Genomic DNA, 288,358 nt, shown 5'->3' with positions numbered 1-288,358 from the left:
TTTCTGATTTTGTTAATTAGGATACTGTACCTGTGCCCTCTAGTGAATCTTGCTAAGGGTTTATCCATCTTATTTATTTTCTCAAAGAACCAGTTCCTGGTTTGGTTGATTCTTTGTATAGTTCTTGTTTCCACTTGGTTGATTTCAACCCTGAGTTTGATTATTTCCTGTCATCTACTCCTCTTGGGGAAATTTGCTTCCTTTTGTTCTAGAGCTTTTAGGCATGCTGTCAAGCTGCTAGTGTATGCTCTCTCTACTTTCATTTTGGAGGTACTCAGAGCTATGAATTTTCCTTTTAAGACTGCTTTCATTGTGTCCCATAAGTTTGGGTATGATGTGGCTTCATTTTCATTAAACTCTAAAATGTCTTTAATTTCTTTCTTTAATTCTTCCTTGACCAAATTATCATTGAGTAGAGTGTTGTTCAGCTTCCACATGTATGTTTGCTTTCTATTATTTATGTTGTTATTGAAAATCAGCCTTAGTCCATGGTCTGATAGGGTGCACAGGATTATTTCAGTATTTTTGAATCTGTTGAAGCCTGTTTTGTGACCGATTATATGGTCAGTTTTGGAGAAGGTACCATGAGGTGCTGAGAAGAAGGTATGTCCTTTTGTTTTAGGATAAAATGTTCTGTAGATATCTGTTAAATCCATTTGTTTCATAACTTCTGTTAGTTTCACTGTGTCTCTGTTTAGTTTCTGTTTCCAGGATCTGTTCAGTGATGAGAGTGGTGTGTTGAAGTCTGCCACTATTATTGTGTGAGGTGCAATGTGTGTTTTGAGTTTTACTGAAGTTTCTTTAATGAATGTGACTGCCCTTGCATTTGGAGCATAGATGTTCAGAATTGAGAGTTCGTCTTCGAAGATTTTACCTTTGATGAGTATGAAGTGCACCTCCTTGTCTTTTTTGATAACTTTAGGTTGAAAATCGATTTTATTCAATATTAGAATGTCTACTCCAGCTTGTTTCTTGGGACCATTTGCTTGGAAAATTGTTTTCCAGCCTTCCCTGAGGTAGTGTCTGACTTTGTCCCTGAGGTGGGTTTCCTGTATGCAGCAAAATTTTGAGTTTACATAGCCAGTCTGTTAGTCTATGTTTTTTTATTGGGGAATGGAGTCCATTGATATTGAGAAATATTAAGGAAAAGTAATTGTTGCTTCCTGTTATTTTTGTTGTTAGATTTGCAATTCTGTTCTTGTGGCTATCTTCTTTTAGGTTTGTTGAAAGATTACTTTCTGGCATTTTCTAGGGCATGGTTTTCCTCCTTGTGTTGGAGTTTTCCCTTTATTATCCTTTGAAGGGCTGGGTTTATAGAAAGGTATTGTATAAATTTGGTTTTGTCATGGAATACATTGCTTTCTCCATCTATGGTAACTGAGAATTTTGCTGGGTAGAGTAGCCTGGGCTGGCATTTGTGTTCTCTTAGGGTATGAGTTCTGCCCAGGATCTTCTAGCTTTCACCATCTCTGATGAGAAGTCTGGTGTAATTCTAATAGGTCTGCCTTTATATGTTACTTGACCTTTTTCCCTTACTGCTTTTAATATTCTACCATTTTTAGTGCAGTTGGTGTTTTGATTATTAAGTGTCAGGAGGAATTTCTTTTCTGGTCCAATCTATTTAGAGTTCTATAGGCCTCTTGTATGTTCATGGGCATCTCTTTCTTTAGGTTATGGAAGTTTTCTTCTATAATTTTGTTGAAGATATTTACTGTCCCTTCAAGTTGAAAATCTTCCTTCTCATATATACCTATTATCCGTAGGTTTGGTCTTCTCGTTGTGTCCTGGATTTCCCGGATGTTTTGAGTGAGGATCTTTTTGCATTTTGTATTTTCTTTGACTGTTGTATCAATGTTTTCTATGGTATCTTCTGCACCTGAGAGTCTCTCTTCCATCTCTTGTATTCTATTTGTGATGCTTACATCTATGACTCCTGATCTCTTTCCTAGGTTTTCTGTCTCCAGAGTTGTCTCCCTTTGTGATTCTTTGTTGTTTCTATTTTCAATTTTAGATCCTGGATGGTTTTGTTCAATTCCTTCACCTGTTTGGTTGTGTTTTCCAGTAATTCTTTAAGGGATTTTTAGTGTTTCTTCTTTAAGGGCTTCTACCTGTTCTCCTGTAATTCTTTAAGGGATTTTTGTGATTCCTCTCTAAGGACTTCTACCTGTTTAGCTGTTTAATGACCGTCTTAAAATCCTCTACCAGCATCATGAGATGTGATTTTAAATCCGAATCTTGCTTTTCCAGTGTGTTAGGTTATCCAGGATTTGCTGTGGTGGGAATACTGGCTTCTGATGATGCCAAGTAGTCTTGGTTTCTGTTAGTAAGCTTATAAGTTTGCCTTTCACCATCTGGTAATCTCTGGTGTTAGATGTTCTAGCTGTCTGTGGCTGGAGCTAGTTCCTCCTGTGAATCTGTAAGCCTGTATCAGCAGTCCTGGGAGACCAGTTCTCTCCTGGCAAGACCAGTGCACAGAGGGCTGTGGAACAGCCCCACCTCTTGGGTGCAGATGTAGGCCCATAGGACTGTGTCTCAGAAGCTCTGTTGCTTCTGTGGCCCATGCTCTTCTGTGCAGACTGGCTTTAGAGAGACACTGGAGAGAAAATGGAGATCTCCCCTGAGTCCCCAGGGTCAGAGCACTCCCTGGAGGCAAGCTCTCCTCTGGCAGGAAGGTGCACTGAGGATCAGCTCAACCTCCTGGCTGTGGATGTTGGCCCATAGGCCTGTAGGACTGTGTGGAAGAAACTCTGTTGCTTCTGTAGCCCATGCTCTCCTGTGCGGACCCGCCTTCGAATCTTTTTTTTTTTTTTTTTTTTTTTTTTTTAGAAAAGACATACAGACATTTCTCTTCTCTGTCATTACTCCCTAGTGTACAATATAGCAACTACTGGCATAGCATTTCTATGGCAATAAACATTATCCATCACCTATAGCTGCTGTATAGTCATGCTTCACTTAGCAATGGGAATAGGTCTGAGAAAAATGTTGTTAACTAACTGCCTGTGCAAATATCACAGAGTATACTTAAACCAATTAATATGGTGACAGTGTCTCAAGCTAATAACATACTCTTATGGGTTTGTGTGGTTGTCTATGCAGTCTATCACTGATAGAAACATCATCCTGTGGGGCATGACTGTATAGTGAGGTCATCGTTTAACACAAGAGATGTCAGCATCGTGAGGTCACCTTTTAACATAACAGATGTTAGTTAGCATCTACTGGGTTGAGTATCTACAAGTAGCCTAGGAATGATCTACTTCTAATACCACTTTTGGCCAGTGGGAACCAGAGTGTCATTAGTTCTAAGTGTGAAATTACCTGGAAGTTCAGCATCTTGGTTGGAGTGGGGGGTGCCATCTTTCCACAGTCCTCCAGAATTCCCCTGTGGCTCGTTTCTCAGCTTACTTATTTATAAATGTTTCTCTCTTTCTAGTGGTCTTCCTCTGAATCAAAATCTTGCCAGATGCAATTTATCTTCTTGGAGGCAGTCACAATAGCCAGAAAAAAAAAAATGTAATTGGGGTGGGCAGCAGTTCTTATTGAAGAGTTCACTCTACTCAAATTCTGTCTTCCCCTTGATACTGAATCCATCTCAAATAGAGCTGAAGCCAGAGGGGCTTAGGGGAGGTTCCAGGAGCGTCGTGAGTTATGAGATCCCACTCTCCTGCTCTTTTTCCACCCAAGGTCTCCTCCTCATCAAGGTCAGCCAAAGAATCAACCTACTCCTTGAGCATAGTCAAGCTTTCATTTAATTCCAACAAATACTCATTGAGGTCGTCCTGCATGTGCCAGTAGAGAGAGCTAACAGGATTCCCTGAGAGCAGGGAATATTGGCACCTAAAATGCAGTCACCTAACTGAATTAGGATTTGGCAAGGACATTGTTCCAATGTATTTGCTTACCTCAGAGCAAGTGCGCACTGCATTGAGATGCAGGAAGTGTGCTGTGGTGGATTCCATAATGACTGAAGGGCAATACAGTGAGGCAACTGACTCTCTCTGCAAATCCCCCTTGAGCACTCTCTCTGAGCAGACTCTGGATTATAGCTATGAGAGCCAAGACAGAAAAATGACAAAGAATCTGTCCTCTAGACCTTAAACAGCCCAGAGATGGGTACAGAGAACTGACTATGGAAAAGGAAAATCTGCTTTTTCAAAATGCAGCCAAACAAATGAACGGACCTTCCAGTGAATATAACTCTTTTAGCTACTGTGTTGTGGGCTATACATCAGCTACTGCGGTCTCCTGTGTTTCTGTCTCCATCATCTGTCTCACAAATAGAGTCTCCCAGGACACCAGCTCTGTGTGTCATCTTACAATGGCTTTCTTGTGCTGTGCCTGTGGGCTGAGTATTCGATGGCACTGTTATTCTGACAAAATTAGTGATTGTATTGACAATCCTGTCACTAATAGATCGAGTTCATTCCCCACCTGAATTTGGAAGCTGATTTTTATTGGTGAGTTGTTCCTGACACCTTCAGAAAACAAATGTCTATTCACTCTTTCTGAAATCCTCTAACCACCTTTCAGTAGATCTTGAAAATGGCTATTGCTCCACATCAACATAGACAATGCTTGTGCTGATCCAAAGTGTTTGTGCACAGTACCCATCGTAGCCGGCACGTACCACACAGTAACAGGAAGGACTTTTTGGTGGGGAGGGGAGTTGCAATGATTAATTTTGTTTATTCTAGCAATTAACTAATCCAGAGCTTAGTGTCTTCTGTATGGATGATAACAAAGGCATGTCGTTCATCTCTTATGCCTACCTTGCTACAAAGCATCCCCTCCACTCCATTCCCCGCCTCAAATACGTGGCAATGCTCACTGCAGTGACTTCCCACTGTCAATCCATAGTGCCCTACTCGCTCTGATTTTAAGACTTCAATATCTGAATCAAAACAAATGTCTTAGGGCCAAGAAAGTACCTCAATGGGTAGAGTATTTTTCTAACATTCACACAGCCTTGGACCTCAGTTCCTGGCACTGAATATAACTGGATGCAGGAGTCCCTTACACCCACAACCTCAACATTCTGGAGGTAGAGTCGGGAAGATTAGAAGTTCAAAGCCAGCCTAAGCTATATAGTAAGTTTGAGGCTAACCTGAGCTACATGAGACCCTGTGTCAAAATATATCTTTACAGCATTTCCTAACTGCCTTAATGAGATAATATAATAGTCATGTGTCAAAAGTCCACCCATTTAAATGAAAGCCCATGGTTGTCAGTTAGTCACGGGTGGTGTGTAACTATTTCCACAAGCTCCTGTGAAGTATTTTCAGTCTCCCTGAGATTCTGTTCACTACCAGTCACCACTTCTCCATTTACCCCAGACCTGAGGAAATCCTGCTGTTCTTTCTGTCTCAATATGCTTGTCCCCCATGGATAGTTCATACAGACGGAATCTTATTGCTGTTCTGGTAGTTCCCATCACTTACCGTGATGTCTTGAGGGTTTATCCATGTGCATATGCTAGATTTCATTCATTTTAAATTGCTGGAAAGTATTCTAGCCATCTACCAATTTGTGGGAACATGAGTTGTTTCTCCCCAGGGCCTGTTAGAAACTGTGTTACTGTGAGCAAACTGTTTGGGGCTAAGGAAAAAGAATCAAGTGTAGTAGCACATAATGGTAAATGTGGCATTTCAGAAGCTGAGGTAAGAAAGTCATGAGTTTAAGTCTAGCTGGGGATAAATGAAACCATCTACTGAAAGAAAATTGACTAAGGAGAAGAGTTTTAGACAAATAGGAAGAGAATAATTCCAAAGTCAAGTCACTAAGTGGACACCACAAGCACCCTCCCCCATGTCCATGTCACTGTCCCTGTGAGCTGTCAGAAGCAGTATCTCATTTAGAAATGAGAGGCTGGAGGGACAGGCTGCCATGGATTGAAGTGAAGATGCAGGAGGAACACTTGCTCACAGAAGATCCCGAGTAAGTGGATTGGTTAAGCTTGACTGACACCTTCTTGGGATATAGGTCACCATGGAAACAAGTCTCTAGGTATCTATGAAGGCTGTTGACTGAAATTTTAACTGAACAGGGATGACACACCTGAATGTGGGTGCTACTCATCATCCATGGGTTGGAGCTCTAAACTAAATAAAAGAAGAAAAGTGCAAGACACCCGCTTCCATCTCTTTGCTTCCTGACTGTGGACACAATATAACCAGCTGCCTCAACTCCGTCTGACATAATTTTTCCCATTATGATGGACTGTGTCCCTAGGCTCTGAGCAAAATAAATCCATTTTCATTATGTTGATTTTATCAGAAATGTGTCACAACACTGAAAAAGTAAGTGAGGTAGCAATGACTTCCTTGCAGTGAGCAAGTAAACACTTGGCACCCGCCATAGTCACCCAGCAGGAGAGGCAAGCTATCCCAAGGTCCTCTCTCTACCCTCCATCATGTTGATATCTGTTCTTTGGGATGCTGAGATCTACAGTATTCTAATCCCACCCATACGGTTAGCCCCCAAGGGCACAGGCATCAGGTTTCTATAGTTTGTCACAGGGCAGCCCACTCAGGGATCCACTGGAAACCAGCAGGATGACTTATCTGAAGGTGAGGAAAGGGCTCTCACACAGATACTAAAGTCCCACAGTGGACTGGCTGAAGGATTCATCTGTCTTCTAATTCTCTTCTGGAGCATGTAGACACAGAAACACTCCTGTGAGCTTGTCTCCAGAGCGGCCCAGGGTTCACCATGTGGATTGTGTCTCATCCTTTCCGGCTGATTAGACACGCCAAAGAACATTAAATGAAAAGAACGCATGCTAGCTGCTGCTATTTAGAGACCCTGATAGGCTGCCTGGCCTCTGAGTGCTTCTTGGCCACCTGACCCTGTGTGCCGAGAGCACAGGATGACGCTGTCGGGTGGATACCTTCTGTCACCCCAGAGGTTCAGGAGGTTCCTGGTGACAGCTCACAGCACACAGACCCGAAAATAACTGATTAGGAGGTGGATGCTATTTCTAAAAAGTACAGCCTGTTCTGTGGTGGATGCCAGTGGGTTACGTCACTTGGTTCCCATCACAAAGAGATGCTTTTCTGACCTGCCAGTTCCCAACACCTATTTCACAAACTAGCTCCTGCATTTGTCTGAGCCAGGACTACCATCCAGGTAAAAGGTGGGAGTTTCACCTTCCATCTGAAGGGCCAGACTCGCAGATGCTTGTTCCAGAAAGAAGGAGGCATTGTGATGCAGTGTAGTTATGGGGAGGAGATGGCACCAAAACCTCTAAACATTGGGTCTTGGCTGCTTTGGCACAGATGAGGCACCCTGTCAGGCAAAGATGGCCAATCTGTTTCCCTCTGCAGAGGACAACTGACAGGAGAAAGATCAATGTCCAAACCCTTTGGCCCTAGGCCAGGAGTGAGGGGTCAGTGTGCATCCTTGGCTTTCTACAAGCAGAGAGTGTGTGTGACCAGAGGTCACCAACTGCAAGCAGAGTAGCAACTCTGAAGAAAAAAAAAAAAAATGAGGTGGTGAGACTAGACTCCAGGTATCTGGCTCTTAGTCTGATTTCTGCCATTTCTTAGCAGTATTCCTTATGTGCTCTCTGTGTAGAAAGGATGTTGGTATGTCTATTGTGTGAAATTATTAAAAACTAAATGTATAAATATCATCTTTTTAAGCCTTTTAAATGTCTAACATAAAATAAGCAACACAAAGTGATTTTTTTTAAGGCAGGGTTTTTCTATGTAGCCCTTGCTGACCCCAACTTGCTTTGTAGACCAGGCTGGCCTCAAACTAACAGAGATCCATCAGCCTCTGTCTTGTGGGATTAAAATCATGTGCTATCATGCCCAGCTGCAAGATACACACACACACACACACACACACACACACACCAGGATCTTGTGTTTGCCAAGCTGCCCTTGAACTTGCCTTGTAGTAGATGGTGACCTTGAACTTCTGTCCCTTCTGTCTTCATCTCTGAACACTGAGATTACAGAACTGAATCACCACGCCTAATTTATTGAAACGCAAGGCTTCCTGCATGCTAGGCAAGTACTCTACCTCATCCTTGTCTATATCTGCATGTCCTCTGGAAACACTCTTCTAACCAGCACACACTGCTTTGTTCCTGAGTCAGTATCTCAGTCTCAGCCATTCTCAATCCCATCATGCATCTCCAAACATGTAAACAAACAAACAAACATGTAAACAAACAAACATGTAAACAAACAAACAAACATGGACCCGTGTAAAACAGGAACCTATTGTGATTTACAATAAAGGAAATGCTTTATTAAGATTTCTTTTCATTACCTTAAGTTATGTGGCGGAGGAGATACTTCCATGTGTGTAGATGTCCAAGGAAGCCAGAAGCACTGGGGCCCCGTGGTGCTGGAGTGAACTGCCTGACATAGGTGAATGTGGGAATGGTACACAGTCTTAAGCCCTGAACTGTCTCTCCAGCCCGAGGATCATTATAGTCAGCAGGTGGAGGGTGTAGTTCAGTGGTAGGAGGTGAGCTCGCTATGTGCAAACCTGTGTTTGGTGTCCAGAAATGAAGACAAAACAACAATAAAAAATGAAATTAAAAAATTGGGGCAAATATGGTAGCCCAGGCTGGCAAGTCTATATTCCCAGTACTCAGGGGCCTGGAGCAGAAAAATCATGAGTTCAAGACCAACCTGGGCTTAAAAAAAAAAAGTGAAGAATAGGTAACGTAACAAATATAGGCCCTGATTCCAAACACAGTCTCACACATGTGCATGGAAGCAGCCTTGCCTCTGCCCCTCTGCTAATGGTCCAAGAACAAGGGGTGTCTGTGGTTTGAGCCCTTCAGATGGTGGGACAGCTCCTAAATATTTCAAACCAACTGACAGATTCCAGTATGATCTTACCTTTTGTTGACACTGAGAGGCAGGAGTATCTTTAGCACCAAAATGTTAAATACCCATGGGGGGAGGGAGGAGAGATTTACTTAGAAAATGAGAGAGAGAGAGAGAGAGAGAGAGAGAGAGAGAGAGAGAGAGAGAGAGAGAGAGAGAGAGAGAAGAGAAAGATAGATAGATAGATAGATAGATAGATAGATATAGTTTTATGATTAAGGTGATTCTCTGAGCCAAATTTCAACCCTAGGCTTCTAGGCACACCTGTAAAAACAGACTCTCCTACGTGTCACTGCCAATGCCTGCAGCTCAAGTGGCTGTCACCATCACAAGAAGTGTGGGAGGAAGGGGGGAAGGCAGACCTGAGGGTGAGCATCCACCCACAGCTGGGGTCAAGTTGGCTTCTTTATCCTGAAAAGTGAGCCTCAGACCAACAGTGGCTCTAACTAAAAAATGGTACTTCCTGCCCTCAGCTTTCATTGCTTTTTTTTTTTTTTTAATTATATGTGCAGAGCCACCTCTGAGCATGGCCTGGCACCTGCCATGGGAATTTTCCAGACTGTGTGACATCACTGCAGAGCACACACCTCTCCTCCTAACTGCATAACTTCACTGAAGAGCACACATGTCTCCTCCAGAGTGTGTGACTTCACTGCAGGGCACACACACCTCTCCCTCCTTTGTTGCCATTTAGAAGACACATATATTTTGACAGGAACGGGGAGGTGTGCTTTCTCAAGAGGAACCAATCATTTTGTAAAGCAAAATGTACATTGAATAAAGCTGACCAAGATTTAATTAATGAGCAAAGTTATGTTGAAAAAAATGAATAAGGAGCCAAGAGAAGGAGGAAGAGGGGGGAGAACACAGGATTAGGTGTAACCAGGCTAGCAAAGTAAATATTCGGTAGTATATTTGTTTATTTTAACCAATGAACTTTAAAGGGTGGGCAGGTAATTCATTTACTCTTTAGCTCATGAATACCTACATTCTACCAGTCAGCATCAGGCTATTATTATCATTATTATTATTACCATTATTACTATCATTATTTTAACAGGATTTCACTATATCATTCTGGCTGACTTGAAACTCACTATGTAGGTCAAGCTGGTCTTGAACTCACAGAGATCCACCTGCCTCTGTCTCCCAAGTTTTGAGACTAAAGGCCTGGCTGGCTGAGACACTTTCTAAGTCACAGAATCTGTAGGTCATGACCCCACACAGGTCATATAGCTGAATGTGAGTCAGTCTCTCTCTCTCTCTCTCTCTCTCTCTCTCTCTCACACACACACACACACACACACACCTTGAAAACAGTAAGAGATTTCTGAAAAAAGTGATGAGCAAGCCTGAGGCAGATCTACTGTGCTCACCCGAGCTGCATCCTGCCACTTCACTGAAGGCCTGGTTCAGTGTCACCATCACATCAGGTAACAAACGCTGGCTGAAACAGAATCTACAGCATTGTGTGAACTATGTACATACAACATTTTCTGATTTACAGAAACATTCTGGTTTACTTACAAAACACCAAAACTTTTATTACTTTTCTATTAATTTCTCAACATGAAAGATTCAGGTCAGTATGTTTTGAGTTTGTATTATGTTAGAAAAACTGATTTTAAAATTGATGTTTGAGCCAGGCAGTGATGGTGCACATCTTTGATCCCAGGACTGGGGAGGCAGAGGCAGGGGGATCTCTGCATTCAAAACCAGTCTGGTCTACAAAGCAAGTTCCAGGACAGACACTGAGACAAACAAACAAACGAAAAGTTTGAATTGTTGTTCTGAATTTCATGGGGAAAAAATGAGATGAATTTTGACTTGAAGTTAGAACAGAATTTCCAGTAATTTCTGAAATGTCCTTATGCTAAACAGCATTTCTACTATTTATGAAAAACAGCATTCTCAGCACTGGTGATTATATCATCAATCAACTCTGAAAAATGCTGAGAAAAATTCTGTATTTAGAGTGCCAAATAGTCATTTAAGATTAAGTAGCTTATTTGGAACTGAGCAAGCAGGTAGCTGGAGATGAGGCTCAGCAGTGAGGAGCACTTGATGCTCTCACTGAGGTTGCCAATTTCCTTCCCAGCAAATGGTGTTGGCTTACAATAACCTGTAGCACCAGTTCCAGGGGTTCTGACGCCCTCTTCTGGCCTCCATAGGCATTGCATACACATGGTGCACATAGACACATGGAGATAAAACACCCATACATATAAAATAAGAATAAACACACCTTTGAAAATAAATAATTAAAAAAAGCAGCCATACATCGTTAGTGTATAAATTTGCTTTCTTCGTGTGGAGCAGAGACTGAAGGTGTGGAGCAGAGACTAAAGGAAAGGCCATCCAGAGACTGCTCTACCTGGGGATCCATCCATCCCACATACAGTCGCCAAACTCAGATGCTATTGTGGATGCCAGAAAGTGCTTGCTGTCAGGAGCCTGATATGGCTGTCTTTTGAGAGGCTCTACCAGACAAATACAGAGGCAGATGATCACAGCCAACCATTGGAATGAGCACAGGGTCCCCAGTGGAAGAGTTGGAGAAGGGACTGAAGGACTGGGGGTGGGGGGGGGGGGGTTGCAACAGTGTCAACCAGCCAGATCTCCAGGAGCTCCTGGGGACTGGCCCAAACCAAAGAATACATATGGAGGGACTCATGGCTCTGGCCTCATATGTAGCAGAGGCCTTGTTAGAATTCAATGGGAGGAGAAGCCCTTGGGCTTGAGGGGGTTCAATGCCCTAGTGTAGGGGAATGCCAGGGTGGGAAGGTGGGAGTAGGTGAGTGGGTTGGGGAGTACCCTCATAGAGGCAGGGGGAAGGAGCATGGTATAGGGGGCTTCCAGAGGGGATACTTGGAAAGGGGATAACATTTGAAATGTAAATAAAGAACATATATATCCAATAGGCCTTCCAGTTTCTGTCTCTGCCTATAGCAGATCCTCTGCCACAGGGCTCCATACCCAAATAGCGTTAGGAAAGAGTGAGCCTCCCAGGAGTGCAGACAGGCCTATGAGTACAGGGAGGACCACCACTGCTGCTCAGAGGAACCCACCCAGAACCCTCAGGACACAGGAACTGAGGGGCTGCCTCAGACAGGAGTCTTCCGGTTTCTGTCTGAGCCCAGAGTTGATCCTATGCCACAGAGCTACATATACAAATTCCTCCCAGAGAGAACTGGTATCCCAGGAGTACCTACATACTTGTGAACACAGGTAAGACCACCACTTCTCTTCAAATTCCTGGCCCAAGAGGGACACTCACAGAGTCATCAGGACATAGGAACCAAGGATCAGCTGGGAACAGGATCCTTCTGGTCTCTGTCTGCACCCCAGAGCTGATCCTGTAACACAGCTCTCCATACCCAAATTCCTCCTGGAGTGAACTTTTCTTCCAGGAATAATGACACACAGGCTTGCGGGAGGGACAAGCCAAAGTCAGAGACAGCAAGACCAGCTAACACCAGAGATAACCAGATGGCAAAAGGCAAGCAGAAGAACAGAAACCAAGACTACTTGGCACCATCAGAAACTAGTTCTCCTACCACAGTGAATCCTGCTTACCCCAACACACCAGAAAAGTAAGACTGATTTAAAATCACATCTCTCTCTTCCATCTCTTGTATTCTGTTGCTGATGCTCAAATCTATGGTTCCAGATTTCTTTCCTAGGGTTTCTATCTCCAGTGTTGCCTCACTTTGAGTTTTCTTTATTGTGTCTATTTCCCTTTTTAGGTCTAGTATGGTTTTGTTCATTTCCATCACCTGTTTGTATGTTTTTTCCTCTTTTTCTGTAAGGACTTCTACCTGTTTGATTGTGTTTTCCTGTTTTTCTTTAAGGACTTGTAACTCTTTAGCAGTGTTCTCCTGTATTTCTTTAAGTGATTTATTAAAGTCCTTCTTGATGTCCTCTACCATCATCATGAGATATGCTTTTAAATCTAGGTCTAGGTTTTTGGGTGTGTTGGGGTGCCCTGGACTGGGCGAAGTGGGAGTGCTGGGTTCTGATGATGGTGAGTGGTCTTGGTTCCTGTTAGTAAGATTCCTACGTTTACCTTTCGCCATCTGGTAATCTCTGGAGTTAATTATAGTTGACTCTGTTTAGAGATTGTTCTTCTGGTGATTCTGTTACCGTCTATCAGCAGACCTGGGAGACAGATTCTCTCTTCTGAGTTTCAGTGCTCAGAGAACTCTCTGCTGGCAAGCTCTCTTACAGGGAAGTTGCACAGATATCTTGTGTTTGGACCTCCTCCTGGCCGAAGAAGAAGGCCCAAAACAGGACCTTTCTCAGAAGCTGTGTTGCTTTGGCAGTTCCCAGAAGCTGTCAGCTTCTGTGGTGCAGACTCTCACCTGTGCAGACTAAATTCCTAAGTTCCAGGGAGTTCGGAACCAAGATGGCGACCGCTGCTGCTGAGGCTGAGGCCGCCTCCCGAGCCAGGCGGACACCTGTCCTCTGGTCCGGACGGTGGCCGGCTGTCTGTGGCCCGCAAAGGGTGCTGCCTCAGCGGCTCTGTGCTTCCGCCTGTCCCAGAAGCTGTCCGGTTCTCTGGTGCACCCTCTCACCTGAACTAACCAGTACCCCGGAGCTCTTGACTCTAGCTGCATATGTATCAAAAGATGGCCTAGTCGGCCATCACTGGAAAGAGAGGCCCATTGGACACGCAAACTTTATATGCCCCAGTACAGGGGAACACCAGGGCCAAAAAGGGGGAGTGGGTGGGTAGGGGAAGGGGGGTGGGTGGGTATGGGGGACTTTTGGTATAGCATTGGAAATGTAAATGAGCTAAATACCTAATAAAAAATGGAAAAGGGAAAAAAAAGAAAAAAAAAAGAAATAAATAAAATCACATCTCATGATGATGATAGAGGAATTTAAGAAGGACATAAAAATTACAAGAGAATGGAGGTAAACAGGTAGAAGACCTTAAAGAGGAAGCACAAAAATCCCTTAAAGAATTACAGGAAAACACAACCAAACAGGTTAAGGAACTGAACAAAACTATCCAGGATCTAAAAATGGAAATAGAAACAATAAAGAAATAACAAAGGGACACAACCCTGGAGATAGAAAATCTAGGAAAAAGATCAGGAGTCATAGATGCAAGCACCACCAACAGAATACAAGAGATAAAAGAGAGAATCTCGGGTGCAGAAGATACCATAGAAAACATTGACACAACAGTCAAAGAAAATGCAAAATGCAAGAAGCTCCTAACCCAAAACATCCAGGAAATCCAGAATACATTGAGAAGACCAAACCTAAGGGTAATAGGTATAGAAGAGAGTGAAGATTCCCAACTTAAAGGACCAGTAAATATCTTCAACAAAATTTAGAAGAAAACTTCCCTAACCTAAAGAAAGAGATGCCCATGAACATACAAGAAGCCTACAGAACTCCAAATAGTTTGGACCAGAAAATAAACTCCTCCCATCACATAATAATCAAGACACCAAACACACAAAACAAAGTAAGAATAGTAAAAGCAGAAAAAAAGAGAAAAAGGTCAAGTAACATATAAAGTCAGACCTATCAGAATTACACCAGACTTCTCAACAGAGACTATGAAAGCTAGAAGATCCTGGGCAGATGACATACAGACCCTAAGAGAACACAAATGTCATCCCAGACTACTATACCCAACAAAATTCGCAACTACCATAGATGGAGAAAACAAGATATTCCTTGACAAAACCAAATTTACATGATATCTTTCCACAAATGCAGTCCTACAAAGGATAATAGATGGAAAACACCAACACAAGGAGGGAAACTACACCCAAGAAAAAGCAAGAAAGTAATCTTCTTTCAACAAACCCAATAGAAGATAACAACACAAACATAAAAATAATATCAATAATAACAGGGAGCAACAATCACTATTCCTTAATATCTTTTAACATCAATGGACTCAATTCCCCAATAAAAAGACTTAGACTAACAGACTGGATCTGTAAACAGGACCCAGCATTTTGCTGCATACAGGAAACACACCTCAGTGACAAAGGCAGACACTACCTCAGAGTAAATGGCTGGAAAACAATTTTCCAAGCAAATGGTCCCAAGAAATAAGCTGGAGTGGGCATTCTCATATCGAATAAAATCAACTTTCAACCAAAAGTTATCAAAAAAGATAAGAAAGGACACTTCATACTCACCAAAGGAAAAATCTACCAAGAAGAACTCTCAATTCTGAACATCTATGCTCCAAATGTAAGGGCACCCAGAATTCTCAATTGAGGAATACCAAATGACTGAGAAGCACCTAAAAAAAAAAAAAAAAAAAAAAAAAAAAAAAAATGTTCAACATCCTTAGTCATCAGGTAAATGCAAGTGGCTCGGACACCAAAAATGGAGGTAGGTCCCGATGTTATGCTGTGCAGATATCAGAGGGCCAGGAAAATGAACATGTTGAACCTTAGATCAAGGAAATAATAGGAGAGAGAGAAAGAGAGAAAGAGAGTGGGGAGGGGGAGGGGACGGGCAGAGGGAGAGAGCTGATTCATGTGTCTATGCAGTTTCAGTGCAGAACACATTATAGGTGGATATGAGGAAGCTCACAGGGTAGTTTCTACAGGAAGTGTAGATGAGACACAAGTGGGTGGGTGTATGGCAGGGGGAAGACTCATTCCCTGAATGTCTTCCACATACCAAGCATAAAGCAACAATGGGTATGATATAAAAATAGAAACCTCAAGATCCATACTCAAGAGTATTGTGTATGCTTGCAGTGACAGCACCAAGGGTGAAGACTAGTACATCACTTAGTTTCACTGGCCAGCCAGACTACCAACTACCTTACTTGTTCTAAGCTCTGTTTCAGAAAAAAAAACAAAGTGAGCAGCTGAGATTCTCCTCTAGCCTACAAATATATGTGTGTGTGTGTGTGTGTGTGTATGTGTGTGTGTGTGTGTGTGTGTGTGTGTGTGTGTGTGTGTGTATGCAAGTTAAACATTACTGCAGGTAGACATAGTCATATGTGCCAAGAGATGGGCAAGTCTCAACAAGAAGCTCCCAGAGAGAGCAGACCTGAAGCCCAGCTGCCAGCCTGCATTCACAGAAAGTCTCCTCCACTAAGCTACATTCAAAGTCAAGGGCTCCACTTCTAAGAACAGGTCTTCAGGATGCTGTTCCACTGAACTAGTGAGAGGGATGGAAGAGAGGAAAAAATAACCATGCTCATCACCACCTGAGGCCAAAGCTTTTGTAAGAACAAAAGGCCCATGATGGAGTCTCCTCCCCAGGAGCTCAGACTAGCTGCCTGCTGGCTCTGTGACTCTGTCTCCCCAAAACCTCAATTTCAGAAAACCATAGGAGCTTGCCTTGACTTGGGGATCTGGGAAGTGGTGAAAGGATTCTTAAAACAACTAGAAACCAGTTTTCACCCTGGAGTCTCAAAGCTTGCCCCAAGTTCAACATGAGCCTGGGCTACATAGAGAGTTTTTAAAACAAACAAAACGGAGCAGTGGGGACTAACTGGGAGAGTGGTACACACCTAAGAGGCTTGCAGAAGCCCCAAGCTCCACCCCAGTGCCACAAATGGAACAAACACATCATTTTAGAAGCAAACAAAGCTACCTCCTGAAAAGCAAAAAAAAAAAAAAAAAAAAAAAAAAAAAAAAAAAAAAGGAGAAAAACTGGGGCTGGGGCTGGGTAAACAAGTCAGCCGGTAGTATGCTGCTGTGAGGACTTGGGGAGCCTTAGCACTGAAGGCCAGACATGGTGACACAGACTTATAATCCCAGCTCTGGAAAGGAAGAGACCCTGGGATTCATTGGCAGTCAGCCTAGCCTAATAGGAAACCCCATGTCCCAAAGAATGGCTTTGCCTTCAAACATATGGTTAGTTCAGGGGAACACACACACACACACACACACACACACACACACACACACACATATATATATATAAGAAAAATCACCAATCAAAATAAAATTTATGCCAAACTAAATTTATTTTCTAAGGGGAAAAGATAATATAAGCAGAGATGGTAGAGTGATCAAAAATGGAATTACTTTCATTTTAAAAGCATAATAATTAAGCCTGGCAGAGATAACTCCAGCACTCAGGAGGCTGAAACAGGCAGGTCTCTGTGAGTTAGTTGCCAGCAGAGTCTACATTGAGTTCCAGGACAGCCAGGGCTACACTCAAAAACAAACAAACAAAAAATGGAGAGTAATAGAGGCTAGAGGTAGCTCTACAAGGCCAGTCTCCAGTTATACATACAAATGCACACATGCACAATAAATAACAGAGGAGAGAGATACACTGTAGCACAGACATAACAAATGTGGAAAGGAGTTATCCTAATGACCTAAGGACTATTCAATGCTGCCAGGAGTGGGCACCCTAAGGAAAGGGAAAGACCTCCGACCTTAGAATCAGAAAGACATTTCTTTCCCTTAGAACTGTTCCAGACTGAAAAAGAAGCAAATCACATGACAGCTAAATCTATCTTGTGTTTCTAGAATTCTGCTCCAAAACTCAAAAAGGCATCCCTACAATGGTTGGTCAGACTGTTCATAACAACAGTTGGTCAGATCTGAGTACAGCTTTAACCCACTGTTGTGCTGATGGCAATACTAACTTTATGCTCACTCAGTGGAGATGGACGGAAAATTAGAGGGATACATCACAGAATGTCTATAACTTAAAATTATCTGTCTTTCTATCTTTCTATCTACCTATCTGTCTGTCTGTCTATCTATCTATCTATCTATCTATCTATCTATCTATCTATCTATCTAATCTATCTCATGATTGAACCTAGAACTTCAGGCATGTTTTGTTCCCAGTTCTGCATTTGATATAACAAAGCAATTCCAAATCTAAGTTTATATCTCTAAAACTATAATGTTGCCTTACCGTGCTTACTTAGATATAATGTAGGCATTTTAATATTCAGTAGTTATATTAGAAATGAGCCTCCTGTGGTCAGGGTACACAAAAGTTTTATTTCTGAATTTCTAGGACACTAGAAGTTCCTCTGGAAACAAAACAGCTTTCTTGCTTTTATCTCTCTCTCTCTCTCTCTCTCTCTCTCTCTCTCTCTCTCTCTCTCTCTCTCTCTCTCCTTTTGGTACTATCTTGAGTCTTCTCTATACACTTCCACTCTATCAAAATACGCCACTTAAATATAAATAGGAAGGATTTTAATTGTTTCTTAATCTGGCTTAGTATAAGAATAGCAAGCAACTGCTTTTGGGTTTTTTGTTTGTTTGTCTGTTTTGGGGGAGCTGTTTTTTGTTTTGGGGGGAGTTGGGGGAGAGTATTTGTTTATTTTGTTTGTTTGTTTTTCAAGACATGGTTTCTCTGCATAGCATTGGCTGTCCTGGAACTCACTCTGTAGACCAGGCTGGACTTGAACTCATGGAAACTCACCTGCCTCTGCCTCCCAAGTGCTGGGATTAAAGGCATGTGTCACCACAACTGGCAAAAGCTGATTTTTCAGATCACTATTTCTTAATCAAATTTGAAAACTGCCGAAATACATAAGAATCATTTGTAAGATGCAAAAACTTTGCCTTCAGAACAAAACAAAAACTGTGCCCACTTAGCTTCATTTCAGGAAAGCAAGGAAATACGATTGCTATTTTATCAGCAATGACCTGATTTTACTGCTCATCCATCAGCAGGCAGAGCCCCTCTGAGGAGGTGATCTGACTAAAGTTCTAAAGGAGATTAGCTTACTATTCTCAGACTCTGCACACTTTGCCTATGTCCATGACATTTGCTGTGGGGCTCTGTAGTTCTTCTCATTGGAAGGTTGTGTGCATGTGCGTGTGGGTGTGTGTGCGCGTGCACATATGTTAAATTAGACATAAGAACAAAGTGAACTTTTGAAGCTAGATATGGTGATGTAATCTTAGTATTAACTGTAACCTTAGCATTCAAGAGGATAAGCCAGGAGAACTGTGGTTTTGAGATCAGCCTGGGCTACATAGAAAATTTGAGACAACCTTGGGCTATGTAGTAAGAGCCTGTCTCTAATAGCAAACAAAGGATTTTCTATTCAATTTTCTTTCAAGTACTGGGGGAGAACTATGCATAAGTGGTTATGCACAGAGCAGGGAGCTGTTTCAAGTACTTTAACACCTCTGATATGCTATAAGTAGCAAGGTCAATTGAACAATGTTATTATTGCCTTGTAGTCTGTAGTAGTGGAGAAAATGAGGCTATGATGTTTGGGAGTGATTCGGGCAAATGAGAATGTTTCCTGAGGAGGTGAGGCAATGCCAGAGCCTGCAAAATTCAAACGACCACCCAGGAGGAACAACAGTTAGTTGGTGTTTACTCAAGAGAGACTTCAAGGGAACACAAAACTGTTTCCAAATATCCACAGCAACGGTTTGTGAAAAGGGAACTGCGTTTATTCTACATAATCAAACAGGAAAACTAGCACTGACTCCTGCTGTCTGTTGGATGAAAGATTGGGGATTTTCAAAACAAATAAACAGCCAATGGCTGAAGCTTGCTAACATGAGCTCACCTGTAATCTTACAAATTATGGAGTCTGGCTTCTACTTCTTCACAAACATGGAAGCTTTGGAGAAATGATTCCTAAAACCATACAGACACACACATACACACATATACACATAGAAACACACACACATATGATATGACAAAGCTTTTTCAAATCTAAGTTTATATCTCTAAAATTATAATTTGAGTTGCCCTGCTTACTTAGATATGGTGTAGGCATTTTAATATTCAGTAGTATATTAGATTATTAGAATGCCTACACTGTATCTAAGTTTCAAAAATGAGCCTCCTGTGGTCAGGGAACACATATATCATATTTCTGAACTTCTAGGACACCAGAGTCTGAGAGAGGCCAAGGGGATGTTATTGAAGAAACAATTACTCCTTTGGATCTTCTTCAAGAATTGGAACAATAGCCGGGCAGTGGTGGCACATGCCTTTAATCCCAGCACTTGGGAGGCAGAGGCAGGCAGATTTCTGAGTTCGAGGCCAGCCTGGTCTACAGAGTGAGTTCCAGGACAGCCAGGGCTACACAGAGAAACCCTGTCTTGAAAAAAAAAAGAATTGGAACAGCTTCCTGCTGCTCACCCTTGGCCCTGTCTGTCCTCATCATGTGGACCAGCATCCCATACTCTGTATGCTACCAGGTCTCAGAGAGGAGCTTATTTAAAGAAAGGAAGTATAGCTGGGCAAGAATACTAGCTGTACTCAGCCTCAGACCACCTGGTCAAGACTCTGAGCCTCCACAGGAAAACAGCGTTGGGCCAAGGAACAAGGCCTACCACCTCAGCTATGCTTTCCAGAAGGAAGCAAGACCCTGACTGAGGAAGAAGAGGTGAACAGCGTACACCCATCAAAGGGTCTTTTGGTTTTTCTGCCTTCCTCCCTGCCCCTTCCTCCCCTTCCCCCTTTCTCCCTCCCTCCATTCCTTACCCCCTCCCTTCCTTTCTTCTTCCTTCAATGGCAGTTTGGATCCAGGCTTTAGCTGAGCTCACAGAGCCCCATCCTGATGGACTGCAACCTTCTGAAACCATGAGCCAAAATAAAGGTTCACCCTCATTGTTTCTGCCCAATGCTTCGTTACTGTAACTGGGCACACAACTTAGTGGTGGATCTTCAGCAATGTCCTTCAAAGCTCTGGAAGCAAAGGGTACTATAGACAAAAGGAAACCCACATGAGCAGGCTGTCTGTTTCCTGGATCTCTGTGAGCCCCTCAGTAGATCTGTGGCTTCTTTCTCTTACCACACCTTCCCCCAGTGCCTCTTCACTACCATAAATACAATTTCAAACTTTGGCTATGTGCTAGGCATGGTGCATCATGCTTATAATCTCAGCACTTAGGAAGCAAAGGCAGAGGCAGTCAGCTCTCTATAAATTTGAAACCAGTCTGGCCTACATAGTGAGTTCCAGGCCAGACAAGGCTACATACTAAGACTTTGTCTCAAAACAATTAATTAATTAATTAATTAACTAATTAATTAATTAAAATGTCAATCATGTTTTAAAATAACAAAAATAAAATTTTGGTTGTCTAGTGACCTTACCCACCAGGACACTTTGCCTCCCACTGTCTCTAGCACCCCGTGTCTTAGCCTCCTGAGATGCTGTTCACACCCAGTTTTTTAATCCACTCTCCTTTGGATTACATTGATACCACCGCTTGAGACACACTTGCTTCCCTCTATCCTTCGCTCCTCTTTCAAGTTGTCAGTTAAGTAACTCAGGCATCTTATCTTCCTCAGGCATCTATCCTTCCTTGACCCCTGATGGAGCTAAGTCTTCCTATTGGGTGTTCTGCCTGCTTCTGTTCAGGGCACTCACAACATACTGAATGCCTGGAACCAGCCAGCTAGACCAGGAACCCGAAATTTGTCTGAATACATACTAAAACAAAATTTATACTAAACAGGAACCCAAAAAGGAGAGCACCACCACCACCCGTTCCAATGGGGCCATCGATAATGAACTGAAATCTAAAACTGAGCTCTCTAATAACCTTTCCTCTTAAGCCAGTGGGTGTGGCTATTTTAAATGTCACTGTGAGAGAAACTGACTAATGTCATATATTGGGGCCTAACTCTTCCCCCTGGATAAAGCATGCCCTAAGCAGAGATTCCAACTCTTCTAGGGACCTTGGAGGCCATGGAGCACTGAGACACCTGGAGGATTGACTCCTGAGCGGAGTGGATGAGGGCCAAAGCACAGGACAGCCCACCACTGTTGGCAAGGAAAGGGCTCCACAGATACCCAGGGACAGAAACAGCTTTCCTTCATTCCACTTAACATAGACAATCAAATTTAGCAATGTGCTATCACAGCAAAGTAATGGCTACACAGAACAAGAGGGATCGAGACTGGCAGCTAGACACATTGTGAACACTTGATACCACAAAAGCAAGAAGCCACCACAAGAGATGATGTAAAGAAGAGAGTAAGAGAACCGCCTGGTGAAAGAAGATGGAGGTGGAAACCACATGTCCAAAAGGACAGAACAGCTGGCAGTCGGGGTACAGGGGTGTCAAGTCTAAAGCATCAATGTGAGTAAATTCATGTTTCTGGTATTAACCAGGGCTGCCACAGGTTCCCCTGACGTAGAAGAGACCTGGAGGTAGCCTACCCGATCTCTATCAGGTAAACAACTTAGTCAAAAACTTCCTCAGAACAACATTCAACCTTTCCTCCCAAGCAAAACCAAAGAATAACAATCATGCCAAAGACAAATGGGAGAGGTATTATGGAGAGCCATTCCCGGGATCTTAGAGGGGGAATGGTATTGTTTTCTCAAAGACACACAAGCTGCGGGAGTGCACTGCAGGGAGCACACAGAGAGCTTGAAAGACTGCAGGACACTTTCCACTTCCTGCTCATCCTCCTGTCACCAGGATGTGGATGGGGTGAGGAAGATGAGAGACTTCCTGCAGCCTTGGCTCCCAGACTGGGCTGGCCTATGCTGGAGGAGGCTCTGTCCAGCAGAGCAGGGAGGAGGAAAGCTCACTTCCTCTTTTCAGTCACTCAAGAGGTGGTACAGAGGGGCCTGGGGAGTCAGTTCATTGTTGTTGACGCCACAGCTCAGCTCGGTTTCTTAAACCAGCCCTCTAATTACATTCAGATCGAGATCCAGGAGGGAAGTTGAAAGGAAGCTTTTCTCAACCTCGAGGACCTGTCACAGGCTCAGAATGGTCACGGGGTAGGTATACCAATGTTATAATATCCAGAAACAGTGAACCCAGAGACCATTGCCCTCCCCCAACCACAGGCTAATGACACCTCCCTCACACACTAAGCTGTATGCACTGCCAAAAACCATCAGGAGAAAAGAAAATCAAGTTTGGAGAGCTGGCTTTCTGTAGCTCTTATAGGGCCATTCAACATGTGCGGGAGGGGCCTAGGGAAGGAAGGCATTTGGGAACCATTGTTCACATAGAAAAAACCACTCACACTATAAACAGTAAATGGCCTGGGTAATGTAGTTGCCCAAGATCCTGTTGAAAAGTTTTACTCATTACTCTTGTTATTGTTATTATCGGAGACATTCCCTCCTACACATCCTTCCTTGCTCCTGGCAGGAGATGAGTCTTGATCAAAAGCAAAGAGAATCCAATCTTCCCTTCCAATTACTAGGAACCAGAGGGAAAGTAGGCTGCCAAGGCTGCTCTCTGCCATTAGTAATGGATGGGAATCTTGACAGGCATTAGCTAAGCCGAATAACTTCCTCCAAACAGCAACTCCTCAAAAGAGTCTCGAAGAGCAACTGAGGAACATTTTCCAGATAATAGAATTCCACACCTAGACAGATGTTCTTAGGTTCTCAGGTAAGAATCTACTGTAGCGATGTCTTGGCATGTGTAGAGTATTCACAAGTAGATTGTGAGCTTCTTCCAAATAAGTCAGAGCTTGGGACACTCTTACTTGGCCAACGGTAAGCCTCTGAGAAATTCATCCGTGAATGCTGACGTCCAGGTGCCACATGACCAACCCCAGACTCCCCAATAACACCAAGTAACACCTCACTAGTTTGAATGCCTGTAGCCTTCCTTTCAAGCCCCTTGAAGTTAAATGCTAGGCCTGCCTCTTAGGTTTGAAACCTTGAACAATTTCCTTAACCTATCCAAGGTTCAGCATTTTTTATACTGTAAGAGAGACATAATGATATTCACTCTCTCCTTTGTTTCTTTCTTTCCCCCCTCCCTCCCTCCCTCCCTTCCTCCCTTCCTTTCTTTTTTCAACAAAGATTTATGTGTCATCCACGATTGTAAGTACTGAAGACAAAGCATAGCTTGGATGTGGCTCACTTGGTAGAGTGCTTGCCTAGCATACAGGAAGCCCTGGGTTTGGTCCCAGTTCAGTGTAAAACTGAGCGTGGTAGAGTACCCCCATGGACGTAGGAGGAACAGAAGTTCAAAGCTCCTTGTCTACATAAGGAGTTTGAGGCCAGCCTGGAATACATGAGAACCTGTCTTAAAACCTAGAAATTAATAAACTAGGGGAGGCAGGGAGGGAGGGGAGAGAAGGAGGGAGAGGAGGAAGAGGGGAAGGAAGGAAGCAGGGGAGGGAGGGAGGGAGGGCAGACAAAGCACTAAAGCTGAATTCATCTAAGTGGGAAGGAGACACAATGAAGGTTCAGCCTGGCACACTGTAAGCATTAAACAAACGTTTACTTAGTGGATTATCAAACCAATAACTACCTGGCTGAATACGGGATGTGAGTATCACAGACACATTTTTTTAAGGTGGAATTACAGTAGTTGCTTTGGGAAGATTTATTCAGTCAACATGCATCCTACCAAAGCTGGCTTTTTGAAGGGTGCACTATTAATTCACTTCCCTAAGACTGGAAACTGAGTAGATTGATCTAAGGTTCAGCACTCTGCATTTGAATGTTAAATCACACCCAAAGACAGGAGGGGAATCATCACAGCTCACGGCATATCCTTCTGGTTGATAAAAATTGACACGTTCAAAACCCAGGTTCTTAGAGAAACGGCAATGAGATTTCTGGTGAGGGATTTTCTGTAGTGAGTATTGGAGAAGATGCTCAGAAAAGCCTTCTGCCATCTCACTGCTGTGAAAGGAGAGCTCTGGGCATTTCTACACCCACGACGACCTTTCTGCCTCCTCCCGGGGAGCCCTGGTTTCCAGTGTCAGGACTCTCCTTCATCAATTCTTCACTGAAGAATCAATGAGGGTGTGGAGAGCTGCCTTCTTTTTCTCTGACCTGCCTCTTCTGCTGGTGCCAACTCCATTTGGAGGAGAGTCACAGGGAACTGTTTGTGCAGGGAGTGGCCCTGCCTTCCCTTTCAGTCCCTGCAGCCACCCCCTCACCTCTGATCTTCACCACCTAATTCCCAGCAGCCTGCTGTGTTGCTGCAACAAGTGAGAACTCTTTCTTAATGCAGCACAGAGGTGTCTGTAGGCAGCCAATGATGGGCACCACTGGCCACAGCTGGTTAGATGTGGTTTTCCAGACTTGTTTGTACCCCTTTGTGACTAATACTTACCTACTAGTTGGCTGGGATGAGACCTCTCTCCTACTCATCTGGCACTTGGAACACTATCAGCCGGCTTCCCAAACACTGCCAAACTCATTCACAGGCAAGGTGGAGGGTCTGGAGGAAAATATACAGAAAGGCCCCAGGGAATAAAGAGAGATTGAAGCAAGAACCCCAGAAGCACCAGGATGCTTGCTTACACAGGATGCTTACACCCCGTCAGCTGATTGGATGATGTCACAGTGGTCCATGCAAAAAGCAGGGACTAGATAGGAAAGCTTTTTGTGATCTCAACTTGTTGAACAAGTCTTTATTTGTAAGGTAATGCAGACTCATTTACGTTTAAATTAGTCAAAAACTAAGTTAGTCTAGAATTATACAGAACATATGGCAAGCTTTAAGCTTGAACTAACTCATAAATAAATAAGAAGTTCTAGAATAGTAAGAGGCTGGACCAATAAGACAGTCGACAGAAGCACAGTGTCTTTGCATTCTAGGAATATCTATCTCTCAGCAAGGGGCAGACTATGTAAGCCACAGCAGTTTGTGTGAGGGAATATGACACTCTACAGCTACACCACAAGATGAGGTATCTGCATGTGTGTGGATATGAACATAGCTAGCAGCCAGGTGGGCTCAGTGGGCAGCCAGGTGGACTCAGAGGGCAGCCAGGGTGGGATCAGTAGGCAGCCAGGGTGGGTAGCTAGGGTGGGTAGCCAGGGTGGGCTCAGTGGACAGCCAGGTGGGCTCAGTGGGCAGCCAGAGTGGGCTTAGTGGCAGAGAGCATGACACGAGTACAGCACTACAAAGGCTAAGACGTGTGTGTGTGTGTGTGTGTGTGTGTGAAGAAAATGCAGAGACAGAAGAGAATACATAGCATGGTGGTCTCGTTTGGTTCGTTTGAGGTTTTTTTAGGATATAGTAGTATCTATTCAGTATGTAAAGTAACAGAGTTTCCCAATGATACTTTCATTCATACTTCTACTACATCCATTCCCATTTTGGCCTCTCTCTTTCCCCTCCCTATTTCCCATTGCCCCCCTCCTCTTCCCGAGAGGCCCCTCTTCTATTTCATGTGATGTCTATGTCCACCCAGATTCTACATATAAAAGAAAGCACACATACTTGTCTTTGTGGGTCTGGCTTTTATTTTTCACTTAGCATGATGATTTCCAGTTTATCTACATTCCTGTAAATAACATCATTTAATTCTTCTTTCATAGCTGAATAAAACTCTTTTGCTTGTATTCACCACATTTTCTCCATTTTAAACTAAAAAGTCAACCATATATAGTATAATACATTTCAGATACTCCAAAAATAATTTTAAAGTAAAATATCCCATATATGTATTGCATGTTTGTATAATGTATGTGTTATGATGTTTCTAAAAGTTGTGAGACAGATTGACATGGATAAAAGTATTTGTTGTCAAACCTGACAACCTAAATTTCATCCCCAGAACACACAAGGTAAAAGGAGAGAAGCAACTCCTATAGTTGTCCTCCACACACCTGTAAGTGGCACCTACAATCTCCCTACACACACACACACATACACATACATATACACACATGCACACACACATACACATGCACACACACAGTTGTGTGAGAGGAACACAACCTCTGCTATTTATTCTGTGTGTTTCTGTATGTCTCAAACACTTAGAATATGCAACTGATAATATATAAATGGGCAGGATACATAGCTGGGTTTAGTCTCCAGCATCACACACACTTTAAAAGAATAAATAAATAAATAAATAAATAAATAAATAAATAAGAATAAAACTAGTAAGCTAGCTCCAGGTGTATTCATCAGAAGTATTCATTAATACACAGCATTAGCTTAAAAAGAAGGACACAAAGTAGGATATATATTATGTATACATCTAAGTTGGTCATTTGCATACAAATGCCCAAATAGTTCCCAAAAGAGTTTATGTAGAATTAGCATTATTGTTTCTCTCATTCAGAGACAGTAGGTAGCTAAGCAATCGGTCACTGGTGAATTTCCTTAACACGGTATTATGCTTTGCATATTTTATGTTTTTACACATGTTATGGTAACCATAAACATGTACTTTTTTGTCAAATTCTTAAATTATTACTAACTTTTAAGATTTTTTTTTACAATTATATGTATGGGGAAGGGGCACTATGTATATGTGAGCACAGAACTTCCTTGGTTATGCCAATAAATAATAAAGTCAAGACTACATCTTTAAAATATTAAGATAAATAAGATAACCAGCAAAAATAAATAGGACTAAAATCCCAAAATAAATTAGACCACTAAGAGTTTCTCCTTTCACTTTCATGCTCACAACCCTCGTTGCAGAGCAGTGTGTTTTCTGCTGAGCTGCTGCTCTTAGGACACACAACACATCCTCTTAAGAGACCGTACACAGCAAGGGTCAATCCTTCCAATGCTGTGCCCAGGGAACTGTGTCCCAGGGCCAATGTTGAGGTGTAGCACGGGTGGGACTCTGAGAGGAGACATCTAGACATGCAGTGGGGCCCTGCCTTCACTGTCATTCTGTGACCCTCCTCCACCCACTTTGGGACCGAGAAGACTGCAAGTGCTCAAGACTCTTCATTGACTGTCCTGAGTTGGAGAAAGCTCAAAATGATCAGAAACTGTAAGCTACTGCAGACATACCTACCAACTTTCCCAGACTTTTTAAAAAGTATTTTAATTACTTTTAAAAGTAAGTAAAAGCTTGCTGAACATCTCTAGTTAAGGCCCTACTTTACTGAACTCTTGAATTGTTTGTTGGATGGGGTTGTGGTGTTATAAATGCTAAACTCCAACCATAGTATGAGCCTTACAAGAAAGAGTTACTGAATAAATAAATAACAACAACAATAAAACACCTCTGTTCTTCCTAAGTTAGACTGAAATCTCTCTCTTGGTTGCTGCTGTTATCTGAAGAACACTCACTGGACAATATACTAAGTAGTTATAAGCTGTTTTTGCTTTAAAATCAGATTTCCACCATCTCATCCACACAACCTAAAAAAGGTAGGAAACATGTCTAAAGATTCTGTGCTTGTCTTGATTTATAACTCTATAATTTCTATTTTTTCTCAAGTTAGAGATGTGTTTTGCCACATTCTTTCCCTCTGCCCTCTCCAATAATCCAGGTGAGAGTTTTTATAGAAATGGTCTGTGTACAGTTGTAAAAGGTGACAGAGAAAAGGTATACCCTAAGTTTTTCTGGTTGTCAGGAAATAGTTTCTACCTGTTAAAACCAAACTCCAAACATAGTATGAGCCTTACAAGAAATGGTTATCAAAAAAAAAAAAAAAAAAAAACTAGATTAAAATCTGTCCCTTGGTTTCTGTTGTTATCTAAAGGACACTCCTGGGACAATCTGCTAAGTACTTATCAAAATATTTTAATACTGGTATATTTGAGGATCAGATTTAGCTTTATTGTAGAGCATTTGGCCGGCATGTGTAAAATGCAATCCTCAGTATCATAAAGAAGAATATATTTAAATGTATTTTAACAATCAAATGTATTAATAGAATGTATTAGCAACAAATAGGGATACTTTGACTTCTTCCCTTTCTCTCTCTCTCTCTCTCTCTCTCTCTCTCTCTCTCTCTCTATCACATCTAGCAAAACTCTCAGATTGAATAGAGTAGGCACCCTTGTCTTGTTTCAGGTTTGGTGGTTATGATCTGTTTTTCCCAATAGTATGATTCCAACTGTAAGTTTTCTGTAAATAGCTTTTGGAGCATGTTTGATAGATTTCTGGTTTCCTCAGGACCTTTATCATGAAGGAATGAGTCTATGTTTAAAAAGCCCTTCAGACTCTGCTGAGAACCTTTTCGATCTTACAGACTGTCTTAGTCAGGGTTTCTATTCCTGCACAAGCATCATGACCAAGAAGCAAGTTGGGGGGGGAAAGGGTTTATTCAGCTTACATTTCCACATTGCTGTTCATCACTAAAGGAAGTCAGGACTGGAACTCAAGCAGGTCAGGAAGCAGGAGCTGATGCAGAGGCCATGGAGGGATGTTCTTTACTGGCTTGCCTCACCTGGCTTGCTCAGCCTGCTTTCTTATAGAACCCAAGACTGCCAGCCCAGAAATGGCCCCACCCACAAGGAGTCTTTCCCCCTTGATCACTAATTGAGAAAATGCCTTACAGCTGGATCTCATGGAGGCATTTCCTCAACTGAAGCTCCTTTTTCTGTGATAACTCCAGCTGTGTCAAGTTGACACAAAACTAGCCAGTACACAGACAATTTCAGAAAGGGTATGGGATCAACAAAAATAAGTAGCTTTCACATACCAATAACACCATTGCTGAGAAGGAAATGAAGAGACATTGTGCCTACAATAGCTTCAAACAATGATGAACAACAAGAACAGAGCTAAGCAAGGACGTGAAAGGAGCCTGCAACTCACATGGCAGAACCAAGACAAAAAGAAACTGAACAAGAAAGGAGATACTGGAAAGGATGTTCACACTCCTGGCTGAGCAGAGTTGGGTTGTAAAAGATGACAACACTGCCAAGAGTTACCTCTGAGTCTAAGACACTCTCCATCAAAATTCCAGAAGCACTTTTCATAGAAAAAAAACCAAACCTTCAATTAATGTGGAAGCAAGTAATAGCATTGCCAATGCTATCTTTAGCAGAAAGAACATGAACACTTCTGGGGGTTCCATGATACCTGACTTCATTATACCACAGAGCCACAGTGGCAAAGGCAGCCAGAGACTGGAACAAAAACAGAGATTTAGACTGATAGATGATAGAGGGCCCAGAATAAGCTCACATAGCTGTGGCCCCCAGATTTCTGACCCCGTCATCCAGTGTGAGCACTGGAAGAGGTGCCTGTTCAATCATGGTGCTGGAGAAACTGGAGAGCGGCCACAGAAGGACGAAACTGGAGCCACATTCTCCCACCAGCCCAGAAACCAACTCAAAATGGACCAAATTTAAAAGCTGAAACTGTTAAACAAAAAAACAGGGCAAATACTTTAAGATACAGGAACAGGCAAGAACTTTCCAAACAGGACTCCAGCAGCACAGAAATCAACCCCAAGACCTGACAAACACAATTACGTGAAATAAAGTTTCTGCAGAATGGGAGGAAATCTTTCTCAACTATATTTTGCAGGTTAAAGACCTGGAAAATCATATACATATACATACACACATACACACACACACACACACACACACACACACACATACACACACACACCACACACACATGCATATACATATACATATGTGTGTATGTGTGTATATACACATATATATAAATACACACACTATATATATATAGTATGTATATATAGTGTATGTATATATAGTGTGTATTTTATATATATATATACAAAAAATAAACAATAAGACCCAGGTTGATGTCAGTGGAGGGCAGAGGAGTAGTTTAAAATTAGAAAAGCAACCATTTAAAGCCAGGTATTATGGCTCATGGTAGTAATTCTAGCATTCGGGAGGCAAGGCAAGATAATTGACAGAAGTTTAAAGCCAGCTTGGGCCATCTTGGTAGTCCTGTTTCAAACAAACAAAAAGGAAAGAAAAGCATTTGAGTCTGGGTGAGGTGGTCCACCCCTGGAAGCCCCATACACAGAAAGCACAAGCAGAAGGGTCACTGCAAATGCCAGAGTAGCTAGAGCTACAGAGAAAGACTCATAAAGGCAAAATGTGGGAGCCGGAGAGGTGTGTTGGCACTTCAGAGCACTTGTTCCTGAAGAGGGCTAGAGTTTGATTCCCATCACCCTCATGTGAGTCAGCACTGTCTGTAACTCCAGTTCCAGGGGATCTGATGCCCTCAACAGGCAACAGGCACACATGTTTGTTTTTGTTTGTTTGTTTGCTTGTTTGTTTGTTTGTTTTTTAATTCAATAAGATGCACAGTAAAGATGCTCAATGACAAATCAGGTGACCCGAGTTGGATCCTAGAGCCCTCATAGTGGGAGAATTGACTCCTGAAGGTTACCTTCTGGCTTCTACATGACAATGCTGCACGTGTGCCCCACCACACACACTTAATAATAAGTGCAATAAAAAGAACATTGAGGAAGAGTACCATTTGAGAGCCACCATAGTAGTGGATTACTTGAGAGTCACCTAGTAGAGGCCTAAATGGGTGGGTGCAAGTTTTATAAGGAACAGTAAGTACCTTAGAGTTCCATTACTGAGACAAAGACTAAAGCAATCAACTTATAATGAAAGTTTACTTCGAATCATTATTTCAGAGACTTCTTTCCATAGTTATTTGGCCTCTGTCTTATGGGCCTGTGGCAAAAGTTCATTATGGTGTGGAAGTACGAAGCAGGGGAAGACAGAAGACAGAGCCATACATGTAGGGGCTGGGCTCAATGTCTCCTTCAATAGCATGCTCCTAAGGATCTAACTAGCCCATCTCTAAATTTCCCATCACTTTCCAGTAGCACCATAGACTGGAGACTGCATGGTCAACACATGGACCTTTGGAAGGAAAATTCAAAACAGGCAGATATAGCAGGATATTCAGACGGAGCAAACAGAATATTGCTACTATTCCTCACAAGATGTTTGACATTTATGAAGTAAAAAATGGAAGCTTTATAGCAGAGAAAACTAGCTGAATGAGGTGTCAGCAGTAGCAACAGCAGTGGGGAGAGTGTGGGCATGAACCTTCCCCGTAACCACACTGCTGCTGAGAAGGAAGGGCCTGTTCCTGGGCAAGAGGAAATACCAGGCAGGCCCAGGGCCAAGCCTGTAGAGGGAAGACAAGTTCTCACTCTAGCTGAGGTCCTGGAAGACAAGGGAAGACCAAAGAACTGCCGCAGAGTGAAGGGGACTCCACAACCTTGACAGCGGTACCTGCACACATGTGCGTGCGTGTGTCTGGATTTTATCCAGGACAGGACAAAGAAAGGCAGTAGCCCTGTTGTTGGCAAAGTGCAAGTGGTGACTGGATGAAATTATGTGACAAGAGTAAAAGTGACCTAGATGCTTATTTGCATGTCCTTGGGAGGCATAGAAGCCAGGTGATATAGTACAAGCCAACAACTTACTCTCAAAGAGTACAGGAAAACAAGGGCTGGAGAGATGGTTTAGTAGTTAAAAACTCTCTGCTCAAGCAGAGGACCCAGTGTTGGTTCCCAGCACCCACATGTGGCTTACAATCATCTGTAACTCCAGTTCCAGGGGATGGCTCCTATTCTGGCCTCCAAGGGCACAAGACACATTTACAAAATGCAGGGAAAACATTCATACACATAAATCAAATAGATTCTTTAAAATGAACACTATCTTTAAGGTTCCAAAAAACAGTATGTGTTAATTATTTACACATGTGTAATATCCAAAAGTAGCTCTTCATCTGAAGAGAGAGAACAAGAGGTGCAAGCAAAGATAAAATATCAACTATTAGGAAATCTGAGTGAAAGGTACCCTGTTCTTCCAAGTCCTGTAAATTTAAAAGTGTGTGTGTGTGTGTGTGTGTGTGTGTGTGTGTGTGTGTGTGTGTGTAAATATGTATATTTGTGTGCAGTAAGAGATGTGTGGTAAGGGCCTCTAATCTTCAGGAAGCTGAAGGATCACGAGTTCCTGAGGAGCCTGGCCTGCATAGCAAGAACCTGCATAGCGAATGTATAAGTTGACCAGTACACACTTCTGCATTTGGCTTTCAAGTCTGAGTCAGCCTCTACACTCCTATTTCTGATGCCATGTGGTTGCAAGACTGGCACCTGTGAGTATCACAAGCTCTCAGAGTCCAAACTCTCAGGGGCCATCAGTGTTCCTCCAGGGAACAGCGTTCCTGTACAGACTTCTCAAAGAGAACAAATATGCCCAAAGCTCAGAGTACTCCCTCTCCACAGAAGCTCTCCCACAGACCTGAAACACTGCACTGACCTGGCCATCCATCACCAAGAACAAGTCACATGAGCAGCACTCCAGAGCAAACACTACTATCTTCTGTACTGCAGATGTCAGGAGGTGAGCACGGGGTATCTAAATATGAGGGGTGTGTGCTGCTCTGGTGGAAGATGAGAGGGGGATGCGTGTGAGCAACGTACAGTCATCTTTTTGGAGTTCTCTTTCATGAGTAAAGTTCAGTTTTTAGAGATCAAACCTGGTTGTAAATGAGATCTTTAAAACCTCCGAAGTGCTTTACTGCAGAGTTTATGATCTGTTTACACTGAAGGCAAGGGGCAGGGCAGGGGGTAATCCCAAAGCCTTCAGTTGACATCTCTAAAGAAGAAAGGGGAACTCAGGCACAGGGATAAAAATACTTCCTTGTTCCACCTGTGATTTGTGGGTGCAGAATTCTTCCAAAGACAGAGGTCATGCCCCAAGAAAATTAACCCAACGGTCCTTTACAACCATTAGAATAAGTCCCTGAGAGCACAAAAAAAAAGAAAGAAAGAAAGAAAGAAAGAAAGAAAGAAAGAAAGAGAGAGAGAGAAAGAAAGAAAGAGAGAAAGAGAGAGAGAGGGAGGAAGGAAGGAAGGAAGGAAGGAAGGAAGGAAGGAAGGAAGGAAGGAAGGAAGGAAGGAAGGAAGGAAGGAAGGAAAGGAAGGAAAGGAAAAAAGAAAAAAGTTATAAAAAACATACATTTGGAGATTTGGAAACTGGTGAGCAAATCTGAGACAAATGTCTCAGTGATTCAAGGTGTTACCAGCACTGATGTCCCTGGGAACTAAGAAGCCATTGGTGACATGGCATAGGAGAGTTACTGGATAGAACCAAAATGCAACAGCAGCTAGTATAACACAGCAGAAAATTCCAGGAAAGAATCCAGGCCTTTTTGTAGTTTGATGACGTTTTTTGACACACTCCAGTTCACATCAACTGTGGATTTTCTGTTCTGTAACAAGGATGTAGGTTACAAAGAACATAGCCCTTTGTGCTGGGTGTGGTGGCGCATGCCTTTAATCCCAGCACTTGGGAGGCAGAGGCAGACGGATTTCTGAGTTCGAGGCCAGCTTGATCTACAAAGTGAGTTCCAGGACAGCCAGGGCTACACAGAGAAACCCTGTCTCGAAAAAACAAAAAAAACAAAAACAAAAAAACAAAAAAAAAAAAAAAACCATGGTCCTTTGAGAAATTTTTGTTACTGTTCTAAATAACCCACAAAGATGAACGAGACGAGACATCCATGTCTTTTAGCCTAGATTGCATTGCTGAGCCTTGTGTGGGTACTAGCATATAGAGTCCCTATCTCCATCATGGTAAATTTCTGGATGTCCTTTGGAGTCTAAGAGGCACACTTCTCAAAGCCCACTCTATGGGTGTGTTTGTGAATGCTAATGACACGTTCTTGAGTCACCACCTCAAAGATGGCAGGACAGTTCTTCGACCACTGTACTGGATAGTTTATGTCAAAATTGATGCAAGCTGAAGTCATCTGAAAGGAGGGAATATCAAATGAGAAAATGCCTCTATAGATCAGGCTACACAAAAGCATGTAGGACATTTTCTTAATTAGTGATTAATGGGGATGGGTCCAGCACATTGTGGGTGGTGCCATCCCTGGGCAGGAGGTCTTCAATTCTGCAAGAAAACAGATGATATGGCACAAAAGAGTAGCAAGCCAACAAGAGCAAGCCAGTAAGCAGCACACTTCCACAGCCTCTGCATTAGCTCCTGCCTCCAGGTTCCTGCCCTGTTTGAGTTCCTGTCCTGACTTCTTTTAATGATGACCAGTAATATGGAAGTGTAAGCCAAATAAACCCTTTCCTCTCCAACTTGCTTTTTGGTCATGGTGTTTTATCACAGCAATAGAAACCCTAAGACACCCTCCTACCACCTCCTTTTGAGGAGCCATTCTGTTGGTCCCCCTAACCCTGGCTGTCCTGGAACTGCCTGCCAGGGATCTACCTGCCTCTGCAGAGATTAAAGACATGAGCTACCAAACCTAATTGGATGAGAGCTTTTGAAAGTCAGAAGTCAGATGCTGTGATGGGTAGGCATTGAACAATCCAGAAAACATTTTTATATAAATCACTGAAACTAAGTTTTTCCCTTGAGATTACAGAAGTAGTTGTCACCTTAGTGACAGAAATTATGATACAAATACTATAAAGGAAAGAGACAGAAAGATGTGGGTCCTAGAGCCCATCTTCTCTGCTTCTTCCTAATAGCATGCTGACTTTCAAAAAGTAGAGCTTACAGTGGACCTCAAACAGCTCGCCACTGACAGGAAAGCACTAATACTACTGTGTGTTAAAGCTATATGTGTTACAGGGCTGTGCAGTCAGCCCTCAGATGAGAAGTATTTGTTACTGATGGTGTGGGTGCCTGTGGTGTATGTTTTTGAAATGCACTGAACTGAGGGTGTGCATTCGTAGTGCTTGGGGCCCTAGGTACCTAAGTACCCAGGTATCTCAAGTACCAAGTAATCCCAGTACTTGGGAAAAAGTAGGGGATTCCAGAGTTCAAGATTAGCCTCACCTACAACATAGTGAGTTCAAAGCCAGCCTGGATTGTATGAGGCCGTATCTTGAGAAAAAAAAGGAAACAAGAAAGGAGGGAGAGATGGAGGGAGGGAGGTAAGGAAAAGGGAGGAAAAGAGAGAGAAACTGAGACGAATGGTCTTCACATTAGTAAGAAGAAAAGAAATTTTCCATCTAGTTAGTCTTCAGCTAAGGAGGCCATCTAGGCTAGACATAGTAGAGACTTCGGAAGTAGAGGTAAGAGGACTGCAAGTTCAATGCTATACATAGGTAAGTTCAAAACTAGCCTAGTCTGCTTAGCAAGTTCAAGTCTGTCCTGGTCTACATGATAAGTTCCGTTCCAACCTGGGCTGCATAGTGAGATCCAGTGTCAAAACAACAACCAAAAAACTGGTGGTGGAGAGAAAAGGAGAAAGTGGGAGGCATGGGAGCAAACTGGGGAGGTCGCCACCTGTCTGGCTCATCTGACTAAGTGCAATCTAAAGCTGTTCAGACCTTTGACCTTCAGTTTTTAGGTATGAGATAAGCCACAGGCATCCCAGATGTTTCCCAGAACTGAATCCTTGCTTCCCTATCAAGCTGTCTGCTAATAAGTAAACAAACTCAACTCTAAGAAACAACTGACCTCAGGACAGCTTTATAAACCGTGTGTTAGGTCACCCGAGATTAAGCAGGCAGATCTATTGTGAATTAACACTGGACAAGAATTAACTGGGCTTTCGTTGGAAAGATTTTTCAATCATTCTACACTCCTATCTACTGCCTTGGCAGCCATTCTCAGAGGTGACAATTCCAGTATACCGTTTAAAAGACAAGATTAGAAATCTTTAACCATTGATGTAAGGAATTTAAGCAATAGCATTTGGCTTTCTACCAGGCTTCTTAAATATTTAAGGGAGAATGTGTCAATATTTAGACTAAACAGAGAAAGATACAAGGAAGCACACACTCTATTAATTATAGGCATGGTCTTCACTTCAGAAAAGGTCTAGAATGTATAGCCAGTATAAAGCTGCCCCAGTGTTAAGTCAGAGGAAATTCAGCAAGAAAACGTTTCTGTCTACATATGTCTATTCTCACAAAGATTCCTTGGAATCATCTAATATAAGTTACATTAGGTGGGGGCTGGGGTGGCTTAGTGGGAAAAGGCACTGCCAAGCCTGAAAGCCTGAGCTTGGTCCCTGAGCCCCACATGATAAAGAGAGAACTGACCCCTGCAAGTTATACTCTGAATCCCATTTTCATCCATGACAACACACATACACACACGGGGGCGGGGGGGGGGGAGGTGAGGGGGGAGGTGGGGAGGGGTGGATTGGACATACTAAATAAATAAATGTAATTTTTAAAATATTGTTTAAATTACATAAAGTAAGTTGGGTCCAGCCATATAAAGTGCATTAGGAACTTCCAGGCTCAGATCATATCAAATAATTTCAAAATGTAAAGGAGACAATGTGAGTGGAAAGCTGCAAATAGCATGCTGTATATCCTAGGGTATCATATATGTTGATCTTCGGTCCGTAGCATGCTTAACTGATGCACAGTTTGCCTCACTGAAATTTCAAAAGGTACTTAGAGGATAGAAATGACTTGTGACAGGTATAAAATTCAGTCAGGATCAGGATGCTTGTCACCATCAGCTGTTTCTGGAATCACACATCATTCATTCATTCATTCATTCACACCTCCTAGATAATCTGTCCATGTGTGCAAGGTGCCAGGCTCTTCCAAGACTTCAAAAGACTGAGTGAGACAAGAACACTGCTTAAGCTAAAGAATTCAAGACCAGCCTGGACAACACAATAAGAAACTGTTGAGGAAAAAACCTTTTGGTAAATCAAATTACTCAGAATGGATTGAAGGCTCCGCCCGCAACCCCAGCACTTGAGATGTAGAGGTAGTGTAAGGTCACCCTTGCCTGTTTAGTGAGTCTGAGGCACAAGTAAACTCCAGTCTCAAAGCAAACAAACAAACAAACAAACATCCTTGTCAGAAATATCTACCCTACCTTCCCATCTCACTCCTCCATCCCAAAAGGCATTCTGCCTCTTACAAAATTCCAACTTCTTGCCTTCTTGTATAAGGCCAGTCACCCTTCACCATCTTGTGTTCCTGGGGTAGCACATTTCCAATGACATCACTAGGAAGACATTTTTCATCTAAAAATATCCAGCAATGGTCAGAAAGTAGCTATGGTTACAGAAACAGTCCCTGTTCAATCCTAACATTGCCTTTGGAGCCCCTAGGAAGCACACTGATTTATCAAGCTCTTGCTGTTTCTACCCACCTACTCCTTCTCCACAAAGCCTGTACTTCAGTGGAAGCTGAGGTCTTAATGCCAGTGGTGCTGTCTAGTCCATCTGAGACAATCAGCGCTTCCATTGCCCTTGCAAAGGTATAGTCAGGAATGGACTCATGACTTCACGATGCTTGCTCTCTCCAACTGGACATAAAGAAGGAGTCTTAGCCTTGTCGACTATGACAATCACATTCAAACTGAAGTAAAGCAGCTGAGAGGCTGGCAAAGAGAAATGGTCACAAATATCTGAGGTTTAGATCATGAGCTTAAGATTCTTAGCATAAAATCAAACCTACCTCTGAGGCCTAGTCATCTGAACAAATTCACCAGTTCCACTGGGAATCACTTGAAAGTCTTCATTTGGTATCAGAAATCTATTAACAATTACTAGTTAATGAAAGTAATTACTTTGTATGTTCTGAAATTTTAACCATTTGGGAGTTGGGGTGGTAAATTTCAACGCTGAGCCTTAGGATCTAAACATTCTTTTATGCCTCATCTTCCATATTCCTAAGAATTAACTTTCTCACAGGTGGGGTTTAGACAAGCTTTAAAATCTTGTAGGTAACAGTGTTGAGTTTGTAGCTATTTGGTTGCTGCTGAATGCAGGGCTAAGGATGTCACTCAGTGTGAATATACTCTTAGAACGTGCAAAGCAAGGTGGGGAGGGAAGAAGAAGAAACTTTTAAATGTAATTCAAATGAATATTTTCCAATGTGAAAGGGAGAAATAGAAACTAGCTTGATCAGAGATGTGACTTAGTGGTTAAAAGCATGTGCTGTTCTTGCTCAGGACCTAAGTTTCTCTCTCAGCATCCACACAGCAGCTTATAACCATATCTAATTCCCATTCCAGGGGATCCCATGCTGTCTTCTGGCCTCCTTAGGCACCAGGCATGGACATCATGCAGACACATGCATGCAGGCAAACACTCATAAAAAAAAATTCAATAAAAAATGTTGTAATGAGATTAGTCAAACAGCTGTCCAGTAAATGGCAGCCCCTGGCCCACAGGAAGACACAGATTAGTTCTGGAACTATGCAGCAAGCATAAAGTCATTGTGTCTGTGCAGACCAGCCCTTTAGATGCAAATGGCTTACATCTTCAGCAAGGACATTTCACTTCCATGAAAATCCCGCTCAGAAACCACTCCCCTGCTCGTGAGGCTCAGAGAGATGACAGAGGAACCAAGGGACCTGGCATTTGCAGTCTAGCCCAAGCCGAATACACTCCTTCACTGCCCTACAGCACAGCACAATCTTTGTCATGTGTCTGGGTGGCATCACAGAATCTTAGGGCAGACTCACAAGGGTATCTCTATCAACCTACAGTCTCCACTCTAAGCCCCAAGTCCTCTCTCAAGCCACATACTATACCAGAACTCTTGATACCTCATCTGGAATGTGTTTCCTGTCGTTCAATCTAGGGCTCCAGGGGTCCATTGCTTCTGTGAAGGGGTTCCTAATTCCTTGAGAGACAGGACCTTACAGGCTCCCTGAGGGTACCCCATCACTCAGCAGCCCACACTGCATTTACCATAGCACAAATGCTTTCCTCAACAAAGGTATTTGTAATGGCTAGACTCCTTGAGGTCATGGATCAAGTCATTTAAATTGAACAACATATGGCTTGTGCCTATAAGTCCATCACTCTGGAGGCAGAAGTGAGCTGAAGCCTGGGATACATAGTAATTTCAAAGACACACACATACACACACGCATACAGAGAGAGAGAGAGAGAGAGAGAGAGAGAGAGAGAGAGAGAGAGAGAGAACAAGAAAAACTGGGGGACATTATCGTCGCTTTTTTCTAACTTTGGTGTACTGCCTTAAGGACAGCCTAGGGCTGTGGACTTCCACTATTAACCAATCTGGTTGACAAAAGAGGCAGGGTACAGGATGGGGGTTGGGGTACCATGTAGGTACCATGACAATATTTGACCTTTGAATTGTGAGTTCTGATTCATGAGCATCTTTTTAAATTTCTTTTTACATGTATTCATTCAGTGTGTCTGCCAGCGTGCATGTGTGGAGGTGAGAGGTCAGCGCAGCAGAGTGAGTTTTCTCAGGTTGTCGGGCTTGACACACCTTTCCCTGCTGAGCCATCTTACTGGTCTGACGTTGATACCATTTAAATGTTAAAGCAGTCTTAGAAAAGAACTATCCCAGCGCAGCTCAGCTAAGGCAGAACGTCTCAGGTCGTCAAGAAGCATCAGCATGCTCAATTCTCCTGTGCTGTTTACAGAGCTCTTTCTAGAGTATTGTCTGATTTTGATGGTGATGCTGGTATGTACACAGTCATGATTACTAAACACTGGGGAGATAGCTTGATAGGTAAGTGTATGAGGATCTGAGTTCAGATGTGCGTTTGGACGACCATCACACACATTTAAAAAAAAAAAAGCATAGTGGTGTGTGCATTTCCATAACCCCATGCTGGGTGGGGCAGAGGCAGGTGGTTTCCAGGGCCAGTGTAGAAATAATGTGGAAGGTGACAGAGAAAAGAGACCTGACTTCAAACTCTGTACTGGGCATGTGTGTACACGTGCACACATGCACACATACGTGCACAGACACACACATGCACACACTTGCACCATATTCACATCGACTTTTAAGTCATTTGTTGTTTTTTTTTTTTTTTTAAGGCAATTTCTAACAATGTTGGGAAACCAAGTATCTGTTTTTCAGGTCTTCTAGGCAGGCAGAAAGGGACTTGAAGCCATTCTCAGCACAAGCCCTACTCTATAGTTCCACACTGCGAGGTTCCCACAGCCACACTTGTCCATGGGAGGGGAGGGGCAGTTCCCTTTTCCTGCCACCAATAGCAAAACAACATGGGTAGCTTGTCAGGAAACAGGACTCACTGCAGAGGAGACCTTTGTGACTCTTTGACCCTTAAAGAACTCATAAAAGGACATATCCTTCCTTGTCCCCTCCCCCACAACTTCTTCATCCATTTAGGGTAGGAGGAAAGAACTGACTTCAGGAAGGAGTTGGGGGCCAAGGGAAGAGTGATTGCTTTCACCAGGCACTGCCAAGACTTAAGCCCAAGAGATGAGGTTCCAGCTAGAACCTGGACAGCGTCACAGAAGCATAACACCTCGGGGAGTGCCTGCCAACTCTCCAGGTGGTAGTCAGTTGCTGCCTTCTCCCCAAACACAGCCGCTGGGTGCCAGTTGGGAGTGGGAGGCAGAGAGTGGAAAGGCAGGTCAATCAGATACTTAGCCCTAGCCTGGTATGAAACACACATCCCAGGTGTGAGGCCAGAGGCCAGGTGGCTCCACATGAAAGAAAGGTGACGGTCTTTGTTTGTCTAGAAAATGCAAGGTGGGGGTGACAATCTCAGAAGAGCAGGTCCCTTCTGCTGGTGTGTGTGTGTGTCTGTGTCTGTGTGTGTGTGTGTGTGTGTGTGTGTGTGTGTGTGTGTGTGTGTGTCTGTGTGTGTGTGTGTGTGTGTGTGTGTCTGTGTGTGTGTGTGTGTGTGTGTGCATGTCCCTGGTCCTGGTGTATAGCTGCATGTGCATATATGTGCACATGTGTATGGAGGCCAGAAATCAATATCATGTGTCTTCCTTAATCACTCTCTACCTTTTTTTTTTTTTTTTTTTTTTTTTTTTTTTTTTTAAGACAAGGCCTCTCACTGACCCTGGAGCTTGCTGAGCCTTTTCACATGAATTCTAGGATTGAAATCAGGTCCCTTTGTTTTGCAGCTAACCTAACCTCACCCTGACCCTCCTCGCCCTCATTCTTTTTATTAAAACGAAGCCTGATCACCCCAGTCTTTGGAAAGAGGTTTGCTCTCAGAAACCTTGAGAGCATTACAGACTCTAACTGCTATCTTAATCTTAATATTCTCATAACCACTAAGAGCTAGAAAGGCTAGAAGGGTGAAGGGTAAGGATTTAGGAGAAGCTCCTAAGGAAAATGAGAGAATATTGCCGGCCACATTTTGGGGTTTCTAGACCTTTCTTCCCCCATGATCAGACTATGAGGAGATACAGCAGATTATTTCCCCTCGTAAAAATTCCCAGTGGCAGGCCGTGGATGTAGCTCTGTTAAAAGAGTTCTTGCCTAGCACACACACATAGCCCTACATTCAATCCCCAGAACTATACAGACCCAGTATCAGGTCACGTGCCTGTATTTCCAGCACTCAGGAGATACAGGCAGAAAGATAGGAAGTTCAAGGTCCTCCTTGGCTACATAACTAGAGTCTGAGGTCACCCTGAACTACACAAGACCCAGGCTTTAAAAAGTAAATTCCCAATGCCTATAACTGTGATTGACGGATAGATTGGATGGATGGATGGATGGATGGATGGGTGGGTGGGTGGATGGATGGATGGATGGATGGATGGATGGATGGATGAATGGATGGATGGATGGATGGATGGATGGATGGATGGGTGGATGGGTGGATGGATGGTGAACAAAGTCTCTGACCTCTAGGTGGTTGACTGTATGTTCACCTGAAACCTCTAGGTTTATTCTATGCGCTCTATATGAGTAAATGGAGTGTCTCCTTTAAAGAGTATATTCATACTCTTTGATATTTAATAGTCAGCCAGTCTAAGACCTTTGGGATATACTTACAAGCTTGTGTCATTTGACACCTGCTAGCTAAACAGAAGAAGAGACTTAAATTAGAATTAGAGGCTTCTGGGCTGGAAAAATGGCTCAGCTATTAAAAGCTACGCTAAAATTTTGGGACTTCATTTCTAACCATTTAAAAATAAGAAAAATAGTTCATAGAGTACAAATAACTGTAAATGCAGTGGGGGGAGGGGACATAAAACCAACATAGTCTAAAAATAGTAAATTGGGGTATTTTAAATGCTTTTTTCACTCCATTACACTAAACTATGTTCTTGATTAGTTAGTCTTAGGTCTAGTACCCTAGCATGAGTTGCATCTAGATGATGATGGTTAATAGTTTAGATATAACCCAGGGCTTCTTTCTTGATGGCCTATGCCAGCTGTTCTTCCCTCCTGAAGGCTACTGTCCTGCCCACTACTCAGCCTCCTACATCTGGTCCTAAGTATGAGCTTCCAGCTATGAGGGACATTAATATCTAATAATAAATAGTATGTGGCCCCTCCCACATGCACACGCAATGCTTGGCCAGTGTGGGGACCATGAACGTGAATTCCTGGAAAGAGGCTATGTCTGTAGGGGCTGATTGACTGCTTAAAACCACAATGATGTGAAGAGGTTGGAATGTTACAGGCGCAGAGGCTAATCGCCTTATCTTTGGTTAGCATTAGCCCCTAGAACAGCCACTTGCCCACCTCCGTGTCAGAATTAACATCCTGTGACCAACAAATGAAAACCTTTTGGTATCTATTAACTTAGCAGACCACTAGCCTCCAACATCCAGGACCTTTAGAAAGCCTTCCTCATCTTCTGTAACAGTACCTTGTGGTACCCTTTTAATGTACCCACCAATGTACTTTAAACTTGCCTTGATTTATTACTCTCTTTGTTCTGTAAAACTATAAAACTTCATGAAACTGCTTCCGTGTTAGAACATGGAATTTGGGGTAGCCTATATCTGTGTTCCAGGCCATGATCACTCTAAATGGCTCCAGAATAAACTATCTCTAAAAATTAAAAAGGGGGGGGGGTGGTGACACACCCCTTTAATACAGTACTTAGAAGGCTGAGGCAGGTGAGTTTCTGTGAGTTCAAAGCCAGCCTGGTCTACAGAGTGAGTTCCTGGATTATGGTAGTGTAAACCTTTAATCCCAGCACTTGGGAAGCAGAGGCTGGTGGATCTCTGTGAATTTGAGTTCAGCTTGGTCTTCATATGTGCTCTAGGCAAGCCAAGGCCATATATCAAACAAACAAACAAAAAGTCAGTGTTAAAGACTAGAGAGGTGGTTCAGTGGTAAAGAACACAAGCTGTTCATGCAGAGGATGTGGGTTTGATTCCCAGCACCTACATGGCAGCTCACAGCCATCTGTAAGTCTAGTCCCCAGGACTCTGATGCCCTCTTCTGGCCTCTGCAGGCAACAGGTATTTACAAGATGTCTAGTTGACATGTGGCACTGAAGTCAGCAATTCTTATGAATTCCTTGACATGAATAAAGCCAGAACCATCAAGGGCTATTTTCTGAAAGCCATAAAGAAGAGGCCAAGACATTCATACATATAGAATAAGAAAAAATTTAAATAATAAAATTCAGAATTTAGAAACAAGGCATTTATTTGAAATGTTGTATGCTAAAAGTTGCATGCTAGAAACGTTACTCAGGGTATTGGGATGGCTATGCAGGTAAAAATGTCACCTATTTGGATAAACAGAGTTCAGTCCATAGAACCCATGTAAAAGTGGAGAAAATCAACTATACAGAGCACATATGTACACACACACTCACACAGACATGAACACTGATGCACACACATATATGTGCATACAAGCACAATTTCAAGTGCAATGGCATGTGCACATGCCCACACACATGTAATTATGCACAATCATAATAAATAAAATACATTTTTAAAAGAAACTTCTTTAAAAGGATGACATCTTTTAGTGGCCACTACAGTTCAAGGGATATACCCATTACTAAGTAAACATTTCCTGAAGGAACAAATTAATAAATAAATAAATTTGGAAGCATTTCTCTAAGGTTGAATTTGCAAGCATGTGTGCCCTACTTGGGGTCAGTCACCTCCTCAGCTCTTCATTGGTTTATCAGCTTCATGGCAATGGTGTCATTAATGACCAGTGCCCCAGGAGCATGAGGACACACTCTCAGAGAGCAAGGGGTGGAGACATCTTGTTTTGATTGAGGTCTGTTCGTTCCCTCCTTCTATGACTTTCAGAAAATGGCCTTTGATACTTTGGTCTTATCCATTTCAAGGAATTCAGTAGAATTGCTGACCTCAGCACCTGACGCCATCTAAACGTCTTAGAAAACATTAGTCATAAACTTGTGATCACTGTACCTAGAACTTCTGAGTGCTTCCATCATAGAATGACATCCACAAAATGAATAAGAGCACAGACCTTCCCTTCTCAGGGACAAAGAACTGACGAAGATAAAAGCAGCCAGCAGCATGAGTGGACAACACAGCAAGAGCATGATCTGTACCTGTCGGTTGCTTAGAAACAGAGCCAGAGACCAGGCTCACCTCTGAATGGCCACCCCTCACCCTGGCATCACACCAGACAGCAGATTGGGAGCTAGCTCCCCCAGCACTGTACTCATACTTCCCACACCCTCCCCTTCCTGAGTGTGTGTGTGTGTGTGTGTGTGTGTGTGTGTGTGTGTGTGTGTGTCCATGTCTATCAGAGGAAGACTTGCTGACGTTGGTTCTTTCCTCTACCATGTGGTTCCTAGAATTGAACTCAGGTCTTCAGGCTTGATGCCTTGCACTTTCACGTGCTGAGCTATTTCCCTGGCCCATATTGCTCCTCTTAAATTAAGTGAATCTACCTGCTGCTGCTGAACAGTACATCTACAAGTGATAAACATAGCTAAATTTGCTTATGTTCCTATATAGTCTGGCTATGTGCACCTCAAACTTGCTATGTATCCCAGGATAGACTTAAACTGTGTATCCTCCTGCATAGTTCTCTAAAAAGTTAAGATTACAGACACATGCAATCATGCCCAGATCTTAAAATGGCAAGGCTTATATTCTGCATATTTTAACAAAATAAGAAAATGAAAATTGTGATTACCAGCTGAAGAGCAAAACCAACATCCATGGCAACTTACAAATCAAGCCAGGTCTCTATTAGTCAACATTTATAGGCCCTTCACTCGGTTCTCCTCACACATTTACTATGTGTGATGACCTTATGTGTAGATAATAATAATAACATCATTAATTTAATGAGACACAGAGAGATGAGTCCCCTTGTCTAAAGATACACATTCAAAGAGTAAGTGTACTAAGAGACCAGAAACAGGGAGAACAAGCTATGTGATTCCATTAAATACGCTATTTAAATTCTTGTGCCTCGGGCATGGTGATGCACATCTGCCATCTCAGCCCTTGAGGAGTGAGCATGGGAGTGCCAGGAGCTCCAAGCCATCCTCGTCTGTACAGCAAGTTTGAGGTTGGCCTGGGCTACTGGATATCTTGTCTCAAAAACTCCCAAAATAAATAAACTTGTGCTTACCACACCATCAGTCTCCAAGAGACTGAGTGTCAATCAAGTCTGTGGGAATTCACTGGCCATATCAGCACAGCTCTCCAGTACTTTCTAGAGCCACTGTGGCTCCCTACAAACATCTAGAAGCACTGTCCCCCTGCCCCCACTCATCAGGAACTCCTCACACACTCTGAGAAGCTTCACATATTGTCTGATGGATGTTTTCAGCTATGTGGGCCTCCTGCTTCCTAGGTGTGTTTCATTAGAATGGTTGAAGCTGCAGTTCCCCAGCTTCATATATTGGTTATTTCAGAAATGCCATCATCTCATGAGATTTTAACAGTCCAAGAAGGATACCTACAGGCCTTAGGTATCATTAGTTATATTAGTTAGGTATCTTAGTTAAGGTTTCTACTGCTGTGATAAAACACCATGAATTGAGGAGAAAAGGGTTTCCGCTCAACTTACACTTCCAGGTAAAAGTCAATCACTGAAAAAGTTAGTACAGAAACCTGGAGACAGGAACCGATAGAGAGACCATAGAGGAGTGCTTGCTCTCCCTGGCTTGCTCAGCCTGCTTTCTTATAGCACGCAGGATCACCAGCCAGAAGGTAGACTGCCCACAGTGGGATGGACCCTCTCATATCAACCATCAATCAAAACAAAAAACAAAAAATACCCCACAGGCTTGTTCAAAGCCCAGTCCATATGAGAGCATTTGCTTAATTGAGATTCCCTCTTCTCAGATGACTCTAGCTTGTTCAAAAGTTGGAGGTGGGGGCTGGAGAACGATTAGAACAAGATCAGACAGGAAAATGGATCAATGAAAGTGGATACATTTTAAATCCTAAAATGATCATCATTTCCTCATCAGAGAGACAGCAGTTATGACCTTGGATAAATATTTTCCATTGAATTTAAAATCTGACTCAATGACACAGAAGCCCTCAGACTTTCCTTTAGTCTTCTCCCAAACATAGGAGAATTAGCCCTGCCCCTTCTAAGCTGCAGCATTCAAGAGAGCAGGCAGTGCATCTCACCAGGACAGCACAGCAGAGCTAACCCTGGTGCCTGGGGGCACAGGTGAGCCAACCCTGAGGGCGAGAGCTCAGGAGAGATGGCCCCATCTGCTGTAAGATGGTGTGGATGTGAGGGTGATGTCTTGTCCCCTTTCCTCTCACCACCTGTTGTGACAATAGAGAGAGTTGGCCCCAGGATCATGAGAGAGCAGGAGAGCAGGCCCTGCACCTAGAGCACACTAGAGCTGGCCCTGGTGGAGGGGGCACAGGTGAGCAGGCGCCAGGGTGAGAATACAGGAGAGCTGACCCCACCACTCCTCTGCCATGAGGTGGCCTAGGCAGCAGGGAGATGCCCTGTGCCCCCTCACCCCTAGTCACCTAAAGCAGTCAGAGAGGAATCTGGGGTCATGAGAGTAAGAGAGCTAGCCCTGCCCTCTCACTGTAGCACTCAGGAGAGCTGTCCCTGTACCTCACCTGAGCAATATGGTGGAGTTGGCCCTGATGGCAAAGGTCCAGGGAACCAGACCAAAGGGTCTGAGAGTAGGAGAGCTAACCCAGCTCCTTGAAGGCTGCAGCCCTTGGGAAAGTGGGCACCACACTTTGGGCAGCACAGTGGAGCTGGCTCTGGAGGCATGGGTGCTCGTGATCCAGCCATGAAGGTATTCAAGAAGGAGAGCTGACCCTGCCTCATGGCAGTGCCAGCATTGGATGATCTAGTTGGAGCAGTGTCAGAGAACTCGACCTGGTGGTGCAGATAAGGGAGAACCCGTGCCTGGGGCTCACCAAAACGTATATCATCTGCAAAAGGTTAGAAGATGTGAAAGGGCCAGTCGTACTGATCCAACGCTGCAGGATCTCCATGACACAGGGCAACAACAGGATAACCAGGAGGAGTCCCCATAAGGATCCAATATTGATGGTGTCACAGAAGCCAGAGATCTCCAACTAGACCAATCACTCATTGCAAGGAACATTTGCAAGTAAAGATGAGTGGATAGAGGGATACACTGTGGGACACTGTGATATAGTACAGCTTCCATGATGAGACGTTTTCTATGTGTTGTTGTTGTTGATGATGATTGTGTGTGTGTGTGTGTGTGTGTGTGTGTGTGTGAGAGAGAGAGAGAGAGAGAGAGAGAGATTTATTCAGAGTAGAGGGAGGTTGCAAGGGCAAAGGGAGGATATGAGGGGACGAGGAGATGAGTGGAACTGGGGTGCATAATGTGAAATTCACAAAGAATCAATAAAAAGTTTTTTTTTTTAAAAAAAAAAAAAAGTAGATGTTAAGACATTCTAGTCCCAGCAACTGACACCACTGAAGGATCATCCTAGGGTGTCTATCTGTCTGTCACTGCACGTCTGTGGCCCTGGGTCTAACTTGACAGCACTGAAGCTCCGTGAAGCCGTGGTTCAAGTGCATCCCATCTCATTCAACCTTCCCTCCTATGCTCAGGTGCTTTTCCCAGAATACAGGCGAAAGTTTACAGTCTTTATCCTTGTTGAAAACTTTCTTTTGTTATTAGTCTTCCCAGGAAGGCCTCTCCTTTCTAGAATTCATTTTGCTTCCCCAGAAAGTCTGCTCACATCTTCCTATAACACACACCTCTCAACAACAACATTACACAGCTGCCAAGTGCCAACAGCAACTGTGTTGTCCATGGCACAAGTAAAGGCATAGCCCGTGCCTTGAGGGCTTGTGATGTAAGTTTGACAAGAAATAATATTTGAACAAGTCATCGATCAAGAAGCCGATAACTCAGCTGTGTGATGTTCGCTGCCACACACACACACACACACACACACACACACACACCTTCTTTAAGGACTGATCTTCTGAAAGGAGCCAAGAATGAACAGAGAGATCACTCAGTGAGACTCAACCAGGTACAGGGAGAAAGAAGCTCAGCAGGAGCCCAAAGAGCAAACTTTCAGATGAGGAGAGGACTAAGAGAGGGCTGCCAAGATGGCTCAGTGGGGAAAAGTGCTTGCTGTCAAGCCTAAAGACATGAGTTCAATCCCCTACACGGTCGAAGGAGAGAGAGGGAGAGAGAGAGAGGAAAGTGGAAAGATGAAAGAGAAGTGTATAGGGTATGGGGGAGTGAAGCTCAAAGGGACTGAGAAGCAGTTTCAAAAGCTATGTAATGGCTTGGAAGCACTGAGTGTCCCCTCAAGAGGACACAGGCAGCACAATGTCAGGATCTCCCTGAGTACCTTCTTCAGCGGTCATTACCAAAATCTTCTTTAAACCCAATGTCAAAGCTTCTCCCTGAAGGAGTGAGGAGATGGCTCAGTCGGTGAAGTGCTTGCTGCACAAGCATGAATCCAATCCCCAGCAGACAGGCAGTGTGATACCCAGTAGAGAGGAGGGAGAGACTGTTAGATTCCTGGGACTCACTGGGCAACCAGCCTCTTTGAGTCAGCTAGCTCCTTGCCAGTGAGAGACCCTGTATCATAAATTAAACAAACAAATAAATAAGCAAGCAAGTGATAAGGAGCTGAGAGGTGGCTCAGTGGTTAAAAGCTTGGATTGTTCTTGCAAAAGGCCTGGGCTCAGTTCCAACAACCATGTCAGGCAGCTCACAATCACTTGCAACTCTGGCTCCTGGGGATCTAACTCACTTCTGAAAGAGTATGAGTGCCTCTGTGGACATCTAGTCACACACACACACACACACACACACACACACACATAATTTAAATAATAAATCTTTAAAAATATAAGGTAGTCAGTTCCTGAGAAATGACAGCTAAGGTGTTCTCTGGCACCCCACCTGCATACATACACACCTGCACACACATTTTATGTATATAATGCCCTCAGGTGCACCACATGTGTGTCTGAAGCCTGAGGAGGACAGAAGAGGGCATTGGATCCCCTGAAACTGGAGTTGAAAGTGGTCGTTAGCAGCCATGTGGGTGCTAATAATCAAACCTAGGTCCTCTGGAAAAGCAGCCAGTACCCTTAGCCACTGGGCCATCTCTCCATCCCTATATATCATGATGTGTGTGTGTGTGTGTGTGTGTGTGTGTGTGTGTGTGCGCGCGCGCGCGCGTGCACGCCTGAACGAGCTTGGGTGCCCACAGAGACCACAAGGGGACATCAGACCCCCTGACGATGGAGTTCCAGGCAAGCTATAAGCCATCCAACATGAGTCCAGAAACTGAACTCAGATCCTCATGGAGCCACATCTCTTCAACTCCTGTTTTTAATTTTATAAAAAAAAAAAAAAAAACAAAACCAGGGACTGAATGCTGGAGAGATGGCTCAGCAGTTATGAGCACTGGCTGTTCATCCAAAGGACCCAGAGATTGGTGAGTACATGTCAGCATGACAATGGTCAAGTGTGAAGATGAACCTTAGGAAGACAGCAGACAGACCGAGAGATGCGTCCATACAGTGGGCTCATCACAGTGTGATATAAATATGCAATATCTTGTATTTGTGGACAAAGACTACAAGATATGTACTTATTAAACACTGCAGTCAGCCAAGTATGGTGGCTCATGCCTTTAATCCCTGCACTCAGGAGGCAGAGGCAGGCAAATCTGTGAGTTTGAGGCCAGCCTGGTCTACAGAGTGTGTTCCAGGACAGCCAGGGCTACATAGAGAGACCCTGTTTCAAAAATAACAAAAACAAAACCAACAGCAACAAAAACACTGCAGTCAAGACACACATCTATAATTTTGGTGCTGGGAAGGTAACAGCCTGGTAACAGTAGCCCAGGTTCATCCTATACTGCACAGTTAAGCTTCAAGCCAATTGGCCTTCAGGATGCCTTATCTCAGAAAAAAATCAAAAACCTCTAACGGTATTAGAGTGGTGATAGAAAATTTATAACATATGGTAGATGATATTAAAGAGGTAGCATACAGGAGAAGCATAAGGGGAGTCAGCTCTCTGAGAATAGGGAGCAAAGTCACAGGACCTCTATAAACCAAGGTCTAGGGCTACCCACTGTTAGCAGAACCTTCACAGGTTGCAAGCATGTATACTTAAGAGGCTGAAGCAGGAAACTAACTTGGGCTACACAGAGAATGGGACCATGTATAAAAAAAAAAAAAAAAAAAAAAAAAAAAACAGGGGCAGGGGCAGGAGGAGAAGGGGAGGGAGGCAGAAAGACCAAGAGGAGGCATTGGGGGAACCCCAAGGCAGGGCAAGTATCACAGCTTCAAACGATGATGCCCAGTCAGGCACCAGGAAGGGTGCAGCACTCCTCCAATCCACCCACCCATTCCTACACAGGCAGTGGCTGTCACAGGGTGGCACCTGAGTCACCCACACATCAACACCCTGGGCTTCCCTGGATGCCTCTCCCACAGCTGCTGCCAGATGGTGAGCTCATGCCTTTCCACAAAACACTCTTTCAAAGTCACCTCTGATCCAAAAGATCAAAAAGGGGGTGTCTTGGGCATTATTGTCCTACTGGCCATCCACAGCTGTCCATCCTCAGCAAGGCTGTGGCTCCCATGTTCTGGGTGGAACAGACGTTAATGTTTTTATAACTTTTAGAGTTTCTTAGCAAACTGAACTGAAAGCACAAAGCTCCTCCACCCCCACCAACACAGCCCCTCCATGACCAACATCCTTGCAGCCTGTGCTAGAGTGCTTGTCTCGGTGAGTCTCCAGGAATACATCTTCCTCACTCAAATCCATGCTTTACCTGAGGGCTCAGCCTTGGTGTAGCACACACAGTGACAGTCTGTTTTCAAGGAAGGAAATAAGCAGAAATCTGAAACTCACGAATTATCAGCAGAACTCTCCCAACCAATGCCCTCCGTCTATCTTTACTGTGATGGTTCCTAAACAAGAAGACAACATGTGGGACTTTTTCTTTCAAGGTCATCGAAACCAGTTCTTTCAACTGTGAGTCACACTGCATCCGGACTTGGCATTAAAAGCTCTAGCATGTGGTCTGAGATGGCCCAACGAGCTTGCAGGTGATGCCATGCCACAGGCGAGGGGCAGCACTCTGAGAACTAGGAGCTGCTTCCCAGGGATAGCCACAAGACAGGGCCCTTGCTAGGTAGGCGAGGGTGAGTTATATGTAGCTCAGCCAATGGCCACATCCATACAAATGAGATGAAAATTCATGCAAATGAGATTCAAAGATAATAAAAGCAAAGTTCAAGTCAGTTGGTACCTTGCCTGCAAGTCCAGCACTTGAGAGGCCAAGGCAGGAACATTGGGAGTTTGAGATCAGTCTGGGCTACACAGCAGACCCTGTTTTGAGAAAAGGGAATTGGGGAAAGGAGGAAAATACAAGAAGGAAGAGGAAAAAAGAAAGGAGAGTATATTACCTACTTTTAGACAAAAACCATATATTTTGAAAAAGAAATCACATTGCTATTGCTAAGAACACATCTTGAAGGAAGGATGTCATATGAGTTAGCAAAATCCCATAGCCCAGAGTTTTGATCATTGCCAACCTTTTTCTTCTGCTCTGGCTTTTGAAACAATAGCAAGAGCAGGGCTCTTCCTTTACCTTCTCCTTCATGGCCCTGATGTGCACAATGTCAGCCTTTCTGTCCCAGCATCATAGCCTTCACCCTAGTTGCCCTGTGTTAGATTTGGGCAAAACCTTAACAGGTTCTAGCCCAAGTTCATCATTTTATGTATGAAAACTGATTCTCAGCAAGCTTAGGTGAGTTGCTCACAGTGACAGTCATAATTTTCTTAGAACCAGAAGGTGAGTTTCCATCACTTTCTTTCCTGTGCCATGTATAGATGTATAGCCAAACTTCTTGATGTTTTTTTTTTCCAAAGTTTGCTATTTCAGAGTCCAGGGTTGGGGGTGTGTAATTGGTATTATTAGCAACTGTTGACTTTGGCAAGATGTTGTAATTACTGTTCACTAACATCATTATCCTATAAGAAAAAGATTATTTTTATACCCCAAAATTGAAAACAGATATATCTCTGGAATAAACAGCGCTGTTATGATTCAGGTCTATTTAAAAATCTCAATAATATCCCCCCCCCCTCCTGTACAAAGCAGCCATCGGCGTGCACGATGGGTCTTGTCTCACTATGGGTTGCAAGAGCCTTTACAGATTTGATGAAAGCAATGGGCTTCTCCCCTCAGAAAAGTTCACAGACCTGATTATATGTGAGGTTTCACCTGTCAGTCCAGTGACTGATAGGTCAAAATCACCTGTTGTTAGCAGTGACTTCACCTCTGCCTTTTTAGCCAGGGGCCATACCAACTGTAGGAGACTCAGAACCAGGAGCTCCTGTGATCCTTGGGACCCAACTTCTCTGAAGTAGCCGGCAAGTTCACAGAGAAAAGTGAGAAGTTGTTATCCCCAGACACTGGTGATCAGTGACATTGCCAAACTTAGTAAGATTTTCCCACCTGAGCCTCAGAGCATCGAGTTGGATGCAGGACAAAAAGTCAACTCAGTGCTGTGATCATGAAGAACCCTGAGTAATAAGATGAATAAGAAGGCGAGCAGGTGGCGCAAGGGACTCTGTCTTGATCTCATGGCTACACCCTAGGCCCAGCTAAAGATGCGTTCTAGTCAGTCAGCTTTGGCTGTCAACCTGACACAGTCCCATAGTCATTTGAGGGAGTCTGGAGTGAGGAATTGCCCAGATCAGATGAACTGGTGGCCATGTCTATGAGGTATTGTCTTGTTTGAGATTGACTCGAGTGGGCCTGACTCACTGTGGGTGATGCCACCCTGGGCATATAAGAAAGCAGGCTGAGTAGGCCAGAGGAAGTGATCAAGTATGCTCCTCTGTGGTCTCCTCAGTTCCTGCCTTGATTTCCTGCCTTGACTTCCTTCAGTGATAGACTATGACCTGGAAGTATAAGTTGAAATAAGCCTTTTCTTACCCCAAGTTGGTTTTGATCAATGCTTTCTCATAGCAACAAAAAGCAAACTAGAAAAAGAGGCTGGTAGAATAGCCAGCTTAAAACTCAAGTGGTAGGTATGTGATGATCCTGGCAAAGGTGGTTGGCACTCCTGGCAAGAAATGAGAGTTGGCAGAGTCACATACCATGATGCAGAGGGCTGATACCAATCCCTGTGGTCTGTATGTAAAATGTCCCTAATAGGCTCATATGTTTGAACACTTACTTGGTGGGTCTAGTTCAACCACACTTCCTGTTCACTCTCTGCTTTCTAACTCAGATGCAAAGTGGTTATCCAGCCTCTTGCTCCTGCTGCCACGCCCTCCCTGCCTCAGTCAGGTCTGGCCTACTATGGTGGAATGATCGCTTACATTGAACTGTAAGCCAGAATTAGCCCTTGCTCCCCTGGACTGCCTGTGCCAGGGTATTTCATCACAGCGATAGAGATAGCTAAGGCCCCATCACAGCCCACTTTCAGATGGCTTAGGTGGGATGATGCACCTTACCTTACCCTTAGCTACCAGCAGTGGGCAGGCAGGGTGGCATAACACAGTCTGCCCTCTTCTACTTGCACCAGCTTGAGGCACCCAAGGCTGATCACACAGAAAGTAAGGAAATATTATACCATATCCTTCTGGGAAAGGCCAGGCAAGAAAGGGGAAAATTCCTTGGTGCAAACTTCAATGCCTGTGCTTTGGAGGGAAGCTGTACTCCTAACAGACCTAGCCGTTCTCCTGTGGCAAAAGGAGTTGGTTGCTGCTCCCTTAACTGGTAATATTTCTGGCCCTAATATCAGCAGCATTTAGAGGGGAAAAATGGGCAGCTAAACAGACCTCACTAGGGAAGGGCCTCCCTGCAGGGGTTTCTAAGCCTTTTCACAGGAAGCAGTTGGGGAAAGCTCCTTACTGGTGGCTGGAGGAGAATAGAGGCTTTGAGGAAGCTGAGAATCCTTTAAATGAAAACCATTTCTTATCTAGAAGTGACCAAGGAAGGTGATAATTTGGCAGATTTAAATGTAACTGTGCTGTGAAATCAGACATTTGGCAGTTGGTTAGTCTCAAAAGCAGCCCCTTGCGAGGGATCTCAGATAGCACACGGCTCTGTGACTTATGAATGTTCTCATTAGTGCTCTTCTTCAAACCGTACATATGGGAGAGATTTATGCTGGTTTGTTTTTACATATCTTTAAAATTAATTATATGTTATTTGTAAGTTCTTTACAATAAAGTTTTAATTAAAAACAAAGCACCCAACAACAGAAAATCCTCTTTGATTTCTGTAGCCTCCTCTACTCAAAGCCAGAAGGGCAGCCTGCTGGGTCTGAGGGAGACTAGAAGGTCTCTCCTCCCTCTTCTCTTCCTCCTGTCTTCCTTTCCTTTGTTTGGCTTCCTGTTTCCTGACCCTGCTGGAATGTGAATGTTAAACCTCCAAGGACAGAATTTGTGAACCAGCTCGCCCAACCACTTAGCCTCTGTTTGTTGGGGAAACTATGCCAGCCAGGGGACCTCCTCCCCTAGGCTGTCCAAGGGAGGCACAGACTGATGATCAAAATAGAACAAGGGGCCTTCAGCAAAGTAAGGGGCAAGCACAGTCTCACTCCGTGTAAGGAGTTCAGATAAGCTCAAGCTTTGGTCCCTTCCACCTACTGGGGGTGATTTAGAGAGCAGAGTCTACAGAAATAGTTCAATCAGGTTATCCTTTATGTTTGCGCCCTTATCCATCTGTCTATATGTCCCTCCTTTCTTGACCAGATAAATGAGAGCTGTCAGTCATAACAGATTACTTAGCATTCAATGTGGACGAAGGTGACTTTCCTGCCGGGATCAGAGAGAATTGGGAAGCCTAACTCCCTGGACTCAGGGGTAAAACCTGCTTTGTTGGAGCAACCATGCTCACTGTGTGAAAATGGTTGGAGGACCATGTCAGCACTCCCTGTGTACAGAAACCAAGGGAAGAGAAGTGCAGACACTAGGGAGGAGAAGGAGTGCCTGCCACCAACTCTGATGACTTGTTTAGTCCCTGGGACCTGCTTAGTGGAAGGGACGACCTGACTCCTACAAGTTCTCCTCTGTCCTCCACACTCATAGGCCACAGTACACATAAAATTAATAAGTGAAAATGTCACTTAAAGGAAAGAAAAAGCTACGGCCTATCTTTTTGAAAAAGCAGCATAATTGGAGGAAATTGGTTAATGGCCATTAACAGTCACCTGGGAAATCTGGTTAGTAGTAATTAACAACCATTTAGGAATTGAAAGGAACCTGGCAGTAAGACAGGGTGAGTGCATTCTGATGCCATGCAGATAATGCAGCAGAGACTCCTTAGCTCCTGGCGCTCAGCCCTGCCTGGGTTAAACATGAACAAGCCTCAGCCTCCCGGGAACGCTTACTATTCATTCCTGCTCTGCCTTCTGTTTTTATCATTATTTCTAAAACATAACTGGCAACAATGGAATGTATTTGAGATGTGTGCATGAGAGTGTGATGCATGTACACACTGTGATTGGCATGTTCATCACCACCCACCCACTCCATGCCATTCTTGGATGATAGAGGAGCTTGCCTCTACAGCCCACCCATGTTTGTTGTTATTAAGGAGAGTGTGGCAGCGAGGGTGATCCGTGTGCAAAAGCACCATCACAAAGCCTTAAAGCCTGAACTGGACCCCAGAACTCAGTGAAAACAAACAGCTCCTGAGAGCTGTCTCTGACCTTCACATGTACACAGCATGCTGTGCACTCATGTGTATATACACTTACAAACATACACACCATACCCACACACATGCAAACTCATACATACACACAAACTCACATTCATACACACTAACATTTTTCAATTATTTATCATTATCTCTATTAATATTTTCTTTTCACTGTTGTTTGTTTGAGGGTTTTGTTCTTTGAGACAGATTCATACTATGTATTGATATGTCAGGCCGGCCTCAAACTTGAACTCTTCCAGCCTCAGCCTCTGGTGTGCTGCTGTTACAGGGGTAGTTACAAGTTTCCTGGGTCTAGTCTGAATACTTTAATATAAACTAGGTGTGTCTGTCTGTGCTGTGTGTGTGTGTGTGTGTATGTGTGTGTGTGTGTGTGTGTGTGTTCACACATGCAGGCGCAAGCACATTTGTAATTTAGGTGTAGACACCTGTTGCTTGGCACCTGTGTGGATATCAAAGGACAATTCTGATGGTCCTCTTCTCCCACCTCTATATTGGTTCTGGGGATCAAATTCTTGTGTGGCAAGTGCCAGACTTCACCATTGCACCTACCCTAAAGGTTGCACTTGTGATGACATCTGTATATTTGTGTGTCTATAGATGGGGAATGTGGGGGAGAGGAGGGCTCCTGTAATGACTCCTTAATTCTCCATAGAAAGCAGAGAGTACACACTGTTTTTGAAAAGTAAAGAGAAGCACTTTGTGGCCCAACCCTCTTTTCAGATGTGGTCTGCTCCAAGCTGACCTCACCTGATGTGTTTTGTTTGATTTGAGAGAGAGGTTTAGATGGGGGGGGGGGGTTAAGGCAGATGAGTTCCTTGCCATTAAAAAAAAAAAATGAGCCTCCTGCCTCAGCCCTAGTGCTCCAAATCTTGATAAAAATCCAGAAAAGTTGGGCAGCTGGTGGGTCAGGGTCAAGTCATTTTTCCTTAGAGTTTCAGCTTAGAGACTATAGTCATTACATTCTGTAACAACTCTTTAAGACATCCCATTTCCCATTTTGAAAAATAAGAAAACTAAGGCCCAGGGCCTTAAAAATTGTGAGCAAGTTCACCCAGATAGTGAGAAAACCAAGATTTAAGTACAGGTTTATTGTACTGCAAAGCCCTGGGTTTTTTAAATGTTGTAGTTTTAGCCTTAACTTTCCCAAAAAAAAAAAAAAAAAAAAAAAAAAAAAAAAAAAAAAAAAACCTGTGTGCTGAAGGCCCAAGCCCACCTTCAGTGTTGTTCAGAGACAATAGAGCCTTGAGGTTCCATTCTGGTGAAGTAAGGGGTTAGAGGGAAGAAGTTGAGGTGTTGAGGGCACACTCTTGAAGGGAATCTAGGTGTCATGGTTTGTATATGCTCAGCCCAGGGAGTGGCACTATTTGGAGGTGTAGCCTTGTTGGAGAAAGTGTGGCCTTGTTGAAGTAGGTGTGTCACTGTGGGCATGGGCTTTAAGACCCTCATCCTAGCTGTCTGGAAGTCAGTCTTCACTAGCAGCTTTCAGATGAAGATGTAGCACTCTCAGCTCTGCCTGCACCATGCCTGCCTGGATGCTGCCATGCTCCTGCCTTGATAATGGACTGAACCTCTGAATCTGTAAGCCTGCCCCAATTAATTGCTGTCCTTATAAGAGTTTCCTTGGTCATGGTATCTGTTCACAGCAGCAAAACCCTAACTAAAACATAAATTGGTACCAAGAGTGGGGTATTGCTGTGACACAGGCCTGACCATGTTTTTGTTGGAAGACTGTGGCTTTTAGGACTTTGGAAGCAATGGAATGCTTTAAGTTGGGCTTAGTGGGCTATCCTAGTAGGAATATGGAAGACTTTGTTGCTGAGTATGATTGAACTGTGCTGACCTGGCCCAAGAGGTTTCAGTGGAGAAGAATTTCAGAATGTAGCCTAGAGACTGTTTTTGTAGTATTTTGGTGAAGAATGCAGCTGCTTTTTGCCCTTGTCTGAAGAGTCTACCACAGTGTAAGGTAAAGAGATTTATATTAATTGCACTGACAAAGGAAGTCTCAAGAAAGCCCAGCAGAGACTTCATTCTCTGGTTAAGTCTTGTGAAGAGCGTTTTGAACAAGTATAGCAAGCTTAGAAAGGAAAATGTAAAATATATGGTTCAAGTATTAAAGGGGTATCAGGAAGTGAAATGGAAATGAATCCAATGTTCTAGGAGGTAACAGATTAAGGGATTTGTGGGCAAGATCATACTCAAGTTTAGATCCAGGCATGGTGGTACACACCTTTAATCCCAGGAGACAAAGCCAGACAGATCTCTGAGTTCAAGGCAACCATGGGCAGGTTCTAGATGAAGAAAAGCTTAAATTCAGGACCCACATAGTATAAAGAGGCAACCAACTCCAGAAAGTTATCCTCTAACCTACACACACACACACATACTATACACACACGCACAATAAAAATTAAAACAGACTCACCTATTTTTGTGAGTCTTGGTGTCATGTTGACTTGTAATGTGGTTAATGAAAAAAAGGAAGAGGAGGGGAAGGGAGAGGAGTGGAAGGAAGAGGGAAAGAAGGAAAGGAAAGATCTAGGCTCTGGGTGTGTTTCCATAGTAAGGTGCCTACCTAGCATTCATGAAAGTATAGATTTTATCCCCAGCACTGTAGAAAGAAAAGGGGAAGATTTTCTAGACATGTGTGCACACATCTGTAATCCCTGCACTCAGCAGGTGGAAGCAGAACGATGGCTACATGTTTGAGGCCTTCCTGATCTCCATAGGAAGTTCAAGTTCCAGGCCAGACAGAGCCAAAGCTACAAATTGAGTCTCTGTCTCAAAAACAATAAAGTGCTATGAAAGGCCCCTTAATCACTCTTAATCACAGGAAAACACACTCAATCTCATCCACACAAGATAAATACAAAATGAAACTCAAAGATACTAGAGACAAAGATCACAATGGTTGATAACAGACTCATTTGACTAAGAGAAAATAGACGTTCTTGCACACTGCCAGCAGGAGTTTAAGCTGGGATAATGTCTGTAAGAGCAACTTGGCAGAACTAGGAAAGGAAAAGTCTGGCGGGATGTGGCTAGCTTGGCTCAGTGCCTACCTAGTGTGCAGGAGCCTCTAGGAGTTTAAGGCAGAGCATTAGCTGGGTACAGCTACACATGCCTGGAGTCCCAGTCTCAGATGATGGAGACCATCCTCAGCTACATAGCACTTGTGCTGCCAGCTTGGGCTACAGGAGACCGGGCTTCAGTGAACAGTCGAAACGCTTGCCTTGGCATCCCAACTTCTAGAAGTGTGTTTCACAGTCTACTTGCACATGGTGAACCAACAAAAATGGACTATCAATTTCAGCATTGCCTGAGAGCAAAAGACCAGGGAACGCATTAGATAATGAGCACACTAAGTGCAAAGTGATGCCCAGGGCCTGCCTGACACTGCATACACAAAACTATGGCTTGGATGGTTTTATTTGCTTGTGTGTACATTGCCAGACGATACACTTACTCCATGTGACAGATAAGATAGGCATGGTGGCTCACGCCTGTAATCCTACCACTTAGGAGGCTGAGGCAGTAGGTCTGTCAGAGCCAACATAGGATGCATAGTAAAACCCTCCAGCACACAAACACACACAGGAGTGGGGGAGAAGGTGAAAACACAAAAGGAACTACAGGAACGAAATCAGACAGCGAGAGTCACAGTTGAGAGAGGAACTGGTTGGCGGAAGCAAGGGAGTGAGGGCAACCATTGCCCACTTCGTGTATCTCCTGAATTTTGTCTTAGTCAAAAATGTTAGAGGACAGGCAGAGTGGTGCACACCTTTAGTCTCAGCACTCGGGAGGGATGCAGAGGCAGGCAGATCTACCTGGTCTGCATAGTAAGTTCCAGGTCAGCCAGGACTAAACAGAGTCACCCGGCCTTAAAAAACAAAATCACAACAAAAACTGTTAGTGAACATGAAGACCAAAAAGTTCAGCTTCCTTAGCCTCTCATAAAACCTGTAAATCCAGATGCCGAGGGGGGAGGGGGGGCAGGGTCGATCCAGATGCGGGGGGGGGGGGGGGGGGGGGAGCCAGGGTCGATCCAGATGCGAGGGGGGAGGGGGCCCAGGGTCGATCCAGATGCGGGGGGGGGGGAGGGGGGGAGTCAGGGGTCGATCCAGATGCCGAGGGGGGAGGGGGCCAGGGTCGGTGTGAGCTTAACCAGTGCTATGTAAGGTTCACCTGTGTGCAGCATCTCTGATAATACACAGTTATCAATGTAATAATAGCCACAGAGATGCAAGCTGCAAGAGGCACTCACCAAGGAAGATAGAGCCCACAATACCATGCCAAGATCTTGTAGAAGTGTCCTGGGGAAAAAAAATCTTTTGACATAGCAAAGCTCAGAAAGACTTTATAGTAAGGAGTTCTTTGTGCTTCCGGTGTTGGCGGGAGGTGGGGTGGGGCACAGGTATTGGTTACAGTGTTCTTTATGTTCTCTGATGTTTAGGAAGAGGGAGGTGTTTGGGGTTGGAAATTTGGTTTCATTTGACATGGTTTGAGCTTTTTGAGACAGAATCTTACATATTGACCTCTAACTTGACATAGTTTACAATTTGTTTTGTTTTTATCCTTTTGAGACTGGGTTTTTGCCTTGAAATTCCCTTGTCCTGGATTCACTTTGTAGACCAGGCTGACCTTGAACTCAGAGATCCACCTGCCTCGGCTTCAAGAGTGCTGAGACTAAAGGCATGTGCCATCACTAACTTAAATTTTTGATCATCTTGCCTCAACCTCCCAAGTGCCTGGACAGTGGGGCTGTAAAGATATAGGGTTCAAATTAAATGGAGGCCCTGGGGCCAGCCTATAGAACTTGAGGTGAGCCACTTTGCTTGCCAGATCCTCTGTAGGCACATTTGTAAAGCAGGAATCATGCCCCTACTTTATTTAGTCTGAGATAAATTGGTTTATGTACAGTAGTTGGTATAGAAATAAGCATACAAACTGAGAAGAGAGTTCAGTTGGTAAGGTGAAGACCTGAGTGCAGATCACCAGAATCCAAATAAAGCTCAGGTGGCTGAGTGTGTAAGCCCCACCATCAGACAGACAGTTAGATCCCAGAGGTTTGCTGGCTGGTAAATCCAGGTTCAATGAGAGATACTGCCTCAAAGCTAAGGATTATTCCCTAGCAATAAAGGAAGATGCCTCCACAGTATACACAACCATTATACCACCTCCCACATGCATGCAATACACACACACACACACACACACACAGAAATCATCACCTTCAAAGTACCACATAAATTGACTGTTTGTGTTAAAGGAATTCACAAAACTATAGCTCAATAGGCTGAGGATAAATCCCAGCAGGTACAGGGTCTGCCTGTTGTGCACAAAACCTGGGTTGGATCTGTAGCATAGCAAGCTTGGATTGGTGGCACAAACATGTCAATCCTAGCATCCAGGAAAAGAGGTGGAAGCATCAGGAGTTCAAGGCCAGACTCTACCACACAGACAATTTCAAACCATGAGATTGTCTCATAATTATAGAAAGTGCATGAAAGGGACAGCGCTTTGTGTGGAAACTGGAACACAGCAAGGGTTATCTGTGTAGATGCTTCTATCTCTTCAGTCTACTAAAGGGACAACAACCACAAAAATACGGGCCAAGCCCGCCAACACAGGCCGGGAGACAGAAAAGTATAAGGAGAGGACATGGGGGGAAACAATGAGAAGTTGGCTGTTTCTCACTAAAAGACACTGATGAGCCAAGCAAAGCAAAGCTGCTTTTCCTAGCCATGCAGACCCAGTGACTGCCAGACTTTTGCACTTTCCTGTCTGGGTCTATATAGATGTGTGAAATTTCTGTGAAGGGCCCCAGACCTAACAGGTTCAAGGTGAGGGGCAGTGCCAAGTCTTTCCAAACCATGTTCTTGAACACGATAGGATCCATTTTCCCTGGACTTACTCTGAAGGTCAACGCCTGCGGTGCGGGACAAGAATGCTCCAATTCCACCAGCTTCAGACCTGAGGACCACAAGCCAGGCTGCATGCCCACTATTGCCTCAGATATAATCTGCTGTTGGCACTGTGGGACGCAAATGCAGATGGAAGGAACCCCTGAGACTCAACCCCTGAGGCACAAGAAGCAGGTCATTTTACAGCTTCAAGACATCCAGATAATTATCTTAAAAGAAGTGGCCATTAATAACTAAAATGGATGCACTTCTGCTAAGCAGTTTATCTTGAATTGCTATCGTTTAGCCATTTTTACAATACTTAAAAAATAAGTAAATAAAAACCAAGCCAAATAAAAATCTCTTTAAGTAAATTAGTGATGTCACCCCTGTGTTAGCCACGGGAAAACAGTGCAGGGAACTGTCTCCTGCAGATGTGGGAAGCACTGCTGGACTTTGGGGATCATGGGTGCTCCCCTGAAAAGATTCAGCTCTGCCTGTGACATTCTGTCCTTGAGGAGGGCCTGGGAACTGTCAACCAGGATCCAGTTATCCTGAGTCCCCGTGAACTTCCTTGAGCTTGAGCTGTGGTGTTGACCCAACCAGAACTCTACTTTCTCTCTGCTCTGAGTGATCCCCATGTCTAATGCCTTCTTGTACCTGACTCCCCCCAGGGGTCACAAGCCTGCTTAGAGATTGCCCATTGAACAATCCATCCAGAAGCCTCAAGCAGATAGGATGTTAGGTACCAAATTTTAACCAACAGGCTGTTTGCAAAAGATTTGGCTTGAGACTGGTAACATAGGCTTGTAACCTCAGCTACTCTGGAGACCAATACAGGAAGATCACAAGTTCAAAGCCCACCTGGGCAACTTAGTGAGCCTTTGTCTCAAAATAAAAGGAAAACAAGACAAAAAACAAAGAGAGTCTGAGGATGAGGGAGGGAAGAGCTAGCAGACAGATCCAGGAGAATTGGCTAGAGCAGAGACTCTCAACTATCCTAATGCAGTTAACCACCCTTTAATACAGCTAACATGTTGTGGTGACCGCCCCCAGCCATAAAATTATTTCATTGCTACTTCCTAGCTGTAATTTTGCTACTATTATAAAATATCTGATATGAAGGACATCTGATAGGTGACCCCTGTGAAAGGACCAGGACTCGTAGGTTGAGAACTTCTGGGTTGAAAGCTCAAGAGGCACCTATCCTGGAATATGGCTCACAGTGGCAAGAACAGGGGAAGGGGGATCCCCATGTTTGTACATGTGCATTCACACAGCAACTTTTTAAAAGAAAGTTCTGAGATGGCTGCTGTGTCGGCACGTGCTTGAAATTTTAGCAGCTCGTGCTCGAGACCTCTACAGAGCGTGCTGTGATGTCAGCGGCACATGCGTGTAACCTCAGCACAAAAGCAGACGTAGTAAGATACTGGACGTTCAAGGCCTATCGGGACAGTCAGAATACATAGAGACACTGTCTGAAAGGGGAGTCAGGGACTACAGTGTAGGTTGGCAATCAGGGGCAGAATGCTAGCGTGATGTGCACAGGACCTCGTGCTCACTCTCGGGTTGCTGATGTGTATGTTTGCTCTAGCAACTTTACTAATATTTGTTTGCCACTTGGAATAATCAAACTTCAGCTAGCATCTCGACTTAGCAATTTAAAAACACTTACTGCCCTTGCAGGGACCCAGGTTCTTTCCCAGAACCACTTAGCAGCCCACAACCAACTATAGCACCTGCCCCAGGGGAATCTGATGCCCTCTTCTAGACTCCTTGGGCATCAAGCACAATATAGTACATATACATATATGCAGGCAAACACACACTAAACTCCTTAACCTTCCACTCTATAGATAGCCAATACTGCCAATTGTAATACTTCAGCCCAGAGCAGTTCCATTAGGAATTAATGTCTGCCCTCTGCCTCCTCAGTTTCCCTGTACCCACTACTTTCTTCTTAAAGGCATGGGGATCCACAGAATCCACAGATGCACACAGGACTAAATGCAAAGCCACAGTATCGTCCTGGACTGGGACCTGGCAAAGCCACTGTGGTCTGTGTTACCTCCCAGGGGCTAATTTATCTGAGATCTGAAACTTCCAAATTCCCAAGGCCTGTGGAAAACATTTCCCTTGAGCAAGAAGCTAATTTATTTGCCAGGAGAAGTGAATGGCTGCCTTTGCTTTCCTGACTCTCCCATAGACACCAGGAAACAACATTAAGGGAATCTGCAGTTAGAGGCCAGACAGAGGCTCCACTTGTATAAGCCTAAAATCAGACAAGGGTAACAGGAAATAAATTCTGCAACCTGTGGTAATGGGCTCAGGGGCTTTGTAAGGTAAGGAGCAACATCTACTTAAATTAATTCCCTATTGAAAAATAATAAACTGGGCTTGGTAGTGTATACCTGTACTCCCAGCACTTGGAGGTAGAAGTACAAGGATTAAGAGTTTAGAGGCCAGCCTGGGCTACACAGCAGATCCAGAGCCAGTATGAAGATGGTAGGACTTGACTTAAAAAAAAAAAAAAAGATAGGAAGGAAGGAAGGAAAGAGAAGAGAAGAGAGGAGAGGAGAGGAAGAGGAAGAGGAAGAGGAAGAGGAAGAGGAAGAGGAAGAGGAAGAGGAAGAGAAGAGAAGAGAAGAGAAGAGAAAAAAGAAAGAAAGACTGTGTCAGTCTGGCTTTAGAAAATCATGGTAAACCTGTACATTTGGAAGTTAGGGACTTCTGTTCTGTCGAGTCACAATAAGACAGCATCATTTAAAGGCCCAGATGAGCACTACTAATTGTGCTAAAAAAACATACTGCAAAAAGCCTTGACCCTTTTCTCTGCCTCTTGTCATTTATTCCATGGTTCCTAGAATTCCTTCCCCGTTATAAAGGAAAATTAGCAATTATATGACATTTCAGAATTGAAGAAGGTTTTATGAGATGCCCCCACCTCCCAAAGATGATCACTGAGAGCTTATTAACTTATACCCCCATCATCTAGAAGGCACACAAAGTAATGAGACCTGTACAAGGAACAGGAATGACCAGTGCCCGGATGATCACTTAGAGCAGCCCTGATCTATAAAGCAGTTGGCCCAAGGTGGACTGAACTTCACACATACACTGCTCATCTCCACCATACCCCTGGGCTGGGAGTGAGGGGAGCCCCACACACCTCCTCTTTGTTGGTGGTTTAGTTTGGTTTTGATTTTTTGGTTGGTTGATTGGTTGGTTGGTTATTCTTTTGGTTTTTCAAGACAGGATTCATTCCCTTGTGCAGCCCTCCCTGGCTGTCCTGGAATTCTGTAGACCAGATCTGCCTGTTCCTGCCTCCGGAGTGCTGGGATCCACACCCAAGGAGTGGGAGCTCTTGCCAACCTTCTTCAAATTCAAGTTACTACCATGTGACAGACACTGCAGTGGGAACAGTGCATGGATTATCTCGCAGCAAACCCAAGAGTTCTATACTGCTTGTTCTGCAGGCTATGGGAAGTGGCAGTTAGTTGGATAATCTATCACAGAACAGAACAGAGACTTGAAGCCTTAGTGGTCTGGTTTTATATCTAGCATTCTTAGCCAGTAGGTCTAGCCTCTGGGGCAGCTCTGCTCCTATGAATTCCCCAAATATACACACCAACCCTGAGCACCTACCAGCACTGTCTATAGTTTTCTGCCATAAAATTTCATCTACCACACCAAGAATATCTGCAAAAAAACAAGTTCAAAATGCCAGACATTCAAAGCATTTCCAGTTGTACTAACAATTGCCTAACTTCCTAAAATCCACCCAACAAAGGTTGTCTGGTGGGTGTCAGCCCTGCAGTCCTGGAGGTGCACTATGCAGAAGTGGGGACCAGGAAGGAAAGTGTTCTGACCAAGAGTCCCAGAGTATAGTCATTCACAAAGAAGTCTAGAAGAACTGGCTAGCATGTTTTCAAGCAATGATCTGAAACAGACTGCTCATAATCTCAGACAATGTTGCCCCATAAATCTCATATTCATTTATAAGAAGTGCTTCCAACTGGCATTCCATGTGCCATTCCAAATAATCCAAGGTGCACAATGGCCCCCAAAGAACAATTCTTTTAGATAAAGGTCTCAAGGCAGCTTGCAAACACCACTGCACTTGTTCTATGTGACACCTTAGAGTCACACACAGCATTGAAATAAGATGAAAAGGAAGGATCTCACTGTACAGAACACAAAACAATACCCTTTTTATTTTTTAAAACTCTGGTGAAATAGGTTTCCATATGATATCCCATTAAAAAAAATAATAATGTAAACCAACCTGTGGGTTGGTCACGTGGTACAGGCGTCAAGAGTGTTACAGATACTTAGAATATTTACAAATGCTATTCTCTAGGTAGTAAAGGTTTGTTGCAATTTCCAGCACTTTTTCCTCAGTAAAAGAACGGGGACTGTGTTGGTGTTCTTGTATAAAAATTCATAAATGGAGAAAAGGCAATTTCCTGAGAGAAGATTTGTTCTTGAAATCTTTTTTTTTTTCTTTTAAACAATTGGGAACACAGAAGTGGGCTGTGAGTGTAAGAAGCATATGTCTAAAGTTAACTTTTTTTTAAATTATTTTAAGTACCATTAAGTTAAAATGTTTACATTCATTATAAAAATGCTGTTAAATCTTATGCAAATGATTTAACACTGATTGCTGCAACGCAAATTGCACTTAAAAAAATTATTGTGTACATGGAAGAAAAATATCTTGTTTGCTACCCTGTTTACAAATTCCAAGTGACCTCAGATCAGCCACGTTACGATGAACGTTGAGATAAGTCAGTCAGTGTCTGTCATGATGCAATCTTGCAAATTAATATTCTTGTTGAGACCCCAGGAATGCACTCCGCCTCCAGGATAGACCAAATGGCTCCCAGTGCTCCTCTCCACGAACGCTTGTGAAATGTGCACGGTGGTCGGGGATGAATGGGTTCTGGGATAACCGAGGTTGATCACAAGAAGCACATGATTTGGAGCAATACACAAACATTTTCTCTTAAATCTCTCAATCTTCCTTAGCAGACAAGGCCCCGGTCATTGTCACAGTTTCTCCCACTGGTATGGGGCAGAGTCAGAGGCAGGAAGCAGCCCAGGCTGGCAGGAGCAGGCCACATGCCCACGGTGCTGGCCCTTCCTGCAAAAGCCCATCTCTTCTTACTTCAGTAAGCTTCTTGAGAAATATATCTCTTTCAAAACAAAGGCACAGAAATCACGCATCGAAGGAATGTTATGTCTGCATTTTTGCTGCCATCTGGACTGCTGGACAATATCAGACACAAGTGGTATGAGGCCTTCAGAGCCCTCCTTGCCTCTTGGTAGCACCAGCTCAGGCCAGGGCCAGAGCACACCAAGAATCCTGTCGCACGGAGGATGTGACTTCGGCAGGGGAGGACAGACTGACACCTATGTAGAGGCCGTCTTGACCTGAATACTTGAGGTCACTGTTCTCGGGGTTGGCGTTTTCTCCCACTGCAGACATCACTGATGCCCCTACCTGATGGAAGAAGAGAACAGAGGGGGAGAGATGGTTATACATCATGTTGTTAGCTGGTCCAATCCTCCTGCCTCAACATCAGGGATCAAATGACATAGTCAGCAAAACTAAAGCCAGCCTTACTCTTCCTCGCCCAAGGGGCACACACTGTGCTGACCACTGTCATCCAGTGCCATCCTCCTGGTTCTGGCAACATTCTTAGAACAGTGTTGTTACCTTCGGAACCCAGTGACCACCCAGCACAAAGCAGAGGTAGACAGGAAAGGGTTCCGAAAGACCGACTCCAATTTGTCAAACTTAAGAGTGGAAAGCAGAAACAAACCACGCTGTCAGGGTTCTCACTGCAAACGCTGTAGGACCAAACCCAAGTAACTGGCATCTGCTTAGCGTTTAAGGGACCAGTCACACTTGCAAGGCTTCCGCGAAACTTCAGCCGCAGCTGTTCATTCTCTAATCATACCTTTTTCCTCGCAAGACTCAAGCACCCTAAGTTCTCCCCAGCCTCCAGGGCTCCATTCCATACCGGGTATTTGTTTGAAACAGCTTATGATTCCTTAAAATTTTTCAAATAATGCTTGGAAACATCACTCTGTTAAATTCCTCAAACATCCATTTTGATGCTCTGGCCATTATTTTGAAGAACCCCAAGGCACCAGACTCAGCTATGCTGAATGGGGTGTGCTGGGGTTCTGTGTGTCCCAGGGACTCCTTTCCCCAAGCAGGACCTGCGTTTTTCTCCAGCCTTCACACTCCTGCACAAAGATGGAAGGCAGTGCCCTAGGAGTGGCTTCTCCGGTCATGTGACTTGCTCCCTCCTCACACAAACTTTCCAACAAAACAGACCAAACCCAACTATCCACTGTCCCCATCTTTCTCTTTCCCAACAAAAAATCAGATTGACAAAAACCCAGGAAGACGTTGGCCTGGTAGCAGAGGTGTGGATTCCTGAGTACTGAGAAGATGAGAGTCCAAGACCTGGAGGCAGGCATGGGAGTGAATGCCTATAACCCAGGACTCAGGAGACAGAGAAGGAAGGTAACTGTGTGTCCAAGGCAAGTCTGAGCAACACAGTATGTCCTAGACCAGTCCAGATCATAAAACAAGACCATGGAGAGAATAGGGAGACAAACAGATACAGTTCGTGCAAGATCAATCTTAGCAACACCCAAACTCAAAAGTAAATATGAAAAAAAAAAAAGATAGAAAAGAGGAAGAAAGGGAGTAAATCCCTAAACTCAGATTTTAATGTAAATATTACAAGCATAAAGACCCAAACTGACAGCATTATATGCATCAGGACAAACAGGGTTGGGATATCTCACAAAGTTGTTGAGATATCAAGCTCTTTGTTTTTTGTTTTGGTTTCTTTCTGTTTTGTTGTTGTCATTTGAGAGGGCTTCTCAGTGTAGCCCTGGTTGGAACTCACTCTATAGACCAGGCTGGCCTTGAACTCAGAAATCCACCTGCCTCTGCCTTCCAAGTGCTGGGATTAAAGGCGTGCACCACCATGCCCAAGTCGAGATGTTTAAAATTGTATAAAGATTCTTGTGAAGTTACTGAAATAACTGCATTAGTGCTGTCAAGCTGGCCACTGCAGACAGTATGACACTCGGAGCTCTGGCAAATGACTTTAGATCTTGACTTCAGAAACTCCATTACAAGTACATAAGTCTGAGTGATACAAAAACAGTAGCTCTGTATAGTGATTTCTGTCACGCCAGACTTCTTGCCAACCCATTCATTCCAGAAACAGCCAATCTGCTGGTCTCTGGCTGTGTCTGATTTCTCTGAAACAAGAATTTTTCTTCTGAGAAATTCAGAGAGTTCTGGGATCACCCAGACAGCTGGAACAGCAGAGAGCTAGCCCAGAGCACCAGAATCATTAACAAAGACCCTGCTGGGTTTGTTGGGACTCCAGGAGAGAAGGCTAGCCAGCTCACAGCACAAGACAAGTGATAAGCAGAAAGTCTCAGAGGCCAAAGGCTTCTGGGGTAGGATCTAAATCAGCCTGCTTGGTGTAGACAGGTTGAATTCCAAAGTTCTGGGCGGGTCACTTCCAGTCTGCATACAAGTTACCTGGCTTAGACTTGACTCAGCACGTCTGTAATCATGTCTGAATGGTGCCTTGCTATGCGAGCATTCTGAAGGGGCAGTCACAAGGCAGCTCTCCACTGTGACTCCAATTCTCTGACACCCTCATGCAGGCAAACACCAATACACATAAAATAAAAATAAATAAATGAAAAGATCTTTCTCAAAAAAAAAAAATAATAAGCCAGGTGGTGAAGGCATACACCTTTAATTCCAGCGCTTGGGAGACAGAGGAAAGTGGGTCTCTGAACTGGGGGCCATCCTGGTCTTCAGAGAGTTCCAGGACAGTCAGGGCTACACAGAGAAGCCTGTCTGAATATAAAATAGAATTTAATTTAAAGATAAAATAAAATAAAATGGATATGATTTGCTGGGACATCACTGTTGTTAACGATCATGTTTGTATAACAAGTTTCTACAGTAAGTGCTAGACCATAAGTAAAGATTAGACACATAGAAAGTACTGTTATTAAGTTAACATTGTTAAAATGCTCTCTTCTGTTTATTCTCTCCCTAGTTCTATCCTCAGCTCAGGACAGCAATCATTGTCCAGGAACAAAAGCAGTGTGAGTGAGAGCCAAGGGTAAGGCTCTGCATTTGTTTATTTGTCTGTTTGAGATGGGGTTGACGACTTAGATTTGGGGTTGATTATTTACTATTTAGATTATGTTGGCCTCAAATTTACAGAGAGCTGCCTGCCTCTGCCTCCCAAAAGCTATACATTTTAATTTTAGTGACAGCTCTTCGTAAAAAGAAATACAAGGCATTCAACAATCATTTCAAATGACCCTTGGCTCCTGTCTGTTTTGAAAATGTTTTAAAAGAAATCTTTGATCTGTTCACAATACTCAGGAGGCTGAAGCTGGAGAAGCCAGCTTAGGTTACTCAAAGAGAGGCAGAGAGAGAGAGAGAGAGAGAGAGAGAGAGAGAGAGAGAGAGAGAGAGAGAGAGAAAGCACAGAGTTCTCTCCCAAGAACCCGAGCATAGTGATTTGAGTAGGTATGGCTCCCATAGACTCATGTGTTTGAATGTTTAGCCCATAGGAAGTGGCACTATTAGGTGTGGCCTTGGCAGAAGAAGTATGTCGCTGTGGGTGTGGGCTTTGATTGAGGTCTCATGCTCAAGCTGTGAAGGTCACAGTCACTTTGGCTGCCTTCAAATCAAGATGTGTAGAACTCTCAGCTCCTTCTCCAGCACTGCCTGCCTGCGTGCTGCCATGCTTCCTACCATGATGATAATGGACTGAACCTCTGAAACGGTAAGCCAGCCCCAATTAAATGTTTTCCTTTGTAAGAATTGCCTTGGTCATGGTTTCTTCCCAGCAATAAAACCCTAAGACACCAAGTAAAAGGGGGCTGCCTATAACTCAAGATCTAGAAAGATGGAAACAAAGGAAGGGTCAGGCCTTCCCATGCACTACAATCCATACATGCAAATACACAAGCAAGCATACCACACACTGAGTTATATCCTCAGCCCCAAGGAACTGCTAATGCCTTTAGTGCTGTTCTTATACCTGAAAAACAATTCCAAGTTTCTGAGAAATAACTCTTCTGTATGAATATTAGGCTTCACAGTCCTAAAGAAAGCCAACAACCCCCCCAAAGTGCAGGTGTGCACCTGACAAACATCAGCTCTTAAAGCAACAGCTGAGTCTCTTAGGAAACACAGAATTGTGTGCCAAGACTTCATAACCTTTTAATGAGTGTGTGTGTGTGTGAGAGAGAGAGAGAGAGAGAGAGAGAGAGAGAGAGAGAGAGAGAGATTGGGGGATTAGAATGAGGTGTGTATATGCCACAGCTTGTATGTGGGCAGACAATAACTTCATGGAATCATCTTTCTCCCCCTCCTTCCAACTCCATGCCTTCAAGGATTGAACTCAGGATGCCAGACTTGTAATACAAGCACCTTTTGCCAGTGAGCTAAGAACATGGTATTTAAACATGAAATACAACACAAGAAGCCTGGGGCCTGCAGATGTCCCCAGTGGTATATACTTGGGATAATACTAAGACTCTGGGTTTTCTCTCTCACCACAGAAGGAAAAATAAAATTTAAGGTCTTTATAACAAACACTACAAAAGGCTGGTGTCAAGTAAACATGCCGGCCCTTCGTCCGTGGCCCATGAGACTGTACTTTGGTTTTGACAAAAGTAATTTAAAAGGCAATTAATAGTGTCCAAGGCCACTGAACTCAGTAATTCCACTCTGGAAATGAATTAGAAGGAAATAATCCAAAAGAAAGGAAAGGTGGCACAAAGGAAGCTATCCATTACTGGACTCCTTAAAATAGTTGAAACCATGGGAACAATCCAATACGGAATGGTCTGGAAACCTGGGTCATCCGCTCCATGAACTATTATGCAATTATTAAAAATAATCAGATCATGTAGCAAGATGGGAAAAATCCTGTCCTACAGTGGTAAGTGAAACCCAGCAGGGCATGGATTCCGTGTCCTATCCGAGCGTCAGGAGTGGGGACGTGGGAGAGCGCTGGGCCTCCTTGCCACTTACTCCTCTGAGTGTTTTCTTTTGAATACTCTAATGGAACAGGGAATAATCAAGGCTGCTGGCTTCACAAATCAGAGGCATAAGTTAAAGGCTCAGGTGATCGAATGGGACCATAAGGTTAATGAAATGAGGGAGAGGGAGGGGAGGCAGGGGCCAGAGGGGCCCAGTACATCCCTGAAACCATCTCCATGCTGCCCCGTATAAACCCAAGCCTGGGAAGAACACAACTCGACTCTAACTACCGAGCACTGCGTCCTGCTTAGAGTAGCTCCCACAGCTGTTTTTAATTGCAGAGTCACTAACTCTCCTGAAGAAATCTAGCTCATCACTGGTTTTCATCTTAAATCCCTTCTCCTCAGGTTTTATTCATGGATCATCTGAGGAGAAAAATATCAGAAAGCACTCATAATCTTGAAACCAGTGTGTACATACACATTCACCAAGCATTGGAACATTCTAGAAACGGAGGCAGAAGGAAGAAAACTGCATGGACTGTATAATAAAATCCAGTCTCCTCCCCCCACCCTGAGAACATACACACCTCTCTCTCTCTCTCTCTCTCTCTCTCTCTCTCTCTCTCTCTCTCTCTCTCTCTCTCTCTCCACACCTTTCTGTGTCTGTCTCTGCCTCTGTCTCTGTCTCTCTGTCTCTCTGACTATCTCTCTCACACACATACACACACATACACACACACAAGTAGGCATAGTATCTCATACCTATAATTTCAGAACTCAGGAAGCTGAAGCAGAGATTAGCCTGGGCTTGTCTTAAAGGATTTTTTAAGGGGTGAGGGGGAGACCTGGGCACAGTGATGAGCATCTGTAATCTCAGCACTGCAGTAGCAGGAGGGTAGGGGTTCAAAGCCATTCTCCTCACCTGCATACAGGCTTGGAGGCCAACCTGGACGATGACGAGACACTATCTCACACACACACACACACACACACACACACACAAAATCCAAAACAAAAAAGCAACAACAATAATAAAAATGATCTGGTAAGAATTTTAGCTGTGGTGCATGCCTTTAACCCAGTTTTTAAGAGGCAAGTGGATCTCTGAGTTAGAAACTCCAGCCTGCTCTGTTTCCTTGGTTACAAGCCAGCCAGGACTAAAGTGAGACCCTAAGTCAAAACAAACAAATCAAAGAATTTCCATGAGTTAACATTTTCCCACATCTAATTAAGTCCTTCAAAGGACTTTATCAACTGGTGGGCCTCTCGATGTAGCCAAAGGCTCTTACTAGAACCGAAACAAATGTCCCTAGGAGAAAGCAGAGAAGAAGAGTGCTTAGGGATAGGAGAGTCTAACCATCCTTCCTCCCTCCCCGGGCAGACAGGCAGCTCAACCCAGGCAGAAACCCCCTCTCTCTCCCAGATCAAAGTGCATTGAGGGCAGAGTAGAAATCTGTTCTGGGTTTCCATTCACAGCTTATCTGCCCTCCACCCTCCCACAGACAACTGAAAATGGAGGAACTTCCTGTTGAAAGAATGTGTTATCAGCACCAGACTCAGCCTGGGCTTAGCATAGCATGCAAGCCAGGGTAGGTGGGAGACTGCAGCACAGCCAGGCAGGGAAAATGCCCCTGGAAAGGAAGAAGCAATTCCAGGAACAACTCTGGTATATTCCAGGCTACAACAGAAGGGAACATGAGGAAAGCCCAGTTTGCCCGTGAGGCGTGCAGGTCATCTCACATCACCCAGCTGCTTCTCTTGAGAATAAACCATCTCTGTCTCTGAATGTCACTGGTAAAGTTATTAAAGGATTCAGATTTGATACATTCGAGCAGTCGGGTGCTCAGAACAGTGTCTAGCACCGGCTGGCTCCCAGCAGTAATCTCCTCTTTCCTGCCCTGGCCTTCACATCTCCCAGGGATAGAAAACTGGGGAGAGCCTCCCTAGGAACAGAATGTCGGAACACAGCAGACAGAAGAAACACAAAGACAGCTCCGTGGGTAAAACCATGCACTGAGCAAACCTGTTCAATTTCCAAACCCAGGGAAAAGAGAGAAAACAACTCCTGAAAGTTCTGCTTCACAGGATGTGGGAGGTCTGCACATGTGCTTACACACACACACACACACACACACACCACGCACGCACGCATGCACGCACACACACGCGAGCGCGCACACACACACACACACACACGCACGCACGCACACACACACACACACACACACGCACGCACGCACGCACGCACACACTCACACACACGCACCACTATTCTAATTTTGAAAAGAACAGAATGCCACCAGACATGGTGACACATGCCTTTGGGGAGGCAAAGGCAGGAGGATCTGTGAGTTCCCAGGCCAAACTGATCTAATAATGAGACCCTATCTCAAAAAGAAAAGCAAAGAAAACAGATAATGTTTTCTAGCTTATGAAATTATGTGTGCACATGTAGAAACACACACATTTGAAATGGGGCTGTGCTGTGCATCCTCCTGCCTCCCACTTCACAGGAGCTAGTATCACCGATGCATGCTACCATACATAGCATAAATTTTAATTTTGTAAGAAAACCCAGTTGAAGCTATTGAAGAGATAGCTCAGTTGGTAGAACATTGCCAAGCTGCACGAAACCCTGTGTTCAATCCTGAGCACCATATACACCAGGCATGGTGGTGCTGGTGCAATGCCTGGGGAGGTCAGAAGGATCAGATGGTCATCGCCACATCAGCTACACACCAAGCAGCAGCCAGCATGGGTGGGCTACAGGGGTCTTACATCAAAGAAACAGCACAGAACTCTGCTAGAGTGTCTGCATTTCTTCTACAGTTCCTCTCTGCAGGAAGGGGCTGTTGTCTGTGCCCAGGAAAGTTATAGGGTGGGTGGTCACGCTCTGGGTGGGGGTCTGAGCTTCAAGACACTGATCTGCCTCTCCATGCATCTGAGTGAGTCTGTGCTCACGAATCCTATGTGAGGGGAAGCCAGGCATTCCTCGGCCATGCTATGCTTCTGTAGCCTCTAGGTTAGACTCCCGTGGGGCTGGCTCTCTCTAGCTCCCTTCCGCAAGAAAGAAAAAGACAAAAACACATACATGAATCGCAGCAAAGGGAAAGTACGAGTGGAAACCTGTATGCCCACTTAAAAAGGCTTATTTTGATCCAGATGGAGGCAGAATAGGACAAGGCTCAGACTCAGTAAGCTGCGAAGGTGACATGTGGAAGGTACACATAGTCCATGAGCACTACCGTCACAGCAGAGCCATCCTGGAGCTCACTCTCCATCACAGCATGCCACCAACTCCTCCATTCCTAAAGTGACTAGTCTCCAAAACTGGCCTAATCAGGGTTGGTTCAGATTCCTTCATGGAGAGCAAGTGATTCTCTAGCCACAATCCATCCTGGACAAAGAAGCAAGCCGTCTTGCACCTGTGCTCCCCGAAGGGCATCTGGTAGGGAAGGCAGATAGCTCAAGGCAAACATGAACTGCCTGCGTAACTTGTCTGTGGGGTAACTTAAAGTCAATCTGGAAACCTTCTGAAGAAAAGGTTTGTGAAATTGAGATGGAGTGTTCTATTCAGTGGTTAAATGAAACTGTCCAGGACCCCGATGCCAAACCTTTAAACTGTCACCATGTTCACGTGCTTCTCAGGAGATGGGTGAGCATCAGTGGAAAAAAACACAGCCAAGGTCAGAAAGATACTCAGCCACTGCAGCGGGAGCTAAGGAAATACACACTATAAAAATGCTATGGGGGGTTGGGGGGAAGCTTGAAAATACGGCTCCTTCATATAACACGGGAACTCCTTCACATTCCCCTTTTAGAAAGTAAAGATTTATTTCCACTCTCTTGGTGGGGGGGGGGGGTCAGAGTGCTATTCGAGCTTCTATTTTAAGTGTTCTTAAAGCTTCAAAGCAGTCCGTGGGCATCTCCCATTTGCGCTACACACTACTCCGAAGGACCAGATGGGAGGAATTATTCTTCCCTTGGAGGAGGACAAGTCTTGCCAGCTCCCTATAGTCACAGGGAGCTTCAGCTAGCTCTTGGCTGCCTGAACCTGTTTCCTCCCGGCTGCTAATCTGTGAGCCCTGGAATAAAACTTAAGATCATATTCAGGCTTCCCTAAAAACCAGCCACTCAATTTAATCACAACATCAAACAAATAAAGTTTGATACAATGAAAATGATACAATAAAAATGGCTTGTAACTCTGGTGAAAATTCTTATAACTCTGGTGAAAGCTGACCATGCCAATCAATATACCAGACAGGCAGCAGGCCATGGAGTTGGTCCTCTTGAAACACCAGATACTGTCTTGGAATTCTGTTTATCACATGACATGGGTGTGGTGGCAGATTCCTATCACCACCCTTAGGAGGTGGAAACCAGAAAAATCAGGAGTTCCTGGCTAGCCTCAGCTACAAAGCAAATCTGAGGCCAGCCTGGGCTATAGGAGATTCTATAGCAAACAGACACACAAATTGTTCTAAAGCTGGATGTGACAGTAGCTGGATTTGAGCTGTTAAGTCCGGTGACACCTGTCTTTGAAGTATTAACTTTTTAGCAGGTAACCCTAAACACGAGCAAGGCTATCTGTCAGACTGAGTTTAATTCGGACCAATTAAGTCTTCATTTTGCTGGTAACCCTTTTGGCAGACACCCATGAAATACATAATAAATTACTGTGATTCCAGTAAGGGAATTCATTTTCTTCAAAGACTCATTTAGCAATAACATTTCAGACCATCCTAAGCCAGCTTTCTTGTCTGTAACTTTGTTTTCCCGTAAGATTATTTCATGTTTTGTGACAATTTTGTACATGTTTTAGAGGCAGGGATTTAAAAAAAAAAAACAGGTAAAAAAATCTTTAATTTGGGGCTGTGCAAAAAGGCAAACAAGCTCTGCTGGCGCACTTGCTTTCTGACTAATTGTGCCTTCTAGAACTCTGCAGAGCAATGAGTCACTTACTAGGTAAGCCTCTGTCTGTCATAGCTTAGGTGGGCACATACATTGTACTGTTTCCTAATGTGTATTCAAAGCCATGAGATGTTAAGGAGATAGTGGATTTTCTTACTACACACACACACACACACACACACACACACACATACACACACACATACACACACAAAATGAAAGTATTCAAAATCCTTAAACATTCTCTGCTACGGTGACTTTCAGATAGAATTACAAGTTACTAGAAAGGCTGTGAACAAAGAGAGAGGGTGGCTGGTACATAGGGAATGTGAAGATAAAATGCCAGCAAAATATTTATGATCATGGTTTGCAGCATGTGGCAAGTGGGATATTAATAACTGAGTTGATTAGCCAGCTCCCCGGGGTAGGGGTAGGGGTAACAGCTCTGACTGAGGAGCTAGGAGACGCTGGTTCCAGTCCCGATTCAACACCAGCATGTTCTGTGACCTTAGGGAGTCGCTCAGTGCCCTGATTTATAAATGAGGCAATAATAGTGCCTGACCCCAGTGCTCAGACCACTGTGAGATTAACACTGAGATTAACAATTTTTAACTCTTTTTCTCGTCCTTTAGACAAGAGAGCTTGGGAATATAAACGATGAAACTAAAAATGGGCACTAGCCTCCTGGGAACTGTTTGATCATTTCATAAAACTGAGGGTTGGTGAGGTGCTTGATGGGAAAAGGCACTTGCTACCAAGCCTAATGACCTGAGTTTATCCACGGGATCTGCGTGGTGGGAAGAAAGAGAGAATGCACCTCACAAGATGTCCTCAGAACTCCAACACCAGCCATGGTCACATATATGTACACACTTATGGATACTTTGTCATAGAAACCTGAAATAGTAATTATTACAAATAGCAACTTACTATTCAATAACACTATTAAGTTTAATGTTACAAATAACATGATAATTTCTGCCTAATATCTCCCTTCCCATAATACATTTTATTTTCTATATTGATTTAATTTAGATTAAGAGGATGTGTTCATTGGTAAAAACCCATGTGCTGGAGAGATGGCTCAGCTAAGAGTCTTGCTGCTACATCATTAGGATGAAGGGTACAATCCCAGAAACCACGTTATAAAGCTCCCCGACACCTGCAACTCTAAGCCCAGGCAGGACCTCCACAGGCACCCATGCTGGTACCTGCACACCTGTGTATACACACAAGCAGATACACCTGTATATGTAATACACATTTTAAATAGGGCTAGAGAGATGGCTTGATGGTTAAAGGTACATACTGACTGCTCTGAAAGAACCAAGTTTGGTTCCCAGATATAGATTGGACTGCTCAAAAATGTTTGACTTGTGGTCCAAAGGAAATAATGCTTTCTTCTTCTGACTTCCATGGATATCTGAACTCACACGCATAAGCTCGTACACACCTGGCACAGACATACACACATACACCTAAGGCTAAGCACATATTCTTAATTTCAGGGGAGGCAGAGGCAGACAGATCTCTAGGAGTTTGAGACCATATGGGTCTGCATAACAAGTTTCCAGTCATCCAGAGCTGTGTAGGCCAGACGTGGCTATACACAGGAACACACATGGTCACTAGTTTCCCACCTATTTTAGTGGTAAGGTATTTGTTTCTTAACTTACTCACTAGGACCAGACAAATGTAACAAAACCTCATTTCTTTTGTCTGAAGAAATCAGTGTTGGCTGCAGTAGTAGTAGCACTGATTGCCCAAGCCAGCCCTGGTCCAAATCAAAGCCTTGACCATAAAACTTGCCACATGATCTTGGACCTCTTCCTTACTTTTGTGTCCCACTCAGATAAAAGCACATAAAAGATACTCTGCAAGGGCAACAAGTGGGAATTAAAGCCTTGTCTCTGTGCCCACTAACTTACAAGTGAGAAAGTAGGTGATAACAAGGCTGGGCTGCAGAGCCAGATGGCTTAGTAACTAAGAGTATTTGTTGCTTTTGCAGAAGACTCATGTTTTATTCCCACACATATGGTGGTTCTCAAGCATCCAGTTCTTGGGGTTGATGCCCTCTGGGTACCAGATTATGTGGTAAACAGACATATATGTAGGCAAAACATTCATATACATAAAAAGCCAAAACAACAAATTACTTCCCAATAGAAACAGCAGGAGTCTAAGGTGGGGAAAGTGGTTCAAGCCTGAAATTAAGGAGGCTAAGGTAGGAAATTCCTGTGACTTCCATACCAGCACATACATACATGCATACATATATACATACATGCATGCATACATACATACATACATATATTCACATATATGCAAGCAAAGCTCTTATACACATAAAATAAAACCATTCTTTTTAAAAATTAAGGACAGGATTAATATATGGGTTTAGTTTTCAGGTGCTCTGCGAGGTGCATGCAAAACATTCGAATGGTGATGATGGTGTGCTGTTTCCCAGCTACAGGGGTAAGGGTAGGGCACTGAAACAGGGGAATCATCTGCACCCAGGTATTCAAGGCCAGCTTGACCATCATAGGAAGACAGACAGACAGACAGACAGACAGAAGACGAGCTAGAGAAATGGTTCAGTGGCTATAAGTACTTCCTGCTTTTCCACATCTAGTTTGACTCCCAGCTCCCAGCACCCACAATTTACTCAGAACCACCTGTAGCTCTGGAGGATCCGAGACCCTCTTCAGGCCTCCATCAGCACACACATATGTGTAATACACTCACAACATATTTATGTACCATATATATAAATAAAACAATCTTTAAAAAACCATAGCAGGCCTGGGGTTGTTGCACAATTTGTAAGCACTTGTTGAGCATCCTCCAGGCCCTGGGTGTGGTCTCCAACACCACGGGGGACAAGAAGGTAGGAGAAGTGGTAACTTTCTGCCCCAGGGCCAGCAATAACATCTTGGTAAACTCAAACTGATTCCAACACAATAGAGAAAAATCTTCTAATAAAAATTTTCACATTGGTAGCCCAAACACTGAGGAGACAGGCAGATGTCTAAGTTTGAGGCCAGCATGGTCTACAGAGTGAGTTACAGGACAGCCAGAATTATACAGAGAAACCACGTCTAAAAAAACAAAAGCCACGCTTTCTAATTTCACCACAGGTTGCAAATGTCCATACAGAATTTTAGCACCTGGAGGACCAAAACAGACAGGAGGATCAGAAGTTCAAGGCCAGTCTCAAATAAGTTTGAGTCCAGACGCCTACGTAAGACCATGTCACAAAAAACCGCAAACAATGTCCCAGACTAGAGAGATGATCCAAGGCTTCCGACCACTTGTTGCTCTTGCAGAGAGCTGGGGGTTCGATTCTCAGCACCTACATGGAGGCTCACAACCATCACAATCCCTGACTGTAGTTCAGGGGTATCCCAGGCCTGATTTCTGCAAGCACCAGGCACATACATACATGCAGGTAAAATACTCATGCACAAAAATTAAACAAGCTTTTCTTAAACATCTATGAAAAGAACTCCAAGTGTTAACCTACCCACTTGGTGCACTTTCTTCTGAAGGTTTCACAAAGCTTATTTTGGTCTATCCTAAAAAATGTCTGTCCCTAAGTCACTGCTGCTGAGAATAAGCACTTAAGGGTGTATGCTAACTCTTTCAAATCGCCACAAAGCTCAGAGGTGCCTGCAGCAGAGAAGGGAGGCCAGTGTCTACAGAGCATCCTACAAGTGCTAGAGAAACAGAAACACAACACCTATTAAAATTCTGAAACAGATCCAAGCAGGGCTTAGACCATCGAGACCCAGACAGTATCGAATATGGGATCCATGCTCTTCTGCCTCTATGTGTGTTATTAACTAACAAGTAAGGAAACCTGTTCCCCACCACAGCAGAACTCCTGTTTCTGTTAGGTACAGCAGGGCAGCCCCCTGTGCTCCCCACCCTCAAGCCTGAGGCTGACAAACCTCCATGTAAGGGTGTGAGTTCAGCATACATCTTGAGATTCCAGGAGAGAGGGAAAACATGCCTAGGAAACAGGCAAGCAGGAGCATGCTGGCATTGTTTATTTCAATTATCAAAATACTTCCATACAAAAATATGGTAATTGTTGGAGTCCAACAGACAGAGAGAAAGCACACCTGTCATGGAAGCCAGGGTTAGCTAAAGTTCATTATTTACAGATGAACATAGTTTGGGCCTTACTTACTGCTGACTTGACAGGGCTTTGAAATATTTTTTAAAACTTGGAGTTTCTTTATAAAAAAAAAAAAAAAAAAACCTCATTCCTCCCTCTGGCTTCTAAACATTCAATCCCTGAATTCCAGCTACACCAAATTCAAACATCCAGCCTTTGGTTCCATGGACTGCTATTCCTCCTTCCTGGATACTTGTATTACGTTTTGTTTTTAATTCTTAGTTACGTTATTGATTGTGGGTGCTTGCATGTGAATGACACTTTATTAGTGTGGAAGTCAGGACAACTCTGGGGAGATTTCTCTTACCTCTACCACCTGTGCCCTGGAACTGAATTCAAATCTATCAGGGTAGGCTATGGTCATCTTTACAAAAAAAATAACAATCTCACCAGCTCTCAATCCCCATTTTTCTCTCCAAAAACCCTACTCAATTGAGGAAGGGGTACACAAAATACATTATGCAAAAAATCTTAAATGACTAATTTTTTTATGAGAAAAAGAATCCTAGGCAACTATTTAGGCGAAGGGGAACACGCCTGTAATCCCAACACGTGCCAGGAACTCCCTGGCTAGGAACTCAGGAGTTTGGAGTCACCACTGGCTTCATAGGCTAAGTTACATGACACTTAAAAGACTGGGGGCTAAAGAGATGGCCCAAGAGTCCCAGCACCCTCATGATGAACCACAATATAACTGCACTTCCAGAGGATCCCACCTTCCTGACCCCCAGGCCTCCTTGGGCACACACAGCACACACACACACACACACACACACACACACACACAGGCAAAACACCCATCCATACACATAAAACAAAATATTTTTAAAACTAACTATTACTGAGTTGCTTCACATTCTGCTCTCCATAGGTTCTTTCCAGCTGCGGCCTGAGCAGCAAGCCCCCTCTGCCCTCTACTGCTTTGCTTATCCTGGCACTTAAGTCGGACCGGCAGAGAAAGACCACGTGTCTGCGTGCATGCCACTCCACCAGCACCTCCATATTATGAGCAGTTCCAGGGAGGAGATCTTGTTTTCCTCCTCTATACATCCACACTTCTCAACACCCAGCAAAGCAGAAGTGGACTAGATATTTACCAACGCCACAGTGCAATGGTACAAGCTTAATGATGACTGATAACATAATCTCAAGTTCCTAAAGTAGTTACTGATGCTATTTTTAGGCAGGCAAAATATGTTCCTCGATTCTTTATGCTCACACATTAATTCTCTGTACATAGCCCAAGCTGGCCTCAACCTGGAGAGTCTCCTGCCTCAATTTTTGGAGTTCTGAGATTACAGTTATGGGCTACCACTCTAAGCAGGTAAGTGTCACAAATGTATACACACACAGAGAGAGAAACACACACAGTGTTAGCCTTTGAAATCACAGGGAAAAGACTACTGGCCAGATGTATATTAAGTATCTAAGGATGACTGAAACTGTAGAGTTAACCTTTTGCTCCTAAACAACAATAACAAAAAGTTTATATCTTGGTCAATACCTGGAATTCAAAAAATATTTGTGTTTTTTTTTTGTTTTGTTTTGTTTTGTTTGTTCTGTTTTGATTGGTTGGTTGTTGATTGGTGAGGTTTTCTGATATAGGGTTTCTCTGTGTAGCCCTAGCTGTCCTGGAACTAGCTTTATAGACCAGGCTGGCCTCAAACGCACAGAGATCCACCTGCCTCTGCAGTTCCCTTATGCCCAGCCCCCCCCAAAAAAAATTAAGACGCAGTCCGTAACACCTGGAACTCTTATGTTTCATAGCCTTGAACTCAGAGATCAGCCTGAATGCTACTGAAATTAAGAACTAGTACCACCACGTCCAGCATATTTTACTATTTTTATATGCCATGGAGAATAAATACCAAATTCTGCTGTCAATTAGGTCAATTAAGTGTTTTTCAATAACAAACGTAGCCATGGTAAGGCAGACTGTTGCTAGCATGCATTTCTCTTCACATCGATCCCGGGCTGCAAGGTAGGGAGCACCCCCCCCCCAACACTGGGCAGGAAAATACTTCTTTTCTCCCTTCAGCCTGTGAACCCCACACCAGCACAGCTTCACACAAGGAGAAACTGAGTCACAAGTGACCAGGTTCTGACTGGATGACTCACCAGAAGTCTTTCTTACTCTCCCAGACAAAGCATTCATTAAAGCACAAGTCAGAGCTAGCATAGAAAGCTAGGACAGAAAAAACAACAACAACAACAACAAAAAAAAAAAAAACTAAAAAAAACTGCACAATGTCGCTTCGGAGCAGAAGTGATTTTCCAGGCTTCTTGCTTGTAAGGAAGATTGATCTGGTCTAGCCAGGAATGGTGGCATTCAGGAGTCTTGCCTAGGGTACACACAGAGATCAAGGCTAACCTAGCAACTTAGTAAATGGCCAAAATTTAACTACATGTTAAAGACTATGCATGGTGGTGACCATCTTTAATCCTAGCATTTGGGAGGCAGAGGCGGATAGATCTCTTTGAGTTCAAGGCCAGCCTGGTCTACACACGAGTTCCAGGAGAGCCAGAGCTACACAGTGAGGCCCTGACCATGTTTTAAAAGGGTTGAGGATATCACTCAATGTATAACACTTGCCTAGCACCCACAAGGACCTGGACTCAGACCCTAGAACTGCAGAATAAGAGGAAAAAAATATAAAGAATAGGCAGTAAGAGGGCCCACAGGAAAACTACTTGTCACAGAAGCCTGACCACCTAGTGTAACCTCTGGAACATAGTGGAGAGAAGCGACTTCACAAAGTTGTGCTCTGACCACCACACGCTCACAGAGACAGAGAGGAGTCCTTCCCATACCCCATTGCTGCTGGGAAGGGATCTGGGGCCTGGCTCAGAACCCAAGAACCTGGTGCCAGTGTGAATGGTCCACAAGGCAAGGAGCCAGCTAGAAATGATACCAGGCAGCCAGCCACCACTGGTTTCCCAAAGGGAGAAGAAGAACAACATGGGGGCTGCTGTACCTGTGTGTGAAACAGTGTTTGATTTCCACCAAGGAAAGGTAGACATGTCACCTTGTCATCTCTCAGCAGAGGGATGGATGTGGGACTCCAGCCCCACCATCTGTGCCTGAGATTCCCTGATTCTGTAGTCCAGTTATCATTGCACCTCATGGTTCGAATTTCTTACTACACCAATCACAGGCAATGCTGGAAGTCAGTGGCTGTGAACCATTCTTGAGTGAGATTTGCGCCCTGAGCCAATGAAGACACTGTAGTGTAACACCAGACTCCAGCTTGTATGGGAACCTCATATTTTCTTCAATTACAGTGAGACACAGATTCCACAGTGGATCAGTCAGAGCTAGTGGCTTACCAGTAGACACTGAGACCCAGATGGGAAAAAAAGACATACTTCTGTCAGTGCAGCCACCTATAAAAGCACTTCTGCTGGCTGCTCACAGGCTTTATAATTCTCTCCACAGCCGTGCAGCTGCTACACTGACCATACCACAGGACCACAGACGTTCATCATGGGCAGATAAATAAAGCACCAGAAAGAGGCATGAAAGGGCCTCCTCGATAACAAGCTAGAGAAGGGACAAGCCGCTAGCAATTACTCTTCACATGGGACAATATCTAAAGGTAGCCTAGTTCCTCACAGAAAGTTAGGAGCAGATTATGAGGACATCAATGGTAGGGTTGCCATGCAGGGAAAGGCTGCTCATCTCTGTGGCAGCCTGGTATTCTCTGCGGGAGTCTGGTAAGGAGTAGAGTGGAGAAGCAACCCCATCCAGAGCCAATGGGAGGTGATGTCACCCAGCTCTACCCCAGCTGCCTGGAGAGCTACCACAGGCTCTCCAGGTCCCACGGAGGTTTCAGAGCTAGGATCTTGCGGGTCTGCATCCTTGTAAAGGCCTCTCCAGAGTCCCCACTAAATTCTTACTGCTCTGCCTACTGGTCTCTAGAAGGATGCTGTTCTTCCTCACCCGGTCAGGTTAGGTTCCTCTTTTAGCTTTTCCCAACAGGCTGGATTTATTAAAAGCAATTTTGAATTTTTACATCACAAAACCACAAGAGCAAATCTGACTACATTCACAACAGCACCATTCCCCAAGCAAACACAGGAAGCCTATGGCATTAACATTCAAACTAAGCTTTAGCCACATGAACTGGACACTACCTTCCCCAACAGTAACTTGGGGCTAACCACAGACAAAACACAGACAGTGGCTCCTTAATACACCAGAGACAATAAAACATCATTTTGCCCCATTTACCTACACAATCTGAGGACCTAAGAGTAAGTAACAAGTAACAAAATGGCTTTACCACTTCCGGTAACTGGAGCTGCAGTCAACCCTCCACGCCACGAGAGCAGGAGGCAGGGGTGGGCTAACGGGTCCAGGTACTGGCTGGCAGACTCCACAAAGCTGTCCCCAGGTTTCTATATGTATATGTGGCACACATACATAATAAGCACATGAATATCCCACATATGTAATCACACACACATATGCAATACCCCCCCAACACACACACACAATCCTTCACATTTATGAAAGCTCCTTAACCTAACATTTGCAACAAACAGAACCAGCTGGAAGACTGAGCGTCATGGCACACACCTTTAATCCCAACAGAGGCAGAGGCGGATGAACGTCTTTGAGGAAACTTGGTCTACACAGAGTTCTATGTCAGACAGGACTAAGGACCCTGTCTCAAAAAAATGTAAAAAATTTCTGCTACATTATTCTTTCACTATGGCCATTCAAAAATATTTATAGAAATGTATTATATACCAGCTACAATGTTTTTAATTCTTTGACAATTTCATACATGTATAGAATAATGTTTAATAATTTCAATCTATTTTCATTAAAGGAATTTGGTCCACAAAAAAAAAAAACATGAAATCATCTCAAATATAGAGTACTGTTTTTAGTATGTTAATTTGGATTTGTGACTGAGGTGTGACCAAAGCAGAGATAGAGCCTATCGAAGCTCCCAGACCCCTCTAGCGTGGTGCTTTCAGTTTCCCTGTGGCTATTGTACAAAGACACAAGTTTCCAGGGCCCACACCCAGAAATTTTGACTAAAAAAAATCTAGGGTGGAGCTTAGAAATCTGCTGTATTTTGAAGTACCCTAAACAATCCATGGCCCAACTATACAACCAACAGCTTCTAGATAAACAAGGGTGTTATTCCTAGTGTAATCCTGGCTGAAAGGGAAGCATTTGGGCTATACTCATTTCTAGAGTCCTGCCCGAGGGCTGGGGATGGACCTGAAAGGACTTATGTGGAACACAGGGCTGAAGGCTGAGGGAGGTCAGGTGACCTGGATGGACATTAGAGTGGGTTCCCATCACAGTTCGTTCGACAGAAACTGACAGGTACTGCATGTCATTGCTGAAATGGCCCTTTGGGATTAATGACTGCTGGAAGCTGCAGGTCTCCCAGCAAGAGCAGTGTGAACAACTGCAGAGGGCCTTGCCTTGATCGAATCTGAGGCAGTAAATCTGCAGTTGATAGACACCTAGTCATGTTACTAATCTAGGTTAGGAATACATAGTGACTCTCACAAGCAAACAAGCAAGGAAGGAGGGAGAGAGGGAGGGAGGGAAGGAAGGAGAGAGAGAATGAAGAGAAAAGCGAACAGACCAATCTAAAGCTTTAGCACTTCTTTTTTTCCTTTGGGCTAATCTAAGCACTAAAAAAGCTGGACCTTAATTAAGAGGTTTGTAAAGTACTTAAGTTTTGACTTTTTGTTGACAATCAAATATAATTTCCTCTGAAAAAATATTCTTAGGTGCCAATTCACTAAATTGTTGGTTCAGATTATTATACTGCTGATAAGATAAAATTTAAGATAATTTAATGCAGAACAACCCCTCTGGAGTACCAAGCTGCTTTCACACTTACCCCTGAGGTGGTCGCTTGTGTAGAAGGAGAAGTATTTTTGGTGCAGTCATCTGAATTAGAAGAAGAGGAAGTAGGAGTCATAGGGACAGAGCCACTGCTGTTACCTGCAAGAGAAGAGCCGTGAGCCCGCCTACCTCCAGGGTCAAAACCAGAGAAAACACTTTCCAAATAAAAGGGCATTTTATCATACTTACCGGAGCAAGCTTTTGACTTATTTATATTTTTAGGTTTTCGTTTCCTGGTTTGAATTCCTTCTTTTTTCATAGCAAGTGGTCGAGGCACCTAAAAAATGTTCACACCGATCTTACATGCAAGATTACACTGAAGGGAATTTAGACAAAAGATGATTTTAGCTCTGAAAGCCCTCATTTTTAAAGTACCTGGGATCTCGAAAAACCAAACCAAAATAAAAATAAAAAATAAAGTGCCCGGAAGTGGAGCTCAAGGGGCAGAAGGCTTACGTGGCCCTAGGTTCAATCCCCAGGCCCACAGCAAATAAGTAATCTTTTCTTTTCAGTACTAAGGACTCAGGTACACTAGGGAAACATTACTGAGCTACGTCGCTAGCTTTAAACTAATTAAAGACTTTGGCAAAAATTTCATGCACTTGTGTGTGGAAACAGAAGCTATCAGATATAACTTCTTCAGACAAATGCCTTTGCTAAATTTCTTAAAACTTAAGATTTATAATAATCATTATTTTGCTATCAATATGTATATATATATATGTATATATATATATATATACACACACACATATATATATATATATACATATAGAGAGATTATAAATGCATAAAGATTTCCCCTTTCTCCAACAAACAGATTCTTTCAGGAAAAACAATATAGTTTATCATGGACAATTTAATATTTTCAACTTTATGTTTATTATCTGAAATAACAATTATAGAGCAAATATTTTTGTATGAATCTTTGCTTTTAATATCCTTATTTAAAAGAGATCAAATACCTTCTCCCTACAACGCAGGTTATTTACTTTAAAGAACTGATCATTATTAGCCAGTGGCTCATGTGGAAAATCCCAGCACTTAGAAGGCTCAGAGACAGGTACTCCACTGCACTCTGGGCTGTGTGTTCAAGTTAGCCTAGGCTATAGAATGAAACCTTAGCTAGAACCAGACAAACATATTGAAATTTACAATAAGTTCTACAATCTTTTAATGAAGTATAGACTCTAACAGAAGTTATCATATATAACTTCTTCAGACAAATGCTTTTGCCAAATTCTTAAAACTTAAGATTTATAATAATCTTTTTTTGCTATCAATTTTGAAGTATACACTTCACATTTCTTTTCTTTCTTTTTCTTGCTACAGGTTTCTCCGTGTAGCCCTGGCTATCTTGGATTAAAGGCATTCACAGTTACACTTGGCTCATTTTCACATTTCTAAAATGTAGAGATGTTTCACAGAGAATGTTAGTGCCGGATTGGTTGGTAGTGGGTTTTATCTCCTGGCTCCTTAGTGGCTGAACTGACTGGTCACATTACAATTAAGAGCAGCTTGAATTCGCTACAAGGCATATGTACACACTTTTACACCTTTTTTCATTTGCTGATTCTGTCTTATAACTAAAAATTTACAATTCAGGTGCTAGTTGTATGTATGGATAAACAGGAGCAACATACCCCATGGAGTTTCATATAGAGCCCGCAAGCATTGCACACAGGCTCACCCTCAGCATTTCTACGCCATAAGGTAGTGGTTGTGGTGTGACAGTTGGCACAGGACAGTCCAAGCCGCCGTGATGAAGGCTAAAAAGACAGCACATAAGACGGTAAGTAGAGAAATGGGACCTTTACATATTTTAATGGCTTTATATGTACATCAACTTTCTATCTTCAAAACCACTTTTCCTGTTAATTATACGTAAAACATCTAGTCAGAGAAAAAAAAATCACTCAAATATAATTAGGCAGACTTCCTGGACTAGAAACCTTGAGGACTGCAGAGTGTGCTTGCTCCCACAGGGAATTCTCTCCCCCAGCCCGTTACTGCATGGTACACAACAGCCTGGAAGCAATCATACATTGACCATGCTAAGCATGCACAGCATCATGCCTGTGTCCAGAGTGACTGCTTCTCTAAGAAGTCAGGTTTCCACACATTGCTGTTGGGGAATTAGATCTTAAAGCAGCCCCAAAATTCTAGAACATTAACAAGAAAATCAGCCAACCACCACAGTCTGAATCCTGAAGCGCAATGAAAGCCACTAATGTGCTAAATAGCTCTGGTCATTAGATATGGCCACATCTATTTTGCAGGCACATGTAGGGAAAAAAATCACCCAGAAACCACAAAAAGATGAGTGAGCGTCTGAGAGGGCAAGTCCTTAACCTCAGCACTAAGGTGGGGGGGGGGGGCGGAGAGGAGAGGAGAGGAGAGGAGAGGAGAGGAGAGGGGAGGGGAGGGGAGGGGAGGGGAGGGCAGGGCAGGGGAGGGGAGAGGAGGGGAGGGGAGGAGAGGAGAGAAGAGAGGGGAGGAGAAAAAAAAAAGTCAAGATCTGAATAAAGAAATACTCTTGGTATTGTCATCCTGGTGCCTAAATTCTGCTATAACTGTTTTACAAAAGATTCACACACATTTGGTAACGTTTTTTAATAAACTGCTTTGTATATGATGATGTCGACACACTTTTATTTGTCCCAATTATTCTTCAACATAAATAGTTGAGTTAACTGCTATCACCAGGGCAAGCCACATCTAATGCTGCCCTAACATTCTTAAAAGAATAAATTTCCTCTAAATCACTACAGGAGGGTGGGGGTGTTAAAATAGTCATCTCCCAGGAAGAAAAAATATGATTTTTATTTAGATTCTCAAACAAATTGTTTAAAATTATTAAAAACAAGTTGTGCTATGACCAGATACATATGTTTGTATATAAATATATATAACAAAATTCCAAAAGCTAAAGAAAATTATAAAGAATTGGAAAAGATATGTTGGGCATATATATTGGATATTTAAGAGTCAGAGATTCAGGTTCCAATTTCTTTGCAGACAAATATAAGTGATTAAACAGGATTTTTCATTTATAGTTCACATCTGTTCTATTAGGTTAGCATCCTTTACAATCAAGATGTAAAAACAAGGACACAGTCACGAGCCCTTTAGCTCTGTGGGGCTAATAATTCTCAGGATATGGTGAAAATGTACACACTTGGCAGATAGAACGGCTTAAGAAATTGCTTTGCTAAAGCAAATATGTGTGTGTATGTATGTGTATATGTATATGTATATGTATATGTATATGTATATGTATATGTATATGTATATGTACATGCAAACCTTACACAGCAGCAGCAGAGGCTTCTTCCCTCCCTCCTCCCCTCTTTGGGACTCATGGGAAGCAAGTTTCCAGATGAGCACTCCTTTCTCTCCATAAATGTGAAATTAGTGAAGGACGGACAAAATGATCCGTTTTATAAATGAGCCATTTATGACAGTTTCCAGTGGAATTTGGAGCCGATATGGAGCAAAATTGTTATCAGAATTTGCCATTATAACAAAGAGCTTTATGACTGTCAACTGCAGTTTGTAAGTGAAGGCAGTCTCAATAAACATGTGAAATGAAGGTGAGCAGGTTGTAAAAGTGCCTTGTAACAAGAGATCTCAGTTCTGTTCCTCACTGACAAGGAATTCAAGTTACACCATAAATGTCTTATTTTGCAGTGTAATACAAGTTCAAGTTCACCGTGATTGGTTCTGTTCTGCTGGCTAAACAAACTGGGGCTCAATATTCTGTTTCTGAGAACTAAGCCAGATTCACCAAACCATAAGCCCACAAAGAGAACCAATTGATAGCGGCACGCCCTACAGTTGGCATCATTTATAACCCATTCACAAAGCATATGGGCTGACCTTGCTTACTGCCAAGACACCTGCCACACGGAAAGAAAACTAATTGATTTACAAACGTTTAAATTGGTTTTCTTATGGGTGACAGTTATTTTTTACCTGTGAGTGCATGAAATAAATGAGCTTTTTAAATACGGTTGTTAGTTAATCAAATGTGTAATTCAACAAGAACCTAAAAACTACCTACCACATGTACACCAAGTTTTTGCTCAGTTTTGAAAAAAGAAAAAGTTAGCTTTCAGAGCTCATCTTGAACTCTGCATGAAAGTAGCTTTCCCTCTAAAAAGTAAGGTTTCATTGTTCATGCTTTGTCTGATAAATGAAAGCAAGAACTTCCTTGGAATATTTTCTTTTTAATTAAAAAAAAAAGTACAGGAGGATCTCGAAAGCCCCTGAGTCAATCACATCCTGAATTTAAGGAAACTCTTTAAAGAAAACCCTAAACGGGGTAAAGTTGTAACAAGCTTAAAGCACATTCCACTCAAATTAACCTCAGCTACTTTATTTTAAATGCATTAAAAACAAAACAATCATAAAACTAATTGCCTCTCCTTAAGGTGTCAGACTTACACCGTGATGCAATTTCGCTCTAATCTATTTAACACAAACAACATGTATAGCGTTTGTTCTGCTAATTAGAGAATAACAATTAAATAAATTACCTGGGTCCTTAAGATGTCTGGCATCTAATTGCAAAGCATCTACTTTAAATGGCATTTAGAATACTATTAGTTGGGGCTAGACAAATGTTAGCCTTAAGGTGCAATTCATGAAAACTTGCCTCCCCCACCCACACCTCTCTCTCTCTCTCTCTCTCTCTCTCTCTCTCTCTCCTTTTCTTTTCTTTCATTTCAAACTTTATATCTCCTAACAAATGACTGTATTAGCTTAATCATGGGAAAAAGTAAGAATTCCCCATACTTATTTAAAAGATTGCAAAGGCTTGAATTAGTGACATTCACAATTTGGGAAGACTCTGTACCTATCTGCAACAGCCAGATTTCAAAATAACCAATGTTTGAGCAAATAAATCTTCATCATACTCAGCGCAATTTAAAAGGCAGAGGGATGGGGAGCTAAACCTGGATCTCCAAGGAAGGGCAAACAACGCAAAGAGGTAGAGCAATTCAAAGCACTACAGAACTAGGCTGCCCCTGACAGCTGACCCGAAGCAGAGCGATTTCTGAGGTATCCCACTGGCTGGTCAGGTATTGAAACGGAGCCTGCTTTCTCCAAACCAGCAAAGAAGACACAAGGCCAGACCTTCTTTTGCCTACTTTTGCTTGGCAGATGTTACCTGCAACCCCAATTTCTTGGGTATCCATTTGTATACTGGCCAAGAATATCTCTTTAAGGTAAAATATGCGTGTGCTTTTAAAAAATTAAGAAGCAGCACCTGGGCTGATGGTGCAGTTCAAGAGCAGAGCACTGGCTTGCCTGGTATCCATTCGATCCCCGTATAGGAAGTGGAAGAGAGACTGCTAGCAGCTGCGTCTTTCCTTTTCTTTCCTTTTCTTTCCTTTCCTTTCCTTTCCTTTCCTTTTCTTTTTTTCTTACTTTTTTTTTTTTTTTTTTTTTTTTTTTTGTCTTTTGGGAAGGCCTTTGGTTCTCACCGGGATTCTGACACGCGCTAAAGGAGGTGGGGGTGGGGGACGGTGTTGCTGCGAGTCCGCACCCTGCAGCGACACTTACCACGCGCTTCTGTGGCTTGATGAGGGGCCTGCTGAGGCCATTCATCTTGCTGTAGAGACCGCATGCATTGCACAGGTAATGACCGGTGCCGTCTCGTCTCCACAGTGGCGTCTGGATGGAGCCGCAGTTCACGCACTCGCGGCTCTCCGACAGGTCCTCCAACAGGTCTGTGGGGAGAGATGGGCCAGAGGCCTGTGAGAACGCCAGCCCCGCGCACACCACACTCGAATGTCCCAGTCAGGTGATCAGAAACTGGAGGCGCACCCCCAGGCTTGGTTGCCCTAGATCCGCTGGCCACTGTCCCACACTCTGGTGTCTCCCGGGGGGTCTAGTAGAAACCCCAGGGAAGTCAGAGGTCCTAAAAAATGACAGGATCCAGGATCGGGCGGGAGGTGGGGGGGGGGGGGGAATCAACTCTGGTCCCCTTACCGCTCCTCTGGTCTCTGTGGTTTTTACAACCCGGGCCCATCGTAATTATAAAATGCAACACGCCAAACGCAAAGGCGTCGCATAATATCCACTGATTGCTGCCCTCAAATTCCCAGGACTCGCTGCCCGTTCCTTGTTATCAAGTAATTTAAAGTATTTTCTGTGCTCATAACATTTCCTTCTTACATGCCTTTTCTTCAATTAAAAAAAGACAACCCAAATTAAAATGCTGTTCTTGGCACTTATATCAATTAATAATAAATAAGAAAAAGATTTTCTATGGGAGGGAAAGGCTCATTACTAATCATGAAGACTGCATTTTACTTTTCATGTCATGAGGATCTAACACAGAAATATTCTGGTTTCTATCTAAATTCTATTTTAAATGTTTGTCCCCGTCTTTCAGATCATGTGGTTAGCATTTGGGATTTGAAAGTAACCTAAAGCTTAATTTTTAAAAAAATCCAAAATAATTAACAAAAATAATAGCATTTGTTGTTTCTCTGAAAGGAGGTTAAGTATAAAAGCACATGGATTCTCTAAACTGAGACTAAATCACATATGGACTTCGTAAAATGAGAACCCTTTCTGTTACAAAGAGTTTGAATGTTCTAATTTGACATTCTTCAAGAAATAGTTGAGTCACTTTTAAAGTCACTTTGCATAGCATTTTATTTGAAGACTACACTGCCAGCAGACAGCACCACCTTTGTGTTGACAGTCAGTAATCTGGTAAAAATATTTAAATATGGTTTTAGCATTAAAATGCTTATACCATTAATTTTTACCTTACCAAAAAAAAAAAGTCCCCTTCATTTCTAGAGTTATGCCTTGAGATATAAAGGAAACTAACACACCACACAAATGAGTTCAAAGTTATCCTGGGGACACTGGAACTTACAACACATCACAAAGATTTATTCTTCTCTGCCCTAAAAGCCACTATTGACCACAGTAATCAGTAAAATACTCAGGACTTCAAGGACACTGAAGTTAAACAAGGGCTTTTGCCTTTGTTGTTGACTTTAAAATGTTACCTATCAGAGAGCTCCTCTACCAGAGTGGGGCATTCCCTGGAAGCCCTGGCCATAGGAACAATAAAAAGACTCCCTGGAGAAGACTGTGTGAATGCCCCAGGTAGAATTTAGTCCTCTGGAGTCCCAGAGACAAAAATTGAAATTCTAGGAAGTTGTTTTTTTTTTTTTTAATTAAATAAAAACTCTTTAGTTCCTTTCTGTCTCCCTGCAAGAAGAGTCAGACAGCAATAATTCTAAATTGTCAAAAGAAAATAGATTTTAATTATAAAATCTGGTTGTGCTGGGAGGTTGGCACCTCTGTCCTAAGTGGTGTTCCTGGGAAGTGAGAGACTCCAGTCAGGTGTGGTTCCCTGAGTGGAGCTCTGCTCAGTGGGAGAAAAGGAAGCCAGCCAGGGAATCAAGGCTTAGGGGGACCAAGGCTCATCTCAGTGTGAACAACTTCAAATCCACTCTGCAGTCCTGGAAAGGGCAGAGAGCAGGTTTCTTACTGTGAAGGTTGCTTACTGTGCACAGCACTCAAGTTTTAGCCTTAGTGTTTGCTCAAACCACTTGCTCCAAATGTGGTTTTAAATAATAACTATTATTAATATTATAATTATAATTGCAGAGGCAGGAAGATGGCTGCAAATTCAAGATTAGCAAGGGAAACAAGGAGACCTTGGCAGAGATGAGGAAGGGAAAAATCAAGATAAAGAAATAGGTATGTCTGTGTGATCAAACCTGGGTCTACACTCCTAGCCAATTCTGCCTTAGTTGATTCTTTTCTTAGCAGCCTGCAAAATATATTCCCAAATCCCTTCACTCCAACCCCCCGGTTTAAAAATCTGCTTGAGTCTACAGAAGAATTTTCCAACTTTGCAATGCCCAAAGACTGGAAGGGGGAAAAAAAATCAAGTAAAATATAGGCTAAATTCAAAGCCAAAAGAATCTTCTATGGTGCCTATGACAGCCTTTCTCAAACAAATCCATTATTGTCAATGTCTAAAGATGGAATTGTCTCTGCACAAGCTATCTTCTCAGTCAAATAAGATGGTTCAAGGCTAGAGAAAAAAAATTAGAGGAAATTCGAAGGGATGTCAAGAAACAGGCAGAAATGGGGTAGACTCAAACAGCAAGCACCCTGTCCCACCCTCTTTGGGTTTTCCTACTCATATCTAAAAGCTTCACAGCCCAGCCACCCTTTCTAGTTCCTTGAAGATTTTTAGTCTCTTGTTCTCTACACTTGGGAGCCAAACATGGTTTTTCAGTGGTAGAAAGGGTGACAGCCTACCAAGGCTCTATCAAGTCCCAAGCTATCAGATGTTCTCAACAGGGTCTTTGCTGTGCCTGTCTTCCAGGCTGACAGTAAAGGTACAAAAGGAAGGGAGGTGCCTGAGAACATCAGGGGAAAACTGACTTCTTTACCAAGTCTCTTGACCTATCTGTGTCACTAGTGAGGAGAAGATCAAATCAGGTTCTTCTCTTTAAGCCACTGGGTTTTCTAAATACAAACTAAACAACAGTCCCATTTAGGGTAACAGGTCAGGGGCCCTGAAAGGACATCCCTAAACCTAATCGGGGAGGGGCTCCCAGAATAAGACACAAAGATTCATGGGAAGGACAGTTTGGACAATGTGCCTCCATTCAAGACTAACTACTGCCCTCAAATAGACAGCTACATTTTTCCTTATAGGAACAGTTGTCAAATGGGTGAAACCCTGAGAAGGAGAGACATATGGATGAACCCTAGGCCCAAAACAGGATGGCTAGAGAAAGAAACCATGCTCTGACCATACCTTCCTCTGCTAAGAGCAGAGCCACTTTCCAAATTAAGGTCTTTCCAAGGTAGCTGGTTGTGCTTTCCCACTTTACACTTCAATAGCCTCTGGCACGGAGGGTAACTTTGTGAGCTAAACTCTGAGGGGCCTGGCCTGGTCAAGTAGAAGCCATATCCCTGAATCCCACCCAGCAGATAGCCTGAAGGCCTATCGACCACAGATGTCACAGATGACCATGTCCCCTTTGCTCCCACTGCTTGGGGGAACAGGGATGCTTGTAGATGCCTGGGTCTCAGGGCTTTGGGTGTCCTATTTAAATACCAAAGAAAGGGACAGAGCTCCTCAACTTAGCAGACTGAATGAGAAGAGACTGACTATGTCCACGTGTCTACCTGATTAAGCGCCCGACATTCCAAATGCACCCAGTCCTGGAATCTCACTCACCACTCACCCAAACCAGGATACAAGCAGAGAGCCGGCCCCACATATCTCTCAAGCTGAAATGCACATTTGCTCAATTGCCTGGTTCTTAACTACTCACGAAGCGCCCCGGACCTCCCTATCCCACTTCGTGCACATCCCCTCCCCTCACCCCTGAGGTCATAGATATGCATTCACCCTCTTTCCTGGACAAGAATATCCCCCACAGCATCGCTGCTAGCCTCTGAGCCTGCCACGTAGAAAGTCTTGTTCTAAGAAGTCTTTGCTGGCCCAGATGGACCTCAAGTAAATAGCTGTTCCACACCGGCTTGCATCCCAGGGTTCCCGGCCCGCACCCCCACACCGCGGCGCGATCTGATCTTTACCTGTGCTGGGGCCCCGTGGCACCGGGAGTGGAGCTCCCGCGCGGCCCTGTAAGCTGTGGAGCACCGGCGTTTCGAAGGGTCCTGCTGGCCAGGCAGGAGTCAGCGGTGCGGCCATGTAGGGCGAGTAGGTCGGGTGATGGTGATGGTGGTGGTGGTACGTTCCGTTCAGCGGCCGAGCTGCGGACAGCGAGCTGTACTGGTGCTCCCGGCCACCCATGGCCGCCAGGCTGCCGCCACCTCCACTCACACTGCCTGCGCCCGTGCCGCCCGCAGCCACGTAGCCCCCGGGGTCTCGCGCGGCGCCGTTGGCCATGGGCGGGCTGGGCGAGTAGGGAAAGCGTGCAGAGGCGTGGGCCGTAGCCGATCCCGCACCTCCAGGTCCGGCCGCGCCGCCGCCGGCTGCGCCACCCCCGCCATACGGGGGGCTGTCGGCGGAGGCCTGGGACCAGCCTGGGTGGGCACCCGCTCCGCCCGCGTGATTGCTGGGCCCGCTGCCCGCCCCTTGAAGGTAGGGCAGGCCGGACAGCATGGAGCCCACGCGCGTGGTGGGCACGTAGACCGGGGAGCTGGCTGCCGCGGCGGCAGCGGCCGCCGCCGCTGCGGAGTGCACGAAGCCGCCGGGCGCGCCGTCGTAAGCGGCGGGCCCCTGGCTGGACAGGGCGGCGAGGGTCTGGTACATTTCCTCCGGCTGCTCGGCCGCGAAGGGGCTCAGTTTGGCGCCCCGGCTGGACCACAACAGCTTGCTGGCGGTCGCGGCCTGATCGAGGTCAGTGAAGAGCAACAGGTCCTCCCAAGTCGACAGGGCGCTCCCGGGGCCTGCGACCCCGGGCGCCGCGGCTCCGTGGGCAGCGGCGAAGGGATGCGAGGCGTAGGGGCTGAGCAAGAGCGAGCGGCCCGGAGGTCCCGCCACCGCCTCGGCGTCGAGCTGCGGCGTCCTGCAGTTGCTGGCGCCGCAGGGACCGCGATCCCCGCCCCGGGAGCAGGAGGAGGACGAAGACGAGATGGGGGAAAGCGGCGAGGAGGGCTCCCGCGCTGGAAAGGGCCCGGAGTCGCCGGCGTCCGCAGCAGCAGCCCCGAAACGCTTTGGCAGGCACCAGCCGCCGTCAGTCAAGGCCATCCACTGTCCGGCGCTACTCCAACCTGACTTTTGATTCCTAAGGTGGGAGTGAGGAACAAGACGGAAGATAGATAAAGTGGACTTACTAAAAGGGTAGACTGTCTACATGTTTCACTCCCTCGCCCACCCCTCTCCTAGTTTAGGGCATTCCTTAAATATCCCGCTTCTGCCCCGTACTTGAGGGGTTACAAAACAGCAATTGAAATCTGTGCAGCAGCAGCCAAGGGATCCCGGACAACTAGGGTGCCCTCCTCCGTCACCCAGGACAAGTGTTCCTGAGCCTCCTATCCCACCCCTCCATAGCATCCATCCTCTGCAAAGCGCGCCAGATCCCAAGATTGATCTCGAAACCGGCCGCAGACTGGCTAACTCTGAGCCGGTGACAAGAAAGAATTTAATGTGTGTTAATGCTGTCTCACCCTGCCTCCTAAGAAAGGTGCCCCTTTCTTGGGATGCCTCGGTGAAGAGAGTTCCGCACGTGGAAATAGCTAGAAAAGGCAACCTGTCCCCGAAAACGAAACCGCCGCTTTTTCTCAGAGCTCCCTGGACCTCGCTGATCATATCCAACGCGAGCTCCAGAAAAAGTTACCTAGCCCAGAGAAAGTGAGATGCCAGGAAAGGCATAAGGATCTAGGAAATAGTGCCGGAAACCAATGGGCAAAACCTCACGTCCAACCACGTCCAGGCCAACCGCACACCTTAAACACAAACCGCCTTACAACCACCAGCGTGCGTACTCAGGCGGGCCGGGCCACCCCTGGCCCACCCCATGGTCAACCCCAGCAGGGGAAAGGCCAGATCGTTCTGGAATTGGTCATAGTAGGGTGGAGCAGAGCGCAGAGAAAAGGAGGGGAAAACGCAGGAGGGGAGGGGGGTGAGACCGCCCCAGAGCCGAGGCCACCCCAAAGGGGAGAGCAGGAAGAATGACAGGGAGACTTGGAGGGGGTGGGGAACCAGGCAGGCCTCCACCGGGCTGCTTTTCCAAATCGCTTAGGCTCATCGGAGATAACCACACTAAAATTAATGCCCACACACAGACCCAGGCAAGATAGCAAGAAAGAAGTTTCTCTGCCCACTGGACTACGGGCTCCCGCCCCTTGGCGCTGTGATAACTCGGAGATAAGCTGTGGGCAGATAAGCACTGGGGGGCGGGTGGAGGCTGGTCCGGAGTATCCCGGGAACCTCGGAGTCCCTACAATCTTCTAAAGCGAAGGACCGGACACCCTCGGAACCGATCACAGCCCGGGAAAGGCTGGAGAGCTGGAGGCCCAAGGGCCCGCGAAGGGAGAAGGGAGAGGAGGGGGCAAACAAAGGAGGAAACAACCGAACCTCGAGCGATGTGCGAGAAGAACGGCCGCGACCGAGGGTGCTCCGGGGCGCGGAGAGAGGCGGAGGGCGCCGGCGGGAGAGCGAGAGTCCGGGGTCTGCTAGTCGCTGCTGGTGAATAAAAAGGAGAGAGGAGGCGCCTCTTACTGCTCTGCCGGAAAACTGCAGCCTGCGCTCCTGATTGGACTCACCGAGCCCTAAACAAACAGCGCTAGCCGAAGGGTGCCAGGCTGTGGGTCGGAACTGCTCTCTACAAGCTGCTGGGTGCGGAGGTGAAGAGAAGGAGGAGGGATCCAGGGGAGGAGAAAAAAAGCGGGTGGGGAGGGGACGGCGAGGGGGAGGGGAGTGCTCAGCCCTAGCGGACAATAAGAGCTAGGCAGCCTGCGGGCGTGGGTTGAGCTGCTAGCCCTGTCCTCAGAGTAGGAGCGAGTCCACCCCGGGGGCGCCCAGCTAAAGGACACCAAGGGAGGGGAAGGGGCAACAGCATGCCTGACCTGGCCAGCGACCCATAATCATCCAGCGCTGTAACACATCCCCAGTTGCACGCGCACACACACACACACACACACACACACACACAAAGTCATACCCGCCACCCAGGGCAGAAGAGGGAGGGAAACTTGGCTCGGAAGGAGCTGGATCTTCATAGACCCCGCTGACCGTCGCCGCAAAGGGAGGGACTCGCCCCCTCCTGGGTCAGGACGTCCCCAAAGTCAGCGGGGAAGGGGCGGGGGGAGGGGAGGGAGAATGCCCAAAGGGCCCTCCCAGCCCCTCCTTCCAAATTAAGCCCCGCGCAGTTGCTAGTAACTGACCTTAAACTTTCTTGACCCTGTTTCGGGATGCTCAGGTCGTGGGGTCCTTTGGAATTCAACGCTCTGGGAAAGGAGCCCTTGTGTATTCCCTACCTCGCCCCTGCTCTTAAAATATATACTAAATTCCTGGGAGGTTTTGTAGAGTTCAGAACAACATTCCCCAGCTAACCTTTCGGTTGTGGTGTATGGGAAGGTTGAAACTATGAGGTGCTGGGGACCGTCTTGAATGAAAAACACTGCGGTGTCCAAGGACGCTAGTTTGGTTGTCGCGTTCACTCTGAGCTTTCTCTGGACTTCAGGTCAATCAAAGATAACGCGTTGAGAAGGAGCGGGGTACCTTCCCTGGACCCAGAAAGAAATACCATTTCTCCACCCCCAATCTCACACACACCCCTTAGTCGCTCCCTCCAAATGGTTATCACAACTGTGTACAAACTGATACGGTTCTTAGCGGGCCAAGGACTGGAAATGAACACTGGCGGGGTTATCAGTGCCGATCTGTCAGCAGCAAGTCGCGCACTGCTTGTCCCAGGCAGCAGCAGTGATATACGTCTTATTCCTTTGAGCTCACAAAAGGGATTTCTTTCGACAAGCTGGACATTGGAAGAAGGCTGCGAGAAGGGAATTGAACATGAGAAACACTCTTGTGGGAGTGGATTCTTACAGGAACACCCCAGGTAAATTAAAGTAAATGTTTTCTATAGATCTTCCTGGAAGCATTTGAACTCTTTGTTGTTGTTGTTGTTGTTGTTGTTGTTTTAGTTTCGTTTGCTACTTATTTTTATCGTTTTTCCAATTGGAGAAAGGAGAGGGATCCAAGCAGATTGAAACATGAATGCATACATAGGTGCTCTGTAAAACAGGATTTCGAGAGACCTCGTTGCGAAGGGGTTCTTTCCTTGAACTGTACCTGTGTGCTGCGGGAGAAGGGAAATGACTTACTGGGGAGGGGGCCTCCGAATCCAGGAAGTTAGCAAGAATTTTCCCGTTTTCATTCTTCACTGTAAATCGCGGCCAAACACTTCTAAATTTTAAACCTGCTACCGAGTAGGTCTATAAACCGTTCTTGCCTAACTGCGTCACTTTTACCGTGTTCCTTTTTGCCTCCCCTAGTCACTGTGGCTTCAGCGTGGCTGCATTTATGAAAGGCTGGAAGTAGAAAACTCTGGAATGGAGAGACTAGCAGCTGGAACAGGATTCAAAGGCTTTAAATTTTAACCCGAGTTCGATCGAAAGTTACTACCACAAGAGACTGGCACGGGCCGGCCCAATTCCCACCACGGCTTCCAGCGGCTTGCTTTGGGTTGTCCGGTAAGTTCCAACCAAATTTTTAAGCGGGTTGGGTTCTGCGAAGTTCATTTGTAAGCAATTCATTAAAGCTTCGGACATCGCTTTTTCATTTGAGTCCAATTTTCCGAAATAATGTCTCCAGTTTGCTCTTAAAAGCAATTTTTACAGTTCGTATTTGCTAATAAAATAATAAATGACTTGGCTAACTAAATTTGGCGTCCTGGCTGTGAACGACCTTCAAGGTTGAGGAACATCGAGCTCCGACGCGAGCCTAGTTCCAGTCCTGTGGGGGGGGGGGGTGGCTTTGTTTTGTTTTGTTGTTCGAGGGGTTATCCTGTGTAAATTTCCTGGAACAATAGCAAACCCCTACTGCTCTGCTTTCCTGAAGCTAGGCGTCGAAGACTAGAGAACACACTGACCCTGGCGCCTCTGGGACAGAGGTGAGGAGTTCGACCCAAACGAACAGATTCGACAACATTCGGACTCTAGAGGCTGGGGAAGAAACCCATAATTTTACCGTCCTCATTCCCAATCATTTTAGTAGTGCCTCCAACCACAAGAAAACCGATAGATCATTGTTTTTCCTTTCAGGGCTCAAAATTCACCTTTTAAACTTTTTTTAAAGACTAGCTTTCCGAAAGAGGAATAGGTTAGAGAAATATTTTTTTTTCCATCTCAGTTAATGTAAAAATAAAACCTGTCCGGTTGACTAAGACAAAAACCTAGACTGCTTGCAGACTCTAATTTGTTTTGGGTTTTTTTCTGGACTCACGGACTCTGGCGACGACACCCCAGCCTAGCAAGCAAAGGCACATTTCAAAGCCCTCCCCTATCGGCCTCAGGCTGGACTCTCCAGGGAAATGGAAGCCAGCAGAATCCGGGGTGCGGAGGGGAAGGTGGCACACCAACCTAGGGGAACCCCAAAATGAAGATGGTCCCCATCATGCCCCAAATAACTCCTGGAAGTTTCTTTCTTAGTGTTTTTCTTCTGTTTTGTTTCTTTCTTTTCAACTCCTTTTCTCTTGTCCCCTCCTGTCTTTCCCAAGCTGGCTTTGCTAGTCTTGACTGGAATCGTTTTGCTCAGAACCATTTAGACCCAAGGAGCAGACCCTCCGAAAGAAAGCTGACTCTAGGGCACTGCCTGTTCCCCTATGCTCATTTATTTGGTCCGGACCAAACCACCACTTGCCTTTCAAATCTAGCCGGAACACAGCAGCCAATAGGGCAGGGGGCGGGGGCTCTGTAGCTAAAACGGAAGAGGTGTTTGGGGACTCGATGGCACGCGGCTTCCGGGGGGCACCACAGATCCGGGCCTGGATGTGTATCGCTATACATCTTTGGCCTTGCAAACTCAAGCTCATTACCTGTCATTTCACGAAGCTTCTACCTGCTCGAACATTGATTCAAAAGTGGGGCAAGGGGTGTTGATACATACACATACAATTTCTGTGTTAATAAACATGGTTCGAACTTTAGCTTTTAAAAATTACGGTAAAGCTATAACTCACTGGTGAATTGCTTAATGTTCAAGGATGTGGGTTCGATTCTCACGCACTACAAAAAAAAAGAAAAAAAGAAAAGAAAGAAAGAAAGAAAGAAAGAAAACGGAAACACACATTTATAAAGCCTAGTCGATTATACCACATTTCTTACTGTCTTAGGGACTCTTTCACCCAACGATACGGGTCACCTTGGCTTCCTAATTTTCCCCAATGTCCCAGTCCAGTAGAGGGGTGTGAACAGTGTGTGCCCCCATTCGGAACGCCAGCCAATAACCAGAGTACTCTCTTTTCCTTTCTCCTTCTCTCTCCCTTCGTGGCGAGTCCTTTTTTCTTTCTTTTACCCCATTTCTTCCCTTCCCTTCCTCCATTTTATTCTTATGTTCCTATAAACAAACAAAACCGCTCCAGACATGATCAGGTGACGGCGGAAGAGCGAAGGTCGCCCCAATTCACAGTGTTGGTTCTCTTTCTGCCTGGCCTCAGGCTTCAGAGCTAATGCACCGGTCCCGGGCGGTGGGAATCAAGCGGTACGCGGGACCCGACCCTGCCCCCGCGGTCCCGCACATTTGCAGCCCTTGGTGACCCCGGCTGGCAGCCGCCAGTTCAGTGCAGAGGTGGGCTCGCGGTTGCCGGAAAGGTCATTGAGGTGGCATCCCTGTCCGCGCGCTGTTTACGTGACTTAATGTATGTACTTCTTACGCGGCGGTAAGAAGCAGTGGCGATAAGGGGGTGGCCCCGGAGCGTCGCCGTAAAAGCCCCACGCTGGGCGCCTGAGGCCCACCCTCAGCCATTAACCTTTTTACTTTATTCTTTCCTCTCTCTTAAAGCTTGTTATCAGGGCCACCCAATGACCGACGAAAGATTTTCCCTCCCCACCTCTCCCATCGCCGCTTTAAACCAAATAAATTTAGCTATTAAGGGCCAAGATGTCTGAAAAAAGATCGAAAGGTGTCTCTCTGGGATCCCTTAGAGAAGCGGAGAAGCTAGCGGCTCTTGGCTCTCGAATCCCGATAAAGAAATTCCCCGCCGGCGCCAGCCTCCCTCCTCAGCCTGCTTGCGTTCTTGGGATCACCACCTCAAAGGTCCGTTGCGACCTGTGACTGCAACTGAGGCATTGTCTCCGGGTCTCCTGGCCTGGGGATGCTCAGGCATTGGAACTAACCCTAACTCAGAAGCTGTAGGACCTAAAACATTCCTGCCAGGCTTGCAGAAGAACCAAGGTCAATGAAACAAACTCAAGTTCCATTTAAATTTGCCCCTGTTCCCCCTGTCTTCTACAAAGCCTTCTATTATATATGACAAGCTGGCCTGGAGCTCAAGATCCTTACCGCCTGTAGAGTATAGGAATTACAAATGTTGTAGCCTTGTCCTACTGTTTTGGGTTTATTTATTTATTTATTTCTCTAATATTAATAAAGACAAAACCAAATCATACCTGTCTATCTTCCCCATGGTTCATTTTAGGATCAGAGAAGCACTCCATATCCCCTTGGGGTCATGAGCAGAACGATCTGAACCCCGGCAGATGTGATAGACCTGTGTCCCGGAATCCCGGAACTGAACCCAGGAAGGGTGTAGACTCTCAAAGGTTAGTTTGGTCAAACGCAGTATTTAGAGTCATTATTAATTACAGCTGGCATGGTTACTTGATGCCCAGGGCTGTGTGTCAGCCAAAGCCATCACTTCCCTCTCAAAGGATGAAACCAAGGGTCCTCATTTATCAGACTCGGGACTCTGAAAGTCCTGGAGGAAGGGGAGGGGGTGTCTATTGGAATGGTCAGATAATGATTCCATGATTCTCTTTTGGAAACAGAAAGGGCTGAGAGGGCAGGGAGCATGGCCGAGATGCCCAGGTCCTGGTGGGTAGGGCCTCTGCTTTGCTGCTCCCTCAATGTACTCTACAGACCTGGACTCATTTCCAAAGCGCAGTCCAGGTTCTTCTGTCGCCTTATGCTGGGGTGTGAACTTACAGACACCCCTTTTCCTATTCCTTCCAAATCGCTTACTTTCCAAACACCCTCACTGTGTAGCCTTGCCCTCTAACCCAGCCTCTAAAGGATGAGAAAAGGAAGCCTCAGAAAGAAGGGACTTTCTGCTCCACGCCTAAGCTAGACCTAAGGGCTCCTTGGATGTGGGGGCAGAGTGGCTGAGAGCATGGGTACAATGAATTCTGGGATGTGGATCCCACTGCCCCAAACCTTTGTCCCTTGGAGTCCTTAAGTAGCATTTGCCCTTCTCTTTCCTTTCTTTTCTTTCCTCTCTCTCTCTCTCTCTCTCTCTCTCTCTCTCTCTCTCTCTCTCTCTCTCTCCTTTTTTTTAAAGGCCAGGCAGGGATTGATAAAGTAAAAAATAAAGAAAACAGAAAAATGAGTTTTTGAGAGATTTGCTAAGTTATAGATGCTATCCTTGAGTCCAAGAGAGGGTAGTGACCAAGAAAAATTACTACTCATAAATATGACCTCTCTATTCAGCTATGCTGCAAATATGCGGAGAGTTAGGGCTAAAGGGTTTGTCTACCACTGTGCAGACCTCCAGCTTCCTGCCACTCATCAACAGATCATGTCCTGAGTATGCATGGCGGGAGAAGAAACAGGAGAGGCAGCTCTGAGCTTGCAAGTGTTTACAGTCTAGGAGGTTGGCACCTCTTGTAGAGCCACAGGCAGCTTTGTGGAAGGAGCTGAGGGAAGCTTTGTCTCCCTCTGAAAGGGCACTTAGATTGCAGTTGTCTTCCAGGCTAAGTGGCTTTGGAAAGTTGAGAGTTCCTCTAGCTTAAACATTGAGGGAATTTGTAAGAGCCATTGGGCCAGCCCAGAACTTGGGGTTACTGTGCCACCTCCTAATACCTCCATCTATTTTCTGTGTGAGAAGGGCGAATTGCCCAACTTCTCTGTTTCAGTTCCCGCTTCTGTAAAAGAGAGCTTTAAAAAACCAAGGCAAGGCATCCTGACTATGCCCATAATCACTGTTCTCAGAGCTGGGGCAGCACTATGATTCTCAGACCAGCCAAGACTACACAGTGGGCAAGATGGCTCAAAAGGCAAAGCTATTTCCTGACAGGACAAACCAATGACTTCCACTCATGAGTGTGACAAGGGTGTGTGTGTGAGCACATACATACATAAGTGTAATTTAAAAATTAAAGAAAGGCTAGAAGGAAGGAAGGAAAAAGGAGAGAGAGGGAGGGAGGGAGGGAGGGAGGGAGGGAGGGAGGGAGGGAGGGAGGGAGGGAGGGGTACACCCCTTTATGAGTACATTGCAAAGACAAAGAGCTTTGGTAGCTATGCTTGTGCATGGTAAGGTCTATGAATTATTACTGACACCCGCACATATACTGCACAAAATTTCAACTTTGTATGTGAGCTAACTGCTTAACTGCCTCTGTACTAAATGAATTCCCAGAAAAGCACTCCCATTTCACTTGGGGGATTGTTTTGAGCCCTCTGTGTACCAGCACCAGGACTTTATTGCATTATGGTAGGGAAGAGGGTGGGGGTGATACAAACATAAGTCCTTTGCTGGCTTTTGGTGTCTTTGAAGAGGAAACATTCCTTGTTCTCCCCTTTGCAAATGCAAGCAGCCGATTCCAGCATCTTCTGCAGAACCGAGATAGCAATCTTGAAGCTTCTCAAAAAAAAAAAAAAAAAAAAAAAAATCCCAGTCCTCTACAGCAGCCCTCCTTGCCAATGCTGCTCTATTAGCACACAGTCATTAAGAAGGCCAACCTAGGAGATTGGCGCTAGATATTAGGAACTTAGAAGAACCAATTTAAATTGATCTACACATAAGCAACTCTACTCTTCTCTTCTCTCAAGCCTTTTACCCTTCAGCTAGTAATTGTAGATTTATCCCAGTTTGATTTTTCCATTATTTTGTGACTCAATCTCTCTCTCTCTCTCTCTCTCTCTCTCTCTCTCTCTCTCTCTCTCTCTCTCTTCACCTCCCCCAACAGCTTTTTCTTTATTTAGGGCTGGAGGTAGAAACTAGAATATCTCCTGCATGCTAGGCAAATGCTCTATTCCTGAAACACATACACTATAGGAACAGATTATTGATCATAGACCACTCTAGATTTCTTCAGTCTTGGTTTTTTTCTGGCCCTTCTCTTCCCCCTCCTTCCAATGTGTATTTGAAAACAAGATCCAAACCAGAACAAGAAGAATCCTGTTCTCTAGCTAAGAAGACAGTGAAAGAGATGCACAGAGGCAGAGCCCATAGAGGGTGAGTCTTCCTCTCCCCCTCCCCCTCCCCCTCCCCCCCTCTCCCCCTCCCCCTCCCTCTCCACAGCCCAGCCACAGCCCAGCCACAGGCGGCTGGCCCCATGTGGGCCCAGAGACTGCTTTCCTCTGGTCTTTGACAGCCCTGATCTTCTCTTGGTTTGATTTACTGAGTGCTGTCATTTCTCTGCTCTTTACTCTCACAGTCACACATTCAAACCTGATAAAGTTCAAGACCCTGAGTGCTTGCAGCTTCCCAAGACTGACAGTGCTGTCCCCCACCCCAGCCAGCCAGCTGAGGCTGATTGAATCCTCCTGGACAGAAGCCTCCAGGGATCAGAAGCAGCAGTTAGTCCAAGGGGACAGGGAATGCCCTGGCCCCCTCTGCTATTTCAGCAAACCTCAGTCCCTTCTCTCCTGAGATGGATTGTCAGAGATTTGAGGGTAGGGAAAGAGCTGAGCTTCCACATGCAGGGCTGGTTAAGATGGGATGGAAACTTCTAGACGGCTGCCCTGAGAGCTGGGTCTCCTAAATCTACTGAACGGCCATAGACTCAAGACCGAGACACTTAACCCCGAGGTGCCTCAGTTGCTCTGTCCATAAAATGATAAAAATATTGCTTCACACAAACACTCATCATGAACTAATGACCAGGGTCCTACTTGCCCGAGCCATCCTATAGGCTCCACGGAGATGGGAGTGCATATATCTGTCCTGGCTCTTCAGTTCCTGTCAGGTTCAATACAAATTTAGATGTTAATCTAAACACTACACTAGTGGGCTAAACAAAAGGAATGATTTGTCTCCAAAGGCCAAACAGTTAACTTAGACTCAGGTTTCCAGACCACTGAAATGTCTTCTGATGGAAGATGCTTTCTAAATACCTCATTTTCTGCCCATGAATATAAGTGAGCAAAACCAAAGAACATAAACTACAAGTGGTAACCAAGGATGGAGACATTTTATTCTCAGTGTGGATAGTGTAAGGGCATTGTAGTTACTAAGCATCATTTATTTATTGCCCAAATTCATGTTTTCATTTATCTTAAAAAGTATTATCTTAAAAAGTATCCTAGCTGCATATGTATCAAAAGATGGCCTAGTCGGCCATCACTGGAAAGAGAGGCCCATTGGTCATGCAAACTTTATATGCCCCAGTACAGGGGAACGCCAGGGCCAAAAAGGGGGAGTGGGTGGGTAGGGGAGTGGGGGTGGGTGGGTATGGAGGACTTTTGGGATAGCATTGGAAATGTAAATGAGCTAAATACCTAATAAAAAATGGAAAAAAAAAGACACCTTCATGTCTTTGGGGTGGGATATTAAAGCTTTGTTTGTCTATTTCTGTGGTGCTGGCATTTAAAACACAGACCATACTCCCAGCCTTGCTTCCCTCTCCCTCTCCTTCTCCCTCCTCTCTCCATACGTGTGTGTGTGTGTGTGTGTGTGTGTGTGTGTGTGTAGAACTGGGGATCCAACCCAGGGTCTTCTTAAACTTGCTGTGTACTCCTTAACCAAATTCTGCCCCTAAGCCTCTTTCATCTTTTTATTTTGAGATTGAATCTTACTAAATAGCCTGGGATGGCCTTGAATTCACTCCATGGCAGGATGGTAATCCTCCTGCCTCAGACTCTAGTGTGTTGGGACACCAGGTGTGCACCCTTTCAGCTGACTTGCTTTGGTCTTTTAAACTTGGGGACTTAGAATTAGATTAGGATAGGCCTGATGGCACAATCTAATCTCAGGATTTGGGAAGAGGAAGCAAGGAGTTCAAAGCTAGCCTGGGCTAGACCTCGTCTTTAGAAAGAAAGAAAGAAAGAAAGAAAGAAAGAAAGAAAGAAAGAAAAGAAAAGAAAAGAAAGAACAGAACAAAGAAAAAGAAAAGGAAAAGGAAAAAGAAAAAGAAAAAGGAAAAGAAGAAGAAAAAGGCTTTAATGTCAGCACTCAGAAAGCAGATCTTTGATTTTGAGCCCAGCCTGGTCTAAAGAGGGAATTCTAGCAACAGCTAGGGCTACACAGAGAAACCCTATCTAGGACTCCACTCACCCACCCCAAAGAAAAGAGAGAGAGAGAGAGAGAGCAGCCTCCTGCAGTGACAGAACTCTGCCTTTAATGCCCCAGGACCTGGCTTCAGTTATCTTTGCTGAAACTTTGGAACCTTTAGACAGTTGAAAAATACTAAATAAGAAAATTCTTAGGACTCTGAATTGAAAGTAGATGAACATGTAGATTGTGGCTGTTGTTTTTAGAAAGGATCCTACTCTGCAGGTTTACCTAGGACTTCTTATGTAGCCCAGGCTACCCTCCAGTGTGTGGCAATCCTCCTGCCTCAGCCTGTCATCCTTCAGAGGGCTTAGATCACAGGCATGAGTCAACTTGTTTTGTGTTTGTAAGACAAGGTCTCTCTTATTGGCATGACTAGAGCCATGCCAATAATCAGGTTAGCCTGCAGCTCTAAAAGAACTGCTTGACTCTGCTTCCTAAGAACTGGAATTAAAGGTGTTTAACATCATACCTGGCTCAACAATACCTTATTTTAATTATTACTACTAACAATAGAAACAATCAAAATACTGGGGTGNGGGAAGTGTCTTAATGGTATAAGTGGATAAGTAAGTACTGTGCTTATTTTTTATTCTGGATGTTCCAAGGGCAAAACAAAACAGAGCAGGATCCTTAAAGTTCTCAGTATTCCCCAGCACTTGGCAAACTAGATAGATAGATAGATAGATAGATAGATAGATAGATAGATATAGAGATAGATATAGATGTAGATATGTAATATATTTTATTTATTTATTTATTTATTTATTTTGGTTTTTCAAGACAGGGTTTCTCTTTATAGCCCTGGCTGTCCTGGAACTCACTTTGTAGACCAGGCTGGCCTCGAACTCAGAAATCCGCCTGCCTCTGCCTCCCCAGTGCTGGGATTAAAGGCGTGTGCCACCACGCCCGGCTTTGTAATATATTTTAATCTTCCAATGTCCTTAGGAGCCCCCACACCCACACACCAACAAGTCTAAAACAAACACTTACAAGCATGTAAGATAACTAGGACTCTGTCACAAACTTGTTCCATTTTTATTTCCCACCATGTGCTTATTAGGGGACACATACATGTGACACAGCACACATATGGAGTCAGTTTTCTCTTTCTACCATCTTACTTAAGGGGATTGAGTTCAGGTTGTCTGGTTCAGAGGCTGGGTTTTTACATGTTCAGCCACCTCACTGGTCCTCAATGGACATTTCTTTAGTCCCCACTCCTCTAGACACCAAGATAGCCTTCAAAGTCACAGAAACGGGCTGAGTGAGTCTTAGTTCCTGAACTACTTGTGGCTTATGGAAAAGCAAAGACCATCAAACCAACAACACACTCCAGAAAAACAAACCTGTAATATAGCCTGACAATGTTTTATTACAGACACAGTTCTGTGGTAGCAAGCAGAGGGGAGTGAGTCACTTTCTAGTTGGACAACAGAGAATCCTTACCTCAGGCCACCAGGAAAGTGGATTTTGAGCAAAACAAAGCAGGTGAATGTCTGAAGATCTGACCAGGCCTGTTAGGTCTGGGGAATGGCAACTTACAAGAAACTGGTTCAGAAAGACCCAGTATGCTTTCCCACTCTTTCCAGGGTAGGAGCATGTGACAGCACGGGGCTAAGCCAGTGTGACAGTAAGTACATTTGGCTCTAAGAGGATCTTGTGTGAAATTAGCAACAGCTTTGCTTAAGGTTCTTCAGGAACAGGAAGTAGAAATGTAAGGAAGGTGTTATAAAGAATGCAGGGCTATAGCCAGGCGTGGTGGCGCACGCCTTTAATCCCACCACTTGGGAAGCAGAGGCAGGCGGATTTCTGGGTTTGAGGCCAGCCTGGTCTATAGAGTGAGTTCCAGGACAGCCAGGGCTACACAGAGAAACCAACCAACCAACCAAACAAACAAACAAAAGAATGCAGGACTACGTAGGCTACCGGTGGCTCATGCTTGTCATCCCAGCTTCCTGGAAGCCAAGGAAGGAACTGCTGGGAACTGCAGATTGATCATTCAGAGTGACACAGTGTGTCCTGTCTCAAAAGTAAAACTAAAAGTAAGGAATCAGGGCACAGTGGTGCACACTGTCTGTCACGGTGCTTACATAGCAGAGGGGTGTGAATGGATCTCTGTGCATCGGAGGCCAGCCTGGTCTACCTAGTGAGTTCCAGACAGCCAGAGCTACACAGAGTAACCTTGTCTCCAAAGGGAAAAGGAAGGAAGGAGAAGAAGTAGATATCAAAATCCATTTCCCCTTCCAATAGAAAAAGGCCTACAGCATGTTTAAACAAAGCAACTGAGCCAGCCCTTCTTCTGAAGAGATTATAGGATTTAGATTCCTGAGGACGGGTCTAAGGTCACAGCCGTTTGTCCTTCTTGTCCTTTCCTAAAGGTTACATGAAGAAGTTAAAGCAAATGTGGTTAAAGGAGGGAGGACTCAGACCCTTGACTTTGCCTCAGCTCTCTATGGCCACTCTGCCCCCTACCAGTTTACAGCAATTTGAGGAAATGTCACCTTCTTGTCCTTCAGATAAGGCTGGCTAGACTCACTGTGGAGGGTAGCAGAGACCAGGGAGGGATATTGGTGGGCCATCACTCTTTCTGGACAGACCTTGTTAAAGAAACTTTTCCCTACCTCACTAATGGGCAAATAAAGCTGGGGTGGGGCATCTCACTTCAGCCAGGCATCCAAAACCAGTAAGGCGCAGCAGAGCCGAGTGAGTTTATTGGTTAGCTGCCATGCTCACACCCTCAGGGAGGGACTTAGCATTTGAGTCCTGGGATTGGTTCTAGAAAATCTCCTGACTTTAGGGGCTGCTAGGCTCCTGAGTGACAGAGGTTTACCCTACTTTAAAACATGCAGACTAGACAAGACAGATATCTCTTCCCTCGGTTATTTTCTTCCTGATTCGGACTCTGCAGTTCCTTGAACAGGCTGGCATTGCTCTTTTATGTACAAATTAAAGAAAAAATAATATTACTGTTACTTGCAGACTTTCAGAGAATATTCAGCCAGCAATGAGGATTCCTAGCAGGAATGTGGATTAAAGGATCTGTCCTGATTAAAGGATCCGTCCTTGGGTTTGTTTGGTTTGGGCCTTCGGTTGGGAGTAGGATATGAACATTTAAATTTGAATGATTTGGGGGGCGTGGTTAGAGATGTTCTGTAATCCTAGCCCTGGGGGCGGGGTGGGCATGAGGCTAAAGAATTACAAATTGAGGCTAGCTTTGAGGTTACACTGTGAGGCCTATCTCAAAAGCCCAAAACAAACTAGAATGAATGGATAGTATGGACACACAGGCAACACAATAAATTTGAATGACTTTTAGCTATGTTTAGTAGTCTCAGCACTTCATGGACACACTTTAAAACCCAACACAGATCCTGAGTTTAGGCCATCTCAATCTGTGCCTGAAACTAAAGCTGTAGACTCACTCTGTAGGGGAAATATATGGAAAAAATGACGAGGGTCTTCTTTCCCAAGCAGCATCCAATATTCTAATATATACAAGGCCTGTGGATGTCAGGTATGACTCTCTCAGTGCTGAGGGTCAGTGGCTCATGGCAGAGTGTTCTTGGCATGTAGGTTGTTGGTCTTCAGTGCCAAAAAGAACAGAGGGAAGGAAGGAAGGAAGGAAGGAAGGAAGGAAGGAAGGAAGGAAGGAAGGAAGGAAGGAAGGAAGGAAGACATACCTTTGGTTATGGTGACTAACATCTTTAGTCTCAGTACTCAGGAGGTCTCTGTGAGTTCAAGGCTACTCCCATCTACATAGTGAGACCTTGTCTCACAACAACCATAAGGTTGAACTGGCTTCTTTCTGATCAGAACTGTCTTTAAGGAACCTTATAGAGTAGATAGATTCTCTAATGCCCTGTGTGGTGAAGGATGAAGGAAAATGAGAACAGTTATGATTATCTTCTGTCCCTTTATCGCTCTTAACAGGGTTTTAGAAATGACCATGATTTTCTCTGGTCAAAAACAAACAAAAACAAAAAACAAAAACAAAAACTCAAGGCAGGCCTGGTGGCACACTCCTTTAATTCAAGTGCGTGGGAAGACAGAAGCAGACCTAGTCTACAGAGCAAGTTCCAGGACAGCCAGGGCTACACGGAGAAAGCCTGTTTCTGAAGCCAAAACAACAATAACAACAACAAACAACAACAGCAAAATTACACACAAAGAAGATGACTTTAAGAAAACTGTCCAGGGGCTGGAAAGATGGCTCTGTAGTTAGGAACACAGTTTGCTGTTCCAGAGAACCCAGGTTCAATTCCCAGCACCCACATGGCGGCTCCCATCTGTCTGTAACTCCAGATCCAGGAAATCCAGTAACGTCATACAAGCAAAACTCTAATACACTGAAATAAAAATAAATTAAAAAAAAAAAAAAGAAAGAAAAAGCTCTGTCCATTTACTACCTTGTGTAGGTTCTCTCTCTGTCTCTCTCTCTCTCACACACACACAACTATGATAAATAGCATTTATTCAATGCTAATAGGATAGTATCTGATATTTGAGTATAGTAATCAAAACTGGGAAATTATATTTGATGTATCACTCCTGTCAAGCAAGGCAGTATGCATACATCCATAATTCCAGCACTTACTAGCCTGAGCCAAAGACCTCAAATTTCACATCAGCCTGGGCTACACTGAGAGACCCTGTCTACAAGTAAACAAACCAAACAAAAACAAACCATAAAAAAACAAAAGCCAGGAATCAGGTGGCTGAAGCGGGAGGACTATTAGTTTAAAGTAGAGCACATCTGGGCTACATAGTAATACCCAATTTCAAATAAATAAACAAATCACTCACACACACACACACACACACACACACAAATGCACAGGCATTCATACATGATCTTATCAAATCTCAAGCTAAATTTGATTTTTTTTCCAATTGTTCTATATTCAGGTCTGTCGAGGCTTTAATGCAGGAAATCACCATTCATACTGTCCCGTCTCTTTGGTCTTCTTTCATCTAGAACAGACTCTGTCATCTATAACACTGACACTTGAAAAGCCCTGGCCAATTGTTTTACAGAATGGTCTTCTATTGTCTTCCATTCTCTCCTTGATCCTTCTTGCTGCCAGAGAGACATGGGGTCCTCTCCAGGCCATTGTTGCCCAGAGGCACACAATGGAGTCACCCCTCTACAAATAATCTCCACTTTAGTACACTGACTAACGGTATCTACTGTGTATTTCTTTCAATCCATGCAGGGTAGAACACACCAGGAATCCCAGCACTTGAGAAGTTGAGGCGGAAACTTTTGTTTAAGATACAGGAGCATCATCACTCCATTGGTCTCCAGATTCTGGGCTCAAGGTTCTCCCTTTCTCAGCTTTGCAGGAGCTGGGTCAACAGATGCACATGGCAATGCCTGTGACTTTAGCTTTCATCGGCGAGACTTCTCTGAATCGTTATTACTGGGCTGTTGGTTTCATTATTCTGCTTATCAGCTGTACTTTATGTTACATGGGCTTTGTGGTTTCTGCCAACCTAGGCAGCTTTCAATGATCCATAGGATAAGCACAAGAAAAGACTAATAATCTGCATGTATTCTGCTGTCCCCCTTACCAAAACAACTCTGAAGGTGAGATGCCCAGACAAAGGTGGTAGAGCATCTGCCTCCACACACTGATCTCAACTCCTGATTCTTTCAGCCTTCTGCAGCAATTCTAGATCTTTTCTGCCAAGGAATCCAGATGCAATTTAAAAGTTTTGTTTCAGCTGAGCTGTGGTGGCACACATCTTTAATGTCAGCCTCAGGAGACAGGCAGATCTCTGAGTTCAAGGCCAGTCTGGTCTACAGAGTGAATTCCACAACAGCCAGGGCTACACAAAGAAATCCTATCTCAAAAAAACGAAACAAATAAGCACAAAAGTATTCTCTCTCTCTCTCTCTCTCTCTCTCTCTCTCTCTTGCTCTCCCTCCCTCCCTCCCTCCCTCCCTCCCTCCCTTCCCCCTCCCCTCTGTGTGTTTGTGTGGGTGAGGGCATGCAGATGTGAGTGCTCACAAAAGCTAGAAACAGCTATGAGATCACTTGGAGCTGGAGTTACAGGTGTTTATGAGCCACCACAATGTGTGTGCAATGACCAAAACCCTGGTCCTCCAATAGAGCAGTAAGTACTCTTAAACCCCTGAGCCATTAGGCTAACCCTTGAGAAGATTTTTTTGTTTGTTTGTTTTCTGAGACAATATTTTGCTAACAACACAGACTGGCATCCAATCATGATCCTTCTGTGTCAACCTTCCAGCCCTGGGCACACCCTAATGTACCTCACCCTTGGTACCATTTTAACACACAATTTGTCCTCAAAACATCATGGTAGAGGGATATGGGAGTAGTTATTGTTACTTCAACCCTGTGAACCCCAGTCTAGAAACAGCTGATGTGATACAAGGCTCACTTAGCTTGCATGAAGCTCTGGGTTCGATCCCCAGCACCACGTAGAACCCAAGAGTGATGGTGTACACCTGTGATCCAGGCACTAAAGAGCTAGAGGCAGGGGCTCAAAAGCTCAATGTCATCCTTAGCCAATGACAACAAGGTCAAGGCTGGCCTGTGCTACCTGCAGTCCTGTCTCAAAACAATGCAAAATAAACCCAGATTGTGGAGGCCTCCATTTGGGTCAGAGGTGAAGAGCAGGTGAGTGTTTAGAAATGTTCAGATCCTGTCTGGAACCTCTCTAAAGACACACAGAGATCATCTGATGTATGAAAAGATGCTTATTTATATTTTATTATCTATTTTCTCAGTGCTGGAATTGGATACCAGGTCCTTGTTCATGATAAGCAAATTCTCTATCTTGAACTTGCCCACAAAAGAAGGATCTTGCAGATGTAATATATAGCAGTCATTTCTATCACAGAGTGAGTCTTTGTGTGCGTGTGTGTGTGTGTGTGTGTGTGTGTGTGTGTGTGTGTGTGGTGGTGGTGGTGGTAGTGGTAGTGGTAGTGGTGTGGTGGTAGCAATTGGGAGGAAGGGCAGATTCGGGGGTGGGGGTGGGGGGCAGAGTCTCTGATAGCCTAGGTTAGCTTCAAATTTACTGTATAGCTCAAGCTGGCCTTGAACCCCCATCCTCCTGCTTCCATTTTCTGGTACTGAGATCATGCCTAGCTTTGGTTTTACACTCATGCACACCATGGGGCTCAGGTGGAACCTTGCCCCTGTGCAACAGTGCACTGGTGGCTGTTTTAGAGTCATCAGTGCCAGCCTTTGCCTGCGCCCCTTGCTTGATGTAGCGTAGGCACTGGATAAATATTTGCTGAGTAACCTGCTGACCCCTCTGCAGTCTGACTGACTTCCCACTCCAGACAGGGGCCCAGCTCGGGCTTTCCTGGATTCCTGGGATTGTTTTTCTCAGCTCAAATGTAAAACATGCTCATAACAGAAACTTGTAAAGTGGAATCTCTGGGCCTGAGGTGTGACTCAGTGCTGGCCAGTATAGTGCTGCTGGCCCAGCATGTGAGAGTCTCTCTGTTCAATGGCTAGCACTTCCCCACTCCCAAACAAAACAAACAACCCCTGCCCAGCATTTAAACAAAAAGAGAAAATAGTGCGGACATTTATCATACCCAATGCTTTCCCAGTCACCTCAGGCATTTGCAGAGCAGTAAAAGGTTGGGTTGCTGACATGCACACTTATGGTGGAGGCCGGCTGGCTGCCTCTGGTTTCCACTTCCACACTGAAAATAAGTGTCCTTTCCAGCATTCACAGTGCCATATATCTGTGCCCATGTCTTAGTGATTCTTTCTGTCTAGTGTTCCTTCGGGCAAGCACACTACTACCATGGGCCTTACAACACTTGGGAGATAAAGTGTGCCTGAAATAAGTGTAAAACATTCTGAAAAAAAATGTGATTTGAGACTTATAAAGAAACTTGACTTTTGTAGGTATGGTGATACATGGTTATAATCCCAGTACTTGGGAAGCTGAGACAGGAGAATCAGGAAGTAAAGTTTACCCTTGACTATATAGTGAATTTGATGTCACTCTGAGCTAAGTAAGACTTTATGTAAAGAAGAGGAAAAGAAGAAAGGGGAGGAGGAAGAGGAGGGAGACTAAGTAAAGGTGTAAAGAATGGCTGATGTCCTAGATGGGTCTCAGAAAATAGAGCTCATATGGTGTCTCCGCACTGGGGAGGCTGAGGCAGGAGGATCAGAACCTGGAGGCCAGTTTGGGTGACACAGTGGGACTCTGTCTCAAAAAAAAAAAAAAAAAAAAAAAAAAAAAAATCAAACCATGAGTTAGAAAAAATGTTCTTCCAGAAGACGTGAGTGAGCTCCCAGTATCTATATTGGGCAGCTCAGAAATATTTACAAATCCAGCTGCAGGGTGTTAGGCACCTCTGGCCTCTATGGCCTCACACCAAGTGCACAGACATCTGTCCTGCCCCAGATAAATAAAAATAATTAAATAATAAAAATAATTAAAAATTAACAAAACAAAGTGTCAAGTGCTTGCTTATGGAACAGAAAGCCCTTTGTTCAACCCTTAGAACTACCCAAATGTGTGTGTGTAACAGAAGAAGAAGAAGAAGAAGAAGAAGAAGAAGAAGAAGAAGAAGAAGAAGAAGAAGAAGAAGAAGAAGAAGAAAATAGAGTTCTCCATAACCCCCTAGTCACAGAAATGAACTTATTATAATGTGGACATTTTCCTGATTTTTTACGTTCTTTCTTACTGACTGGATGTTGTTATTTTTGAGACAGGGTATGGAGACCAGGCTGGCCTCAAACTCACAGAGCTCCACCTGCTTCTGCCTTGAAAGTCATTAAATATTCTTCAAAAACACACTTTTATGGTGACGGTGGTGAGGGAAGACTGGAAGCCATTCCAGTACTGACAAATGGAGGAGGCAGAAGTGAGCTTCTCCAAGGACCCACTGCCCTCTTCCAGCCTCCACACACACAGGCTCATACAGCCACCTCCCCCACATATGCATACATTACCACACACACACACAATAAGATGAATTCTTTTTAAAATAATAAAATAAAGTGTTAAATCCGAGGATGCCTCACATCTAATAATACATACTTAGGGGAAATTTGAGGCCCTTAGTTGTCTATCTGGACCTTAGAGCGCAGTTTCTAGGAGTGTGATAAACAGTCACTAGGTTCCTAGATCTCTGCCTTGCTCTCTCACAGCACAGTGCTACCGACCAAGGCAGAGCATCGTTTGCACAGTGCTCACTGCAGGTATGAACCACTTCATTCATGCTCCACTGGCTGTCACTCAGAACACAGTGGTGGGGGTGTGCTAGGCGTTTAGGGGGTGTGGAAAGGGAGGGAGACAGAGTGAAGGTAAGGCCCATTGGACTTGCAAACTTTATATGCCCCAGTACAGGGGAACGCCAGGGCCAAAAAGGGGAGGTGGGTAGGTAGGGGATTGGGGGGGTGGGTATGGGGGACCTTTGGGATAGCATTGAAAATGTAAACGAGGAAAATAGCTAATAAAAATAAATAAATAAATAAATAAATTGATTCACCTCATAGAAAGTAATGCATGAAAATTAAAACATTAATATAGTGAAGAGAATATCTTCAGAGTATCTAAAAAAAAAAAAGAAAAGAAGTAAAGTCCTAAGTGGATATGTATTGTTGAACTGGGTTATGACCATGTCAAGGACCCAAAGTCTCAGCACCTTGGCAAAGTGCCTCCATGTGAAAAGCTCAGAAGGATGGAAAAGCCTTCCTGTGGCTTTGTCAAATGTGCATGTCAGCTATGTGTGCAGTGTTTAGGAATGATTGACCAGTGTGTGCAAAAACTAGCAACTGCAGCTTCCTGTTTTAAAGGCCATTTACAGCCTGAGACTGCTCCCCTGCAGATGTCTCCTACAGAGACTCCCTAACTCATTCCCTGTACGTAATTAATTGTACAGCTCCATCAGAGTGCACACAGCCCACGGAACAGTAGCTTATCTGTGTACAGGTCTGCCGCTTCTTCAGTATCAGCTCTTTCTTCACTCTTGACAACACTAGTCAGGTCAAGGTGTCAAGCCATGCAGGACATCTGACATTGGGAAATGAGGTCCAAACATCAGTCCTCATGATGGCAAATCTGTGATTTTTTGCCACTAGATTACTGTATGAAGGAAAAGGAAATTGATGAATCAGAGCAACATTCTTGAATAGCCTTGTGCATGGAGATTGTTTGTTGGCCATTCAGCAAGACTTATTTTTACCATGCTTATTTTGATAGCAGCTGTGATCATCTTAATCGTATTGAAACATCTAGCTCCGGGCGGTGGTGGCGCACGCCTTTAATCCTAGCACTTGGGAGGCAGAGGCAGGAGGATTTCTGAGTTCAAGGCCAGCCTGGTCTACAAAGTGAGTTCCAGGACAGCCAGGGCTACACAGAGAAACCCTGTCTCGAAAAACAAAGAACAAACAAATAAACAGAAACATCTAGCATTGAATGCTCACCTTATCACTAAATATGTGTATATGGTCTGCTTTGTTGCCAAAACTTCACTTTTTTTCCGGTTTGTCAGTTTTATGGAAACCTGAGGGAATCAAATAGCAAAAGCAAACAGAAATGCCTTTCTTCTCCAAACATGAGTCAGACCAAGCAGGGACTTTTTTATTTTTTTGGAGATAGGGTCTCAGTCCAGACTGGCCTCCAACTCTCTCTGTAGCCATGACATGGAGACTTTTTCTAAGACTATAGATATATGTCTGATTTTAGATGTTTGAACAGCGAAACATAAAGGTTTGCTGTAACTTGACTTTTGCTGCTTTTCTAGGTTCTTTTTCCTACCACCCTTCTCTCCCCCTCTAACCCCCAATACTAGGTAGGAAAGAAAGAAAGATAAAGTGGAAAGGGGTATTGATCTCATTAGACAACTTCGTGCTGATTAGGGGCACTGAGTTCCTTGAGGCAAGTTGATCTTCGTTGTCAGGATCTCTCCAACAAGCAACCAGCAACAGCAGCAGCGGCCACCACCTCTCTTGGGGCTCTGGCATTTATATTCCCTCTAAAGTGTTCCCAGAATTTCAAAAGTAAACTATTTTCAGCTGGCAATATCAGGCCCCAGCCAGAGCATGAGACAAATCATAGTTAGCTGTGAACAATCTGAAGCAGCCCCAGATCCCAATCCCACACCTGGGATTAAAACAGAAACATATTCAAATAACATTTCTGTGTTTTTACAGAAACCAAAATTTCCACTACAGTTCATAATACTTTTGGTTCAAATTTTATTTATTTTTTATTTTTTTATTTACTCTTTTTGGTTTTTTGAGACAGGGTTTCTCTGTATAGCCCTGGCTGTCCTAGAACTCACTTTGTAGACCAGGCTGGCCTCCATTAAAGGCGTGAGCCACCACGCCCGGCCAAATTTTAAATTATACATTAAAAAACAAGTGATATCTGGGCGGTGGTGGTGCACGCCTTTAATCCCACCACTTGGGAGGCAGAGGCAGGCGGATTTCTGAGTTCGAGGCCAGCCTGGTCTACAAAGTGAGTTCTAGGACAGCCAGGGCTACACAGAGAAACCCTGTCTCGAAAAACTAAAAAAAAAAAAAAAACAAAAACAAAACAAAAACAAAACAAAAAAACCAAGTGATCTACACATTTGTACATAGTCTGCACTAACTGGACTCTAAGGGGAGAAGGAGAAGGAGAAGGAGAAGGAGAAGGAGAAGGAGAAGGAGAAGGAGAAGGAGAAGGAGAAGGAGAAGGAGAAGGAGAAGGAGAAGGAGAAGGAGATGATCCATCAAATTTGGAGGGAGACAAGTTGCAGAGATGGAGGGGCAAATAGATGTCATTTATGGCAACCTGGTTTCTGTAAAGGCCTGACAGCTCTTGTTTACTCTTGAGGAATCTGGATGTCACAAAAGGACTCTCTCTCTCTTAAAACTCTTTCCCAGTAGACCTCCAAAGCTTGGGATTCTACTAATCACTCTGAAACCCCGCAGATCACCAGTACGTAGCTAGCCGATGAAGCCACGTTCCACTGCCTCCCAGAAGCAAGCAGCTTCTCTCAGCTGGCAGCTATGGGATGGTGTGTGATGGGTGCTAGGGCAGGGAAGCAAGAAGATGTGATTAGAGTCACCACCCAGCATAGAATATGGAAGCAGGGAGCCAAAGACAGACGTCTTGTGTCATAGCTTTGCCTAGAGCTTTCTCTGTGCATCTTCATGATTTCAAAGAAGCCAATAGAGTTCTTTTCCCACTCCTTTGGTTTTGGGACAGTAGCTTCTATGTAGCCCTGATTTCCTGTAACTTACTATGTAGGCCAGGCTGGCCTTGAACTCAGAGAGATCTGTCTATCTCACCTCAACTTTGTTTTGTTCTCTCTCTCTCTCTCTCTCTCTCTCTCTCTCTCTCTCTCTCTCTGTGTGTGTGTGTGTGTGTGTGTGTGTGTGTGTGTGTATGTCTGTTTCTGTGTTTCTCTGTCTCTCTCCATTTTTTTTTTTGAGACAGGTTCTCACATATTCTAGACTGGTCTCAAATTGTGCTAAAGATAACCTCAAACATTTGATTCTCCCGCCCTGTCTCCAAAGTTCTGGATTAAAAGCACACAGCCCCAGCCCAGCTTTGCACAGTATTTTGTGTGATGCTCTTATTTCTTTCTGTTTAAGAGTGTGTGTGAGCCCAGCTTCCTCTGCAGGTCCTGCCCCACTTCCAGTGTATTTGGGGGACTTCCAGGAAAGGAAGATCATGGCTGCACATGATGAATGGCTTTCCTTAAACAGGTCACTGGTTCTCACATGGAACACTTCTCCCAGACGGGGAAATCTGTACTACCCTGAACAAAACAACAGGAACGTAAGCAATAATGGACCTCAGCTGACTTCAGCAAAAATAAAAGAAAGTTGCCATCGTGTTTGATGAACCCTTCAGGGCAATCTTTGCTGCCTTGTTCTCTTTTCCTCTTGTGTGATCTTACCCTTGTTTCGAAGGCTCATTATTCTGTTTCTTTGTGTTATATCCATGGCAAAGTGAAATTGCTCTTTTTTTCCCCACTAGAAAATTTCTAAGTTGGCCTCATTTTTAAATATTTATTTTATTTTTAATTGTGTGTGCACACATGTGTGTTACTCTTGGAGGCCAGAGACATCAGACCCCCTGAAGCTAGAGTTGAAATGTTTATGAGTGCTTGGTGTGGGTGCTGGGAATTGACCTCCTGTGGTAGATCAGTATGCCCCTTAGCAGCTCAGCCATTCACAGTCTCCAGCCCTATAAATTCATCATTTTGGAGGACATGTATTCATATGCTGTTTTCTCCCATGAGCCAATGGTGCAGAGAAAACAACCCTAATGTGACTTCAGATTTTAATTGCACATTTTGTATAGACGTTCATATAGCTTAAGGATGAGGGAAGTTGTTCTTGAGACAGATTCCTTAACATTAAAAAGCTAAAAACAAAAGAGGGCCGTGTTTTATGTTTAACAGAGGAAATGGATGGTACTTCAAGTACATGGGATATAGTCCTGGATGGCCCTGGAACACACTCTGTAGGCCACACTGGCATTGTACTTTCGGTTGTCCTCCTGCCTCCACCACCTGAATGTTGGGATGACAAATGTGCCACTATGCTTGGCTTAGAGGAGATATTGATGTGTAATAAATCTTTTTTGCTTATGGGGAAATGTGTGACCACGGAGGCCAGAAGAGGGTGTCAGACCCCCTGGAGTTGGGGTTACAGGTGATTGTAAGTTACCTCATGTGGATGCTGGGAACTGAACTTATGTCCTCTGGAAGAGCAACAAGTGTTCTTAACCAGTGAGCCAACTTTTCAGCCCAGCCCCTAACAATTATAAATCTTAAAAGCTGTGTATGAAGCTGTATATGAAGATCATTGTCTGTAGTGTTGAATCATGTGTTATGACCATTATGACAGATCCTGGAATTCCTGGTTTTAGTTTGGAGTCTTTTCTAAAACCTTCCTGTGGTCATAGTCATCAACTTATCCCACAAGCATGAAGGGAAATCTGTGTGCTGATACCATGTCACTAGGAATACAAAGATGAACGAGACATGTTGGGTACCTTTCAGATCTCATAGACATGGGAGCCAATGAACATACTGATGATGGTTTAGGGTGTCTTTTTGAGACTTGCCCCACATGTGGATTGACTCTCAACAGGTTTTGGGGCTCCTGTTTCTGCCTCTTTATTCATAAAACAGAGGCAGAATTGTGAAGGGATTGTCTGTGGGGCTGACCAAGCTGGGACTTGTGGGGGAGAACTAGCTTGACCATCCTCTGGCCAAATTTCTCAAGTCTCCAGACCTTGGTTTCTTTCTCAGATGCTCTGGATAATAACAGAATTTAACTCACAGAACTCACTGGACCACTGGGGGGAAACATTGAGATAAGAGGCATAGAGCTTGGCTCAAAGCAAGTGTTTGCTGTGATGGATACTCCTATCTGTGGCACCTGGGGAAACATTTTCATATCTATAATTATTGGCACATTTGTCATTGTGAGGATAGCATATTGGAAGGAAACAAACCATTTCCTGCTCTTGAATCAGATGGTTTAGTATTGTAGTATTGAATGCAGACCCAATGCTTCGGCTTCAAGATGGCGAAGAAACTGTGATGTTTAAGATCCCTCTAATTTAGCCGGGCGTGGTGGCGTACGCCTTTAATCCTAGCACCGGGGAGGCAGAGGCAGGCAGATTTCTGAGTTTGAGGCCAGCCTGGTCTACAGAGTGAGTTCCAGGACAGCCAGGGCTACAAAGAGAAACCCTGTCTCAAAAACAAAACAAACAAACAAACAAACAAACAAACAAAAATTCCTTCTAATTTGTGAATTCCACATTTGCAAATTTTCTACATGCCCACACTTATCACACCCACTGATTTTCCAGTCACCTCAGGCATTTGCAGAGCAGTAAAAGGTTGGGTTGCTGACATACATACTTGTAGTGGAGGCTGGCTGGCTGCCTCTGGTTTCCACTTCCACACTGAAAATAAGTGTTCTTTCCAGCATCCACGGTGCCATACATCTATGGCTGTGTCTTAGTGATTCTTTCTGTCTAGTGTTCCTTAGGGCAAGCACACTACCATGGGCCTTACAACATTTGGGAGATAAAGTGTGCCTAAAATAAGTGTAAAACAAGACTGAAAAAAATGTGATTTGAGACTTATAAAGAAACTTGACTTTTGTAGGTATGGTGATACATGGTTATAATCCCAGTATAAAGCTGATTTATCCCAAAATAAAGCTGAGGCAAGAGGATGAGGAAGTAAAGCTTACCCTTGACTACATAGTGAGTTTGATGTCACTCTGAGCTAAGTAAGACCTTATGTAAAGAGGAGGAGGAAGAAGAGGAGGAAAAGGAGGAAGAGGAAAAAGAGGAAGAAGAGCTGCAGGAGGAGGAGGAGGAGAAGGAAGAGGATCAAGAATTCAAGGAAGTTCTAGGCCAGTGGCAGCCAGCAACTGGAGCTATCTGAACCCCTGTCTAAACACCAATAAAAGATTAAAACCTCGGTTAGGTAATAAAGCAAACCGAATTTTATATATCCTCCAAACCGAACTCATGCTAATCTGGTTTTCAGGAAGTTGACAGAATACAGCTACCATGGGCTGCAGTGGTAAACTATTCACAAGTGCCTAGTTGCTTTTCTCATCTCTGTGACAAAATACCTGTTTACCATCCTCTACAGCAGGAGAGGGAGGCATGGTGGCAGGAGGGAGAGGAGGCCTGAGGTAGCTCCCATTGCTTTCTAATTCAGGAAGCAGAGGGATGAAGGCAGCTTGGCTACTTCCTGTTTTTCCCCATTTATTCAGTCTAGGACCATGGGATGGAACAGCTTACAGTCAGTGTGGTCTTCCCTCTTTAGGTAACCTTTTTGGAAGCACCCTTGCAGATGTGTGCAGAGGTGTGTTTCCATGGTGATTTTAAATTCAGTCAAGTTTCCAGTCAAGGGTAAGTAGCACAATATATATGTATGTATAAATATGTAACACTGTACATATAAGTTAATTAATTAACTTTGGAGTGTACTGGCTGGTTTTGTGGCAACTGACACAGCTGGAGTCATTACAGAGAAAGGAGCCTCAGCTGAGGAAATACCATGAAATCCAGCTGTAAGGCATTTTCTCAATTAGTGATCAATGGGGGAGGGCCAAGCCCTTGTGGGTGGGGCCATTCCTGGACTGGTGGTCCTAGGTTCTGTAAGAAAGCAGGCTGCACAAGCCATGAGAAGCAAATCAGTAAGCAATATCCCTCCATGACCTCTGCATCAGCTCCTGCCTCCAGGCTCCTGCCCTCTTTGAGTTCCTGTCCTGACTTCCCCCAATGATGAACTATGATCTGAAAGTATAGGCTGAATAAAACTCTTTCCTCCCCAACTTCCTTTTTCATCACAGCAATAGAAACCCTAAGACAAGGAGTATGTATACATAGCACCTGAGTGGGAAACCATAGGACAACTTTCTTTTTTCTTTCTTTCTTTCTTTCTTTCTTTCTTTCTTTCTTTCTTTCTTTCTTTCTTTCTTTCTTCCTTCCTTCCTTCCTTCCTTCCTTCCTTCCTTCCTTCCTTTCTTTCTTTCTTTCTTTCTTTCTTTCTTTCTTTCTTTCTTTCTTTCTTTCTTTCTTTCTTTCTGCTTTCTTGTATTGAAAATATGTTGTTTGTTTGTTTGTTTGTTTTAATTTTGGCTCAGCATTGTGGCACAGGCCTTCAATTAAACCACTTGCAGATGCAGAGGCAAGCAGATCTCTAAGTTCAAGGCTACCATGGTCTACAGAGAGCCTGCCTCGAAAACCAACAAACCAACAAACAGAAACCAAACACAAAACTGGAAGCCATAATATATATGCCAAGGACCTGTAGGTTAAAAAGAGAGAAAGGAAAAACAATACAACATTCTGAGACAGGGAACCTCCAAAGACATTCTTGAGTTTCTTTTCTGGGGTTCAGGCTGCTGGACATGCAGCCTACTCTGAAGAATAAATTTGTTTCCCCAGTGAGATTCCCTTGGAGAAAACAAATTTTTCTTTTGCAAGAGTATCAATTGGAGGTAGCTTCTGGGTTAGGGATGGGGGTTTGTGTCCACTTCTCCTTTCAGCTCTAGTGCTTCATCTTGTGTATGTCCATGCAGGCCCTGTGCATGCTGCCTTAGTCCCTGAGTTCATATGTGTGTTGTTGGTCCTGCTATTTAGAAGGCTGTTTTCTTAATGTCCCCATCCCTTCTGGTTCTCAAAATCTTTCCTCCTCCTTTCCCCTTCCCCTCTTTCTCTCCCTCCCCTTTCCTTCCCTCTACTCCCCTACCTGCTCCTCTTCCTTGGCAGGCTCCTCCCTGTGCCCTGAAGGGAGAGATTTGATGGAGACTTCCTACTTAGGTCTGAGTGTTCCAAGGTCTCTCTGTAAATTGTCTGGCTGTGAGTCTCTGTGTTTGTTCTCATCTGCTGCAGGAGAACACTTCTCGGATGATGGCTGAGCAAGACACTGATCTGTGAGTATAGCACAATGTCATTCAGGTGTCATTGTGTCACTATGTTCCTTTTGTAGAGCAGTAGTGTTTGGTTTCCCCAGGATAGGACAGCTTTTGACAGTCAGCTCTCTCCTTCTTGGTGGTCCCACTGGCCTGATGGCAGGCACCTTTACCTATTATAACATCTCCCAAGCCTGGAAGTTTTTCTTTGTCTGTCTGTCTGACTATTTTTATTAATTTTTTTCTTTCTATAGGATTTTGCTAACACCTCTCACTTGCAGTCATCCATCTGTCTCCATCTCCCTCATGCTGGAGTTCTTCAGAGCACTTGTAGAAAACTGCTCAGAGTAAAGTCATCCTGAAGCAGGCCCTGGGAGGGCTGTGTTCTAGCCCTGGTGTGGAAGCCTGATCTCCACAGGTTCTCCCTCACCACTGTGCACACAAGGCCCAGATGATCCAGACTACCTTTCTCTCTCATTTTAAGTGACAGTTTCACTGTGTAGCGCCTGCTGGCCTGAAACTTACTATGCAGCCCATACTGGCCTTGAGTTCAGAAGAAGTATGAAGGCCTTTGCTTAAGAGGGTGGAGATTAAAGGCTTCTACTATCACAAGTGGTGAAAAATGCCCAGAGTTAGCCAATGGTTTGACTAAGACTTCTGAATTGGCTTTAGTTGCTAATGGGATAGGAAAATCTATCAGGCCTTTGAAATTCTTAGGTGGCTGAGTGTGTTGACATAGGCCTTGAATCATACACAGCACTTGGGAGACAGAGACAAGTGGATCTCTGTGAATGGAGGCCATCCTGGTCTACGATATCAAGCTATACATCAGCCAGCCAAGTGAGGCTTTGTCTGGAAACAGTAGCAAGAGCAGAAATCTCCGTCATAACCTAGGGCTGAGGAACATTTATGTCTCAGCATGCTTGCTTGCTTTACACATGTGTGGCCCGGAATTCAATCTCTAACACTGAGCAAAATATAAATTTAGGCATGGCTAGTGATCTAGAGAGCTGTGATCTCAGCTGCTCAGGAGGCTGAAGCAGGAGGATTGGCAGTTGAAGGCCAATCTGGGCATCTTGGTGAGACCCTATCTGAGGTAGGAGAGACTGGCAGAATCTAGGCCCCTGCACCGGGCACTGTGCTTGGATGCCTCTCTGTCACTGAGACTGGCCCTAGACAATTTCCATAGTTTCTCTGCCTCCTGTGTAAAGTAGGGTTCATAAAAGCATGTAACTTGCAGAGTTGTGCAAATAGGAAACAAAACCTCTTGTAACCATAGCTGGTATATGGCTTGTGCTTATCAATTTACATCAATATGGACTGAAAATTTCCTTTGGTTTCATCATGAGTCCACTCACTCAGTCATCAGACAGTGAATGCATTCTGCAAGTTAACAAATTTGTAAAGCTGACAGTTAACTAAAACTCACAGATTATAGATGTATATTCTGAAATGGGCCAATTATAGTGTATATGTGATGTGTCTACAGATAGACAGGTTGAAATGGATCCAAATCATTGAACTTGAAGCTGGGGATAGAACTCAGTTGGCAGAGTGCTTTCCTGGCATGCAGGAATCCCTGGGTTCCATCCCTAGCACTTCATAAACCAGGCATGATGATAAGTTTGTAATCGCAGCCCTTGGGCAGTAGAGGCAGGAGGAGCAGGAGTCCAAGATCATCTTCTGTTACACAGTGAGTGTGAGACCAGTTTGGGCTACAAACTGAGTGAAAAAGCGATTACGTTTTAGTTATAAAATGATGCCGATCCTTCTTGAGTGCTGACCTAGTCCTGCAGTAGAAAAGTCTGCCCCGGATTTTGTGCAATCGGTCACAGTGAAAACGTTAGCTCAGTCGACACCTTTCTTCCTTCAATGCCAGCAGTTGAATTTAGACTTTTGTATAAGGGCAAGCTTTCTATCATTGATCTGCATCCCCGGATCTTACTCCATGTTTCATTTTGAGACAAGGGCTTGCTAAATTGTCCAGGCTGGCCTCGAGTTTTGGTCCTCTTGCCTCAGTCTCCTGAGTAGCTAGGATTACAGATCTGTGCCACCAGGCATGGCTAAGGGCAGTAAAAATATTGCAGAAAAGTATCCTCATACTGTGTGTCTAACATATATGAGACAAAAATTTTATGTTTAGATTTGAGTTCCCAAGATAGCTCATATATCTATGTCTAGATCTATCTATCCCCACAATTTTGTTTTTCAAATCTGAAAGACTTCTTGGGCTCCAGCATATCAGATAAGTAACAGCCTGCATGGACACTTCAAACTCCTTGACCACACTCTAAGGAGTCTACTCTCAACAGCAGGATATAGTTTGCCTATTCTGTTTTGTCCAGGGGACCAGTGGGAATTATCTTAGTGGGTGAAGGCTGTCCAGCATGTGTGGGTGAAGAAAGTCCAGCATGGAGTTGGCAAAAGGGGTCTGGTGGGGCTTCTATGTAGGAGTAACAACAGCTCTGTCTGGAGAACCTGGGGGTTGTGAATGGTGAAGGTTAGGGACCTCCAAAGACAACAGCAATATTTTCATTCCCATCACCAAAATCATACATTTAGGGAGGACATAGATGGCCCTGAACCAGACACTACCCATCAGATTTCTGAGCTATCTATCTGAAGAAAAAAATTAAAAATTGTGGCATTGATTGTTTCTGGCTTTGGGGCGGTTGAGGAGAAAATGCTTACGAGGAGGACTTGGAGGTTCTGTGTTTTTAACTGTTTATTACATTTTATTCATCTTCTGTGTATGGGACCATGAACAGGCATATGCTTGTGTATGTGTATGGATGGATGGGTATGGATGAGAGTAACTGTGTACAGCACAGGTATAGCAATCAGAGGACAACTTGTGGGAGTAGGTTTTCTCCTTCTACTCTATAGTCCTGGAGATTTAAATCAGGTAGGCCTGATCCAGCTCAAAAATATTAGTATTTTATAGCATGGTATGATGGTAACAGATGCCTTTAATGCCAGCATGGGAAGTTCCAGGCTAGCCTGATCTAATGAGTGAGTTACAGGCCATAAATATAAATATAAATATAAATATAAATATAAATATATATATATATATAAATATATATATACACATACATATATATATATTTCTTAAAAATCATTGGTTTCAGTGTTAGTGTATTTTCTGTATCTATATTGTATTTTATATATGTGTATATATTTTATATGTATATGATACATTATTTTATTATATTTTCCTTTTATTGAAAAATAGATTCTTTTTTCATATATTTTCTGATCACAGTTTCCCCTCCCTCTGCTCCTCCCAGTTCCTTCCCACCTTCCTTCCCATCTAATGCACTCCCTTTATATCTCTCATTAGAAGAGAAGAGGCTTCTATGAGATAATAATAAAATATAACAAAATAAAGTATTAGAAGATAAAAACTATCACGTGGAAGATGTACAAGACAAACCAACCGAAGGAAAAGAACCCAAGAACAGGCACAGGAATCAGAGGTTCCCCAGTTCCCACGCTCATGGCCCCATAAAATCACCTACCCAGAAGCCGTGAGCGCAGAGAGCCTGACACGGAGCTGTGCAGGTCCTGTGTGTGCTGCCTCAGTCTCTGAGTTCAGATGAGCTTTGCTCCTGTTGATTTAGAGGCTTTGGTTATGTGGTGTCTTTCATCTTTTCTGGCTCTTATACTCTTTCTGCCTTCTCTTCTGAGGGGCTCCCTGAGCTCTGAGAGGAGGGATTTTGTGGAGACATCCCACTTAGTGTTTCAGGGTGTCCCATACTCTGTGTAGTGTCTGGCTGTGGATCTCTACATTTGTTCTCATCTGCTGTAGGACAAGTTTCTCTAATGATGGCTGAGCAATGCACTGATCTAAATATGGCAGAATGTCATTAAAGTGATTTTATTAGTATGGTTTTTTTGGGGGGAGGGTTGTTTTATTTGTTTGTTTTTTTCTAATAGTATTTGATTTTACTCTAAGTCCCTAGGCTATCTAGTGTCTGGTTCTTCACCCAAGAAGGTCCACATATGGGTTTCATCTCATGCAGTTGGCCTTAAGTCAAATCAGTTATTGGTTGGTTACTTCCACAAGTATGCAACACCATTGCCCTATCTTTTAGGCAGGATGCCATGGTAAACCAGGGGGGTTGGGACTGGCTCAGTGTTGACTTTTCTCTTTGGTGGCATGCAGAATGCCTTTCTGTTTCAAAGACAGTGAAACATAGGGCTGAAGGCTGTAGGGTAGGCACTAGCTTAACTTTTCCATGTTCATTGAGTTGTGTGCATATTGTCTTTAGCAGTGGGAACTTGCTGTCAGTTTGTAGAGAGCACCTTATTGTCTAGGCAGCAGCCTGGGTTGTTGGGGATTCCCATGGGACCCTTTTGGCTAACAACTCAATTGTAACCCAATCCTACAACTGGATGCTTTATTTGATGACAAGAGATAGCAAGTTAGAACTTTGTCTCCCCTACTACTTGGCAGTTTCATTTAGTTCACCTTCAAATATGTGTATATTTTAGGAAATTTCTACTGCTTTAGGATTTCATACAACCCTTTAAATATCTCTTAATTTTAGTTGTCTCTTCCTGTATTCCCCTCTTCTATGCCCAGCCCTTCCCAACCCATAATTATCTCTTCTGTTTCTCTTTTCTTTTCTTTTCCCAAAAGATTTATTTATTTATTTTATAATATGTGAGTACACTGTAGTTGCACAGATAGTTGTGAGCCTTCATGCGTTTGTTGGGAATTGAATTTTTAGGACCTCTGCTCACTCCGATCAATTCTGCTTACTCAGTCCCTGCTTGCTCTGGCCCAAAGATTTATTTATTATTATACATAAGTACACTGTAGCTGACTTCAGACACACCAGAAGAAGGCATCAGATTTCATGATGGGTGGTTGTGAGCCACCATATGGTTGTTGAGATTTGAACTCAGGACCTTCGGAAGAGCAGTCAGTGCTCTTAACCACTGAGCCATCTCGCCAGCCCTTCTCTAATGAGATTTATCTGTACTCTTTAATCCAGTGGTTCTTAATCTTCCTAGTGCTTTAATATATACTTTTATATACCTTATAATATAGTTCCTCATGTTGTGGTGACCCTAAGCATAAATTTATTTTTATTGCCTCTTCATAACTATAATTTTGCTACCATTATGAAACATAATGTAAATACCTGATATGCAGGATATCTAATGTGTGACTCCAAAGATTAAACCCCACTGCTCTATGCCCTTACTCTATATCTAGTCTCTGTGGTTCTATGATTATAGCTTGGTTATCACTAATATGCACAACTCTATATATATTTTTGAATTTTCAAATTTGAGCCCAAAGTGGTCTCAAATTCCCTTTGCAACCAAGACTAGCCTTCAACTCTTAATCCTCCTCAATGCTATGATTATAGGTATGTGCTACCATGCCTAGTTTAATAAGGTGTTAATAATCTGACCCAAGGCTTCATGTGTTTAAGGAGAAAACTCAATGAGCTGAACTACATTTCTAACCCTTCAGTTGATTATATGAAAACTTCTTATTTGTTTAAGAGACTGTTATTTTGGTTCAATACTAAGTGGTCCTTATCTAAATTTCCATTGTGTCCTAGACCAAAAACATCTATGTTACTTAGCTTTCTTTAGGACATGAGAGTTAGCAGAGCCCATTATACCTTTTAAAATTAACAGGACCCTGAGGCTGTGGTGGTGCATGCCTTTAATCCCAGCACTTGAGAGGTAGAGGTAGGTGAAATCTCTGTGAGTTCAAGGCCATCCTAACCTACAGAGTGAGTTCCAGGACAATAAGGGATACATGGAGAAACTCGTGTCTTGAAATACAAAGCAAAGCAAAGCAAAGCAAAGCAAAACACGTCTCTTCTGCTGTCCATGCTGTTCAGTGTGTAGCTTTTGAGAAAAGTTGTTAGGATGTGGGGAAGTGGACCTGCTCAGCAAGAGTTCTTTGGGAGCGAGCTTCACCTTCTTCTGCAGCAGTTCAGTCCCGTAGCAAACACCAAATATGAATCAGCAGCCACAGACCAGTCCTCTAGGCATGCAGACAGCAGGCATGAACCAGCAACTTCAGTCTAGTCCTTTCAGCAAGCAGATATTAGGTACGAACCCACAGCTGTAGTTCAATTCTGAAGAAGCCACCATGTTTGACAACAGGCCTGAGGTGAGACTGAAGAAGTGGCAAGTTGCCACAGGAACCTCACAAGCAGTTCTTGGATGAGTTTCTCTCAATGGCAGAGTTACTACAAGTTGAGCTTAACAACACTATGTAAGGTGAACCAATACATGTGTGTCGTTAGCGAAGAATACTGAGGCAGAGCAAACCAAACCAAAGCCCAGTGCTCATCTCCTGCTGTCTGTGGGGTCATATTTATACTCCTTCAAAATGGTCACACACAGCTTTCTTTTGTGCCACCACTGCCTGGCTCACACACAGCTTTCTTAGTCAGCTCTGCTACCGTTCCCCCCCCCGCCCCCCCCACCAGAAGTGACACTCCCCTCAATGGGGTAAGCCCTCTCACATCAATCATCAAGCTGGATAATGTCCACAAAGCAGTTTGATGGAACAGTTCTTTAATTGAGAATCCCTCTTTCTTTCCAGATGTGCCACACCTTGTCTCAGCTCCCCCCCCCTCCCCCTCCCCCGTAAGTCTTGGAGTTTGGCAATAGGCTCATGTCGCCATAGTCACAACACTCAGAGGGATGTGAGTCAGAAAGACCATATGTTCAAAGCCATCCTGGGTTATTTATCAAATTCTAGTCCACACTAGGTTAAAAAACTGAGTGTGTGTACGTGCATGAGTGCATATATGCGTGCCTGTGTGTCTGTATGTGGTGTCTTCATCTGTTTTCTCCCTTTTAAAAATATTTTAGTATTATGAATTTACTTATTTGTGTTTGTTGCTGGTCCTCTTAGTCTGTTGCTAAAAGTAGATGCCTGAGGCTGGAGAACTTATTCATGTTTATTTGGAAGCTAGAAAGACCAAGCACTAGATCCTAGCATCCTAGATCCTAGCATCTAGGGAGGGCCTTCTGCTGCATCATAACCTGCTATGTAGGGCATTGGCTTGCTGGTTTGAGTCTCTTTCTCTTCACAGTGCCGTCATGGGCCCCTTCCGTGAAGAGATCATCTTACCTGAATTGCTGCTCAAGGGACCCCAGCATGTACCACTGAACCTGTGAGTCTGGAAATTGGATTCTCAGAGATACATGTGTGGTGGCATCCCTAGGAAGCTGGTGATACAGTGTCTCTGTGTGAGGGGAGGGAATGCCAAACTCAGGGACTGGGGAACTCTGTATGTCTTAACATGACATTCGTTCATAAGTGTGTACCTACATATGCCAGGCTTCTGGCCTGGACTCTGGGGAAACCCTTAAGTAGAAGAAACCACCATCTCAACATTACCGAGCCACTATTTGGGGCTTCATTTTAATGCCCAACATTTCATTATAGTAACTTTGGCAGACTCAGTCCTGCCTTGGCCCTCATTGCTACATTTGTTTCTGTTGAAAGGTTTCACATATTGATGGTAAATTCTCCAGCTAATAGCTTTGAGATTTGATAATTTCTTTCTTCTTAGTTGACAGTTATCTTTTGTCCTAAAGGACATAGTTTAGTATATATTTTTTTTCTCTTTTTTGAGACATAGCCTCACTATGTTGCCCTGGCTAGCCTGGAATTCACTGTGTAGACCACAATCTTATAGATCTGCCTGCTTCTGCTGATCTCCAGAGTTCTGGCACTAAAGACGTGTCCCACTGCGTTTGGATAATAATAGTGAAACAATCTGCTGATACTTCAAAGTCTCAAACCTCATTTCCTTTATTGATTGGTTGATTGATTGGTTGATTGATTAGCCTCGTAGAGATTAGGTTGGCCTCAACTCAGTATATTGTGGCCTAGAACAGTCTTAGAGCTGATCCTCTTGCTTCTGTTCACAAATTCTCCAAGGCTTACAAGCACATGAAGTATATCACCACACCTGCTCCAAGCAGCACCGGACCAAGGTTTTAAAAATCCTTTTTGATACATCTATTCATTATGTGTGTGTGCAAGCACTCAAGTATATACCCCAAACATGCACCCTAAGGTTTGTATGGAGGTCAGAAGACAGCTTGTGGGAATGGTCCCAGGGGTGGAACTCAGGTCTTTTGTATCAACTTGATTGGATGTGGAATAACATAAACCTCTGGGCACTCTTTCCAAAGACTTTTCTTGAGCTGATCATTTGAAGCAGAAAGTTGTATCCTAGAAGTTGGCGGTATCAGCAGGGTACAGTGGCATAAGCCTTTAATTCCAGTGCTCAGGGAGGCAGAAGTAGGCAGATCTTTGAGTTCAAGGCCAGCTTGGTCTATGTAGAGAGTTTCAGGACAGCCAGGGATATACAGAGAAACCCTGTCCTGAAAAAAGCAATGTAAAGACAACAGCAAATCCACAAAAGTGGGCGGTGTCTTTCAGTTGGTTGCAAGCCAGGTGATGAGAGGAAGAGAAAGAAGGAAGTCCTGCTTTGCATGCCAGTAGGCAAGCCCATCTCATGATCCTACGCATTCTTGGCTGATATTTGAGCCATCTTCTTTGGGCTTCCAGAGTACACTTAGGACCAGAAGTTCTTCACGAATCCTCCATGTCTCTGGTGCCAGATTGGGACTGTGGAGACATCCCAGCACCGTGGACGATGACCTGGCTCTCAGCTGCTGCTGTATGGCATCCATAGTTGGACTACTCAGACTATATCCTGCAAGTCATTCTAATAAGTCACAGGGATTTGTTATTATATAATGCTATATGTTATAGTAATTCACAATGTATAGGAGCAGCCACATATCTGTCTTCATTCTGTCAGTTTCCTTAGACAATACTGACTATTGTATTCAGCTTGGTATAAAGGTGGTATAAGCCACCTTTAATTGCTGAACCTCCACAACTACCACAAGATCAAGGATTTTTGGCTTTATTTGTTATATAGCCCAGATTACCTCAAAACTCTTCCTGCCTCAGACTCCCAGGTACTGGAATTACAGATGTGCATCAATACACTCAGGCTGTTTATGGCCTTCAGTGGTTACATTTTATCCTCTCAAAGGCTTTTTCATACCTCTTGCCTTTAAACAACTCCCCTCTCTGAAGTCTTTGAGCCTTGATATCCTCTTTCCCTTGCTTCATTACCCCATAAGTAGCCTAAAGTCGAATTTCATCATTTTTCTTGCCAAACAGTCCGAACAGCATACTAGGTATAGAAGATGCCCTTACCTCCTCTGAACAAGTGGGGAAATGGCAAGCAGTGTTATGGAGAGATTTGCATAAGTGCTTACATCCGAGAACCACAGTAAACTTTCTCTGTGTCTTTGGTATTTGAACTCATGACTCAGTGGGTGACTCACGTGCGCTCCTGTCTGTCCACCCTGCCATTTGCACAGAGGCTCAGTACATGCTGAACTCTTGACACTGAGAAGGCCTTTGAAATTTGAAGGATGAGCAGGCTGGTGACTCAGGAAGGAGAGTTTGAGGCCAGCTTGGTTTACAGAGCAAGTTCCAGGACAGCCAGGGCTACACAGAGAAACCCTGTGTTGGAAAAGCAACAACAGAAAAAAAAAAAAAAAAAAAAGAAAGAAAGAAAGAAAGAAAGAGACTTGAAGGCCAACAGCTTGCTTTGTGGATCTAGGCTGTGGTTTTGGCTAGACTTTAGCTAGGTACTGCTTTATAAATGATGTAACATTTATACTGTTTTTGTTAGATAATTACATGCCTCTAATTGTGGTACCATAAACAGAGTAGTAATCTGACTGAGGATGTGCCAGGAGAAGTCATTTGATATCAGTCTATCCTAAGCTCTTCCACAGAGGCCAGAACTATGGTCAGAAAGAAGCAACTTTGTAATATGCAAATGATATCTGCAGACTAGAGAGCTAAAAAGTGCCTTCTGGCTTTGTTTTGACTTTCTTTCTAAGAAAGATTCATCTATTCTCGTTTTATGTGCGTTGTATGTCTATATATTATGCACCACATGCATAAAGCACCCACAAAGGCCAGAAGAGGATGTCAGATCCCTTGGACAGGATGGAGTTAGATGGTTATGAGCCATCATATCCCAGGTCCTCTCTGCAAGACAGCCAGAGCTCTTAACTGCTGAGCCATCTCGCTCACCCTGGTTTTCATTGTTGTTTTATTGAGACAGGATCTTACTATATAGTCTCAGCTATCTTGGAACTCACTATGTTGGCCAGTTTGGCCACATACTCACAGTGATCCCCCTGCCTCTGCCTTCTCAGTGCTGGGATTAATGGTGTTCACCATCACTGCCCTGCCTTGGTTTTCCTTTTTTTTTTTTTTTTTTTTTTTTGGTTTTTCGAGACAGGATTTCTCTGTATAGCCCTGGCTGTCCTGGAACTCACTTTGTAGAGCAGGCTGGCCTCGAACTCAGAAATCCACCTGCCTCTGCCTCCTGAGTGCTGGGATTAAAGGTGTGAGCCACCACGCCCGGCTGGTTTTCCATTTTTTTTTTAAAGACAGGGTCTCAAGAGCCAGAGCTGGCCTCTAACTAGCTACACATGGATCTGCCTCTATATCCTAAGTACTGGAACTTATATGTTATAGTGTGATATATAATATATAACAAAATATATAAAATATATAATACTTTACTTCCACCATCTCTCAGGTAAAAAGTGCCTTCTAACCACGGTAGCCGATAACTGTGCTGAATTTTTAAAAGGGTCACTTCAGTTGTCCCCTTAGATATTAGTGTGCTTTCTTTAGGCATGAGAGCTAGAGAGGCAATTATACCTTTTTAAGTTCATAGTCCTGTTGGGTGGTGGCAATACACGCCTTTAATCCCAGCACTTGGAATGCAGAGGCATGCGGATCTCTGAGTTTCCCACCAGCCTCATCTACAAATTGAGTTCTAGGATAGCCAGGGATACACAGAGAAACCTTGTCTCAAAAACCAAACCAAACCAAACTAAACCAAACCAAACCAAACCAAACCAAACCACACCACACCACACCACACCACACCACACCACACCACACCACACCACATCTAGCCTAACCAAATCAAAACAAAACAAAAAGAGAAAGGATCTCTCTAAATAATACTAGTTGGCCTAGCCCTATGTATAGCAGGCTGGCCATAGACTTGTAGTGTTCCTCCTGCCTCTGCCACTTGAGTCATGGGAATTACTGGTATCTGCCACAATTTAGCCAACTTTTTCCTCCCAGGGTTTGATTGTTTGTTCGTCTTATAGACTTATTTTTGCCACACTCAGACTTGGAAGTATAAGCTCTCAGAGAGGACAGCTGGTGACTCTTGGCAAGCTCTTCCCAGGGTACTTTGTTTTCCTTCATTCTCTTGACCAACAGTTTGTCATATCCCACCCGCTCCTCCATGTTTGTGTCAGTGAACTGTTCCTTCAGAGCGCTTGTGTTGTGGGACACATGGAATGACAAATCGCTGAATCGTAAGTGTTTTAGTCCTGGGCTTCTGACCTTCTTTGCTTAAGGACTTTCATATTGGCAGACATGGTCTTCCTCAGAGAGATTTCAGATTCTGTGAGCTCTTTGGGGCCCAACCACCAAGGCACTGCACTGTCAGTCCAGGAATGCCGTTTCTCCTCTTTCTTTAATTGCCACGGTGGCAACACTTAGATTACCAGCCATCTACTTGGATCACTGCTACCATAATTACTTTACACCAGATTTACTTGTTTGTTTTATGATGCTAGGCATTAAAGTAAGGGCTCGGAGCACGCTAAACATGTGCTCTCCACTGGACTACTCCCCTGCACTAGAAAATTTTGATACTTTTTTTTTAATTAGGTACTTTCCTCATTTACATTTTCAATGCTATCCCAAAAGCCCCCCATACCCACCCACCCCCACTCCCCTACCCACCCACTCCCCCTTTTTGGCCCTGGCGTTCCCCTGTACTGGGGCATATAAAGTTTGCAAGTCCAATGGGCCTCTCTTTCCAGTGATGGCCGGAAGGTGTCTTTAAATGTGCTTTGTGTGTTTTCTTTTTTGAGGTGCAGAAGATGAGACCTGTGTATGCTAGAGTCTGTATCCTTAAGCTTGGTCTCTAATAGTACTTATCCTCTTCACAGGGTAGTTCTGTCTGACCTGGGACAGGTGTGCCTGCCTCTCCTGCTGTGTGCTGGGATTGATATTAAAGGTCAAAGGATTGTCCTCTATAGCATCACCACCCACACGTCTACCAAGCTACAGCTACTTAGAAATAGCTATGGTTTCAGTATGCCTAAAACACACCGAAGGCTATTCCAGAAAGAGCGTCCTGTGTTTATCACTTATGCTCTCTCTATGTTAATCCTGTGTTCCTGTGTATTTATTCTGTGTTTATCATGTATTCCTGTGTACTTATTCTATGTCTATCATGTGTTCCTGTGTATTCTCTCTGTGTTTACCATGTGTTTCCATGTATTTATTCTTCCTGTGTTATTTATCATGTGTGTGTTCCCATGTACTTAATCTCTCTGTGTTTATCATGTGTTCCTGTGTACTTATCCTGCCCAGGCAGCTAAGGATCCACTGCAAGGGAGCAGCTCAGAGAGCAGTGGTGTGAGCTGCGTGTGAATCCCCTCCTCCTTCGATGGAGCAGCTGTAAAGGAAATGGCCTGAAACAGCAGCTAGGACAGAGTCGGCACCCAGTCCTCCCTGCTCTTTTGTTATATCTTATCCTATAGAAAAGCAAATCTTCATGAGCATTAAACTCTAAAACCATGCCAAGTGTGGTGGCCCACGCCTGTAATCCCAGCACTTGGAGGCTAAAGCAAGAAGATACCATTGGTTTGAGGCCAGCCTGGGCTACATAATGAAGTTTAATCTCAAAACAAACAAAAGTAAAATTAGAAAAAGGGGAGGAGCTGAAGAGGCGGTTCAGTGGCTAAATGTGCTTGTTCTTGGAAAGGACCAGGGTTTAATTCCCAGCACCCACACGGGGCTCCCTACCTCCTCAGTTACCAAGATGCAGGTGGTTCACAGACACACAGGAAGCCAAAACACTCACACACACAAAATAAATAAATACATAAATAACAAACACACAAATAAATACATAATAAACACACAAATAAATACATAAATAAGCAAGCCAAAAGGGCACATGCCTTTAATATCAGCACTCAGAAGGCTGAGGCAGGGGAAATTTTTGTAAGTTCAGAGCTAGCCTGGTCTATAGAGTGAGCTCCAGAAGAGCCAGGGTTATAGAGAGAAACCCTGTCTCAAAACCAAAGAAAGAAAGAAAAAAAGAAAAGGAAGGAAGAAAAGGAAAGGAGGGAAGAAGGGAAGAAGGGAGGGAGGAGAGAGAGAGAGAGAGAGAATCGTCCCAAGAGAGAGAACAGGCTGGAGAGATGGGTCAGCAGTTACCAGCATTTGCTGCTCTTTCAAAGGATTCAGGGTATAGACCCGCACACCTAGGGAGGCTCACATCTACTGTGAGCTTCAGGGGATCTGAGTCCTTTGGCTTCTGAGGTTGTACACACACACACACACACACACACCCCTAAAACATAAAAAATGAGTCCTCCAGCTCTCTGCTCATCCTTCTCTCAGCCTGGTGCTGGAACCTCCCCACTGAGGACAGCACGGCCCCCGCCACTGAGTGAACAAGGCTCTGCTGTAACTGTCCTTGTTGATAAGCAATGAGTGGCATGGAGGCCATCACATGTCAACCAAGAAGGAGAATTGTACAAAAGAAGTTACTGCTTCCCAGCCCCTGTCTCTGTCTATGGATGTGACCGAGAGCACTGGTACAGCTAAGGAAAAGGACGGGTTTAAAATGCTGTCTCCAGGACTCTGTAGTTAAGAGTCCCACTGCTTGCCTGGGCTTGATGGCGTGAACCTCTGAGCCCAGCATGTCTTAGTTAGGGTTTCTTTCTTTCCTTCTTTCTGTCTTTTCCTCTCCTCTCCTCTCCTCTCCTCTCCTCTCCTCTCCTCTCCTCTCCTCTCCTCTCCTCTCCTCTCCTTTCTTTCCTTTCTTTCTTTCCTTCTTTCTTTCTCTCCTTTCTTTCTTCTTCCTTCCTTTCTTTTCTCTTTTTCTTTTCCTCTCCTTCCTCCTCCACCTCCTACTCCTCTCCTTTCTTTGTCTTTTTGTCTTATTGCTTTGAAACAGGGTTTCTCTTTAGATCTCTGCCTTTTTTTTTTTTTAAGTTTAGATCTTCTGCCTGCCTCTGCCTCCCAAGTGCTAGGGTTAAAAGCATGCACCACCACTGCCTGGCTAATGTAATTTAAATTTTGAGAAAGGACTTGATTCTACAGACTAAGAACTCATTATATAACCCAGGGTGGCTTTAAACTCTCAGAAATCCTCCTGCCTCCGCCATGTGAGTGCTGGGATACCAATCACGCACAGCATTGGGCCTTTATCACACATTAGTGAAAACAACTGTTAAGGATGCCAACCAAGGCCCAGAGAGCCCTGGGAGCAGCAGCAGCCACTGTCCTTGAACAGAAGAGTCAGGATTGAAGCTCCACTGATGCTGGCTGTGGTCTCCTCCACCCTCACCAGCTCTCTGTGCCTGGAGTACAGCTACCCAGGAGCCAGCTGCTTTCCACTTGACTCTTTTGCCTGTCTGGGGACTTCAATGCATGGCCTCAGCCCAATGGGCTAACATTGTTTTTCCTTCATGTTCTCTGAGTAACTTCTGAGTGTGTGTGTGTGTGTGTGTGTGTGTGTGTGTATGTGTGTGTGTGTGTGTGTGTGTGTGTGTGTGTGTGTGTGTGTGTGTGTGAAATCTAAGTACGTTGAGGAAGTTGAAATTCTAGACAGACCTAAAGCAGCTTGTGCTCTAGCACCAGTGGGCTTTGTCTCTGTCTCAGGAGGAAGGGACATTTATAGAGATCCACCTGCCTCTGTCTCCCTGATGCTGGGATCAAATGCACATGGCACCTTGTCCGACTAATAATTTTTAACTATATGAGGTAGAGGGGGAAGGAAGGAGAGGAAGGGAAACAAATGAGACAGAAGTGAGAGAGCACACAGTCTGGCCTTAAACATACTTTGAAGCTTAGGCGAACCTTAAACTTGTGATCCCTCTGCCTCAGCCTCCTCAGCCCTTGCATTACAGACTACAATGCCCGCTTTGTTATGATCATGGTTAACACCTGGAGAGTGCCTTCATTGCCTCTTTAAGGCCACTAAAGCAATTGTGCTGAAACACCAGACATTCTGCCAACTCTCAGTGGTTCACTAAAGACACCAAAAGAGACAAGAGAGGCCAAGCTCTTTGGCATTGCACATACCCCAGGCAAAGGTGGTGTGTGTGTGTGTGTGTGTGTTTTGATTTCTCCCTAACCTTGAACATACTCTTCCCTAGAATTCTACTCTCTCCTCCTTGTGCCCCTGAACTCTCATCCCTTAGGAGTCTGTTTGAATCTTGTCTCTTTTCTGATAACCTGCCATCCCAGGAACGAGAGCCACTGTGCTCTCCAGTGTGGCCTGGTTAACGGGTCACGTCTGTCTATGAGCCTCAGGAGGCATTTCCTGATTTGCCTGCTTGTCTCTGCTATCCCCTTCGGATCTCAAAGCCCAGAATCATGTTACTGACTTGTAGTTATCTCGAGAACTGAGTCAGCAAGCCACAGCTTTGTCTGTCTCTCACTTTTCTGAAAAATAGAAGGCACAGGGAATGAAATAATAATAATAATAAAAACAGGACCACTTCTCAAGTTGTTGATGACATTCTTGTCATATGAATAGGGTCAGAGTGTAGACACAGCCTAGAACATGTACCCACCTACTAGTAGCACGACACCATGAGTCTTTAAGTGAATGTGGGAGTCTCTGCTCTCTCTGGGTTGCACCCCCAGCCATGCAGCACATACATTAACATGCAGTTAATGTGTAAGGTTAACTGTGCAAAGCTGGGGAGGGAAGAAGCTGTTTGGAGGCAGTGCTGTGGCTGAGTTCTGGAAGGCCTGGTACTGACTCACTCAGCCGGCTGTGGTTCACCTTCCATAAGTCACCTGGGAACAATAATCACCCGCTGGCCCACAAGCTAATCAGTCCGGGACAGCAGCTGATAACACTCTTGGAGCTCAGTCAGAAAATCCCAAGACTCTCCAAGAGGCAAGAACAATGGGGAACAGGAGACAAATCAGCCGTTTTCCCCGCGTTTGAAGATCTCAAATTTGATGTGAGCAGCAGACATGTGTAGGAGGCACAGTGACACAAGCTAGAACCAAAGGATGTTACAGTGGAAGGATAGGCAAGCACGTCCACTCCAGTGGCAAGGAGGGACCAATGCCTGGATCTAAGGGGCCAGGAGACGAGGGCTCAAGAGAATTCTGTGCTTGTCCTAGCCACATGTGTTACAGGGAATATCCTATATAACCTTCTACTAGTGCAAAGTAAAGAGTTTTAGACCAGAGGCCAGAGAGGCTCAGTCAGCAAAGTGCTTGCCACATAAGTATGACGGCCCGAGTTGAATCCCCTCCACTCGCATTTGAAAAATAAAACAAAACAAGATAAAAAGCCAGGTGGAGTGGTGCACATCTGTAACCTAAGAACAAGGGAAATTGAGACAGAATGGTCCTTGGGGTTTACCCCATCACCAGATCTAACCAACCAATGAGTTCTGGGTTCAGTAAGAAACCCCGCCCCAAAATACAAGGTAGGTCAGGCATGGTAGTGGACATCTTTAATCCCAGGATTCAGGCAGGGGCAAGTGGATCTCTGTGAGTTCTGGGGTAGCCAGGGCTTCATAGTAAGCCTCATCTTAAGAGAGAGAGAGAGAGAGAGAGAGAGAGAGAGAGAGAGAGAGAGAGAGAGGAGAGAGAGAGAAATATTTTAAAAAGAAAAGGAGGAAAAACTATTGAGGAGAACACCCACACAGGCATGCATGAACACACATATACATACCCACAAAAATTCGCTCACACATGTGCTCACACACACACACTTTAGCTCAACTCAGGTGAGCACTGTAAGTTCAACTCAGTGAATCTAGTTAACTTGGCTAAGTCCTACCAATACAACACTGGACTTTCAGATTTTGAGTACCCCAGCTCGTCCCCAGGTTGGCTGAGATACCCTCAGGGAAATAGTAAGCAAAGAAGAGAGGGTTAGGCATCCCAAGAGGAGGGGTGTGGACAAAAGGCACTGTGAGCATGCCCTTAGTCCCAGCACTCAGGAGCTGAGGTAGGAAAATCTATATGGAGGACAGCCAGAGCTCCACAGAGAAACTCTGTTTCAAACAAGTCAGAAGAAAACAAAACATAACAAAAGGCTGTTAGACTCGAGCCAGCTCATACTATAGAGAGAACTCCCCCTCAGTACTATGAGGAATTGGTTCGGTTTGAAGATCCCCAAGGATACCAGAATTCTCAAGTTTTGTTTTTCTTTCTATAAAATGTCATTATATGTGCTTACTACCTAGGTACAACCTCTAGAATACTGTAAACCACCTCTAGATTAGTCACAATGCCTAACACGACAGAGTGACAGGGAAAAGTATGTACATGTCTAGTACATATAAAAGATTTCATTCTATTTATTTATCTTCTTACTTACTTACGTGTGTGTGTGTTCCAGAGTGTGTGTTGTAGAGGTCAAAGAACACCTATGAGAGTCTGTTCTGTCCTGCTATGTGGGTTTCAGAGTTGAGCTCAGGTCATTAGGGTTGGTTGCAAGTGCCTTTACCTGCCGAGTCATCTAACCAGCCTCCAATAAATAATTGTTCAAATATTTTCAATCCATAGAGAGGTGAACCTTCAAAAGTAAAATCTGTAAACCTTGAGGACTGACTGACCTTTGTGTTTCAGCTCTAAAATCACATGAATTTTAAGATAATAGTAGTAATATACTAATCACACTGCGTCATGATTGTCATAATGCATTATTGGGTAATTACAACTTAATGGCAGAAAAAGTTCTGTAAAAGAGTAACAGCAAAAGCCGGGCAGTGGGAGCACACACACACCTTTAGGGCAGTGGTAGCACTCAGTCCAAGCACTCAGGAGGCCGAGGACAGATAGGGAACCTTGTCTTTGAACATTTCCATAAATAATGAAATAACTATGTCTTGATATTTTTCAAAATGATCACTGCAATAAAAACTAATGAGCATGTTCAAGCCTCATGTTTTGTTGTGTTTTGTTTTGTGAGGAAAATCTCCTCTCCTAGAGTGCAGTATTTGTAGTTAGGCACCGTGTTGTGCATCTCACCTTGAGAAGTCATCCATCTGCCTAACTGAAGCTTAGTGCCCTTTGACCAGCAACCCGGTCAATCACAGTTCTACTGGCTGATGATTCCACATGTAAGTGAAGTCATGCTGAATTTGTCTTTGTGTCTGGCTTATTTCACTTAGCATAATGTCCTTCAGAATCAACCATTGTGCCTAGCAGTTCTCTCTCTCTCTCTCTCTCTCTCTCTCTCTCTCTCTCTCTCTCTCCAGACTTATTTCTACGTGTGTATGTGTCTTGCTTGCATGCAATGCATATTTGTGCATCTCATGTGTGCCTAGTACCTTCGGAGGCCAGAAATGGGGTTGTAGTCCCTGAAACTGGAGTTACAGATGCTTGTGAGCCAAAGTGAGAGTGCTGGGAATTGAACCTGAGTCCTCTGCAAGAGCAGCAAGTACTCTTAACCTTGGAGCTATCTCCTCACCCAATAATACCTTTCTTTATCTAGCTTAAAGTATTTTGTATGTATGCCATCAAATTCCCACCAGCTTTTCCCCCGTTTCATAAATCAAAAAACCTTGGCTAAGAGATTGTTTCAGCAACACAGGCAAAGTCATAACAGAGGACAGAGGAGTGCTGTCAGCACGTGGTGCCTACAATCTACAGGACTCCAGAGAGAATGGAAAGGATATGAGGCTTGAGCCTGCATTTCCTCATCTCTGTAAGATGGACATGATACCATGTTTCAAAAGACTCTTGCAACTTTACCAGATAGCACACCGGTAGTACCTATTGTGGGCAAGATAAGCAAATGTTTTCTGTAACCCAGGAGATCTCTTTAGAGCCCTTGGGAACAGGGGTCTAAGGTTCAGAGAGTGTACTTAGAAGACAGACATCTACAATTCAAAGAGCTGGGTTCTGTAGCGGAAACCAACACCTTTTGCCCATCTGAACCACTAACAATGACCTGTTGCTGAATCAGCTGCTTTTGTTTCTAGGAAGGATGCTTTATCAAACAGGAAATGGGTTTTTAGTGCAACGAGGTCTCTACGAGTTCAAAATTCTGCTTTCGAATGTTCTTACAAGATGCACAATTGGCGCCAACTTACAGGAAATATTTTATTGGAATTGAAAGGTGCTGGTTCTGACAGCCTCTGTTCATATTGTCTACAAATTCCCACTGCAGTAATCTTGGTGTGTGAACAACAGCCACTCACTTATTTACTTTGCCAGCTATGAGTGAAACCAAAACACACTCCACTGAGCTTCCAGGACTCAGGTGCAGTTTTTGCAGAGTTGGAAGAAGAAAGGGCGAGCCAACATGGAGAGAGGATTCCTCATAGGTAAGACAGGCCTGGTATTTTTATGAGCCCAGCATGAGTTTCTCGTACTGATAAGCACTGGTCATTGAGGGAAGGAAAAGTCACCTTTGTAGATATAAAATATACAAGACTCTCTGTCTTAAAAGGCTGAGCAGGAAAACATTGAGTAAATAGAGGATATCCCTTCAATTATAATGTGAAAATTAAGTTGCTGTAAGAAAGTAAGCCAGGCATGGTGGCACACTCCTTTAATCCCAGCACTCCGGAGGCAGAGGCAGGAAGATTTCTGAGTTCCAGGCCAGCCTGGTCTACAGAGTGAGTTCCAGGACAGCCAGGGCTACACACAGAAACCCTGTCTCAAAAACAAAACAAAACAAAACAAAACAAAACAAAACAAAACAAAATAGGAAAGTAGTTGTTTCCTTCTGAGTGAAATACTCCTTAAGTTGAGATCAAGATCAACAGACTTTTCAGTCTTTGGGGGTTCACTTCTATCTAGGAAGATAGGACTCAGAAATTCTTCCTTTTGAAAAGCTCTTAAGGCCCTACATGGTAGAATTATCTATGATGTTCTATGATGTTAGGTTTTGTTGCCATCTTGCTTTAGGCCATTGGTTTTCCCAGAGCTTTACAATCAACCTGGGTGACAAGATTTCCCCAGTATCTTCAAAGAATTTAGCTACAGCTGGGTGTGGTGGTACGGCCTCTCCTTGTGGCATTTGGGAGGCAGCGCCTGGGACACCATGTTAGTTAGTCGTCCTCCAGCCTGGCTTGTAAATAATGAGTTCTAGGTCCTGGGCTATAGAGACAGGCTGTCTCAAAAAACAAAAACAACTAAGGGGTTATGGGGGTAAGCCATTCAAAACCAGTATCACAAATTAATTCAGCATGATGGTACTTGCCTATAATTTCAGCACTCGAAGACTGAGACAGGAGAGTTGTGAGTTCAGGGATACAGAATGAGATCTACCTCATAAAAGCAAACAAAGAAAACAGGCTTTGCAGTTATGAGCACTGGCTGCTCTTGCAGAGGACCTGGATTGGATTCCCAGGACCATGTGGCAGCTCACACTGTCTATAACAACTCTAATTCCAGGAGATCTCATACCTTCTTCTGGCCCTCTGGGCACTAGGCACACATGTGGTAACTTACATAATCCAGGCAAAACACTGATGCATACACATAAAAAATAAGTAAATCCAAAAATAAACACAGTAAAGACTGCTAGATCTCACTCTAGAGCACCTTGGTAGGAGGATTGTGTGTGGTCAAAATAAGAATGTACCCTGGAAATTCTATCAAGATTAAGTTCCCTTGTCTTTGAGCTATCTTGGTCCATGGTGAGGGGCTCCCTCCCAGCCCAGTTTACCCCCTGTCTTGGCTTCTAGAATCTTCAACTTTGTCTCACCATGGCCCTTGGATTGGGCCTCCTGGCGTAAACCAAGGTCTTTCTCTTTCTTAGGAACCACCAAACCATCCTCCACTTGCTAGTTCCAACTTGCCCTGGGAAGCCGGAGAGCCCTCCTTGATAAGCAGATCTCCTTTAGGAGTGAGGTTTGCATATCTCAGGACCCACCCTTGGAATATTCAACTACCAAGCCTGCCTCCATTCAAGCACAAAGGCCAGTTCCTGGGCATTGACGTTTTGTAGCAAATGTTCTTCCCTCAGGCTCCCTTAGACTCTTTCTTCTAAGAGATTTTCACCCAAAGAAGGCAGACAGGAAAAGGCCTTATCTTTGTAGACTTTCTATGGAGTAGGATAAACTACAGACAATTGTATCCAGCAATTTCCCCATCCTTAGATTCTACATTTTAGAGATTAAAGACTTGTACGGACTTGTTTTCTTTGTCCCTAGACTGTTTGGGGCAGCACCTGTCAACAGAGTTGACATTGCACTTGCTATAGTAAAACACTCCAGATGACTTCAAGTACACCAGGGAAGGCAGACATGAAGACACTTTCCTGTAATCCTGACACTGGGGAGGCAGAGGTTGGAAAACTGGGACAAATTAGAGGCTGTCCTAGGCCATCAGGGATATGTAGGTGAGATTCTACCTAAAAAGCAAAACGAAACCAAATAAACAAGAGCAACAAAGTCTTTCAATAAAGTATGTGTGATGTCTGGCCTGATTAGATGCCTGCCTTGGTGGGTAGGTACAAGCTAAGACTCGGAGCCTGGAGTTCAATGCCTAGGACCACTCAGTGGAAGGAAATAAACTGTTCATGTTGTCCTATAACTGCCACATACAAATTGTATGAAAATTAAATAAATCCTACCACCCCCACAAAATAACGATAAAAATTTTTTATAATAAAAATTTTTCACATTTTTTAAAATGAATTTTTATAATAAAAATTTCACATGCCCACACTGTCTATGTCTTCCTGCTCTATCACATGCCACCACGTAGCTAACACGAATGGTGATGTGTTCTGTTTATTTTGTCTTCTCTAGAATGAGGCTACATGAGGACAAATATCATGTCTGTTCATTCAATGGTCTCAGTGCTCAGAAAAATCCCGGCTGCCCAGCACTTACCAGATGCTCAGATCATAGCCTGGCTTCACAGGGAAGGAGTGAGATGAACACCTTTCACTCCACATCAGGACCAATATTCTCTGGAGTGAGAATGGGAGTCATATCACGCTACTCTTGAATTACCTTCCACCTTTTACTAGCTGTGTGACCTGGAACAGGACACCCTCACCTCGGGGACCTTAAATTGTCATCACTGAAGTGAGAATGACATGTGTGCTTGTGCTTGAGTCATTGGCACAGTTGTTCTATCCAGTGCTTCAGTGGGTGCTAGATTCAACCCTGATAGCACAGAGCTATCATCCTAGCTCCTTGGCAGTAAATCACAAGGCCTGGGATACAGAGCAAGTTCAAAAGCAAGCCAACCAGAGTAACTTAGCTATCTCAGTCTCAAAATAAAAGCTTAGAAGGGCTGGGGATGTAATTTAGTTGTTAAACTGCTACTTATCACAGATGAAGCCCTGGGTTTGAATCCCAACACACATAAACCAGGTGTGGTAGCATACTTCTGCAACCCCAGCACTTGGGAGATAGGGGCAGGAGGATAAAAAGTTCAAAGGCATTCTTGGCTACATAGGGTGTTCTAGAACATCCTGGGCTACTTGCTACATGAAATAGTGAAGAAGGAGGAGGAAGAAGAGGAGGAAGAAAGAAAAAGAGAGACAAAGGGAGAGGGGAGAGAGGGGAGAGGGGAGAGGGGAGAGGGGAGAGGGGAGAGGGGAGAGGGGAGAGGGGAGAGGGGAGAGGGGAGAGGGGAGAGGGGAGAGAGAATGTGGTGTACACTCATAAACCTAGAACTTTGAGGCCAACTGGGGCAACAAAGAAAAACTGTCTCAAAAAACATCTAAAACAAGTAAGTACTAGTTATGTTATTATTGCTGTTGCTTTTATTATTCTGAAGTGTCCTGACACCCAAGGTAGAAGAAACTCTTTAGTCTCAGAGCAGAGAGGAAAAAACCTGTTCGTCAACAGCTACCTAATAGAAGAGTGACTGCACTCTGGGGCTCACTAGAGCCTGTTCATTCTTGAGAGGCAAGGCTACTCACATTTGTAATCCCAATGCCTGGGAAACTGAGATAGGATTTCTTGGAGTTTGAAGGTAACATAGGCTACATAGTGAATTCCAGGCCAGCTTAGACTGTCTTAAACAAGCAAGCAAGCAAGCAAGCAAACAGAATTCAGGGGTAATACCAATACTTGAAGGTAGAGACTAGAAGACCAGGAGTTCAAAGTCTCTACCAGAGCTACCTGGTGAGTCTGAGGCCAGCTTGAGTGAAACCCTACTTAAATAATAACAATAATAACAAAATAAAATCAGGAAACTTTTCATTGCCATGATGGTAAAGCATACTTTTCTTAAAGGAGCAATAATTCCAGCACTCAGGAGACCGAGGCAGGAGGATTACCAGCCTGAGCTACAGAGACACCCTGTGTCAAAGATACACACAAAGAGAGGGACACTCATAGTTGAAAGTAGAAAACTGCTTGCTTGCCTTCCTTCCTTCCTTCCTTCCTTCCTTCCTTCCTTCCTTCTTTTCTTCCTTCCTTTCTTCTTATTTTGTTACTCACACTTGTAAAATAACATTGTGTGTGTGTGTGTGTGTGTGTCTGTGTGTGTCTGTGTGTGTGTACAAGTGCTGGAGTTAATTCTCTCTTTCTACCATGTAGGTCCTGGGGCTTGAACTCAGGTTGTCAGGCTTGGCAACAAACTCGTTGGCCTACTGAGCCATTTCACCAGCCCAGGGTTTGCTGTTGTTTATTTGATTTAAATAGAGCATCCTGTAGCCCCAGCTTGCTTCACATTCGCCATATAGACAAAGATGACCTTGAAGTCCTGATCCTCCTGTCCTAACCTCCCAAGTACTGGGATTACAAGCGTTTGCCAACACATCCATCATGAAAACAGTGGTTTCTAACCGCTGAACACTACAAAATCCCCACCCTGCTTTAATGAAGAGTTTTCTTCGTCCAGTGAGTTATCCTAAGAACACAAAAGAAACACAGAGCAAACTCCACTGAATTCATGAAAAGATGTTTATTCTTATTATGACTTGAATGATATCCTGTAGGTCTCACATCAAACATCCATGCCCCTGTTTGTGTGTGTGTGTGTGTGTGTGTGTGTGTGTGTCCAGACAAGTTTGTTCCATGGTTCAGGCATAGAAATCAGAGGTCAACTCTCAGCGGGCAGCTCTCTCCTGCACCTTGGAGAATCCAGGGATTGAACACAGGTTCTTCGTTCGGCCTTTGTCTCATGGACCCTACTTTGCCTCTTTTGGTGTTATTATTGTTTTAGAAGACGATCCAGTGCATGCTTGGTGCCATGTGTTGAAAGGACAAATGTTACAGCAAAGTGCAAAGCATTCTCTAATGCTGATGTTTGGATGACAGTCAACAAACAGGTAAGACAGGCAGACCGACAGAGACACAGATGACAGATTTCTAGGGACATTGTCACTAAGATACTTAATGCTGTGAAGGCAATGACTCTGGAGACTTGCAGAACTCTGGGTCTCATCAGCTCAAGGGACTTCCACTGTTGGAAAGCTAATCCTAGGGCTGGGGAGATGGCACCACGACTAAGAGCACTTGTCAATCTTGCAGAGAGCTTCAGTTCAGTTCCCAACACTTACATGGTGACTCACAACTATCCAAAACTCTAGCTCCAGGGGCTCCAACATCCTTCCCAGACACTGCAGCACCTATGTGGCACATAGACACACATACAGGCAAAACACCCATGAAATTAAAAACAAAATCAAATCTCAAAAAAAGTAAACGTAAAATGCGTTCATTTTTTTAATAGTTAAATATCCACTCAGGTATGTGTGAAGGTTCCACTTTGGCCCAAGTATAAATGCTCACTCAAGACCCCAGGAACCCTTCCACTGCCCAGGGAAGCGTGTGAGATTTCAGTGTTCCTGACCTCAGCCTGAAACCCTCAGGAGATCACCCAGTTATGCCCCCTGGTTTATTAATTCCAAAATACTTGAGATGGGTCCTTCTTTTCTAAGTTTCGTCATTTAATCACACACTTCAAAACAAAACAAAAACCCTTACCGTGTTCTTCCCCCGAAACTAACACTGAGCACTAGTGTGGATCGGAGACAGCAGAACAAAGACACCCCCTCCCCGAAAGGAAATACAGAGAGGATTATCCTTTTTCAAAGGTGCAATAATGAAATACTTTCCTTCCCCTGGACAAGCAATTTCATCAGGGTTCAGGCAAGGGGAACAAGACATCATTGTCTTGACTTAATTGGCATAATATCTCCCCCTCCTCCAAATGATCACTCAGAGGGCTGCTGAACACCTTCTGCCTGCAGATGCAATGCCTTTTAAATGCCGAACCTTTCACCTGGCAAACAAGGCCCCACAAGGAAGAGCTCTTGCTTTGGCCTGGCACAGGCTCTTCTGTGGAATTGCAAGTCCTGTCTCATAGGGCCTGGGAACCATTCCTGGCCCAACTGTCTATATTCATCCTCTTAACACAGAATGGGTACCAAACTGGCCACCAAGGTGAGGTAGTCCTTTCCTTCCCAGGAAAGGTGCAGTTTTGAAAACCACAGGGAGTGTGTGCTGCAGCTCTCCACTGAGACCCCCACGGCTCTCCACAGAGACCCCATAGCTATTGTGAGGGGATCTTAAGTCATGTATGTGCTGTGCAGCTCTCCACTGAGACCCTACGGCTCTCCACGGAGACCCCACAGCTATTGTGAGGGAACCTGCAGGACTGGAGGAGAACTCTGTAACAAAACCCTGACCTTTTTGTCCCTTGGACTAGAGGAAGGGGAAGAGTTGAGCAATCAATCACTGAAGGAATCCTGCTGGTCAGAGCATGCATGACCTGTTTGATCCACCTCTGCGGTCCCTCTTCCTTATTGTTCTTGCCAGACACTGGCCAGCTGTCCCCTCAGCCAACAAAGTCGGCATGGCTCCACCAAGACTCAACTAGGGCAGGGCAGGGCGGGTGGCCACAGCTATTATCTCTACCACCTTCTGATTAAGAGAATGTAGAGGCAAGCTGTCCAGCTAGGTAGCTCCTGCTGGCCCCTCTCGGGGGCTAATTTTCAGGAAAATTTAGAACAAAGAAAAGCCAAAGCAGAGGGGCTGTGTGAGAAGGTCCACATAATAGCTGGAACAATGGGTGCCCAGATGTTTGAAGGACAGACAGCAGGAGACACTTACACAGTGTGTCTTATTCTCTTCCCACATCATATGGGAAGGATCTGATGATAAATGGACATCCAACTTCACCTACCCAAATCATTTTATTGAAGAAGACTTAGTTCTCTTCTTAGAATGTCAGCCTCCTGCATGTACGTTAATAAATTCCAAAGGTCAAGTTAAACAGCTGTGAGATTACCATTGTTTCTATCAACTTACCTCTTCCCTAATCCACCTACCCTCTTCCACAAGAGAACTCAGAGTTCTAGAACCTTCTTCCCCAGATCCAGACCTCCTCTAAGCCCACTTGCCTACAGCTATGCTTCAGATGGCTTCTGTGTCTCTTCCACAGCCCACTCCTGGCTTACTAAGAAAGGCAGAGGAAATCAAGCCTCTGGTTAGGTTGCTACATCCCCAAACAAATTGCCTAAGGGTTCAGCAGCCTTAAATCACAAGAAAAGATGGGTTCATAGTGTGTTCTTACGGTGTTTAGTTTGGAGTTAAATGGAAATAGGTCTTCATAGTGAGGCACAGACTCTCTATCCATCCATCCATCCGTCCATCATCTATCTGTCTGTCTATCTCATCTGTCTGTCTGATCTCTCTCTCTCTCTCTCTCTCTCTCTCTTCTCTATTACCTGTCTATCTATCATCTATTTATCATCTATATCTATCTATCAAACTCATTCTCTATCATCTATCTATCTATCCATCTATCTGTCATCTACCTCTCTCTATAATCTCTCTATCTATCATCTATCTATCTCTCTCATTTATTTACCTTTCAACACAGAGTTTTCTGTGTAGCCTTGGCTGTCTGGCTGTCCTAAAACTCACTCATTAGACCAGATTGACCTCAAACTCACAGAGATCCACCTGCCTCTGCTTCTGGAGTTCTAGATTAAGGGCATGTACCATCACTGCTGGACTCCATTTTGACTTTTTTGTTGTTGTTGTTGTAATTTTGTTTTGTTTTAAACAGGAAATAACTTTAGGTCCAAACTGGTCTGCATCTCACTATGAATCCCAGGTTGGTCTCACATTGGCAAAAATCTTGCCTTACCAACACAAATTCTGGGATTACAAGAGTGTACTGCTACCATTCCTGGCTCCATCATCCCTTGAAAGTTCACTTCATAGCCCTGCCTTTAAAAGATGCTATAAAGAGATACTTCTCCAAAGCAACTCTGAATATACAAAGTACAGCTATGGTATCCAAGGGCCAAGTGCAGCTGTGGAATGAGTCCTCAGACCATCTAGTTCCTCAGGATCACATTACCCATTCCCCAGACTGTGAGACCAGGCTGCTCCCACCGACAAGCAAACACATTCAACCATTCTAGAAAACCACTTATGACCCATCAGATTTATGTCCCTAAGTCCGAATGTATGTGGGCATTTTGTTTGTTTGTTTGTTTGTTTGTTTGTTTGTTTGTTTTAAGAGAGGATCTTGCTTTGTGTGTCCAGCTGGTCTGAAATCTAAAGCAAGCATCTGGCATCAGCTCTTGGAGGGTTAGGATCACAAAGCAACCACTACTGCTTTGGATAGATCTGTTTATTGCCACTTTTTATTATCAAGCAAACAAACAAAACCTTGAGCTACCACTAGCAACACTATAGACAGTAACACTATAGGCTGGCTTCCCCAGTGGGTTTCACACTAACAAGTGGAACATTCCACCTCATGAAACTGATGTACAAAACGGTGTAAACTGCTGTGTTTAGTTACTTTCAGAGAAAGTACAGGGTTGTGTAAAGCATAAATTTTGAATTTACATTGGGATTCTTTTCCAGAATATCCTACTGCATATGGCAAGTCTTCTTTGAGAAGTCCAAACTCCAGGTCACTTGACCCCACGTGCTCTGGTCAAGCCTTGCTCATCATGTACTTAGAGTCACTTCACAAGCAGGCATGCTTTGCTCGCTCCGGCTGTCAGCTGTCATAGCTTCCAGGAAGTTGAGGCTAGTGGCTTCACTGCAGCTCGGAGGCTAGTCTGGACTACATAGTGAATTCAAAGCCAGATTGTACTGCATTAACGTGAGTTTATTCTCTAAAAACAGAAAAATAAGAACAAACAAAATGAGATAAATGTTAGGAAAAGCCTGACTCACTTATTTCTTCTCTTTTCCTTCCCACCTCTGCTGGCTTCTCTTGCTAACGCTTCTTTGTAAGCGCCTCTGCTCCTGGGGGTGGGGGGCACAGCCACTCTTGGTTCTTTTGTGGCTTTTCCTTAGAACAAGAAAGCTTTAATACTCCTTTGTAAGAACCTGGAACTATTGTTGTCTGCTTTTGTTAGCAAGGCTTCCAGGCTTTGGTTTTTTTCCTTTCTTTTGAATCTATTTATTTTATTTTGAGTGTATGGTGTTTTGCTTGCATGTCTACCTTTGCACTAGGAGCATGCAGTGCACTTGGGGGCCACAATAGGGAGTAGGATCCCCTGGCATTGGAGTTATGGATGGTTGTGAGCCACAGGTATGGGTGCTGGGATTTGAACCTGGGTATTCTGGGAAAGGAGCCAGAACCATCTCTCCAGCCTCCTCATGTTTGATCTTTAAAGAATTCTCTGTAGATAAAGAAAACTGAGTTACTAATCATGGACATTCTATTCCTGGTATTTATGGGTTTTGTTTGGTTTTGTTTTTTTAATGCCGAGGAAACAGCAGGCAATAGGAGGGGATGTGATATTTAAGCTGGTATTGAGTATCTATTATGGTAGGCAAGAGCTATATCCCTAAGCTGTCCATTGGAGCTGCATACTCAGTCTTAAAAAAAAAAAAGTAAAAAGAAAAAAATGTGCCCAAGAAGGCTGAGCAGTAACTGCTGCTAATGCTTTTGATTCTCTCTCTCTCTCTCTCTCTCTCTCTCTCTCTCTCTCTCTCTCTTTCTCTCTCTCTCTGTTTATTTATTTGTTTAATGTATATGAGTACACTGTTGCTCTTTTCAGACACACTAGAAGAGGTCATCCGATCCCATTACAAATGGTTGTAAGTCACCATGTGGTTGCTGGGGATTGAACTCAGGACCTCTGGAAAAGCAGTCAGTGTTCTTAACTGCTGAGCCATCTCTCCAGCCCCTTTGATGCACTCTTAATTAGCAAGTTCATAATTAGCCAATTGAATCAGGGGTTTACACTTGCACATTACTCTGATTTGTTCTTTAAAAGGGACAATGCCAGGCATGGTGGCACACACCTGTGACCCCTGCACTTGAGAGGTAGAAAAAGGAGGATCAGGAGTTCATTGGCTGCATAGTGAATCTGAGACCAACTCGAACTACATGAGACCCTGTATCAAAAACAATGACAGGGGCCAGAGAGATGGCTCCGCAGTTAGAAGCATTTGCTTCTCTTCCAGAGGACCTGGGCTCAATTCTCAGCACCCATAGAGAGCTAATAGCCTCCCGTAACTCCAGTTCCAGGGCATCTGACACCGTCTTCTGGCCTCCAATGGCACAATATAACACAGTACACAGACATACATCCAGGAAAAACACCAATACACAGTAAATCAAAATATATAAATCTTAGCCAGGCAGTGGTGGTACACACCTTTAATCCCAGTACTTGGGAGGCAGAGGCAGGCGGATTTCTGAGTCTGAGGCCACCCTGGACTACAGAGTGAGTTCAAGGACAACCAGGGTTACACAGAGAAACCCTGTCTCAAAAAACCAGAAAAAAATATAGATAGATAGATATACATACATATATATATTTAAAAAATAAAAACCAGGACAGTAGTAGCAGAAGAAATGATACACCTATAGTTCAGGCTCTTGTTTCAATTGCCATGGTGGGCAATCATTTTCTTAGGAGGTCTCTGATTTTTTTGTTAATTAAAAAATAGATGTTTTTCTTAATTAAAAAATATGTATTTATTTACATTTGCATTATTGTGAATGTGTGTATATGCATGTATGTATGTGTAGATGATAACTTTCAGGAGTTGGGTCTCTCTATCATGAGTTCTAAGGATCAAACTCAGGTCCCCTTCCTTGGTGGCAAGTGCCTTCATCCATCGAGCCATCTCAGCAGCCTCCTCCAGTAGAGCTTTTCTGTCTACTTACAAAGAAGGATATAACAAAGCAGCTCACAAGGAGTACACTTATCTTCTCATCTAATGAGCATCTCGTGTGGACCAAGCAGACACAGATCCTCTGCTGTGATGGAGATGCTGTGATGGCTGTGGCCCATCTAGCTGCGCCATCAAATGCACCCCAGTCAGGTCAGAAAACTCCACAGGGACATGTAGAAAGGAAGACACAGAGCCAGTCTCTCAAAGGACCACAGCTATGAAGTCAAAGGCTCTGCATGTCAGCAGGGATGCTTTAAAAGGTTCTGACCTTGGCTGCTGTGAAGGCTGTGCTTACCATTGGCCAATGATGATTAAAGAAAGAAATCATTGTGATCTGCTTTGAAATGGGCGCTATGACCCAAGAGGTGGCTGTCCCAATGTTCCTGACAGGTACCTTTGTGAACAAATTGAATTTATAGTAATTGATAGAAAACAGGCTGCCAGCCCTCTGTATAGACCCAGCCTATTAGATGGTATGGAATATAAAACTGTGTATAAATAAGAAGAATTAGATTGTGAGAGGACAGTACAAAGATACCCCAAACTGTGAAGAGTAGTGTGGAAGAAAATTGTTTTTTTTCAGGGCCAGCGAGATGGCTCAGCAGACATTGGTGGTACTGTCACTGAAATGTCTCCACTACCAAGGTAGTTGCCACTGTAAGGCCATCCCTCCCTTCTCCACTGCTTGCATGTTTCTACACTGTTGGAAGCAATTGACTAATCATGACCTACATTCAAGACCTACATTCAAGACAGGGACGAACTTTGCTTTACATGTTGCTGAGGGGAGCATCCATATAAATGACTTGGCATTCTATAAGAAAAACTGCTCTCTGTGGCCCATGAGACAGTTCAGTGAGTAAAGATTCCTGCGGCCAAGCCCCATGATCTGGGTTCTATCCCTGGGACCCACATGGAGAGACCGACTTTGGAAGGTTGTCCTCTGACATCTATGCATGCTGTGCCATGTGCAAGCACATACACATACACACACTCACAGAGAGAGAGAGAGAGAGAGAGAGAGAGAGAGAGAGAGAGAGGGAGGGAGAGGGGGAGGGGGAGAGAGAGGGAGAGGGAGAGGGAGAGGGAGAGGGAGAGGGAGAGGAGAGAGAGAGAGAGAGAAAGTAAGTACATTACTTAAATATAGAAGGAGTGAAGTAGCAGTGTAGTAGTGACATACATCTTTAATCCCAGCACTTGGGAGGCAGAGATAAGAGGATCTCTGTGAGTTCAAGGCCAGCTTGATCTATAGAGCAAGTTCTAGGAAGGCCAAAGCTACACAAAGAAACTTTGCCTTTAAAAAACAAAAACAGCCGGACGTGGTGGCTCAAGCCTTTAATACCAGCACAAAAAAAAAAAAACAAAAAATAAAAAAAATAAAAAAATAAAAAACAACAACACCCAAAAAGAAAAAAATCTAAAGAAGTAAAGAAGGGATGAATAATGACATTGGTAAATGAAGGAGAATAAAGAATACCCAGTCTCTCCCCTTGTATACAGTTATCTGCAGGAATTCTTCAATACTTACCTCAATAATTACTGTTGCAATCTATTACCACATCATCTATTGCAATATCCAAGTTCTTCTGTCTGTGACCACTGGGCTCTGTGGTTGTCCCCTGTGTGCAGACATGCCATAGTTTCTGATGACTTCCATTTGTTTCATTTAGACACTTTCTGTCTTTCAGACATGACTTTCAGCTCTCCCTCCATGGAACTCCGGTTTTCTGTATCGGAAAATTACTTGTAACCCAAGATCTGAGCATTGGTTTCATTTGTCATTCTGCTCCAATGCTACCATACAACATGGGCGCTCATCAGCTGTCCTGTAGCTTTCTGTGGCTCAGACCTTTTAATTCCAGCGCGCTGGAAGCCAGACAGCAGGATTACCATGAGTTCCCTGGTCTATAAGGTGAGATCCTGTCTCAGAACAATCTGTGTAATTCTAATTGTACACAGAACAAAGTCTGCCTTCTCTGGCTTCCATCAAAGCTCTCTAACAACTCTCCCCAGTCCATCCACCATCTTCAGAAGAATGCTCCCAACTGATACATCACCTTTCCACATACAGACACCTCACACACAATATGATAAATCCCCCTTACCGTACCCTCACTGCTCTGCACGCAGTCTGGCTGTCCTTTCTCTATAGCCTGTCCCTTACCTTGAGCCCTCAACCTTTACAAGTGTAGGAGAATTGTCTCCCTTCTCTCGAGGGTCTTCTCAAAATTGCAGGCATATTAGCTCTACATGAAGAAGTCACACACAATTTACAAATGTTTGAATCTTTAATTACATTTCATCTCCATTCGACTCACTTGCCAGGAGAAACTTGAAGTCTACGAGTAAAGTGACTATATTCACAAAGCCAGGGTGCAACAGCAGAGGCAAGTCTTCCCGTCCTAAGTTCACAGCCCTTGCCTGACAGTGTGCATAACTACAGCCTCTCCCATCGTCCATGTCCTCCGCAGGGATGGAACCTGTGTCTCCCATACATTTCTAGCCTTCAAAAGTTATTATTTTATTATTTTGCAAATGCTCATTAATAATTATATTATTGTTGCATTTATCATTTTATTATTATGTTAATGCTCTTTAATAATTAGGTTCTTGTTCATTTATCGTGTACATGTATATGCAGCACATAGGACTCAGAGGACAGTCTCTGAGAGTTGCTCTCTCCATCCGCCATGTGGCTTCCAGGGAAAGCACTCAGGCAGTCAGGTTTGGCGATGAGCATCTCACTGGCCACCCACATATTTTTATATTACTCTGCTTAGTTCCTAAAATATATTTGATCACCAGAAACTTAATAGCTCGTACATTAAAAGTGAAGTGCCACAATCTATGAATTTTCTACTGGGGTTTATGGGAAGGGCACCTCTTCAGCATTGTGTTTCCTAGTTTTATATTATTTTTTACCTTTGCCAACTTAAGAGGTTAAATATAACATCAACAACAACAACAACGAGACATGTTATTTATTTATTATTTGTTCATTTATTTATTCTCAATGATGAGTATCAAACGCTGGGCCTCCCAAATGCTAGCTGAGAGCATTAATAATCTGAGCCATGTACATAACTGTGAGGTAAGATGATAACGAATAAGCCTGGGATAATAACAAGACTCTATCCCCCAAAATAGAAATAATAACAGAACTACTAAAAGGAATTGGAGAATTGTGTTTTCCTGTTCATTTTTACATTAGGATTTTCATGTGAAAAAAATTAAATTCACTCAAGAAAACACAGATTCTTTGTCTTTCTTCCACAAATAACTAATTTTTGCAAAATTTAACATTTGTTTATTGTTGTTGTTGTTATTATCAACATCTCACTCTGTAGCCCTGGCTGGCCTGGAACTGATTATGTAGATCAGGCTGGCCTCAGACACATAGAGGTCTGTTTATGTCTTAGTCAGGGTTTCTATTTTGCAACGAAACGCCATGACGAAAAAGCAAGGTGGAGAGGAAAGGGTTTTTTGGGCTTACACTTCTATACTGTAGCCTGTCACCAAGAGAAGTAGGGCAGGAACCTGGAGGCAGGCGCTGATACACAGGCCACAGAGGGGTACTGCTTACAGGCTTGCTTCCCATGGCTTCCTTTGCCTGCTTTCTTATGGAACTGAAGATCACTTGCCCAGGGCCTTCCCCCATTAACCACTAATTTTAAAAATGCTCTATAGGTTGGCCCACAGCCTGCTTTTTTAAAAAAGAGTCCTGGCTGTCCTAGAACTTGTTCTGTAGACCAGGCTAGCCTGCAACTCATAGAGATCTGCATCCCTTGAGGTGGGATTAAAGGTGTGCACCACCCTGCCTGGCTGCTCAGTCCAATCTCCTTTTCTTAACTGAGGATCCCTCCACTCACATGGCTGTATTTTGTGACAAGTTAACATTAGTCAGAATAGCCTGCTTTTGCCTCCTGCATGCTAGAATTAAAATGTGGGCCAGTTTTAATGCCATGCTATTTAACATTTTTAAACTTCATTTATCTTTTTAGAGAATTGGGCTCTAGATTTATAGGGCACGAGATGGGCAAATATCCTATAATACAAAATAGCTGACCACAATTCAGTGGGGACTGTCCACTAGGCTGTTGTAACAAACCTTTTAAAAGTACAATACTTTTAAAATAAAATGCATTAAAGGTATATAGCTATATATAAAAGCCTTCCTCATAGTCAGTTTTTTAAATCAAATGTACATTTACACATTAAGCTGAGTATTGTGACTCCCACATACAATCACATACAATCCCAGCACTCTGGAGACCAAGGCAGGAAGATCTAGTTTAGGTTCCAGCATGAGAACCAGTCTCAGACAAGGAAATAAAAATCTACTAAATCATTATCAATGGTGCTCTTGGAATTATAGGAGGTTTTCACCACCATTCTCAACCTTTTCCTCTTCCTGGATTTTGAAAGAGGATATCACACTATCCCCCAGCCTGCCCTAAACTTGTGTTATCTTCTGTCCAGGCCTCTTTAGTGCTGGAGTTACAATATCTCAACATGTTCTTTTCTTCCTTAAACATTGTGATAATGAAGGGTCCTAGTAGATACCTGTTATCACAGCTGCACTTGAGAGGTGGAGGCAGGAGGATCAGGAGTTCCAGGACCGCCTTGACCACATAGAAGATTTGAGGTCAGCTTAGGCTATATAAGACTCTGAGAGGAAGAGGAAGAGGAGGAGAAGGAGGAGAAGGAGGAAGAGGAGGAGGAGGAGGAGGAGAAGAAGGAGGAAGAGGAGGAGGAGGAGGAGGAGGAAGAGGAGGAGGAGGAGGAGGAGAAGGAGAAGGAGAAGGAGAAGGAGAAGGAGAAGGAGAAGGAGAAGGAGAAGGAGAAGGAGAAGGAGAAGGAGAAGAAGAAGAAGAAGAAGAAGAAGAAGAAGAAGAAGAAGAAGAAGAAGAAGAAGAAGAAGAAGATTTTTGAAATTTTTTTCCTCAGATGAACATATACTTATGAATAAGAAAAAAATTACTGTTAAACAGCATAATTTCTGTTTGGGAGAGACACTTGGCCCAAGGCCACAAAGTGTCTCTCCCAAGGTGACCCAGAGATGTTCAGTCTATAACCCTGCCCTTCCAGATCGTTACTTGGACATCCACTGACTCTAGCCCATGTTATCAGAAAAGTATACTCTTGAATATCCCTGGAGATAAGGGAAAAGGCAGGCTGTACAAAGCTGCATTAACAGAGTCACACAACAGCTGTGGACTTGACAGCACAGTATCATAATCAGGTAAGCCCTCACACCCCAGCAGCCCAGGATTCAGCCTTGCCATCTTGAGCCAGACAATGTGTGTCTCTTAGTTATCAATGTCTCTCAGTGACCAGTGTGGGACTTCATAATGCCCAGAACATTCTTAGAAATAGCATTTGCTGAAGCCAAGAGTCCCAAGAACAAAAAAGTAGGCCATAGTCGCTGTCGAGGGACTCCAAAAGTTATTTAGGGATGGATGTTTCCGTGGGAGCATCAGAGCCTGAGAGCATCCCTTCAGGGAGGATACCTCTGTTTGTCCTGCCACAGGTTACTGCTCACCTCTTCTCCTTATTGGATGCTGTCTTGCTCCTCCCTCTTCCTGCTTTCTGGTTTTCAAAGAATGGGGATACCCTAAGCAAAACTCCCACTGCAGGGGCCAAATGCCCCTGCTCCTGTCTGTTGGGTCTTTTGGACAGGTAACAGAGCTCGCCTATCTAGAAGGCTGCTCCCAATACCAGCCACTTGTATCTGGTCCAGCAATGGCTACCAAAAGGTTCTGTGGGGGTCTGGGAAGCTGGAGGAGAACCCTTCCCCAGTCCCCCCCGGGAGAAGACACATCTCTTCCAAGATGGAGCCACAGTGGTCCTGCGTCTACCCGATGGCCCCAGCTCCCAATGTCAAGTAATATTGCCTTTCCTTCTAGCCTGGAGTGACAGTCCCATAGCACCACATATACCAGGCATGGCGGCATACGCCTTAAGGGCCAATCCTAAGAAGATACAAACAGAAGGATCAAAAGTTTAAGGTCACTCTCAGCTACAGTGCTAAGTACAGGACTAGACTGAGCTACATGAGGCACTATCCTTAAAAAAAGGGGGGGGGGTAACCTGAGTCTGATCCCCAAGTAAAGGTAGACACACACACACACACACACACACACACACACACACACGTTAGTTATGTGGCCAACTGGAGATCTGAATAGAAGTTCAATGCTGTATCTTTACCCCTTCTTCAAAAATGCCTTGCTAGAAACATCATTTCTGGCACCTTCCCAAAAAGCTGTCAGAGGTTAGCCAGAAAAGGCTCCACATGATGTCCCAGAGGAAGAAGCAAGGCAGAGGACATCAAGGATCATTTTTTGATGGACTCTGGAACTGAAAATCCTGGGATCCAGACTGAGGAACAAGGCTAGCCCATCACCTGCTAGGCCACCACAGGGAAGCAGGGCTCTTTGGCAAGTGTAGATCCTTCCTCTGCATTGTGAGCAGCAAGTTCAAGATCAAATGAATTTCAGGTCAAGTGAAGGGCTCTGCCTACTGAAGATGTTTGAAGCCAAGGCCCCCAGGGCACATTTGTCAAGCTCTCAAAAACTAGAGACTAGGATCAAAGCAGAAGCACTTTCCAAATATAAACATTTGTCACCTACATTTACTTTTGATGTGCCCCATTTTAAATGCATTTCTCCTTTATAAAAAGGACAGGTTAATCTTTCCGTGCACACACTCCGGGCCCTTCAAATAGAGCCTAAGGACAATTTGGGCTAGATGCGGGAGTGAGAAAGGAAGTTGAAGCCAGACAAAATAAGAGAAGAGGAGAAAAGAGCATTCCAGAAGAGTGAAGCAGGAAGCCAGAAAGGAAGCTAGCACGTACACAGCTTCCCACGCTGGGTATTAATTCACATTTTCCTGCAGATTAACTGGAAAGGGGCATCGCTATTCCTGATTTGAAGAGCTTTGGAGTACATATGCAGACCAGGAAGAGTTGGTTGGAATTTTCTGTAAATATCCGAGTCTGAGCTAACTATGGATCTTCTCGTAAGGTACCTCAGAGAAGTGCATGAGTTCAGATAAGTAGAACATCCACTGGATGCTCAGAGTCCACTCATGCCCACATCTGCGGAAGGAAGGATGCTCCAAGTCCACATCTGTGGAAAGCACCATGCGTTGGAAGCCTGGCAGCATCCAGATGATTCTGTCATCCTGCAGCTACTTGAGTTCTGCTGCCAGACCCCAGGAGCTCTGATTGTACCTGTAACACCACCCAGCTCTGTCACAGGTTCCTGCAAAGTGGCACAAAGGGCCAGCTCCTGCCAAATGAGCATGCACATGCTGTGGGATATTTCTCTTACCTGTAACACCTTATTCTTATGTCACAACTTTAGCCCCTCTCAGAGAATCAAATGTCACCAGCTCCATAAAGTCTTTTGGAACACATGAGCACCCGTGTTCACCTTTGAACCTCTTTTGTCTTATGAACTTGGGCCTCTCAGCCACAGCATTCATATTGTGTTCTGTGCTGTAAGCAACCTAAAGATGGTTTAAAATATACAGACAGCTGCTGCAGCTGCAACTTGGTGATAGGGTGCTTGCTTAGCCACATGAGGGGCCGTGTTCAACCCTCAGTACTGCAATAACAATAACAACAACAACAACAACAACAACAACAATAATAATAATAATAATAATAATAATAATAATAATAATAAATCAGAGGATATGTGTAGGTCTCAGGCAAAAGCTGTGTGGCCTTATTTCTTTGTTGGTTTTTAGGAGTAGGAATGGTTCCCAGGGGCTTGTGCATGCCAGGCAAGCTCTGTACTGCTGAGCTACACACCCCTAACCTCATGGCATTTTATTTTACTTTAAGAATTATTAACATATATTAATAGCACATATATTGTTCCATTGTAACATTTTGTACATAGATGTGATGTATTTTGATGGCTTCTATCAGTCATTTCCTTTTCTTGTCCCCTTCCCAACTGCTACTAATCCCTCCCCCTTTTTTTAAGTTTCCCCTCAATTTTTAACATACATGCACACACATGTATGTGTGCCTTAGACGGTGAGGGGATTGTCTGAATTTCTACAGGGGCTTGGTCACTTACCAGTGTCTACATTATTGAAGAAAATCTCTCTCCCCTCCTAGCAACTATTTAGTGCCTACACACTCTCAGAGAGGATAGGGTGTCATGAGTGCCCCTCACTCTGTGACAGCATGTTGGCAAGCCCAGTCTCATGCAGGTGATAACAGCTGCTGAGAGTTCCAGATTGTGTTGTCTGTGCCACACCCAGAAGCAATGTTCCACAACACTCTACCTGTCCTTTCTTACTTAGATCTTCCTGTCCCCTCTTCTGTACTGGTCTCAGCCTGGGAAGGGTGAAACCCGCATTATTTACATGGGACTTGAGTGTCCATAGATTTTGGTATTGACAGGGGTCCTGGAATCCAGGTCCACTGATACAAAAGTTAAAGTCTGTGCTTTAACTGGGCCATAAGCAGCCTGAAGTACTTCGAGTAAAGGGAATGTTCATCCAGGGACACTGCCCTCAGGACAGACTGCGTTGTTAGAAGCTGAGCTGCTGTTGAAGGACTGAGGACACCATTGAGTTCAGGGCCCTCATACTCACAAGTGGCTGGCTTTATCCACCCGCCTGGCCAAGAGATGAAGACAGCTGAGTTCTGTCCCAACTCATGAGCCCAACAACTTCACTTTAAAAGAAGAGACCAGGAGTCAGGAATAAGCAGAAGGAAACGTCTCCCAGCCTACTCCTCTAACTGGGCCCCAGCCTGGTTCCTGCTTCCCCAAATGTGAAAAAAACAAAAAACAACCCAAAACTTACTTTTGCTTCCACAGACCTAGGAATCGACATTCAGATTCATGTAAGGCCACCCAGAGAGACTGACTCACTGCCTCAATGACAGATTCCTCGTGATGAAATTTTAAGATCTGTCATTACACCCAGGGCTCAGATTTAATTTAGGAATTCTGGTCATTGATGAGCATGAGGAATCACCATCCAAACTCTCAGAGTCTTCGTGGGAAGGTCCATTCCCCTGTGGTGAGTAGTATCATGGAACCTGTGGCTAGGTCCTTGGCAGAGTTTCAAAGTCACCAGGTTACAGTAGGTGAGACGAGTTGCTTACAGCTACTGGGATTTATGGAAACGCTGGCACCCAAGAGACACGTTGGATAATCTTTAACAGAGGAAGTAGGCTGGTGCTTTCTCTTTGTTTCAACCACACTTTTGTATCTGAGAACCCTTGTGATAGAACTGCTCTTCACAGCAGGTTCTCAGGCCATCACCAGGTCATCACAGGCAGGGCTAGTGGATGCTGGGCAGACATGAGAGTGGCTCACCACTAACTCTCCTTCACTGAAACACCACAAAACTCCGCAAATTGTGTTCTCACTTGGTAATAGTTACCAAAGGCTGTGAGGAACATATTTTAAAAACATATTTTATGGGTTTTATTTTAAAAATACGTAGTCTAGCTGGGCAGTGGTGGCACATGCCTTTAATCCCAGCACTTGGGAGGCAGAGGCAGGCAGATTTCTGAGTTTGAGGACAGACTGGTCTACAGAGTGAGTCCAGGACAGCCAAGGCTACCCAGAGAAACCCTGTCTCAAAACAAACAAATAAATAAAAATAAAAATAAATAAGTAGTCTAACTTCTCCTGTCTCAGCCTCCCAAAAGCTGTGACTGGATGAAGATTACATTGTTGATTCCTTGAAGACAGATAATAAGGAAGAACTTAGGAGATGGGTAGATGCCCTCATGGTCAAAAGAAGCCTTTGGATATCAGCAATCAGGAGGCTGAAGCAGGAGAAGTGAGAGTTACAGGCCAGGCAGAGCTGTAAAGAAAAGAAAGAAGAGAAACAGGAATTGTAGAGACAGAGAGAGGGAAGGAAGGAAGGAAGGAAGGGAGGAAGGGAGGGAGGGAGGGAGGAAGGAAGGAAGGAAGGAAGGAAGGAAGGAAGGAAGGAAGGAAGGAAGGAAGGAAGGAAGGAAGGGAAGGCTAGTGAACAATCCTAGTATTCTTAGGAAGTAGAGGCTAGAGAACCAGAAGTTCAAAGATTAGCCTTGTCTACATGGTAAGTTTAAGGTTAACCTGGTCTACATAGTGAGTTCTAGACCAGTTTGAATTATGAGACCCAGTTTTACTTAAAAAAGAAAAAAAGCCCACCACCTTCACCTCCCTTCCCTCCAAAACAAAGCAGAATGAAGGAGAAGAGGGAAGAGGAAAGGAGGTGGGGAGGGAAGGGAGAAAGAAAGGAGACTTCAGGAAAGTTCCTAGGACATAAACATGTTCCATATGAAGTCTGTTTTCCTGCCCTGTTGTGTGTGGAAAAGGCTTTGAGATGTATGGTATAGACATGCATATTTTCACTTAGAGATGTGTGGTATAGACATGAATATTTTCACTTAGAGATGTGTGGTACAGACATGCATATTTTCACTTAGAGATGTGTGGTACAGACATGCATATTTTCACTTAGAGATGTGTGGTATAGACATGCATATTTTCACTTAGAGATGTGTGGTATAGACACGCATATTTTCACTTACACTTTACTTTATCCAAGCTTTACTTTATAATGGCAACAAGAACATCAAAAAATGGTTTTGATGGGTTATCTTTCTCCTACTGCCCCATCTGAGGAGGATGAGGGTCTATAAGGCCATGGTTAGCAGTGTGTGTGTGTGTGTGTGTGTGTGTGTGTAACAATTTTCCCACTTTCTTTTGTTGTCTTGATTAACTGCAAGTCTTCTAGAACAGTCATCTGTTATTGTCTCTGCTCTGGTGCCTACATGTAGGGCCGGATTCTTGTCTCTTCACTAGAAGTGCCTGAAATGAGAGATGGGCTTCACTCTGTGTAGCTTTTTTATACACAAATAGAATATCACTTCATACTGTAGCATCTTTGAATTGCCCACTTGGGGTTAAACACAAGGCTGCAGAAATTGAAGAAACATGGTCACTGCCTTTAAAGAGTTCTCTGGGGGAAGGAGTATCAGGAAGCAGTTATGAAAGAATGGCTTTGTGCTGTCCAGGTCAGGAATAGGAGAGTGGCAGGGCTGCCTCTCCCTAGAGGGAGAGTATGGCAAAAGAATCAATCCACCAGGAGGCTTTTGGGTCTTTGGTGATCACTCTTCTCACAGAGCAAACCCCAGGAGTGTTAACCACCGAGGCCCAGGATTGTGCCAGGAAAGAGCCAGAGGCTTGTCAACAGTTGCAGAGCCAAGTGGAGAGGAAGTCAGGCCAGCTTACCAGCCTGAGCTTTTAGCCCTGGGCTCTGGGCACCAAGCAAGCCTGAAACAATGGTACTGCCATCAGGATCTGCAATGGTGACCCCCATGGCATGCATCCCCAATGCTCTGCACTTCACATCTGAAACCTTGCAATGGATTAAATGATTCTGCCCCTTCTCAGCCGTACATTGAAATCTTAGTCCCTAAAGTGGCAACATTAAGAAGTGGAGCTTTTGGAACTAAATTAGGTTATGGGGGTGAACTCCTCATGGATAGAATTAGTGTTCTTTTTAATTGTATTTTAGATACAGTCTCACTACATAGCTTTGGCTGACCATGAACTCAACATACAGATTGGCCTCACACACAGAGACTTCTGCCAACTTCTGCTTCCTCCACACTGGGACTAAAGGCATGTGTGCTAAATCTGGCCAGAATTAGTGTTTTTATAAAAGAGACTCCAGGGATCTGACACCTTTGTTTAGCCTTCTTGAGCACTGTGTATGTGCGGTACAGGAAGATAAAAGGCTCATAGAGAGAATACTGATGGGGAGGGGTCTCAGAGAGCGCACCAATCTGCTCCCACTGCAAGGACACCAGGTCAAAGCTGAAGAGAGGTGGCAGGAGCCAGGGAGGAGAATCTAACTGCCCAGAAAAAGTGAAAAGGCCAAGAGAAGAATGAGACCCAACAGTACAGAATTCACCAAGTAGTAAACTGGATGCCCAAGGCAATATTGACTTTCCCTGGAAAAATTCTGACTTCCATAGCAAAGAGAATAAAGGCTGCCATGGAAGTAAGTGAAGGACTGCTTTTCTTTTCCTGAGACGGGCAGGGCACCTCACATCAGATCACCTTGTCACTTGCTACAAGACCCTGACTGGCCTCAAGTCTGAGGTCTTCCACCTCTACCACCCAAGCGTTGACTTTACAGGCAGGAGCCACCAGGCCAGCAGTTTTCCTTCCCTAGTATGGTGGCTCACACCTGTTATCCCAGCACTCAGGAGGCTGAGCTAGGGAGACTATTATGAATCTGAGACCATCCTAGGCTGCAGAGACTCTGTCACAAAACAAAACACAGAATGGAGGCTGGGACTTGCCTTAGTTGATATAGAGTACTTGCCTAGTTTGCACAAAGTCCTGGGTTCAATCGCCAGCCCTGCATAAAACCAGGCATTTGGTACCCAACTGTAATCCCAGCACTTTTAATTTTAGCTACATAGGGAGTTTGAGGCCAACCTGGGCTATATGAGTCTCTGTCTCAAAACAGACAGACAAGCAAATACTCTCAAGGATTTCTTTCTAACATAGTTTTCCCCCCAATAAATTATCAACTCTGTAGAACATTTTGTGTATCCCTATGTATCACATAGAAAACATTGTCTGGGAGGGAAATTCCACAAGATGAGGCTTTGTGTTTCTACAAACTATAATCCTGTGTAGGATCCATACCCTCAGGTGTGAAGGGAAATACTAACCCCTAGGACGTCTGAGGCCTCACATTTTACCACTGGCTTCCCTGGCCTAGCATACTGCTCTCTATCAGCAAGCCCAGCTCTGGCTTTTCATTCACTCACTGTTTGTCCTCCTTGCCAAAGGGCCTCTCTCAAAGAAAGGAAATTAATAAGGAAAGAAAAACTAAGGAAAAAAAGAGAAAAAAACCTAGTTGGGTGCTTTGTGTAGAGCAATTTTTCTGTTGTATTTAGATTACAATCACCCTGTAAAAGACATGCTATCAGCTTGTTCCTGCTCCGGGACCTTTGTCCCCAATATTAGAGAAGCTATAAATACTACATAAGAATGTTTACATTTTACAAATCCATTTTCCTCGATCATTAGTTGAAACAGAAAAAAAAAATCCCCAAATTAATACATTCTTTCATCTCTACTTTGCAAAAAGCATTCTCTCATAGAAATTATATTTTGCACAAAGCCACCTTCCATTCAGTGTTTCGTTCAGAGACAGTTCAAGGGCAATGTGAACTTAGTGAGAAACATGTCTTAAGATAAAATGCATAAAAGAGGCAGAGTGCCTGCCCAGCGAACGATCAATCCTAGGACCGCACCACATATAGCAGACTACATGGCCTTTATTTCTGAACAGCCCTTGGGAGGAGAGACTGTAGAAAGGGATTTCATCTGGTTTAAGCAAAAGGAGAGGTGGTGCGAACCTCAGAACTGGAAAGACAAGTGTCCAAAGCTCTTCTTCCCTGCCCTAGTCTGCCCTAGCCAGCACTTGGCAGAGCACATATGTTCTCTTTTGAGTGACCATCCTTGGCCTGCCCTCAAAGTCATGGACAGACCCCCCAAATTATGTCCAGAGGTTGTGTTGGGATAGCTCAGGGTCATGCTGATCCGCACAGGACAGACATCTGAGCTAGACCATATGTGGTTCTCCTTCCAGGCAAGGTAGAGGAGACACCAGGGACCAAAGCAAGTCAGACTTAGCTGAAGAGGGCTAGTGAGCAGTTTGAGGCACAAGTGGAAGTTTAGTTAAGAAGGCAGAACCAAGAGTTCCAAGGATGAGAAGGGTCTGGGGATAGAGTTCAATGGTATACTGCTTGCCTTGCACATAGGAAGCCCTGAATTTACTGTGAGAGAGAAAGGAAAAAAGCAAAACAGAGTGAGAGAGGGGACAGGAAGAGGAGGAGGGCAAAAAGAAAGAAAAGGAAGGTAGAGGGGAAAGGAAAGGAAGAAAGGAGGAACAGTGAGAAACACTCTCGGGGGACCCCGTCTGGGGCATTTGAGGACCTGGCATTTACACTGAGACTGGAAGCTGGTTTGGCAGCATAGGGGCAGGTGATAGCCATCGGTCATAGTGAGCCACTGTAGTCAAGTAAAGTACAGAGGAGGGGTCAAGAGGCAAGGGGCCCCGCCCGGGTGGAGGTGAGGAGCAGGGAGGCTGGAGGTTGCACGGGAGGCAAGTAGGCACCATGTGGGCAGCACCAGCTGCCATGTTGAGTGCTTTCTCCTGTGGTGGGTTGGATGGAGGAAAAGGACACCATCTGGAAATTGCTTCGCCACGTAGGGAAAGAGAATCCTGGGGGTGTGGCCTATGAGGAGAAGAGAAGTATCCGAGAAACATCTACGATAGCCAGACAATAAGGAATCACTTGAGGCTCCAAGGAGGCCATGGGGACAAGAGGAAAACAGGAAACCAAGCAGATCTAAAGACCAAAGGAAGGATGTACAAATGCTGGAACAGGCAAAGCAGGACTCCAGGGTCCACTACTGGATTTTACCCCAAGCCAACTGTAGATGACCTTGACCAGAGCAGACCCAACAGAGTGTTGGGTCTAAACCAGATCCCAGGGGTTTGAGGTATAAATGGCAGTGAGGAAGTAGAGACCTGAATGTAAACAATTTTTGCCTGAAGCTGGCAATTAAAGGGATCTGAGATAACTAGGAAGCTTGTTGTGAGGTCAGCCGAGATAATGAGGGTGGAAGGGTGGTAACCATGGTCTTCCTGAAGACTTGCTCATGCTATTAGAGCATGAAGCTGCACTCAGGCCCACACTGCCAAGAGCCTCCACCCTGGGTGCCAAGTAGGGCTCCGTGCCTTGCATACACCTCTTCCTTTATTCTTTACCACAGCTCTGTGAGATTGGGATCAAGAGTTCAGTTCAATGGTAACAAGTGGAGGCTAAGAGAGGCAACTTGCCCGTGGCCAGTACCAAGTTTGAGTCAGCAAATTAAACTAGGTGTGCCCCTATCTGAGGCCCACAATCTTGCATTGAGCCAGACATCTCCATTGTGTATGCATACATCTTCCCTTAGATGTCCCCCAAAAGATCTTCCCTGAAGTCCCAGGAGATAGAGACTACATTCATTAGGCTCTGTTTATTCATGTGATAGCCTGACACTGCTGGAAGATTGGCTGAGTGCCGGGGAGCATGAATACAATGTAAGTTTAAGTGGACCTTGGTTCAAATTATGAACTGATGACTTACCCAGGAGCTCTCATTTCTTTTCAGTAGAATAATAAAGTTCCATGCCACACAAGGCTACATAGCAAGATCTTGTCTCAAGAGAGGAGAGGGAAAAGGGAAAGGGGAGGGAAAGGAAAGAAATAGAGAAAAAAAAGTCTATTTTGGTGGTACATACCTGTAATCCCAGCCCTAGAGAGCTGAGGCAGGAGGATTGTGAGTTCAGGGCCAACCTTGGCTATATAGTAAGCTCATTTTTTTTTTTTTTTAAAGAATAAGCTGCTAGGGATGTAGGTCAGTTGGTAGAGTAGTTGCCTAGACTACATAAGCCCTGGATTTAATTCTCAGAATCAACTAGCATTTTGAGACATGGAAGCAGGAAGGTCAGATGGTTAAGTTCACTCTCAACTATATAAAAAATAGGGCTATGTTGGAAGTGGAAGACCAGCCTGAGCTTGAGACTTTGCTTCATTGTAAATAAATAAATAAGAAAAAAAAGAAGGAAGGAAGGAAGGAAGAAAACGTGGTAGCCAGTGATATGGCATATGGCCTTTGCCTTAGGTTCAATTCCCAGTGCTATCAAAAAGACAAAATACAAACAGCCTAAAGGGAGAAAAACAGCCCACCCACACATACATCACATGTGAAATTTGCATAAAGACACATGAAGATGATGTTCTTCAAGTCCTGTCTCCAGCATGAGAGCACAGAGAGCCTCAAATTCACGGGTTACTCAGTTTCCAAGGGCTGCATTTTTTTTTTCCCTGCAGTAGCAATAGCCCCAGTTCTTTGAACCAACAACTCCAATATTTTCTCAAACACTGCATGTCCATGAGATGGAATCATTTGGTCCAGTTTGTTCTTTAAAGCTGGAAGTTAATACAAAATCGCCCTTGGGTTGGATGTGGTACAGACACATGCCTATAGTCCCAGCACCCATAAGGCAAGAGAATCACTTGAGCAAGTTTGGGCAAGTAAGATCAGGTCTTAAAAAAAAATGAAAACAAACAAACAAAAACCCCCAAAACAGTCCTTGAGCAAGCTTTTCCTTTTTTCCCTCATTAGAACTCTCAGTTTTCACTTGGACTCTACATTGTCCCATTCAGGAAAGCAACTAAGAAAGTCTCCAAGTGCTTACATTTTGTTAAGATCAAGTTTGAAAAGTACTTAGAGCGTATTAGTGAGATTTCCACTTAAAATGACTCAGCAAATAATTACAGATAACAGTGGTCTGCCTGTGGTCTGCCACCTCTATATGCTACTAGGGACAGAAAAATAAACAAAACACCAGATTGTTGTTATCCACAATCTGGAAGAATGTGCAGAGACTGGTGGGGAGCCCCAAGGGGCCAGGAGACATCATGGTCAGTTAGGAGAAATTGGTTGCTAGGGAGAGAAGGGCTTAGGAGTCCAATGCCATATGAGATGGCATGCAGATCTAAATTGTTTCTATCTGTCATCTATCTTTCTGTCTATCTGTCTATCTATCTGTCTCTATCTATCTATCTATCTATCTATCTATCTATCTATCTATCTAACTATCTATCTAACTATCTATCTAAATGTGCATTGGTGTTTGCTTGCATGTATATCTGTTTGAGGGGTGTCAAATCCCCTGGAACTGGAGTCACAGACAGTTGTGAGCTGCCATGTGGGTTCTGGGAATTGAACCTGGGTCCTCTGGAAAAGCAGCAAGTGCTCTTAACTGCTGAGCCAACTCTCCAACTCCCAGATTTGGATTTTTAGGAAACTCACTGTGGGGCTGAGGTGTCACTTGGCAGTGTGATGGTGCTTGCCAGCTAGAGAATGGATTAATAATAGGCCATTAGCTAATGAGTAGGGAGACGGTGTCTTAGAGTTCTGCAGAAAGAGACCCAGCAAGCTTTCAAGGCAAAAAGGACAGAACAGTCACTGTGTCTTATTCCCCTGGGAAGTAGGGGCTGAGGAGGTAGGGCTGTAAAGGTTAACAGGTTTCTTGAAGGTCACCAGGAGCTCTTCAGATTTCATATTTTTTTTTTATACTGATGACCAAACAGAAGTTGTAGATCCCTCAGAATGAGAAAGTTTCTTGGAAGTGACACCTTAGGACATAGCCCTGGGGTGAGGATAGTCCCTGAAAGAACACCGAAGGGGTCTACAAGGAGCTGTCCTTGGCTCAGAAGGACTCTCCCTGACCCTGGGCTCTATTTGCCAGCCTCAGGAAGGGTCCATTGTGTGCTGTGTAACTCCCTTAGCAGCATTTGCAGGTGTAGGGGGAACAAAATTACAGCAAAATGTTACCTAAAGCAGGGCATGTTAGTACATGTCTGCAATTTTATTACTAGGAAGCCAGAGCTAGGAGTGAGTTCAAGGCCATACTAAGCAAATAAATACCTCCTCTCCCTTTAAAAAAAGAAATAAAACAAACAACACAACAAAAGCCAGCTGCCTTGGGACACACCTGCAATTCCAGCACTCCAGAGGCCAAGGAAGACCTTTGAGAGTTCAAGGTCAGTTTCTGCTGTGTAAGGAGTTAGAGGCTAGCCTCAGCTATGTGGCACTACATTTTGCACTAGGCAAATAAACAGTTAAAGTTCTTCACTGTCCTGGTGATGTAAGGCTGTAATCCCAACACTTCGAGGGTGTGTGGTACAAGGCCATTTTTGGCTACAGGGCAAACTGGAGACTAACCTAGACTGCCTAAGACCTTGACTAAACAAAACAAAACTTTCTTCAACAAACCATGACTATGACTTATTTAAAACAAATTTTGGGAAAACCTCTATAATAAGCTCCCAAATAGGAATTTTTCACATATATTTTGAGTGACACCCAGACTCTCAAATTTTCCAAGGAGTGTACTCTTGACCCATTCCCCCCAAACAATAGACTTCTTAAAGAAGCCTTAAGTTTTTCTCTGCCCCCAACACAGTCAGAAACGTGTTTTCTGAGGTCTAGAAATGAGCTCACCCTGCAGGGGTGTAATTCTGCATCACCCCAACCAAAATGCATCCCAGGACACCCTCCAGTGTCGGCTCAATGCTCCCAACAAACTCCAGAGATTAACAGAGGCCAGCATTGTCGTCCCCATCCCCCAATGAATCAATACAGGCCGGTTGGTGTAAACAGATCCTCCTCTGCTTCAGTGAAGCCACACAGGAACATCTAAGGGGAGCTAACAACGCCACTTTGTGAGGCTGCTGGCATGACGCCATCTTACTCCCAAGAGAGCAGTGAACAGCTCAGGCTGCTGTGTGGGGGGCTCACTACACATTTGGGAGACTACCATGAGCTATTAGAATAGATCTCTGGGGCTACAGGTTCACCCCAGGCAGAGGGGAAGACCCTGAATAGCAGCGTGTAAGTGTTTTCTCCTCTACTTCTGAGGTAAGCAGAAGAGGGCTTAGTCTCAAATGAATGAAGCGAAGCAAAACCACATGTGTCAGGGGGACCTGAGTGGCATCCTGTGTTCATTTCCCCTACACACCTTGAGCCTCACACAAAGACCCTCCTTCAGGCTGCCAGTCTGAGCCAAGCTGGCTCTGTTTTCACACCTCTGCCCAGAGATAAGAGGTAACACTTGGGAATCACATAACCCAGTTGCGAAATGAACCTGATCAGCTAAAATTGACCATTTTGAGTGCCAAAGCGGGAGCTAGCATGGTAGGCACTCAATGGGTCCCCTGTTTTCCTTCCTCCTCAGCCAGAGTGGCACATTTCTGTTGGCCACATATTGGCTGACCCATTGGCTAGGGTTTAGAGCAGCCAGGGCCTTGTGCTCAGTCAAGTGCACCAATTCTGACTCGGTGCCTTTAGGAAAGCATTGGTTAGCTGACACCAGGAAGCTGCCTCTGACCCTCCCAACAGCACAGGTAACTGCTCTGTTTGGCAGCACCTGTCAAGAGCTCCAATTCCCAGACACTGGGAGTTTCAGGAGATGAAGTCTAAGTGTTGACAGGCCCTTGGGTTTTAGTTTCCTAAGTACAGTTCCTGGGATTCTAACAGCCTAGAAAAGGCAGGTAAGAATCCTGCATGCTCTCTGCTGCACACTCCATCTGCTTCTGAAATAGGATCTGGGTTCACCTATGCTTACCTGTGGGGCAGAAGCTCTAAGGGAGCAAACTTCTTGGAAGGACAAGTGTCATGGGCTGGTTCTGTCCATGCTGCTTCCTTCCTTCTTCTTCCCTCCCTCCCTTCCTCCTTTCTTTCATTCATGTTATTTATTATTTATTTATTTATTCATTCATTCATTCATTCATTCATTTACATCCCCATCACACCCCCACCCCATTCCTCCAGTCCTCCCAGTCCCACCCTTACAAATCCTCCCCCAATGACTCCCTTCCTTTCTCCTCAGAGAAGGGAAGTCCCCCTTGAGTGCCACCTCACCCTGGGACATTCAGTCACAGTAGGACTAAGCACATCCTCTCCCACTGATGCCCAAAGAGGCAGTCCAGTTAGGGGAAAGGGGATCCAATGGCAGGCAACAGAAGATGCATCAGGTCATACCAAAATAATTCTCTTTATACCTTTAATGATGGGCTGGAGAGATGACCCAGTGGTTAAGAGAACTGACTGCTCTTCCACTGACTGCTCGTCCTGAGTTCAATTCCCAGTAACCACATGGTGGCTCACAACCATCTGCAATGGGATCTGATGCCCTCACACACATGAAATAAATAAATAAATCTTTTTAAAAAAACAAAAACAAAAAACCTCTAATGACGAGGAACTTAAAGGCTATTAGACTTCTAAACAAAACACAAAATATAAACAACCAAACACCAAGGAAATCTGTCCTTTTTCCTCTGCTTAGCATGAGCATTCTCACAACAGACAGTCTCCACTTCTGTCCCCACAGTGGCTTCTTTTCTCCACTGTCCTGGTTGGTTTTGGACTCCTTGCCTGTGTCCGGTGCTGCAGTCTGTGGGCCAGAGGGCTAACTGTCTGGAGAGCCAGTTTCCTCCTCTCCTGCACATGGGACTCCTTTGGGACTCAAGCCCACAGGCTTGACTTGCCCCAAAGTTAGGGCTCTACCTAGGCTCAAGCCTAGAATGTATGCCTTTTTTGTCCTGAGTCCTTGGCAGAACATTCACTGGCCTTGAAGATGAAAGTGTTGCTCTAGAAGACCAGACTTTGGTTCCCAGCAGCATCTGAAGTGAAAATTTTTGGTTTCTTTGGAAACTCATATGATGTTTTACTTTCTTTCTTTTTTAAGATTTATTTATTTATTTATTTTATGTATATGAATATACTATGGCTGCACAGATGGTTGTGAACCATCATGTGGTTGCTGGGACTTGAACTCAGGGCCTCTGCTTGCTCCAGCCCAAAGATTTATTTATTATTATATGTAAGAACGCTGTAGCTGACTTCAGATGCACCAGAAGAGGGCATCAGATCTCATTACTGTTGGTTGTGAGTCACCATGTGGTTGCTGGGATTTGAACTCAGGACTTTCAGAAGAGCAGGCAGTGCTCTTAACTGCTAAGCCATTTCTCCAGCCCAATAAGATGTTTTTCTGAAAACTGTCTTATGAGAAGATGTTTTCCTGAGGCAGGCACATGAGAGGATGTTTTGCTGAAGCAGACACAGATGATAGGATGTTTTGCTGAAGCAGATACATGGGAAAACTTGTGTTTAGAAAGACTATAACTATGACCCCATGACAATGGGCAGAGGCTCTGGCATCAGCTCTTCTTGCCCAGCGTCGCTGATCTTCACTTGTTATGACTTCATGGAGAAGAATTCACCAGAGAACATCTTGTATTATTCCAGCGGCTTCTTGCCACTTACACAGACTTGGCATAGCCTCACTGTTTTTTCTGGATTGAACTGCCATTGCTGATTCGTTAGTGGTGTCTGCCGAGTGAACTGGACTGCAGCTGCTTATTCCTGTTGGTGTTTTGCTGGTGGACTGGACTGCTGACAATGAAGATTAGAATAGCCTCAAAAAACTATTTCTAAACAGGTCCACAAACCTGTTTCCTATTAACTTTTCTTTTTCACTACCTCTGACAGGTGATGGGATAGAAGGGAGCTTCAAAGGCTTTTTTTTCCTGGTTTTCCGTGACAGGGTTTCTCTGTGTAGCCCTGGCTGTCCTGGAACTCACTCTGTAGACCAGGCTGGCCTCGAACTCAGAAATCCGCCTGCCCCTGCCTCCCAAGTGCTAGGATTAAAGGCATGCACCACCACCACCCGGCTAGGTTTAAGAACTCTTATTAAAGTACATTTTGAAAAATCTAAACGGAGCATCAGATGGCGCACAGCTACCTGCAACTCCAGCTCCAGGGGAATCTAACGCCCTCTACTGGCTTCTGCAGGTACATGTACACAGTGCCACACAGTGCTACACAGACACACAGAGACACACATTTCATATAAATAAAACTAAATAATAAAAAGTTTAAAGGGGCCGGGCAGTGGTGGCATATGCCTTTAATCCCAGCACTTGGGAGGCAGATGCAGGTGGATTTCTGAATTCCAGGCCAGCCTGGTCTACAGAGTGAGTTCCAGGACAGCCAGGGCTACACAGAGAAACCCTGTCTCAGGAAAAACAAACAAACAAAACAAAACGAAACAGAAAAAAAAAATATTAAAGAAGTGATAGTAGCACGAGGCATGGGAAGAGATGCTTGTCATGGCAGCAGGGGAAAGGTAGAACCAGGAAGTGATGAGTGTGAAGCCAGCCTGGGTTAAATAGCCAGGGCCTGTTTAAAAGCAACACGTAAGTGTATAGCTAAGTAATAAGTAGAACACGATGGCAGGCTGGGGGCTCAGCGACCTCGAACCCTTAAATCCCCCACCCTGGGAAGTGGCCCGTGTGGGTGTTAGGTGTGAGGAGACTGTCTCACTTCAGCGCGGTCGCGGTCGTCGGTCGGTCCTGTGTCATTCTGCTTCACAGCAGGAGTCACAGACTTGATGCTTCGTTCCTGTTTTATTTGTGTAAATTACTGCAAGCTCCAAATGCCTGTGCTGTTTGCCAGGAAACCCCAGTTCTCTAGAAAGGCTCATCTGACTGCGGTCTCTGAGACAGAGAAGATCTCATGCATGAACTTGTGCCGCTGCCAATCAAATGAATCCTAATCTCCAACCCTAGGTCAAATGCTTCTACACAGAGCGTTTCCAACAGGCCAACGTCCAAGCTCTCATCTGCATTTTTCTTTTAACATTGAAAAGGTGAGGAGATTATTCAGTAAATAATTGTGTCTTGTGCCCGTAGAGGCCAGTAAATGACAGGCTGGAGAGGGCTCAAGTGAAGGCATTTGCCACCTAGCCTGAGTTTGATCCCTGGGACCTACGTGGGAAAGGAGATAGCTGAGTCCCAGAGACTATCCTCTGACCTCCATGTGTGTGCCTTGGACAAGAGTAGCTATATACATACAGAAAATATAAATTAAAATGTAACTAAAAGACAAAATAGGGGCTGGAGAGAGAGGCTTAGAAGTTAAAAAGTATTTCTTGCTCTTGCAGAGGACCCAGGTTCAATTCTCAGCTTCCACAATGAGGCTCATAACCACCTGTAACTCCAGTTCCAAGGGAGCTGATGCCCTCTTCTGACCAGATATACTTTTGGTGCACATACATGAATGCAGGCAAACCACTCACACAATACAAATGTAAACAAAAGATTAAAAAAAATAAAATGACCCAGACACTTGTGTGGCTCTTCAGTGTGTTTAAACACCAAAACATGCATGTAATAATGTAGACTTCCAACAGTTGTCAAATGATGTCCTGCTAGCCTAGAGCCTGCAGCATCTGGGGTGGATTTCTGCCAGGATCTTGCTGCAGCTTGCACTGAAATTAGCAGATGCTTGGGTACCTATAGGAAATGGCTGGGGATGTTGGTAGATGCCATCCTAGCACACACAAGTCCTGGGTCCATCCTAGCATTGCACAGACTAGGTCTAGTGTTGCATAGCTGTAATCGGAACCCCAGGCAGGAGAGTCAGAAGAACAAGTTTGTCTGTTGTGGGCTTAAGTGGATTTGGGCCAGCATGGGATATATGAGGCTTGGCTTAAAAATTACAGGGGTCAGCGACAGAGCATATGCACAGCATGTGCAAGCCACACAGCTTGATCCCCACACACCAAACCCCAAAATGCGAACAAATAATAATGAAAGTGATTTGAAAGTTATCAGCTGTACACAAACTAGTTACCAAAGAAAGAATTATAGTTGATTTCACATCATAGACTCAAACCACAGATTGATTCAAAATATTCTTATTTTAGGAAACTGTATCTGGGGGTCTGAAGAGGTGACTCGGTGGTTAAAACTATTTGTTGCTTTCCCAGAGGATCCAGGTTTGATTTCCAGCTTACAGGCAACAGTTTACAACCACCTATAACTCCAGTTCCAGAGAATCACATGGCCTTTTGTGGCCTCCATGGATACAAGACACAAGCACATGCATGCAAATCACTCATATGCATAAAATAAAAATTAAATACTAGAAATAATGTAAGAGAAAGACAGAGAGAGGGGGAGAGAGAGGAGAGAGAGAGAGAGAGAGGGAGAGAGAGAGAGAGAGAGAGAGAGGAGGGAGGGAGAGAGGAAGCAGGGAGGGAAAGAGGAGGGAGGGAGGCAGAGGGGGGTAAATTATATCACAGACTGGAAATATGGCTGAGTGGTTAAGAGAGCATACTGTTCTTCCAGAAGACCTGAGGTTTCAGCTTCACATGGTCCTGAAAGGCAACCTCTAAAATTGTCCTCTGACCTCTGTGCTTACTTCACGACACATACATGCCCATACACATTCATACAAACATATGAAAATTAATGTAACAAAAGTAAAAATTTAAAAAGTTTGCTCAAGTCTATTGTGTACTTTAAGCATAATCCCCCTCCTGTTCCCTCCCCCTCCTGCTTCTTCCCCCTCCTCCTCCCTCCTCCTCCCTTCACCCCCTCCCTTCTCCCTCCTTCTTCACCTCCTGTGCCCACCCTCTTCTCCCTTCCCCTTCCTCCCTCTCCCTCTTCTTTCCCCCTTCTCCCTTCTCCCTCTCCCTCATGCTCCCTCCCCCTCTCCCTTCTCCCTCTTGTGCCTCCCCCTCCTGCTCCTCTCCCTCCTCCCTCCCCCTCCCCCTTTCCTTCTCCTCCCTCCTCTTCCTCCCTCCTCCCTTCCCCTCCTGCTCCACCCTCTTCTCAAGCAGTCCTATTCTCATGCCATGTGTGTTTATGTTTTTTAATTTCCTTACTTTCTTTTTAAATTTTTAAAAATTATTTATTTTTATGTGATATGCATTGGCATATTGCCTGTCTATGTGAGTGTGCTGGTTTCCCTGGAACTGAAGCTATAGACAGTTATGAGCTGCCATATGGGTGCTGAGAATCAAATCCAGGTCCTCTGGAAGATCAGCCAGTAACCGATGAATCATGTCACCACCTCCCCTTTACTGTCACACATGAACACACACACACACACACACACACATATGTGTGTGTGTCTATGTATGTATGTATGTATATATATATATATATATATATGCATCTATCTCCTATGTTTTATATATTTATATGTATATACACACACATATATAGATACTAGATTCCCCCATATGAGAGAAATGCATTCTTATTTGATCTCTAGATATAATTTCCTACAAATGACATGCATAGCTGACCTCAAACTCAGAACAGTCCTCCAGTTTCACCCCTCCAGGTGCTAGAGTTACAGGTGTGATCCACTATATCTAGGAAAAATTTTGAATATAGAAAGCCCAAATGCCTATTCACCTCTCTTTGAGCTTCAAAATGGATTTTCTGAAATATTTAAGCCAGAATTTCTTCTTACTTCTCTGGAAAACAAACAAACAAAAAACAAAAAACAGTCCCAGAAATTCTAGTGTCAATCACCTTTGTATTCTCAACACTCATTTCTTGCTGACATAATTAAGTGTTCTAGAACGCTGAAAAAAGATCTGGACGAAAATCCATTTCTTCTGAGACCCTGTCTGGATAGGACAGCATGGGCTGAGCCCAATATCAGTACTGATATTCACTGATGGAGTAATGATTGTGATTGGTCTGCCTGTATAGTGTGCTGCTTCTCTGTCTGTCTGTCTGTCCTAAAACCACACCAGCCCCACATTCAGTCCTCTTCCTGATGAAAAAGCCAGATCCATGCAAAGATAGGGGTTTGACATGACACGACACATTTGCCTCCCTCCAAAGGCCCTGTGCCTAACTACTGAAAGACACCGTCTCCCAAGGGAAAGTGGGGGTGAGAGGAGGCATATGGGGGATGGGGAAAGAGTAACAGAAGTTCCTTCCTCAAACATGTTCTGAATGGTCCCAAAATAGGTTCCAAAATGGTACATATTATCAATAATATTTTATAATTATACAATAATTATACATCCCTATTCTAATCCCCAGAAACAGAGATAAAAGAGTCTCCCACCAAGCCCCATCCCAAGCTTCACACTTAAACTTTCTATCCTTCTGCCTCAGACTCTGGAGTAGAATGCTAAGCATCCACTACTGTCTTGTATGCAGTAGGTTCTGTTTGGTTGTTTGAGGCAGGTCTCATACAGCTTTGAAGTTTATATAAGTAGAAAGCTTTGAACTCCTGATTCTCCTGCCTTCACCTCCCAAGTGCTGGGATTCTTGGGGGAGGGGGAGCAGGCTGCCATATCTTGCTAACTAGCTGACTCTTAATGAGTATAAGAGGAGAGAGTAGGGTGCTTGCTAAGAAGCCTGACACCCTCTGTTCAGTTCCTCAGAACCCACATGGTAGACACTGAGACTCCTGACAGCTGTCCTTTAACCTTCACATGGGTGGCAGGTATGCACACATGAACAATGTTTTTTTTTTTTAAAAAACATAACTGGAAGGTGAACTGAGTAAGCTAAAGTATTAGTGAGGGTCAATGCTGAAGGAGCACTAATCAGTACTCCCACTTGGATGTTTCTACAGGAAGAAAACAGATATTCAGGTTAAGATCACAAAAAAATCCCAAAAACCAGTGGAAAAGGACAGGGAAGATGAAGAACAGCACAGCTAAGACTGTTCCATAAAAAAGTCTGTGTGTCTGTGTGTGTGCCTGTGTGTGCATGTGTGTATAAACATGTGTGTGCACATGTAAGCACTATGAAGAACAGCACAGCCAAGGATGTTCCAGAAAAAGTCTGTTTGTATGTGTACATGTGAATGTGTGTGTGTGCACATGTAAGTGTGTTTGTGTGTGTAAGTGTATTGTGTGCATGTATGTGTGTGTATGTGAAGCATGTGTGTGCATGCACATGTGTATGAGTGTGTATATGCACATGTAAGCATGTGTGTGTAAGCATGTGCATGCACATGTAAGCATGTATGTGGGCACATGTATATGCATGTGTGAGCATGCGTATGCACATGTGTGTGTGTGTGTGTGTGTGTGTGTGTGTGTGCGTGCGCACGTGCACATGCACATCTGTGTCTTTGTATTCATTTGTTTGTTTGCGTTTGATGTGTTTAGTGCACTGCTCCCTCATAGTCTGAACTTGCTAGTTAATTTCTGGTCATCTGTTAGATTTAGAATCACTTAGTTTTAAGTGTTTTTTCCTTCTAGTGCTGAGGATCTAATCCATTACATTATTGACTGAGCTACACCCATGCCCCAGTGGCAGAAGATGGCCTTCCTGGAGCTGGGGGACTGGCTTAGTGGGCAAAGAGCTGATTGTGCTACAAGGAGGACCTGACTGAGTTAGGATTCTCAGAGTCTTTGGGAAGCTGGGAGTCATGTGATTGGTAATCTCAGCGCTCCTGCTTCAAGATGAGAGGCAGAGACCAGAGGGCTCCCAAAATCTCCTATGCCAGCTAGGCTACTGTGTGCACTGGCAAGCAACAGGAGACTGTCAAACAAGGCGAGTAGAGAGGACCCACACCAGAGGCTGTTCTCTAACCTCCAAAGTTCTCTGGCACAAACACGCACTTACACACACATATACACACATCATACACAGAGTCTTTTACACACACGAAGTAATTTTCTCATAAATATTTTATTTTAAACTGTCATGTCATGATACAGTTTTTTGAAATTATAATATCCTTGGAATATTGAAGTCAACCCCCTCTCCACATATACTTTTTTCACATTCTGAGTTGTGTGGGGACAGTGGGGACCAGGAGTGACTGCCTTTCTAAGTCCCGGCCTCTGAAGTATGACAGAGATAATAACTCCTACCTACTCCCAACTTTGTTCCCAGGATGCTGGAAATGACTAAGGCATCAAGACAGTAAAATATAATCCCTGGGAGGTTAAACAGTTACTTGTGTGTCTAGAATCACATAGAAAACAGACAGAAGTACGTACTGGAGACTTTACCATAGCTAAGGCCTCGCCTTTTTATTGGCCTTTCATCAGAATGGTGTGAAATGGGGAGGATGGATTGGCTATGAGTTAGGTCCACATTCTTCTAGATTGTACATTCCAGGAGTTACTGAAAAAGATGACCCTGAAAATAGGAATTATGGGAAGTGTTATAATGTGTTTTACCACAATAAGAGATGTTGAAGAAGTTAGGCATAGCTAAGTGCTAGGTATTGTGCTTATTCTGTGTAAAGCACCTATACCCCCTCCCCCCAAAACCACCCTTAGAAATATGTAAGAATGAATAAGATCCTCTGTAACAGAGAGAAGTGTTGGAGAATGTGGGGCTTTGAACATATGTACAAGACTATGGTTGTGATAGATTGTTCACAAAAATGACCAAGCTAATGCCTTCCATTCCTGTTCTTATATCATTCAAAGGGTAACTTTGTCACATCTCCCATTTAGGTGTGAAGTTTATTTTCTGACCCTTTAAGTCTGGGTCAGGTTTGAGATTTAATTCAACCTAGAGAATGTATCAGAAATTGGATACTTTCTGAGCCTTGATCTTAAGTTGCCTTTCAGAGCTCGGATGAAGCCCAGTAGTTCTCTTTCTCTCTCTCTCTCTCTCTCTCTCTCTCTCTCTCTCTCTCTCTCTCTCTCTCTCTCTCTCTCTCTCCCTCCCTCTCTCTCTCTCTCTCTTTTTGATGCTGAGAGAGCAGGTAAACAAATATGCCCAGTAGTGGCCTACATTGATGCAGGCATGTGCCTGAAGCCATAAGCCCAGCCAGGCCACTGCTGACTGCCACTAGACTGCACTCACACAAGTGGCCCAAACAGAATTAGTCCAGTCCTAGAAGTGACACATCTGGGGAGGGCTATTAAATAGGAATAATCATTATATTACAATAATCTGTAGTAAAAGTGAGGTGCTGCCCTCCCTTAAACCTAAAACCTCATATTATTTGATCATCATCATCAGCCTTATTTGAATTATTTATTGCATCGTCTAATACAACCCAGACTGGCCTTGAATTCATATACTGGAGAATGACCTAGAATGCCTGATCTGCTGGTCATTACTTCCCAAGATCTGGGAATCCAGGTGTGGGCCAGCATAGCAGCCTCCACACAGCTTTTAAAGGACTTGGACTGTAGTGGACTAGACTGAAAGGGGCACAGTTAGTTTAAAGTGCAAAGGGCAAAGAGAAAGCTATTCATCTGAAGCCTGGCAACTCTCAGAGGAAAGGACATAACATTTCCGAGGGTTGAGCGAAGAACCAAGAAGGTAGAATGAAGAGATAGGTCACGGACAATGGAACCAATTCCAATAGCAAGAATGGGCCCTAATCAAAGGAAATTGATTCACTTTGTTAGTCAGCATCCACCACTGTGACAAGTGCCTGAGAAAAATCAGTCTACGAGGAGGAAAGTAGCCGAATAGCTTCAGATGGTACAGTCCCTGGTCATGGTCCTTGGTGTTGTCATTTTGGACTGGTGGCAACATGGAAACCATGAGAGAATTGAGTAGTGAAATAAAGCTACTATCTTGTGGTGACCTGGAAGCAGGGGCCAGGGAGGTGATGAGGAGAAGCCGAGGAGGGGCCTGGTTCCAAGGTTCCACCCAAGGGCACACCTCCAATGACCCAACTTCTTCCCAGTTTGCCCCACTTCCTAAAGATTTGTTTTTATATGTGTGTGTGTGTGTGTGTGTGTGTGTGTGTGTGTGTGTGTCTATATATGTCTTTCTCTCTGTCTATCTGTCTGTCTGTCTGTCTGTCTGTCTGTCTGTCTGTCTGTAAGTCTGCAAACATGTGTACAGTGCCTGGAGAGGCCAGAAGAGAATGCTGTATCTCTGGATCTGGAATTACCCATTATTGTGAGCCCCCTGTTGTGGGTCTTCTGCAAACATGACAAGCACCCTAACTGCTAAGCCATCTCCCTGGCCTGTTGCCCTTCCTTTCTAAAGATTCCCATCTCCCAAGCCAGGAGCAATCCTTTAATGGGACTCTGAGAAACATTAATCCAATCTGTAGCATTCCCCTTAGAGAAGAGACACTTGGAAAATGTGTCCCCAGATGGGTTTCAGAATTGTCATGAACCAATGAGCACTGAGAATCTGCAGACCTTCCTTTTTCTGAATAGAAATTTCTAGTCATTGCTTTTGGCCCTTTTTCACTATTCTGTGTTTGGGGGCAAAATGGTACAGACTTCTGTAAGAGGGAAGAATAAGTCATCTGCCCTTTTCCTTTAAGAATTGAGATTTTATTGGTTGAAGATCAGTACAGAGATATATCAAGTCTGGTATATGAGAGAGGCCACACCCATATCTGGAACTAATTATGGTGACCAAATCCTAGCCATTAAGCTTAATGCCCTAATGAGAGGAGTGTTTAGAGATTCATGTTTCTCTTAAAGGAGTGATGTGGTTTATCGTGGTTACAGGTGAACGTGCATGGTGGACTTGCCAAGATAGAATCAGTAACTTCTAGCACTGAATGCACACCTTCCTAGGACACCTTTGCTGCTTCCCCATCAGGAGCTGGAGCCTCTTTACCCAGTCTGTGAATCAGAGCAGGTTTCAGTAGATGTCACAGAAGAGACCTTTTGCAGCATTAAGCCCAGGCTTCAAGACTTAGCTTTTGCTCTAATCTCCTTGGACCCCTGCCACACATAAGAAGCCCAGGCTGGCCTCTATGATAATGAAGTACCCTGTGAAATCAGTAGCTGGCCCAACCCACAGTATCAACTGCCAGACTCACTAGTAAAGCCATCTGAGACCCCTTATTCCCTACCAATTGATCCAGGCAAGAGTAGCCAAGCTATCCAGATGGGCCGAAGCAAATCACTGACCTGTAGAGTCATGGATAAATAAAAACAGCTATTATTCTGGGTTGACTCATTTATGCAGCAGAAACTGATATGATGGAGACATTTCTGCCGTACTAGGAAAACATAGTTCAGGTGAACTGTTCAAGGTAGTTCCTGCTATATTCAGTGTGGGTAGAATGAGGACGGCTCAGGTCCAGTAGCATGGCTCTCACTGTATAGTTTTTGGTTGAATGATTTGGCCTTCTGCAGAAGAGGGACACCTGTGTACATATAGAGTGCTCTATTAGCTACCTTTGAGCTTGGAGTTTCTCAGGGGTGGAGAAGGTCAATGGCAGTGTGAACACTCAGTATCAGACACAGTGCCTGCCAAGTATTAGCCTTGGAGCCCTAGTTTAACAAGAGAATCCATTGTAACTATTTTCATTTGCAGTAACTGAGCCTTGCAGAGGGGATTTTGATGAAACTCAAGCCTAGTCTCATTCCAGAGAACTGAACCATAGGGCTAAGACTTCCACCTTCCCTGTAATACTGAGTGTTACAGAAGCAGACAGGGGTGCTGTGTGTGGCAGAGGGGCTGAAGGTAGAGTATGAAAAGGAGTTGATGCTTCACAATTGAATCAAGGGGGGAATAAGAAATAGGAAATGGATGAAAAAGAAATTGTGCCAGAAAGTTAGAGAGGGTCTAGAGATGAACCTTAGGAGACACAGTGCTGGCCTCTCAGACCTGAAGCTATGGCTATGGTCCCTAACACCACAGAAACTCAGCATAGTTTTGCACTCCTATAATCCCAGCACACCAGAGCAGGAGGCAGAAGGATCAGAAGTTCAAGGTCATCTTTGGCTACACAGCAAGCTTGAGGCATGCCCAGGCAACATAAGACACGGTCTCAAGAAAAATGACAAGATCCATTAGAAGAAAGGATCCATCAGAGAAATGTCTAATGCCATTGTATACTTGTAACCCCAGCCACTGGGAGATGGGCATAGGAAGATCCAAGTTCAATATCAACCTGAGGTGCAGGGGTTGAAGGGTGAAATAGAGAAATGAAACATTTCACACACACACACACACACACACACACACACACACACACACACACATGCTCACAGGCCTACCCTTGCAGAGAGCAACAGGCCATCAGATAATCTATAGTTTGTTCTGAAATTCCTACTACAACTTCCCTCTCCTCCTTATTTTCTTAAAATGTTGAGAGCTCCCTCAGTCCTTTGCAAAGGGCAGCCTCTGCTCTGTGCTGAGCCTCTCTGATGTTCTCTTCTAAACATTACAGGAGCCAGCCAGTTAGGCACCTGCCTGTCTCTAGAACCATAGCAGTAAGAGGCCCACTGGGTTTGAATCTTGATAGAGGACAGCAAAAGCATGAAGGCTGACTTTGCACAATCAAAGTTGCTCCAGGATCCATTTGGAAAATGCATGGAGTTCTGAGGGAAATCCCAAACATTTTCTAAGGAGTCTGGTTCCCTCTTCTGGGTTCTATACCATCCACAACTTCCATTTTGTGGTTGGTTGATCGGTTCTTGAATGGTTAGTTATTTGAGTCAGAGCTCAGCCTAGGCTGGCCTGGTACTTACTTTGTAGCCAGGCAGGTCTCAAATCTAAAGTAATCTTCCTTCTGCCTCCCAAGGGCAGTGGGACAGGCAGCAGCAACCACACTCAGTGATGTTAGTAAAACACTGGGAGGTTGAGGGGGAATGGGGAAGCAGGGATGGATGTGGGTCTAGTTGGGGACGCGTAGAGGTGAATATGATCAAAATACATTGTATGAATGCCTCAAAGAATTAGTAAAAAAAAAGGGGGGGGTTGTAATTAAAGGAATTTTTTGTCTCTAAAAAATGCTGGTGTATTTTCCAAGATGAAGACAAAACCTGTATATTAAAGAGTCATGCTACTAATACTACTACTAATAAAAACACCAGTGAGAGAGAACAGTGCACACAGTGGCCCCACTATCCACCTTCCGCGTTGGCAAGGCTAATGAGCACTGAAGTTGCAATGTGGTTTTAAACTTACCTTGAAGTCTTTCCTTCCTCAGACACATTATCCATCCTCCTCTTCCAGCCCTAGCCTCATGCAGGCTAATGTTGGACAAAGTGAGTGATCTGTAGGTTGAACAAGACCCTGGCTTTGGGATGAGACCATTTCCACTATCTGAGTGCTACCTAGAGGTGTGACACAGGCATTTGATGGAGTGAGTTGAGGTCATCAGACTTAGCAGCAGGTGCCTGTACTATCTTAGCAAGCCAGTTGTTTCTCCCCCATTGTTAAGCTTTAGTAAAATGCCAGTTGAGACATAATGATCAGAAAGAAACCAGGAGTCTGTGAGAAGTGACATAATTTGGGAGTTAAAGTTTTCCACCAGTTCTTCTAGTTCATAGACAATTTTGCAAGACGAAGCCAGTTCTTTTTAAAAAATATATAATTTATTTTTAACTGTATGTCCACTGGTGTTTTTCCAGTACACATGTCTGTGTCGTTGGGTCAGAAGCCCTGGAACTGGAATTACAAGCAGGTGTGAGCTGCCATGTGGACTCTGGGAATTGAACTCAAAACCTCTGGAAGAGCAGCCAGTGCTCTGACCTCTGAGCCATCTTTCCAGCCCTGCAAAACCAGTTCTCATCATGAAGCAGCACCTGTGAACTCTGCCTGCTCTTTTCACATTTAGGACCCCAGATGTTTGTGTTAGCCCACCTAGTCCAGGTACTGGATGATCCTAGGTCTCCACATGCTAGGCAAGGCTCTACCATTAAACTGTAACTCTGCCCTCCCCCTCTCTTGGAACTATTTATCATTCATTATTTTGAGATACAGTCTCATATAGGCCAGATTTGCCTCAAACTCCCTGTATAGCCAAGGACAACTTTGAATTTCTGATACTCCTGCCTCTCCCTTCTGAGCTCTAGAGTATAGGAATCACACTGCCATTCCTATGGCTTTGTCTAGGAGTCTACCCAGGTTCTCTGAAGAGCATCCAGGGTGGTAATTAGCAAGTTAGCTTTCCAGCCCTTCCAAACCTTTTGAGGGAGGGAGGGAGGGAGGGAGAGAGAGAGAGAGAGAGAGAGAGAGAGAGAGAGAGAGAGAGAGAGAGAGAGACTGGCTGTAGGTAGCCTAGATTGGCTTGTTTGTTTGTTTGTTTGTTTGTTTTTCAAGACAGGGTTTCTCTGTATAGCCCTGGCTGTCCTGGAACTCACTTTGTAAACCAGGCTGGTCTCGAACTCAGAAATCCACCTGCCTCTGCCTCCTGAGTGCTGGGATTAAAGGCATGCACCACCACGCCCAGCAGCTGACCTCTTTTTAACATTTTGAGCTACTGAGTGTTTTACTTGCCTGGTTCTGAGCTTTCAGTCAGTCTGCCTCAGCCTCCAGACCAGCCAGACCACAGTCTTCACAGCCATAACATATCCTCTTTCCTTTCCTTTCTGGAGAGCAGGGGATAGCAAGCGACTGCCAGCCCAGAGCTGCCGCTTGGTGGGAAGACCTTCTTGCTGTTGCAGTTCAATCAGCACACTTGCTTTGGACAAATCTACCCATTTTTGTAGCTCAGTCTGACTACATTTTTGTGTATGTTTAAAAAAAAGTTTCTAAAGGAGTCTAGATGAGCTAAGAAGACAAATCTGGTTTGTGCTGTTCCTTTTCCCATTGAATATTTATGGAACTAAAAATTTTATTACATTTATTTATTTTATTGTATGCACCTGCCCCGAGTGGGTGTGGCGGTCAGAGGACAACCTGTGAGAGCCGGTTCTCTCTCTCCACTATGTGAATCCTTGGGATTGAACTCAGGCTGTCAGGCTTAGTAGCAGGAGCCTTGCCTGCTGAACCATCTTTCTGGTCCTGGAAATTGTTTTGGTTTTGTTTTAGATAGGATCTGTCTATGTAGTCTTGACTTGTCCTAGAGCTCACTATATAGATCAGGTTGGCATTGAACTCACATAGATCCTCTTGCCTCTGTCTTCCCAGTGCTAGGATAGCAAATCCCAAAGATCCACTTGATTCTGTCTCCCTTGAGCTGGGATCACAGCAACCAACCACATCTATCTTTTATGTGGATGCTGAGGTTCAAACTCAGGTCCCTCATCAATGTGCTCTGTGCTTAATTTCGACTGAGCTATCTTCCCAACTCCCACATGTCCTATTTTCTTATGTCTACATAACCAGACCTAAAGTGACTTTTACCTACCACAGATAGGACCTTCTGACTTGCCATTTTTTCTAAAGGCATATATTTCTTACTTGAAATTCCATTAAAAGATTTCTTACATCCTTGTGAGGCTTGAACTCCTAGTTTCACTAAGATGCTAAACCATGTCCAAATCAAACCCAAGAGAAAGCTTGCCAGGAAGCCAAAGGGTATGATTGTAAGGTTAGAGAGTACACAGCTGTTATGTCTGTAGAAAGAGACTGGGCAAGGACTGGAGGTGAAGCCCAGTGGGTTAAGTGTTTGCTTAAAATGAACCTTCACCATCCAGTGCCAAATAAACCAGGTGTGGTAATGCACACCTGTAGTTCCATGAACTCCAACTCCCTATGTAGGTGAGACTGACCTGGAACTCCTATCCTCCTGCCTCTACCACACCAGTGCTGGGATTACAGGTTTCTATCTCCACATCTTGTAAGCAATTTTTTCCTTGGGTTTTGTTTTGGCAAGGTCTCGCTATTTATCTCAGACTGGTTGAGAACTTATGGCAATCTTCCTGCTTCTGCCTCCTGGTACCTGGGACACAAGCACGGCACACTACTACCTCTATATTATGGGAAATTAGTTTCTCCTCTTATGTCCACAGAACAGAATGTGGAGCAGGGAAGGCTGGAGTTACCACTTTTTCCATCATGAAGACAGGCTGATAATATCTACATTAGGGAGTTGGAGAGATGGCTCAGTGGTTAAGAGCACTGACTGTTCTTCCAGAGGTCCTGAGTTCAATTCCAGCAACCACATGGTGACTCACAGCCATCTGTAATGGGATCTAATGCTCTCTTCTCATGTGTCTGAAGACAGCTACATTGTACTCATATAAGTTAAAAAGCAAATAAAAGAGTATCTACATTATACTGTTTATGGTCATCTTGAAAGAGCTTGTTTTCCAGAGTCTCCAAAGACACTGTTAGGCTATAGAAGTCTTAGTAAGTGTTAGAGACAATGCTGACATCAGGGAAATATGCTTGGAGAAAGCCAGGTGTCTCTGCCTTTGTGGACTGAGCAGAAGAGGTAATGGGGTACACTTGCAGCAGGACTTGAGTGGCATTTGACAGGTGTTATCTTGAGTTATTAATTGTCTATTTGCATGTATGCCTTGTGCCTCTATCAAGATGTACATTTATGGAGGGAGGAGAGCCTGGATCCAATTTTGCTGCATCCCTTGCACTAACTGTGGTATCTTATATACGATAGACATCTGACAATACTTATTACTATCTAAAGGATTGGGACTCCTGTCATAAAAATTTTATCATAAAGATCCTATTCCTTGACGGAGTTTCGTGTTGATTGTAGTTTGATCAAGTCAATATATGAAAAACCAACATATAACCACTTCCACTCATAATCTTTTCAACCACTTGTCTTTCAGGGATAGAGTTCTGATACCATGAACACACAAACTGAAGTTACTCCCACAAGGAAAGCATTGTTACTGTCCATACTTCATAGATAGGGAAACAAAGCACTGAAAACCAATGTTATTTGTCTAAAGCCACAAGGAAGAGGTGAAACTGAGATTCGAACCTAGGACAGCTGACCCAATGGGGGAAGGAATTCCCATTCCTAGGTAGCACTACTTGATGGGTTGACAAAAAGATCACTTGGCCTCCTCTGATAGGAAAATCCTGGCATATAAGAACCAGTAACACGGCACAGTTTCCTCTGCAAAGTTCCCAGGGAGGCTATGTATGGTGACACTCCTGCGTCTCAACCATGTTGAGAAAGGCATCTGGATCCAGAGGACCATTTTCTCTGGGGCTCCTGGCCTGCCTGTAGAACGCTGGCTCAATCTCTCACCAAAGTCCCTCAACTAAGACCCTTTAAGACCTCCTCTGCTCAAGGTCCCTCCACCTGGTCCTTTTCTACTGTAGCACCACAGATGTAGCTCTCACTACAGGCCACCAGCAAAGGTTTCTTCCCTTCTTCTCATGGTGCTGTTGCTTGGTGACTTTTTTTTTTTTTTATGATTTTGCTCAGCCTGTTGTTAGCCTGCTGTGTTTGGAGATAGTAGATGATTAAACCTCCTGGACAGGTGTAAACGCAACCTTTGTCATCTAAGGCTGAGAGAATTACCTTGCTGAGCTACCTACTACCTCCCTGAAGCTCCTGAACTTTCTGCCTCCAGCAGATCCTCTCCCAGGGCTAAGGTCTGCAAAGCTTGGGCCCCCATGAATGATTGCCATGCTCTGAGCCCAGCACAGAGAGCCTAGCTGAAGTCAAGGGCCACACAGACCCTGAAGATACTCAAAGCTTAGGAATACATTTCTCTTTACCTCTCTCTGTCTCTCTTTCTCTCTCTCATTGTGTGTGTTGGAATTTTTACTTGGTAAATAACAAAATATGCAAATATGTATTTATCTTATATATATATGATGAGTCCACTGTAGCTGTCTTCAGACACACCAGAAGAGGGCATCAGATCCCATTACAGATGGCTGTGAGCCACCATGTGGTTGCTGGGAATTGAACTCAGGACCTCTAGAAGAGCAGTCAGTGTTTTAAACCACTGAGCCATCTCTTCAGCCCTTAAAATATGCAAATATATAATAATTGACTACTATTTCAAACCTGAGTGGTTTAATATTTGCAGTAGTTTTCATTCCTCCTGGTCCCTCACTTTGCCTCAGTTGCCATCTGCAGGCCTCAGAGTTCATGTATCCACTCGATGAGGCTTTTGAGTTCAACCACAGAAGCTATAATCCCATAGAGAAGCAAGAGCAGACTAATGAGCCTCTTAGCAGGATGGATCTATAAGCCTCTTCCATCAAGGGAGACCCTTTGGTCCACACCACATCTGACCACAGGCTTGAAGCTGTAGAGACCAAGCCAGAACTCCCAAGCTGGGAACTACTAACTTAAAAGACAGAAAGTCCTGGATCTATGCTAAATGGACTACTGGCAGCCCAGTGCCCAGGAAAAGCTGCCAGACGCCCTCTGTTGATTTTGTAAGGCCCAGTTCTCACCAACAGAGCCACTTTTCAGGAAGGCTGGGGCTGAGCAAACACCACCAGGCAAGCACATTTTCTGGTGCGTGTTCCCAACCTCCTGAGCCTGGCTGCTGCTCAAGGTGAGCTCAAGGCAGTGGAACCTGTTCTCAAGAAGTTCTCATTTGTCTGTCACTGGCCTCTCTCAGGCCTGTCATGGCGCTTACTGGGTATTTTTGCAATTGAAGCAAAGAAGTAATAATCAAATTCAACTTCCTCTGTAGACAGTTAGCTAATGTTTGTCAAACACCAAATGACCAGCTCAAGAAATCAATCAAAATATGTTTAGTGGGTGTCAGCCCCCTCCCTGCCCCCAGCACAGCCCTGGGTAGCTTGTGAGGGGCTTGATCACACCCCCAGCAGTAGCAGCAAATGGAGGATTTATTTGCAAACACACTAAACCACTATTCCTGCCCTTAGAAATTTCCTTCAGGCAAAGAGTACAGGACATAGGTAGAATTAAATAAGGGAAAGTAAGTCAGAGGGGGGACAGGGGAAGAAAGAAAATAATTGCTTTACTACTTTGTGCCTTAGTCAACAGATCACAAGGCGCTGTGGGTTTTGAAGAGGCTTCTGCACATTTTGCCCTGCAATAGAACAGCGACATTTCCAGCAGCAGAATCACATTGAGTATTCGAGTAAGGAGGCAAGCCCTTTAATAGATGGTAGGTGACAGGTTAAGTGGAGGGGATGAGTTCAGCCCATTGTGGGAAACGAAGGCCCCGACTGGAGACAGTTTGGGGGTGGGGGTGAGGGCGGTTAGAATAAGAAAATATGACTCTCACCTTGCTGATTTCAGGGATGATATATTAATAAAGTATGATCTTTGCTAAGCATTGTGCCAGAGTGGGACTTATCGATTCTTTCAAGAAGAAGAAAACCTAGTGATCAGAGTAGAGGCTCACATATATAATCCCCACACTTCAAGAGACTGAGGCAGGGGATCACTGTGAGTTGGAGGCCAGCATGGGCTACAACAGAATGAGCTCTTGTCTTAGGATGAGGAGGGGAAAAGGAGAGGAGGAGGGAGGACAAGCAGAAAATATAACCCTGGGACTTGGGGGATCCACCATGAAATAAACAGATACATGCATGGCAACGTAGTGTAAACAAGAAGGAGGAACAACGGTTATCAGGATCACTTACTTCTTTCCTTACTTTAATGTGAGAGTCTCACTATGTAGCCCAAGCTGACCCCAAGCTCCAGATCCTCTCCCCAGTTCTTGGGAGAGTTGAGAGGGTTCCACGTATAGATGAGAGTTCAATAAGATCAAAGATGTAAAAACTCAGACACTCAGGTGTGTGCACATACACACATACATAGACACATTCAGACAAATATATATGTACATGGAAAGATATCCTCAGACACACACAGGTTGACACACACACACACACACACACACACAGGCAGACATACACTCAGGCACACACACTCATTTTTCATTTTTTAAAGATTTATTTATTTTATGTATATGAGTACACTGTTGTTCTCTTCAGACATGCCAGAAAAGGGGTCAACCAGTAGCACCTTCTACACTTGATCTTAGCCAAAAGGCCGAGAAGTGATCAGTAGCACCTTCTAAAATGTGGCATTCTTAACATAAATTATAAAGGGGAGACTCTCCACTGGGAAGCCTGTACATTCTTGCGTCTTACTTTCTTCCCAAGTGCCTTTCTCTCTCTTCATTGTAGTGCATAAAAATCTATATTAAAATTATTAAATTCCTACTCTATTTTAAAATAGAATGGTATAATAGAGGCCTGAACATGTAGCTTAGCAGTGGAATGAATAGCTCTCAGCAGTACAACCCTCTGGGTTTGATCCCCGATACAGTACTGAATAACAATAAGATGTTTTATCAAGTGTTTTGTAGGGCCCTAATCGTTTGTTTTCTGGCAACTCCCTGCTTCAGCCTTCCTAGTAACTGAAACTACAGACAAGCACCACAATTTACCACAGCTTTTTGGGGGAGAGCAGGGTCTTATGTAGCTCAGGCTAGCCCCTAACTTACTGAATAGTCCAAATGACCTTGGACTTCTGATCTTCCTGCCTTCAGTTCCTGGTGCTGGGATTACAGGTGCCTAGTTTATACACAGCTCAGGATGGAACCTAGGACTTTGTCAAGTTAGCTAAGCACTCAGCCAACTAAGCTGCATCCTGACAAGGGGTTTTAATACATATGAAGAACCTGACACACACTGGTAGGTATTTAACACCTATTTATCAAGTGAATAACATTGACACTAGGGCCTGTGTGACACATTCCCAAAAGCAACACATAGTGCCCACCCACAATGTATCACTGTCTAGTAGGAACTGCAGGTGTGTGTGTGTGTGTGTGTGTGTGTGTGTGTGTGTATGTGTGTTTTGGAGGGCACACTTTAAATCTCAGTGCTGAGGAGGCAGAGGCAGGTGGATCTCTGAGTTCAAGGCTAGTCTAGTCTACAGAGTGAGTTCCAGCACAGCCAATACTACATGGAGAAGACAAGACAAGACAAGAACTGCAGACGTGTGCACACAGTATGATAATGTAACTGCCAGCCTGCAGGACAAAGTCCAGACACGTAAGGGATATCATTCCTGTTTGTTTTATTTTATTATGTGATATTAACTCTGTGTGTGTGTGTGTGTGTGTGTGTCTGTGTGTGTGTGTGTGTAAGTATGTATGTGTGTATGTATGTAAGCATGTATGCATGTGTGTATGTATGTATATGTGTGTATGTATGTAAGTGTGTATGTATGTGTGTATGTATGTGAGTATGTATGTATGTGTATGTATGTATGTATGTGTATGTGTGTGTATGTATGTGTGTGTATGTATGTATGTAAGTATGTATGTATGTGTGTGTGTATGTGTAGCATGTGCATGCAATGCCTGCAGAGGTCAGAAGAGGGCATCAGATCCCCTGGAACTGGAGTTTGGAAGGTTGTGAGATTCCATATGAGTACTGGGAACTGAACCTGAGTTCTTTAGAAGAGCATGGAATGTTCTTTACTGCTGAGCCACCTCTCCAGCCACACAGGAAGGGCTCTTTATAACTAAAGAACAAAGAGCAAGGAGACACAAGGCTCAAATCAACACAGGGACAGGGTGCCAAGCCAAGCACTCTGATCTTTGTTTGGAAGACAACATGAAGTCACTGTGCAGTTGGAAACTTGACATTATCAAGTTTCCAAAACTTGGCATTATTCCCCCAAAAGCTGTGGTAAATTGTGGCACTTGTCCGTAGTTTCAGTTACTAGGAAGGCTGAGGCAGGGAGTTGCCAGAGAACAAACGATTAAGGCCCTACAAAAACTTAATAAAACACCTTGTCCCCTTTCGAGTACATTCTGGAAAGGTCATTGTGGCAGCTGTACAGATATTAGCTTAGTTAAAGGAGACTAGGGAGAGGATAAGTCAACTGGGAGGACATTGCAAAAGCCTGGATAACAGCTGCTGGCTCTCGAAAGTAAGGGAGCATTGGGGTGGGACAGAAACAAAGCACAGCTTCAAGGGCTGTTTGCAAAGTGATCCATAGTCCACTGGAACCGATCTGGTCCTGGAAGCACAAGAGAAGAGCACATCAGAGTATCCTCTGGTTTTGTGTTTGGGTAGCCTAGATCACTAACTTGCTGTGTACCTTTGAGCCGTTGTCTCAACTTCTCCAAGCTTCAATCTTCATGCAAGTTACAGAGAAGACTTGTGTGTGAGTCTATGGAAGGGTAAGGAGTGCCTGTGTATGCCTACGAGCCAGGTTTCCACTGAGCAAGACTGAAAGAGTGTGTGTGCCCTAGACCTACAAACTCCTCTCCCACTGCCACACAAAGGGTATTCACCTACATCTTCCCAAGGATGCCAGAATAGTTACACTCAGTTCTGATGGCAGTCTTGAGTCTCATGCCAGCTTCAGGAGGCTTCAACCTGGTGCCATCTTTAATGATTCAAGCCCTGAGCCCCTGGAAAGCTTCTGTAGGACTCCCCTTTCCTCTCCAGTGGGTACCATTTAGCAATGAAGAATGTTGCTCCCTGCCACACACGAGATGATTTCAGTGAAGTAAAAGCTTTCTGCAGCCCTCTGCAGACTCATCCACACAAACTCCAGCAGAAACAATCCACATTCTCTGCTGACCTACTAAGGAATAGACATTGTAACTGTCTTTGTGTCTAACAAGCAATGCTAGAACAATCAAATAGCTATGTGCCAAACACTGAAGTAAGACTTGAACAATGCACCAGACACAGAGTTTAACTTGAGCCAAGGGGGTGTGGGGAAGGCTGAGGGTGGCTTGGCTGGTAAATGACTTGCCTTGCAAGCACAAGGAGCTGAGTGTAATACTCAGAACCCATGGTAGTGGAGTGGGGGGGGGGTCAGGCATGTGGCACACACCACTACAATACCAATGCTACAGAGTAGGAGACAGTAGGACCCTGGAGCTCACTGACCAATCAGCCTAGCCTACCTGGTGAGTTCCAGGACACAGAGAGACTTAGTGTCCAAAGACAACATCAGAGGCTATCCAATGGTCTACACACACACTTGGGGGGTGGGTGAGGGAGGAGCAGGAGGAAAGAAATGGCAGCAGCTATGTCTATCTCATGGCTGTTAAGAAATTAAATGGGATGACTTACATGTAGCCGTCAGCCTGGTTCCTGGCCTCTTGAGAGCTGTACTGTGCTTTCTTTCTGTTGTCTACTACAAACTCACATGTTCTAACTCCAGGACTTCAGACTGTGACCCCACCTGAAGCTAGGGTTTGTAAAGAAGTACTGTAGCAGTAACTTTTATTTTCCTGCAATAATTGTCATCTTGGAGGCTTACTACCACTGTCTGCTAACTTGTTCCTAGTCCTGGAAGCGTCTAGCCTCCACACAATCTTATCTAGGCCTAGAATGTTTTCAGTCTCTGAGGCTCACTGCTAAATAAGCTCATCCTTCCTAGTTTTTTCAAGCTCCGGCTGGTTGGTCAACTCATCTGTTCTGACTCAAACTCTTCTCCAAGATGACTGATTCAATCTGGCTTTTCTTTGGGTTTCTGACTGAATTGCTCTGCTTGGCCTCATACTGACTTTGGCAATCTGTTTTGCTCTTCTGGTTCCTTCTCATTCTCTGGCTTGTTCTGTCTTCATCTGTTGTAATGGTTTGTATATGCTCAGCCCAGGGAGTGACATTATTAGAAGGCGTGGCCCTGTTGGAGTAGGTGTGGCCTTGTTGGAGTAGGTGTGTCACTGTGAGTGTGGGCTTTAATACCCTCATCCTAGCTGCCTGGAAGCCAGTATTCTCCTAGCAGATTTCAGATGAAGATGTAGAACTCTCAGTTCCTCCTGCACCATGCCTGCCTGGATGCTGCTGTGCTTCCTGCCTTGATGATAATGGACTGAACCTCTGAACCTGTAAACCAGCCCCAGTTAAATGTTGTCATTTATAAGACTTGCCTTGGTCATGGTGTCTGTTCACAACTAAGATTGAAGTTGGTTCCAGCAGAGTGGGGTATTCCTGTGACAACCTGACCATGTTTTGGGGAGGACTGTGGAAGGACTTTGGAACTTTCGGCTGGAAGAGCCATTGGGTAAGAGCTCTGTGTGATGTTCTATAGGACCTTGGAAAAATAAGAACAGTGCAAACAATGGAAGCCTGGCTTGTGAAATTTCAGAAGGAAGATTAAAGATTCTTATCAGGGCCATTGCTGGTTTTTTTGTTTTTGTTTTTTGTTTTCGAGACAGGGTTTCTCTGTGTAGCCCTGGCTGTCCTGGAACTCACTCTGTAGACCAGGCTGGCCTCGAACTCAGAAATTTGCCTGCCTCTGCCTCCCAAGTGCTGGGATTAAAGGTGTGCGCCACCACGCCCAGCTACCATTGCTGTTTTGATTGTGAAGAGTCTGTGGTTTTGGTTAGCTGGAGCTGAAGAATCAGCTGTGATTAACAAGATACCTTTGTAAAACCTTTGCATTACTGGGATTATGAATGCTGGTTAGCTGGAACTAACTAATGGTGATTAAGACGAGACCAGCACCATTGAGGTGAAATCTGGGAAGTGTTTTCTGAGAGCACAAAAGGCTGTGTTCCAGAGATAGCCAAGGTTGTACCTTGTGCTGCAGCTGGACTTGGTAATGTGTAAGAGTTACCCAGGTGGTACTGGTTTTGAAGGCATGAAGGGGTCATGAAGAGCAGCTGCAGCCTGGCACTGTAAGAGGCCATTGGTGAAGGTACAGCCTCAGATGCAATTGATGGTCCAGGACTGAAGGAGTCATACAAAAGAGTTGAGGGTTGGCACCATGAAGAGAGCCTATGAGAGGCTATTGGTGAAGCCTAGTTGCAGCAGAAGATAGCAGTGTCTTGGAGATGCCAGTACCATAAGATGACCACTAAGAACAGCAGCAGCAGTGGAGTACAGGCAGCTGGAGCCTATAAGACAAGCTGTGTGCTACAAAGGGCAGAGCTGGAGAAGCGACCCAAGCCCTTGGAGGATCCTAGAAGATGGTAAATGTATCCCAGACATTGGACGGTTCAAGTTTGATTTTTGCCTTTGATTGTGACTGTGCTCTGATATTTTTCTTAAAGCAAGAAAGTATTTTAGTGGCGCCCACAGTTAAGAGACTTTGAATTGTAAAAAGTTTTTGAATTTTAAAAGATATTGGATATTTTAAAGGGATTGGAATTTTAATATGTAAAGACTGGGATTTTTAAAGTTATCTAGGTCTTGGGGATGAATAAGAAAGTAAGGGTTAAGGCTTAGTAATGGTGTGTGTGTGTGTGTGTGTGTGTGTGTGTGTGTGTGTGTGTAGTTGACAAGGAGTCAATTGTATACAGGCTGGTTTTGTGTGTTGACGTGACACAAGCTGGAGTTATCATAAAGGAGCCTCCCTTGAGGAAATGCCTCCATGAGATCCAGCTGTAAGGCATTTTCTCAAGGAGTGATGGGGGTAGGAGCGTTGTGGGTGTTGCCATCCCTGGGCTGGTAGTCCCGGGTTCTATAAGAAAGTAAGCTGAGCAAGCCAGGGGAAGCAAACCAGTAACACCCCCCCCCACCATGGCCTCTGCATCAGCTCCTGCTTCCTGACCTGCTTGAGTTCCAGTCCTGACTTCCTTTGGTGATGAACAGCAGTGTGGAAATGTAAGCTGAATAAACCCTTTCCTCCCCAACTTGCTTCTTGGTCATGATGTTTTGTGCAGGAATAGAAACCCTGACTAAGACACCTGTGTCTAGTTTGTTCTCTCTTCAACGTGTCTCTGTACAACTGTCTCAGTAAAACTGCCTATTCTCTCTCTGTACTGCCCCTCAAGTAGCTTCCCTATTCTATTTTGTCAAATCTTTCTCTGATTCATCACTTTGTCTGCCACTCAATTAGACATCAGTTTCAAACATGAGTGCTTCCTTCTACAAACTTGTTTTATCTTCATTGTTTGGAATTAAAGGTATGTGCTAAGGGTGTGTCTGTATTCCATCCAAAGGGATTGAGCCACACCACAACTAGAAACAGGGTCTGTTTTTTTTTTGTTTTTTGTTTTTTGTTTTTTGAGTAAATAACACAGTCTTGGGGTTAATAGTGTGACCAAATGTCTTGCAACAGTGGTGTGTTAAAAATGAGTCCATTAAGTTGGACTCTGTTCAAGATCACTGATGTCATTAGAGGAAGGGATCAGGACACATACACATCACACAGAGAGGGTCACATGAGGATGATGGAAAAGATGCCCCAGGCTAAGGAGAGGAGCCTCAGAGGAACCCAAACCCCTCAACACTAGGTTTTGAACTTCAAACCTGGAAGGAGCACAAGCTTGAGATTTAAGTCATCCAGTCTTTGTCACAGTAACCCTGTCACGTCTGTCAAGTAGAACCGGTTACATATATCTCAATGTAGCCATACAATAAAATGCTACAAGCAATTAAAAACTGGGTTCCATATGTATTTACTGACCTATAATAAAATAGTAGTGAGGAAAAACAGGCTATTAAATAATACATATAGAAAGCCACCGTTTTATTTGCATGTGTATAAATAAAGGGTAGAGAACATGATTATTTTTTGGTTTGATACATTTCCTTGTGCTGCTGGATGTCAGGACAGAGCCTGGAGATCCTTCCATGTTAGACAAATGCTCTTCTACTGAGCTACATTCCCAGCTATCATTTATTTATTTAGAGATTTTTGTTGTTGTTATTATTGCTATTGGTTTTAATATAATGTCTCACTATGTAGCCCAAGCTGGCCATTTGCCTCCACTACCCAGTGGTGGGATTCTAGATTTCCTGCATCGCATCTGCTGATGATCAATCCTACAGGAAAAGTCATGTAGAATTCTTTTCAATTTTGTTTAACTGAAATTTCTAATTTTTCTTCCATGAACAATTATTTCTTGAACATTACAAAACTACTACTACTACTACTACTACTAATAATAATAATAATAATAATAACAGTAATAATAATGCTAAGTAGAAACCATTGGATCCAGACACCCTGGGAAGGTCAGAGCTCAGGTACCTCACCAGGCAGCTGTGGACAGGAGCTGGAGGAATTCTGGAGCCTCAGAGCATACGTGCCCTTGGTGATGGGCACAGATAAAACCAAATCAATTCGTTCTAGAAATTTCATTTATGACCAAAGCTTTTAAGGCAGATTCTAAATTAATCTCCCTCAATCTCCTCCCTGCTGCCAGTAGGCCTTCCATTACACACACACACACACACACACACACACACACACACACACACACACACACACACAGGCTGTAAACACAGTGTGTCAGCTCTAGAGCCCAGAGCAGCCTGCAAGCCATTCAGATTCACCCAGGGATTAATGACTTCAAAAGGCACTTTCCAGGAACTCTTCAAAGCTGGAAACAGAAGCCAGGAGCATTAAATAGAAATAAATACTTAGTTGATTGGTTTCTTCCCTGTGTTTCAAAGGGCAATCTACTTCCTGGATTATCATCATAGTAGTCTGTCCTCTAGAAGCCAGGATTATTTGAGTGCCCTGGTTCAGGGCCGGGGCGGGAAATCTCTAAAGATCACCTTGTCATAGTTCTGCTATGCTATGCGCTACTGTGTGTTTTTTCTTGTGGAATCTCTGTGGGGAGAACAGAAGCCAGAGCCCATGGTGTACGCATGCTGTCCAGGGATAGCTGCCATTGCCTGCTCACCTGACCAAGTCTTCTCCAGTCTACTAATTCCCTAAAGTCTAGTTCACCTTTTACTATGGTGATTTTAAAACAAAGCCACTGTCCCTGCTGGGAAGTATTTAGTGAAGTTCTAGAATGCGTCAGAGCCTGTGTTAAGAGGCAGGAGCAAACCAAGATAATATAAGACCTGATTCCCATTGTCAAAAGAGGGGCCATTGTACAGACAAAATGTAAACAGTGCTGTAAGATATAGGACAATAGTTGTCACAAAGGTGAGGATTTTCTGTTTTGTTTATTCTTTTGGGGTTTTTTTTAGGGGGTATGGCTTGAAAAGTGTCATGTCACGCATGTGGAAGTCAGAACAGCTCAAAGTACTCTGTTCTCTCCATCATGTGGGTTCCAGGAATCAAACTGACATCACCAGGCTTAGCCACCCGCGCCTTCATCTCTGAAGCTGTCTCTCCAGACTTTCCCTTTAGTTTTGAAGGCAAGGTCTGGCTATGGAGCCCACACTGGTCTCAAGCTCATGGCCGTCTTCCTGCCTCAGTCTCTTGAGTGCTGGAATGATGGGCTTTCCCTGAGCATTTAACTGAGACCACTGGGTGGGGAACCATAAAGCTATGACAGCACCGGCAAGTGTGCCTGTGTGTACCTAGAGATCTGCTGGAACTGAGGCCCACGTCACCCGTGAGGGCTGAGATTACAGCGATGACGGGTGGAGAGAAACATTCTAATAGCTTCCTTCCCAGGGCTAGTGGTGATAAAGTGAAGAATTCTGGAGGCAGAAACCAGAGGGATGTGACTATTCATTTGTGTATTTAAGCCAGTTTTCTTCCATTTTTTTCTGATCCAGTTTTCTCTCACATTTTCACCTTCACGGGTGGTTCCCAGAGCTGTCACCACGGCACCCAGTCCTGAACTTTGGATGAAGTGCCCGTGTTCACATAGAAAGACAGGGAACTTTTAAAGCACATGTCCTAGACTCTCCTGGCAGCTCTTCTGCTGTTGGGACAAGTCTTCCTGTCTATAGTGGATTTGCTGTTTCTCATGGAGTTCTCGCCTATGTGGAAACCACATTCTCAGAATCACAAGGAGTTTGTCCACGATGCACAATTTTATGCTGTTTTCTTTCCTTTTCCACCTCCTCCTTTAGTGGTGGTTTTGTTGATGGTTGGTTTTGTTTTTGTAGATAGGGGCTCACTCTGTAGCCTATGCTGGCTCAGAGGTCACTCACTGTGAAGTCCAGGCTCTGCACAAAAATCACAGCAATCCTCCTGTCTCAGCTTCTGCTGAAGCTGTAGACCTTCATGCCCACCGGTTTTCCCTTTGTTTGTTTGCGTAGTATGGAGATGGAACCCAGGGTCTTTCACATTTGAGATGATACCCACAGCACTAAACCACACTACTTCCTGAGACAGGTTACTTTCCTTACCCCCTACAGTCCTAAGCACACTTCAAGGAGCAACCCCCAGCTGGCCCTAACCCCTGCAAGCTCCATCTTCCTAATATGAAATGGCATGGGCTGGTGATAGATACGTATTATAATCTAATTGGTGGGGACAGGAGACAAATCACAGCCCCAGAAGTACTCACTGGGGAACTCTAACTACAAAGAATTCTTGACCTTCTGTGTTGGGAAAACTGGCTTTCCCGTCTCATCACGTCTATTTTTCATTCTCCCACTAGCAACTAAAGACCCTTTCTTTGGAGATTTTCCACAAGTTATTTCATCTACCCAGAATGCCTTGTCTCTTCTAACACCTTGTCTTTCAATGTCTGACTGGGAGTGTTCTCTCTCAGCACACACTCCAAACACAGCCTCCGCCCCCATCACACCCAGCCTTACATTCCTGGAAGGGTCATGTGCACCAAATTCACTATGAGTAATGATTCAGACATATCACTCATTCACATGGATACCAGGGATTGCATTTAAATACTGTGTCAGTCTTACAAGGGAAGATAAGCATCCCATAAAGGGATGCTGGTTATGACGTTGCATGCCTGTAGTCCCAGCAGTAAGGCACATTGCCTTAAGTTTGAAGGTAGTCTGAGCTACAGTGAGACCCTGCCTCAAAACAGGAGCAGAGGATCTTGAGAGGTTGCTCAAGAAGTTAACTCAGAGGTTAAGAGTACTTATCATTCTTCCAAAGGATTCAAGTTTGGCTCCCAGCTGTACCAGAAAACAGGAATACTTTTTTTTTGCCTCTGAAGGCACACATACACACATACATACTCAAGGACACACAGGGACACACACACATTAATTTAAAAAAAACTTGAAAAAAATTAAAAATCACAAGGCTTTAAAATCTGTCTAGGCCAAGGATGTAAACTGAGGTTTGATGAGCTTCCTAAGGACCAGGGTTTGATCACAGCACCTCAAAAAGTAAAACAAAAGAAGAGGCAAGGGGGAGAGAGAGAGAGGGGGGGGGGAGGGAGGGAGGGAGAGAGGGGGGAGGGAGGGAGGGAGAGAGAGAGGGGGAAAGGGGAAGGGAGGGGGGAGGGGAAGGGGAGAGAGAGAGGGAGAGAGGGAGAGAGAAACTGTCTTAATTACACCTGGAATAAGGATTTAAAGCTATAAAGGCCCAGCTGTAAAAGCAGCCAGTGCCTGTGTGCTGGGGACTGGGAAGGAAGGGCTTCACCTGTAAGCTGGAGACTGGGGGGATGGGGAGCTTTGTCTGTGTTCCTTGACTGCTTTATAAGAACTCTACAAGACATGCAAGGTCTTTACCCTTGGTTTACAGATGAGCAAACCCAAGCCCAAGGTCACAGAGCTACCACCAGTAAGGATGCGCTTTACACCCAGGCTGGTTCTTTTAAAACGTATGCCTGTAACCACGGCTGCCTGGAAATAAGGCTTCAAAGTTCATCCTATTCTTTTGAACCTCAATAATAATTTACACTCAATTTATTGCTCTGTGAGATAATAAAGTTCTTTTATCTCACATCTTTGTCTCCACAACAAAACCACATGTCTGTCATTGATTTTTCTCCTTTAACAAGCATTATTAAAAGTTGACATTTGACCAGTCTTTCTGAGGCTGGGAGGGCTAGAGTAATGAGGGGCTCATGCAATATAGGGTTACACACCCCTGTTTTATACACTGAGGTCTCCCACAAAACTTAACAGGGAGGGGTTCAGAACACAACAGGCCCATAGAAACCTTTTGAGTCAAAAGCTGATGGCTGCAAGAAACTATAAATGAAAGGGAAATAGAAATGTGTTGGCCATTCCAGGGCCAGGAAATTTCTAATTTTGTTTTTCTTGAATAAGTGTTTCCTCTTAAAATGCAAATTTTTCCTATTGTCTCCCTGGGGTGACAAGGATAGAGAAGATCCATATTTGCCACCATCTTCAGTCAGCTTTCTGTCACTAAGATAAAAATACCTGAGGTAATTAAATTAAAAGGAGGAAAGGGTTATTTTGGCTTACAGTTTCACAGGCTTTAGTCAGTGGTCACATGGCTCTGTTGTTTTGAGGCCTGTGGGGAGAACATTGAGGGGACAGTGTGCTGGAGCTAAGTGGCTTGTCTTCTGGTGTCAGAGAGTCCCAACATTTCATTGCAGTCATGACCTCCAGTGACCTAACTCTTTTCCAATGGGCCACACCTTGTAAAGGTTCTGCTACCTCTCCGTAGCACCATTGGGTTGGTGGGCAAGCTTTTGACACAAGGCCTTTGAGGGACAATTAAGGTCCAGCCCATAACAATATTGGTTCAAATTTCAATGTCCAACCTAGAGTTTCCATATTTGGAGAACCCATGCACAAGGCAGCCTCCTCTTCTGTGGTCTCCTCAAGTGTGAGCCATAGTTTACTCAACACGCTCACTCTTTTAACCAGTATCCACCCGGCACTGCCTCAGTACCACATACAACTAGAGGAACTAGCAACAGCAGTGAGCAAAACAGATAGAGCACCGGGGAGTTCACTGCCTCACAGGGGAGGTAGCCAGCACCGCATCAGCGTTCTAGCATGGAAGGTGAGGAGGTGTGCAGAGTGGGGGCATGGCTATGGGGCAGAGTGGCTCTTGCATGGAAGTGGGTCAAAAATTCCTATGGAAGAGTTGATATTTGAGCAGAAATCCAAAAAAAGGCTCTGGGCAAAGGACATGTGAAAAGTAGGTCCCTAAATAAACAGTGGCAAAGGAGGGATGTCCAGGAAGAATGTGTTCCCTGCACAGTATGGGCCATGGGAATAGGGGCAGAAATATGGTCTGTCCTCACTAGGTTGTAAACTGACTATGCGGTGCCCGTCCCCTTCCCCCCACCCATCCCTAAGGACCTGGGGATCACCTATTCATTACCCATTTTGGTTGGTTGGTTGACTGGTTGGTGTCTTTGAGATGTAGTTCAGGCTGGCCTGGAACTTTGTAAATAGCCCAGGCTGGTCTAGAACTTTCAGTCCTCCAGCTGCAGCCTTCCATTGTAACCCTATGATTACCCATAGGCACCAGCATACCTTGTTATTTTCTTCTCTACTTCCTGCAGACCCTTACTGTTGTATGTACTCCTAGACAACATGCAGTTCAGTCAGTAATCATTTTGGTCTGAAATTTACTATTGTGAGATATATATGAATGAATATGAGAGAGATCCAATAATGGTGCTTAACTAGAATCCAGACCTAGCATCTCCCAGAGTAGAAACATGAAATAAAATCTAAAAATGAAACTGTTAGGGGAGAAGTTCACAAATGCCCTGCATTAAGGTCTAAAACTAAAAGCTTACTCGAACCAGAGTAAGGATAACTTGGTTTAATGGCAACTCCTGAAAATAAAAGGGAGCTCTGCAGCAACCCCAGGGCCTCTGACAGCAGTAAACCTGTAAGGGGCAGCTGCATGGCATCACCATGCACACAAATAGCCACTGCTTCATCCCAGTCTGGGACTGACACATGGGAAGCAGGTGGCTGACACAGTGGAGTCTTCTCAAAGGAGGCTGGCCGGGAGAGTAAGGGGCAGCAAACCTCGTCAGATAGACAGATTTTCAAAGCCAGCCTGAATGAAGTGTGTCCTTAGCCATCCCAGGCCACAGGTGCATCAGGAACTTTAGCTTCAAGGTTGCCGTCTGTCCAGGAGTCCCCGTGCTATGCTCTGTAGCTCTTGTGTCCTACAACTCTCCAGCACGCTAGGGCTTTCCTCTTTGTCATAGACATTATTTACCTTCCCTTCTGGCTTATCACAAAGCAGACACCTTAGTTGTCTTTGTTCAGTGATAAACAATATCCAGCACTTGGTATTTATGTGGTAAGTATTTGTGTATATGAGACTATATGAAAAATTATCTCACATGAAATTAGCCCACTGACTTTACAAACTCTCCTTTTCAGCAAAATTTAAAACATATCTCCTATGTTTTATTGCCCATATGGTTGCTTAAAGTATTGGATGGCCTGCTTAAGATAAACGATACTAGTGCCCTAAAAAGTACATACAGGAGGTTCATGGAACAACACTAAAGTAGCAAAAGATTGCATACATGTCAATTGAACAGGCCTGGTATGCTCAGATTATAGACTCTGTAGTGGCTATTCCTGATTGTCAACTTGACTATATCTGGAATGAACAATCCAGAAATGGAGGGCACACATGTGATCTGGATATTGAGTCATAATGGCCCAGGCAAGTAGCACATGTCTTTAATCCCAGGGGACAGAGGAAAGCAAATCTCTGAGTTCAAGACCAGCCTGGGACAGACCGGCCTGGGACATGCCAAATTCAGGCATGGTGGTACACACCTCTAATCTAAGCCATATCTACATAAGACAATGGAAAAAGGGAGGATTTTTTTTTCTTCTTTGCTGGCTTGTACTTACTTGCCAGCACATCTGTTGGGACCTACCTCTTCAGAATGCCAGCTTATACAGAAACACCAAGCCTCATGGACTACTAGCCTCTTGGACTCCCACTCACAGCTGCCCATTGTTGGGTTAGTTGGACTGCAGACTGTAAGTCATTCCAATAAATTCCCTTAATATAGACATTCCATAAGTTCTGTGACTCTAGAGAACCCTGATTAATATAGAATCTCATATAGGATTGATTGATTGATTGATTGATTGATTGAGTGATTGATTGATTGATTGATTGATTGATTGAGACAGCCTATAATATAGCCCAGGCTGGCTTCAAACTTACTATATAACTATGTGAATGCTGGGATTCGAATCCAGATCCTCTGGAAGAGCAAATGTTGCTCTTAATTGCTGCTGACCTATCTTTCCAGAATGCCCTACCTTTTCTGTAATCCTCCTGCCTCCACACCTCAATTCTGTGATTACATATGTATAATCCTACATCCAGATCCATACCAATGGGTTGTTTTTTTAATGGGGCAGGTATTAAAGGCACTGACTTGCAATGGTCTCCAGGTAGATCACTAGTCAGAAAACAGACAATAATAGTATCTGTGACGCTCCCATTTGTGTTTCTAAAACACCCTGGGAGAATTTACAGGGCAGCCTTGCCCTGGCTTCTCTGTTTTGCTTTGGTTTCCTGGTTGTGGCTTTGGTGGTTGCATGAATATTTATATAGTGGGTTTGTTTGGGGAATGATTGACAGTCATAATTAGAGCACTAGCTGTATGCCAAGCAAGTGCTGGAACCCAACCCAGCACATCATTCCCTGTAGCAGATGACACTGTGGTTTCAGCTCCTACTTCACTGTCACCGAAATTGAGGCTCTGGTTTGCATGAGACTGTCTGCTCACTCCTGGCTTCTGCTTGATCCAGAGGAACCAAGCCTTCTCCTTTGTACCAGAGGAGCACTGCCACTAAGGAGGACTACCATCCATTTCCTGCCACCTTTTCATAGGTCTTATGGTGGCACAGAGGCATGCCACTGAGCTGGTATGGGCTCTGAAGCCATCTAGCTTCCTGGCTTTGGAAGCCCTGACCAGTTCATCTCCTGCAGAGGAATGGAGTGACAAGATATTGTCATAGCCCTGTCAAAGAATAGACACTGGCCAGTCTATTGCTTGCCTGTCCAAGAAACAGATTCTGGCAGACAAGCACAGCTAGCTGCCTACAAAAATGACAACCTTGGTGGTAGCTTGCTCCAGTTCCCTCTCTACCAACAAGAGAGCTTCTGCCCTACTCTGGGGCCACAGGAATGGGAGAAGCTTGAGCCACCAGGGCAGTCTTAATATCAAGTCAAGCTCTGTTATGTCTGAGACAGAGGCCAGAACTGAGTTTACTTTATCACTCTCAGAGATTCAAATGTTTTTAAGAAAAGAGAGGACCTTCGGGCCTGTGGCCTCACAGATAAGAGAGTGTGGAAAGCAGTAGCAGATGGGTGACCTTGTTCAGCCTACTAACTCTCTTCCTTCCCCTCTGCCCTTCCTCACCCCTCCCTTGACTTCAGTTTCTAGTCCAAGGTTTGCAGAATCCAGGGGAGGAACAATTAGTACAGCTAAACCTTGGGAAAATGCTGCTTCAGGGCTTCTGCTTGTGCTTCATGGGTCTGTGGCCTTCAGGCAAGGCCCCTGCTGCGTGCTTGCCAAACCAACCTCAGCATCCCTTAGGGAGGAAGGCAGCCAGTCTGGCATCTGCAGTAGTGAAGGATAAGGCAGGATGCAGAGCCAACCTGGTGCTCTACGATGAGGCATGCCAGGAGATAGTAACCCAGGTGGCTCAGGAACTCAGCAAACTGAATTCTACCCATGCTAACACCATCTCCTCCAGCAGATATTTATCCAGTTAGAAAGCAAAGTCTGTGATAGGGGCTGGGGCGCTGGAAGAAGGAGACCCATTTTTACTGAAGAACGAGCTTGTAGTTAGTTTAGTTAACGAGGCCTGGAAGTCACGAGGGAGATACTGAAAGAATGAAGAAATGAGATACAGGTCTAGAACTTTATAGAGACCACTTGACCCCCAGAAGCTCAGAAGTGTGCTGAGAATTCAGAGGCCTGGAGAGCCAGGGTGGGGTGGGAAGGGCAGGGCTCTAGATCTTAAATATTTCATTTTTATCACCTTAGCTTAGTTAGATTTCTCAAGCAATCTATCTTAGCCTGCCTTCCTCCCTCCCTTTCTTCCTTCTTTCCTTCCTTCCTTTTTTATGGAGTCTTGTGTAACCTCAAACATACTATGTATCTGAGAATCACCTTAAATTTCTGATCCTCCTGCCTCTATGCTCCAAGGCATATGGCACTGTCTGAGCTGAGGATTCAAACGCACAACCTTGTGTGTGCCACCATGCTACTAACCAGTCTATACCTCAGCCATCTTTTTCTTTTTCCTCTAAAAATTTTTATTTTACTGTATATGTATCTGTGAAAGTGTATACACTTGTGCACTACAAGCATGCCTGGTGGCTTAGGTGCCAGAGAGAAGCTTGTATACCTGGAACTGGAGTTACAGTTGGTTTCAAGCCATGTAGGGGCTGGGAACCAGATCCAGACCCTCTGAAAAAGCAGCCGAGCTCACTCCTCCCTCCCCTTAGTTGTTTGTTTGTTTGTTTGTTTTTGGGAATCTTTTTATATAGTTCAGGATGACCTGGAGTTTACCGTGAAGCCCAGGCTAACCTGATATTAGATATTAGCAATTCTCCTGCCTCAGTCTCCCAAGTACTGGGAGTACAAGGTAATCACCACCAGGCTAATTTTCAGTTTGAAAATACACTTTCCTCAAGGAACATTACATGGCTCTGTGTGTGTGTGTGTGTGTGTGTGTGTGTGTGTGTGTGTGTGTGTGTGATTAACATACTTTGAAATGTTCTGTCTTGAATCACTTAAGCCCATGAGTTTGAGGCCCGCAATACAGCAAGATCTTGTCTCAAAACAAAGATTATGGGTGGAGCTCAGTGATACAACGCTTGCTTGCTGTGTAAAGCCCTTCAACAGTGAAAGATCCCCAGTGTCGAATCAACTCTGTCTCTTATACCCTGAAATGTTTAATAGACTTTTCCATTCTCCCCACCTACCTGGGAACTCTGTGAGGATTTCACTGATTTAAAGGGTCCTATGCCTGTTTAAGGGATGAGAAATGGGGCTGGAGAGATGAGATGGCCTCATGATTTAGAGCACATATTGTTTTTTAAAAGGATATAGTTTGATTTTCAACACCCACATCAGACAGCTCACAACTGCCAGCAACTCAGCCTCCAGGGGCTCTGGTTCCCGCCTCTTGCCTCCACACATCCCTGCACTCAAGTGTATACCCTCCTGCCCCTGACATACACATAATCTAAATTTTTTATATAAATAAAACATGAGACAAGCCAGCTGGGCATGATTGCACATACCTATAGTCACAATACTTGGGAAGTGGAGGCAGGAGGATGAGAAGTTAAAGTTCTCTTCTGCTTCATACATGAGCCCGTCTTCAAGAAAAAAGTAAAAGCACTAAGATAAAGTATGGATTCGTTTCCTTTCATTGGCTTCTGCATCAGCCGATTAGAATGTACTCTGAGTGGAGTTTTGCCAATTGAATCTCATATGTAATTTATTTAGTATGTACCCAGTAGCATCTGTTTGCAATTGGTGGAAGGCACACAAGTGCCTGCTTAGAAACTGGGCGAGCGCAGTCTTCTCTGCTGGCTGTGGCCGGTGTTCAGAACAATCTTAGTACAGGTGCTGACATCATCGCCATGGTGACTACACTGCAGTGCTGACATCATCGCCATGGTGACTACACCGCAGTGCTGACATCATCACCATGGTGACTACACTGCAGTGGTATCCAGCTGCACATCTCAAGTGCTGTCCACGTTCATCCGTGCTCTCATTTACCTTCACACTGATTATTGTGGGTTGAAAGACTTTAATATTTATAATTTGTTTATCTATACACACACATATATTCTCTTTCCTAATGGACATTAGGTTGTGATTTTTAAAAATTGCTTCCATCCAAACACAGTGGCACACTCTTTTAATCCCAGCACCTGGGAGGAAGAGGCAGGCAGGTGTCTGTGAGTTGGAGGCCAGACTGATCTACAGAATGAGTGTCAGGACAGCCAGGGCTACATAAAAACAAACAAATTCACTTCCAAAGTTCCAGTTTATAGCATCGTCTCTCTGCTGCTGATATTGACAGCAAAAGTAACAATAACATTAATAGATTTTATATGTGAAAGAGGCAGCATTTCACTCTACACCCCAGTCTGGCCTTGAACTCAGGTGAAGCCTAGGCTGCTTTCAAATTCACACCAATCCCCATATCTTACCTTCCTAGTTCTGGGACTGTGGATGTGTGCCACAAGGTCCAGCTTATGGTAAATATTTAACAAATAGCTAAGAGCCCCCTTCACTTCAAAAAGATAACTTGGGAAACTCTTTCATTGGTCAAGTTTCTGAAGGCTAATGAGCCTTCCCTTTGCCAGACTTGTCCCACAGAGATTTCAAATGGCTACCAAAGTTGTAAGTGAGAAGCCGGCTAAGGACCACTTTCCCCTGGAATAAAAATGTGGTCCATTCAAGTGTCCCCTGTCCTTGCAGTGTGCTTGGAAAGGCAGAGCAGCTCAATAGCATGCTGCAGGCAGAAATGTCTACAGCTTCTAAGATTGTGTGTATTTTTATGTATATAGGTGTTTTGTTTGAGGGAACACAAGTGGACATTGGATCCTACGGGACTAGTTACTAGAAGCTTGTGAGCTGCCCTGTAGAATTGAACTCACAACCTCTGAAAGAGCAGCCAGTGCTCTAAACTGCTGAGCCATCTCTCCAGCCCGTTTTCAGCTTTACATGAAGCTAGAGAAAGCAGACACCAAGCAGAGGATCCCCAGACTCACCAATGCTCTCCATGTTCACGCTGACTCCAGGATTTCCTTGACCCAGTGTCTCAGATGCAGGGGCCTCTTGGCCCTCAGAAGCCCAAGGTCTGGCCAGGCCCTTTTTTTTTTTTTTTTTTTTTTTTTACTTTTTCCATGATGTCCATAGTGCTAATGGATGATGTGAAAGGCCTAGTGACAGACACCAAAGGTGGCCTTCTTTCCATTCTATCATTCAAGGAAATACAGGCCAGGTCAGGGAGGTCACATAGGCAAGTGGAGGAGGTCACAGTCTTTGCCTTCTTAGTGAACAACTCCGTGGTCCAGTTGTTCAGGCCCAGGCCCTAGGTACTGTTCTCTCATGAGTCATTTCCAACCCACAGGAAAGTCTCTAAACCCTCCCTTCAAGGTAGATCGGAGTCTGATGCCTTCCCAGCAGCTCCTTTGCCTCCACCTAGCCCACCCACCAGCCTGTGTGGTCGTGATGACATCTGTCACACCTGGATTCCCTCAGTCCGTCCTCTAGCAACATGGGGACCTTGATCTGTCCTTTCCTCCCTTGTTTCTTCTCCTTCTTCTTTTTCCTTCCTTCTACATTCCTCCATTTATTTATTTATTGCTGGTGGGAACTGTAGGGTGTGTGTGTGAGTGTGTGTGTGTGTGTTAATTAACTTAAACTGTTTTCCTCTTCTTGAGCCCTTCATATGACCTCCAGCTCACACAGAGCCAGACTCAAGGTCTTTCCCTAAGCCTGTACCTAGCCATGTTCTCCAGGCACCCTGGCCTCCTCCAGAGCACACACAGATGGCAAGGGGGCAGATTTGGGTTTTGCCTTTCAGTCTTAAGTTTCCCCTTAGAAATTAGCACTGGATATTGCAAGGCTGCAGCAGTGCCTGGCTTTCCTCACTCCTGGACGGGTCTTTGCAGGCCACCTGGATGACTCTGTGTGAACTCCAAGATCCTTCCTCCAGCAGGTGTTTCTGCTCCTCCCACCACCCCCACAGGCCTCAGCAAACACACAGGGCCACAGTGAGGACACACACTCTTTCTATTACTGTAGGTGGCAGAGCGCCCAGAGGCAGAGCAGTGCTGGCATTTAGGGAAACTACAGCCTGAAAGAGACACCAAGGCACAGAGGTCCCGGCACACTTGCAGCTCGTACTGAGAAACAATCTGGAAACCGAGTGTGGCAGGAGAGTATGAAGCCAGCTTGGAACCAACGCCAGGAAAAGTGGTCATCTGTTTTGACCAGAACCAGGCCTCTGGCCTCCATCTCCTTCACAGGTTGGGGGCTCTACATGTTATGGCTCATACCTGGCACAGACAACCCCAAATTCCTTCTCCTGTGCCCTCACTTTCTGGTGGCCTGGGCTCAGGAGGGCCTGCTCGGTCATTAATACAGACAGCCAGTTTTATAACCCAGCTCCACCCCACATACAGATTGCACACAGTAGGCGCCTCACCCCCTAAGTACTTGCAGAAATGAGGTACACCTGCCAACAAGGCCCTTCACTTCCTGCTTCTCCACCTCAGCTCCCTGTTTCTTTTGATTGGAAGTACAGAAGACACATTCTGTGTGCTCAAGGCCTAGTCCTCTAACAGTATAAGTGCTCACTTCCACTTCTTGCCTTCCTGTCCTTTTGGAAGGACAAAGGGGTCTGACTCCAAGAAACAGTCTCCTGGAGTCAGGAGAATTCCTGGAATGGGCTGGGGTCCAGCCTAAAAAGGAAAAAGAATTCTAGGTGAAGGCAGAGGGAAGCAAGGGACAGATCAAAGAGAGCCTGGACAGGGTCAGACATGAGGAGGGCCACAGGGAGACAAATGAGACCTTCTAAGGGGTCAGCCCAGGGACAGGGTGCCGGCACAGAGCTCAGGCAGGCACACTGGCCAGGAGACAGCTCATTGCAAGGAGACACTAGATGGCAAAAGATAAGAGGTGTAAATTAATGGAGAAAAGACCAACCAGAGATAAGGGTATCACACTGTAATTAAAAACGTATAGCCTTGCCATCTCCAAGGTTGGTGGCGCCCCATACTCTCCGTGTCTGAGATGAGAGGTAGCTGAGACCTAGGTGGGGCAGAAATGGGGACAGTTAATTATTAGCTCCCAGCAGGAAGACTTGGAAGCTGACTCATCCTCCTCCCAGGCAGGAAGAGTGCCTGAGCTAAAGTCCCCAGATGAGGTGAGTGGCCAGCGTAGCCCATGAAGAGCCCTGCACCCTCTGGCTTTTGTCAGGGCCGAGCCTCATTTCTTAGGCTGGCCAGGTTCACCAGGCTTTTATTATTCTTCGAGTTGATGGCAGTGGTTGCTCCTAATCTGGGTTCTAACATTTTAACCTCATACAGTGGCCTATGCCTACTACAATCCCAGCTGTCTAGAGGCTGAAGCAGGAAGATTGCCTTGCATTCAAGATCAGCCGGCCAGCCAAGTCTACATGGCAAGGTCCTGGAGCTTTGGGAGATTTTGTTCTCATTGTTCTATACCACATGCTTACCCGGTGTGAATGCAGCCTGGCAGTAATTGTGAGAACTGCCCTTCATGGACAGTGGAGAGAGGAAGGAATCATTTGATCCAAGAGAAAAGAAAGCAAAAAGAGGGGGACTAAGACAGAAATTTATAGATCAAAAAGTTGTTTTCTTATTATGGGGGTTGGAGAAATGCTTCCATGGTTAAGAGCACGTCTGTGCTTTCAGCGGATCTGAGTTCACTTCCCAGCACACACATTGGGAGACACTCAATGACCTGTAACCCCAACTCCAGGAGGTCGCCTTCTGGCCTCAACTGCACACATGTGGCATATACTCAGACATGCAACACACATGCACACATAAAGATAAATCTTTTTAATTTTTTTATTTTAAGATGTCTGCATAAAGACACTCCCATTTCTTTTTTTAATATAGATTAAAAATCCCCAAATTAAGAAGAAATTAGCATAAATTAGAAAGTTCAGTGAAAGTGAAAGATCCTAAAACCCAAACAAGAAAAAAAGAGAGCAAGAGCCAGTGAGTAAATGCCAAGGGACACGAAGAGGAGGTGAGCAGGTACTGCAGTGTGCACTGTGTGGGTGGGAAGAGGAGGTGAGCAGGTACTGCAGTGTGCACTGTGTGGGTGGGAAGAGGAGGTGAGCAGGTACTGCAGTGTGCACTGTGTGGGTGGGAAGAGGAGGTGAGCAGGTACTGCAGTGTGCGCTGTGTGGGTGGGAAGAGGAGGTGAGCGGGTACTGCAGTGTGCACTGTGTGGGTGGGAAGAGGAGGTGAGCGGGTACTGCAGTGTGCACTGTGTGGGTGGGAAGAGGAGGTGAGCGGGTACTGCAGTGTGCGCTGTGTGGGTGGGAAGAGGAGGTGAGCGGGTACTGCAGTGTGCGCTGTGTGGGTGGGAAGAGGAGGTGAGCAGGTACTGCAGTGTGCGCTGTGTGGGTGGGAAGAGGAGGTGAGCAGGTACTGCAGTGTGCGCTGTGTGGGTGGGAAGAGGAGGTGAGCAGGTACTGCAGTGTGCGCTGTGTGGGTGGGAAGTGATCTATTTGCTTGGTAAAATTCCAACAATAGTCAGGTAGCAGAGTCAGCGACCAATGAGGAAGACAGGTGTAAGACTGTGCTAAAAGCAGAGCTGCTTGATTGTCTCAGAAGCCATCAGGCAAGTACTAACCACCCTGACCTGGTTGTGTTACCTCACACGTTCACTTAATAAAACATGAGATTTGTTTTCTAGAGAAGTCACATGACAGAAGCTTGATCCAGAAAAACAGTCTACAAGAATTCCAGAAATAGGTAAAAACAGAAAAGGAAGCGAAAGAGAGGTATTTGTGAAATAACACAAGAAGCCTTGAAGGGCCTGCGCCTTGGGTTTGAAGACTGAGTTCAGCCACAAAGACTAAAAGCCCTTATCCAGACCCATTACTGAACTCCTCAGCATCCCTTCACTGGACAGGATGCTCTTAGCATACGTGCATAGGAATATTACATTTTTGTTTTTTTTTTAATTAAAAGGCCAATATTCTGTTTATACTGACCTCAAATGAAGATAGTATCTTTGAAAATAATTAAATGAGGTGGGGGAATGAACCTTAATCGTTTTCTTTTCAACTCAAGCATTCTGCTGTTTAATTAAATAAACTTCTTGTTTAAAAATATATAAAATAATACAAGGAAATGTGAAGGGCGGCAGATAGGAGTGTCCTTGAATTTTGAAGCTCTGAATGATGCTGTGGTGCACAAGGGATGTCTGAGAGATATTGTCAGGACAGCTCTGGGCACGGGAGCCCAGGAGAGACACTGAAGACTGGACAGAGGCGATTGTCTGCAGTGAGCCTGAGAGCTTGGGAATGCGAGGCTTCCAGCTGAGACAACACAAAGATCAGCCTGGTAAAGCGGTAAAGCGGTACAGGACTGGCACAAACGATTCAACTAAACAGTAAACTACCAGGCCCAGGCTTAGTCAGGAAGATGCAGACACACAAGCACGGTACCAGAGTTTAGATTCTAGCACCTACCTAAAGCCTGGCGTATTGGGGGCTGGAAAGACAGCTCAGCAGTGAAGAATGTTTGCCGGAATTCATTTCACATCAGGTTGTTTCCAATGGCCTGTAACTCCAGCTTCAGGGAGTCTGAAACCCTTCTTTTGGCTTCACTTGCATGGCAGTACCCATACACACCAGACACACAAACTTACACATGAATAAAAGTAACATCAATCTTTTTAAAGAGAAAGAGGGTAGGTGAGTATGAAGTGGCCTAAACTTTCCTAAATTTGGTGGGAAAGAAACAAAGCTCCTGTTATCTACCCACCAGTCGCTATGAGCAATAACCCGGACAATGACAAAGCCAGCACTAAGTACACCATGCCCAACTTGCTGGAAACAGGACGAAGCTCAAAACATGGCTGAAGGTTGACGAACAGCAGAGAGATGAACCCCACTTTTGCCATCTCCAGCCTTATGTCTGACTTTTAGATATGTACTTGAAATGTTTATTTAATTTTGAATAGATGATGCATGAATATGCTTTTTAAACAATCTAATAATTCTGAATTAGAGTTCATTCCAAGAGCCATCAGAGTTACGTACACAATAAAGGATTTGTTGTACATAGTGATCTAACACAGGGGCTAGTAAAACACTCTATGTAATGCTATTATCTCAAATCTGATGGTAGAATCTGAAAGAAGATGAATAGAAAGTGGGGACATCAAGGATAAGCTGAAACCTCAAGTCTGCTTCAGCGTCAAAGATGGTGAAGCAAAGATGTCTGCACTCAGTGCAGTGACCTTCCTGTGCTGCAGGAGGCTCAGAGCTGTGCCCTTGGGATACCACAGGAGAAGCTGGTGTACTCTTCCCAACAGAAGAGTCAGAACCGGTCAATCAGTCAGAAAAGCTAAAATTTCTACCCGAGGGAAAGTACCCATTGCAAACTCAGACAGAGCTGCCTCCTATCAGCTCTGGAAGCCAGCAGGCAACAAAGCCAGAGGGCCTTTGCTTCTCCCTTCCAATCCCTTTGGAGGCCTACTCTAACTGGAAAGGTACAGCATAAAGCATTCTGGGAAATATGGTTGAGCTGAACCAAGTCAACACCCTACAAAGGGGCATAACACATAACAGGGTTCCAATTGGAGACTGTCTCTCACAGCCTATCCTCTCCATTTCCCTGTCCTTGAACGGTAGCCAACATCAGCTAACAATTTCTTATATTTCATACCTAAAATATTCAACATACAGCACATACATGTACACACATGCACACAGTTGGAAAGCATATGTTAGGCAAAATAAGCCTAATTTTCAAATTATCTGGTACTTGCTTTTACACTAAAGATTACTTACTGGACCAGCAAGATGACTCACAATGTGAGAGCCCTTGCCACACAACCCGAAGCTGAGCTTATGCTCCCAACCCACCTCAATTAAGCCAGCTGAGATGGCTCACTTCTATAATGCCAGCCCAAGCCCTCTTACAGTGTTATAGGAGGCAAGGCAAGAAAGTCAGCCTGTACTTGGCACAGTGGTGGTAGCAGAAATAACAGGAGAGACCCTGCCTCAAAAACAAGGCAGATAGAACCAACTTCCAAGAATTTGTTCTTTGATCTACATAGTCTCAGTAGCACCCCTCTCCCTCTGCCCCCACTCTCACTCACACATACACGCTCCCACACATAATATTATATATATGTAATATATACAATATCTGTTTTATTCCAAGGACTTTATTGAGAGCAGTTTTGCAATTTAGATTTTACAATTAACATTTTACAAATCAGAAATGCCTCAGCATAAGTTAGAAACACCTCAGAACACATTAGACAATCCTTCTTTACTTCTTTGGATTTTTCTGCTCCATGCTGAGCTCCTGAGAGCATTTTTCTTTTCAGCTTCATTGTCATCTTCCTTAGAAGATGACGAATCACATTCCTGACATAAATATCATAGCCTGTTTGTTTAGGAGATTTTTTCAAAGGAGGATCTAAGTAGTGTGCATTCATCACATCTGACGAGACTCTCATTATCTCCAGCTCCTTTGCAAGTTGAACATTCAGTTCTTAAGTCCTCAGCCTTGGCTTCTTCTGTAGCACAGACTGCCTCTGCCTCCTTTCCCTAGGAACTCTTTCCTCTTGCTTCGCTTTCGTCCTCTGGTTCTCGTGTTCCTGATTAGAATCTGCTTGGGTTCTGGTAGCACATCCTGTGGAGCAAACTTCGCTGGCTCCTTAATGTGTTCCCTTGATCATTTGGTTCCCTCTGGCAAAATTTCCATGGCCATCTCTGCTCCATGTCACTGCTCCCTGCCTGGTCACACTCTGAGCATTGCCAATAACTGTTTTTCGTCTTTCTCAGCATCCTTGTAAGAGGAGGACCAAGGCAGCTGAGATGATAATGCAGTTTACAGGTGTCACACAGTAAAAGAAGATGGTGATCATGGTTCTTCTTACTAAGTCCACAACTATAGCACTGTAGGGAGAGTAGATGTCCTTTGTGTGCCTCCTGCTTTCTTACTTGGTTTCCTTTCCTTAGGTGCTCATAAGATTGCTAGTATATCCAACTTCTGCCCTGTAATTGGGCCAAGTAAGACCCATATCCCTTGCCCTTCACTTTGAAGTTTCCCATTCAGATTTTGCAGTTCCTCTAACGGTTCACAGAGCTTATTATATTCTACATGAAGCTTTTCTTGCTCATTATCCTTTATATTCTTTTGTTCAGTCATATTTTCCTCAATTTGAATAATGTGCATATTTCTCTCAAAATAGTAATTCATAAATTCAGCAGTGAGAGCTGGCTGCTATGCTTCCGCCTTCCATCCACACTAGAACTAGTATCTGAGTTGTCCACTGGAAAGATATCCTTACTTATTCCTAGCAGTTCTGCTTACAAATGGCCGTAGCACTACTTGTGAGTGGCCTGGGTAGCTTTTCCCCTGGAACCCAGGCTTGTGGTCTGGTAGATTGAGCCAGCTCTGCCTTGGCATGATATTGCTATAGTTGGGCATTGATCCTTGCCTGTGCTTCAGGGAATAGCTGTTCTCTCTCTCTCTCTCTCTCTCTCTCTCTCTCTCTCTCTCTCTCTCTCTCTCTCTCTTGCAATGACATTTTACAATAGGATTGTAGAGCCAATAGTTTTTTATAGATTTTTCTTTTCCATTTTCTGGATAACCTATCTGCATGCTGCTTACAATAAACAAAAAATGGATCTGCTATATCCTCTTCCGCTGCTGCCTCTGAAAGCAGACCTTCCTTCTGGGCACAGGTAACATGAAAATAGGTTCTACACATGCCTGCATTACAGCTAATGCAAACCCCAGTTCTAACAAAGCGAGGATCTTCACAAAAGCTACACTCCTTGGCACCATATTTAGAATAGTTCATTTCTGTTAATGTTACTGGTTATAATTTATCAGTATCTCCAAAGGCTACTTTAGGAACATATAGGGCACAAAAAATGTGGACCCACCTTCCAGCATCCATCTCCTTGAAAATCCCATCCTGATTAGGACATAGCTCACAGCTAGGAGATACACCACATTTATAGGCATCACAAAAACAAGTCTCAGTGGCGTTTTCAGAAGCCAAACTCATAATAGACTTACTCTCTCCATCGACTCCATAAAACCTTCATGAACTGTAATGCCACAATTGTCACACTGAGTTATTTCATCTGCATCTTTACTATTCTCTCCAAGATAAACACAGCAAATCGGAATGTGGTCCATTTTCTGAGAACTCCAGTTCTGACTCTTCTCAAGAATCAGCGAGTCCTCAGTGCTCTTGCTTTAAGATAGGGTCAGGCTATCATTGGCCAGTTCCTCAGCAGCAGCACTGTTTCTGCTAAGAACTTTACTCCTCTTCTTCTTCTTGCCACCTGCTTCGCTAGCAGGGCTGCTATGGTCTTCATCATTGCCCTCATCATTCTCATCTTCCTCACTCCTGCTTCCCTCATCTTCATCATCTTCAATGTCTCCATCACTGCCCTCCTTCTGAGATGCTGATCTCCCCTTTTTCTTTACTACAGTAGGTCTCCAGTCATTATCATCCTCACTGTCATAATCATCCATAGCATTCAGTTCTTCCATGGATACAAAGTCCAAGAGGGGACGGTTCCGACGAAGATTCCATTTGGGCTCACTGACTTGTTCCTACATGGTGGTGGTGGTGATGGTGGTGGTGGTGGTGGTAGGGACAGAAGGGGAGGTGACAGCAGGAGGGCTTGTGGCTGGTGCGGTCAGCAGCAGAAGCAGCTGCACTATCAGATACTGTTGCTTTCTCTTTGTCCTTCTCCCTTTCCTTTTTTTTCTCCTTCTCTTTCTCCTTTTTCTTTCTAGGTCTTTCTCCATTTCCTTCTTCTTCCTTCTTTTCCATTTTAATTAACTGTTTGTCTGATGAAATTATTTCCTCTGAAGAATTTTTAAGCTGTTCTTCTTTTACTTGAATATCTTCATTCAGTTCTTCTAAAATGTTTTCCTCGGAATCACTACAGGAACCTTTTTCACTGTTCACTTCTATTACCACACTCTTCAGAATCCGAAGCATCTCCAACTTTAAAATCACTGTCATCATCATAATCAAGAGCTTCCAGGAGAGAAGCGGCCAAAGGCTTCACCTGCCTCCTCTTGGAGCTGCGATCCATAAGGAATCCGTGAGATGGTCGTTTGAAGACCTAGGGAAAGCTGCAAGAGGCAAAGCAGCAGGGACATGCAGAGGGTCAAGGAGACAAGTTGGAGAGCAGCTATTTAGGCAGGGCAGTGCACCAACCAAGCAGGAGTGACCCCAGGGGCGGGCTACCATACCTCCCCCTACACCCTGCGCTCCCCAGCCAGGGAGCAGCGCCAGGCCCCAACAGGCCGCCCTGCGAGGAGAACTGCCCAGGTATATATATCTTAAAGTAAATACATAATTGTATTATACCCACTGATCAGTATCTTCTCCTTTTCCTTTGAACTAAACAATGTGTTTTAGAAAATAGTCTATGTACCACGTTAAGGCTGATGAGCTGAATGGCCAGCCAACACTTGGAGAAGGATTTGACATCCTTAGCCTTCTGGAAAACAGAAGTTAAAACTGCCCTGAGATTTCATTTCAGCAGAGTCACAATGGCTGTGATCAAGAAGATAAAGTATCACAAATATGCTGAGGATGTGGAGAAGGAGACACTGAATCATTTCTGGTGGGAGAGTAAACGTGTGCAGCCACTGTGCAAATCAATAGAGATTGCTCCAAAACCTGAAATCAGAACTGTCGTATAACCCAGCTATTCCACTCCTGGGTATATGCCCAAAGAATTACAAATCTACACCCCACAGAAATTTGTGCATTAACGTTCATGGCTGCATTAGTCACAATAGCCAGAAAATGGAGCCAGCATCCATCAACAGATGAATGGATACTGAAAATGTGATATATATACACAATGGAATATTGTGCAGCCATAAAGAAAGACAAAATCATGACATTTGCAGCAAAGTGGATGCAGTTGAAACACATGTATTAAGCAAAATAGGCAAATATAAAAAGACACAGACTGAGTGTTCTTATATGTTGCAGCTGTATTTAAAATACCATGCGTGTATACATACACACACACATATATATGTATATATACATATACACATATGTATGTATATATGTGTCTGTTACAAAATTAGAGAGGGGAGCATGAGACAGGCGGAAGGGCTCTTAAGGAAGAGAGGAAACAAAAAGAATGGAGTATGTGGATAAGAAAGCTGCAGGGTACTAGCTTCGTGCTACAAATGGAGGAGGTGCCACTGGGAGGACACAGGGCAGAGCAGCAAGGGAGAGCAGAATCTGATGGCACATATGTAGGAAGATGCAGTGGAGAAACCATTAAACTGCAGTTAACTGGAAAACTTAAAGTGATGTTTGGGATGAGAAATGTCCCCCATAGTCTGGGTATTTGAATACTTGGTCCCCAACTGATATAACTCTTTGGAAGTTTTAAGAACCATGGATTTTTTGGAGAAAGTGTCACTGAGAGCAGGCTTTGAGAAGTTGAAGAAAACCATTTTGAGTGGGCCCTCTATTCTTCCATGACAAACCCTAATCCCTCTAGAACCCAAATCAATTCTTTTTTATAAGTTGCCTTGGCCATGGTGTCTTTCACAGCAATAAAAAAATTAACCAACACACTTAATGAATAAATAACATAAAAATAAAAAGCAGTAAGGCAGGAAAATATGTAAAGATGCCTTTTTTCTTCATTAATTGAAAAGTATTTTATTGTAAGTATGTGTCATGATCTCTTTAACCAAACCCCAGCCCGGTTTATTTTTGAAATGTTGCTGTTTGACACAGTCGAGAAAGAGTAACCTTGTTGCTCAGTGTCAAGCTGGTTTGATATCAACCAGAATTGAGGTCACAGTAAGAAACCTATGGTGTGGGTGAGATAACCCACACTTGCAATCAAGTCCACCACTTAGGAATTTGAAGCAAGTTCCAGGACAGCCTAGTCTATCCAGTGAGCCTGTCGCAAACTACAACAAAATATGAAAACAGTACTGGTCAGCAATTATGAGATGCAAGAGTGTGTGGCTGCTTCCTACACCCAGTGGCCACTTGTCAAGTTTTCACCTGTGGATCTAAAGCTTTTCTCTTTGACCTTGGCCAAAGATGACAGGCTATAGCAACTGAGGATGTTGTAGGGTAAAGTATCTTCCTGGTGAACAGAAACCAATAAGTAACTCATTGTTCTTAGGATTGCTCCCTGAAAAATGCTCATCAGGAAATATCTGTTCCATACCTTACACACAGATATTGCATGGAGTAGAGAAATCTCCTGCATGTAAAATAGTGGCTGACAAGTTGCAAAGCCATTCATTGCTCCACAGCCTAATGTCACCCTGTGACTCTCAAAGGGAAGGCAAGCTGCTTGAGCAAAGAAAGGTGACACCCACAAAGTCAGATGAGCAGGTTCTTTTCTCAAGAACATTTTCATTGATTTTTCCATTATTGAATATTTGCTTAAAGGCCCTTTCACCCTTCATCCTAAATGGTTTTATAAAGGCCACAGTTGCTTCATTTATGCTTCTGAAGATTTGGCCCTCTCTGGAGAAAAAAAATATGTGTCTCTTAGGAGTGAGTGCAGAATAAACATTTTGACTTTTACAGCATAATAGTGGAGAAACTGGATGCACATGGAAGACAAAGGTAGAACCACTAACAACAACCCATCTCAAAGCAATGTGTAGTTCTGCTCTACAAGAAAAGCACTCAGGACCCAGAGAGGTGGTTCAGCAGGCAAAGGCATCTGCTGCCAATCCTGAGGACCTGAGTTCAATCCCTGGGGCCCACCTGATGGAAGATTTGTTCCCACAAGTAGTCCTCTAATCAAAATGTGTATGCTTAGTGTACACGCACACACAATATGATAGATAGATGATAGATAGATAGATAGATAGATAGATAGATAGATAGATAGATAGATAGGACAGATAGATGGGTTGGTGGACAGATGGACAGCCAGGTAAATATAGGATGAAGCAATGACTAAACAAACAAAAAGTCTTCAAGAACCAGACAGGGCTCTTGATCACAGAGCCTTCTACCTAGGGTCCCATCCCTCTAGAGAAAGAAGGCACCTTCTTGTAGCTATAGAAAGCAGTGACTGGACAACCCATAGTCTGGATTCCAAGCAGGCTTTGGTGGAATACCAGCCTGGAACCCCAGTACTAAGAAGGCTAAGGGTCATCACAAGTTCAGGGCCAACCCAAGCCAAAGAGATTCCATCTCAAAGTGGGCAGAGATGATGAATAGATTGACAGGTAGAAACTTGAGCCCAAACATGATTCCCAAGAGAAAGTATGTCTTTCACCTAGGACAAGCATAAAAGCAGGAAACCCTGGCAGGTGAGATGGCTCAGTGGGCAAAATGCTTGAAGTACAAGGACTGAGATTGATTCTCTAGAACCTGAGTAAAAGCACACGTGTATAGTGCCATCAGTCTGGCAGTGAGATGAAAGGTGGAGACAGAAGAATCACCACCCTCTGTCTGATGTAGCTCAAAGGTCTGCTGGCCTCATGGATGCAGTGTCGAACAACAAAAGGGAGACTGGGTCTCAAACAAGGCAGAGACCAATACCACGATCACCCTCTGACCTCCACATGGCACACAGGCACACTCACACACATACATGCACACAAATACACAGGTACACTCACACACATACATGCACACAAATACAGAAAGATTTTTTTAAAAAATGTATTTATTTATTATACGTAAGTACACTGTAGGTGTCTTCAGACACTCCAGAAGAGGGAGTCAGGTCTCATTATGAATGGTTGTGACCTACCTTGTGGTTACTGGGATTTGAACTCAGGACCTTTGGAAGAGCAGTCAGCGCTCTTAACCGCTGAGCCATCTCTCCAGCCCAAGATTTTTTTTTAAGTAAGCATTAAAATAAGGCAAATCAGTTGAGGGTCACATTAAAGAGACCCTGAAATGCCAGAATTATGAGAAAAAATTAAAGTTATTCAAATAAGGTTGAACCCAAAGGATAACTCTGTATGAAAATGCCTGGTAGGGACCCTGGGAAAGAGGTAGTATGGAGTCTAGATGGGGAACACTTGAATTAGTATTTGAGAATGGCTGGTTTCCAGGTCTGAGCTTAAGCTAGCTTATGAGCCTGGCCACTTACAGGGTTCAAAAGACTTACAAAAGCATTAGGAACTCTCTGCAGAGCCAGTCACTAGGCATGCGCCCCGCACCAAGGCTGGGTCTCGTGGGCTGCAACTCGGCACTACTGGCCTCTGATCCCCATTGCAAATCAACTAGAGCAAAATCCAAATAAGATTCACAGGGTCTGAGAGACCAATTCCTAATTAATGAGCTCTTGGCCCACAAGGAAGAGTAAAAACACAAGCAATAACAAAAGGAGGGGTAGATGGGGAAGGGAGCTGGCCAAAAGCAACGGTAAAACTACGCTGGGAGGACGGCCCAGGTCTAAAAGTAGCCCGTGGAACAGTAACTCAACCTTTCTGCAGGTTACCAAGTCAGTTGTGAGCAACGAACGGCTCTCTGGTTCCACGGTTTTAACTCAGACTGGCCAGCAGAAGATGAGATTACAGCTCTTACAGCTTTCCAAAATGACAGAAGAGTCCCCATCAGCTAATGCTTCTAGAGGGCTAAAGTGACGCGAAGCTAAAGCCAATGTCAGGGAGAGCCACACCAGGGTGACATGGAAGGGGAAGTCTCAGATGAAAGTGTCTGTCATGACAAGCTGGCCTCTGCTTCCATCGCTCTGAGTCCTAAGCACGTGGGGACCTTTTCTTTAGAGATCTCACAATCTAGAGAAGGTTTAGGCTCCTGTCAACCATGGGAACGTTAGAGAAGCAGGCTTCCAGGGCACAGCTGAAAAGCAGTTTAATCAGGAGCGAGAATTAAGAGCATTTGATAACTTCCATCTGCCTTCATATTTGCTATGCGTCCTCTTCTTTAATTCTATTCACTTATCTGTTTGTTATTCACATGTGTGGACCCGAGTGCTGAGGCAGTCCTGTGGCCATCAGAAGATGGCTTGTAGACTCAGTTGTCTCCTTCCATGGTCGTGGCAGGGATAGAATGCATGTGTGTCCTGGGCACCAGGTTTGTCAGACTGAGCCAGTCCATGGGCCCTGATGTATGTTCTTGCTGCTGATCTTCTTGTGCATGCTTTCTGGTACACCCTAGCTGGGTTATTACCTCACCTACAGGACAAACTTGTAAGAAGGAACACTAGTTAATTAAACACTTATTTAGAGCATTTACTTTATTAATGACTTAATTAGTCAATCAGTCTGTTAGCCAATGACAGACTCCTATCAACATGTGGTCAGTGTTCTTGAAATGTTTAGTGTGGCTTTGGGAACCTGTAATACCTCTTGTAATAGAAACAGTAGTACAGGGCTAGAGAGGTGGCTCAGTGGTTAAGAGCACTGACTGCTCTTCCGAAGGTCCTGAGTTCAAATCCCAGTAACCACACGGTGGCTCACAGCCATCTGTAACGAGATCTGATGCCCTCTTCTAGAGCGTCTGAAGACAGCTACAGTGTACTTACATATAATAATAAATAAATAAATCTTAAAAAAAAAGAAGCAGTAGGATAGATAAAGGCCAGTTTCCTGTGCCAGCTGGTAAAGTCTGTAATAACGCCCCTAATCAGCATGTGTGCTACTTTTAATAAAATGATATATATTAGAATTTTTAGCAAATTATTATTTTTAAACTATGAGTTACATTTGGCATATAATTACAAAGGCTACTATGACAAATTAACATGTGGTCATCTTTTTTATGCTTTCAAATAATTTGATGTCATCATCATCATCATCATCATCGAGACTGCACCTTCAGCATATGCCAGAGGGCAACCTTGTAGAGTCTGTTATTTCCTTCCATCTTTACATGGTTACATACAGCAAACTAAAGTCATCTGATCTCACCGCAAGAACTACCCACTGAGCCATCTTTGCTTGAGATGTTTCCAAGACAAAAGGTATGCTGAATTCTATTTTAGAACTTGATCTTAGAAAAAAGGTTAAACACACACACACACACACACACACACACACACACATAGACACATATACATACACATGCAGAAACACACGTACACACATACAAAAACACATATACACATATACACATATATACACATGCATAAACACATACATTCATAAAATACATATGCATACATATACATACATGCATACATACATAAACACATACACACATATGCACACCCTACTTGCTGCGGTAGAGTATACCTCCTTGGAGAATATTGTTTTCCGGGATGCCTCTAGTAAGAGAAAAAGCAGCTATTGGCGCCTACATGCAGGATGTTCCCATGTCCGAGGTACTTCTTGTTTTTGAAACAAGGTCTGACACAGCCCAGGCCTTGCTAGCCTCCTGAGTGCTGGAACATAGGTGTGTTCCCTCACATCCTTTTCCACGCTTGCAAGTTTTAACTTGAAAAATAAAAAGCCCACATAATTTCTTAAACAGTTACAGAACTTTTAAGTCAAATTCATATCCTTTAAATCGGATTATTTTCCAAAGCGGAGACTTGGTCCTTCCATCAAGAGTGTTGGAAGCACAATGGTCCTGTGTCTGCTCTGCCATTTGCCTGATGTCAGATAGGCAGCCTTCATGCCATTGTGGTAAACATTAAACACTAGAATAAAGACCAGCTCTGCCTTCCCCGCTCCTCTCTCTTTTCAAATGGGTCTCACTATATAGACCAGCAGAAACTGATCTTCCTGCCTCAGCCTTCCGAACCCATGCTACTGTAATGTGGCTGGTCCCACAGCCATCCTTTCATGTAAAACTTCAGTTCTTAAAATACATTCATTTATCTTTCTTTCTCTCTGACTTAGGATTAAAACTCTTTAAGCATGAAGCCCTCCATGGAAGCAAAATGGATGAAAGCAAGTAGAAATCCCAAGTCCCAGGCAGGCGATTGCCTCGTGCTCACCACTGCTGTCCTGGCCCCATTTCCCTGGGCTTGAATTCCAGCAGGCACAAGGGAAGCACTGCATTTCTTGTTTGCACTTTGCTAGCAGGTTAAAATTCTTGTTAGAAATCCAAAGTTTTGACTTCGGGAAAAGGTAAACAAAATCTTAATCTTCATTCAAACACTGTCTCAAATAATTTAATCTACCTTGCCAGCTCTATCCAAAGAGCTCTATCTTGCCAGCAGGACCTAACCCAGTTATACCCATTGGAGGGTACAATGTCCTTGGGGGGTGGGGGGGAAACCCAAAGAATTCCTATCTTCTTACTGAATGGCAGGATGCAGGGATACCCAATGCCCAGTGCTGAAACATGGTAATTTCTCTCCTGATTCTCTTCCTTTCGTCCTCCTTCCCTCTCTCCCCTCCCCTCATCCTTTCTCTCTGTCTCTTTCTCTCTCCCTCTCTCTACTTCCCTCTCCCTCTCCCTCCCCTTACCACTCCCTCTCCATCTCTCCCTAGCCTTCCCTCTCCCTCTTTTCCCTCTTCCTCTCCCTCTACCCCTATCCCTGCCCCCTCTCTGTCCCTCCGTTGCCCTCTCCCTCCTTCTCTCCCTCCTCCTCCCCTTTCTCTCCCCCACCATCTGTCCCTCTCTCTCTACCCCTCCCTTCTCTCCCTCTCCCTTTCTCTCTCCTTTTCTCTCCCTCTCTCTCCCTCTCCCCTCCTTCTCTTAGTCCTCCCTCTCCCTCCTTTCCATGCCCCTCTTCCTCTCCCTCTACCCCTACCCCATCTCTCTCTGTCTCTCCTTCTGTCTCTCTGTTTCCCTCTTCTTCTTCTTCTTCTTCTTCTTCTTCTTCTTCTTCTTCTTCTTCTTCTTCTTCTTCTTCTTCTTCTTCTTCTTCTTCCTCTTCCTCTTCCTCTCTCTCTCTCTCTCTCTCTCTCTCTCTCTCTCTCTCTCCCTTTCTCTCTGTGGTTATTCACAGAGGAGCAGTGGCAGCAGCAGCAGTCAGTGAAACCAAATAACCTTGGAGTCATCAGTTAATCATAAATCATTACTATTCTCTCCCAGACCTCAAGACCAGAGTTCGTCCTTCCCAGAGCAAGCCCACGTCCTCCTTTCGAGTAATGGATCAGACAGCCCCAACTCAAACACGAGTCATGCAGACTTATCAGCACTGCCTGGAGTAGAAGTGGGAGGGCACAGGGGAGAGAACAATCGCGCCCTGGCTGGAGGGACAGCGATATCAGGCTACCATCAGAACAGGGCCAGAGCTTGTTTTCCTTTCTGCGGAGCCTCTGAGCTGGTTGCCGTGTACAGTACCAGGCAGTGTAAAAGGTGGCCGTGGGGTTCCTCTGTTTGTGAGGCCTGTTGATACAAGGAGGGGTCCAGGTGTGGTCAGCTGATTCCACCCTGTTTTTCTGATAACCATAAATGAGAGAAACCCCACAGGCCCTTTGGCCCTGAGTTTGAGAGCTCCGATTTTCTGAGAATGGAGATATCTATCCCCCAACCCCTGTGCCAGTTTGTGGAATGCTATGCAAGGGGAATTTTAATAAGAAAAGGTATTTTAGTGAAATATTACAAAATGGAACATCATTAAGGACTGGAGTTGCTTCACCACATGAGGTCACAGCCCCTTACCTACCTAACCTTTGTCTCCTCCTGACGACTTGACTGCACACTATACCTGAGTTTCAGTTTGAAGGCTGGTCCATTTCCTGGTCTATCCCCGGTTTTCTCTAGTAATTCATGTGACCCAGGAATTTTGGAAAGGATCTACTGGAAGTTACTCTGACTTTTCTGTTTTTAATCTTTCTGGGAGTAATAAATCTTCTAGTCTCATTCATAATGCCACACTGGACTGGGTCATGACTCAGTTGATAGAGGGTTTGCCTTGATCCCCAGCACCGTATAAACTGGGCATGGTAGTGCATGTCCATAATCCAAGCCCTTGAAAAGCATAGTCAAGTTCAAGCTACTGAGTTCAGGGCCAGCCTGAGCTACGTTAGACTCCATGTCCAAATAAGAAGAACAAAGCCCTCCATATTCTGGGCCTGGTGACACGGATCTATAATCTCAATCACTGAGAAGCCTGTGAGACAGGACAGTTACAAGTTCAAGGCAGACCAACGGAGTGAGTGCGAGGCCAGCCTGGACAATTTAGTGAAACCTTATCTTAGCATAAAAGGTAAAGGAAAACTGAAGTCTGAGAATCCAGCTCAGGAGAGTGGGAGCCTGACATGTCAGGTTCAATCCCCACAGGCATGCACACTCACACAAGCAAGCCAAGCTTGGTGGCTGGGGCAAAATGAACAGCTCCATTTAAGGTCAGCCTGGACTATACAGCAAGATGCCTTCTCAGACCAAAAGGAAGAAAGCCACATGAAATGCTGCCCCGCTAGCCTCTGCTAAGGCAGGGCCACTCAGCAACCATTTTAGCAGCTAAACTTATCCCTAGGTGGGAATGTCTACCAATTCATATTGGATACAGAGAGTCTTAAGTAATAGTCAAATACTTGTAGAAAGGGGGGATATGTGTATGTCCTTGGCTTCAAACACATGGGAAAACAGCTTCAGAATGCTTACATACTTAATCTTGTCTTGATACAGTCTCACTGTGCAGCCCTGGCTGGCTGAGTTACAGAACTCACTTGTAGACCAGGCTAGCCTTAAACTCACTGGGACTCACCTGCCTCTGCCTCCCAATTGCCACCTCTGGTGTTTATAGGTGGAAAGTTTGGAGGTGGAATCAGGTTTTGAGGACTTTGAGAGATAGACATGGGTGGGTTTGGGTTGTTTTTTAGGTGAGAATGTAAGCTGCTAACCAGGTAGAGTGTGCATGCTTTCATCTCCAGCACTAGGAGGAAGAGCCCAAAGAACCAGAGGGGGGATTATATAATTATAAAATCAAAAAGTAAATCTCTTGAAAAAAGAATTGTTAGTACACAGCTGTCTTGGATTTGGCTCCACACAGCCTTGTAGGCCAGACATAATTTGCATAAATTGTACAAGTTGACTTCCATTTACCATGTGATGATTTCATAGCCACTTAGTCTTTTTGCCTAAGTATTTTGTACTGGAGTTTGGAGGAGTGGTCACTTTATATCAGACTTGAATGCACTACAAGAAAAAAAAAAAACAGTAATTCAAGGCCATCTTCAATTTCATAGCTCCTTTGAGGACACACTAGTCTATAAGACCCTGTCACCAAAGAGAGAGAGAAGGTATCCTGAAGAGGGAGCAAAGAATGGAGGGAGGAAGAGAGGGAGGAAAGGAAAGAGGGAGGAAGAAGGAGAGAGGGAGAGGGAGAGGGAGAGAGAGAAATACAAGCCATGAATCCAGGTCTTTTCTGAGCTAGGGTGGGCTTTTTGTCTCTGTTTAGTTTGTCAACTAGACATGTGATTCAGCCGAAAAACCTGACTCTGTCCCCTGAGACTGCTCGTGTCCCCCAAGGAGACTGCTCATGTCCCCTGAGACTGCTCGTGTCCCCTGACCCTGCTCAGGTCCCCTGGGACTGCTCAGGTCCCCTGAGAGAGACTGCTCCTGTCCCCTGACCCTGCTCGGGTCCCCTGAGACTGCTCGTGTCCCCTGAGGAGACTGCTCATGTCCCCTGAGACTGCTTGGGTCTCCTGACACTGCTTGGGTCCCCTGACAGAGACTGCTCTTGTCCCCTGAGGAGACTGCTAAGGTGACAGCCACAGAGATGCTACCTCACAAGAGGATCACATCTCCACAGCTGACTCCACTGTCTGGGCACACAGGAGACTCACACACACCATGTTCAGCCCACTTGAGTTTTCACATGGCTTGCTCTTGCTCCTAGAGCGATACGTTTTTCTTAAAAATTCTTAAAAGAGGGAAGCCAGAAAGCAGAAAGCAAACAGGGCGTGTGTGGCCACCAGTGGAAGGAGAACTTTGTTCAGTTTTTTTTTTTTTTTTTTTTTTTTTTAAACATGAAAGCTCAAGTAGAGGTTAAGAAAACAACTTAGGGAGCCACTCAGTCTGGATTCCAATTCCAGGTCCACTTACAAGCCTGGACCTTAGGCCAAAGACCTGAGCTTTTTAGGCCTCGGTTTCTTCATCTATACCTGGGCTTGTGCTATAAACATCATGTGTGTATGAAAATCACAAAGATAATCTGAGGGAAGTGGCTTTTGGAGTGTTTAACAAATAAAGTGTTAGTCACGATTAGTATGTGTACACCACATTGACACCATTGCTGTGGCCACTGTCTGCTGTAGCGCTCATGTTATCACCATTGTCCCTGTTGAGAACAACAAAAAGTCTGCTTAATTCCTTGAATCTCAAGTTTATAAATGCCTTCAAATACACACACACACACACACATATATATGTGTGTGTGTGTATATATATATATATATATATATATATATATATATATATAGAGAGAGAGAGAGAGAGAGAGAGAGAGAGAGAGATTGAAGTCTCATGTAGCCTAGGCTGTCTCGGACTTACCAGGGAGCCACACTTCAGCTGGTGATCCTTTGCCTCTCAAGTGTATGCTATGCAGGCCAGGCTCTCTATGGTACATCAACAACCCTGCACACTTTATCTTTAACAACAGTGGTATTAGCATTGGCAACAGTGTTTCCTACTTGACCCCTGTAAGTCATCCAGCCATAACACAGCAGGTCCTTTCTCAGTTCAGGTCAGAAGAGGACTTACTACTTTCCATACATGTCTCACTGAACCCTTGTAACAACTGGTGGGTTTGGTTACTTGTATTTTTCCATTTCACAGCCTCCCCCTACCAAAAAAGAGGGGAGCTTGCTGAGGAGAGGCCACTTACCTAGGCAACACAGTAAGCAACAGATGAAAGAAAGAAGCTCTCAAACTAGTTGGGTCCCAGAAGACAGATTTCCTTTCAGGGAATTATTATTCACAACAAACAGACTTTGTGTTCTTACCATCTGCTGTATGTGTGAATGTATGGGGTTGAGGGTTTAGCTCCTCGGCAGAGAATTTGCATAGCAGATGCTGGGTCTTGGTTTGGCCCTCAGCTAATAGAGTAGCTGGCTCTCTGCTGATTTTTATGAAAGGCTTTGCTCTGTCAATTCTACATAAGCAGGCTAAGTTCTCATCCCCCTTCGGGCCTCCCACACCTTCAGAGAACTCATCCTACATATGAGAATCCCCTTACCCCTTACAAGCCATCTGCTTTCTGCCAACAGAGCCCATGACCAGCTTTGCCATCCCAAAGGTACTGCATACTCCACGACATCCATCCCTAAAGGTCTTGCTCTAACAACCAGGTCATTCACCCAGCAATACCACCCAGAGTGCAGAGGGCACGAGCCTGACCTCAGTGCCTATGTCAAGTGGTTCACAACCACCTGTAGCTCCAGCCCAGGAGATATGAGCACAGGCATGCACACACATGAAAACACACACTTAAAAGTAAAAATAAATGTTATCCAGGCATAGCAACAAACACCTTAAAGACTTTTAAAAAGAGGAGGAGAAGAATTCTTTGAGTTTGTTGGGTATTGTGGTTCACTCTTATAATCCCAGCACTTGGGACCTGAGGCAGGAGGATTGTGGTGAGTTCTGGGTCAGACAGTACTATAGTGAAACTCTTCCTACCTCAAACAGGCAGAAAGACTCTATAAATGTACATTGCTTCTATAATTCCCCCTTGATATGATTCAGTGATTATCTGGAGGCCAGGGACTCTTTTTATTTATTTAGTATTTTATGCATATGGGTGTTTTGCCTGCATGCAAGTGTATGCATTGCATGCTGACCTGTTGAACTAGGTCAGAAGAGGGTGGTAGACCTGAAACTGGAGTTACAGACAGTTTCGAGCTGCCATGTGGGTTCTGTGATTCAAACCTGGGTCCTCTGGAATAGCAGTCAGTATTCTTAACCACTGAACCATATCTCTAGCCCCTCCCCCACTTTTTTTCTTTTTTTTTTTTAAATCTCAATTTCACAAATGGGAGGAAAAATAAGATTCTTGTCTATCTTTCCGGCTTATTCCTCTTCGCATATCCCTGAAAATGTGATTCCCTTCTTTATAACAGAATTTTGTATAATATACCACTTCTCTTTTTCTGAGGCACGCTCTCACTCTCCCTAGGTAGCCCGTCTGTCCTCAAACTGAAGATCCTCCTGCTTCAATGCCCAGTGCTGAAACTGCAGTGTGTGTTACCATGACCAACCTTGTTCTTTAAATCCATTCGTCTGCTTCCCTGGGCTACTGTAGATAGTGCTGAGGACAGAATTCCTCAACCATGACAGACAAAGTCCCTGACAGCCTTGTCGAGTAGATTCTGATCACAGGGCTCTAGGGTGGGGCCAGAGAACCCTAGTTTCCCAAGGACACGTGTGCATTACCTCAGCATGACTTTCAAGGAAGTCTCTTAATATTGGAGAAATATTAAGAGAGCTAAGCCCCACAGCCAATGAATGACAGGCTGGGATGTCAGTCTTGCTATATCTTTCCAACTCTATGGAGAAAATAGAAAGAAAAAGAGAAAGGAGAAAGAAAGAAAGAAGCGTTTGAACACACATACATCCACATGCAAACACATACTCAGGTATACATGTATGTATCCAGTATCAAAGCGAGTTCGTTTATTTATCTCATTTATGAATACTGAGAGAAAATGTTTGGTCCTGCATGTTGCTTGCACACAGTAAACCTGAACTCTGTCCATGTGTATTGCAACATTCAAGAGGGTCTGGTATGGCAGGCTTGCTCACTCCTTGAGTTTTCCCTGGGACTCCCTGCTCAACTCTGTGATGATTAAAGCCTTTGATGCTAACACCGTTTTTTCTATCTAGCCACCCACCCCCAACAGGACCTTACAGAAAAGCATTTTATAATTAATTTGAAGGGATCATTTATGGTGACTCATTGCCACCTCACATAGAGAAATAGGATGTTAGTCAATGAAACAGAGGTGTGGCCTTTGCTCCTCCAATGAGGTAGAAATTAAGTAAGGCAGTGTTTTAGGACTAAGTTAGAAGATGTATGTGAAGTGAGAGGGGGCAACAAAAAGATATAAGCAACTGATTTGAATGGTGTTTGGGAAGCTCCAGCTAGAACTTGGGCTTTGGACAAACTAAGCACACTCCTGCACCAAACTGCCCACTGGCCCTTTTAACCCTATGGGTAATTATTAATGAGGAGTAGTCCTGTGAAACTGAAAGATACAAGAACAAAAAGGAAGGGATCCCAAGAGCCAGTGGGCAAGTTAGGAGAGGAGGCCAGCATTGGAAGGCAGAGTGGGGTTTGGGGATATTGATGATTCAAATAGAAAGCAGGGACCAGCCAGGCTGGGGGACGGACATGACCCAGGGTATTCTTGGGATGCATTGAGCTGGCTCTACTTAAGAGTAGAGAAATCTCTATGGGACCCCAGCCAAAAAGAGTAGCAAAATGACTGACATGGGAAGTGGCAGGACAGTAAATAGTACAGGGGCTATCCACAGTTGTAGAAAGTATAATTGAATTCTGCCTCCCCCACCAAACAGGGAGAAAATGGGGTCGGCCACATCTATTTGAATCTTACATACATTCAGCAGTTGCCTGAGTTTTTGTTTTGTTTTCTTGCATCTTGCAAGCCCTAATTGAAATTAATGTGTGTATATGTATACACACACACAATATTTTTAAAGAACTCAGTGAAGGGGATGCCAATGCTATTGAGTATTGAGCAGCTGACATCCACTTAGCTGTGACTCCCAAATCATTTGCAATTAGGTGCAAATCCTGACCCAAAGGGACATTGGGTCAGCTGCTCTCATTCAGCATATCCCTGAAGCAGAGAGTAGCGAGAGAGGTAGGATGCTCTGTGGCTCTGAGGCTCTGTGAGTATTGCTCCTGTTTTTATTACCCTGCCAGGCTGACCTAGAACTCGATGCTGTCCAGATTAACCCTAAACTCATGGACATCTTCCTGTCTCAGCCTCCCAGGGGTCTCTGCTGTGCTCAGCCTCTAAGATGTTTTATAGGAGGAGGAAGAGGAACATCCCTATCACAACTGTGTCCAAGGACTATTTCAGAGCTCTTCTTAGCATCTAAGGCCAAGACATAGAAGACACACAAGCCTGAGGAGGTAGACACCAGGATGACTCCCAAGGGCCTACTATAGTTGCCAGGACACTGCTTTCCAGAAAGGAGAAAACAGGGACAACAGCAGCCACAGGGATCCTGAGGAAGACTAGTCAGTTTGCCTTTTTGCTAACAGATTAGACAATAGAGCAAGGCCTCTAAGAACAATGAGACTAAGAGAGGGCTGGGCCAGGAGAACAAGAGTCCAACTTCCTGATTTCTAAAGCATGAGGGCTGAGGGCCACCTGGGTGAGAGGCCTGAGGCTGCCTCTGCCAGGTTCTCTTTCCTAGGTGGCTCCCAGTCCTCCAGGCTCAGGGGACTTTGTGCCTTCAAGGAGTCATTACTCAGCAAAAAGCAGAAGTCTGCCTGGAGAGCAACCTCAACACAGAGCTATCCAAGTGGGACAATTTGCATAATTTTCCTATTTGTCTTTGCAACAGTTTTGTCCTCTACGTATTTTCGATTCCAGTTCTAAGACATTAAGGCTCAGAGAACTGACTCCAATTCTCCGAGCTTGTCAGTCAGTGCCAGGATTCAGTCCTTGGTCTCCTTCATTCCCAGCCTCATGTGCATGTCAGAAGAGAAAGAGCACAGCCGTCACGACCAGAGCCAATAAAGGACCATTCTCCTATGAGCACCTGTTGTATACATGTGTTCATACAGGTGATCTCTCCCATGTAGCCTGGGTTGGCCTCACACTCACTTTGTAGCTAAGGATGTCCTAGAACTCCTAGTCCCTCTGCCCTCGCTTCCTAGGTGCAAGATTTACAGACATGCACTACCACACAGAGCTAAATAATCTTTTATAATTTTTTTTACATTTATCTTTATTATTTTATGTGTCTGAGTGCTTTGCCTAAAACAAATAGAAACTGTTCTAAGTAGCCATTTTGTCTTCTAAACAACCCTACAGGAAAGGATACTCATTACTAATGTATCTGTTAATTGTAAATTGGCATTATTAAAACTGACGAAGTTTAAACCCTTCAAGTGTTTGGAGCTTAGGGTTTGGAGTAGGGAACAAAGAAGAGGTTAGCATTCTTCAAAAGTGTGAAGGGGGCTTGTACCTACTGGGAAAGTGAACCCCTAAATTTTAACAAGCTATGGACAAAAACATGTGCCAAATTTGTTGTTGTTAAAATAGCGATAAATATTATTATTTAAATTATTATTTCATGGTGATCACCATGAAATTTTCATGAGAGGAAAGGAAAATAAATGGGCTTACCCATCATTGGCTCAAATTCCTCATGTGGCCAACAGGAAATATATTTCCTAGTACAGGTGATCCCGGTGGCAGGATGGAGGCTCCTGCTCATCCCACAGCAGCTCTGAAGCATGACTGTCCCTTTGAGGGCCCCAGCACTCACCCTTTACACCTACTCCAAAGGAAAAGAAACCTGTCTACTTCTCCAAGCTGCAATGCCAGCCAGCTGTGCACACTCTACAAGTGTAGCCGACTTTGGTGCTCCTAATCGCTCACCAAAACTCAAGGCATGGTCTGACCCTGCAAAGGCCTTTGGCTTTTATAAGAAGTTCTCAGAACCTGGAAGCACAGAATTACCAAAAAGTGACACAAAAAGCCACTGCTGTGTCTTAGCTCTGGCACCACTATTTACTCTGCAGTTCACCAAGCCCATGCCATGACACCTACCATCTCAGACCCACCGCAATCAGCCTGCACAAAACTGCCCTGCCCAGGAAGCAGAGGAAGCGCTCCTTTCCTCTCCTCTCCAAAGCAATGTTTCCACAGTGTTCAGCAGAACATTGCTACTAAGGCTGGGGGTGTGGCTTAGCTGGCAGAGTGCTTGCCTAGCATAGGAGAAGTCCTCAGTTCAATACCCAGCAGTAAACGGTGATATATATCTTGAGGCCAAAGCCAGCCTGGGCTATAGAAGATTGCTTCAAAAAACTAGCAACTAAAGACTGAGAGAGTAGATGTACCCTAATCAGTGTTGTTCTGATAAATCTACTCCAAGATGCTTGATGCCAGTTTTGTGAATGGGGCAGGGGGTGCACACATGTATAGGTGGGCACATGTATGGCTTTGAATAGAGGCCAGAGGTTGACATTGGGTGTCTTTCTCAGTCTTTTTGAAACAGTCTCTCTCTAAACCTGGTGCTTGCTGATTTACCTAGACCAGCAAACCCCAACGTCTCCATATCCCCTAACTCACCCAGAGAACCTCCTGTTTCCACCTAGCTAGCACTAGAACTGTAGGCATGTGTGATCTTGCTTGGGATCCAAACTCAGGGTCCTCATGCTCACACAGCAAGCACTTTAATAACCCAGCCATCTTTGCTAGGGTTTCTATTGCTACAGCAAAATGTCATGACCAAAAAGCAAGTTGGGGAGGAAAGGGTTTACACTTCCAGATCATAGCCCATCATTGGAAGAAATCAGGACAGGAACTCAAACAGGGCTGGAGCCTGGCAGCAGGAGCTGATGCAGAGGCCATGGAGGGGTGCTGTTTACTGGCTTGCTTCCCAGGATTTGCTTAGCCGGCTTTCTTATAGAACTCAGGACCACCAGCCTAGGGATGGCTCCAGCCCAACTAATCACTAACTTAGAAAATGCTTTACAGCTGGATCTCATGGAGGCATTTTCTCAACTGAGGCTCCTTCCTCTCTGATGACTCTAGCTTGTATCAAGTTGACACAAACCCAGTCAATACACCAGCTATCTTCCCAGTCCTTGAATACTAATTTTAAGTGTGAGCATCAAAGCCAGTCATGGCAGTGAACACACCTATAACCCTAGAACTCAGGCAGCAGAGGCAAGAGGATCACAAGTTCAAATCCAGCCTGAGCTACACAGCAGAAAGATATGACAAGCACTAGTCCTGAAGTATCTATACTCAACCGAAAGATGCAGCCCCCATTGATATTAACACTTCCTTTCCTTCATGGCTTATTTATTTGGCTGGGCTACAGGCCTCTGTGCCATATGCTATGTATGAGCAGAGCAAAAGCGCTTGACTTATTCTTTATGTTGCTTGGTCAAATGAACTGAGTGTTTTGTTTCTTTTCTATTTCTCCTTTCTAGAGAAGGAGTTGGGGAAAGATATCTTTCAGACCAAGACTCAGTGTGTCATTCTCTGTGACCTGATAACATTCATGTCACTCCTGAACCATGGTAGTTTTTTACAAGGAAGAATGTTGTAAATTTTTTCCCAGTCCTTTCTTCAGTGTTACAAATCCTTAGTAAATAATCACACTTCTTTGAGGAGTGGCCTTGGATTTCTTGGGGGCCTGATCACAAAGGGTAGAGTTGACCAGACCCCAGCAGCATTGCCAAGATTCCTTCTGTAATTCCCAAATTCTTCTAAATTTTTTTTTTTAAAAAGCTTCATCCTTTTCCTCAGGTCAGATTAAATTGAGCAATCCCTACAATAAAACACATACCTATTTTTTCTGTGGATCTGTGAATATTCTCTGGAGGTCTTTTGAGGTCCCTGGAAGTGATGTAAGTCTTCTCAGGGCATTCTTGCCCAGCATCTGACTTTTCCTTGCCAAGCTGTGCTTATATTTAGCAGTGTGTGTGTGTGTTTTATTAAAAATATTAATGAAAATGAATACACATCACACCAAAACTTATGGGACACAATTAAAGCAGTGGTAAGAGGAGGAAAACTCATAGCTCTAAGTGCCTCCAAAAAGAAACTGAAGAGAGCTTACACTAGCAGCTTGACAACACACCTGAAAACTCTAGAACAAAAAAAAGCAAATACACCCAAGAGGAGTAGATGGTAGGAAATAATCAAACTCAGGGCTGAAATCAACCAAATAGAAACAAAAAGAACTATACAAAGAATCAACAAAAGCAGGAGCTGCTTCTTTGAGAAAATCAACAAGATAGACAAACCCTTAGCCAGACTAACGAGAGCACAGAGATAGTATGCAAATTAATAAAATCAGAAATGAGAGGGAGACATAACAATGAAATATATCTTAAAATAATTATTCTGTCTTTCTGTCTGTTGAATATTAACAGTTGAAAATATTAAGATCGTGTTCATATATATATATAGAGAGAGAGAGAGAGACAGAGACGAGACAGAGACAGAGAGAGAGTCTGAAAAGCAAAAGATCCAACCAAACAAAAGAGTATGTGTTTTTGTTATCCCTGGAATGACATAATTACAAAGCTAACATTAGTGTGTGTGTCTGTCTATCTGTCTGCCTGTCTGTCTATGTGAGTGTATTAAAGATTAAAGTGAAGTCTATTGTAATCTAGGCTGGTTTAGACTTTGTAGCCACAGCTGCCTCCAACTCAGTCTTCCAGTCTGTCCAAAGAACTGAGCTTACTGATATGTGCCATTCTGCCTGGCTAGGACCATAGGTGTTAAGTTAAATATTCATTGCTGGATGCACCCTTCAAGAGCTAGCATTAATATTGTACAGATTCCATGGCTGACCTATTGACCCAGGGCCTGATATGCCCATCATCCAGCTGTAAGCGCCTACCTTCCCAATAGCTCTGCCTTCAGAAGACTGACAACTACCCAGCCAGCTGCCTCAACTCTGTCCCACAGCAAGCTGCCTCCCTCCCCCACTTTCCCAAACATCTTGGGCATCTCAAACAATCCCAATTACACTCAGGTTGTTTAAACAAACAGCAACACAATTCCCCAGCTAAGAACCAAAGCTGAGGGGCTCTCTGTGGGTAGCTCTCACCACCTCCACCCCTGACCCCCACACACTGCCAGCCACTTTCAGGGAAGAGTGGCCCCAGCAGAGACAATGGGGCTGTGACTTAACAGTGGGCACTTTTCCGTGTCTAAATGTTTACAGACACTTGGTAAAGTGTCTCAGGCCAACTTCCCAAAGAACAACACCTCCACACCACTGAGCTTGTTTAAGTAGGCAATCCCAGATAAGAAGGGGGCTCCTTCTCTTCAAAAGTCAAGAACACAAGATGGGCTGGAGTCCATGGTGTGTGAGGTTTCACAGATTCTATTAAAATTCTCTCAGTTCCCGCTTGTTCTTGAAAGAATAGATTTACCCTAAGAAGAGGTGATATTGAAGGGCATGACTTTTAATTTCATGGCTGAGCTGGCTCAGTGTGTGGCAAGGGTCCTTCCCTACCTCCTCTCCTTATCAATGCACCCTGCATTCATTGCTGTTGGCATGAAGAAGACTGCCACTGCACCTCCCAGTCTCTCTAGACATCTTTCTCAAGGGCAGTTGCCAAGTCTATGAGAAATGCCCCATGGTGTGATGGGGGTCTTGGGGTGTTCATGGTCCACCAAGCAGATATTTATAGATGTTCTATTTAAGTAAATTCCATTACAGTTCAGAGACTGAGCAAAGATGAAGTCTAGACTCACACATTTGGAAGAATGTAGCAAGAGACTTTAGAGGGGCCAAATGTAGATATTAGGGGATCAGGAAAAGTGATGGCTTCTGAGTGAGAAAAGAGGAGAGGAGGGGAGGGGAGGGGAGGGGAGGGGAGGGGAGGGGAGGGGAGAGGAGAGGAGAGGAGAGGAGAGGAGAGGAGAGGAGAGGAGAGGAGAGGAGAGGAGAGGAGAGGAGAGGAGAGGAGAGGAGAGGAGAGGAGAGGAGAGGAGAGGAGAGGGCAGAGATTCAAAGGGGAGGTGCTGAGTCTCCCTGCTCAGCACTGAGATCTGTGGGCAGATTTTGTCACTTTGTATTTCTTCTTTCTTGTCTCTTTTTTCCTTTCTTTTGTTTGTTTGCTTGCAACAGCACTTGTGTAGCCCAAGCTGGCCTCTAACTTGCAATGTAGCCAAGGTTGACTTTGACCTGAGCCTCCTTGCCTCCACTTCCCAAGTGCTGGGATTACTAGTGTGTACTACTGTTCCTGTTTGTATGTAGTGTTGAGGATCTAACCCAAGGCTTCATGCATAGTATTCTCCTATTCTGTGAATCGTAGACCTAAAGAGACTCTTTGGACCCAGCCCAGGCTAGCCTCAACCTCACCATCCTCCCAGGATTATAGGAATGCACCATCACACCTGGTCTCATGCATATCTTTTTTTAAAGAATATTTATTTATTTTATGTATATGAGTACACTGTTGCTGTCTTCAGATACACCAGAAGAGGGCATTGGATCTCATTACAGATGGTTGTGAGCCACCATGTGGTTGCTGGAAATTAAACTCAGGGCCTGTGGAAAAGCAGTCAGTGCTCTTAACTGCTGAGCCATCTCTCCAGCCCCACATTTTTTAAAAGTATTATTTCTTTTTGATTGTTTGTTGGTTTGTTTTTATTGCAGGATATCTCATCATACTGTGAACCCTAAGATTGTGTTATTTACTGGGGAAAAAAAAACTGTTCCTATTTGTGGTGTGGCTTAGCCCTTAGCACACACCTTTAATTCCTCTGGCTGGAATTCATATACTATATATACTATATACACTTTACACAGCATACACACTGTATACACTATATACTGTATACACTGTGTGTACTGTATGTACTATATACTCTGAACACACTGTAAATATGGTACACACTGTATACTGTCCACGGTGCACATACTAAATATGCTATATACCCTATACATACCGCACACACTGTACACACTGCACATACTATTTAGACTGTACATGCTATATATACTATGCATACTGTACACACTAAACACACTATATACACTGTACACACTGTAGACACTGTACACATTATATACACTGTACACACTATACACACTACACTGTACACACTGCACATACTATATACACTATACATTCTATATATACAGTACACATTGTATATACTATACACACTGGTATGATTTCATTTCTTTTCATCATATTTTTAACTGTATCTCTACAGATGCTGTTAGATACTTTTTTTAAAGACAGAGTCTTGCTCAGGGACATAGTCTCAAACTATGGACTCTCTTCTCGGCCTGCTGAGCTTTTATATTACAGGGATTTGCCACAGCTCCCACTTTATTAAATACTACTTTGCATATATCTTTAAATGCATCACTAATGTAGCATACATTTTATAAATTGAGTTTCCTTAAAAGTGATTTTCACAATGGGGCTGAAGAGATGGCTTAGCAGTTAGGATCATATACTGTTGTTCTTCCAGAGAACCTGAGTTTGGTTCCCTGCACCCCACTGGATGGCTTACCACTAACTGCTTCAGGGACTCCAATGCCACCTTCCCGCTTTGGTGGACACCCATTTACATGTGACACACATACAAATAAAAACCTTAGAAAACATTTTTAGAAAGGCAGTCTAGCTCTCTTAAGCTCTCACCTCTTACTCTCATCTCTAGCCCTCCTTCTCCCCCTCCCTTCCCCCTTCCCTCCACGTGGCCATGGCCGGCCTCTCTTTCTACCTTCGCTCTTTTTCTCTGCCTTTCTACAATAAAGCTCTAAAACCATAAGAGAGAGAGAGAGAGAGAGAGAGAGAGAGAGAGAGAGAGAGAGAGAGAGAGAGAGAGAGAAAGGAAGGAAGGAAGGAAGGAAGGAAGGAAGGAAGGAAGGAAGGAAGAGAAAGAAAGTCAGTGTACACTATTCTTGAAAGTCCTGGGTCTGGTGAGGGCTAGTCCTTTAGTCCTTTGGACCTTGGTTTTGTTTTTTGGTTGTTTTGTTTTGTTTTGTTTATTGAGACAGGGTTTCTCTGTATAGCCTTGGCTGTCCTGGAACTCACTTTGTAGACCAGGCTGGCCTCGAACTCAGAAATCCACCTGCCTCTGCCTCTGGACATTGTATTAAGTAAGGCTACTCTCAGAGCAAGCAATTGAACTCTGGATGAAAAATCCCTTTTCATTTGCAAACTTGCAAGAACAACTAACAAATGTCATTGACTCTTCCTTATTTGGGTACGGTGTTGTAAGGTCTCATTATGTAGCCTAGCCTGGCCTCTGATTCATAGAGATTCACCTGCCTCTGTCTTCTGGTTGCTGGGATTAAATCTGTAGATCACTAAACTGTAGCTTTTCCTCTGATGGTAGTCCATCTTCCTGCCCCAGGCTTCCCAAACCAGAAAGCAGCAGGAGATGACTGAAGGAGGTGTCCTCTGGGAAAGAGGAAAGTCTTTACTGTGCTAATGACCAACAAAGAAGGGTTATAAAACATAAGACTTTTACCTCTCTGACATTTTCAACCAAGTGTGGGGGTGGGGAGCAGAGGGAGGGCTCAGTATCAATCTCCAAAATCCCCTAGTCAGTAAGGAATAAAAAAATCCAGAAAAATTTCTGGAAACTGACGGCCAAAGAAGAAAGATGAAGTTTCCCTTTCTGCTCATTGCTGTTGCCAGTGCTACAGTAAGTTCCTTCTGCGTATCTGCTAATTCACTCTAAGCCTTGAAGTCCCTCCTCTGACTCTACAGCCCACACAAGCTGGTCCATATATTCCATAATCTGTATTTCCCAACTAAGTGGTTCATCAACTCCTACAAAACGCACACACTGCACCCATACCCTTGACTGGAGTACTGAGAACACAGATGGTGCTAATCTGATTCCAGAGGCTCAGGCAAGGAGACCCAGGGCTGTGGTCCCATAGAGGAGCCAACCATCTTTGTCAGGGCCTGATGCTTTTCTCTCCAGAATAAACACAAAGCAGAGGCTGAACTCCCATCAGGATGACCTATAAGTGACCCTTGGGCTGACCTAACATTCTGGTCACTCTCACCGACAGGTTTGTTTATCTTGGAACCTCAGAGCCTCTGTGCCCAAAAGCTGTAGCCCTGGACTCTCAGTCCTCAGCAGTGAGCTGTCAGTCTCCGCTTAAGTGCATGTTGGATGGCTACATGATAGCCTGAGTTTATTTACCAAAACCTGATGTTTATGCTGTCCAGCCGTGAGCTGGGGCCTCGGGTGCTGAATTTAGCAAGCAGGGAGCCAACCAGACGTCTCCAGTGGGCATTAGTTGTCACCCCTCAGGATTATCAGTGGACCCCATAGAGCACCTCTCTGCCTAGGTCCTCAGAGATTAAAGGTTCCCTGTCAATTTGAATTTGACATTTCCATACAAAAGAGAGATCTGTGGCTAAGCCATTTCCCACTTTTAGTGTAGACACACAACTACAGTTGAGGCAAAGGGGAACCTTTAGCTTCTAACTAATGGGGAAGTCACACTGCAAAGTGGTTCATCTAACAGCACAGTAGGCAGTTTACAGGTGACACCAGCACCATGCTAATTATGAAAGAAAGACATATGTTAGATGGGGTAACAACAGCAAATCCCCAAAACAAAACAGGATCCAAGAGTTTCCTGAAGCCAGCACATTCCTAGCATGGATGTGGTGATAGCACCAACAATAGCTAAATCTCTAGCATATCCATCACTTCGAATATTATTGTTTCTTGTGATAAGAATATGGAAAGTCCTCTGGTCTAGGTGTTGTGCAATACACATGGTTGTCATAGGGACAAGATGGTGCAACTGCAGGAGAGTGTATCACACAAAAGGAGAAAGCACGGGTGACAAGCACTTTCCTTTTGAACGTATATCTTTTTCTGATGCAGTCTCTTAAGGAACCGACTTGTCAGTCTCAGAGGCAACCTGAAAGAGATGAGGCCCATTCAGGAACTTGACTTCACTCTCATTCAGACCAACCCCTACACACTGTCTTTAAAGATCCTTTTTTCAAATGACTGAGGAAGGCAAACATGAACTTCTAAATAAACCAGGGCAAATCAAGACTGACAAGGTTGCTTACAAGCTAGGCTCTTTTTCTACCTACCCCCAAACAAATTTGAAGTAGCTCTGAATCTTTGAGGAATGCCTTTATTTGGTAGACAAGAGAACCATGCTCCTGCAGAGGGCCATGCCAAAAAGAGGACTCTCCTCTATCCTATTAAGGTTCCACTTGTCAGTGACTCCCAAGGCCCCTATTATCAGCCTTGGCTTAAATAAACCTTCTGCTGATGTATACCCACTGCCTCCCTGCAAGCTGCAGGCCCATTCATCAATGTCACCTCTGCAGAGTGGCCGCCATGACAGTTCATGATCATTAACCAGCCTGGCGTGCTTTGTGTTAAAGTTAAGATACATCAAACACAGCAACTCTCTTTATCCTTAATGTTCCAAGAGACAAGGATACACTAGGGTGAAGTCGGCCCAAATCACACAGCTTTGACAAAAGGTGAAAAGTGAACACTGGCGGGACAGGCTGGAGTGTTGAGTATGCCCTCCCCCCCACCCCCCAAATCTGCTCCACTCTCAGAGGCAGAACACTGGGGGAACAGGAATGTTACTAGCTTGAGCTAAAATAGAGCTTCAAAGGGCCCTGCAACATGACTCCTTCCCCTCCAGTTCCGACCTCCCACCCCCAGAAAGGCCTCTGTCACAGATTGGCTGGGATCTAGCTAGCCATCACCCTCTGCTGACATACCCTTCCTTATCCAGACTCCTTCATAGACTTTCCTTACTCAGCTCTCATCCATGGAAGGAGTGGCAGATGAGCAGCTTCTCTTCTCATCTCTGCAAAGTTTGTGTGAAACAACAGCTAAAGAAAAAGCCCACGAATTTGAGAGAGGGCAAAGGGTGGGGTTGCATGGGAGTTTTGAAGGGAGGAAAGGGAAGGTGGAAATGATGGTATTATATTAAAATGTAAAAAATAAGAAAAATACTATCAACTTTTAAAAACTTTAAATAACCAAAGGAAAGTTTAAGGTATCAGGGCCTGAAAATTCATGTACCTGGATGATCCTGTTCACACAGCAAGGCCTAAGGCCTTGATATTTTAATTGACACTTGAATATTTTCCTTATCCTGACTCCTTTGTAGCCTGGCCCAGGTTAGGAAAACAACCTTGAGAAGTGCTCCAAGAAGGAAGCTGGCTCATCCAGTCATCATCTAACAGTTAAATAGCACAGCACAAAGAAGGAACATGGGCCAGTCACTGTCTAACAGTTAAATAACACAGCACAAAGAAGGAACGTTGCTCCTCACTGACCTTGTCATCAAAAGAGTTAAGCATGCATGCAAGTCCGTCCCTCTTTCTTTAGATGACAGGTAAGGTTATGAGAACCCAGAAATGGAGTATTATCATTAGGGGCGTAGACTCTAGAAAGATGTATGAAATACTTATACTGACCCCAGACTTTGGAGTTGCAAGGAATGGAGGTGGAAGACAAAGAAGCTTCCCCAGGAAAGGGGTCGACTGGGCCCAGCTTGGGGGCTGAGCTAGGAAAAGGGGACAATTCATGCAAACGTATAAAATTCTAAGCTAGTGTTTATCAGGCATGTGCTACAGCCCGAGCAGTACACTCTGTGTGTGTGTGTGTGTGTGTGTGTGTATGTGTGGGAGCCACCAGCCATAAGGTGCCATCAATATTGCCATGAAGCTGGTCTGATATGGGATGTGCCTCCAAAGAGTCAAAGACAAAGTCAGTTTTGAGATTCCCCATGAAGGAAAGAATGTGAGCTAATGCTGTGGCAAACACGCACATGAATCGAGCATTGGATGGGAGGTTACACGGCGGAGGTTAAATTAAATTAACCGTTTCCGTTAATCTCACCTGCCTCTCGTCTCTTGGCTCTGGTTGTTTTTCTTTTTATAACCAGACTCTCTCCAGTCTTTTCAATAGCCATACAAGCATTAGATCTTTGTTTTGTTCAGCTGAGAACGTGAAGGTGCTCTGAGGTAACCTGCTGCACAGAGCAGGTAAATTATAGGAAGAAGAAGTCGTGACGGCGCTAGGTGTGCAGCAATATTGATCAGGAAAGGAGTGGAATTCACAGCAACAGAGCAACTTTGTTCAATGTATTTTGTGTGGTGGCCGTAAGCTTCTAGCAAGTCTCCTGCTGAGCATATAAATGCACCTTGATGTCTCCTTGGCCTGCCTTCAGGCTGAAGACATGCAGGCAAATGCTACAAGGATAACTGTTAGCTGGAAATCAAATGGTGGGAAATATGAACCCAAAAAGGAGAAATCTCTATGTTCTGGATGAGTTGTGACAAGGGTCTTGTTGACATTGTGACATTATATTTTGGCATGGTCCCAATGCCATTATTAACAAAGTCATATGTTCAAGTTTGCACCTTTATCCCAAAAGGCTTTTCTTTCACAAATCCTAAATAGTGAAGGGTGAAGGAGAAGGGTCTCCCCACTTCCCAGCAATTGGGGATTGGTGGAACGAGCCCATAACAGTTCACTGATGGGGAGTTGGGGGAGGGGTGATAAAGGGGCCCTGCTAGTATCCAGGCAGAAGTGGCCGACCTCTGCCCCTTTGCCCCCAGGACTAGAGAAGAAAGGTGGAGGTCAGGATGAGAATACTGCTCCTTTGCTAGTGCCTGGTCCAGGAACCATCCCTCCTACTATAACAACCTGGGGGAAGCAAAGGAAGCCACACAAAGATACTTTCCTGATATTGCCAATGGGACATGCTTTGAAACATTGACAATGGGACTGCAAACAGATATATTTTAGGCAATCTGGTAGTAACTGCCAAGTCATAAATATATTTCTGGTTTGTTTTTCTTTCTGTTCTGAGTCAGGGTTTTATATATCCCAGGCTGATCTCCAACTAATAACCAGCCTTGAATTTCTGTCTTTCTTGCCTCCATCTCCTGAATACTGGGTTAGAGGTATGAACTCCCATGCTTGGTGGCAAATATGTGCTTTTTGTGACTCAGCAATCCTTCTAGAGTATTCCACACCAACATACTTACTCCAGGAGAGAATATTCCTGGCAGCATTTTAATGCTCTGTAACAATTGTTTTATAAAAGCAAAATCCAAAATCAATCTAAATCAGTAAAAGAGCTATCAAATCACAGTGCAGCCACATCAAAGGGAGTAGCATAAGTCTATGGGCAGAGAGATGGACCAATAGTTCAGCCTGTTCTAAAAACACACATTCAAGAGGAATAAACCCTACACTGGTGTTATCCCTGAGATAACACTATAAGTGTGCTAACAGCAGGTAAGGTAGAATTGTACCTGCAGGAAGGGGTGTAAATGTCCTCAGGCAGACAAGAGAGGCTCCTGCTAGGACAAGCTGCTCACTCATCCCCTTGGATGCAGTGAAGGGAGCTTTCTTCTGAGATCCCTGAGCCAGACTTGCTGGGTTGTTTTGGGGGGAATGGAGGTAAGACAAAGTAACCTTGTAATCATGAATGAGTCATAACTCTGTTCACAGTACACCTTCCTCACTGGCTCCTGTGAATTCCCGGCTTACCTGAAGCTCTCTATGGAGACTAAGCTGGCTGCAGATTCACAGAGCTATGCCTGATTGTGCCACCTGGGTTCAGAAATTAAAGGCCACCACACCAAGCTCCTCCTTTTTTTAAATTTAAGAACCCCAAACCCATCACCCAAAATAAAAGCAAATGCAGGGATGGCAGTCTTTCCAAGAACATATGCCACCATATGCCCACTTCCCAACTTCCCATTTCTTCCTCATCATTTCCTGACTTTTATTTTGCTCTTGTTTGTGTGAATTTGGTTTGGCTTTGATTGATGCTGGCAATTGAACCTTATGCATGCCAAGCACACATTCTACCACCCGCTACTCCCCTCAGCCCTTCATCTTATTAATAGATGTGTTGAATCTATATGTATTCTTTTAGAAAACACTCTATTGTATTTATGTGTATGTGTGAATGTGTGCCACCTGAGTTCTGGGGCCAGTGGAAACTAGAAGAGGGTGTCAGGCCCCTTGAAACTGGAGTTCCATGTTTGAATTACAGGCAGTTGTGAGCTGATGTAAGGGCACTGGGAACGTACTCCTGTCCCTCTGAACCAGTAAGTGCCCTTTACCCATGAGCCATCTCTTCAACCTGCTACATGTATCCTTGAGTGTATACTTTTAGTTTCGTTTAATTTTTTTTCAATATAATATTTCTTTAAGAATTTCACTCACGCTGGGCGTGGTGGCATACACCTTAATCCCAGCAGGCAGGCGGATTTCTGAGTTCAAGGCCAGCCTGGTCTACAAAGTGAGTTCCAGGGCAGCCAGGGCTATACAGAGAAACCCTGTCTCAAAAAAAAAAAAAAAATTAAAAATAAATAAATAAAAGAAAGGAAAAAAGAATTTCATTCACAAGTACAACCTATTTTAATCATAATTCTCATCTCCCTCCAAATTCTCCTGGGTCCCTCCTCAATGTTTTTAATTTGTAAAACATTATTTTAAGTGTAAGACTTACTTCTTCACTTCATATATGCTAAAATGTATTCACCTTGTTACAAATTCATACCCCTTAATTTTGTTGTGTGTTATGCACGTATAATGTTGGAGGATGTGTGTGTGCTTCAGCACCATGTGGAGGTCACAGGACAACTTAGAGAGTCAGTTCTCTACTTCCATCCTGACACAGGCTCTAGGGATTGAATTCAGGTCATGGTGGCAAAGACCTTTACCTGCTAAGCCATCTCACCAGCCTAAGTTTGCTTTTTTATGAAGTAGTTATTCATTCAACTCTCCAGATGTGTCTAGTTCTTGCTCTTGTGAAAAGCCTGGGCTACATAGGAAGAAACCTATCTCAAGAAAAGCATAGATAGATAGATAGATAGATAGATAGATAGATAGATAGATATGGTTTATATGTGTATATACATGTATATATTTTTAAAAAGAAAAGGAACATTTCATTTTTGCAGTTACTACCAAATTGGCAAAGTGGCTGTTTGTAGTTCTGCCACCAATATATCAAAGTGGGTGTCACAGGCAATGTCAGGAAGCCTTGTATATGTGTACATGTATAGGTATATGAGTAATCTATTTATAAATACATATGTATAGCTTGCACTGAGTTATGTTGCTCAGCTATAGCCATAAGTTCTATAAATTTTTCTTTTTTTTCCATTTTTTATTAGGTATTTAGCTCATTTATATAAATTTTTCTTTCAGGAAATAATACCAATTTCATTTTGTATTTAATTATTCATCTGTTCACTCATTTGTGAGTCTTGTTGTAGCTCTGGTTTGTCTGAAAGTAGCTATGAAACCCAAGCTACAGCTCACAGCAACTTTTATGCTTCAGCCTACCAAGTGCTGAAGCTATATGTTTAAGCCACCACGTTGGTTGCTCAGAAAACATTTTAAACAACTTTATTTTCAAGTGCCAGAAATAGGGACTAGCTGGATTCAGCCTTTGGACAAGGTTAGCTTGGATGGTGAAAGTCCAGCGAACAGCTCTCCTGCTATGCCATATCAGACACCAAAAGCCCAGCTGAGGCAGGCTGGAAGTGGCCCACCTCTGCCTGGGTCTTCCCCACTCTTGTCCCTTATGCCCAGCAGCAACCCATCCTGGGGCCTCTGCCAGGTACTTCCCTGAGCTTTCCACGGACGCTGCCAGCAGCCCTCATTTTCCAGATCTGTGTAGCATTGCCTTGGGTGAGACAACAGCAGGTCTAGATTTCTACCCAAATGACTTGGCAACCAGAGAGAGAACTCTGGCCCCAGCCATTGGGAAACACTGACTTTCTAGAGTCGTCTGAATCATGCGGGAAGAAAAACAAGTGCAGGTGCAAGTTTCCCTATTCATACATAGGAAACTGAAGGCTGGGGCTTAGAGAAAATACATTTAAATTCAAAATGAGATAAACCAGAAGTTCCTGAGAATGTCCATTGCCCACTCGGTTCCAGAACCAGCCATTAGACCACCAGCCAGCCTCTTCCAAGATGATACCCAAGACCCACAAAGAGCCTGTACTGGCTAGTTTTGTGTCAACTTGACACAGTTGGAGTTATCATAGAGAAAGGAGCTTCAGTTGAGGAAATGCCTCCATGAGATCCAGCTGTAAGGCATTTTCTCAATTAGTGATCAAGGGGGAAAGGCCCCTTATGGGTGGGACCATCTCTGGGCTGGTAGTCTTGGGTTCTATAAGAGAGCAGGCTGAGCAAGCCAGGGGAGGCAAGCTAGTAAGGAACATCCCTCCATGGTCTCTGCATCAGCTCCTGCTTTCTGACCTGCTTGAGTTCCAGTCCTGACTTCCTTTGGTGATGAACAGCAGTATGGAAGTATAAGCCGAATAAACCCTTTCCTCCCCAACTTGCTTCTTGGTCATGATGTTTGTGCAGGAATAGAGACCTTGACTAAGACAGAGCCCTCCACCCAAATGTGAAAGCATGCTAACTTTCCTTTCCCCAGAGTTTTGGTCACACTAGGCATGGTAGGACATCCCTACAAGTCACTGCACTTGGGAGATTGAGGCAGGAGGATCAGGAGTTCAAGGTCATCCTCAGGTATGTGCCAAGTTTAAGGCCATGGCCACATTGGACTACATAAGGCCCTGTCGGAATAAAACAAAAACCGTTCAGCACTACTAATTTGTTTCTTCTTTTGATCTTACAGGTCTTTCTTGTGCCAATCCCGAGGACCCCATTCCTGGTTCACCATTTTCACCAGCATGTAGCTTCAGCCTGTCTTGTCCAGCCATAGGCCAGGGGGAATTTAAACCCTTCTGTACTGACTTCAGGTCCTGTGTGTTAGACCAAAGCCCAGAAGGTTCAGCAGCTATCAAGATGTGAAGGGAGACTAAAGTTTATTTTGATGATGATGTCTTGGCACTTTTCAAATTTGAATTGGAAAGAGAAAATGCTTTCTCCGGTGGAGTATAATCATAAACATTTGCTTATTGAAGTAAATTATGAAGCAAACAAATTGCCTTTTTAATCACGTTGACTACTTTCCATGACACCTTCACAAGGTGGTGCAGCCATCGCCACCACACTTTTCTGGAACATTCTCACACTCTCCAATTGAAACTCTAATAACCCCCACCCCTGTTTACTCCAGCTCCTGACAAACACAAATCCTACCTTCTGTCTCTTTTGGGGCATGCAAGCAGCCTTACAGAAGAAGATCGCACAGCAGCTATCATCTGCATCTGATTGTTTCATTGAGCAAAGGCTGTTTTCAGAATCACTCATGTATAGCAGGATTTTCCCTGTCCAATTAATTTAAATATTAATACAATAAGAAGCCTGTGATTGGACAGGGAACAGGGAGGCGGAGCTAAGAGTTGCAGAGACAGGAAGCAACACAGGGAGGTGGGAAGGAAGATGGAGGACAAACAGGAGAATACAGATTCCAAGTAGCTTTAAGTAGCCACAGGTAGGTATAATATCATATAGGAAGAGAATAACTGGGATAACTTGTCTAGTCTAGGCGGGCAGTTTGTATCATTATCAATTGGCTCTGAAATTATTGTGTGAAAATCTTGTGAATTTAGAATTTATTGATATATAAATCTAACTGATTAATTATAAGCTTCTACAGTTTTGATTTTACCAGGTTACTGGGAATTGTGACAGTTAACCACAAGGTGGGCTGTCATTGCATAGGGCTGATATGGCAACGACCCACCAAGGGAACTTGGCGAGTCGAGTGGAGATGCCTTCAGAGCTCCGGGCCAGAGAGTCTGCCGAGATGAGAATGCTCCACTGGAGCTATGTGGCCTGCTGGTGCCCGGCGTAGTGCGGGATATTGCCATTCTTTTTACTATTTCCCGCTACACCCATGCTTTGTGAGAGTTCTATCCCCTTTTAAGGCTAAATGTAGTCTACTGAGGACATAAGCTTTCAAATCTGCTCTGTCTGTGGGCATTTACATTGTTTTCTCCTTTTAGCTGTCAAAAAAAGTCTATTATGGACGTGAGGATATAGGAATCTGGATTTTGTTTGTGTAAGGGATTGCTGTGATAGTGGTGGTGGACTTTTTGTTTTTGTTTTTTGTTCTTGTTTTTTAAGATGAGCTCTTATACTGTCTGGTATCACTTTGAATTTACTATGTAGCTGAGCCTGACCGGGAACCATCTCCCAAGTGCTGGGATTGCAAGATTGTGCCACCAGCCCATCTCAAACAGTATGCATGTGTGTGAGTGTGTGTGAATGAATGTGTGAGTGTGTATTAGTGAATATGAGTGTGTGGTTGTGTGTGAGTGTGTGAATATGAGTGTGTGAGTGTGTATTAGTGAATATGAGTGTGTGGTTATGTGTGAGTATGTGAATATGAGTATGTATGAATGAATGTGTGAATGTGTATTAGTGAATATGAGTGTGTGATTATGTGTGAGTGTGTGAATATGAGAGTGTGTGTGTGTGTGAATGTGTGTGTATGTGAGTATGTGAATGTGTGTGTATGTATGTGTGAGTGTGTATGTGAGCGTGTATGAGTGTGTATGAGTGAATGTATGTTATTGAGTGTATGAGAGTGTGTGTATGTACAAGTGTGTGTGAATGTATGAGTGTATGAGTGAGTTTATATGCATGAATGTGTGTGTGATTATATATGAGCATGAGTGTGCGTGACTATGTGTATGAGTGTGTATGTATGACTGTATATGTGAGTGTGTGTATATGAGAGCATGTGAGTGTGTGTGTGTGTGTATGTGTGTGTGTGTGTGACTGTGTATATGGAGGTATATACATGTGGAGGTTAGGAGGACAGCTTTGGAAAGTCAGTCCTCTCCTTTTAGAGGGAGGAGCTTGAGTTAGTGTACCACTATGTAGCCTTGTGGGCCTTGAACTCACTGAGATCCAGCTGTCTCTGCTTTGAGTGATGGAATTACAGGTGTGCACACAGTCCCCCATCCCCAGTGCTCTCCCCTTTGATCCAGGCCCCTGAGATTGGACTCAGGTGTCCATAGACTTGTGCCTTTTGCCCATTAAGCCACCTCATCAGGTCAGTAATGTTTCTCAACACTTAAAATGTCCACAACCCACATACAAGCTGTGCTGTGCTTAGTGGAAAAGCTAGTAAAACAAGTGCAACAAGCATCACAAGCAGAGGGTATGGCTCTGTGCCCGAGTGCTTGCCTAGGGGTGTGTGTGTGTGTCGGGAATGGGGGGAGGGTCTGATCCTCCTCAGCATCAAAAACAACCAAGACAGAGCAATGTCAGGCCACATCACCCCAGCATGAGATCAACTAAGGATGAGAAGTGGGTCTCAGAAGCTTCTCCGTGATTTTCAACATCTAAGGTGCGGAGGATGGATATGGAGTCCAGGGGATACACACACAACAGGAACTACAGGGTGCCTGCCCTGGTCAGACCTCAGAAAAGCTCAAGGGCCAGTTCCAGTCCCATCTCTCAATATCCACCACAGCTTGGCCTTCTCAGGTTATTTATGCCTTGTTTTGATTAGCCAAGCACTTCATAGCCATTTACTAATAGGTCTTTCCATCCTTAACAATCATCACTCAGTGAAAATAGAGTGTCAGGAACCAATCTTATGTGCCATTTATTTGTAAATATGAAAGCAGCCATATAGACTGAACTTACTTTGTGCTGGGGAAGTATCTGCTGAGCATGAGAGTTAAATGGATTTTTTTATGTAGCAATGAGGCTGACATGTTACCCACTGTGCCTGACCACAGAAGTAAGAATTCACCATCACAAGGCCAGAGAGGTGGTTAGAACAGGAAAGCACTTGCTCTGAACAGAACTCATGTTCAGTTCCCAGCACCCACACAGTAGTTTACAGCTATCAGTAACTTCAGTTTCAGGGGATATCACTCCCTTTCTTGTCCTCTTTTGAGGACACCAAGCATGCACATGATACACATACATGCATGCAGGCAAAACAATCATACACACAAAATAGAATAAATCAACCTAAAAGCAAAAACAAACTCAGATAAAGAACTCACCATCCCAAAGGATAGCATTAAGCTGGGCACATGTGCTTTAAGTTTAAGTCACCATACTTAGAAGATCTATAAAACGAAAATGCCTCTAACCTATAAGCCCTGGTTGCCCGAGGCAGATGACTTCCTGGAATGCTGGGGCTGCTGTTCATGGAGGATAAAAAGCCACATATTTTCACTTCTGCAAACAAGCTTGGTTGCCCCAACTGCATAGGATGAGCTTGGTCGCACATAAGTGGGAGGTATGTAGGCAGGAAGTATGTCAAGATGTATGCTTGCCCCTGATTGGATGAAGGTGGGAAGTGTGTAGCCTTGTGGGTTTTACCTTTATAAGCCTCTGACTGTAGTTCTGCCATACTCTAGGAAGCTGGGTATGGGTCTGGCCAGGATCCATCATCCTGGTCAGTATTTAATAAAGCTAGCTTCAAATTTAGATAAAAATTAGTGGTAGTGACCGTACTCTCCCTTGTTGGGATTTACACAGTGGCCAGCGCTTACAGTTCCAGCCCTGAGGAGGCAGAGGCAGAAGGATTAAGAGTAGCGAGTAGCCTGAGCTCTATAGTGATACACTGTCAGTGTGTGTCACACACACACACACACACACACACACACACACGCGCGCGAGTTTTAAGTTCTATGAGCTTGTACTTGCTCCCTGTCTCCATTCTCCTCTCAGTTTAGGGACCACTATTAATGCTTAGAGGAAAATCAGTGAAGAGTCCAGCCCATAATAGCTGATCCCAAGATCATGAGTTCAGTTGGCTAACCATGGAGCAGCTGCCTCAGTGACCCCTTCACACCACCCTGTGTTCAACACCACCAGTGGGTGTTTTCAAAACCACCCTGAACTTACATTTCCATAGCCTCTTCAATGATCCTTCGCGTACGGGATTTTACACTTTCCCCAATATCATTTCCTAAAACAAGCATGTTTTATATAGAAAATGAGATGTATTTTGTTGGAGAGTATCTTACAGTATAAAAGCCAGCTGCACTGGGAGTCATCATCAGAATTTTATACTGCATCTATTATGCTTTGTGCATGTAGAACATTCCAGAACAAACTTAAGAACTAGTTTATAAGCACTAGATATACATACAATATATGTTCCATTGTATGGCCTTAGTATTTCAAATTACATATTTTCTTTTTCTTTTTTTAAAGATTTATTTATTTTATATATGTGAGTACACTTTCACTGTCTTCAGACACACCAGAAGAGGGCATCAGAACCCATTACAGATGGTTGTGAGGCACCATGTGGTTGCTGGGAATTGAACTCAGGACCTCTAGAAGAACAGTTGGTGCTCTTAACCACTGAGCCATCTCTCCAGCCCCACTACATATTCTCATATCATACAATGAGTTTCCTTAGGAATTCTAGCTACACATCTCTGGCCTAAGGAATAGGGTACCAGACAGTCACAAGCAAGCGAGAAAGTAGATTTACACAAGAGTTATGACATATTCTTATATTACTATCTTAAATGGAAACCAGCTATGGAGACCCTGCATCTCTTAGCTTACGGGCTGGATAGTCAAATTTTAATAACTTCATTCAATATATCCATTCTTTGTCTTTCAACATTCATTATATAGATTTGTTTATTAAACTTTTTTTGTGCATATGGATGTTTTACTGCATGAATGTATGTGCACCATGTGCCTGCCTGGTGCCTATAAGGCCAGAAGAGGATAACAGATGCCCTAGAACTGGTGTTAAAGATGGCGGTTAGTGGGGATTGAACTAGGTCCTCTATATAAGCAGCAAGTCCTCTTAACCACTAATCCGTGTCTCCTACCCTAGAGATTTTTAAAAAGATTTATTTATTTACTTATGTTTTTATGTATATGCGTGTGAGTTCATCTCTCATGTAAGTTGGTACCACATGTGTGTGGGTGCTTTTTACATATGGGTACCCTCAGAAATTGCAAGAGGGCATTGGATCCCTTGGAGCTGTATTTATAGGAGGTGATAACGCATGTCACCCAACATGAGTGCTGGCATCTGAGCTCAGGTTCTCTGGAAGAGCAGGAAGTGCTCTTTACTGCTGAACCATCTCTCCAGTCCCAAATATCTCCCCTCTCTCTCCAAAAGAGGCTGACCTTGAGCTCACTGTGTATGTAGCCCAGGCAGGCCTCACACTGACAATCCCCATGGCTTGGCCTCTCTAGTGCTGGGATTACAAGTGTGCACCACCATTCCTAGCTTAAAATGTCTTTGATGCAACAAGGTCCAGACAGCAGCAAGATCAATAAGGACCTTTTCCAAAAGATTGTCAGATCACTGAGCAGTGATAGTATGCAGCCATCTGTGTGGAGAGCTTTCTTCCTGGCAGAAACAAGCCGCCCCAAGACCCCAAAGCATTCTTAGGCCTGTGTGTCTGAGGAGCTGATCTGTATGGACTGCACAGGGCATACCGCTCTCCACTGGTGACTGGCCGTGAAGATCTGTGAACATGTGTGCAGCTGGAGAAACTAGGTCTTCTATTGTCACCCAATGTCCTTCCTTAGAATGTTGTGCCTTAGGCACAGACACCTCCTTCTAGGCCACACCCAAATACCTCATGTGACAGACGTGTGCCACCCAACATGGTCTCTGCCTGCTCCATGTGGCTGTTGGGTATAATCATGTCAGCAACTCAAAGAGATGCAATTAAAACATAAAATGTGTGTTGGATTTCAGAAACATGTTTTAAAGTGAGGAGAGAAAACAAACAGGAAGTATTAAAACAGAGCACAAAGTCTTGCTAATATCAGCTATATGCCAACACAATATCGCAGACACACTAGGTAAGATAAAACGGTTTACAGTATTTATAATTGAGTTTGGTTGGTTGGTTTTGCTTTCTACAATGTGGCTATTGGAAATTTATTGGTTTTGTTTGTTTGTTTGTTTGTTTGTTTGTTTAGTTGGTTGGGTTGGTTTGGTTTGGTTGATTTGGTTGAGACAGACTCCCACTCTATAGTTTAGGCTGGTCTGAAACTCACTATGAAGCCCAGGCTGCCTTAAAACTCATGGTAAGCCTTCTGCCTCCGCCTCCAATTGGTGGAATTTCAGCCATGAGCCATCATAATCAGCTCTATTTCACTCTGGAGACAGAAGCCAAGGTTTGACCAAAGCCTCCAGGGAAGACTGCTCTGGCCTCCTCCATCCAGAGTTCAGACACACTGCTGTTCAATTCAGAATAAGATTTCTAAATACATCATTGCAGTCCTCAGAGCCCCTGTGGGTGGAAAGTCCCCTTTCCCCAAAGCATTGAAGCCAATCCTAAAATGGTCTTGGAAAAAAAGACAGAAGAGAGCAGAGGCCGACAGGGGTGTGGCACGTGTCTCTAGCACCGGCTATGTTCTTGGCACAGCTGATGGGAACCCACATACGCTGCTGCAAGTTTCTCACTCAGAGTTACCATATGCCACAGGGATACCTCAGCCATGACACAGGCCAGCTTTGCATCACAGCAGAGCCATATCCAGTTCATCTGTGCCTTCCTTCATCAGCTGTCTGGCTATCTTATCATGTCCCTGGCACAGAGGGAGAAAGATGTAACTTGTAACTGACCTGCTAACTTAAAATATAGCTATGCACCTCCCTCCCTCCACACACATACATTCAGATGTGCATTAAAGTGGGGCTGACAGACACTGCCCAGAGTCTCAATGTGTGGTCTAGGCTAGCTTCAAATACACAACCCTCTCCAAGATTACAGGTATGCACCATGGTGTACTCTGTGCTCTTGGATTTTTGTGGCTACACTGCTGGCTGTTAGTTAGGGAATTGCCAAGCTAGAAAGGGAAGAAGAGACGTGTGTAGGAAGGAGAAGAGTGGAGAAGGTGGGGATGGAGAAGAGATGGAGACAGAGAAGCAAAGGAACGTGAGAATTAGCGAGCTGTGTGCTTCTCTGGCAGCCTGTTGCTCCATGGAGGCCGCTTTAGGTTTCAGGAAGCATTGCCTCTACTCAGTGAGCTTCCACTAATTCCCCATGAGTGAGAATGGAGATGTTTTCTTGAAAATGTTTTGTTAATGATTGAGAAGAAGATGGTCTCTTTATGGTAAGATCAATCAGATCTGATTTTTCTCTCTTTTCTCTCCCATTGAAACAGACGGTTTTTTTCTTCACTTTGGTTTTGAATATTTTTTATATGTAGTGTGTGCCTGGGGAGCACATGTTTGTGAGTGTGTGTATGCCAAAGTGGCCAGAGGACTGCTCTGCGGAATTGGTTTTGGCCTTCCACTTTGTTGAGGAAAGGCCTCTCTTGTTTCTGCCCCCTTACTACAAGGCCCACGCTACCAGCCTGCGAGCTTCCATGGATGCTTTAGTCTGAATGTATCTTCAGAATATGGGGATGGTTTTCTTTTTCTTGTTTTGTTTATTTGTTTGTTTGTTTGTTGAGGGTGATGGATGGGGTCTCACTGTGTGGCTCTTGATGGTTTAACAGAGATTCACCCACATCAGCCTCCCAACTGCTGAGACTAAAGGATATACCACCTCTCCCAACAGTGTCTTTTTTAATCCCCAGGTTGTATTCTTGCATGTCCTTTGTGGCCTGGGCTTGTCTATATGTAACATGTTAAGAACTTCCTCTCTCCTTTTAGGAATCACTGACATCAAGGTAGGAGGTGAGAAACTCCCGGCACAGGGTGACAGTGCTGGCCCCTTGTCAGCTCTCTGACCAAGAGTGGGGCTCAAAGCAAGAGGAGGAACACAGGCCTGGCAGCCCATTTGTGAGCCTCAGGACTTAGAGACCCAAAGGCATTGTCCTCCAAGGAACAGGAGGCTGAATTCCTCTCTCCATGTATTCTGCCCACTGACTAGCTCCCTAAGGCACCAGCAAATAGCAAGGACACTATCTAATGGGCTCTTCATTAAAGTCAGCCCATGAATTCAAACTCTGTTCTCAAAAGACTCCTGTAGAGTAGCGCCCACTACACAGATGAGACCACTAAATAAGATAAGAGAGTGAAGTGGCCAGTGGCCAGGTGGGAACTCACCCTGCTAAGACATTAGCGCTTCCTCAGTTAGAGATGTCTCTTCTCTTCGGCAAACTGCAATGCTGGGTTTACCTGACACTGTACTTTCTTGGCATCTCCTTTTCCTTCAAATGAGAAAATATTCCATCTGGCTTCCAAGACACTTTAACCTGAACCAGAAATGATTGTGTCATTTTTACCAGAGAAACTCTAACAATCTCACTTCAGTTTGCAAACATTGCTGTGGGGGATCTGCTTCTCCATTCACAGACAGACTCTACATACTACATACTGTCAACCCACTCACAGACAGACTCTACATACTACATACGTGTCAACCCACTCACAGACAGACTCTACATACTACATACTGTCAACCCACTCACAGACAGACTCTACATACTACATACGTGTCAACCCACTCACAGACAGACTCTACATACTACATACTGTCAACCCACTCACAGACAGACTCTACATACTACATACATGTCAACCCACTCACAGACAGACTCTACATACTACATACGTGTCAACCCACTCACAGACAGACTCTACATACTACATACGTGTCAACCCACTCACAGACAGACTCTACATACTACATACATGTCAACCCACTCACAGACAGACTCTACATACTACATACGTGTCAACCCACTCACAGACAGACTCTACATACTACATACGTGTCAACTCACCAGCTGGAGGGCCACCGGGGATCTGCTCCAAGCTAGGCACTGTGTTTGTCTTCAGAAAGACAAATTTGAGGGGCCAGTGAGATGGCTCAATAGGCAAAGGCACCGTCCCCACTGGGCCATCAAGTTGTCCTCTGACCACCACACGCATGCCATGGCAACACACCCACATTATTATACCCCAGGCACGTGTACACACACGCACACTTAGAAACACAGAAATATTTAAACTTTTTTCATAACTTAGGCAAATATTAGTAAGTCCTCACCTTTAAAGTGCTCCAAGGCTGATGGGAAAGACCCAGGTATCAGACTCTGTTGTTTTTAATCTTCTCAGATAGCCCATGCTGGTTTTGAACTTATTGTTTTCCTAGCTCTGTCTCCTGAATGTCACAATCACAGAAAAGTATAATCAGCTGTAAAGAGATATTTTAGTCAAGTTCGGGGACCTTGGTTCTATGCTTTAGTCCTGTTTGGAGAACAAGGGGAGCCAGCAGGGCCTCAGCTAGAGGCATGGAGACATGGCTAACATTTCAGTGACTGGGCTTTTTGGTAGGAGCCCGAGTGAGGACTGACAGCCTAGAGTGTCTCAGGAATGTCTATGTCTTTGGACTATGGAGAGCAGACACTCAGGCAATGAGAGGAGTTAGGGGAGGAAGTCCAGGCCACAGATGACAGGCCTGCAGTGCTCAGGAGTTTAGACTCCATGCTTTGAACCAGGAGGAGCCAGGGAAGTTTCCCTAGGGGAATGGGACAATGAGATTTCCAAGAACATCCTGGCAACATGAGAGCTGCTGGTAGGAAAGCCAGACCTGTGAGAGAGAGGCAATGGCTACACCACAGATCAGGTGTAAGACAGGCTTCATGGGAGAGACTAGACACCAGAGCGCCATGTCAGCAAAAAAGGCTGAGTTAGCAACAGCAGTCAGAAGACAAGCCTGACCAGGAAGAATTTGAGACTTTGAGGTGTCTCACTGGGGCCTGGTGGATGGTGACTTAGTCAGGGTTTCTATTACTGCAACAAAACCCCAGGACTAAAAAGCAAGTTGGGGAGGAAGGGTTTATTTGATTTGCATTTCCAGATCACAGTCCATCATTGAAGGAAGTTAGGACAGGAACTCAATTAGGGGTGGAACCTGGGACTAGGAGCTGACGCAGAAGCCATGGAGGGGTGCTGCTTACTGGCTTGCTACCCATAGCTTGTTCAGCATTCTTATAGAACCCAGGACCACAGCTGGGTCCTCACAAATTGATCACTGATTGAGAAAATTCCCTACAGCTGGATCTCTCGGAGGTATTTCCCCAACTACGGCTTCTTTCTCTCTGATGACTCTAGCTGTGTCAAGCTGACACACAAACACAGCCAGTATAGTAACATTAATGAAATAGGGTGTCCCATCGGAAAATCAGGCTTGGAGCACTAAGGAAAAAACACCGTTTTGTTTTCCTTTGGGGAACAAGGTCTCACGTATCCCAGATTGGCCTAGAAGGATGAACTTGAACATTTGATCCTCCAGACCCGATGCTAGGAGATGCTAGGAGAGTGCGTACGTGCCGCTACACTGAATTCTGTGTGGTGCTTGAGATTGAACCCAAAGTTTCAAGCATGCTAGGCAAGCACTCTACCAACAAAGCTATGCCCAGCTACCTCCCATGCCACCTTTTAAAAGTCAGTCCTGGCCAAGCGGTGGTGGCACATGCCTTTAATCCCAGCACTTGGGAGGCAGAGGCAGGTGATTTCTGAGTTTGAGGCCAGCCTGGTCTACAGAGTGAGTTCCAGGACAGCCAGGGCTACACAGAGAAACCCTGTCTCGAAAAAAGAAAAAGAAAAAGTCAGTCCTGATGCTTAGTCCTAGCTCTGGAGACCCTGAGGTGCAATCAGCTTACCTGAATATATTCAACATTGAGATTTTGTTAAATCTCTTCTGGTAGCTCCTAAAGAGAAGTCAAGTTGATAACTGGGGTGGTAACTCAGTCCGTAAGGTGCTTGCCTAGCATGAGGACTTCTGTTCAATTTCCAGAAACCACATTTAAAAATCCAGACACAGTGAGTAATGGGTCAAAGTGGATGACATCTGAGGAACAACAGGCAAGACTGTCCTTTGGCCTCCACATGCTTCTGAGCTCACACAAGCAGTGTGTGAGCTCACACAAGCACACACATGAGAAACCAGGTTGAGAACCAGTTTATGGGATAGGACAGCACTGCAAACAGCACGATTCAAAAGGCCTGAAGAAAAGCCCAAGTGTGGCTTAGCTTAACTGTGTGACTCAGAGCTCTGCTCAAAGAGTCAGAGGAGGTAGGGGTCATTGCCTTACAGTACTGTTGCATCAGATGTAGCCTTGTGCTTGGTCAGAATGTAGGGAGCAGAGACCTGAGAGCTGCCAGGTACGGATAATTGGCTGGAGGTATGGCTCAGTGGCAGAGGGAGTGCTTATCTTGGGCAAGGCCCAAGGACTCAATCCCCAGCACAAAAGTATGTGAGTGTGTATGTGGGGGCAGGGTGGAGGTGTGTGTGATTATAAGAGTGAGCAAGAGGGGGGGTGTGGTAGGAATGACAGGGAAACAGAGTTGGTGGTGTGTGTGCACACACACACATGCACATGTGAGAGAGAAGAGGGGAAGGAAAGGGAGAAAGAGAGAGAGAGAGAGATTAAGAAAAGAAGCATAAAGCCAGCAAGAATGGTTAATCAGGTAATGCGATTACCAACAAGTCTAACAACCTGAGTTCAATCCTCAGAACCAACTCCTGCACACTGGCCTCGGACCTCCGCGCATACAGCGCATACCAAGACCTTTGAGATAACCTCCCTGCTTGGCCACTAGGTGGCACACACACAACCTCCAAAGACTAAGTGGATCTGACTGGTTTCCCATGCTTGAGTAATCCCAGCTCTGGGAGACCAAGGCAAGAGAACAGCCACAGTTTGAGGCCAACCTGGGCAACATAGTGAGTTTCAGGCCATAGAGTGAGACCTTGCATTTTCTAAAGAAATAGTTGAATCTAATCCACAGAAGATTGATGGAATCTGCAGCTGTGTCTGAGAAGGGTGTGCATTAAATCCTGGGTTGTATGGGATTTGTGTGTCTGTGGTGCTGAGAATCAATCCAGCAGGAGCGTGTTAAGGAACAGTTTACAGCTGAGCTGTATCTACCCTAAGACACCACAGGATTTTGGAGGTCTAGTATGTTATCCATTGTACCAAAGTAACCCCACCACTATAGGATTCACAAGTGAGACTGGGAAACTAAGAATATTAATGTTCAAAACGCCCAGAATGCAATGCAAAATTAATTGGCATACTAAGAACATGGAAAATTGAAACATACACACACAATTTTGCAGATGTTGAAATTGCGTGACAAGGGCCAGCAAGTCGGATCAGACACAGTGAAAACTGATTCCTGAGAATTATCCTAAACCTCCACGAACATACTCGGCTATACACCCTCCCACTACATACCAAAACAGTAAAGTAAAATAAAGAAAAATGCCAAAAAGTAAGGCCAGTATTAAGTGGGTGGAAAGGTGGCCCTCTTAGGAAGCAGACAGAAAGGATAAAGGAGAAAAGAAAAGAAAAACAAAAAAGCCCAGCAGGAGAGTTGGGTTTTGTGGTCCTGAGATCTAACAAAATAGAGGGCTTTAGATAAACTGCAGCAACATTCAAACACTCACCTTCATCTCAGCCCTAACTGGGAGGTTGTATTTGTTTTTTAATGACACTGTTATTTATTTGTTTGCTGTTTGTTTGATGTGTATATATGAATGTGTATGTGTACCCACATATACATGCACATGTATGTGTGCATAAGTAAATACATAAATGAAATGGTAGTGAGGAGATGAACTCGATCCTGGGGCCCTGAGATGACACCAAAGGGGTTCACACTTATCCCCAGTGTGTGAGAGGTCACGAGGAAGGGGGTGCCCTGCAGGAGAGACCAATAGACAAAATAAGAACAGAAAACCTTCTACAGTTCCCATGAAACACATAAAACCTGCCGATTTGAGAAATTCAGCAAACCCCAAACAACATTAAATTCTTTTAGGAAAAAAAATAATTAATTAGGGCCAAAATTCTTAAGACAAAAGAGACAAAACAAACAAACAAATGAATTGCTCAGAAAGAACCAGAGAAGGTTGACTCCTTCCTTAAATCATGTGCAGAGGGCAAGACAGCAGCTCAAGAAACCTTAACACCGCATCAGAGGCCACAGCAACTGGAAGGAAGTGGAACTGTGCAGTAAAAAATACCAAAAGAACTCTCAACCCAGAATGCACATCTAAGGACTGTGATTGGAACAGTAGAGTGCTGGCCTAGTGTGTCCAGGGTCCTGGGTACCATCTCAGTACCAAAAAGAAAAAGACAATATTCAATATCCAACAAAAAATACCTTAATAATGCAGATAGAATAAAGAAAATTGAATTTGTTGAATATATGTGCTCTAAAAATAAACGAAGAAGAATTTGGAACAAGATGAATGAAGAAAAGAAGAGATGAAATAAACATATGGGTAAATATATTAATGGACTGTTTTGTTTTGTTTTCTTAAGTTCTTGAAAACAAGCTGTGTGTCTGAAAACCAGTGCGTTTGTCTGGTGCCATGCTCAGTGCACTACTGTAAGGCAGGCACACAGGGAACAGGACAGTGAGGACCCTGTACTATGGAGAAGTTTCTCCATCCTCCAGGCTCCACACATCCATGTGGACACAAAGGTGTGTTTTGTAATGTTTAAGCCAACTTCTAAAAACAGTCTACAAGTAAATAGAGTTCTTAAAACCACAGAAGAGGGCTGAAGGATGCTCAGTTGGCCGAGTACCTACCTCACAAGCCTGAGAACCTGAGTTCAGATCCCCAGAGGCCACCCACATCATAAGCCAGGCATGGGACTGAAGAGATGATAGTTCAGCTGTTCCCAATACCGACATGGTGGCTCACAACTCCAGCTCTAGGGACCTAACACTTCTCTGAACCACTCAAGCATCAAACACACGTCTGGTTCACATACATGCATACAGACAAAATACTCATATGCATAAAATACAACAAATAACTCTAGTCTGTTAAGCAGGCATGGTGGCCCTCGTGTAACTGCAGCACAGAGCGGGAGGAGACGGTAGTCCTAGCTTAGAGCAATAGAGGGACTTCAGGCTCAGTGACAGACCATCTCAACAAACAAACAAACACCCTGAGGGATCAACAAGGGAAGACACTTGGCATAGACCTATGACCAAACACACACAAATACACAGAAACCCGCATATGCAAGCATGCATGCACATGCAAATACTTACAGATATGCTACATATCTATAACACAACACACATACTAAATCAATCAACAGGTAAGTAATTATGTAAAAATAAAACTTCAATAGATACATTGGCATGAATGTTTACAGCAGTGGTAGTCATGATAGCTCCAAATGGAAACAACCTAAATGTCTTTTAGCCAACTACAGAACATACATGCTTGGAAGGCAATGCATGTGAAAGGTGGATGGATTGTAACAAAGTCAGTTCCTTCTAATTATGCAGGATGTCACCATCAAGGGGATCTGATTGATCCCCTTTGTATAAGGTTACCAGGGCTACAAACAAAATAACAAAATAACAACCCCCAGTGAGTGACTTAGACAATGGCAATCTATCTCACACAATCCTAAATTAAAGTATTAGGAGAGCTCTGCCTGCTGTGCGGGGACTGCTCCAGGCCTCACCCCTGACTCTTTCTTGCCTGGCTCCTTTATCTATCACAGTTGGTATGGACGTGAGTACACACACACACACACACACACACACACACACACACGAGTCACCTCACTCATGTGACCAGCCGGCAAGGGACAAACAGCCTTTGAGAGTTAGGTCTCTCCTGCCACCTTGTGGGTTCCAGAGATTGACTTAAGCCAGCTGCCAGCCCCAAGTTCCTTCTTTTGTAAGGACACATTGTCACTCAGTAAGGAACTATCTACTCTAAAAGCCTGATTTTAACTTGATCCCTCTCTGGAAACATTTCTTCCCAGTCCTCACATTCAAAGAGAATGGACATTAAGATTTAAAAATGAACTTGGGAGGGATATAATTCAGCCTATAAACAGGCAGGTGGGATCTTTATGAGCTATTTCATACTACTTTGTGCAAACCTATAAATATCTCAAAATGAATTTTTAAAAGATTTCTAAATATAGAGAAGAAAGAAAAAAGATGAGAAGGATTGGATCAATATAAAGTGTTTTCTCTGATCGCCATACACTCAGAATAGAAACTAATAACAAAAACATATCCGAGGACTTAAAAGTTATGAAACGGCGCCAGAGAACCTGACAGCCTCTGGAACAGGCAGAAGCACAGAGGCGCTGAGGCAGCACCCTGTGTGGGCCGGGGACAGCCGGCCACCTTCCGGACCGGAGGACAGGTGCCCGCCCGGCTGGGGAGGCGACCTAAGCCACAGCAGCAGCGGTCGCCATCTTGGTCCGGGACCCGCCGAACTTAGGAAATTAGTCTGAACAGGTGAGAGGGTGCGCCAGAGAACCTGACAGCTTCTGGAACAGGCGGAAGCACAGAGGCGCTGAGGCAGCACCCTGTGTGGGCCGGGGACAGCCGGCCACCTTCCGGACCAGAGGACAGGTGCCCACCCGGCTGGGGAGGCGGCCTAAGCCACAGCAGCAGCGGTCGCCATCTTGGTCCGGGACCCGCCGAACTTAGGAAATTAGTCTGAACAGGTGAGAGGGTGCGCCAGAGAACCTGACAGCTTCTGGAACAGGCGGAAGCACAGAGGCGCTGAGGCAGCACCCTGTGTGGGCCGGGGACAGCCGGCCACCTTCCGGACCGGAGGACAGGTGCCCACCCGGCTGGGGAGGCGGCCTAAGCCACAGCAGCAGCGGTCGCCATCTTGGTCCGGGACCCGCCGAACTTAGGAAATTAGTCTGAACAGGTGAGAGGGTGCGCCAGAGAACCTGACAGCTTCTGGAACAGGCAGAAGCACAGAGGCGCTGAGGCAGCACCCTGTGTGGGCCGGGGACAGCCGGCCACCTTCCGGACCGGAGGACAGGTGCCCACCCGGCTGGGGAGGCGACCTAAGCCACAGCAGCAGCGGTCGCCATCTTGGTCCGAGACCCGCCGAACTTAGGAAATTAGTCTGAACAGGTGAGAGGGTGCGCCAGAGAACCTGACAGCCTCTGGAACAGGCAGAAGCACAGAGGCGCTGAGGCAGCACCCTGTGTGGGCCGGGGACAGCCGGCCACCTTCCGGACCGGAGGACAGGTGCCCACCCGGCTGGGGAGGCGGCCTAAGCCACAGCAGCAGCGGTCGCCATCTTGGTCCCGGGACTCCAAGGAACTTAGGAATTTAGTCTGCTTAGGTGAGAGTCTGTACCACCTGGGAACTGCCAAAGCAACACAGTGTCTGAGAAAGGTCCTGTTTTGGGCCTTCTTCTTCGGCCAGGAGGAGGCCCAAATACAAGATATCTGCGCACCTTCCCTGTAAGAGAGCTTGCCAGGAGAGAGTGCTCTGAGCACTGAAACTCAGAGGAGAGAATCTGTCTCCCAGGTCTGCTGATAGACGGTAACAGAATCACCAGAAGAACAATCTCTAAACAGAGTCAACTATAACTACTAACTCCAGAGATTACCAGATGGCGAAAGGTAAACGGAGGAATCTTACTAACAGGAACCAAGACCACTCACCATCACCAGAACCCAGCACACCCACTTCGCCCAGTCCAGGGAACCCCAACACACCTGAGAACCTAGACCTAGATTTAAAAGCATATCTCATGATGATGGTAGAGGACATCAAGAAGGACTTTAATAAATCACTTAAAGAAATACAGGAGAACACTGCTAAAGAGTTACAAGTCCTTAAAGAAAAACAGGAAAACACAATCAAACAGGTAGAAGTCCTTACAGAAAAAGAGGAAAAAACATACAAACAGGTGATGGAAATGAACAAAACCATACTAGACCTAAAAAGGGAAGTAGACACAATAAAGAAAACTCAAAGCGAGGCAACACTAGAGATAGAAACCCTAGGAAAGAAATCTGGAACCATAGATTTGAGCATCAGCAACAGAATACAAGAGATGGAAGAGAGAATCTCAGGTGCAGAAGATTCCATAGAGAACATCGGCACAACAATCAAAGAAAATGGAAAATGCAAAAAGATCCTAACTCAAAATATCCAGGAAATCCAGGACACAATAAGAAGACCAAACGTACGGATAATAGGAGTGGATGAGAATGAAGATTTTCAACTCAAAGGTCCAGCAAACATCTTCAACAAAATTATTGAAGAAAACTTCCCAAATCTAAAGAATGAGATGCATATGAACATACAAGAAGCCTACAGAACTCCAAATAGACTGGACCAGAAAAGAAATTCCTCCCGACACATAATAATCAGAACATCAAATGCACTAAATAAAGATAGAATACTAAAAGCAGTAAGGGAAAAAGGTCAAGTAACATATAAAGGCAAGCCTATCAGAATTACACCAGATTTTTCACCAGAGACTATGAAAGCCAGAAGAGCCTGGACAGATGTTATACAGACACTAAGAGAACACAAACTGCAGCCCAGGCTACTATACCCAGCCAAACTCTCAATTATCATAGAGGGAGAAACCAAAGTATTCCACGACAAAACCAAATTCACGCATTATCTCTCCACGAATCCAGCCCTTCAAAGGATAATAACAGAAAAAAACCAATACAAGAACGGGAACAACGCCCTAGAAAAAACAAGAAGGTAATCCCTCAACAAACCTAAAAGAAGACAGCCACAAGAACAGAATGCCACCTTTAACAACTAAAATAACAGGAAGCAACAATTACTTTTCCTTAATATCTCTTAACATCAATGGTCTCAACTCGCCAATAAAAAGACATAGACTAACAAACTGGCTACACAAACAAGACCCAACATTTTGCTGCTTACAGGAAACTCATCTCAGAGAAAAAGATAGACACTACCTCAGAATGAAAGGCTGGAAAACAATTTTCCAAGCAAATGGTATGAAGAAACAAGCAGGAGTAGCCATCCTAATATCTGATAAGATTGACTTCCAACCCAAAGTCATCAAAAAAGACAAGGAGGGACACTTCATTCTCATCAAAGGTAAAATCCTCCAAGAGGAACTCTCAATTCTGAATATCTATGCTCCAAATACAAGAGCAGCCACATTCACTAAAGAAACTTTAGTAAAGCTCAAAGCACACATTGCGCCTCACACAATAATAGTGGGAGACTTCAACACACCACTTTCACCAATGGACAGATCATGGAAACAGAAACTAAACAGGGACACACTGAAACTAACAGAAGTGATGAAACAAATGGATCTGACAGATATCTACAGAACATTTTATCCTAAAACAAAAGGATATACCTTCTTCTCAGCACCTCATGGTACCTTCTCCAAAATTGACCACATAATAGGTCACAAATCAGGCCTCAACAGATTCAAAAATATTGAAATTGTCCCATGTATCCTATCAGATCACCATGCACTAAGGCTGATCTTCAATAACAAAATAAATAACAGAAAGCCAACATTCACATGGAAACTGAACAACACTCTTCTCAATGATACCTTGGTCAAGGAAGGAATAAAGAAAGAAATTAAAGACTTTTTAGAGTTTAATGAAAATGAAGCCACAACGTACCCAAACCTTTGGGACACAATGAAAGCATTTCTAAGAGGGAAACTCATAGCTCTGAGTGCCTCCATGAAGAAACGGGAGAGAGCACATACTAGCAGCTTGACAACACATCTAAAAGCTCTAGAAAAAAAGGAAGCAAATTCACCCAAGAGGAGTAGACGGCAGGAAATAATCAAACTCAGGGGTGAAATCAACCAAGTGGAAACAAGAAGAACTATTCAAAGAATTAACCAAACGAGGAGTTGGTTATTTGAGAAAATCAACAAGATAGATAAACCCTTAGCTACACTCACTAAAGGGCACAGGGACAAAATCCTAATTAACAAAATCAGAAATGAAAAGGGAGACATAACAACAGATCCTGAAGAAATCCAAAACACCATCAGATCCTTCTACAAAAGGCTATACTCAACAAAACTGGAAAACCTGGACGAAATGGACAAATTTCTGGACAGATACCAGGTACCAAAGTTGAATCAGGATCAAGTTGACCTTCTAAACAGTCCCATATCCCCTAAAGAAATAGAAGCAGTTATTAATAGTCTCCCAGCCAAAAAAAGCCCAGGACCAGACGGGTTTAGTGCAGAGTTCTATCAGACCTTCAAAGAAGATCTAACTCCAGTTCTGCACAAACTTTTTCACAAGATAGAAGTAGAAGGTATTCTACCCAACTCATTTTATGAAGCCACTATTACTCTGATACCTAAACCACAGAAAGATCCAACAAAGATAGAGAACTTCAGACCAATTTCTCTTATGAACATCGATGCAAAAATCCTTAATAAAATTCTCGCTAACCGAATCCAAGAACACATTAAAGCAATCATCCATCCTGACCAAGTAGGTTTTATTCCAGGGATGCAGGGATGGTTTAATATACGAAAATCCATCAATGTAATCCATTATATAAACAAACTCAAAGACAAAAACCACATGATCATCTCGTTAGATGCAGAAAAAGCATTTGACAAGATCCAACACCCATTCATGATAAAAGTTCTGGAAAGATCAGGAATTCAAGGCCAATACCTAAACATGATAAAAGCAATCTACAGCAAACCAGTAGCCAACATCAAAGTAAATGGAGAGAAGCTGGAAGCAATCCCACTAAAATCAGGGACTAGACAAGGCTGCCCACTTTCTCCCTACCTTTTCAACATAGTACTTGAAGTATTAGCCAGAGCAATTCGACAACAAAAGGAGATCAAGGGGATACAAATTGGAAAAGAGGAAGTCAAAATATCACTTTTTGCAGATGATATGATAGTATATATAAGTGACCCTAAAAATTCCAACAGAGAACTCCTAAACCTGATAAACAGCTTCGGTGAAGTAGCTGGATATAAAATTAACTCAAACAAGTCAATGGCCTTTCTCTACACAAAGAATAAACAGGCTGAGAAAGAAATTAGGGAAACAACACCCTTCTCAATAGCCACAAATAATATAAAATATCTCGGCGTGACTCTAACGAAGGAAGTGAAAGATCTGTATGATAAAAACTTCAAGTCCCTGAAGAAAGAAATTAAAGAAGATCTCAGAAGATGGAAAGATCTCCCATGCTCATGGATTGGCAGGACCAACATTGTAAAAATGGCTATCTTGCCAAAAGCAATCTACAGATTCAATGCAATCCCCATTAAAATTCCAACTCAATTCTTCAACGAATTAGAAGGAGCAATTTGCAAATTCATCTGGAATAACAAAAAACCTAGGATAGCAAAAACTCTTCTCAAGGATAAAAGAACCTCTGGTGGAATCACCATGCCTGACCTAAAGCTTTACTACAGAGCAATTGTGATAAAAACTGCATGGTACTGGTATAGAGACAGACAAGTGGACCAATGGAATAGAATTGAAGACCCAGAAATGAACCCACACACCTATGGTCACTTGATCTTCGACAAGGGAGCCAAAACCATCCAGTGGAAGAAAGACAGCATTTTCAACAATTGGTGCTGGCACAACTGGTTGTTATCATGTAGAAGAATGCGAATCGATCCATACTTATCTCCTTGTACTAAGGTCAAATCTAAGTGGATCAAGGAACTTCACATAAAACCAGAGACACTGAAACTTATAGAGGAGAAAGTGGGGAAAAGCCTTGAAGATATGGGCACAGGGGAAAAATTCCTGAACAGAACAGCAATGGCTTGTGCTGTAAGATCGAGAATTGACAAATGGGACCTAATGAAACTCCAAAGTTTCTGCAAGGCAAAAGACACTGTCTATAAGACAAAAAGACCACCAACAGACTGGGAAAGGATCTTTACCTATCCTAAATCAGATAGGGGACTAATATCCAACATATATAAAGAACTCAAGAAGGTGGACCTCAGAAAATCAAATAACCCCCTTAAAAAATGGGGCTCAGAACTGAACAAAGAATTCTCACCTGAGGAATACCGAATGGCAGAGAAGCACCTGAAAAAATGTTCAACATCCTTAATCATCAGGGAAATGCAAATCAAAACAACCCTGAGATTCCACCTCACACCAGTGAGAATGGCTAAGATCAAAAATTCAGGTGACAGCAGATGCTGGCGAGGATGTGGAGAAAGAGGAACACTCCTCCATTGTTGGTGGGATTGCAGGCTTGTACAACCACTCTGGAAATCAGTCTGGCGGTTCCTCAGAAAATTGGACATAGTACTACCGGAGGATCCAGCAATACCTCTCCTGGGCATATATCCAGAAGAAGCCCCAACTGGTAAGAAGGACACATGCTCCACTATGTTCATAGCAGCCTTATTTATAATAGCCAGAAACTGGAAAGAACCCAGATGCCCCTCAACAGAGGAATGGATACAGAAAATGTGGTACATCTACACAATGGAGTACTACTCAGCTATTAAAAAGAATGAATTTATGAAATTCCTAGCCAAATGGATGGACCTGGAGAGCATCATCCTGAGTGAGGTAACACAATCACAAAGGAACTCACACAATATGTACTCACTGATAAGTGGATATTAGCCCAAAACCTAGGATACCCACGATATAAGATACAATTTCCTAAACACATGAAACTCAAGAAAAATGAAGACTGAAGTGTGGACACTATGCCCCTCCTTAGAAGTGGGAACAAAACACCCATGGAAGGAGTTACAGAAACAAAGTTTGGAGCTGAGATGAAAGGATGGACCATGTAGAGACTGCCATATCCAGGGATCCACCCCATAATCAGCATCCAAACGCTGACACCATTGCATATACTAGCAAGATTTTATCGAAAGGACCCAGATGTAGCTGTCTCTTGTGAGACTATGCCGGGGCCTAGCAAACACAGAAGTGGATGCTCACAGTCAGCTAATGGATGGATCACAGGGCTCCCAATGGAGGAGCTAGAGAAAGTACCCAAGGAGCTAAAGGGATCTTCAACCCTATAGGTGGAACAACATTATGAACTAACCAGTACCCCTGAGCTCTTGACTCTAGCTGCATATGTATCAAAAGATGGCCTAGTCGGCCATCACTGGAAAGAGAGGCCCATTGGACACGCAGACTTTGTGTGCCCCGGTACAGGGGAACGCCAGGGCCAAAGGGGGGGAGTGGGTGGGTAGGGGAGTGGGGGTGGGTGGGTAAGGGGGACTTTTGGTATAGCATTGGAAATGTAAATGAGCTAAATACCTAATAAAAAATGGAAAAAAAAAGTTATGAAACATATTTCGGCATAAACAGAGCACAATGAATTGTATAACAAAAATAAATCATATTGTAATTAAAACTTCTGAGGTACAAATAAAACTATTTATGGAAAGTTGTATGCCATAAATGTTTATACTAAATAAACTATATTGGCTTTTAGTTTTGGAACAGGATCTTGCTATATAGTGCAGGCTGGTCTCTAGCCATGTCACCCAAGAAGGCCCTGAGCTAGTCATCCTTTCTGCCTCCGTCTCCCAGGTCCTGGGATTAGAGGCATGCACCATCATTGTGGCCTTAAATGACTGTGTTCTATCTTCTCAGTAGAACAGTATCAGGATTAAGCAATATTGAAGATGGCAGACCATGGTGGTCGAGGCAGAAGGAGCTGAGAAAAGTTCAAGGCCAGGCTAGGATGCTATGTGCATGCCAACACAATTTTTCAATATTTATCTTATGTTTATATTTTGTTTAATTAAAAGAACGTTCACATAACATAATCCTTAACTGTTTTTAAAGGGCCCACATGTCTATTCACAGCATTGCACAGCCATTTCTACCAACCCTCTAAATAATTCATCACAGAACAAAACTCTGCATTGCAGCTGTCAAAATCACTCTGCCTGCTCGCCTCTGTCCACGGAAGCTTGAATCCGCTGTCTGTCTCAATGGGTTCAACTACTCTGGATAGTTCAGATGAATGGACTCATGCAGCCTCCATCTGTGTATGACCAGACAATAATTCTACTACAGGGACACAGCCCATTCTGTTGATCCACAGTGTCTGTTAATCTGTTGTTTCCTTTGTTTTGGGCAGTACTGAGTACTGGACCTAGGGTGTCAGTTTCCACTCTTCTGCTGAGCTACAGCCCCAGCCCTACACCCTCACTTCTGTACATGGACAGCTGGGTTGTCATAATGTAGTTGTAACCACTGATACGATTATCTACTTGAGCTTCTGTGTCCACCTCACACCCAGGAGTGGAAGTGCTTGGTTATAGGGTCAGTCTAGGTAGTCTAGACTACTGGATGCTACTATAACAGAACACCTGAGACTGTGTAATGTATACTGAGTAAAAATTTATGTTCACAGCTCTAGAGGCTGCAAAAACCCAAGACCAAGGCCCTTCACTTATCATCTTGATATAGCAACCATTGAAGGTAGGAGTCAGGGAAAGGGGCAGAGACAGACACACAGGCAGGCAGGGGTGGGAGGAGACAGAGGGAGAGGAACTTTTTATAAGGAACCCTCTGAGGAGATGAACACACTCTTATGGTACAGCATGGACCCTTTTGTGAGCTCAGAGCCCAAGGAGCCTAATCTCACTGTAAGGGCTCCACCCCTTAACACCAATGCTCATCAATTAAGATTCCCATGAGTGCTTTGTGAGGGACCTTTCACACAAGTGTACTCACTGCGGCCCTAACTGACATTCCCAATGCTGAAGGTCTTTCTATGGCTTTTTGACCTTTGTGTAAGTTAGTTTTTGTTGGTGTTTGCAAACCCTCTGAATATGTTCTTTTAGAAATAAAACAAGAAATCAAGTGTTAATTTATTGTATTTATTTATTGTTGGTTTTTGTTTTAGTTTTTGTTTTTTGAAACAAGGTCTCATTGTAGATCAGGCTAGCCCAAACTCATTCTGTAGCTCAGGCTGTCTCTGTATCCTGTACTTATAGCAAGCTTCCTGCCTCCTTTCTCCTCTCAAATGCTAGGATTATAGGAATGAGCCCTTAAGTCTGGCTAAACAAACTAATTTTTTAAAAAAAGGTTTACTGTTTTTTGTTGTGTGTGTATGAGTGTTTTGCCTGCATGTATATATGTGTACTACCTGTGTGCCTGATGCTTGACGGGACCAGAAGAAGGTGTTGACCTCCTGAGGCCAAGGTTACAGACAGTTGTGAGTTTCCATGTGGGTGTTGGGAACCAGATGCATGCCCTTTGGAAGAGCAGCCTGTGTTCTTAACTGATGAACTATCTCTCCAGCCCCTAAAGAAATCAACTTTAAAGGGCAAAAATTCTGACTAGGTATAAGAGGAAATGGCTGTCGTCATGACCCCTGAAGACCTTGATATTCTGGTTCCTGAAATTTGTGAATACGTTGCTTAACTGAGCAAGGGGACCTGGCAGATGACTAAATTAAGCAGGACTGATGGAGTCACAAGGACCCTCCACAGGATGAATCCAGAGGGCAAAATCAGCAAAGGAGACATGAAGGTGGAGAATAGAGATCCAAAACAAAGCCATAGAGACTGACAGAGAAAGGCCTGAAGATGCTGACCTTGGTGGACAGCCATGAGCCCAGGGAAACATGTACTTATACCCAAGGGAAAGCTGAAAAAGCAGACTCTGCCATAGACCCTCTGGAAGCCTGGCCTTGGTCTTAGAACTTGTGATTTCCACATGACTGACTCTCAGTGCTCACAGCCACGGAGTTTGTGATTTCTAGTTTGTTAAAGCAACAATAAGAAACTAATACAAACATAAACGTACTTCTCCTTCAAGAACAGTGATTCTCAACCTTCATAATCCTATGGCTTTTTAATACAGTTCCTCTTGTTGTATTAACCCCCAACCATAAAATTATTTCTGTTATTACTTCATAACTGCAATTTTGCTACTGTTATGAATCACAATGTAAATATCTGATATGCAGGATATCTGGTATGTGGCTCCAGTGGAAGGGTCGTTTGGCCCCCAAAGGGGTCCCTACTCAAGGCTGAGAGGGGCTTCTCTAGAACAGAATGCAGTCCATTAGCCTCCTCATGGGTGATTTTTTTCTCAAGAGACACAACTGAACCCTGTGTGTCTTCTGACTCCCTGACGGGGAACAGGAACCACAAAGTATAAAGCATTATTGTGCCCTGAGTGTGAACGCTGTCAGTGGCATTTCTGGAGGAATGCTAGGCTTGGTGGCTAACATCTGTCATCCCAGAGAGTGCAAGGCTGAGGTAGGAGAACCACCCTAACTTTGCAGACTTTGCAGTCTACATAGAAGTTCCAGGTCGATGTAGGCTACAGAATGAGACAATGCCTCCTGCAAAGATAAATAAGTAAACAACAGTAAGATAGCCATCTTCTCAGCAAAGCTGAGCTTGGATTCTTGTTAGGTTCTTACACGTGTCAGGCAGGCTTTGGATTCAGTGAATCAGCAGGGAAACCGTTGCCTTTTACAGGTGACGAGCTTCAGAATCCAAGCACCTCCATAGTTATTCCCACCAGTGGGAATGACATTCATACAAGCAAAACATTCATACAATAAAAATGACTTTAAAAAATTAAAAACACCTTACACCTCATAGTTTTTGTATTTTAACTTTAATTATCTATCATTTACTTAGTTAGTTAGTTAGTTAGTTAGTTAGTTAGTTAGTTATTTTAGGGGCAGTCAAGATAGGTCTTGCCATGTAGGCCTAGCTGGATTGGAACTCAGTATGTAACCCAGGATGGCTTCAAAAGCTGAGCAATCCTTCTGCCTCACAATCCCAATTGCTGAGATTACAGGTTCAGGCTGCCTGGCTTCACACAGAATGTAAACACAACAAATGCACGGGGAATGGAGGGTCCAATTCATGGGCACACAGCAGGTCTGATGTCTGGTAGTTTTTCTCCCTGCTTCTGATCTGCTTTGTGTTCTCACAAAGCAGAAATGGCCAAGGTAGTCCATCCTGGCCTCTCACAATCTAATTCCTTCCTAAAAACCCCATTGGATAGTGTCTACCCAATACTGTCACAGTGGGAATCAGGTTCTAACATACAAAGTTTGGGATGATGTCAACCTTTAGATCACAGCAGGGATGAGAGTACAAGACATAGGAGACCTGTTCCCTAGGATGTGAGATTCTGTTACTAATAAGAATAATAGGGGTGGGAGGAGAAACTCAGTGGTCAAAAGTACTGGCTGCTCTTCTAGATGACATGGGTTCAACTCCTTCAATCCACGTGGTGGTTCACAACCATCTGTGACTCCAGCTCTGGAGTGTCCATAGGCGCCCAGCACTCACATGGTGCACAGACACACACTCAGGCAAAATACTCATATACATAAAGTAAAATAAATAAATCTATGTTATCAATAAGCATACTACTGAGAGCATAGCAAACTTTTCTATCACTGTGATGAAACATCATGGCAGGACAGCAGAGCAGCAGGTGGCAGGGACAGTGGCCAGAGCAGGTGGCTGAGAGCTCAATGTTTGGGGGGTTTCTCTCTCAAAGCTTGCCCCTAGTGACACACTTCCTCCAGCAAGTCTGCATCACCTAGCCCCTTTCCAAATACCTTCATCAACTGAGACCAAGTGTTCCAATGCCCAACACAGTGATGGACATCTCCCATCTCCCATCAAGCCACCGCAGCTGGGGAGACAGCCATCAGGAATTGCTTGCCTAGTGTGTATGAAGCCCTGAGTTTGATCCCCAGCATCACTTCATGTGGTGTTATATATCTCTGCTACATCAAAAGTTCAACTTCAACCTGGGTTACACAAGACCCTGCCTCAAAAAAGGAAATGAGTTTCCATCCAGTCCCTGCTGCTGCACATTGGGACTTTGATAATGCAGACCATCTCACTTGCAGGCTTGAAGTTGGCATTGGATTTTTCCACTCTCAGCTCAGTTTGTGAGTCTTGCTGTGATCCAAGGCATTCAATAGTTTCATCCCCCAGGGTGCAGTGATTGGTTCAGGGTCAGGCACCCAATGCAGTCTGAGCCAACCACATGTGACTTATCCTAAGCCAGTGGTTTGAAAGACCACAGCCCATGACCAAACATAGTTTAATCAGAAGATAGGCCAATATGTCCATGAAGCAAACATATATACTCTCTTCTTTGCAACTTTTTACAAGATAGGGAAAGGAAATGCTCCTGAGAAGGAAAGAAAAAGTGTGGGGGAAGGAGAGGGGAGAGAGAGCTGTGTCTCCCTATGTAGTATTGACTGGAACTTGCTATGTGGACCAGGCTGGCTTTGATCTCCAGTTCAAGGCTTCCTGACTCTGCCTTCCTAAGATTACAGGAGTGTGCCATAGGCCCAGCAAGAAAAGTCTTTACAAAAGGTCATTAGTAAGCCCTCACGGCAACACATAGCTGTAAATCCAGCACTCTGGATGCCGAGGCAGGAAAATAGCTGCAAGTTAGACTGAGCTACATCAAGTCCAGTGTGGGCTGTGTAATGAGACTGTCTCAAAAAACAAAACCAAGCCCCTCATTTGCAGAGTGCCTGTCCAGCACACTGAAACCCCCGGTTTCCATCCCCAGCAACACAAAATCAAGGTGCTTCGTTACAGGCTTGAGTCATCAAACGTGGCAGTCAGGAGAATGGAAGTCAAGGCCATCTTCAGTTTTATAGTGAGTTTAAGGCTTGTCTCAGCTACATGCTACATGCGATTCTATCTCGTGTGTGTGTGTGTGTGTGTGTGTGTGTGTGTGTGTGGTGTCTTCCTTTTTTTATTGTAGTAAACCAGAGTGAACGTAGGGCTTCTCAGTGGTTAGAAGAGGACCCAAGTTCAGTTCCCAGCACCCATGTGAGGCAATTCACAACTACCGATGATCTACCTCTGATGCCCTCCGTCTTCTGGTCTCCTCAGGTGCCTACACACACTTGGTGCCCAAACATACACCCAGCCACAGACACATATACATAAAATAAATAATGAAATAAATCTTTCTATTTTTCATTTTAAATGCATAATATTGGACATAAAATTTACCATTTTTGATCGTTAGTATACAACACCGTGGCATCAGAAACAGTCACATTGTATGTAACCTTCATCATCAACGATCTCAGAATTCTTCATTACATCAAACTGAAACTATGTAGCTATTAAGTGACAGTTACCCTCGCCACAGCTCCGGATAGCCTTGGTTTCACTTTCTTTCTCTGAATGCGCCTATTCTAGGCATTCATGTAAGAGGACTCATTGAATAACTTTCATTTTGTGACTACTTTACTTAGCCTAACACTAGGGGCGAGTTCATCATTGTGTCCAAATTTCTTTTTTTTTTTTTTTTGCAGTGCTTAATAATATTCTATAACAAGTGTACAATTACACCTCATAGATCCATTCATTTGTGGATGATGAATTTGGGTTGTTTCCACCTTTTGGTCATTGGAAACAATGTTACTTTCAAACTGTGCCTGTTTTGTTTTAACTATTCTGAGTATATACACAGATTAGTAGAACAAATGCCATTTCTGTCTTTAATTTGTTTGCAAAGTGATCATACTGTGTTTTGTAGTGGCTGCCACATTTTAAACTCCTCCTAGCAGCTTCAAGAGTTCTGATTCCCCTGCATGCTTCCCAGTTGTTATTTTCCATCCCTGCTTTTAGTGACCATCCTAATAGATATGCAGCGACATCTACTTTGGTTTTAATTTTTATTTCCCCAGTGATCCATCAATTCCCAACTACAACTGTACAGCAATTAAAAAAGAATGAGATTGGCAGCTGTAACAGTGGAGTTAAGACAAGTGAGTTCAGAAAATGCCTGCAATTATCTGGCCTTGAGACTAACATTTGCACCACATTCCTAAGTCAGGCACATTTTGCATGCAATTGTTAATAAGGTTAAAGTTTGGGAGAGTCCCTCCTGGTTAAAAGAAGACAAAAGAGGGAGGATACCAGGGCCCGCTGAGAGCAGAATTCGAATTCAGGATGAGGATCTAGGGCAGGCATACCTAGCAGCTGAGCAAACTCAGAGACAATAGACAATAGACCATCTGACCCGAATTGCCTATCTAAAATTTAAATTCTGAGGTAAAGACTTTCCGGCATCAGAGGCACACCAGTTTCTAGCCCCTGAAAATCAGATATGATTTCAGAGTGGAACAGACACAATGAATAATGGTAACCTCCCGAATATTTGAGTAAGAAATTGATAGTGGGAACAATGTCAGAGGAATGTAATCTCTGCTGTAAGTGAGTGTCCCTGTCTTGAGGTCAGAGATTTGAGTTCTAACCTCCACAGGGACACCAACTGTGACCTTAAGTAATTGTCTTGGCCTTGCTAACCCCATCACCTCCTATAAACTGGTCATTACATTCCACTCTCTCAACAAATATCAACTGGGTACCTACAGTGTGCCAGGCCCCAGTATGATTTCTAAAGAGTATAGACACAGTCTCTATCATGGAGTTAAAACTGGAAAGAGAATCAGTAAATCTATACAGGTATAAGTTAATTAAAACTTTCAGGCTGGGGCTGGAACTCAGTATCATTAGCATTCATGAAAGCCTGGGTTCCCTAAGCCAGGAGTCTGCCTGGTGTCTGCCTGTAATCCCAGCACCCAGGAGATGAGAACAGGAGAGCCAGGTGCTCAGCATCATCCTCAGCAGTGTAGCAAGTTCAAGGCCAGCCTAGGCTACATGAAATCCTGTCTCAAAATAAATACATAAGAAGGTAGGAAGATGCCGGGCAGTGGTGGTGCACACCTTTGATCCCAGCACTTAGGAAGCAGAGGCAGGCAGATTCTGAGTTCAAGGCCAGCCTGGTCTACAAGTGAGTTCTAGGACAGCCAGGGATACACAGAGAAACCCTGTCTCGAAACAACAACAACAACAAAAAGGTAGGGAGATGACTTGGTGCTTACTATGAAAGTCAAAAGATCCAAGTTCAAATCCCCAGCTCCCAAATAAAAACTGGGAGTGATCATGTGTGACTTTGACACCTAAAATAAGGTAGAGAGTTATAGAGGAAATACAGAATGTACACACACAGCAGTGATCAAATAGAACGAGGCTTTATACAACTGTAGATGGGCAGGATAAAGAAGAGGATAAGAAGAGGGATGTGTTAGGGCCAGAGGCTGATGCAAGGTAGTGAGTGCCTTTCTGAGGAAGTTCCAGGAAAGAGAGGGGCTTCTCACCAGAGCCCATCAGAGGAGGCTGAGAAGAACCTGCAAAGTGAAGGGTTGGACAAGCCAGGGAGAGAGGGCCCAAGACAAGAGGTTGACACTGCGCAACACTGCCACTAAGATGGAGACTAGAGTATGGTGTGCCTGCAGTGAGGCACAGGACCAGAGCAGCTTCAGGAATATGTGGGATATAGAAGCAGGGCTGCCGTTACTGTCACAGAAGATACCCAAGGGGCACAAGGGAACTCTAGATGTTTCCTCAAAAGCCACCAGGAGCAAATAGAGAGTGCCCCTGTAGCGGACAGGGCCAAAACAAGGAAGATAAACACCAGCTCAACACCTCACCCCAATGACTTCTCTCCCCACCCCCCAGGTGTGTGTGTGTGTGTGTGTGTGTGTGTGTGTGTGTGTGTGTGTGTATTCTGAGGTCAGAGAACAACCAATAACTTTCAGGAGTCTCTTCTTCCTCCATGTGGGTCCCAGAGAATTAAATCAGATCAGCAGCCAGCACCTTCACCAGCTAAGCCATCTCTCTGACTCTCGCTTTGGAGTTCCTATTCTTACAGAGACCCGAGCTGTGACTGCATTTGAAATCCCAGCAAGGTATAACTGAAAGTGCCTTGGACAACCCTTGTGGAGTCACCTTGCCCTTCATGCCACCAGAACACCTTTATTTTCCAGGTGAAGGAAGTGGGGTGATGGCTGGCCAGTCAGAGAGGAAAGGAGGCCAAAGGTCACTGGAGCCTGGGCCTTATCTGGGGTGATTAACTGCCATCTGCGTGTCACCTCCTTGCCAGACTGTCCTTTCCTCACACTTCGGAGTGACAGGCCTGAGGGTGGGTGTGGGGCACAGGGGACAAGCAAGAGCCTGTAGAGTTCCTTCAGCAAGGAGCCAGGATGACAGACACCTCCTCGTCCTTGGGGCATTACTAGAGGACCACAGACAACCCCTATTCCCAAGAGAAGGCCTCAAATCTGGAACATAGAACCGGAGGCCTATCATTAGCCTAAACCAGGAAGGCTTGCCACTCCCAGCAACTTCCCCTCACACACAGGCCCCATTGTTGATGAACAAGTTGGCTGCTTCTCTAAAGTGGCTAAAATTTGGCCCAGCTTCCAAGGCTTTTCCTGGTCAGATCAGGTGACGATTCTAGGAGACGTTTGGAGAAGGAGAGGATCACCTGCTTCCAGCAGGTGAGACTAAATCCATTTAACAGACCGGTTGCTGCCAGTTTACAAATAAAACACAGGCCTTGAAAGCTGCCTTTGTTCCCTGGAAGCGGCCTTCCCCCGCGCTGAGGGCTGAGGTTAGATTAGCAATTTGTCCTTTGTGAAAGGCTTACCTCATTGTTTTAATGTTTATTTATCAATTTGCATCTTCTAGCAGTTTCGACCCAGCTCTGGGGCCCACTTCCCCCACATCCCGCTGCTCATTTTACCTCGGGTGGCAGGGACCCAAACAAAGACTCAGACCTGAACCTCCTGCAAATCGGCCCTCAACTTCGCTTTCTGCACAGGTTCAAGCTCTTTGGCCTTCGCCTGGCTGAGGCACAGAATAGGAAGCCCGGTCCAGGAAGGAAAGATGGCTCCACCAGATGGAAGGAATCTTTTTCATCTGAGATTTCTAACACAAAACTGCTCTCAGAGCCGGGCGTGGTGGCGCACGTCTTTAATCCCAGCACTCGGGAGGCAGATGTCTTAAGCATCTAACTGTACACAGGAACTGTACCATCCCAACTCCCTCACCTGGGGTATTTTTTGCTTAAGGATATCTTGTATACCTTTCATGTTAAGAATAAAATCATAGAGCCTGGGGAGATGGTTCAGAGGGTAGACATCCTTGCTCTGCAAGCACGAAGACCTGAAATTGAATCTCTCAGGCACACATAAAAAACTCTCGACATGCCTGTGAGTATGCCAGGTACATATCCCAAGAGCTGATCCACCAGCCAGCTTCAAGCTCAGAGAGAGACCCTCTCTCAAGCAAAAGCCTCATACACACACACACACACACACACACACACACACACACACACACACACTGCCTCTCCCACTCCCTACTCCCCTACTCCCTCATGGCCCACTCCCCACCCCTGAGACAGGGTTTCTTTGTATAGCCCTGGCTGTCCTAGAACTTGCTCTGTAGACTAAGTTAGCCTCCAACTCAGAGATCTGCCTCTCTCTGCCTCCCAAGCGCTAGGACTGAAGGTGTGAGCCACCAAGGTTTGTTTTGTTTTTGAGACAGTGTCTCAGTTCAGGCTAGCCAGGAACTCTGTAAATATGTGAAAATGATCTTAAACCAATCCTCCTGCCTCTCCTTTCCAAGTGCTGGGGTTACAGGTGCTTACTACCACCATGCCAAACCAAGAAAGCCAAGAAGAAATGTTTTAGGACTTGACTAGACCTAGGACTATATATAGTTCAGTGGTAGACCATTTACCTAGCAGGTACAAAGCCCTGGGCTCAACTTTTAGTATGGCAAATTAATTAACAAAAATAACAAAAATGAGAAATCTTAGGCATTGGCTATAGGTTGCCTGGTGTGTACAAGTCTCCCCAAGTCTGATTCCAGCACTTCAGAATAAAATTATGCAGGCTGGACAGAGTTGTGTACACTTCCCAGCACTCAAGAGGCAGAGGCAGAGGCAGAAAATTTCTGAGTTCAAGGCCAGCCTGGTCTATGGAATGTGTTCCAGGACAGCTAGTGCTACACAGAGAGAACCTGTCTCAAAAAAAATTTTTTTTTAAAAAATCAAATTAAAACTCAATTTCCACCAGTGTGGTTGGTTCACAGCTATTCCTCAGCACTGAAGGCAGAGGCAGGAGGATTAGGGGCTGAAGGTCATTTCTGAAGTGGATTCCAGACCGGCCTGGACCGGTCAAGCCCTGTCGTAAAAGTAAATAAGTCAATGACCTCAAACTCTCACCATAGTAGCTCTTCAGTTGTCATAAGTAGATCACTATGACAGAAGTATTGACCAGGATCGTGTGGGTCAAAGGAAATGGGGGGCATATGAAGACTCTGGTGCCTGTTTCTCAGTGTTGCTAAGAACCCCAAACTGTGTGTGTGTGTGTGTGTGTGTGTGTGTGTGTGTGTGTGCTCGCACACGAATGTACATGCATGTGTGAATGTGTATGTGTGCTGTTGGGGGCAGGGTGTGATGGTGTTTGTTTGTTTGTTTGTTTGTTTTGGAGACATAGTCTCAGCTAGCCCCAAACTCACTTCGTAGCTGAGGATGACCTTGAATTCTTGATTCTTCTACCGCTCCATTTCTCAAGTACCAGGATTACAGGTGTGTATCACCACGTGGGTCTGGCTCCCAGAACCACTCTTAAAATGTAAGTGCCGTGGCTGGAGAGGTGGCTCAGAGCATAGAGCACTGGCTACTCACAGCAATGAAACAATGACTAAGACAGATACGAGTTGCCTTGGTCATGTCATCTCTTCAGAGTAATAGAACTAAGACACTGCTCTTTCAGAGGACCGAGGTTTGACTCCCAGCATTCATATAACAACTTAGAGTCGTCTGTAACTTTGTTCCAGAGCATCTTCTGCCCTCTTCTGACCTCCTTGGGCATCAGGTCTACAGGCATATAAGCAGGCAAATCACATAACTGCATTAAGCAAGTGGTTCTGTCATTTTGGACTCTGTGGATGAAATAAAGAGATCCTCATGGTTGTCTCCAGCTTGGACTCCAAGGCAAGCTATCCCTTTGCCTATACATCCTCCCTGCATCCCAGGCATCCCACCAGGTACCACGTCTCATCTTTCTAATTTCTATCTTACATATGCTAACCCTCACTAGACATTCTGGAAGAGCTGCTCTCAAAACAGCCAGGGAGACAACCCATGATGCTGAGCTAAAGACCTTCATCTGGTAACCTCAGTGAAATGTTTCCGTCTTAGCCTTCACTAAAGCCTGAAGGGAACTTTCACCTCCTGCTAGTCTTACCACTCACTACCCTGAAGCAAGCTCTATATT

The 288,358-nt window shown here is 44.3% G+C and overlaps 1 protein-coding gene, 3 long non-coding RNA genes and 1 pseudogene across 7 annotated transcripts; 2 read left to right on the top strand and 3 right to left on the bottom strand.

The window, feature by feature from the left end:
- Positions 1-66,361: 66,361 nt before the first annotated feature.
- On the bottom strand, positions 66,362-99,488 carry Gata6 (GATA binding protein 6). Of its 2 annotated transcripts, none has more exons than XM_017317834.1 (7): positions 96,809-97,962; positions 92,780-92,946; positions 88,855-88,980; positions 87,401-87,488; positions 87,207-87,310; positions 85,617-85,731; positions 66,362-67,683 (listed from the first exon to the last, which is right to left on the bottom strand). In XM_017317834.1, exons 1-7 carry the CDS (start codon positions 97,923-97,925, stop codon positions 67,628-67,630), a joined length of 1,773 nt encoding a protein of 590 aa, XP_017173323.1. In that variant the 5' UTR covers positions 97,926-97,962; the 3' UTR covers positions 66,362-67,627. The 2 variants fall into 2 exon arrangements, with proteins under 2 accessions (XP_017173323.1, NP_034388.2); NM_010258.3 differs by lacking the exon at positions 85,617-85,731 and adding an exon at positions 99,255-99,488 and having other exon boundaries at positions 66,363-67,683.
- Gata6os (GATA binding protein 6, opposite strand) lies at positions 99,431-109,961 on the top strand. Of its 2 annotated transcripts, NR_105023.1 has the most exons (6): positions 99,431-99,523; positions 100,630-100,740; positions 101,177-101,374; positions 104,320-104,443; positions 106,993-107,073; positions 109,898-109,961. It is a non-coding gene; the product is annotated as a GATA binding protein 6, opposite strand (long non-coding RNA). The 2 variants fall into 2 exon arrangements; NR_105022.1 differs by lacking the exons at positions 104,320-104,443; positions 106,993-107,073; positions 109,898-109,961 and adding an exon at positions 101,742-102,069.
- Positions 109,962-143,325: 33,364 nt separating this feature from the next.
- On the top strand, positions 143,326-148,310 carry 9130001E16Rik. Its single transcript, XR_386048.2, has 3 exons — positions 143,326-144,752; positions 145,617-145,961; positions 147,404-148,310. It is a non-coding gene; the product is annotated as an RIKEN cDNA 9130001E16 gene (long non-coding RNA).
- A 5,879-nt stretch (positions 148,311-154,189) lies between these two features.
- Positions 154,190-263,584, bottom strand: Gm35814. 2 transcript variants are annotated; one of them, XR_386047.3, is made up of 4 exons: positions 263,481-263,584; positions 262,535-262,683; positions 158,245-158,443; positions 154,190-154,696 (listed from the first exon to the last, which is right to left on the bottom strand). It is a non-coding gene; the product is annotated as a predicted gene, 35814 (long non-coding RNA). The 2 variants fall into 2 exon arrangements; XR_003952550.1 differs by lacking the exons at positions 262,535-262,683; positions 263,481-263,584 and adding an exon at positions 236,113-236,211.
- Positions 220,195-223,390, bottom strand: Gm7575 (predicted gene 7575; annotated as a pseudogene).
- Positions 263,585-288,358: the final 24,774 nt, after the last annotated feature.

The sequence above is a fragment of the Mus musculus genome, chromosome 18 (genome assembly GCF_000001635.26).
Source record: "Mus musculus strain C57BL/6J chromosome 18, GRCm38.p6 C57BL/6J".
Lineage (NCBI taxonomy): Eukaryota > Metazoa > Chordata > Mammalia > Rodentia > Muridae > Mus > Mus musculus.
Note: the sequence above shows the minus strand (reverse complement) of the source record. Positions and strands in the feature narration are given on the sequence as shown.

What these genes read in the sequence shown, in the direction of transcription:
- Gata6 (XM_017317834.1), bottom strand. Translation starts at nt 97,925, where the DNA reads ATGGCCTTGACTGACGGCGGCTGGTGCCTGCCAAAGCGTTTCGGGGCT. An exon ending in TCTATATGAAACTCCATGGG is followed by an intron (nt 87,489 to 88,854) that starts GTATGTTGCTCC and finishes AACATTTTTTAG; the next exon opens with GTGCCTCGACCACTTGCTAT. An exon ending in CACAAGCGACCACCTCAGGG is followed by an intron (nt 85,732 to 87,206) that starts GTAAGTGTGAAA and finishes ATATACATATAG; the next exon opens with AAACCTGGGGACAGCTTTGT.